This window comes from Rhinichthys klamathensis, unplaced genomic scaffold (assembly GCF_029890125.1).
Source record: "Rhinichthys klamathensis goyatoka isolate OS25496 unplaced genomic scaffold, OSU_Roscu_1.1 h1tg000277l_1, whole genome shotgun sequence".
Classification (NCBI taxonomy): domain Eukaryota; kingdom Metazoa; phylum Chordata; class Actinopteri; order Cypriniformes; family Leuciscidae; genus Rhinichthys; species Rhinichthys klamathensis.
This window is the reverse complement of record NW_026606796.1, coordinates 960,148-1,246,198: the sequence shown is the minus strand read 5'-3', so window position 1 is coordinate 1,246,198 and position 286,051 is coordinate 960,148. Positions and strand designations below refer to the sequence as shown.

At 38.3% G+C, this 286,051-nt stretch overlaps 11 protein-coding genes across 24 annotated transcripts; 2 read left to right on the top strand and 9 right to left on the bottom strand.

Moving 5' to 3' along the window:
* The first annotated feature begins 59,423 nt into the window (after window positions 1-59,423).
* nat9 (N-acetyltransferase 9 (GCN5-related, putative)) lies at window positions 59,424-61,577 on the top strand. The gene is made up of 7 exons (XM_056268849.1): window positions 59,424-59,473; window positions 59,706-59,792; window positions 59,880-59,989; window positions 60,113-60,253; window positions 60,327-60,386; window positions 60,493-60,587; window positions 60,805-61,577. Coding segments are annotated over exons 1-7 (654 nt in total). The 5' UTR covers window positions 59,424-59,471; the 3' UTR covers window positions 60,964-61,577.
* Window positions 61,578-61,724: 147 nt separating this feature from the next.
* On the bottom strand, window positions 61,725-65,580 carry lrrc59 (leucine rich repeat containing 59). The gene is made up of 8 exons (XM_056268848.1): window positions 65,439-65,580; window positions 65,136-65,253; window positions 64,919-64,978; window positions 64,654-64,812; window positions 64,432-64,536; window positions 64,190-64,262; window positions 63,308-63,499; window positions 61,725-62,317 (listed from the first exon to the last, which is right to left on the bottom strand). The coding sequence occupies exons 2-8, from the start codon at window positions 65,232-65,234 to the stop codon at window positions 62,061-62,063; spliced, it is 945 nt and encodes a 314-aa protein (XP_056124823.1). The 5' UTR covers window positions 65,235-65,253; window positions 65,439-65,580; the 3' UTR covers window positions 61,725-62,060.
* Window positions 65,581-84,596: 19,016 nt separating this feature from the next.
* On the bottom strand, window positions 84,597-112,544 carry LOC130102786 (N-lysine methyltransferase KMT5A-A-like). 2 transcript variants are annotated; one of them, XM_056268834.1, is made up of 5 exons: window positions 112,220-112,544; window positions 111,507-111,639; window positions 110,363-110,552; window positions 96,879-96,935; window positions 84,597-84,831 (listed from the first exon to the last, which is right to left on the bottom strand). In XM_056268834.1, exons 1-5 carry the CDS (start codon window positions 112,332-112,334, stop codon window positions 84,829-84,831), a joined length of 498 nt encoding a protein of 165 aa, XP_056124809.1. In that variant the 5' UTR covers window positions 112,335-112,544; the 3' UTR covers window positions 84,597-84,828. The 2 variants fall into 2 exon arrangements, with proteins under 2 accessions (XP_056124809.1, XP_056124808.1); XM_056268833.1 differs by lacking the exon at window positions 96,879-96,935 and adding an exon at window positions 109,637-109,693 and having other exon boundaries at window positions 112,220-112,540.
* Window positions 112,545-116,906: 4,362 nt separating this feature from the next.
* LOC130102784 (5-hydroxytryptamine receptor 3C-like) lies at window positions 116,907-121,513 on the bottom strand. 2 transcript variants are annotated; one of them, XM_056268831.1, is made up of 9 exons: window positions 121,171-121,513; window positions 120,865-121,025; window positions 120,731-120,775; window positions 120,465-120,574; window positions 120,059-120,228; window positions 117,977-118,137; window positions 117,670-117,877; window positions 117,414-117,551; window positions 116,907-117,336 (listed from the first exon to the last, which is right to left on the bottom strand). In XM_056268831.1, the coding sequence occupies exons 1-9, from the start codon at window positions 121,214-121,216 to the stop codon at window positions 117,032-117,034; spliced, it is 1,344 nt and encodes a 447-aa protein (XP_056124806.1). In that variant the 5' UTR covers window positions 121,217-121,513; the 3' UTR covers window positions 116,907-117,031. The 2 variants fall into 2 exon arrangements, with proteins under 2 accessions (XP_056124806.1, XP_056124807.1); XM_056268832.1 differs by lacking the exon at window positions 121,171-121,513 and having other exon boundaries at window positions 120,902-121,027.
* Window positions 121,514-124,420: 2,907 nt separating this feature from the next.
* On the bottom strand, window positions 124,421-139,274 carry rnf157 (ring finger protein 157). Of its 3 annotated transcripts, XM_056268829.1 has the most exons (20): window positions 138,705-139,273; window positions 137,185-137,303; window positions 135,997-136,085; window positions 135,486-135,632; window positions 135,206-135,323; window positions 134,952-135,018; window positions 134,819-134,862; window positions 133,810-133,857; window positions 133,621-133,692; window positions 133,353-133,512; window positions 132,611-132,723; window positions 130,107-130,342; window positions 129,797-129,905; window positions 129,256-129,364; window positions 128,978-129,159; window positions 128,133-128,198; window positions 127,998-128,046; window positions 127,133-127,252; window positions 125,663-125,697; window positions 125,085-125,172 (listed from the first exon to the last, which is right to left on the bottom strand). In XM_056268829.1, exons 1-19 carry the CDS (start codon window positions 138,790-138,792, stop codon window positions 125,663-125,665), a joined length of 1,971 nt encoding a protein of 656 aa, XP_056124804.1. In that variant the 5' UTR covers window positions 138,793-139,273; the 3' UTR covers window positions 125,085-125,172. The 3 variants fall into 3 exon arrangements, with proteins under 3 accessions (XP_056124803.1, XP_056124805.1, XP_056124804.1); XM_056268828.1 differs by lacking the exon at window positions 125,663-125,697 and having other exon boundaries at window positions 124,421-125,172; XM_056268830.1 differs by lacking the exons at window positions 125,663-125,697; window positions 127,133-127,252 and having other exon boundaries at window positions 124,421-125,172; window positions 138,705-139,274.
* Window positions 139,275-141,580: 2,306 nt separating this feature from the next.
* Window positions 141,581-145,293, top strand: srsf2a (serine and arginine rich splicing factor 2a). Of its 6 annotated transcripts, none has more exons than XR_008809288.1 (4): window positions 141,581-142,070; window positions 142,813-143,132; window positions 143,711-143,850; window positions 144,363-145,293. XR_008809288.1 is itself a non-coding variant. In XM_056268827.1 (3 exons), exons 1-2 carry the CDS (start codon window positions 141,715-141,717, stop codon window positions 143,123-143,125), a joined length of 669 nt encoding a protein of 222 aa, XP_056124802.1. In that variant the 5' UTR covers window positions 141,581-141,714; the 3' UTR covers window positions 143,126-143,128; window positions 144,363-145,293. The 6 variants fall into 6 exon arrangements, 4 of the variants coding, with proteins under 4 accessions (XP_056124802.1, XP_056124801.1, XP_056124800.1 ...); XR_008809289.1 differs by having other exon boundaries at window positions 143,711-144,450; window positions 144,884-145,293; XM_056268827.1 differs by lacking the exon at window positions 143,711-143,850 and having other exon boundaries at window positions 142,813-143,128.
* Window positions 145,294-146,087: 794 nt separating this feature from the next.
* Window positions 146,088-151,545, bottom strand: habp2 (hyaluronan binding protein 2). The gene is made up of 12 exons (XM_056268874.1): window positions 151,351-151,545; window positions 151,018-151,261; window positions 150,811-150,921; window positions 150,599-150,715; window positions 150,279-150,395; window positions 148,546-148,699; window positions 148,359-148,453; window positions 148,018-148,246; window positions 147,677-147,819; window positions 146,650-146,784; window positions 146,427-146,572; window positions 146,088-146,287 (listed from the first exon to the last, which is right to left on the bottom strand). The coding sequence occupies exons 1-12, from the start codon at window positions 151,543-151,545 to the stop codon at window positions 146,126-146,128; spliced, it is 1,848 nt and encodes a 615-aa protein (XP_056124849.1). The 3' UTR covers window positions 146,088-146,125.
* A 2,128-nt stretch (window positions 151,546-153,673) lies between these two features.
* Window positions 153,674-209,682, bottom strand: dnmbp (dynamin binding protein). Of its 4 annotated transcripts, XM_056268877.1 has the most exons (17): window positions 209,382-209,682; window positions 186,784-186,941; window positions 186,573-186,695; window positions 181,849-184,068; window positions 164,102-164,289; window positions 163,914-164,013; window positions 163,674-163,821; window positions 161,617-161,634; window positions 160,400-160,599; window positions 159,336-159,466; window positions 159,139-159,243; window positions 158,882-159,013; window positions 158,178-158,510; window positions 157,888-158,067; window positions 155,289-155,487; window positions 154,549-155,198; window positions 153,674-154,009 (listed from the first exon to the last, which is right to left on the bottom strand). In XM_056268877.1, exons 2-17 carry the CDS (start codon window positions 186,926-186,928, stop codon window positions 153,824-153,826), a joined length of 5,058 nt encoding a protein of 1,685 aa, XP_056124852.1. In that variant the 5' UTR covers window positions 186,929-186,941; window positions 209,382-209,682; the 3' UTR covers window positions 153,674-153,823. The 4 variants fall into 4 exon arrangements, with proteins under 4 accessions (XP_056124852.1, XP_056124853.1, XP_056124854.1 ...); XM_056268878.1 differs by lacking the exon at window positions 161,617-161,634; XM_056268879.1 differs by lacking the exons at window positions 186,573-186,695; window positions 186,784-186,941; window positions 209,382-209,682 and adding an exon at window positions 185,954-185,998.
* A 4,027-nt stretch (window positions 209,683-213,709) lies between these two features.
* On the bottom strand, window positions 213,710-224,146 carry cpn1 (carboxypeptidase N, polypeptide 1). Its single transcript, XM_056268858.1, has 9 exons — window positions 223,356-224,146; window positions 220,714-220,910; window positions 219,909-220,064; window positions 217,075-217,251; window positions 216,316-216,427; window positions 215,548-215,687; window positions 214,535-214,634; window positions 214,337-214,455; window positions 213,710-214,250 (listed from the first exon to the last, which is right to left on the bottom strand). The coding sequence occupies exons 1-9, from the start codon at window positions 223,588-223,590 to the stop codon at window positions 214,134-214,136; spliced, it is 1,353 nt and encodes a 450-aa protein (XP_056124833.1). The 5' UTR covers window positions 223,591-224,146; the 3' UTR covers window positions 213,710-214,133.
* Window positions 224,147-237,107: 12,961 nt separating this feature from the next.
* Window positions 237,108-253,741, bottom strand: LOC130102824 (FERM domain-containing protein 6). 2 transcript variants are annotated; one of them, XM_056268876.1, is made up of 12 exons: window positions 253,626-253,741; window positions 253,225-253,312; window positions 252,973-253,052; window positions 246,716-246,774; window positions 245,583-245,763; window positions 245,316-245,471; window positions 243,881-243,946; window positions 241,228-241,296; window positions 240,913-241,075; window positions 240,467-240,607; window positions 238,735-238,893; window positions 237,108-237,141 (listed from the first exon to the last, which is right to left on the bottom strand). In XM_056268876.1, exons 1-12 carry the CDS (start codon window positions 253,692-253,694, stop codon window positions 237,131-237,133), a joined length of 1,242 nt encoding a protein of 413 aa, XP_056124851.1. In that variant the 5' UTR covers window positions 253,695-253,741; the 3' UTR covers window positions 237,108-237,130. The 2 variants fall into 2 exon arrangements, 1 of the variants encoding a protein (XP_056124851.1); XR_008809293.1 differs by lacking the exon at window positions 237,108-237,141 and having other exon boundaries at window positions 238,821-238,893; window positions 240,467-240,603.
* A 4,174-nt stretch (window positions 253,742-257,915) lies between these two features.
* Window positions 257,916-280,135, bottom strand: gpam (glycerol-3-phosphate acyltransferase, mitochondrial). Its single transcript, XM_056268857.1, has 21 exons — window positions 279,989-280,135; window positions 274,902-275,033; window positions 273,929-274,048; window positions 273,772-273,845; window positions 272,150-272,263; window positions 271,893-272,039; window positions 271,435-271,534; window positions 271,025-271,161; window positions 270,822-270,921; window positions 269,461-269,673; window positions 267,897-268,010; window positions 267,714-267,799; window positions 267,481-267,596; window positions 266,135-266,205; window positions 265,763-266,027; window positions 265,353-265,501; window positions 262,856-262,933; window positions 262,426-262,557; window positions 260,459-260,648; window positions 259,715-259,773; window positions 257,916-258,468 (listed from the first exon to the last, which is right to left on the bottom strand). The coding sequence occupies exons 2-21, from the start codon at window positions 274,998-275,000 to the stop codon at window positions 258,352-258,354; spliced, it is 2,481 nt and encodes an 826-aa protein (XP_056124832.1). The 5' UTR covers window positions 275,001-275,033; window positions 279,989-280,135; the 3' UTR covers window positions 257,916-258,351.
* Window positions 280,136-286,051: the final 5,916 nt, after the last annotated feature.

The following is a 286,051-nucleotide window of genomic DNA, read 5'->3' as shown; positions in this document are numbered from 1 at the left end:
AAACAAAATGAACTTTTTTCTTTTCTTCATACCTTCCAAAGGATAGCTGATGCATGACTGCACGATCGCCCTAATCCAGCAATACATGAACATCCGGCAGTCTCTATCACCCCCGACTGCTGCAGCATAACCCAAGCAATAAGCTTAGGCTGATTAGCACTTTGACTTCTGTCTACCTCTGCTTTCAAAAATAAATAGTCTCCGTGCTTCAGTAAGGAAATGCGCCCGACTTTATTACTAAAGAAGTAATTGAAGGCCTCTGTGCTTTTGTAATTGCGCATCTCCTCATGATCTACACCCTCCGAAAAAAATAAATAATTAATAATGTCAATATGGCTAACTCCTGGCCAAAGCTTCATGTCATCCACCCAACCTGTCAATTTTGAGGGATGTAGCACTCTGATACGGTCGCCTTCACGATCTTTTGTGATTTCATCAGCGGTGTGTAGCCACCGACTACTTCCCATCTTGACAGAATAATTATCTTATACTTTAATAACTACAATCTATCACCGCAGCCTTTACGCGAGTGCTAGCATTCTATGTAAACAAACACTTCAACCGGAAGTAGAAAACCGTTTAGTCAGTTGAACCCGCTATGAATCATGGGAAATAGAACGGGCGAAGAATAAGGTGGATAAAAGGCTCCATTACCTTGTATCTTACGTTATGGCCCCAGAAGCAGTTTTTGTAAAAATAGGCTCACGATTGCGCCATAACACGCGAATCTCTGTCGCACAGTAGAGAAATTACCGTAAGTAGAAGCTTGCGCGCAATCGGGGTGACGTGGAGGCATAAAGTCAAGGGAGAAGCCCAGAGAGTTGTAAAGTTGCTCCTGCTGCGAGCTCATGAACAGCTAATACTCACGATCTCCGGCTCGGCAAGATTCGGAAGGGAATGATTCAGATTCCTCTTGGCACAGCTACTAGAAGACATACAACTGTGAGACAGGTTGCTCACGTCACATCTACGTCGTCAAACTCAGTTTGAGCCTGCGCAGTGCGCTTGGCAATCAGGAAGTGAGTGCTTCTAATTGACTTCACTTTTCTCCGTTGAAGTCTATGGGATCGCTGTGTCCATTTCTTTTAGAAGAATTGGGATGTCCTTCGTCGCGCCACTGTGACGCAATCGGCCTTCAAATACGGCCAACCGGCCTTCAAATACGGCCTTCGGAGGATGCAGCCTTCACATGGGACACAGCTATTGTTTACGCACATGTAAGCGAAATCTAGACTAGTCTTTGGCGAGGAAAAAACAATTGTCTCAGCTTTCTGTTTAAAATGTTGCTTTTGATTGAAACTTAGCTACAAACATTCAAGTGTTGATAAAAAAAAAGAATGCATGAAGCTAGAATGAATAAAATGTTTAAAAGCTGAGGCTCTGATTTTCCTTTTGATAACTTAAAAAAAACTTAAAAAAAAAAAAAAAAAAAAAACACTGATGGGGAAATAGTTATTATTAAATCCCAAGACTTCTGAAGACATACAATAATTTTGTATCATGAACAGACCTAAATTTAAATCATTATCCACTTATAATCTCCCCCCTCCATTCATTTACAATACAAAGGGTGATGTCAATTTGACATCAATATCCCTTTTAAAAAAAGAAACTAGACAGCCCTGTCTAATATGAGGATACATTTCTTACAGACTTAATTCAATCCTTGTGTCTGGAAGTAGGAATGAGTGACTGAAATACTAAATAATAATATGTGAGACACTAGGAGTTGAAACAAGAAACCCACAGTACATCTATTGAGAGGGTCTTAATTTCTAGAGTCACAGAGACGACTCGGCTGTCCTAAAGGAAATCAGTTTTGGGGGCTGGATCCATTATAGTGTCCAGCACCGCCTATTGTAGAAATTATCTATGAAATCAAGGCAGGTCATCCATGTCCTTGACAGAACAAAGGCAGTATAACCCTTGGTCCATTCAAATCCATCTCTCTGATAACAGAAGGCTATAATGGATTTTGCTGTGCTTTTTTAAATTAGGATCATATAATGTCCTGTTGTATGTGGCCTGAATGAGTCATATTAATATATAGGGTAATTTCCTCACCATAGCAAATGCATTCAATCTTGATACTCATATGTATTACACTCAGAACAAAAAATATAGCGCTATTACGAAGTCCAAGCAATAAGTCGTAGATTTTTTAACTAACATATACAGTATGTGAGTAGTAGCCTAACTGTTAGAGCTATTAAAGTTTTCTCACTGAAATTTGTTGCTGAATGCGAGATATTACAAAGGATTTGTTTATGTTTGTTTACATTTTCCTGCATAAAGCTCTACACCAAAATACAACATTCTAATGCTATAATTTGTCAAGAATTATCATTTTATAGTCTGATAAAAGAGTTAATCTACCACTAAGAAACACATGCAGTTCCTGTAAAATAAATTCAATTTATTATTCAAAGCATGGAAATGAGTTGCCGCTGTCCCATCTTATCAGCTGGTCAGGATGATGTTTCTAATGAACTAGGTCTTGAATGAGCACTTAATTGAATATATGGTGCATAAAATCGCCCAAAGATGTCCCGCTACAGTGATATTTCATTCAGCTTAATAAATTAGTAGACCATGGGGAATGGATCCATATGACACATGTTGGCCCCAGTATCTTATATTCATAAGCTGTTCTGTTGGATTTATGTTTGACATTGTGTTTAATCTGATCTTTTCTATTACTAGTAGAAGGAAGCTTGCTGGGTAAATAGAGTGGTGCAGGGATGACGTCAGAACCTGGAAGTCTAATTCACCACTGGTTCTTTTGAGATTTTCCCATATAGGGTTTTATAATGGGGTTTTTCAATTTATGAGTAAAATAAAGCCTATGGCAACATAACTTGACCATACTTTGACGTTTTGTTCTACAACACTGCACACATTCACACCCCAACTGTCTTACTTACTTAATTAAACATATGTTTACATATGTTTTTTGGTACAGGTGTGTGTAATTTACGCCATATAACAAAGCATAAAATATCTTCAAGTTATGTTTACCACAGGCTTTATTTTACTCATAAATTGAAAACCCTATTATAAAACCCCATAGGAAAATCTTGAGGGAACCAGCGGCGTATTAGTTTTCCGGGTTTTGATGCCATACCCTCACCACAGTGAGGGTCTTAAATTCTCAGACCACTAGGAAAATGCTTCTGTTGCATTTTTTTATTTGAATAAAAATGGTTTTCATTACAAATATACAAAAATAAATTAAATTGAATTAACGGTATCATTTTCAGAAACTTGACCGTTTTGAAAAGTTTGCTTTTTTAGGCCCCCAAAAGTGTAAATGAATGGTCAAAACGCATAAAAGGTTTTCCATTTTTAGTTGAAAACAGTCGTGTTAACGGCCCCTCAGGTACTGAGAAAGCCAATATCAACTCTGTCAACTTATTTTGGATGGTGCAAATCGTGTTTCATCTTCACGCTGTAGTACATCAGGGTTAATGTATTTCTGTAAGGTTAATGAAAAGATTTATCCCGTAGCACCGTCCCGTGTGTCTCAAGTTGTCTCGATCTGTTTCTGTTTTAGTTATTACCCATTCACTTGCTCTTTGTGTTGACGTGGACTACAGAGGCTTGCATTCATCTTGGCCGGCTATTGATAGACTTCCTTTGATTAGCGTTCAGCTGAGAGATGGAAAGGGGAGATGGAGACGAACAGAAAATACACACAGAGCAGCCGTTTTTCAGTCCATAACTCTCTTTCTCACTCACCCAATTTCATTCACTATTTCACTCTGTTTCTTTTTCATATCTGCTCAATTAATCATTCTCTCTCTCTCTCTTTTAATGTCCCATTTCTCTTCTTCAGTTTTGTAAAATCAGTCTGTGCAAACAGACAATTCAACTCTATTAATGTAGTTTAAGAACTGTTACATTACTCTCGCTATTGTGCCATTGTTTGTGTTTCTGTATGAGTCAGTGTGCTGCAGTCTAAGACTTCTTTTTACAATAGTTACATTAATTATGATGTTATCAATGACTTTGATTTATTTTGTGATTCCACAACTGCTTTTCTTCTCATTAAATTTTTAAGTAAGACTTTAAAAAGAGCAATTATAGAGATGAAATGAATGCTGTGTAATTCTCTGTAATTAAATCACTTTTTCCACTGCAACAGTGGAATTCTGTCTGAAATGAAAAAGGCCATTTCAGCATGATATTTTCTTGGCCAATAAAACATCCACATTTTCAAGTTACTAGCAAATGCACAGAAGTCTGTCCCTCTCAGTGCCTTAATGAAACATATGTACACTGTTTTCCTGAATGGACTGAATAATTACGTATATGGCCACTGCAGATTCAGAGACAGCCCAACCTGCACTGATTTCCTGCAACTTAGTCATGAATGATAATTTAGAGTCCAGGAACAATTTTGATCCAGTCATGCTCCACAAATCTGACCCATTTTCCGGCGCTGTGGAACTAAATGTAGATGAACAATCCCAGGTCGTGAGAGAAAAAAATTCCATCTGATCACTGACAGAAATGCATGCAGGGATAGGTCGATTAAAGTAGGCTAATACAATAGAAATATATGTCAGTGATAGTTTGGAGTTCGTAAAGCAAATTTGGGAACAGTTATTTAACAATTGCACAAGGATTATGATAGTGTAGATTTAGCTGAAATTATCTAAATTGTAACCATCAAAAAGTTACATCCTATTGTCCATTTGTGCATTTTATCTAAAGATAAAGAACTTTTATCAATGCATTCCCTGAAAATCAAATCCATGTGGCATCACTAGCATCATACTCTTGTTGAGCTATACATGAGCACATACCATATAGTATAAAGAGCATGAAATTGTAATATTCCCTTGCTCTGGATATTTTAAAGAATCGTTTCCGGGTGGTTTCATAAAATAACTTGTTTTATGTTTCATAATCATTAGAGAGCACTGCTTCCTACTGTATTGTTAATGCAAGAACAGCTTGACTCTGAAGCCCTGTCCTGAGTATAAGTTTGCACACTGGCAGCCTGAGGCAGGTCCATTTAATAGTGTTTAAATTCATTTCAGCGCTCTTAAAAGGCAAAAAGGGCTATTAACACTTGTCTCCCAAGTTTTTAAAGATATGTGCATTGATGGAATTTTTATTCTCCTTATGCAAATACTTGCAAGAATTTTGGAAGGAACATGAGCTGCAATATCTCAGCAAACTCAGCAAATCTTGGTTAATTGATGGAAATACCTTATCTCTGTTTTTGCAAAGAGAAATGGAGGCTTCAGTCGAGTCAACAAATGCAGTCCCCCAGTCAGTAATATCCCATAAAACTCATCTTTGATCACCAAAATGATATATTTAAACTTTTTTTCCTTGAAAAAAAAAATTCTTCATGCCTTAAAATAGCTTGAATGTAACTATTATTTCATTTAGTATACGTGGATCTATGAATATGCAAATTAGCCCCACCTCCACTCACTCACACCAGCTCAGAGATCCACTAGTTGTAAAACACCAGCATGAAAATAATCAAAGATTAATAAATACTGTAACTAATGTAGGCTATTGCTCATTTTGTTCATGTTAGTTAATGCATTAACAAACGTTACCTATACGACCTTATTGTAAAGTGTTACCCTTATTATTATTAGATTGGCCAGCAGCCATATCACCTTGTAGCCCAAGACTGGTTGCCCACTGAAGCTAAGCAGGGCTGAGCCTGGTTAGTACCTGGATGGGAGACCTTCTGAGAAAACCAGGTTGCTGCTGGAAGAGGTGTTAGTGAGGCCAGCAGGGGGTGCTATCCCTGTGGTCTGTGTGGGTCCTAAAGCCCCAGTATAGTGACGGGGACACTATACTGTCAAAATAGCACCGTCCTTCGGATGAGACGTTAAACCGAGGTCCTGACTCTCTGAGGTCATTAAAAATCCCAGGATGTCTTTCGAAAGAGTAGGGGTGTAACCCCGGCATCCTGGCCAAATCTGCCCATTGGCCTCTGTCCACCATGGCCTCCTAATCCTCCCCATATACTGATTGGCTTCTTCACTGTCTCCTCTCCACCAGTAAGCTAGTGTGTGGTGAGCGTTCTGGCGCAATATGGCTGCCGTCGCATCATCCAAGTGGATGCTGCACATTGGTGGTGGTTGAGGAGATCCCCCCCTCTATGTAAAGCGCTTTGAGTGCCTAGAAAAGCGCTATATAAATGTAATGAATTATTATTATTATTATTATCATCATCATCATCATTATTGTTATTTTTTATTTAAAAATAATAATAATAATTCGATGTTGTTGTTGTTAATATTAATAGAATAGACAAAAATAAAATTTAATTGATACAAAAACACCTGAAATGTGATTTCCAGGACATGCCGAATCAAGTTCAATGTCGTATTCCTATAGATTACTTTAAGATTGTTTTACTGCACACTCATGCACTGCTCTGCATCCTGAATGGACCATGTGCTATCCCATTCTGGGAAATTCAGGATATGTGCAAAAAGCAAGGTGCGGTCCAAAGCCTCTCAGCAGATTTTTCATTATCGTGATAAAGTGCACAAGGCTGTGATGGTCTGAGCTCTTGCCAGGCCTAATACACTATGTAATAGACTGTGCAGCTTAAGATCCATTCACTCCTGCCATACGGATATATATCCCAGGGAAAATTGCAGCACCCCCAACACAATATTAGATTGCATTTTGTGGCAAGGAGGCATTCCCAAAGAGGACCTGGGTAATGTATATCTGGGGGCCCAATCAGCAATACTGTCCCCCAATAGAGCAAGGTGGTCAGGTGAGACTGGACGAGATATACAAAGATACAAGGCAAAGGAATATAGTGTGTATGGTATAGTGAGAATGGTGGGGGAAATCATGCCCACTGCTACTGTTGTTTATTTGCACACGCTGTCTAAAGGAATTACACTCAATTCACTAAATGAATTATGCAAACAGTGCAGCCACGCCCACTTAGTGAAAATGTTTATGTTGTAACACAATTTGCACTGCATATACTGTGTATTTATAGGCCCTGTTTGTGTGCGAGCATAGGACAATTTCCGTTGTGTTGTGCCGATTTCATTCGGTTATGCCGAGGCGATTTCATTGTGTTGTGACTTGTTTCCGCTGTGTTGTTTAAAGCTGCAGTCCGTAGCTTTTTTTGGATTAAAAATGATCCAAAATACATATTTGAGAAAATACATAACCAGCCAGTGTTCAAAACTATCTGCTTGCCTTAGCTCGATTCAAAGCGGTAAGCTTGTAATAATGTTTTTAATTTTAGTGGTACTGGTGGATTTCCGTGGGAGATTCGAGCATGTCTTTGCGTCATTACGTCACATCTGTACACATAAAGAAGGAGTCTCGGCTAGTATAAGCTATATTGCGTGTGAGGATGCTGGAGGTGGAGATTTATAGTCTTTTCTCACAGCACTTGATATAATTAAACTTATCAATTTGATGGCGGATCCAGAAAGGTTCAAACGACAATCACCAGTGACAACTAGAGATTCACCCGGTGTAAAATGCAAAAGACTTCGTTCGGACTTCGGAGTGGCTACAGAAAAAAAGTGTTCATCCGCGCTGTGCTGTGTCGAAGTACAACTCACATAAAGTTAATAATTCCGCGAATAACTGCAATTGCAGATTTCGAAACAGAGATGGCGACAAAGAGGAGAAACTGCGGACTGCAGCTTTAAATTTTGTTTTGTGCACCTAATGGGCGACCTTACTTTAACATTGTTACACCAGGGCTGTGTCTGAAATTTCCCCCATACAGCCATTTGTAGTGGTGTCTGAAACCATGGTGGACGTTATCGAGTGCACTCATTCAATCCCACAATGCACCGCAATACCAATTGTACAACCGATGTACGCTCAACAGCTAGAGAATACCCATAATGCACTGTGAGAGTCGTGTATCGAATGAATTCCCGCATCTGACCAGAAGAAGGGTGACCGCAGCTGAATCCATCCATCCATTTTCCAAACCGCTGGTCCAATTTGGGTGCGATTTCGAACGTGCAGCTTTTAAATTACAAGTACATTTTTCTACCCGGGTTAAAAGCAGGGTTCAGAACAACGATAACCCTTCTGTGTCTTAATTGTCTAATTGGGAAAGATGACTTTAAATTGATGACAAATGCATGTAATCAGTTACAGAGGTGGACAAATTACACAACTTCCTTACTTGAGTGAAAGTACAGATACTACTGGTCAAATATTACTCCGTTACAAGTAAAAGTTGTAAAGACCGATTTGAAAAGTACTTAAGTATCAAAAGTAATGTCAATGCATTGTTTTATTATTGTTGCATTGTGATACTTACAGTACAATACCTCTGAATCTATGCCTGCCTACCTACCCTCATATCAATATCAAATTTATTTCTAGAACACAGTTCCAGTAGTGGGATTGAATGTGAGATTGAATAAGTGCACTCAATAACGTCCACAATGGTTTCGGACTCCCAAATGGCTGTTCCCTCAAATAGTGCCCTATAAAGTTTTTTTGGCTTTTACTATGAATATGTTAGCCTTACTGTTATCTATAAGCTATGTGCTCCAAAACAATGACAAAATGCATATTTAGAAGACCAAACCCAACGTTGAAAATGAAAATCAGGTTGATATCAGAATCCAACGCCAGATTGACATTAATCTCCAATGTTTGAGAGACGTATTGTAGTTGAAAATGAAAATCGAGTTGAAACCCGTCTGTCTGACGTTGGATGGTGACGTCAATCAGACATCGGGTTCTGATGTCAATCTGACGTCGGTTTCTGACGTCAACCCAACTTTATTTTCCAACCAAAATGCAACCCCTGCAACCAAAATCATCCTACAAGTTACTAGTTACTACTTTCTCCTCAAGGACCTTGACAGAATTGTAGTGGAGTAAAACGTACGATATTTGTCTTTCAAATGTAGTGAAGTTAAAGTAAAATAATACTCGAGTAAAGTAGATACTCAAAATGTGTACTTAAGTACAGTACTCAAGTAAATGTACTTTGTTACTGTCCACCTCTGAGTTATTTCTGACAGCTTTATGCACTTTGTAGTCTGGAATATTGAAGCATGACTGATATAAGCAGTTTAGTAAATAGCTACTACTAGGAATTAACTAAGGAGAAGTCAATCGTCCTCTTATAAATGGATAGGGTATTATTCCTAATTGTGCTGAAGGACCAAGAGCGTCTTGCTTGATATTCATTTATTCAGTTACTTGCAAAAATAATGAGCCATTACATTATGAACAGAATAGATTTATTTCTTAAACTTGTAGCTGCAGACCGGAGGATTAGTGTGGGCTTTCAATTAATGCAATGTAATGCAAAGTACCAGTTTTTGTTGATGTGAAAATCTTAAATGCTCTTACCCTGACAGACAAGACAAGATTAGACTGCGATAAATTAGTGTTTTACCCGAGCTATGGTGGGTGAAACGACATGTTCTAAGCCTTCGGCAAATAAAATAGTTTTTTTCTTTCTTTTTTTTTTGAGCTTGGAAGGCTGGATTCTGACTGAGCTCATTTAGCATTTTTGGCTTTGCCCTCTGCCATCTCTCTTTTCAAAAGGAGCTTGCTTTACTTAGAGTCTTTGAACATCAAGACAAATCATGCTGAGACTTTTCCCAGCCACCAAGGGAGATAGCCACATAGTGAGTGCTAATGGTGTAACAATAAATGTATTAGATCTGTACTGTCAAAAGGGCAGAAATGCTGAGATTGAAACCATGACCATTAAGAACAATAGCTGGGTGTTTATTCAAGCATGTGCACTTTTGGTCACTTAAACTCACTTAAAGGGATAGTTCATCCAAAAATGAAAATTATGTCATCATTTACTCACCCTCAAGTTCTTCCAAACCTTTATGAATATCTTTCTTCTGCAGTTCTGCTGAACACAAAAGAAGATATTTTGAAGAATGTCGGTAACTAAACAGTTGGTGGGCCCCATTGACTTCCATAGTATAATATTTGTAAATAATTAATATATTTAAATTGAAATATTTTAAGATTAAAAGTCAATAAAACAATAAAATGTATATATAAAAGACATTTGAAAGGTATCTAAAAAATAAAAAATGAAGGCATGAAATAGACGTAAAACACCTAGTTATTTTAATGAATCCAGCTCCACTGAGCCAAAAGGAACTACAAAAACAAAACAAAAATCGGGAGGGTAAGTTACACCACAAACATCGGCCGTTTCAGGATGAAAGACAAAATTTGTTTTAGCAGCTGAACACTCCTCTAACCCAGTTACTCAGAAGGTGGAAATGAACTGTGTTGTTTGTACTGGACCTCTGAACTGTGATGCCAGTCACACACACACACTGTCTAAATAGGCTGAAATTACTGTGTCACCTGACAGACAGACAGCAGACTGTAGATGCAGGGGACTATTATAATATTTATGAAGAATTTGAGGTGCCCGTCCTGCGGCAGCTCTGCGTCTCTCCTTTGCCATCGTTGCGCGGAGGGCAATGTGTGGTGGACATGGTTGTGTCACACAGGAACTAATTAAATGTGAAAACATCAGATGGCAATCAATTTTCGAATTTGACACGAGAGGACAGAGAACAAGACGGCGGAAGCACTGTGAATGACAGAGATGGACAAGAACTCAGAGTCCACTAGACTGCTAACCTCTAGCCTAACCTGAAGGAGACTGCCGTCAGTGAAAGAGATTAAAGTAAATGATGCCACATCAGTGTAGATGTAACTCTGTGAATGAATGCCCCTCTGAGGCGAATTGATCTTAAAGGAATGGTTCACTCACAAATGATCCACTCACTCGTGTCCTTCAAATCCCACATGACTTTCCGTCTTCCATGAACCACAAAAGGAGTTGTTTATATTTATTGTCAAAGCTTCTCTTTTCCAAATGAAAGTTTGCTCACACAAAGCTTTCATATCACTTCAAAGTGTGTACAGTGTCCAAGTCATGCACTGAAAAATATTTGGTGCAGGATTTACTTTGTAATTATTTGCTAAATTTACTAGCAATTTCTGAGTGAAAATTGTATCAAAGAAACGGCATGTTTAAAAAAACGAATTAAACATGACATTTTGAAGTATAAAAACTAAAAGAGTAAAATAGTATTTTCTTGCAAAACATACTTTATCTTTGTTTTATTCATAATATAATTTATTAAAGTATGGAAACACAGGCAGTAATCTGACAATTTACAACTTTGAAAAATCATTTCTGGGAAAAATATCTATTAAAATAACTGTGTTTTATGTCTCAGGATTCATTTATCTTTTTGTTATATGATTGCCACTTTAATTTTTTTTATTCTTTTATAAAAATTTAATCATTTATATAAAATTATTACATTTTTTAAAAACATTGTTTATTATTGCAAATATATATCTATAAATTACAGGAACATCTGTCTGTCTGTCTGTCTGTCTGTTAATCACATATCTCTCGAACCGTTAGTCCGATGGATTTCAAACTTGACAGGTGTCTTGCTACGGGCACGAGTAAGTGCAGTGCCGAGTTTGACGTTGTTTGGAATAGAAATGCAAAAGATATCGTTAAATATATCAGTAAAAGAAGAACACATTGAAGTTGTGGTTTAAAAATAAACATTCTGAGATTAGAGAGGGTTGTGGTTTAAAAATTCAGCTAAATATTAAGTCAGCTACACTGTTTACTTCTGAATATTGTAGTTATTCAGAAGTAGTTAGTTGTCATTTCCATATTTATTGTATGTCATTATGTCAGTATCACTATTTGCTTTCAACCATGCACAAATAAAAATAAATATAAACTTATTAAAAATAAACATTCTGACAGTAGAGGGTTATGGTTTAAAAATATCTGAATATTATATTTTATTCATGGCCATCATTTGTAGTAGCCTATTCACAAACTGTTTGCTCAAGCGTAGCATTTTCTAGAGTTTACAGTGTAGCTGCTCCCTGAATCGTCGCGCTTTTTTTAAAATTGTGGTTTAAAAATAAACATTCTGTCAGCTAAACATTAAGTCAGCTACACTGTTTACTTCTGAAGTAAAAAAGTAGCGATTCTTTTCGAGAAATGTAGCAATTCTTTTCAAGGTTGTTATTATACATTTATTACAATGTAATTATACGTTTATTACAATGTATTTATACATTTATTACAGTGTTATTATACATTTATTACAGTGTAATTATACGTTTATTACAATGTAATTATACATTACAGTGTTATTATATGTTTATTACAATGTAATTATACATTTATTACAGTGTTATTATACATTTGTTACATTATTATTATTATACATTAGTTACATTATTATTTTGTTACATTCTTTTTGAGAAAAGTAGCAATTCTTTTTGAAAACAGTAGCGATTCTTTTTGAAAAAAGTAGCAATTCTTTTTGAAAAAGTAACGATTCTTTTTGAAAAGTAGCGATTCTTTTGAAAAAGAAGCAATTCTTTTTGAAAAAGAACCGATTCTTTTTGGAAAAGTAGAGATTCTTTTTGAAAAGTAGCGATTCTTTTTTTAAAGTAGCGATTCTTTTTTTTAAAAAGTAGCGATTCTTTTTGAAAAAGTAGTGATTCTTTTTGAAAAAGTAGCGATTCTTTTTAAAAAAAATAGCGATTCTTTTTGAAAAGTAGCGATTCTATTTGAAAAAAGTAGCGATTCTTTATGAAAAAGTAGCGATTCTTTTTGAAAAAAGCAGTGTAAAAAAATGTAATACATATGTTAGTCTTATTATACATTTATTACAATGTAATTATACTTTTATTACAATGTAATTATACAGTACAGTGTTATTTTACGTTTATTACAATGTAATTATACATTTATTACAGTGTTATTATACATTTGTTACATTATTATTATTATACATTTGTTACATAATTAACCTGTTACATTATTCTTTTTGAAAAAAGTAGCGATTCTTTTTGAAAAAAGTAGCAATTCTTTTTGAAAAAGTAGCGATTCTTTTTTTAAAAAGTAGCGATTCTTTTGAAAAAAAGTAGCGATTCTTTTTGAAAAAAGTAGCGATTCTTTTTGGAAAAAGTAGTGATTCTTTTTGAAAAAGTAGAGATTCTTTTTGAAAAAAGTAGCGATTCTTTTTGAAAATAGCGATTCTTTTTGAAAAAATAGTGTAAAAAATGTAATACATTTGTTAGAGTCTTATGATACATTTATTACAATGTAATTATACGTTTGTTACAATGTAATTATACATTTATTACAATGTAATTGTACGTTTATTACAATGTAATTATACATTTATTACAGTGTTATTATACATTTGTTACATTATTATTATTATACATTTGTTACATTATTCTTTTATTACATTTTTTTTTTTTTTTAAAGTAGCGATTCTTGTGTAATAGTAGCCTAGGCTATTAAGCAACTCAAACATACCAATCCAACAATTACTAAAAACACACAAAAACTGATTTTGCACGGGCATTGCACTAGTATTTCAAATATGAATTGTAAAAAAAATTTAACTACAATTTGAGCAAAGAGTAAAATAAATATAAGCTATTTAAATATAGATTGAGTGACATTTTTCAAAGATTTCAAAGATTTTGACCTTCATTTTTTCCATCATTTGCACAACAACCAACAAACTTATGGGCTACTTTTATTAAGCTTTTATTGTGCTTTTTGAAGCTTGATAGCACTTGGCCCCCTTTTATTTTCATTGCATAGCTCAGACTAAACGTGAAAGACATTTGGAATGATATAAGGGTGAGTAAATGATACAATAAATTTATTTTCTTTCTTTCTTTTTTTTTTTTTGGTGAACTATCGATATAAAAGAGTCTATTGTGAGGGCAGATGCACAAGACTGCCCATCTCAGAAGGTTTTGTCCACTGAGCTGAGATCATCCAGGCGGTTTTGACATATGAAGTGCCAGCGTATGCAGACAGTATGAGTCCCTAAAGCACAGGCAAAAAATAGACCTGCTGTCTCTGTCAGTGCTGTGATTGAGACTGCACAGATCAATGAGTGTGACATCAGCCAAGTGCCCGGTGCACCAATTGGAGAAAAGAAGGCTTGTCATATGTGGGACATGAGAAATCAATGAATCTCTGAACAGCCTTGTCATACGGTGACAAGTTCAACTGCATCACAGTGGTTGATGTTCTGAGCAGCATATGCAACTGGAACATGATTTTTTGTGAAGCATACAAAAACATGGACATTAGAACAACATACCTAAGTAAGACATAAGTACAAGTAAATATAGGTTTAAACATAATAATAATACAGTACCATATAGGCTAAAAGTTTGGGGTCGGTAACATTTTTCAAAAGATTTGAAAGAAGTCTCGTATGATCAAAATACAGTACATTTTAAAAAATATTATTACAATTTAAAATAACTATTTTCATCGAATATAAATTTTAATGTTATTTATTCCTGTGATGGCAAAGCTGAATTTTCAGCATAATTTCTGCAGTCTTCAGTGTCAAATGATCCTTCAGAAATCATTATAATATCTGCTGCTCAAGACACATTTCTTATTATTAACAATGAAAATAGTTTTGCTCATTAATATTTTTGTGGAAACCAGGACACTTTTTTTCAGGAATCCTTAATGTTTTTTTAAGTTCCTTTTTCACTCTCATTGTAACAACATGAGGGAGAGTAAATAATGTTCACATTTTCATTTTTGAGTGAACTATCCCTTTATGTAATTGTCAACATAATGTGAAGCATATGAGCAGCACATATTATTTAAATGAGGAATTCAAATTCATCAACAACCCATAAAGCTTAATATTCCCCAAGAAACTCATTCATACCCACTCATTGTATCTGTCTCCATCACTCATATGCCATCCCTGTCATTTAATATCATCATCAAGTCAAGTGGCACTCTGTATTCAGAACACGAGTGGCAAAAGCTCCACAGTGCCATGAGCTGTCGGACCCCCCATGATTCCCCCGATCCATCTAAAGACTCTCAGTTAATTCTGCTCTACCACATCGAACAACTCACTCCGGAGCTTCGCCAGATGGGAGCCCAAGGGGGAGACAGTCCAAAAACACATCCCCTAATTCGCCCAACTTTGTTCCTTGGACATTTTATGATGTGTCATTAAAACAGATGAGCAGTCCACAGGGAACCTGATAGCAAACTGAATTAAAGAGCTTATGAAGAAGTGCGCTGGTAAGTAGATTACAGCATAACCCAAACTACATATCCTGTTTTTCATGTCCGAAGGGGCCACTTATAGAACAGCCGCAGGTGCAAAACTAGCCATGTTTACAGATATGCATAAGACATAGCTCTTCTTCCCCATTGCATAAATGCAGAATATACAAAAAACTACGAATGCAACACAGCTTCCAAGGTCATATGCAATATGATGAAGCTCACGTCTGTGATATCAGGGACATTACTATCAATTTGGACTGGTGAGAGGGGATGTTATACTGACTAAAATATTCCCTATATGTCTAATGTCTCTTTCATTTATTAGACAGGTTGATGTTTTGATTTAGTGGTCTTCACATGGTACCAGACATCCATATTTTATGAGTAGCTCAGGATTGTTTTGCCTATAGAGTCCCTTCGGATCAGATCAGTGAACAGAGAACAGACTGTAATGGATGGGCAGGTGCAAATCTTCACCAGGAAGAAGGTTATTATACCTCATTCAAATTGGTGCAAAGTGTCTCAGGATGCATTTTCTTTATGTTAACTTTAATGCACAAGAAAATGACAGTGTTAGGATTGTACCCTTTAAAGGATGAAGGGATGGATGGATGGATGGATAGTCTCTCAAATACACTGAATATTACCATATAGGTATCTGCTTTATTTGTGAGAACTAAGAAGCCTAGATGATAATGTATTACTGTGAAAGTGGTTCAGTGTACATCTGCCCTGATTGAGATTTTCAGATTCTTCCTGTAAAGGGGCGTAAAAAATGAGGGATATAGAAAGTATTTGATTATAAAAAGGAAGAAAAGGCCAAAAAGAATGTCCTCTTTAAAGAAAATGGAGATGGAGATGATGAGGAGATGGGAAGAGCAGAGCGACACTGAGGAGAGAGAGAGTGAAAGCCCTGGAAAGTGTAAATGGAAGATGTTAGGTAAAACTGCATTAAACAGAAGAGCTGCATGACTGGAAAAAACTGTTTAAAACTGGTAGAAATTTTTACAATTAAATAAGAGAAAATCAATTTCAGGGAGTAATTGTTATCTGCTCGAGTAGGAGGTCAGAAGCGGTACTGCAGGAGGTCCGCAAATTATTGTTATACATAGAAGTAATTCCTGAAGGGGGGAAATAAACTTATAAAAATGCAAAATTCATTATAAAAATTACAATAAAATAACATGTTTTTATAGAATAGGCGTAAAATGCAACACTTCATTTGATACAATATACTTCTTCTCTCTATCTAAGGGTCCTTGTGTAACGGAGCAGGCTCCCGTACTGCTCCCTCTCCGCCACCGGAGGGATCCGTCTCCGGAATATTAAACACCTTCATGAACTCAATATCCCATCATGCCTCTTACCTGGGACTGATTGCGCTACACACCTGCACTGCACTGATTGCACAAACACCTGCACCTCATTCACACACACACTCACACACACACATTAAAGCCACTTCCACACTCCACTTCTCTGCGAAGTATTGCATTGCCCCGGCTTTCAATTACAAGCGTTTATCTCTGTGTTTGCTGTTTTGATTACTGAACTAGGACTGTGTACCCCGACCTCTGATCGTTCTCTGCCTGCCTTGACCCGGATTGCTTATTGGACTTTGCCTTTTACTGCCTGCCCTGACTTCTGCCTGTGACCTCGGTCTGCTCTGTGTTCTCTCCGTTGATCTGTTTGCGGTTGATTTACCCTGCCCGTTGACCATTCTAATAAAAGCTGCAAATGGATCCCTCAGCGTCTGCGACATCATTACAGAATACTTCGCCACTCCCCGATCCAGCAGCGGTCATGCAGTTATCCACGGAACTTACGACTCAAGCCTCACGTCTTGATGTGCATCATCATCATCAACTGAGCCATCTGACTTCTCTCACTGAGAAACTTGTACAGGGTCTGCAAGAACGATTGGGAGCGCTTCCACAGCTCCCACCGCACCACTTTAAGCTGTTTCTCCATCAGCATCAAGCCCTTCAGTCAATCCTCGGCTTGCTTTCCCGGAGAAATTTGACGGTAACACAGCTCAATGCAAAGGCTTCCTGCTTCAATGCACCCTCTTCGTTGATCAGCAACCCTCACTCTATACCACTCACGCGAGCCGGACAGTGTTCGTCTGCTCGCTGCTCACGGGTCGAGCATTGGAATGGGCCACTGCGGTCTGGAGACCAGACGGGTCATCATTCTCCTCCTTCGGGGAATTCCTCCAGCAGTTTCGTCACGTTTTCGAACATCCCACTGAGGGAGGAAGTGCTGGAGAACAACTGTTAACTCTCTCTCAGGGAAGAAGAACGACGGCTGAATATGCACTCATCTTCCGTAAGTTGATAACCTCATCCGTTCCAGACGCTCAACTCGAGTCCCACTGCGCTATCATCAGGAATCGCCCACCGTGCACGAGCCCATGCAAATCGGATTCACACACCTCACACCCGAAGAACGAGAACGCAGGATGCAGAACCGTTTATGCCTGTATTGCGGTCAGTCCGGACACCTGAGGTTCGCCTGCCCAACTCGTCCCTCTTCTAACACTCCATCGGTGAGTATCTGCACTAAAGCCAACACAACTACATCCAGTTTCACTCTACCAGTTCATCTAGTTATTCGTAATGAAGTTATCAGTACCACCGCTCTGATAGACTCAGGAGCTGCTGGGAACTTAATTTCTCACAAGTTCGCTGTGCAGGGCAAACTCAAATTATATCCTTGTCATTCTTCTTTGGCAGTGGAGGCGCTAGATCAGGGATGGGCAACTTCGGTCCTGGAGGGCCACTGTCCTACAGAGTTTAGCTTCAACCCTAATCAAACACACCTGAACAAGCTAATCAAGGTCTTCAGGATTACTAGAAAGTTACAGGTAGGTGATTTTTTTCAGGGTTGGAGCTAAACTCTGTAGGACAGTGGCCCTCCAGGACCGAAGTTGCCCATCCCTGCGCTAGATGGTCGACCCCTCGGAGAGGGAAAAATTCACAGCATCACGAAGAAGTCAAATTGCACATCGGATCACTACACTCGGAAAATATCAGATTCTACATCATCCAATCCTCTCATCACTCCGTCATCCTAGGTCTTCCCTGGTTACGCAACCACAACCCGCACATCTCCTGGAGGGAGGTCAGATCATTCAATGGGACACCACCTGCCAAAACCGCTGTCTATCCAGAGTCACTCGTGTTTCCTCTCAAAGTCCGGACACACCCACGTCAGACCCAGAAAAGCTGAAAATACCACCCGATTATGCAGATCTCATCGAAGCCTTCAGTAAGAAGAAAGCCTCTCAACTTCCGGAACATTGCCCAAGTGACTGTGCCATAGACCTCCTTCCCGGCGCTTCTCCTCCTTGGGGAAGAATATTTCCTCTGTCCCGGCCTGAATCCGAAGCCATGAAACGCTACATTGACAAGGAGCTTGCCATGGGTTTCATCAGACCCTCAACCTCACCGGCAACCGCCGGATTCTTCTTTGTGAAAAAGAAGGACGGAGGGTTACGACCCTGTATCGACTACCAAGGGTTGAACGACAACACCCAAACCAAGTATTTCACCAAACTGGATCTGCGCAACGCTTACAATCTGATTCGCATCCGTGATGGGGACGAGTGGAAGACTGCCTTTTCTACCACTAGTGGGCACTACGAGTATTTGGTCATGCCGTTCGGGCTGTCAAACAGTCCTTCAGTGTTCCAGGCTTTCATGAACGACGTCTTTCGGGACATGCTGGATAAATGGGGGATTGTATACATTGATGACATCCTAATTTACTCAAGCTCCATGGAGGAGCACATCCAACAGGTCAGGTTGGTCTTGGATCGTCTGATTCAACACCAACTCTACGCCAAAGCCGAGAAATGCGAGTTTCACCAAACAAGCACATCATTCCTGGAATACATCATCAGCCAGGAGGGGGTAGCCATGGATGAGAGGAAGGTTAAGGGGGTTCTGGATTGGCCCTTACCCCAAACCGTCAAGGAACTTCAACGGTTCTTGGGCTTTGCCAACTTCTACAGGAGGTTTATAAGAAATTTCAGCATTATTGCCACTCCAATAACCGCTATGACTAAGCGTCACTCTGCTCGCCTGAACTGGTCCACTGAAGCTCATCAAGCATTCCAGGAACTGAAGACTCGTTTCATGTCCGCACCCATTTTCCGTCATCCAGATCCAGAACGCCCATTCATTGTGGAGGTAGATGCCTCCAACACAGGTGTAGGGGCAATATTATCTCAACGACAAGGCAATCCAGCCAAGATGTACCCTTGTGCTTACTTCTTCCGCAAACTCACCTCAGCCGAACGTAACTACGATGTGGGTATTTCCCAACAATTCCAAGTGTTTATCTCTGTGTTTGCTGTTTTGATTACTCAACTAGGACTGTGTACCCCGACCTCTGATCGTTCTCTGCCTGCCTTGACCCGGATTGCTTATTGGACTTTGCCTTTTACTGCCTGCCCTGACTTCTGCCTGTGACCTCGTTCTGCTCTGTGTTCTCTCCGTTGATCTGTTTGCGGTTGATTTACCCTGCCCGTTGACCATTCTAATAAAAGCTGCAAATGGATCCCTCAGCGTCTGCGACATCATTACACCTTGGCCTGAAGGCCACCTGTTTTAAAAACCAAGTATATGGTATGAATGTGCACTTTTTTCTTGTTCTTTCCATTTATAAATAATAATAAAGTGTTTAGCTTCCACAAGCGGTACATAGGAACTGCTGACATTAATAATGAAATTCACCATTTAAAGATGCAGCCGTGTAGGAATGAGTTTGACAAACTTTGTGTCATGTGTGAATATGTGTCACCACATATACCTAAAAACGCAAGCTACCCATAGAAAAATGCCTGTCTCTGCCTCATCACATCACATCACAAATGAGGTTGTTCAAAGGAAAGATGTGAAATGCAGCCTGAGGTGCAGACAGTTGAAAATAATCCTGCTCCAGGCAGAAAGGCCCACTGACTGTGGGTGAGTCAGGAAAGCTGTGGTTGGTAGGCAGGCCTCTCGCACCTCTAATAAGGACAGGTGACAACCTGATAATCACCCTCCAATTAGGACGTTTCCATCCACTAGCCTGCGGGGGGCCCAGGCATGGCTGTGTTTAGCGTTGTGACAGGCGAAAATGATAACTAATTCCCCTTCAGTCCTCCTGGTTAGATTAAACCTTGAAGTTTATTTTACAGAAGTCCTCTTGTCGCTTTGGGGTAATTTTGTGTTTGCTCTTTTCTTTTCTTCCCCAAATGAAAAGAAAAATCTGAATCACTGAACTATACCATTTAACACCACTCACACTGTTTAAAAAGAAAGAAGTGTCCTTCTCTGGAAAGAAAAGCAAACCCTGGGAGTTCAGCGGAGCTGAAAATAGATAAAACCCAGAGGTTCATTCAGCCATGCAACAAGCACATGACCTCATCTCTCCAAAGTCTCCCAAAAAAAGGAAAATATAATCATTCCTCAAAGGGGAAAGAAAGAGAATGGGAAGAGGGGAGGGGAGGGGTGGGGTGGGGTGGGGGGGTGTTGGGAACTGCGTCTCAGACAGGACTCTGCCAAATGCTGGTCCCAGCCTGGACGCCTGTCTGGCAGATGGGACACACTGTTTGGGTGTCATGTGAAAGATGGCTTGCCAAATGCCGCTCCTCTCTTTTGCGCTCTTGCCCTGCTGCTGACAGATTGAAAGCAAATAGGTGGGCGCAATAAACACTGCCACCTGAGAAACTGTGAGAGGGCTGCACTGCCCCAAGCCAGCCACGTCTGCTGGCTATGCCTCAGAACCAAATTAAAGACCAATTAAAGTAACATTACAGCGTAATGAGGCAACTTCCACAGGTTGGGGATGCACACTAGATTTATGGAGAAATGAGACAGCATAATAAAATTTGGTTAGAGCTTTTTTCAGTGATGCAACTTATACATTATTCTCATAATATTTGATCAGTAGCCTATTGGTAATTATTTTTAATATCTTAGAAGTATTGAAGTCATTTTTCCATCCTGACAGTACTCATGTGGTGGAGCGCTATCAAAGGGAAAGTCCATCCAAAAATGTCATTTCTGTCATCATTTACTCATGTTGGTAACCCAACAGTTTCGGTTCCCATTGTAATTTGTCCATACAATGGAGGTGAACGGGAACCAAAACCTTTTGGCTACCAACATTCTTCAAAATATCTTTTGAAGAAAGACATTCAGGTTTAGAACACTATATAAATATAATTTAAAAGTTTCCTGGCCATAAATTATTTGAAATAAATTATTAAGATCAGGCTGTAGAACAAGCATGATTTCATGGAAAATTAAATAGATTTTCATAAACTGTAAACATAAACTTTTTTTTTTATTAAAATGTAAATTTACTTTTGTATGACATACAAATGTGGTGTAGCATTGGGTTGCAAATTCATGTCCAATATAAAATCTGTGTCTTAAAGCAAAACCAGAATCACTACTGAAGACCGGAGTACATTTGAACTCAGTGTATCAGACGTGTCGATTTTGTCAGTTGGAGGGCAGTAGAACAATCATTAACTGGCCGGATTTGCCCCGTGGGCCACTAGATGACATGTCCTGCTAATACTATATGTATATTCACAGACAGGGTCACTTTCGGGGCAGAGGGACAACAAGAAATGTTATTCTGGGATCCATGGATTTTATCAGACCTCATTTTTTTGGACACCAAATGTCCAGGCCATTGCTCTCTTTCACCACAATGTTAAAAATGAAAAAGCTAGCTACAGAAAACTGATTGGGCAGAGGTCCAGACAGCCAAAACATATTGTATGTCTGGCATAAGAAACAGCCAGCCAGACTGAGTGTGCATGTCTAGAATGAGTTAGCCCAAAAGCCAGTTTTAACACCACAAAAGTGAAGTACTGCACTGAAGAACAGATACTCACTGATGAGAGAAGGATAAAGAGCAGACTACTCCTTCTCTGTGTCTTATCCTCTCCACTCACACATAGGTGTGATTGAGCCTTTAGCTCATACAAAAAAGCAGAGGAGATAAAAGTTTAAGCATCACACCAAAGTCACACTGTGCCGGTCGATATCACGCCTGCAGACCTAAGCCACTGGCTGACAATGGAGTGCATTTTATGCTGATAAACATAAGACTCTGGGATTTGAAATAAGCAGTCTGTCTTATTGCTCAAATTCTCTCTGTGGTCCCACATAGAGTTTCTAAGGTATGGCATTGCTATACTGTTCTGGCTAGAGAGAATATAGCAGCCACACTGTCAGAGAAGGACACATTGACCCATATACGGTACCCATACCCATCCTCTACGTTACAGTACATCCTGTGTATAGAACAGTGTTATTTTAGAATAAACTTTTATAGTATATTATTATTTTTAATTAGCTTTTTCAATTTTTTAAATGTTCACTTAATTTTAGTTTAAGGGGAGACACTACAGGCAAAAACAGTGTTTTTTCATGCATCTGTCAATTTTGAGATTTTGGCCTTTTTGGCTTTTCATAAAGTGTTTTTTTTTTTTAGACTAGTGGACATAAACATCAAAAATACACTTTTAACTGTATCTTTTAGAGCACTTTATCTATTTGCATCTGTAGATTTCAATTACAGTATATATCTTTAAAGGCCGTTTCTCAAAATGAGTTTTTCCTCCTTCATTGAGGCATAAATCTCCACTTCAGTAACACTTACATTCACCAAACTTTACAGTTTAATTCTTATCTATATTATGAAGGTTTTAACAAAGGGGTTTGTTCATATATCATTTTCCTGATTTTATACAACATTTTATTCCTAAAAAAAATGGCAAAAATGTAATTATTTTTGGCTGTTGACAGTATTTTCTGATTTGTGGAGTGATAAATAGAGATATCCAAAATCCCCTCAGTAAAAACCTTTGGCTCTAATATATCAAATAAATGAAACAATAATTTTTAATCTGACTTCATCCAATGTTCAGATTTTTGTTCTAGAAATGTATGCAAATTAGTGCATATTTAATTAGACAATGCCTCATTTGCAAATTTAAACAGAAACTTTCAGATAACTTGTAATACAAAAAATGTTTGCCTTATTAATGTAATCAATCAACTGGTGAAGTATTGTGATATTTATTAGTTTTTTTTACCCTATTCACATGGGGTGTCTCGCATTAAGTTTTAGTCACTTTGTTATTTAATTTTTATTATGTTTAAACATTTCTATTTAGCTTTAATTGATTTTCTTTCAGTTTTATTTTTAGCCATTTTAGTTCAACTACCTTATTTCAGTTAGTCGCCAAAGCAACATTTCGAATTTGCATTTAAGTTTTTCATGTAATACTTATTTATTGCACATCTGGCTGTCTTTATGTTGTTTTTAATGACGGATTGTAGAGGTGCGGGTAGCGACAGACTTCTTCACACAGCCTCTCTTCAAATTCGACGTCCATGTTGTTTAGCCAGCGTTGTGCAGTTGGTGCTTTTGTAGCCAAAAAAATCATGTCTGCAAAGAGCCTCCGTGTACACCCCCCGATGACGTTTTTTACGTCACGCGGACCCTTGTGCACTCGCGCACACGGAAAGTATAACACTAGCTTAAATAGTCATTTAACGCTCGTCTGGCACTTTGCAACAACACAGCATTGTTTCGGCAGTGACTTTCAGCATGTTTCCTATTACAACGTCTGACGTTTACATTTTACGTGGCGTGAAAAAAGTCACATAAACCACACTAAATGGATATTGGATATATGGATGTAGCTTGAAACAATTCATTTCATGTGATTTTTTGCTGTTCACAGTTCACACTAGCTAATTCTGATCGGATTTCAATCAGATATGCACAAAAATTGTATTTGGACTGACTGTCTGAACGTAGCCATAGTCAGTCCAAATCCGATTTTTGTGCATATCCGATTGGAATCCGATCATATTTAGCAAATACAGAACAGCAAAAAAATCACAAGAAATGCAATTTGTACAAATCCGTTTTGAGCAACATTCGTATATGGTTTGAAATCCTATTCAAATCATATTTCTGGAAATCCGTTTCAGTCTGATCGCTCTAACTGGATTTTGCGTGGTTTATGTCACTTTCTCACACCATGTAAAACGTAAACATCTCAGACCTTGTAATAGGAAACATTCTGAAAGTCGCTGCAGAAACAAGGTTGTTGTTGAGCCGGTTGAGCAGAAAATTACACTACAATGGAGACATGTTTTGAGACCTGCGGAGACGACAGCACGGAATAAAGATGTGCATACCAGCCTCCTACATTTCTGCTGCTACTTCAGAAGATGCAGTAGTCCAGCGCAACGGCTACACTGTCATGTTGTAAATAAGACAACATCTTTATTGCAAACCCCTCCATGTTGCTGTTGTTGTTTTTTGGCGTATGCCTACCAACGCAACCAACGTCATTGACATATAAACCAATGCAGATTTTCTGTAAAACAAAAGAGCGCCACAGGACACACAAATTTGATCTGCATGGACAATTGCGATACACAGTTTGGGCACTCAATAATTTAGATCAGATTCCAATCGGATACACAAATAATCGGATTTGGACTGACGGGGTGAATGTAGCCATAGTTGCACTAATTGATGACAAGTGAATAGCTTTATGACTGACCGTTCTGAACCCCTGATTCATTCAGGAATAAAACAAGTGACTCACTTATGAGTGAGTCATTGAATCATTTACTCAACCAATTCATTTAAAGATGCTGATTCATTCGGGAACATCACTGCTATGTGTTGCTTGGAGATGCAGTTGATTCTACTTTGAATTAGTTTGGAACCAGATTTGTTGGCAGACCAAAGATAACTTGCAATGTTATATATAATATGTAAGTTATTCAATAGTAACATCTTTCTTGAATCAAGAGTTAAAAATATGAGGGCTTGGTGACATCAGCCAAAATAAAAGTCATTTCAGAGGTAGGTTTTTTTTTTTTTGGAATAATGCTAATTGTTCGCAATAAGACCATGAACATGAAAATGGCTATTTTTGATTTTATGCTGTTTCTAATGTGGCGGCATTGATGTGTGATAATATGTTACATATGCTGCAGATGCTTTATATAGATTTAGCTGCAAAAAAGACAACAGCATTGTTTCGAAGTTATAAATCTTTAAAGTTTGCCACCAGACAAAAAAAAGCACATCACTAGGATTAGACAAGCTCAACCTTAAATCCAGGGAGAAAGTGAAGCATCCTCAGACATCAAGCTATTTGCTAAAAAAAAAGAGAACAACTACAAAGGGACACTTAACCGCTATCTTCCCATTTCAGAAAGAGAAGGAAAGACAAAACATCTCAGAATTCTGACCAAGTATCTCTATATTACAGAAGGACCCTTCTGTGCTTATATTATAACCCCTATGTGGGCTGATTGTCAAAACATAATTATCTATGCAGCTGTTTTGTCATTCCTCTGTTATTTTTTAAAGGATTCTGATGAGGATATCTGCTCCTCTGGTCTTGGTCATTGAGTTAATTAAAGAGAGACCTCACTGGATGGTCCTTCATAAGCCAGAGGCTGCTCATCAACCATGACGGACACACCAAGGACTTTAATCACAGAGCTGTTGGATCAACTCATCGTTGGGAGAAAAGACTTTAAAACAGCAGACTGGAACTTCTCTGTGGACATTCACTATTGCCCACCAAAGCCAGATTAAGGAACTTAAGGCTATAAACAATGAAACTTCTCCTGTTAATTTGCCTAAGAGATTTTGAGGCCATTTAGCAGCTGAATAACGGGCCTGTTTATTCCTCATTTCGGTCTTCAAAAATATCCTCAGTCACAGACTTTTGAAAACTAAGGCTAATTCCTTTAGAAAAGAAATCTGGCAGATATGTTTGCTTGCTATGTTCTCATTTGGTCAGCTCCTGACATGGATGAAGACAAATGTGACTGAAGCAAAGCATACCTCGGGAAACATGACTTTGGCTTTCCAGCTAAGAATCAATATGCCAAAAGATAAGTGTAATACATTGCCTCTCAAATATTGGACACCTTTACTTTGATCCCAAAGGCCGGCATGAAATGATTGATATTGTATCAGAGTGCTAAATTTCACTCACACTCCCCAGTGTTTTAATGTGATTCTCACACCCAAAGAAAACAGACAGCTTACGTTCTGACAGTCAGTTGTGAGTGAAAGCAATGGCTGCTTATTTTTTTACACTAAAGCATATACATGAGTTTATTTTCAAAAAGCTGAAAGTCTGTTTATCATATCACAATGTTGCATCAAACTATTTGACTTGATCTCACAATGCCCTTTTATTTCTTGCAATTGCAAATTTATGCTAATTGCTATAAACCATTAAAAAGATTGGGGTCAGTAAGATTTTTTGAAAATGAAATTAGTACTTTTATTCAGAAAGGATGCATTAAATTGTAAAATACTTTTACATTGTTTCAAAAGAAAAAAAACTATTTCAAATAAATGGTGTTTTTTTTTCCAACTTTATATTCATCAAAAAATCCTAAAAACTTTACAAAAATATTAAGTTAACTGTTTATTTCACAACATTACTGTTTTCGCTGTATTTTTGATCAAATAAATTAAGCATTGGTGAATCTTACTGAATCTTAAAGAATCTTACTAAAGAGTCCCAACCCCAATACAGTTAGTGATTAAAGTTATTTTTCACAGCCAGGCATGATTGGGGTTTTTTTATCCACCACAAGCAAAAGTATATAATAACAGGGCCCTACCAAGATAAAATGAGAAATATTTAGCAGGTTATGTGATCTCAAATGAGTGTACATGGCTCTAATCCTTTTCAAAAATACAATTTTAAAATGTTTGAGGGAAAAAATACTGAGTGCACCTTTAAAGTAATGTAAGTTTAACTTCTCACAACATGTTGCCCATGTTGTTTATGCAAAAACATACCTAACAATAACTTAAGAAATAAGTGAAAATATTAACTTAAAATAAAATTTAAAAGGTGATAAAACATACTATGCAAATGTAACAGAATTTGCCGGCAGAAATAATGTATTCCTTTCTACCCTCAGTAAAACTCCAGTGTGCCTTTACCTTTGTTTAAACCTTCATGCCATTTGTGATGTAAAACAGCATTTATAAGGCCTGTCACTAGTCATTCCACATGGTGACTCAAACTGCTCTGTCATGTAGCAGACATTTATATTACGATGTTGTGACAAGAGAAAGTTGACATCCTTGGCATGTCTCATGACTACAGGGTTCAAGTAAAGCATTAACTTCATTTTCCAGCTCTGCCACAGGATCTAATTATCATCAGCATTGCTTTAGGCCATCACTGCAGTTTCTGGGGGCTTTCATAAAACTCCATCTCATTTCAGTCGACCCTCAATAAGCCGGCACGGTGGGTAGATTGCTCCGAAGTAAGAGCTGTTGTCAATGAGTCTATAATTAACGTGGGCTGAGGCAATGCAGCTGAATTAGCGGAGCTTATGATAGCCCAGAGTGTGAAAGGAGCACAGCAGAGCACAAAAATCCATTTCACACATCGCTCATCCGCTCCTATAAGCAAAGGCAACACTTCTCCCCACCGCAGCCTCATGATTGCTCGTATGATGCTTTAGACCTCATGATATGAAGACAAATGTCACTGAATGTTCATGGATTCTTACACACATTTGTATTACAGGTTCATATGGAGGTTTCAATTGTTCAAAGATGGGTGATGATCTTGTTGAAAGTGCGTTTGGTTAACAAAGGTCATTACAACTGGCGCATGCGACACCCCCGCAGGCTCCGGCACTATGCAGGAGCCTCCTTACAGCATTATGAGCCATGCTATATTATATTATGATTAAATTTGCATGTCTAGAGCGATTTTATTCTGCACAAAAAGCGACATTCGAACGAAGTTTCATTCTGGAAGAGGCCAAGTATTATTTTTCTGTATTGATTTATCGTGATTTCAACAAAGTAAAAGTGTGTTTTCTCGTCATCTTGACTTTTCACACAAGTGGGTAGTTTGGACATTCGGAAGTGGTCTGTCACTGACAGACATGGAGTCATTTCAGCTTGAGTGAGTCCCTGATCAAAATAAAAACGAATTCGCTCATCCATGATGCAGCAGTACATGCATTGCTTTTAGAAATGCCTTTTGTTCCCTCCAGACAAAGACGACAGAGTCATGATCACTACACAAAGGATGCATTAAATTCATCAAACGTGACAGAAAAGGCTTTAACACTGTTACCAAAAAATCTATTTCAAATAAATGCTGTTCATTCTTTTCATCCAAAAATCCTGAAACTTTTTTCTCGATAATAATGTTTTTTTATTGCAAGTGTGTGTGTGTGTGTGTGTGTGTGACATTGGCAAGATTTGACTCTCTAAACATGTTTTTCCATTGAAGCAAAAATATGCTCTTTGGATCATTCTCAAATATAAAGTTAAAAGTATTCAAAAGAGGGCTAAATTGCAAATGCTCATGTATGACGTTATCATTCATGAGAGCCCTGAAGATTTGCCGAATGCCACTTGTCATTTTTTCTCAACTTGTCATTGCAAGGCATTTTATTTCACTGAAATCTTCCTACAGGCTTCCTTTTGGCATCTGTGAATTCACAGATTTCTAAATGAACCGTATTATCATTTTAAATGAATTCACTTTTAAATTAGTTCATGGACATAAATCAGAAAATAGCCCTAAAGCTTCGTAAATGAGGTACCTTGCAAGCATCACAAATATGCTTTTATCCAGAGGGCACTCCGCAGTATTACCAGCATCTACGTCAAGCTCTTGAATGGAAGCTGTACTTCTGTTAGGGGAAAAGATGTGACAGGGCATATTTGTCAAAAGGAGTTTCCTCTTGTCTCTGATGATTAAGAGACACTAAGGATATACTTTCGTTTGAATCACACACAGCTGAGGATGACAGGCCGACACTCAGGTACCCATCACCTTCAATCACAGCAACTCTCACTGTGTCACACATGGACAAAGTGAACTCACAAATATAACAGAGATACATAATGTAAATTCTGTGCTTTGACAAAACTGGCACATTATTTATTTCAGTTGAAACAGATGTTATGCATGTCTATGAATATGTTGAATGTTCAGAATATACTACTATATACACAGTTCTTAGCCTGTCAGTGCCCCGATTGCCTTTCCCCCCCATATTTTAGTAGGCCAAATCATCACAAATGAAACAAGCTGATTTTTTTTGTTGTTGTTTTTTTTGTTCCAAATTTAGAGTCCAAATGATTTAGTAAAATATGCTTTGTATAAAATAAAAATGTTTTGTTCTGTATATTGCTTTACAGTAAACTTAAACTTCTATAACTTTTTTACACTTCAATTTTTTAAAGGGCTTTCACTTCTGCAATATATGTGTGCGTGTGTGTGTGTGTGTGTGTGGGGCTGGTAAACCCTAAATTATGGGGACAATTTTTGGTCCCCATGAGGAAAACAGCTTATAAAACTGAATAAAGTGATTTTTTGAAAATGTAAAGATGCAGAAAGTTTTGTTTTCTGTGAAGTTTTCTGTGGACAAACCAAATACTAAGACGTTTTAAAATGCATTTTCATGTTTTCAATTCAACTTTTCACCCAAATTGTTAAGCTGAACATTTAATTTGTAATGAAATATGCTGTATTAAATTAGAAAAATGCCAAATAGACATATACTTTCACTTGTGGTCACTTGGACCCGACTGTGAGCTATAGCTGCAGCTTTTAATTGTGAGTAATGTCCTCAAACCTCTGTTCTGGAGGGAGCTGAAAGCAGTGAGGGCTTCAGGCAGAGTTGCTATGGAGAAATATCATCCCAGCCCATCCTAGAAATCCACTGACCTGGCAAGCGACAGGTATCAGCTGGACCTGATGATTTAATCAGGGATTAATCCAGAGATAATCTGTCTTCACATTTGTACCATGGTCTGTGATCCTCACACATCTGAGATTAAAGGTCACATCCTGCTTGTAAACTGTTTTCCCAGGAGACCCAAACCCAAACACACAGGCTGATACTCGATTGTCGCGCTTTAATGGACAACTTTTGCATACGCTATCAGTCATACATTGAGGTTTTTTTGTACAGGGACGATGTCATCTTCTATATAACTGATGCACAAGGTCATGAATGAACTACTGAACCTAAACACAGTTCACACTGAGCTTGTCATTAGTTCTACTGATATTCAGTCACTGTGCCACAGGTAACCCGTCGAGGTCCTTTAATCCCCCTAGTTGCTGTGTTTAATTAGACTTTCTCTCATCATCTATCTAGGGACACAGTAAATCTCTACACTTTTTATAGTCAACAGCAAAGCTCACAGTGGGATCATAATTACGGCTGTTGACTCACTACTGGGCCCCAGAAGATGTGCATCATTAACAATCTGTGTTATGACACTACACTGGACACGTTTCGGAAGATGATTTGATAATTGATTTGCCATCTCTTCTTGCTATCAATTTCATATCACTGGCTAAAATGGGCTCTTGTACATTAACATCATAAGAACAACAAATGATTACAAGCAAATGCAATTTAATTCCAATTTAAAATGGCACATGCATAGCAGATGCTAAAGTCTGAGAGACAGAAGTGATAGCAGCATATTCCAGTTCAAAGGTCTCTTTGTAACAATACAGATCATTTAACCTTCATCTGTTTTTTTACCTTCCGATTAAAGCAGCCAAAATCATTGTCACGCCATCAAACAAATACACAGAAAGAGTTTACTTTTCGTTGTGCTACTCTCTAGCTAACAGCAGAGGCAGCAAGGTGACATCTGGTATCTTTGCACGCAGCCATGTTGACCGCGCTGGACGCCGACCAGTTTGGGGGGCTTTTGGCCACAACACTGAACAATTTTCTATTTTCAGCCCAGAATCACATTCATCAAAATCCCAAAAGCAGAACATCTTTGAGTTTCCAAACTTTTGATATCCAGTATAGAAGGGTCTGCTTTCCAGATCGAGGAAATTTAATTTCCTGATTTTGTGGTGTTTATCATAATATTTGACATATACACAATTAGAATTTAAAATGTATTAATAAATGTATATATAAATTTCATTGTTTTATTTTATATTGTAGCCTTTTATATATATATATATATATATATATATATATATAGCCTATATATATAGCTTATCATGATAATTGACACTTTTAATGAAATATTATATACAAATAAATATTGAAATATAATAAATAGTAAAAGGAAATATGAATAAAAATATATACAATATAAACATTTTAATTCAAATTCTTTTTTTTGTTGATTCTTTATGAATAGAAAAGAAATTTACTTTTTAAAATCTTCAATTTTAAAAAGTTTCAGAGCCTCTGTGAGATAAATATGTTTCTTCTTGCATAACTATTATAAGAAGAGGATTGTTCTTGTGAAAATCCTGAATAAATCACCGCACATTTGAAGGTTTAAGTGCACATAGGACGGGGGAAGCAGTTGTGCAAGATATTAAATCTTTCGTTTGATGTTGCTTTGACTTTTTGTTGCGAATATGTGTCTCTCTGTCTGTCCAGCAGGTTTTGAAGGTGGAATGAGTGTCTTGATTTACAGAAAGTGTGTCTCAGCCCTAGAGAGGGTGATGGTCTCCATTCGTCTGTTTCCTTTTGAGTGTCAGCCCAATCAAGAATGGGATTGGCTGTCATGGCTGTCCGGCTGAAGGATGAGGGGAGATTGGGATAGGAGATCAAGTCAGACATGTGACTGATGTGACTGACTGACTAAATGAGTGAAAGCCAGGTTAGATATATGAAACATAAGCGTCTGTGTCTTGAGAGGTGCCTAACAACCTCCAATCTGCAAAAACGCTCCTCTCTGAAGCATTTGATACAGCATATGTCTATCGAAACACCCACGGCGACAAGATCTGTTTGTTTTATAGTGGAATTAAACCAGGTTCATTGTGCTTTCCAGAGGCATCTCATACATTCGGGTTTGAGCTTGACCTGAAGCAAATCCTCAGAAGAGAGCAGATGGCTCCTTTTCTGATGTGTATGAGACTGCCCAGGGACCGCAGTCTGAGGTATCAACAACAACACACACACACACACAGTACTCATCTCATCCATACCCACGCTCACAACACTCTGCTCGAGTGGCTGACTGATGGATGCAAGATTCAGAACGACAGAGAGTCTCCGTGGGTTTTTTTTTTTTTAAAGCAAAACCACAAGGACAAGGAGAAAGGAAAATACATGGGAAAGAGAGAGATAGAGACTGCCCTACCAGTGTAAGAAAAATTAGGTTTGGTCTCAATAGTTGACAGATCCTGGGAGAGAAGCTAATCTAAGAAAACTGAGATGGTGTGGAAGCCCTGGAGATAACATGTCAGGTTTACAGAGAAAAACTCCTACATCTCACCTAAGGGTCACCTTCAACATTCTGTGGCCCAGTCAGTCTAAGGTAAACAGCGCTTTAGAGCACTATAGAGATTGTTGGAATCACTAAAAGTAATCAAACACCCCTGTTTCCAGCACAAAGTCAACATTATTTTATGCTGTTAAATTTGAGACTCTGCTATGGATCACACAGCTACACGTAGTCTGTTCTTAAACAACTTTCAAATGCAATGTAGAACTTTTAGCACACATCTGAAAGGAATAATTCATCCAAAAAAATTATATTACTTACTCACCCTCATGTCACTCCAAACCCATATGCATTTTCTGTGGTTGAAGAATTTTTATGCAGTTCATTTGCATGCAATGACAGTTCATGTTGATCTGTCAAGCTCCTAAAAGGACAAAAACACCATAACACCATAAAAGTGGACCCTTGAGCTATATTTCAAGTCTTCTTTAGCCATATGATAGCTTTGTGTGAGGAACAGCATGACATGCAAGTTGTTATATTTACTGAAAAACACAACATTGGCTTATTGGAAAAATCTTCAAAAATTCTCCATACATTTTTTGTACAACTCTAAAAGCATCCCAATCAACACTAGTAGCAGTAAAACACTAACAACGTGTATTCCTTTTGACACAAATTATGATTACAGGGGTAGATTATTGATTAATAAAGATATTTTTGGGTATATTTCCTTGCACAACATGATTTTACCATATGGTGCACGATTAGTTAACTAATAGTTTTTGTTGTTTGCATTACATAATGTACATATGTACGTATATGTATGCTACAGTATTGCACTTGCAAATAAACAGCTCAAAGACTTGTAGAAGCAAGTTAAACTGGCATGGTTGCTATTGGTTAGGACGGCCCTGGCTTTAGTGAAGGGGGTATGTCATTATGAAATAGACCACACACATGAAATAGACCATTAACCATTTAGTGCCACTCACCAGACATTTAATTTCCAAACTGCCATAATAATTACAATGTACTTCTTGCCTGTTTGTACCCTTTTGCCATTTGATTTAAATTTGGTTACTGACTGTTTAAATATTGACCTTTACTCTTTTGGATTTTGAGCTACACCTTTGCCAATTTTAAATAAAATTCTGAAAATGTATTATTTGCCCCCAAGTCCAGCGTCCACCTTGCAAAAGTGCAAATACAAACTTTAGTTAGCATGAATAAATGAAGCTCCAAGCATCCAAATCATATCCAACACTCTGACGTTTGAGAATAATGGCCACCTCTCGTCCTTTCGGCCCATTTTCATAAATGCACACAGCTCCAAGCCTCCTTTCCCCCAACGGCATGGCCATCAATCTTCACTGACATCCTATTAACTCACAACAGACACCAATACCCACAGATAGGTTTCGTTGGCTATGTCTATCCCATTTATTTATTTATTTTCCCATCGATCTGTCACATTGTGTAGGATGAAACGTTTAAATGTGGCTTAAAAATAGCCCCAGTGGAGGAATTAATACATCTGCTAACATGTTATTTCTTTTTTTCTCCCTCCTTCTGAAACAGTCCATATTTTCACTTACGAATAGCATCTCTACATGCGTCTGACATATGCTGTTGTTCATGTCACTTACAATTTGAATCCAAACTATGGAGTTGATGTAAAAATATGGATTGAACAGTTATCATTGATCTCGGATATCCTGATCGGACTTCGCAGTTTCCTCCGAGGGAGTATTGACCCTGAGGAAATCTGCCAACATGTGTGAGAGGAACCTAGTAAACCACACATCAAAATGACAAATCATCTAAATAATAACACAGATCAAAGACCTGTTCCATTGACATCACAGCTCAGATGAAAGACTCCTGCAATCCCTCCAGGGGAGCTGTAAAGCTAAAAAAGCACTGGATGTCAGTGTGCCCTGATGTCTGGTCGATGGGGAGCCAGGATGGCAGGAACAGGTATCAGACATGGATGTGGCGTTATCAGTTAAGCAGGCGCTGCTTCCTCAGATTGATCCATCTTAATGAGCTCATCACGCCCCTGTGGAGAGACGCCCTGATTACATCTGCACGCCACATGGAAAGAGAGAGCCTGCAGAGTTATACACTGCCCATCATGCATATATGCACATGATTCACGTAACACAGTTTCTTAACCAGCTGTTGCAACACCGATATAATGTCATTTTTAGAAAAACAACAAGATGACATTGAAAACCCCCCAAAAATGTTCATTTTTTATTTACCCCCACGTCATTCCACACACACAAAAACTATTTTCACGTTGATTTTTTGGTTCATAAAACGACAGTTCATATAGTGACCACAAACTGTTATAAAGTAACATAAACATAGCCAATTTGACTTGTCCCCTATACTTATCCTCAATACTGATGTATGGGGTCTCACTTGGGAGCCCAATCATCTTTGGGTAGTAAGAAAACAGGCCAATGAAGATTGGCGAGTGAGATTTGCATGCCAAGCCACTCCCCCGGACATATGGGTATATAAGTTGGCCGACAACTCACTCATTCAACTTTTTGCTCTCACTTGGGAGCCCAATCACCTTCAGTGAGTGAGATTTGCATGCCAAGCCACTCCCTAGATATACGGGTATATAAGCTTACCAGCAACTCATTAATTCGGCTTTTTGCTTCGGAGCCGAACGGTTGTCTTTACTCGCTCTGCCATACACCTTCGCTAAAGAGGAGACGTTCTTCAGTTGGAGAAAAGGCGCATTCAGCGGTGTTTCACCCCATGAGTGCACAGATAAGTGCAGAGATTCCACCCCGGGGTGCTTCAACACAATAGAGCAGTTTCCCTAAAAGAGCAAAACACGGGTGACGTTGCATCTTTTTCAAGATGGCATTCCACCTGTGTGTTTCTGGATGAGGTTGCTTCCTGGCCCCATCTGACAGAGAGCCACACCGCGGAGAACCACTTTGTTTAATAAGCAGGGTGATCTGAGGATTGTAGTAGGAGTCACCACAGGTCTCTCACTCCTCAGGCCGTTGAGCTTCCCGATAAGTCTGTGGGTCCTTCTCTTGGGGGACCCAGCGTCTCATTTGGAGATCCAGCGGAGGATCAGATGTCAATCGCTGCATCGGAGGGTGCGCTTGAGTCCTCCAGGGATGAAGATTCAGCAGCGCTGCCCGCTTCTGGGAAAACGGTGCAGGTTGAGTCGAACCCAGAGTTGACGGCCATGATTTTTCGGCCCGCTGAGAGCGTCGGACTTGAGTGGAACCCTCCACCATGCCCTGAATGGCTGCTTTTGGATGATTGGTTTCTTGGTGTGGGCCATGCTTCACAGCATTGTCCAGCCCCGGTACCTTTCTTCCCGGAGGTGCATGAGGAGGTTACAAAGTAGTGGAAGGCACCTTTTGCTGCCCAATGCTGCTTTGCTGCTTCCTCTGCTCTCACCACCCTCGATGGTGGGGCAGACAAGGGGTATGATTCCTCAGGTGGAGCATACAATTGTTCTGCATTTATTCCCGCAAAGTGCCGCCACCTGGCGGAATTGCCCGCGTCTCCCATCCAAGGCCTGTAAGTTCTCGGCCATGCTTGCTCCCAAGACTTACAGTGCCACTGGATAGGCTGCCTCCACCCTGCATGCTATGGCACTACTGCAAGTCCATCAGGCCAAAGCACTAAAAGAGCTGCACATGGGTAGTTGTGAGCCGGGGTTGATGCAGGAACTGTGCACGCCGTCTGACCTCGCCCTCAGGGCAATGAGAGTCACGGAGCGGGCCCTCGGCCAGACGATGTCCACCTAGGTGGGCCCTTCACAAGCTCCCATTCAAGATGTTGACAAAGAAACGCATCCTCACGTGCGTTTGCAGTGATGGACCTGAAGGATGAGTACTTCCATTTTTTGATTTTGCCTCAACACAGACCATTTCTACAGTTTGCTTTTGAGGGTCGGGCAAAGCAGTACAAGGTCCTTCCCTTCAGCCTGTCCCTGTCTCCCTGCGTCTTTTCGAATGTTGCGGTGGGTGCCCTTGAACCGTTAAGGGTAGGGGGCATTCGTATTCTCAACTATCTTAACGACTGGCTAATTCTGGAAACTCCATTTCTTTTCTCGGAATGGAGTTGGATTTGGTCAACATGATGGCGCGTCTCACAAACGAGCGCACCCAGTTGGTGCTGAACTGCCTGAACTCCTTCAGGGGCAGAAGAGCACTGAAACAGTTTCAAATGCTCCTGGGGCATATGGAACCCGCAGCCGCGGTCATGCCTCTCAGATTGTACACTGGCTACACGGTCAAGTCCCGAGATGGGCATGGTGCTCCACCACATATGGGGGGATCGCCACACCGATCTGTCACTGCACTTTCAGCCCATGGTCGGACCTTGCATTTCTACTGTTCTCACAACAGATGCCTCCAGATTGGGCTGGGGCGCTGTATGCAACAGACATGCAGCTTCGGGCTCCTGGACAGGACCTCGACTGCATTGGCATATCAACTGCCTCAAGTTGCTAGCAGTACTGCTGGCCCTGCGCCGGTTTCGACCATTGCTGCAGGACAAGCACGTAGTGGTCCGGACAGACAACAGGGAGGTTTATGCTCACATCACAAGTCGCAACTACCATCTCCTACTATGGAGTCAGCAGTGGCTCAGGTCTCTCAAGCAATTTATGTTCCGGGTGAGCTCAATCGTGTAGCCATGGTGCTCTCATGACAGCTCACACTCCTGGAAGAACGGAGACTCCATCCAAAGGTGGTCCAGCTGAAATGGAGTTGATTCGGGAACGCACAGGTAGACCTGTTTGCCTCCCAGGAATCCTCCCACTGCCCTCTCTTTTACTCCCTGACTGAGGCACCCCTCGGCACGGACATGCTGGCACACAGCTGGCCCCGGGGCCAATGCAAATATGCATTTCCCCCAATGAGCCTGCTTGCACAGTGTAAGGACTGGGCGAGGGTAAATCTGAATAACTAAATACCTCCGTGCTAAAATCCCAAAGCCTTTAGCCCCAAAAGGCCTGGAACTTGAAAAAACACACACAAACACACACACACACACCTCCCCCACAGCTGACACCCACACTCAGGACAGAGCGTGGTGTCCGCTTACAAGACATTAAGACATTTTATGACATTTTTGGAATGTCCCAAAGGAAGTGAATCCTACAGCGAAAATAAACTTCTTTTCTTTAAAAGACATTCAACCAGATATATTTGATGTGTTTTTATGTGTGTCCATTTGCCCATGTCACATTGGAATAACTGTGACTTTATCATTATGCATTTTTACATTTAACTGTCTATTCCCAGTATTGTTATACATCGTTCTTGGTCTTGTTTTAATTCTCATGATCCAGCGGAATTAATCAGATACAAGAAATTACAGTAAAAGTTATGATTCTATGTGCACCAGCTTTTTGGGACAGTAAGAACCAAAACTTAACATACTGTCAGAGCCTGGGGTTCTTAGATAACAGCATTTACGACCTCACCAGGAATGTCAGAGAAATGTGTCTCTCTCTCTCTCTGAATTCTAACCAAGGAGGAGAAATGAATCCTGTATTCATATATATATGCTATTATATATCCACTTGAGAATTGTATGAACGATGTATCTAAGTTCCCTATTTCATGAGTTGCCTTTCTGTGGTTTGGTCTATGTTTCTCGACAACTCTAATTGGATAATGTTTCAAACTTTGCCAACTAATGTTTAACCAAATCCATTTGTGGCAAGTTTGGTCTCGATAAACTCCAATCTTCGTTCCCCATTTGTTAATTGACATTACATTTTGCTAAACTTTGTGACACATTAGTATTATAAGAATTGTGAAGATTCTTCTCTTAAACACCCAATGAAACTAGTGATTTAAATGCCTGGTTATAACACAAAGGGTCATAAAACCTCCCTCCAAAGGGACAGCTCCTGATTGGACCCTCTTCCAAAAGAAGGCGGAAACGTCAGGTCTTCAAAAGGACAAACCGCAGACTAAAGCCCTCTCTTCCTCCCGTGTCCTCGTGTCATGATGTAACGTCTCGCCTCCGGGCGAGTTCTTCACCTTTCTTTTATTTGTTTCTAGTTTAGTTTGTGTTTTTCAGTTGTAGATAAGTCTCTGTGTTTAATTCCAATCGACGATTGAAAAGAAAACCCCGTGACATATCTCTTCAGCAAATCCATCTACAAGGGACCTTTAAACGAGCGCGCGCTCGCTTTGAAGGAGAAACACGCGCACGTGACCGCGTGACGCGCCGGACCGAGCGAAGCACGCGTTTCTTCGCCAGCCATGCAAAGATGTAACGTTAACTCCGCGTGATTTCCCCGTAGAGATCTTTATTTCCCTTTGGAAATGTTACACTAAAGACTTTAAACCTCCGTTCAACACGCGCGCCAAGCAGCCCACGTGACGCTTCCTCACACACAAAGGACTCAGCTCACGCGGCCAGACAGGGCCGTACAGGAATGCCTCGACATACAGAGAGACCATAACATAACTTGTGCAAGTATAATCTCTTTATAGAGCTTCTAAGAAGTTTTAAGATGATGTTTCGTGTTGTAATCGGAGAGGTGAATGTCTTCCTGCCAATGAAATTCTCCCAATTTTCTCTGTTCTCTCTCTCCCCATCCCCTTTCCTCTCTCTCTTACTCGCTCACGCGTGTAAGTTATCCATTGTCCCAACTTTACGCATTTCTCGTTCATTGATGTCTTATTGTATTGTTCATTGATGTCTAGGTGTTTGTAAATACATATATCCCGTGTAACCGTAGTAAATACATAAGTAGTCATGCCTCTATTAAATTAATTATATATTCATTTGATTGATGTGCTGTCTCTTTGCTCAATTTCAAGTCCCTTAAGTGCCAAAGACCTAACTTATGCTACAAGCTTTACGAATTAAAGATACTTTAAAGAGTATGTGTTGATAGGGCGGGAAACCCAATTCTTCTGGCCAGAGAATTGCGTTTCCTGAAATCCTATAAAGTAAGATGATATTGTGGATCCCACAAATATTATCCTGACAATTGAGCTAATTCATTTTACCTGTTTGTGAAACATGGTCCGTGTAATTAACTGCAATCAACTTGTGGTTAATTTCAGGAATTCACATGCACGCATGCAGGTAGAATGACAGATCCTCCCTTATCGGGAGATTTATTAACATGTAAGACTGATCTAATCCAAACATGTATGAATAATTATTAATTACCAATTATTAATTATGATATGCAAATTCCCCACGGATTAGATCCGCCCTGAATCCTTACAACAGACACTGTGCAAGGTCAGGGAGGACGAGGGAGGAGTTGATGGTTGCGCCTTACTGGCCCACCCAGACCTGGTTCTCGTACCTGATTCTCCTCACGACAGTCCCTCCCTGGTGGATTGCCCTGAGGAAAGACCTTCTTGCTCAGGGACGGGGCACCATATGGCACCCACATCCAGATCTCTTGAACCTCCATGTGTGGCTTCTGGGCGGGATGTGGCAGACTTAAGTGGCGGCCTATCACTCAAGCCAAAACCCCTCTACTAGGCAACTTTATGCCTTGAAGTGGAGACTGTTCATTGATTGGTATTCTTCTCATCAGGAGGGCCCCTGTGTATGCCTGATCAGATCTGTGCTTTTCTTCCTGCATGAGAGTTTGGAGCTATTGCAGCACATCCCGATGCAGTGAACGGAAGGTCTTTTAGAAAAGCTCGATCTGGTCATCAGGTTCCTGAGAGGCACCAGGAGACTAAATCCTTCTCAGCCATGCCTCATCCCCTCTTGGGACCTTTCGGTAGTGCTTAAAGCTCTGTAGAGAGCGCCCTTTGAGCCGTTACAGCCAGTCGAGCTAAAGATCCTGTCCCTTAAGACAGCGCTCCTGACCACGATCACGTCCATCAAAAGGGTGGGGGACCTGCAGGCATTTTCGGTCAGCGAAATATGCCTGGAATTTGGGCCAGCTGACTCTCACCTAATCCTGAGACCCTGGCCTGGATATGTGCCCAAAGTTCCAACCACTCCTTTTCGGGACCAGGTGGTGAACTTGCAATCGCTGCCCCTGGAGGAGGCAGACCTAGCCCTCGCATTGCCGTGCCCTGTTCACCCCCTGCACATTTATGTTGACCTAGGAGCACAGAGCAGCTCTTTGTCTGCTTTGGAGGTCAGTGGGAGAAAAAGGCTGTCTCCAAAGGTTGGCCCACTGGATAGTGGATGCCATTGCTTTGGCATACCAAACTCAAAGCATGCAGTGCCCATTCGGAGTTAGAGCTCACTCTACAAGGATTGTAGCCTCCTCCTTGGTGTTTAGCAGACACCTGCCTCCTCTTTAGGGAGGACAAGGAGCAGGTCTTGATGGTTGCACCTTTGATTTTTATTTCTACCGGGTTTCAAACTGACCGTGAAAGCAAAATAAATGCTCAAGAGAGGATAACATTCACTGCAGGGGACTGAGCAGACCAAGTACATCATTATTGGTTAAACATATTTATAGTCTACATTTAATTAGGTTTCATTCATTCAATAAATACTTGGCTGAAAGAAAGTCAAGTTGTACCCCATCTCTATCTTCTGCAAAATAATAGATCATCATTAGTAAGTCCTAAAAATACTGTTTGTGCACCTGAGCCAAAACCATTAGGTGTCTTCCAAAAGCAATCTGACAGAAGAAGACTGTATAAGAGAGTTCAGTTTAGAGCTTGACAGGTGCACTGATAATTGCTCTCCAGATGAGAGTGAAACTTTCCTGTTGCATCATTAATCAACTGAATACATTACAATCAAACCAGCATAATTAAGAAGCTAAATTAATTAGGGCAGAAATTGATGCACAAGTGCAAAATATTGCTTTTCCGCTTCCAGGGCCCCCTGTTTTAAAATCATGCCATCATTAATGAAGGAATGAGAGTCGTTAAACTTCATGACTATATTTGCCTCTGACCTGGTTTTAATTAACCTGTTTATGAGGCCATCATGGTGCTTGAACACTTGGCAGATTGGCAGATATGGTTGGAACTATAATCTCATCAAGTCAAGTAAGGATATACAGAGCAGTATCTACTGAATTATTAAATCATGAAACAGGTAAACCTTTTTACACTCTGAATCCTGAGTCCTCTTTTAGAGCCGACACAAAAAACTATGTTCCAAAACCTAGTGAGCTGCTTAAATAGGCAGCTGCCTTCTAAGAAAGCATCCTATGGAACCGCATGAGTACCACGGGAGATTCGAGCATGTCTTTGCGTCATTACATCACATCTGTACACATAAAGAAGGAGTCTCGGCAAGTAGGCTATACTGCGTGTGAGGATGCTGGAGGTGGAGATTTACAGCCTTTTCTCACAGCACTTGATATAATTAAACTTGATTAAACTCAAATCAATTTGATGGCGGATCCAGAAAGGTTCAAACGACGATCACCAGTGACAGATTCACCCGTTGTAAAATGCAAAAGACTTCGTTCGGACTTCGGAGTGGCTAAGAAAAAAAGAGACTGCAACCGGACCCATGCGAAAACAAGGATACATATCGGAAGGACATTATGTAGTCACGCAATGCTGACGTTGTTAACATTAACAGTTGCACACTCTCCTCAATGTGTTCATCCGCGGTGTCGAACTACAACTCACGTAAAGTTGATAATTCCGCGAATGACTGCAATTGCAGATTTCGAACAGAGATGGCGACAAAGAGGAGAAAATGCGGACTGCAGCTTTAATAAAAAGAAAAAAAATTTATTTTATCAAGGGTTTACAGGACTTATACTAGGCCTATATAAAATACAAGTTTATTTATAATCAATATTTTTCTTGCTTTATTAGCCTTCTTAGGTTTATTAGCATATTTAAGTTTTCAACATAAGTTGCATCAGAAGCACAACAATGCCTTAAAGGGTTAGTTCACCCAAAAATAAAAATTCTGTCAGTAATTACTCACCCTCATGTTGTTCCAACCCCGTAAGACGTTCGTTCATCTTCGGAACACAAATTAAGATATTTTTGATTAAATCTGAGAGCTGGATCACTCCTCCATAGGCTTCTTAAGGGATCGAAACTGGCCGGCCCAAAAGTTATGAAAGACATCGTTAATATAGTCCGAGTGACTAGTGGCTCAACCTTAAGTTTATCAAGCGACGAGAATACTTTTTGTGCGCAAAAAAACAAACAAAAATAACGACTTTATTCAACTAATCATTTCCTTCTCTGTACGGCCGTGATATTTCACGTAGTGTAACTGCGCAAAGCTTCTAGGTTGTATGTCACGCATCACACACATGACCAGCGTCGGCCAATAGTGAGCCTGCGTGTGACGTACAACCTAGAAGCTTTGCGCAATATCACTACGTGAAATATCACGGCCCACAGAGAAGGAAATGATTAGTTGAATAAAGTCGTTATTTTTGTTTGTTTTTTTGCGCACAAAAAGTATTCTCGTCGCTTGATAAACTTAAGATTGAGCCACTGTAGTCACTCGGACTATTTTAACGATGTCTTTCATAACTTTTGGGCCGGCCAGTTTCGATCCCTTAAGAAGCCTATGGAGGAGTGATCCAGCTCTCAGATTTAATCAAAAATATCTTAATTTGTGTTCCGAAGATGAACGAACGTCTTACGGGGTTGGAACAACATGAGGGTGAGTAATTACTGACAGAATTTTTATTTTTGGGTGAACTAACCCTTTAATATGCCTCTTTGACAGGCAGCACACTGCACTCTTAAAAACAGTTCTTAAAAGACATAATTTTAGAAATCTAAAGAACATTTTTCCACTATAAAGAACCTTTTGTGGAATGGAAAGATTCCATGGATGTTAAAGGTTCTTCATGGAACCATCGATGCCAATACAGAAACTTTATTTTTAAGGGTGTAGCTTTAGGAACCGAGAAACACATTCACACTTATATATACTGCATAAATAAATTATTCAGTCAGTTCATCAAATAAGGGGACAAAAGGATTGGCATTGTCAAAGAGCATCAGCCTTACATCCTGTGACCGTAAATGGCCAGCATGCACTGTCCTCATCCGCCCCTTTGATGTCCATCAGATGGCACTCATCAGGAGAAAAGGTTGCACCTCATATTCAGAAGCTGGTCCTTGTCAGGTTGTAGGTAATTGTTGTTCAAGACATGTACTGTCAGTTCTGTCAGTACTGCTCAGGTTCCTGGCGGAAACAGGAAAAGAACTTACAGTTACTTTCTTTCATCTCACATAAAATTGGCTTGATTAAAGGGATAGTCACAAAATTTTTAATTCCATCATTACTATCTCACCCCAATGCAGTTTTTAGCATATATGATTTTCTCTCCATGGAACTAAAAAGGATATCTCAAGATATAAGGATAACTCAAGAACCGGATCTGTTTCACGAACGGATCATTTGACCAGTTTATATGAATTCCGAACAAGAAAAACTTGTTCACAGTCAGTTAATTACAATGAACTGATTGATCCATTTCATTAAAAAAAAAATAGCTTAATGATTCATTCAAAATCATGAAACTGATTCAGTTATCAAGTTCAATTTACTGGTTCTTAATCATAAATATATTTATTTAAAAGAACAATTCATTCACAAAATCTTTTTCAAAATATGTTTACATGCATCCATTTACATCTTTGCTGTGTTTCACTAGTTAATGGGGACTATATGTCTGGTGATTATATTCAGCTTTATGACATTATTCTTTGCTATTTTGAAGCCTTTAAAATGATATGCGTTGGCACCTGTCAGCCTGGCATCATAAATAATTATACTCTTTCCCCTGACAATAAACTTGATGTAACCAGTGTTTCCCTATGACCCACTAAGCATAATTGCTGTGCATAAATAATTCAACAGTATTAACTGAGACAAAAACTGAACTTTGGGGAGTTTAATCCATGAAAAATGCAGAGTCACTGTTCTGTAACCACCCATCTAATAAGCTTTTTTCTCATTGGTCTTTTGTTGTCTAGCCTCCGGGCTACAATGTCTCCTCCTGCAATTTTATCTTCAATTATGCAGAGAATTCTGCATCTCGGGGTCATAATCATAATTATCTTTTACATATCTCATTAAATGGACCTAATTTCCCCAGAACTAAGCCTCAGTCATAGATTAGTCCTCTATTGACAATCCCTTATGATGAACCATGTATGAATAATTCACAATTTTATTCAGTTCACAAAAAGTTTTTTCTTTAGTGTGTGAATATCGTATGCTTTTGGCTTTGTGTGTGAAATGGCATATCATAACAAGAAAGAAACCAAAAAATTATGTTTTCATCATTATCACATAAACACATGTTTCTATCCATTTAACTTGTCACAAACATTTCTGTCGTTCTGCTTGAGTTTTTGGAGTAGAACTTTCAGTTCAGTTTTCTCAGCCCGATCTCACGGCAATTCGTACGAATTTTACGGGGTGGCTAATTCGTACTAATTCATACGACCTCACTCGTACATATCCGTACGATTTTTGCTAATTCGTACATATTTTACGAGTTACCAAATTCGTATGAATTCGTACGAATGACCTACCCCTGAGCCCGCCCCTAAACCTACCCATCACGTGGGTTTAGACAAATCGTACAAATTCGTATGAGTGAGGTCGTATGAATTAGTACGAATTAGCCACCTTTTAATCACTCGTACGAATTCGTAAGAATTGGTCGTGAGATAGCGTTGGTTTTCTTCATCATTAATTAAACTGAAAGTGGTGCTACAAGTTTTTACTTTGATTTCACAAAATCAATCAGCTCTGACTCCAGTAAGAATTGTCATTTGGTGTCACTGCCAGTGAATATGGATCCCAAAGACAGAGCTGGGTTACGTTGAAGTTAAAAACAAATTATGAAGTATTTCCACTGCACAGGTATGATGTGCGATATTGCTTTTTTATGTGGCATTAAACTACAGCAAGAATATATGAATGAACAGTTGTGATCAGATTGTCCGCTCCACCTGCCCTTGTGTAACAGAGACAGCTTTTTCACATGCACTGCAATATTGTACACAGCGTGCATTTTCACAAGTGTGTTTTTCTCCATGATGTGTGAGTCTTTATTACCTCTAATTAGCAGTGTTTGTGGAGTGTGTCCTCCAAAAGACACGTCAGACAAACCAAAGACAAACTACCCTGCCATCATCCTGAAAGAGGCTGTGGCCCACCATTGATATGATGATCCTGGGTGAACAGTGTGATCACTAAGACCCCTCTCCCTCACCACCATCTGTCCTTTCTCTCAGAGGTCACCCAATCACAGTCACTGTAAGTGGTTGGCATTGGAGACCAGTGTATAGACCAGGTTATAGACTTAAAGCTGAAGTGTCTAATTTCTGTGCCAATAGTTCACTAAAGAAACTGCAAAAATAATAATTCAAACAGGTTTCCTTAACATTCCCCTCAATCTGCCATTGGTTGAACAATCAAATAGCCCAGCCACAAACTCACGCTACTGGTTAAGCCAATGTTCCAAACAAACCTACATATGGTTTACTTATGTTTACACTACAATGTCAAAGTTTTGGTCAATAGAAAAATATAATTTTATTAAGAAAAGACGCAATAAATTGATCTAAAGTGACATTAAAATTAAAATATTGTTTTATTGAAATAAATGCTGTTTTGCTGTTTTGAACATTCAAAAGCATCCTGAAAAAAATTTATCCTGATTTTCACACAAATATTAAGCGGTGCAACTGTTTGCAGCATTGATCATAAGAAATGTTTCTTGAGCAGCAAATCATATTAAAATGATTTCTGAAGGATCATGTGACTGAAGACTGAAGTAATGATGCAGAAAATTCAGCTTTACCGTCACAGAAATAAATGACATTTAAAAATTTATTAAATAGAAAATATATTGTAAATTGTAATAATATTTCACAATTTTACTGCTTTACTGTTTTTTGATCAAATAAATGCAGCCTTTTGAGCATAAGACTTCTTCAAAACATGAAAAAAAAAATCTTCCTGACCCCAAACTGTTGAATGCTAGTGAAACATAGTGAATATTTGGAGATGAGAGGAGTAAAAACTTTAACTTTGCCAAATATTCGGCTTTGCAAAAAAAAAAAAAAAAAGCTCAGAATTTTACATAACTTTTCGTGAATGGACAGTGGTTATCATGTTTGCGCATGATGAATATGTATCCAGCATATGTGGTCATTGAGATCACTGTGTGATCTGGAAACGCTCTATGGGATCAGTGAGTGGCCAAGTTGTGTCCACGACGTGTGTGTGCGTGTGTGTCTCGCAACAGGCTGTGAGAGTGTCACCGTCCCCTCAGTAATTCAGGCCTTCCAGCTGAGATCAGCTCTAATAAACCATCTGCCACGTCATCCTGCTGCATTCCCACTACGCCATCACAATGCCTCAATACCTCAAAAAAGTCTCCTAAATGCAGGAAACTCGGCCATGCTAAAACATGTATCTCATTAGAGATAACATAAATGACAATATAAAAAATATCAGAGCTTAAACTTGTGAAGGTGGATCAGCAGAGTTTAAAGAATGACAGATACCCCTCCTGAAAGTTGCAGTTGTAAAACTGGCACAGAGATTATTCAATTAAAGTGACTATGCAATCAAACGTCATGTTCAGTAATTAATATTTAAACAAGTTCCTTCATATCTCATGGACAAATGCAGAGCAAAAGTGAATGTCTGTTTGAACTGACAACCCAAGTCAAGCCCCATCTATTTTTAAAAACAGAAGCCAAGAGCGTGACATCATATCCTGCTGCTGATATTCGAGGTCATACGTATAGGTTCAAAGCCAAGTGACTGCATTCCATGGCTCAAAACTTTTTGTACTGTACTTCTTAAAGTTTATTAAATGAACTAAAATTCTTCTAAACCTGAACCACTCCCTGCCACCTGATGTTAGCTGTATAGCAGGTTCATGTGTAATATATTAAGATTGTTAATATATTGTAAAGTGTTCTTAATTTATCTCCAAATGTATTATCTATTCCCGATGAACATCCCTTCCCCCAGAAATGTAATTAAATTCATAATAGCTACTGCATATTAAGAGCTTAACATTGTTAATAACATCTGACCGAAGTTGAAGACTTAACGGCTTTGTTAATTACACACAAAAAAAACATAAAACTTTGATATTCTGAAATTATTGCACTTTTTGTTTGTTATTTTATTTGTGATGCCAAACAGTTGAATGTGGAACATTCAAAGGCTAGAAAACTTATAACACATATGACAAATACTCTAATGTGTTGAGCTTAATTTTATGTATAGGGAAAAAAAAAAAACTCATGCCATCGGAGTTATGGAAATTATTGCGACAAACATCAGATATGCAATAATAAAACACAAGTGTAATTATGCTCAGTTGTTCTCTGAGAAGGTTTGCAATAGTTTTAGGCTATTAAACTTTAATGGATTCATTTGCATTTGTATCAACAGTGCGGCAAAAAAAATAATTAAATATTTCACAAAGTTTCATTTGGCTTTTAAATGAATGTTGTGGTGTAACGTAAAATTTTCCAGCTTAAATTAAACATAATAAGGGAACATATCAGGAGAGAAATCAATATAGCATTATATTGCACTTGTAAATCATGCCTGATTTCTTGCTGTATATGAAGCTCCAGCACACAATTCTGGATTGTGACTGTCATACAGTATATTTCCCACATAGAAGTGGGTTGCTTTTGTATAAGTGATAGATGTCTCTGAACTGTTTCTAGTCCTTGCAATGGTTTTGCTTCCACCTTTGGACAGGATATACATTTCAAAGCAGCCAATGGAACAGTGGTGCACATCTGAAAATCAACCATGCTATAGCAGGATGTGTTTAACTATGCATCAGAATCGCAGAAAAAATCCAGAAATTACAACAGCAGCTTTTCATAAACATAATAACTTCCAAAACCACATTTCACACCAATTTACCTTACATTTATTCCTTTATATGGTTTCAGGGCAAAGAATGAGTAGTTTTTTTGGGGGGGGTTTGCATGATGCAAAATAGAAACAACAAGAAATGAGAAAATTACAATTCACATCAGAGTCTAAGTATGTTAACATTTGCATTCATCTCCTGATTGAATAAACTGAGGGGATATTTCAAGTCAAGATTTTGCATAGTGTCCCAGCAACTTATGAAGGATAGATGCGGCTTATCAAGGGCTTATGAAGGATGCGATAAAAAGTAATTGTCGTATTATTCAGTGTTCTAATTTTCTTATATATGTGTCTTGAAGTCTCAGGGTAGCTTTATTTCCGACACACATTCAAGTTTGTAACACTATGGAGCACAGTGTGGGGTAAGTTGTCACAACAGAAGGTGCCATTTAGACAACCTTTTGTAGGTTTGTCAGTTAAAATGAAATAGAAAACCAATTAAGAGAGAATGTAAAAAGCAATGTGTCACTTATGAAATTGTTTAAACAAAATGTTTTATTAAAAAAAATACCCTTGTTCTGCGAATATGGTTTTGGTTCAAATCTACAGTTTAAAATCATGCAATCAGTAACATTTTTTTTTTAAGGAAATTAATATTTTTATTGAGCAAAGATGTAATCAATTGATCAAGAATGACAGTAAACACATTCCCATTTCATTCCTAATGTTAAATTATGTCATTTATAATGTTTCTTGAGCGCCAAAATCAGAATATTAAAATGATTTCTGAAGGATCATGTGATACTGAAGACTGGATTAATGGCCTTTTCATTATAGGAGATTACATTTTAAAATATATAAAATTAGAAAGCAGTTATTTTATTTCACAATATTAATGTTTTTATTTGATCAAATAAATGCAGCAGTGGTAAGAATATAAGTCTTCTTTCAAAAACATTAAAACAAAAATTATTCCAAACTTTTAAACTCTTGCCGGAATGTATGCGATTGTGTTCCTTATAGCAGAAATATAATAGTGCAAATAGTCCCTAATTTAAGAGGGGGTTTAATGAGGTGTTTGAAACCAATATGCAATAACATTGCAAGAAAACAGACTTTTACTAAGATCTGGCCCTCTCATGTGTGACAACAAGCCCTGTGTACTACCTGTAGTAATACAATGAAATCTCCTCTATGCATGTTTCACCCAATTTAGTTGACATGACAAGCACTTAGCAGGTAATGATAGAGTCTGTGGGAAAACTGACATGTTTAATTTGAATAAAACCATCTTTTGCCTGCTGTTAGACACAAGATTGCCTATATCACAGATGCTCCATGCATTACTGCTTATAAAGCCGTCACAATAAATGACACACCGTCAGCAGATTTCTGAAATTACAAGAGAAGACATTCATCAATCATGACTCTCCATTCAAACAACTCTGTTGATTTCTCCTGTGTATTTCCTGCAGCGTAACAACAGGGCATATCGGGAAGGATCATTAAGTTGGGAAATATTAATTAGGCCTCCAAGAACAATCACCTCATGCTAGTTTTTTTGAGCAAAAAAGTGTCAATAAAATAAATCTTTCCCTTAGCTCCCCCTACTAAACCCGACTGTCTACCTGTCAACTTGCTCTGTGTTTATTTGTGTCTACAGGCACATCAACATGGAGAGCGACGAGAGGGAGACGGATCGGCTTGTCCTCTTGAGGGTCTATCTCACAGGCGGCTCCCGCAGGACCCCACATACTTATGGCCTCTTCACTGTCACTTAATTCATTACCGCAGAGGAAGGCAGACTGAGGGGACTCTATTAGACTAATTTAAGAGAAGAGGAAAGGTAGACGCTTTCCTAGGGTGAGCTGAATGAATCCCTTTCATTAGCACTGAGTGATGGCTCTTCACCGTCACGCCATGGATGACTGGCATGAGGGCGATGACAGAAACACAGTGGCGAATGAGCCATTTGTCCATAAAAAGTGTCACTTCAGACAGGGGTGAAGGGAAATACATATGATGAGCTGGTCACTTTAAGAATAGAGCTGCCCTGCTCACTCAGATACATGACAAACTGCCCTTTTCAAAATGAAGTTAGCCTCCAACACTGCTCGCCCTGTGCCTTATTTGAGTACCATAAAAAGATCCCAACGGAAATATGATATATAGGCCTAAGCAGAATAAATAATTTTGTGAATGAGGACGAGGGTAAATATGTCAAGTCTGATTACATGTAACCAGAACACCAGGAGAGTGTGACACCTACCACTAGTCCACTATACAGTGATCTTTTTTTGAGCTGCCATAAAAGTAGCCTACCACATACAATACGCTGATTTCACGGAGCCGTTATTTTGAAATCGAAAACGAGGCTCCGGTGGGAAGTAAACCGGAAGTGCCGCCTTTAATCACAGGAGAGTTGCGAATGCGTTGGCGTATTGTTGTGTTTAATGTAGAAATGAGTTATTCTAAAATGTACATACATTTCTTTCATACTTTAGACTATATACAGTGAAAATCGTTTATAAATTAATAAATAAAAAATATTCAGAAAGTAAAAAAGAAGCAGGAACAAACTATATAGCTATACATATAATGGATATTAACATCCAATAGTGTAAATCGCCGCAGCATGCTTGAGGTTGGTAGTCCAAGGCATTGTTGTTTATCTTTACTTCCGGAGTTCTTCCCACCGGAGCCTCACTTTCGATTTCAAAATGGCGACTGCCCGTCTAACGGAGAGCCTCGGCACTTCCTATTAGCCCCATTGTGTATCATATTGGTTGCAGTTCCATTAGAATTCCACTGGAGGTGATCGCGAGTGCAGAATGAATGAGAGTCTATGGAGCTAAACGGCTAAATGTATCTCTTTCTCCTGCTTGTCGTTGAATCAACATAGATTTTATTGTTGATTCCGCAAGTTCAATATAGATTATAGGCCAAAAGTCGAATGAACGAGTACTTATGTCCTTTCGATTTCTTACAGGTTAGGCCGTTGTTGGCCGGAACACGCTAGCATTCTGCTATTATGTGACGTCATCACATTTTTGAACAGATTTTTAGAACAGATAAGTGAACTTAAAAATGCAATTTTCAGCTGAGTGTATTATCTTAGCCCTCCCTTTTGAATGCAACTTTCAAATTACTTGACAAAAAATTACATCCTGAGAAAAGTGGATTTCTGGGGGTGAAACCACATAGACTCCCATTTATTCTGCACTCGCCTGCGAGCGCCCCTGCATGGACAGAGACGTGTTACTGCAGCCAGTTCAGAAACCGGAAGTAACCAGACAGTGCCAATTCTCTTTTTTTTTTTTCTTTTTTTTTTTATGGATTTTAAGAATTACAAATTCAGTCAGGGGTACAATGACTAAACTAAATAAACAAACATAAAAAGACAAACAAAGCAGTGACAAACTTAAAAGTTAAACAAAAATGTGAAAATGTTTACATAAAGATACACACTTAGCAGCTTTCTTATTTGTCAAACCAAGTATTGTTTTTAGGTATTGTTGAATTTCTGCTCTTAATATTAAAAACAAAGGCTTGTTTCCTCCAAATTTACACTTATGAATACTAAATTTAGCTAACAGAAGAAGCAGATTAATTAAGTAGTATTCCTTATGATAAGATTGGTCATATAGGAAAAAACCAAATAACACATTTTTAAAGCAGAGTTGAAAGCTGGGCATGATATGAGCCTTAATAAAGGAGCAGAAATCTGACCAAAAACAAACTGAATGAGGACAACTCCAAAATAAATGATAAGACGTTTCATCATGTAGATCACAAAATGTACAAACTGTATCAATATCACAATTAAATCTGTTCACAAGATAATGATTACATGGGTAATATTAAATTTCTTTGATTTTGTTTGTGACTAAATATTTATGAGGAAGTTTCCAGATTTTATTCCATATCAGATTATCAGCACAACCATTCCAAAATGATATAACAGCAGGTCTGGAGACAATATCCCTTTGGAACAAAGCCCGTACACAACGATTATTGTTTTTAATATAGGAAAGAGAAAAACAGATACGGCCAACTTCAGTATCAGCAGGATCCAATGAGCATGGAGATGGCAAAGGGCAGGTATTTTTAAGAAGCATTTTTAGACCAGAGGGAACTGCATCCATAACCACAGCAAAATCTTTAGGAGTAACTGGAATATTATATTTAGAAAGAAATTCAGAATAGGTCAACATAAGTCCCTCATGGTTATACAGTTGGCTAACAAAAATGATATCATTACAAAACCAGTTCATAAGAAATAAAGATTTAGATTTATACAAAATGTACTTATTATTCCAGATAAAACACCTGTTTGGGGAGAAATTGTGTTTATAGATTAAATTCCAGGAAAGAAGCATCTGTTTGTGAAAATTAGATAGTTTTAAAGGAAGTTTGGCAATTCTGTAGTCCCAAAGCAAAAGGAATGGAAGACCACCAACTTGTGAAAAGATTAAGTGAGGAATAATATTCCAGATAGATGTTGGTTTTTTAAGAAATTGCTTAATCCAGTTAACTTTGAAGGTGTGATTAAGGGTGGTAAAATCTAAGAAGTTCAGGCCTCCATTTTCAATTGAGTTCATAACCACAGATTTCTTTATATAATGGGTTTTATTTTTCCATAAGAAGTTAAACAGTATTTTATCAATCATTTTACAAGTATTATCATTAACTGCTAAGGAGAGCGCTGCATATGTAAGTCTTGAGATGCCCTCTGCCTTTGTGATCAGTACTCTCCCCCTCAAGGACAGGTCTCTCAGTAACCACTGATTTATTTTTTTCTTTGTTTTGTCAATGACTGGTGAAAAGTTAAGCTTACATCGTTCCTCTTCATTCTTTACAATCTTAATACCTAAATATGTGATTTCGTCTTTAATGGGAATATTACAAATTGACAGAAGATTGCTGTTTTTAAGAGACATTAATTCACACTTATTTATATTCAGATAAAGCCCTGAAGCTTTAGAGAATGTATGGACAATTTTAAGGGCTGAAGGTATTTCTCCTGCATCTTTTAAAAAAAAGAGTGGTATCCTCTGCCAATTGACTAATGATAATTTCACTGCCAGCAGCAGTGATACCTCTTAAAGGGCTCTGTTTAATATGATCTGCAAGAAGTTGTGTACAAAGTAAAAATAAGTATGGGGAAATAGGGCATCCCTGTCTGATACCACGACTGAGATTGAATCTGGGTGAGGTGCCATTACGCAGCTTGATTGAACAATTTGCATTAGAATATAAAGTTTTAATGGAATTAATAAAGAAATCACCAAAATCAAAATTTTTTAGGGCCGAATATAAGAAATGATGTTCAACAGTGTCGAAGGCCTTATGGAAGTCTAAGAAAAGAATGAAACTCTCATCTGGGTATAGATGTGGGTAATCAACCAGGTCTAATACCAAACGAATATTATTTGAAATATGTCTATTACGCATAAAACCCGACTGTGTCTCATCAATAATAGAGTCCAAAGTTATCTTAATTCTAGAAGCTAATATAGAGGCTAAAATTTTATAATCATTATTAAGTAGGGAAATTGGTCGCCAATTGTCTAAAATTAAAGTGTCTTTTTTTGGTTTTGGAATTAAGATAATTAGGCCTTGTGTCAGGGTAGGCGGGAGTTTTCCATAATCAATACATTGTAAGAAAAGATTTAAAAGAAAAGGAGCAAGTTCTTCTGAGAAGGTTTTATAGAATTCGGAGGTTAAACCATCTACACCAGGGGATTTATTAAGCTTGAGCTCTGTAATAGCTTGAAGGACTTCCTTTATACGTATAGAACTATCACAATGTTCTTTTTGATCTTCATTTATAGTTTTCGAATTAGTAAGACTATCTATAAAAACAGAGGAATCATTTTCATTAAACCTTGACTTGTAAAGAGTGCTAAAAAAGTTTGAACAGTAATCTGCAATGTCCTTTGAGTTATGTGTTATCATACCCTTAATATTCAAATGCAAAATTGTATTTGTTTTTGCATGGAATTTTTCTAATTGAAAGAAATATGCCGAATTCTGTTCACCCTTTTCCAACCATCTCTGTCTAGATCTAATGAAGGCCCCCTCTGCCCTCCTTTTATAAATATCATCTAATTGGCTTTGAAGTGTGAATAACTCAAGGTATTCATTATCCGACAAATTTGGAGGAGATTTATGAGTAAAAGTCGTAATTTTAGAAATGATTGTCTCCTCTTCAAGTTTTTTAGCTTTAGATAATAAACTGCCAAATTTTCTAAGAAATTTACAAGCTTCAAATTTAAATAACTCCCAATTAGTGCAATAGTTATTACTAATCTTAGCTATATTCCAATATTGTGCAATCAAACTGCGAATGGTCATCTTTACAAATTCATGTTCCAATAATGACTTATTGAGCTTCCAATAAGAGTTATGGTAGTTGTTGGAGGAAGGAGAGGAATGTAAAGAAATGTTGATAGACACTGCCTTATGATCTGTTAATGGCGTGGGAAGAATATTAACAGAGATATCTTCTTTATGTAAATTGCATGGAGTTAACCAGTAGTCTATACGAGACATAACGGTACAAGCCTTATTCTTCCACGTGAAAGAACTAATACCAGGGAATTTCTCTCTCCAAATGTCTATAACTCCAAATTTCTGCATAAAGGCCTTCAGTGTGGAGTTATGATAATTTACACTACGAGGTGGCCATCGGTCAAGGGAGTTGTCTAAAGTGATATTAAAATCTCCTCCTATTAAAATAAGTGAATTTGGGAATTTAGATAAACAGTGTGTAATTTGACTCTCTAATTTTTTGATTAAAGGGACACTATGCAGCTTTTTTAGCTTAACTGAACAGCTTCAGAGTTATTGAAATGGTTATATAACTTCTTTCGGGTTGAATGGTGGGCGTCTCGACCCCCCCTGGTGCCTGTGAGCGAAAAAATCTCACTTGCAACTTCGGTGCGGCGGGCCGCGTCAGGAAGTATCGCGTGATATCAGCTCTCGCGATGTAACATATTCCTTTACGGCAACTGCACACATACACACAGGAACAAGGTATAGATGGATGGAGTTTGTCACACTATCGTCATGGCTGAGCCGGCATATAAGATGCAGAAAGCTAGGAAAGCATTGTCGGAGGAACAGAGAAAGAGGAAACGGCAGACTGACCGAGCGAGGAGTCGGACACGAGCATAGGCATAATTTGCGGGTGTGCTATGTCCCCATTGAAACTTCTCGCGGCACGGATGTAACGTTACCATTTCAAACAAATAAAACATCTCCAGGTAACTCTAGTAGAGCATTCATTTCGTTCGTTTGTTAAATAAGAGGCGATCTGAAATGTGTTATTTTTGAAATCAAGTGACCAAAGTGCTCGTTGCCTCTGCGATCAGTGGTGCAGATAGGTGTTCTGTTGTGACGCACGCCTGAATCCGTTGCGGGGACTGAGAGACTCTCTATATTTTGTTATGGTGAAATCACAAAACCTAATGCACAAAAAACATGTCCCTGCTTGAAATACAACCACTAATAAACAATCGGTTTTGATGAGGAAAATAAACTATACTACTAGCTAGTACCGATTAGAACCCAGAACCTCTAACACACTTGGCAAAAGTTCTGCCTCTGGACCATTAAAATTGTCGGATCTATGTATTTAATCACTTGAAAATTCTCACCACTAACAACATATATTATATCTCATTAAATGACAAATTAAACACAATGTACTATTGTATACTATGTAACAGGCATGTCACGCTCTGAGTGAGTGGTATTTACGACAGTAACGTTAAATTCAAGTACTCCACAGTAACTCTAGGGGTCGCTGTTTGACAAAAACGGGATTTCTGCATAATGCCCCTTTAAAGCATCATTTTCAATTTTAGAATTGTACCCATAGAAATTTATAATAATTGTAGTCACCAGAGTTTAGTAACTAAAATAATGAAATGACCAAGGGGATCCCCTTCAGAAAATAAAATATCCCCAGAAAATTTGTTTTTTAAAATTGCAACACCAGCTGTACGCTCAGACCCATGAGCAAACCAAACATCATTACCCCATTGAGCTTTCCAGAAATTTATATCTTTGGGAGTTGAATGAACTTCTTTACGTTTAACATTAAACCTTAAACCCCTGACATTAAGTGTAACTAACGAAAATGACATGAATATATGATGAACAAAAGGAACAAGAACAATATTAGAAAAACTTCCATCCCCTTCGAACTGAAATAAAATAAGAATGAGCCCGGTTATTAAACTATAAATGTAACTGATAACATTAACCCACAATTAACTTGCATTAGGCAAGTAATAAACAATAGCATAAACTTACAAGTTGGCATAGAACAGGTCAGAAGAAAGTGTTCACATGACGCAAGATGAAAATCACTTGAATTCACGAGGGTGACTGCACTTCTTTCCCGTCAATGAAAACGCGCACACCGACAAAGAACGCTCGTTTCCCTTCCTTCCTAGCAGCTTCAATCAAAGGCCACCTCTCCATCCTCAATGACTTGTCTGCTTGAGACAAATCTTCGGTGAATCTCAGCTTGTGACTCCTCAAATATTCCGAATGCTTGGCCTGCCGCCAGATCAGGTCCCGCATAGATCTTCTCACGAAGCGAATGATCACTGGTCTTGGTCTATTGGCCTGCTCATTCAGCCTTCCCAGTCGATGTACAACATCTATGTCATCTTTGAAAGAGACGTTTGAGTCGGGAACAACTGAGACACAGACGCCGATGACTTTTGACATGATGTTTTCCTCAGAATGTTCCGGAATACCGTACAGACGGAGGTTCCATCTCCGCTGATAGCGTTCGGCATCATTCAGTCTTTGTTCAAGTTCGTGGATTTTGGTGCTGTTCAAATTGGCGGTAGTTTTGCAACTTTTCAAGTCTGTTTTTAAAACGTTTACTTCTTCAAACACAAAGTCAAGTGATTTCTTAAGGCCCTCAATGCTCACCGTATTGCTGGTAATCAACTTGCCGAGGTCGTTTGCACTTTCTTTGATCCTGGATGTCAATGCCGCAATGACATTATCTTGCAACTCCGTCAGAGAAATCTCACCTCGATATTTCTTTTGTTGGGGTTTCACAGGCGTATCTAGGTCGGAGTCTTGTACGATCTCGAGACTTGGACTTTCAGACCGAGTGACATCGGTACGTTTTTGGCCATATTGATGGTCTACCTCGATGTGTGCAGCAGACCCACCAGCAGCAGACCCACCAACAGCGACAGGAACATCTAACTCCATCTCTTCCGTAAGTGACTTGGAGGTAGAATTTTTGTTTTTTCCTTTGCGTTTCATCGTGCTATCCTTGGTTTCCATGTGCGTTAAGGAGTTCAGTTAACAAACGGCAACTTGAGGATATTAAACTAACTTAAGTAATATGTTACACCGCTAAAACAAATCAGAAAAAGGCCTAATGCATAATCGAACGATATGATGAGTTCGGGTTTAAATAAAGTTAAAATAAAGGGGATGGTAAGTAAAATTTAATCAGCTGCATGAAATTGCGACCGCACCGGCTGCCATCTTGGATCGCCCCCCCGCCAATTCTCTTCAATGGGATCTATGCACGGCGGTATTTCCGGTGAAGGTCTAAGGATGCTGGATTACTTCCGCCGATCGTAGAGTCCAATGCTATACCGAGAGTTTATATTGGTTTTTATACTCTATTGCTATACTAAAGAAACGTTAGTCACAAAAACAGACAAAACAGACACTCCTCATTTTGTTTATGCTTCTGTGTTTATTATATTAAATAAACATAACTATATATAAAATTACATCTAAACGTATTAAAGTTTCGTTTCAAAGACGAGAGGACAGTAAATTTTGAAGACTCTGCCTGAGTCTGCCATAATACCGTTTTCCTCGGTTTTCCTCCGCTTTAAATCTCCCCAACCGGAAACGCACGAGCATCCTTGCGTCAAACACGGAAGTTATGCGTGCATATAGCCCATTAGACATTCTCTGATAATTCTCATTTAAAGGCATACAATATACATTCAAATCTGCTGCATTTATAATGACGTCACGCAAGAACCAATGACGTCTATATGGCAAAAACTTCTTCAGGTTAATCAGAAATGCTGTTTGCACCACAATATAGAAAAATAAATTGTACACAAACATCTGTTACATCAACAGTGACTGAAAATGCGAGATCTAAAAACAGCCGTATAACTTAAAAATAGCACACTTTTTAAATATTTTTTTCCTCGTTTAGTTCTCTTTCCCTTATGGGAAAATGGCATCAAAATAATAACTCAATAAAAGCATGAGAGCAACATCAGGGAGAGAAAACTATGACAGAACTTTCCTTTTTGTGTAGAGCTACACAATTTGGTCCAAAAAAAGTTGCAACTTAACTCAAATATGATACGAATAATAGAATCCAGAGAGCATGATAAACTGGAATTACATCTGTCATTTGAACATCATGAATTAATATTGCACTAATCAAATTTGTTCACTGAATTTTCTGTATCAAAATAAAACATGTCTGTTGATTGGGACATATGTCTTCAACAATCTTTTGACATTCTGATATCACCCTATTTCTGTGATTTTCCCAAGATGAGATACTGTAAAGTAAGACAACCAACAAAAAGCACAAAAGAGCACAAAATACATTTCCAATAGTTTCTAGTGCTACTGTTTTCCCTCCAAAATTATGTCACTTCCTGGATAATGATGTCATTAAGAATTGCATTTACAAAGATGAAAACGTGATATTGAGAACACAGGGGGGGAAACCAGTTTAAAATCATTACCATTTCTAAGACAATTTTTTTTGTCCATTGAATTGTATTTATAGCATAGACTGTAAAAAAAGGTTTATAGCCTACTTTGTGGGGAACGTTATGTGATTAGCCTACATGGGGGGCAATTCATTCTCTTAATTTAAGACGATTTTTGTCTTTAATTTTTTAAGACAAAAAATGTATTATATGAAATATATTTAATTACACATTACAAAATCTGAATTAATGCTGCTTTCACGTACTATCAGAAATGTTCTACTTCCCACTTCTGAAGTCGTGATTACGAGCTTGTCGCATTCAAATTTTGATTTGAAAGGGCATTCGTGTGTAATTTTTTAACTAGGAAACTAGTATTTATGATAATTCCGATAGCACGTAAACTTAAGCGAAAAGCTGTAATCGTGCGCCCTCTCGTGTTTCAGAATAAAAACGTGGACTTTAAATAGATTTTTTTTTTTACAGTCTATGGTTTCATCTCATGCTGATGACGTAGTTCATATGCGCCGCTGTTTATGTGAGTTGAAATCATTGAAACTCGTAATGTTGTGATACCATCTTTTTAGTGTATTATGGCTCGTTGAATGTGTACGTAAATTAAACTGATGGACATTATTTGAGCGACCATACTGTATTCGAGTTTGAATCTGAGGTATTATCTTTTACTGTCTATGGTATGACGATAACAAAAATGCTAAACTGCTATATAGAATACTAAGTTATGTGCCTTAAAACACTTTATGTTACAGGCTGCTTATAATGAGGATAAATGAAGATACATTACTGGAGGGGGGAAATGTTGTATTGGTACCTTACAATACAGATCATGTTCCCAGGTATTTATTAGTGGATCCAGTATGTGATCTCGTGTCTGGTGGTTGTAGTGTCAGTTCATTCTAACCTAATCTTCCCCGTATTTTCAGGTATCATCAGTGGATGTGCTCTCCTGAACTGCAGAAGCTGACTGCATCTGAGCCTCTGACACTGGAGCAGGAGTATGACATGCAGAGAGACTGGAGAGAAGATGATGACAGTGAGCTTCCACCTTACACATGCACATTTTTCCTGTTAGTGTCCTGTTGACATTCAAGCAGTTTGTCAGTATTACCCCTTATATGTTTCTATTTTCATTCAAATGCATTTTTTTTTCTCACAGAGTGCACCTTCATCATTTTGGATAAGCAGAAATGGGCAGATCCGAGTATACCGGAGCAAGAGTGCATGGTGGGAGATGTCAACATTTTCCTCACTGACCCCAGCGATCCTTCCCTGGCTGAACTGGAGATTATGATTGCAGGTTATAAAGGTTGCAATGCTTTTAATACATTTAGATTGACTGTGATCTTTAAGTAACATTAAGTCATTTTTAGTGCCCTGCTACAGAGGAAAGGGACTTGGGAAAGAAGTAACACGTATGATGATGTGCTATGGTAGGATGAAGCTGATAAAAATCTATTGTTATTATTAGTAGTAGTAGTAGTAACTGCTCTATATATGTACAGTGGTTTTTTTTTTGTGTGTGATTTGCCTCAACAGGTATCCATAAACTTGGAATTCGAAAGTTTGAAGTCAAGATTGGTTTGGATAACAAAATAAGCATCGCCATGTTCAAGAAATTCCACTTCCGAGAGGTGAGAATGAATGGACTAAATTTAGGAATTATTCAACTCCCTATACATGTAGGATTATGACACCTGAAGACTGGAGTACAGCTAAAAATTAATCTTTGTCATCACAGGAATAAATTACATTTTGAATTATATATTTGAAACTATATATATACAGTATATAGTTAATTTGATACCTTAACTAATTCTCTAATATTGCATTTATTTTTGGTCTCTGCAGCTCTCCGTCAGTGAAGTCTTTCAGGAGGTCACTCTTGGGGTCACTGTGAACGAGGCTTTACAGAAGCATGTGTTTGGAAACATGGACTTCATGCTGCAGAGGGAGTATGGGAAGGCCCGCGACAGTAGACAGGCAACATTCACACCATTATCTCTGTGAATAATATACAGCCTTGAAATAGAAATATGGTTAAAGATTTGTAGAAGGCTCTATGTAAAGAAAAAAAGCCCTACGGTGCATCTCAATATGAAATATTAATCATTCATTGTGTCAAAGAAAGCTGAAGTACCTCTAGTAGGTGACATCTTTTAATGTTTATCGCATTCTTATACTGTGGCAAAATATTTCTGAATTTTTTTAAATTCAGAATTAAATGTGATGACTCAAGTCATTGATGACACATTCAATACTGTATCATTGTAATTGTTATTATTGTATTGTGATTTTAACCTCTTCAGGCATGGAAATCAAAAAAAGCATACTGTAAACTCAAATCTAAACCTTTTAATCTGCATATTATTTGCATACCGCATGTTGTTTTAAAAATAATTGATGTCGAAAAAAAAGATAACTTATATTTGTTATATTTTTGTTGCTTATAATATTATTGTAGTTCTTTGTGATTATATACTTATGAAACAGTTTGTATCTTACGTCAGTTATTTGTTTTGTAGTCAATTTATGACATTTATCATCCTTGCAACAAAAGTAGTCTTGAAAACAAGTTTGTGGTCCATTAATGCTTCTAATAAATAATGATACTGGTTGTATGACCTCAATGATATGTTTCTTTAAAAAGCTGATTCCAAAATGAGTCTAATGTCCTGATAAAACAAACACTTACCTAAATATAGAGAGCTGGGTTCGATTTTGCTTTTACTACCTGAAGCACAGGGACAGCAAACGTGTGAGCTAATCAAAATCGTTCAAATCTTTTATTATAAGATGTTGTGAAACAGTATTACATAAGACTCCAAAAGTTGCACACATTATTATTCATCAACTGTTTCTTGAAGTCCTTAACTTAATTTTCCTTTGCTGTTTTGGCAGTTAACGACATACAAGCAGGATTTCCATTCACAGACTGGTCCATAGTTATCACATGGATTATTACAGTTTTTAAAAAGATGCAGTGATGGGGAGAAAAAAACACACAATTCCATAGGAATTTCTGCAGACAGGTCTGTGACTTGGTCCCATTGTGTTGCCTGAAAGGCTCAGATCCGCAGCAAGATGGATCATTATCAGAGACAGTCTTATGTTCTGAAATCAGACATTTTCTGAATGACCTGCTGCACGACCTCCAGACCCTGTGCCCACCTCACAGTCTCCTCAAAGTGAATGTTGAGTGGAACACAGAACGCCTCCTTCCTCAGTTCAGTCAACTGACAAACGGCTAATACGCTTGATACTCCCACAATTAGCAGGAGGAGGAGTTTTATGAGCAGAGAGAAGAACAGGGAGCAGATGGAGCGCTTGGCTTTGGGCACAGACTCTGACGCTGTCTTTTTACCTGTAGTGAAGGTAGTGTAGAGTGTACAATCAAAGCATCAAACAAACATTATATTAACATTACTGTACAAACACTACGGTTCAAATGTTTGGGGTTAGTATGATATTTTTTAAAGAAATTAGTATTATTGTTCAAAAATGACAGTAAAGACATTTATTGTTACAAAAAATCTATTTAAAATCAAGATTTTAATGTTTGTATGTCAATGTGGCGCTTTTTAATATGCTTTAAGACAAACCATGTGCAAATTCATAAGTCAACACCATTGCTGAGTATTTTCTCATTAAAACTGCTGTGGAAAAAAAGACAGTCTCAAAAACAGTTTGAATTGAAATCATATATTAATTACAGCTACGTGTCCAATGTAGTAGAGAGCGATACATAAAACACACTACCACTCTGATAAATCGACTAAATGAGCCAGTATGAGTGAGTGGAGGCGGGGCTCATTTGTATATTCATGGCTCTGCATATACTAAACGATGCAAGGGTGTAGTTATATTGAAGCTATTTTAAGACATAAATATTATTTTTCACATGAATTTTTTTATTTTTATGTTTTGGTGATCAAAGTATTATTTTTTTAAAAATTTTACGGGATACAATTATTGTATCATGGTTGTATCATAAATGTATCATGGTTTCCATAAAAACTGTTTTAAACATTAATAATAATGAGCAATGTTTCTTGAGCACCAAATCATCATATTAAAATGGATATTGAAAGGATCATGTGACACTGAAGACTGAACTAATGATGCTGAAAATTCAGCTTTGCCATCACATGAATAAATTACATAATAATATTTCACAATATTACTGTATTTTTTGGCAGCCTTGGTGAGCATAAGAGAATTGTTTCAAAAATCTTACTGACCCCAAACTTTTGAACAGTAGAGTAGATTAAAATGCTTCAGCATTTATGAACATCAAGTAGTGAGTATATGGTGTAAAGTGATGGAGTTTCATGCTATGCAAGATAAATTGTACCTTGATTTTGAGCAGCTCTCTTTTTCTTCTCTTCCTTCTTCTTTTTCTGTTGTTCTTGTGCAGCAAGTGCAGCCATCTGAGCTTGATACTCCTTTCTCTTCCTCTCTTTCTCTTCTGCCTTTTTCTTTTTCTGTGCTTCTCTTTCCCTGGCCTCCTTTTCCCTCTGCTTGGCTTCTTTTTTCATTTCTTGTTCTGTAAGGGAATAAAACTAATTATAAACTTAATACATCATTTTCATCATTAATAAAAAAAAATGTATACAAATAAAATGTTTTAAAAACAAAGAGCAGTTATTATGTAAAATGTGGAATAAATATTTAGATAGATAGTAAATTATGTCTACGAAAGGCAAGTGGGGAAAGAAAATTCTAAACTAAATTCGCCATGAAATGGAAGTTGTGATAGTCTTTTCTTCCCTATTGTGATGTATATCCGAGTGAAACGGGTTCTCAAACATGAAAAAAAATGAGTGTGGGACTTGATTTTGTCCATTGGGAATTGATTGGATGGTTGTGGTTTGCTATTGCTGTGATCTCATGTGAGTGACAGGTTGTCCCGCCCTTGCACCAGTAAACACGTCATTAGAGAAGAGAAGAAAAGAGGTCGCTGCTTGCAAGAGGGAGGGGAAGTCATTTTGATTAAAGATTATGAGAGCACATGAATTTAAAAAAAAGATGGGCACAGATAAATAATTTATAATAAATGCTGTAATATTCCATTAAAAAAAGAACGGTAAATTTTGATTTCATGGTGACTTTAATGTTGTGCTCAAATTAGAATGCTTATAATATCATTTGTAATGAGGGAAATATTAAAATGAGAAAGAAAGAAAAAAAAGACTACAAAATACATTTAAAGCTGTAGATGTATTGGACTCCCTACCTCTCTCTTTTAACAATCGACGTTCTCGTTCCTTATCTGCTTCTTCCTGCAGTACCTTCATGTGCTGGAGAACCTGGACATAGACAAAACCAAATAATTTGTGAATATAGTAGTAATGCGTAATAATTTGTGAATTTGTTCATTTGGAATTGTTGCAAAACTTTGACTATGTGGTAAATAAGCTTGTTTTATACAGTAAAATACTGATCTCTAACATTTTTGCATCTGAGCACTTTACTCACCCTGGATGCACACTGTTTGCATTGCTTCTCATCCAAGCAATCGCCTGCAGCCTTGGCCAGTGTTGACTCCAATGGGTTATCCTTCAGATCCAGCCATTTCAGACTCTACAACAGACAAATTTCCTCCATTACCAAATGATACTGATAAGTACAACATAAGACAGTAAATGGCATGATCTAATATTACAATGGACGTTTGAGGCCATGGCATTCCGAATGCACCTTGAGTTGTGAGAAGCCGACGGGAAGCTGTTTCAGTTTATTGTTGTATAAATCCAGGTGCTGGAGATTAATGAGTTGTCCGATTTCTTCTGGTAAGCAGACGAGCTGGTTTTTGCTCAGGTCAATTTTGATAAGGTGAGTCAAGCTACAGAATTCAGGCTGGTGAGGTAACAAAAACAGCGCAATTCATTAAAGAAAGCGCAATTTACAGAAAATCCAGCGTTTTTTTTTTTTGTATTATTGTTTATTTACAGAAGTTACTTACAGTCAGGGTCGTTAGATTATTACAGGACAGATCCAAAAACGTTGCCTTCGGAAAGGCAGCCTGCACAGAAAACAATTATTTTAGTTTTCATTGTCACACACTTTGCCCGTACATGCTGAATGAATACAATTGAGATAAAGAGGAGGATTAAACCTTTAAAAAAAAAAAATCAAGGAGGTAGTTACACTCATGATTATTGGAAAGTTAAACTACTTACCAGCTCCTTGACTGGCACTTCTGTAAGGTTACTAAGACTCAAATCAAGCTCATTGCCATCAATTTTGTCTTTAATGTTTTCAACTTTGCCTTTAATCATGTTGATGTGCTGCTCCTCACTGTACAATGAATAAAAATATACGTATGGTCAGCAATCAATGCCACTAACGCATTCACGTGGAAGCAAGTTTTGACAGCTAAGTTAGATGGTAAGGGCAAAATAAGAGAGTTTTCATTGGTAAAGTTGACGTAAAACAGCAGCTTTATGATATTATGTCTATTTGTAATGAATGAAAGTTATTACCTTGTTACAGACGGTAAGAAACAGTCCAGACACACTGCAGTGGTGTAGTTGAATGCAGTGAGTTCACAAATATTTCGCACTTGCAATGGGTGAAAATCCACGTCATTGCTCGCGCGTGCCAGGAGGCGCAGCTGAGTGACTGCGTGTCTCGTCTCTGGATAAGCGCCCGCTGCGAGCGCCATCTGGCTTCTGGAGGTCATTGCCACTCGCACTTGTTTGTAGGCAGAGATCATATGGTTTGTAGGTTTGTAGGCCACTAGGCCTGCTTGGATTTTTGGAGAACGCTGAAAGGGGCAACACTAGCGATCAAAACTTCGGAAAACCGGTCATTAAAATGTTGTAATGTTTTTTTTAAATAAGTATCTTTTGCTCTCTCACTAGGGCTGCGCTCATTTGATCAAAAATACAGTAAAAACAGTAATATTTATTTGTGAAATATAATTACAATTTAAAAATATAGCTGCGAGCAGCGATTACGGGCCCAAGCCGGTGGCACCGCAACCCCGGTGCCTTTAGTTACCTAAAGGCACCGGGGTGGCGGTACCACCGGCTTTGGCCCTTCATCGCTGCTCGCAGCTATATTTATATATATATATATATATATATATATATATATATATATATAAAGCCGGTGGCACCGCCACCCTGGTGCCTTTAGGGTTATTGTGCACGACGTGCAAAAACGTAACCCTGCTTTGACTGTCGAAAAGAAGTGTGCTGTAGAGCTTGTATCAGTGTGGGCTCTGCAAAAGTGTGCATTGAGGGCACATATCAACCACAAAGTATGCGAGAGCAACCTTCTGAAAGGTCAGGTCTACATCCAGGTCTACATCTGCCGTGTGTTTACATCATAGTAGTGAAGTTTGAAGCAATCAGGTGATTTCAAAGCTTTTTGAAAGTGACAGACTTCCTGCTGCCAGTTGGTGGCGCTATAACCGGGGTGGCGGTGCCGCCGGCTTTGGCCCTTTCATCGCTGCTCGCAGCTATATTTATATATATACACACACAAACACACACACACACACACATATATATATATATATATATATACATAAATATATATATATTGTTTTTTTAAGAGACAAGACAGAATATTACTTGCCTGATCTGATTAGAAAAATAGTGTTTGTGTGTGTGTGTGTGTGTGTGTGTGTGTGTGTGTGTGTGTGTGTGTGTGTGTGTGTGTGTGTGTGTGTGTGTGTGTGTGTGTGTGTGTGTGTGTGTGTTTGTGTGTGTGTGTGTGTGTGTGGCGTAATTGAACAATGTAGACATAAAAACATACTCCGTCCTTTTGTTCATACAGGACATTATTCAAACTGCAAAGTGTTTACTTATATTTGTGTACACTTGCAATAAAACACAACATTGTGCTTTTGTCAAGCTATAAACTCTTGTCAAACTGTAAACTACAACTGTCACCCAACCAAAATCTCTTACACACACACACACACACACAGTTTAAAAGCAAAAAATATCAAACAATCCTATTTAAAAACAGTCTGTGGGAGCCATCTTTTGGACATTCATCATATCGCATTGGTTTTCATTTCTTGTCATCAAACAGAGCCCTAATCTGTTTATTTTTTCAGTTACACATTCTACATTGATTAAAAAAGAAAAATCAAATGTGTTTTTATTTTATACAGAAATAAATAATCTATCATTCAGATGAGAATAAAGTTAGTGTTAGTTCAAATTTTAAGGAAAACAAATATATGATCTGAAATATAGCACATTCATTTAAAATTCATTCAGGTTCAATTACCAAACATACAATCTTAATGTAATTTAAAGCAAACAATACATTTAAAATATATGGGTTGTATGACTATTTTTTAATATAAAAAGATATATATCCAAAAAGACAAGGCCTAAAGTTTAACAAGGGTTAAACTCTTATCACTGTAACAGACACAATCACACACACAATCACACACACACACACACAAGTCAAATCACTTACATTTTACATGCAATATTGACTTTTTTTCTGTTTCAGCAGCGAAAATAGTTAAACAAAGATCACAGCAGAACCATCGCGCATCTCACAGCAACGCGTTCTCATTACTGAATGATTCAGCATTTTGAACGAATCGGTTGACTCAAAGATTCAATGACCAATCAATCCATAAACATCTATCTCATTCATGAATGACTCAGTCGTTCAAACGAATGAATCAATGACTCGCTCATTAAGACGGTCGCCTGGCGACACCTAATGACGGTTTAGTGTTATGTTTAAAAGTATCATTCTTTCCAACGATTGTTAATTAACTCATATTTGAAACATAAGCTATATTTATATATATACATACATATACACACACATACACAAAAATAAAATAAAAACACATTTGAAACGTGTTTGCTTACTAAATTGTGAGCTGAACGAAAGTTGCAGCAAATATCAGAAACAGGAGTCAAATTTCATTAATCACGAGAGTGAAGATCTGACTGAAAAGACGATGATGGAATAGGCTATTTTATGTAAAAACGCCTATTTAAGCGAATCTGTCATTGTACTCTTTTATTGTTGTGTTTTCCGTGAAAAATAGACTATTGAACTCACAATTCAAGCAATCGGCCCCCGAAATTGCACTAATTTTAGTGACACTAAAAAGTATGCGGCTGCACTGGCATTCATAATGGTGCGCGTCCATGGCGACGAGCGAGCAGAACAGAGCGAACGTTTAGTTAATTTCTACTTCCATAGGAATTCATTCGAGCGCTCTGCGAGCGTCACCATTATCAATGTCCGTGCGGACGTCCATATTATACTTTCGCTTTCAAGTTAGTGTTTTTAAACCCCCTAGCGGGAGGTTTACACAATTGGTTTACACAATCACACGTTGATTAACCGGTGGGAAAATATTCCCATAGTAACATCCCTAATATATAAATATTTATAAATTCAATAGGCCTACCTGATTTTGAACACAAGAGGGCAGTATGCACTATATATGATTTGGATTATTATTATTTTTGACTAAACAACCATTCTGGCTGTTTTTAAACTTAAAAATAATTCTTAAATTGAAAAAAAGGAATAAAATGGGTTTAGTTCTAATATTTGTATAATTTTATATAAAAATAAATGGTGTATAATTACATTTTAGAAAGATATGAGACATGCCCTGATTCTTTTTTTGACATTACTTGAATCCCTCAACCATAGCAAAACCGTTTGAGATATTCAATATCTGTTCACAATTTAGCATCTTCAATGTATTTTCATCATGTTGAAAAAGTTTGGCATGAATAAAATAAACTACTTAGGAGGAGTAGCTAAAAACTCAGAATCTGAAATCCACATTCAAACCAAAATATCTGACTTCCTGTTGGTCGTAGCTAATTACGGTAAATTAGAAAGTTGTCCGGCTCGAAGAGTACAATATACATATCGAGTTTTGTTACTGTAGATAAAACTAACCCCCCCACTTTTGTCAAAAGCATTTAGAAAGTGACACACTTCCTGCTGCCAGTTGGTGGCGCTATAACTTTGACTCACAATAGTCACATCCATGTGATCGGCCTCTTACAGCGATCACACTGCTGAAGTTTCATCAAGATCAGTTAATGTATGCAGAAGTTATAACGCACTTCTTGTTTGTTGTTTCTCGCCATAAATTCGTTTCCTCGCCACGGCCAAACCGTTCGAGATATCAAAAATCCCCTCGCAAACTTTCATCCTCAATGTCTTGACTTCATGCTGACCGAGTTTCGTGCCGTTTGTTTGAATTCTCTAGGAGGAGTATTTCACATTCCATTGCGTGTGTTTTACCAACAACCCTAAATAGCCGACTTCCTGTTGGGCTGGGGTAAAAAGTAAGAGTGTGAAGTATATATGAAACGAGGAGATCTACATGTGTACCGAGTTTCATATTATTACATGCAAGCGTGTTTGATTTATGGACCATGTTTTCGGACCCCGTTCCAGGGTGCGCTGTCGAGCCCCCCTGCCACGCCCGGGTACCATCTTCAGCCCGGCCCTGATGGCCGCGGGTTCTGACATGTGTGCAAAGTTTCAGGAGTTTTTGAGCATGTTAAGGCCTCCAAAAGTGTCCAAAAGGTAGCAGAAAAATAATAATAATAATAATAATAATAAATATATATATATATATATAAATAAATATAGCTGCGAGCAGCGATTACGGGCCCAAGCCGGTGGCACCGCAACCCCGGTGCCTTTAGTTACCTAAAGGCACCGGGGTGGCGGTACCACCGGCTTTGGCCCTTCATCGCTGCTCGCAGCTATATTTATTTATATATATATATATATATATATATATATATATATAAAGCCGGTGGCACCGCCACCCTGGTGCCTTTAGGGTTATTGTGCACGACGTGCAAAAACGTAACCCTGCTTTGACTGTCGAAAAGAAGTGTGCTGTAGAGCTTGTATCAGTGTGGGCTCTGCAAAAGTGTGCATTGAGGGCACACCGGGGTGGCGGTACCACCGGCTTTGGCCCTTCATCGCTGCTCGCAGCTATATTTATTTATTTATTTATATATATATATATATATATATATATATAAAGCCGGTGGCACCGCCACCCTGGTGCCTTTAGGGTTATTGTGCACGACGTGCAAAAACGTAACCCTGCTTTGACTGTCGAAAAGAAGTGTGCTGTAGAGCTTGTATCAGTGTGGGCTCTGCAAAAGTGTGCATTGAGGGCACATGTCAACCACAAAGTATGCGAGAGCAACCTTCTGAAAGGTCAGGTCTACATCCAGGTCTACATCTGCCGTGTGTTTACATCATAGTAGTGAAGTTTGAAGCAATCAGGTGATTTCAAAGCTTTTTGAAAGTGACAGACTTCCTGCTGCCAGTTGGTGGCGCTATAACCGGGGTGGCGGTGCCGCCGGCTTTGGCCCTTTCATCGCTGCTCGCAGCTATATTTATATATATATATATACACACACACACACACACACATATATATATATATATATATATATATATATATATATATATATACATAAATATATATATATTGTTTTTTTAAGAGACAAGACAGAATATTACTTGCCTGATCTGATTAGAAAAATAGTGTTTGTGTGTGTGTGTGTGTGTGTGTGTGTGGCGTAATTGAACAATGTAGACATAAAGACATACTCCGTCCTTTTGTTCATACAGGACATTATTCAAACTGCAAAGTGTTTACTTATATTTGTGTACACTCGCAATAAAACACAACATTGTGCTTTTGTCAAGCTATAAACTCTTGTCAAACTGTAAACTACAACTGTCACCCAACCAAAATCTCTTACACACACACACACACAGTTTAAAAGCAAAAAATATCAAACAATCCTATTTAAAAACAGTCTGTGGGAGCCATCTTTTGGACATTCATCATATCGCATTGGTTTTCATTTCTTGTCATCAAACAGAGCCCTAATCTGTTTATTTTTTCAGTTACACATTCTACATTGATTAAAAAAGAAAAATCAAAGGTGTTTTTATTTTATACAGAAATAAATAATCTATCATTCAGATGAGAATAAAGTTAGTGTTAGTTCAAATTTTAAGGAAAACAAATATATGATCTGAAATATAGCACATTCATGTAAAATTCATTTAGGTTCGATTACCAAACATACAATCTTAATGTAATTTAAAGCAAACAATACATTTAAAATATATGGGTTGTATGACTATTTTTTAATATAAAAAGATATATATCCAAAAAGACAAGGCCTAAAGTTTAACAAGGGTTAAACTCTTATCACTGTAACAGACACAATCACACACACAATCACACACACACACACAAGTCAAATCACTTACATTTTAGATGCAATATTGACTTTTTTTCTGTTTCAGCAGCGAAAATAGTTAAACAAAGATCACAGCAGAACCATCGCGCATCTCACAGCAACGCGTTCTCATTACTGAATGATTCAGCATTTTGAACGAATCGGTTGACTCAAAGATTCAATGACCAATCAATCCATAAACATCTATCTCATTCATGAATGACTCAGTCGTTCAAACGAATGAATCAATGACTCGCTCATTAAGACGGTCGCCTGGCGACACCTAATGACGGTTTAGTGTTATGTTTAAAAGTATCATTCTTTCCAACGATTGTTAATTAACTCATATTTGAAACATAAGCTATATTTATATATATACATACATATACACACACATACACAAAAATAAAATAAAAACACATTTGAAACGTGTTTGCTTACTAAATTGTGAGCTGAACGAAAGTTGCAGCAAATATCAGCAACAGGAGTCAAATTTCATTAATCACGAGAGTGAAGAGCTGACTGAAAAGATGATGACGGAATAGGCTATTTTATGTAAAAACGCCTATTTAAGCGAATCTGTCATTGTACTCTTTTATTGTTGTGTTTTCCGTGAAAAATAATAGACTATTGAACTCACAATTCAAGCAATCGGCCCCCGAAATTGCACAAATTTTAGTGACACTAAAAAGTATGCGGCTGCACTGGCATTCATAACGGTGCGCGTCCATGGCGACGAGCGAGCAGAACAGAGCGAACGTTTAGTTAATTTCTACTTCCATAGGAATTCATTCGAGCGCCACCATTTCAATGTCCGTGCGGACGTCCATATTATACTTTCGCTTTCAAGTTAGTGTTTTTAAACCCCCCAGCGGGAGGTTTACACAATTGGTTTACACAATCACACGTTGATTAACCGGTGGGAAAATATTCCCATAGTAACATCCCTAATATATAAATATTTATAAATTCAATAGGCCTACCTGATTTTGAACACAAGAGGGCAGTATAGCACTATATATGATTTGGATTATTATTATTTTTGACTAAACAACCATTCTGGCTGTTTTTAAACTTAAAAATAATTCTTAAATTGAAAAAAAGGAATAAAATGGGTTTAGTTCTAATATTTGTATAATTTTATATAAAAATAAATGGTGTATAATTACATTTTAGAAAGATATGAGACATGCCCTGATTCTTTTTTTGACATTACTTGAATCCCTCAACCATAGCAAAACCGTTTGAGATATTCAATATCTGTTCACAATTTAGCATCTTCAATGTATTTTCATCATGTTGAAAAAGTTTGGCATGAATAAAATAAACTACTTAGGAGGAGTAGCTAAAAACTCAGAATCTGAAATCCACATTCAAACCAAAATATCTGACTTCCTCTTGGTCGTAGCTAATTACGGTAAATTAGAAAGTTGTCCGGCTCGAAGAGTACAATATACATATCGAGTTTTGTTACTGTAGATAAAACTAACCCCCCCACTTTTGTCAAAAGCATTTAGAAAGTGACACACTTCCTGCTGCCAGTTGGTGGCGCTATAACTTTGACTCACAATAGTCACATCCATGTGATCGGCCTCTTACAGCGAACACACTGCTGAAGTTTCATCAAGATCAGTTAATGTATGCAGAAGTTATAACACACTTCCTGTTTCCATTATTCGCCATAAATTCGTTTCCTCGTCACGGCCAAACCGTTCGAGATATCAGAAATCCCCTGGCAATTTTTCATCCTCAATGTCTTGACATCATGCGGACCGAGTTTCGTTGCGATTGGTTGAATTCTCTAGGAGGAGTATATCGAATTCCAGGGGCATACGCTTCCAAACAAACCATAATAGCCGACTTCCTGTTGGGCTGGGGTAAAAAGTAAAAGTACAAAGGATATATGAACCGATGAGATCTATATGTGTACCGAGTTTCATATTATTACATGGAAGCGTGTTTGATTTATGGACCAAGTTTTCGGACCCCGTTCCAGGGGGCGCTGTCGAGCCCCCCTGCCACGCCCGGGTACCAGCTTCAGCCCGGCCCTGATGGCCGCGGGTTCTGACCAGTGTGCAAAGTTTCAAGAGTTTTCGTGCACGTTAAGAGCCCCAAAAGTGCCCGAATAGTCGATAAAATAATAATAATAATAATAAATATAGCTGCGAGCAGCGATTACGGGCCCAAGCCGGTGGCACCGCAACCCCGGTGCCTTTAGTTACCTAAAGGCACCGGGGTGGCGGTACCACCGGCTTTGGCCCTTCATCGCTGCTCGCAGCTATATTTATATATATATATATATATATATATATATATATATATAAAGCCGGTGGCACCGCCACCCTGGTGCCTTTAGGGTTATTGTGCACGACGTGCAAAAACGTAACCCTGCTTTGACTGTCGAAAAGAAGTGTGCTGTAGAGCTTGTATCAGTGTGGGCTCTGCAAAAGTGTGCATTGAGGGCACATGTCAACCACAAAGTATGCGAGAGCAACCTTCTGAAAGGTCAGGTCTACATCCAGGTCTACATCTGCCGTGTGTTTACATCATAGTAGTGAAGTTTGAAGCAATCAGGTGATTTCAAAGCTTTTTGAAAGTGACAGACTTCCTGCTGCCAGTTGGTGGCGCTATAACCGGGGTGGCGGTGCCGCCGGCTTTGGCCCTTTCATCGCTGCTCGCAGCTATATTTATATATACACACACACACACACACATATATATATATATATATATATATATATACATATATATATATTGTTTTTTTAAGAGACAAGACAGAATATTACTTGCCTGATCTGATTAGAAAAATAGTGTTTGTGTGTGTGTGTGTGTGTGTGTGTGTGTGTGTGTGTGTGTGTGTGTGTGTGTGTGTGTGTGTGTGTGTGTGTGTGTGTGTGTGTGTGTGTGTGTGTGGCGTAATTGAACAATGTAGACATAAAGACATACTCCGTCCTTTTGTTCATACAGGACATTATTCAAACTGCAAAGTGTTTACTTATATTTGTGTACACTCGCAATAAAACACAACATTGTGCTTTTGTCAAACTATAAACTCTTGTCAAACTGTAAACTACAACTGTCACCCAACCAAAATCTCTTACACACACACACACACACAGTTTAAAAGCAAAAAATATCAAACAATCCTATTTAAAAACAGTCTGTGGGAGCCATCTTTTGGACATTCATCATATCGCATTGGTTTTCATTTCTTGTCATCAAAAAGAGCCCTAATCTGTTTATTTTTTCAGTTACACATTCTACATTGATTAAAAAAGAAAAATCAAATGTGTTTTTATTTTATACAGAAATAAATAATCTATCATCCAGATGAGAATAAAGTTAGTGTTAGTTCAAATTTTAAGGAAAACAAATATATGATCTGAAATATAGCACATTCATTTAAAATTCATTCAGGTTCAATTACCAAACATACAATCCTAATGTAATTTAAAGCAAACAATACGTTTAAAATATATGGGTTGTATGACTATTTTTTAATATAAAAAGATATATATCCAAAAAGACAAGGCCTAAAGTTTAACAAGGGTTAAACTCTTATCACTGTAACAGACACAATCACACACACACACACACACAAGTCAAATCACTTACATTTTACATGCAATATTGACTTTTTTTCTGTTTCAGCAGCGAAAATAGTTAAACAAAGATCACAGCAGAACCATCGCGCATCTCACAGCAACGCGTTCTCATTACTGAATGATTCAGCATTTTGAACGAATCGGTTGACTCAAAGATTCAATGACCAATCAATCCATAAACATCTATCTCATTCATGAATGACTCAGTCGTTCAAACGAATGAATCAATGACTCGCTCATTAAGACGGTCGCCTGGCGACACCTAATGACGGTTTAGTGTTATGTTTAAAAGTATCATTCTTTCCAACGATTGTTAATTAACTCATATTTGAAACATAAGCTATATTTATATATATACATACATATACACACACATACACAAAAATAAAATAAAAACACATTTGAAACGTGTTTTCTTACTAAATTGTGAGCTGAACGAAAGTTGCAGCAAATATCAGCAACAGGAGTCAAATTTCATTAATCACGAGAGTGAAGAGCTGACTGAAAAGATGATGACGGAATAGGCTATTTTATGTAAAAACGCCTATTTAAGCGAATCTGTCATTGTACTCTTTTATTGTTGTGTTTTCCGTGAAAAATAATAGACTATTGAACTCAGAATTCAAGCAATCGGCCCCCGAAATTGCACTAATTTTAGTGACACTAAAAAGTATGCGGCTGCACTGGCATTCATAATGGTGCGCGTCCATGGCGACGAGCGAGCAGAACAGAGCGAACGTTTAGTTAATTTCTACTTCCATAGGAATTCATTCGAGCGCCACCATTTCAATGTCCGTGCGGACGTCCATATTATACTTTCGCTTTCAAGTTAGTGTTTTTAAACCCCCCAGCGGGAGGTTTACACAATTTGTTTACACAATCACACGTTGATTAACCGGTGGGAAAATATTCCCATAGTAACATCCCTAATATATAAATATATATTAATTCAATAGGCCTACCTGATTTTGAACACAAGAGGGCAGTATAGCACTATATATGATTTGGATTATTATTATTTTTGACTAAACAACCATTCTGGCTGTTTTTAAACTTGAAAATAATTCTTAAATTGAAAAAAAGGAATAAAATGGGTTTAGTTCTAATATTTGTATAATTTTATATAAAAATAAATGGTGTATAATTACATTTTAGAAAGATATGAGACATGCCCTGATTCTTTTTTTGACATTATTGTCCTCGATCAGAGCCCTAATCTGTTTATTTTTTCAGTTACACATTCTACATTGATTAAAAAAGAAAAATCAAATGTGTTTTTATTTTATACAGAAATAAATAATCTATCATTCAGATGAGAATAAAGTTAGTGTTAGTTCAAATTTTAAGGAAAACAAATATATGATCTGAAATATAGCACATTCATTTATAATTCATTCAGGTTCAATTACCAAACATACAAATCTCAATGTAATTTAAAGCAAACAATACATTTAAAATACATGGGTTGTATGCTATTTTTTTTTATATAAAAAGATATATATCCATAAAGACAAGGCCTAAACTTTAACAAGGGTTAAACAATCACTGTAACAGACACAATCACACACACACACACACACACACACACACACGTCAAATCACTTACATTTTAGATGCAATATTGACTTTTTTTTCTGTTTCAGCAGCGAAAATAGTTAAACAAAGATCACAGCAGAACCATCGAGCATCTCACAGCAACGCGTTCTCATTACTGAATGATTCAGCATTTTGAACGAATCGGTTGACTCAAAGATTCAACGACCAATCCATAATCTGTCTCATTCATGAATGACTCAGCCGTTCGAACGAATCGTTTGAACGAATGAATCAATGACTCGCTCATTAAGACGGTCGCCTGGCGACACCTAATGACGGTTTAGTGATATTAAAAGTATCATTCTTTCCAACGATTGTTAATTAACTCATATTTGAAACATAAGCTATATATATATATATATATATATATATATATACACACATATATATACACACACATATATATACACAAAAATAAAATAAAAACACATTTGAAGCGTGTTTGCTTACTAAATTGTGAGCGGAACGAAAGTTGCAGCAAATATCAGCAACAGGAGTCAAATTTCATTAATCACGAGAGTGAAGAGCTGACTGAAAAGATGATGACGGAATAGGCTATTTTATGTAAAAGCCCCTATTTCAGCGAATCTATCCTTGTACTCTTTTGTTGTTGTGTTTTCCGTGAAAAATAATAGACTATTGAACTCACAATTCAAGCAATCGGCCCCGTTATTGCACTAATTTTAAAGTGACACTAAAAAGTATGCGGCTGCACTGGCATTCATAATGGTGCGCGTCCATGGCGACGAGCGAGCAGAACAGAGCGAACGTTTTTTAGTTCATTCCTACTTCCATAGGAATTCCCTCGAGCGCTCTGCACGTGGCCATTATCAATGTCCCGTATTTAAAAGCTCTCGGTCCTCAGTCACATACCAAATATATGTATAATGTATATATAAATATAATTTTGGACACAAGAGGGCAGTATGGCCCTATGTATAATTTTGTGTTTAAACTAAAAGAGCCCCTCCCCCCCTCCCCACACAGACACACACGAATGGCAGGGTGCATTCTCTCTGTCAGAGGGAGAGGGAGAGAAAATTCTCAGAAACATCCACATTCAAACCAAAATATCTGACTTCCTCTTGGTCTGAGCTAATGACAGTTAATTAGAAAGTTGTCCGGCTTGATCTGAACCATATGCATACCTGTGTCTGTCGAGTTTCATGCAATTTCAAGCATGCTAAGAGTCTCAAAAGCATCAAACAAGAATATTAAAGTTTGATGTGTTGCCACGGCAACAGTATCTAAGATATCAATAATCCTTTCACAGGTCTACATCTGGCGTGTGTTTACATTATACACATAAAGTTTGAAGCAAATCGGGTAAAAATAAGAGGGTGATTTCAAAGCATTTAGGAAGTGACACACTTCCTGCTGCCAGTTGGTGGCGCTATAATTTTGACTCACAATAGTCACATCCATGTGATCGGGCTCTTACAACGAACACACTGTTGAAGTTTCATCAAGATCAGTTAATGTATGCAGTAGTTATGACACACTTCCTGTTTCACGTTTCTCGCCATAATTTTGTTTCCTCGCCACGGCCAAACCGTTCGAGATATCAAAAATCCCCTCGCAAACTTTCATCCTCAATGTCTTGACTTCATGCTGACCGAGTTTCGTGCCGTTTGTTTGAATTCTCTAGGAGGAGTATTTCACATTCCATTGCGTGTGTTTTACCAACAACCCTAAATAGCCGACTTCCTGTTGGGCTGGGGTAAAAAGTAAGAGTGTGAAGTATATATGAAACGAGGAGATCTACATGTGTACCGAGTTTCATATTATTACATGCAAGCGTGTTTGATTTATGGACCATGTTTTCGGACCCCGTTCCAGGGGGCGCTGTCGAGCCCCCCTGCCACGCCCGGGTACCATCTTCAGCCCGGCCCTGATGGCCGCGGGTTCTGACATGTGTGCAAAGTTTCAGGAGTTTTTGAGCATGTTAAGGCCTCCAAAAGTGTCCAAAAGGTAGCAGAAAAATAATAAGAAGAATAATAAATAATCCTAAGGAAAACAATAGGGCCTTCGCCCTTTGGGCTTGGGCCCTAATAATAATCCTAAGGAAAACAATAGGGCCTTCGCCTTTTCAAGGCTTGGGCCCTAAATATAGCTGCGAGCAGCGATTACGGGCCCAAGCCGGTGGCACCGCAACCCCGGTGCCTTTAGTTACCTAAAGGCACCGGGGTGGCGGTACCACCGGCTTTGGCCCTTCATCGCTGCTCGCAGCTATATTTATATATATATATATATATATATATATATATATATATATATATATATATATATATAAAGCCGGTGGCACCGCCACCCTGGTGCCTTTAGGGTTATTGTGCACGACGTGCAAAAACGTAACCCTGCTTTGACTGTCGAAAAGAAGTGTGCTGTAGAGCTTGTATCAGTGTGGGCTCTGCAAAAGTGTGCATTGAGGGCACATGTCAACCACAAAGTATGCGAGAGCAACCTTCTGAAAGGTCAGGTCTACATCCAGGTCTACATCTGCCGTGTGTTTACATCATAGTAGTGAAGTTTGAAGCAATCAGCTGATTTCAAAGCTTTTTGAAAGTGACAGACTTCCTGCTGCCAGTTGGTGGCGCTATAACCGGGGTGGCGGTGCCGCCGGCTTTGGCCCTTTCATCGCTGCTCGCAGCTATATTTATATATATACACACACACACACACATATATATATATATATATATATATATACATATATATATATTGTTTTTTTAAGAGACAAGACAGAATATTACTTGCCTGATCTGATTAGAAAAATAGTGTTGTGTGTGTGTGTGTGTGTGTGTGTGTGTGTGTGTGTGTGTGTGTGTGTGTGTGTGTGTGTGTGTGTGTGTGGCGTAATTGAACAATGTAGACATAAAGACATACTCCGTCCTTTTGTTCATACAGGACATTATTCAAACTGCAAAGTGTTTACTTATATTTGTGTACACTCGCAATAAAACACAACATTGTGCTTTTGTCAAACTATAAACTCTTGTCAAACTGTAAACTACAACTGTCACCCAACCAAAATCTCTTACACACACACACACACACAGTTTAAAAGCAAAAAATATCAAACAATCCTATTTAAAAACAGTCTGTGGGAGCCATCTTTTGGACATTCATCATATCGCATTGGTTTTCATTTCTTGTCATCAAAAAGAGCCCTAATCTGTTTATTTTTTCAGTTACACATTCTACATTGATTAAAAAAGAAAAATCAAATGTGTTTTTATTTTATACAGAAATAAATAATCTATCATCCAGATGAGAATAAAGTTAGTGTTAGTTCAAATTTTAAGGAAAACAAATATATGATCTGAAATATAGCACATTCATTTAAAATTCATTCAGGTTCAATTACCAAACATACAATCTTAATGTAATTTAAAGCAAACAATACGTTTAAAATATATGGGTTGTATGACTATTTTTTAATATAAAAAGATATATATCCAAAAAGACAAGGCCTAAAGTTTAACAAGGGTTAAACTCTTATCACTGTAACAGACACAATCACACACACAATCACACACACACACACACACAAGTCAAATCACTTACATTTTACATGCAATATTGACTTTTTTTCTTTTTCAGCAGCGAAAATAGTTAAACAAAGATCACAGCAGAACCATCGCGCATCTCACAGCAACGCGTTCTCATTACTGAATGATTCAGCATTTTGAACGAATCGGTTGACTCAAAGATTCAATGACCAATCAATCCATAAACATCTATCTCATTCATGAATGACTCAGTCGTTCAAACGAATGAATCAATGACTCGCTCATTAAGACGGTCGCCTGGCGACACCTAATGACGGTTTAGTGTTATGTTTAAAAGTATCATTCTTTCCAACGATTGTTAATTAACTCATATTTGAAACATAGGCTATATTTATATATATACATACATATACACACACATACACAAAAATAAAATAAAAACACATTTGAAACGTGTTTTCTTACTAAATTGTGAGCTGAACGAAAGTTGCAGCAAATATCAGCAACAGGAGTCAAATTTCATTAATCACGAGAGTGAAGAGCTGACTGAAAAGATGATGACGGAATAGGCTATTTTATGTAAAAACGCCTATTTAAGCGAATCTGTCATTGTACTCTTTTATTGTTGTGTTTTCCGTGAAAAATAATAGACTATTGAACTCAGAATTCAAGCAATCGGCCCCCGAAATTGCACTAATTTTAGTGACACTAAAAAGTATGCGGCTGCACTGGCATTCATAATGGTGCGCGTCCATGGCGACGAGCGAGCAGAACAGAGCGAACGTTTATTTAATTTCTACTTCCATAGGAATTCATTCGAGCGCCACCATTTCAATGTCCGTGCGGACGTCCATATTATACTTTCGCTTTCAAGTTAGTGTTTTTAAACCCCCCAGCGGGAGGTTTACACAATTTGTTTACACAATCACACGTTGATTAACCGGTGGGAAAATATTCCCATAGTAACATCCCTAATATATAAATATATATAAATTCAATAGGCCTACCTGATTTTGAACACAAGAGGGCAGTATAGCACTATATATGATTTGGATTATTATTATTTTTGACTAAACAACCATTCTGGCTGTTTTTAAACTTAAAAATAATTCTTAAATTGAAAAAAAGGAATAAAATGGGTTTAGTTCTAATATTTGTATAATTTTATATAAAAATAAATGGTGTATAATTACATTTTAGAAAGATATGAGACATGCCCTGATTCTTTTTTTGACATTATTGTCCTCGATCAGAGCCCTAATCTGTTTATTTTTTCAGTTACACATTCTACATTGATTAAAAAAGAAAAATCAAATGTGTTTTTATTTTATACAGAAATAAATAATCTATCATTCAGATGAGAATAAAGTTAGTGTTAGTTCAAATTTTAAGGAAAACAAATATATGATCTGAAATATAGCACATTCATTTATAATTCATTCAGGTTCAATTACCAAACATACAAATCTCAATGTAATTTAAAGCAAACAATACATTTAAAATACATGGGTTGTATGCTATTTTTTTTTATATAAAAAGATATATATCCAAAAAGACAAGGCCTAAACTTTAACAAGGGTTAAACAATCACTGTAACAGACACAATCACACACACACACACACACACACACACACACACACACACACACACACACACACACACACACACATACAGGTTAGCATGACTTATAAGGACAGTTTCTTTGAACCAGAAAAAAAGGTGGTTTAGGGGGTCTATGACTTCCTTTTATGCTAGAGCTTTCAAATAAAAATGGAAATGCTTTTAAAAATCATGGCTTCTAAACTCAAACTCTATTATTAATTTACACCTTATAAAACAAGTTACATGACACCCTGATTTTTGGCTGACTTACAAGGACATGTGTCCTAGAGGACAAAAAACAGGATTATGAGGACAAATGGATTACAAGGACTATGTGATGTCACAATGACATCACAGTTCATTAACATACACAAAGAAACATGACTACACACTGCACTGCAAAGACAGATGGGTTTACTGGGACTATGACGTGTCTTTGACATGAAAGTTAACAATCACTACACAAACACAAAGCCAGAAAGGTTTGTTTGTAGCTTTAAGGTTATTTATATGATACATGTTAAAATTGTTTGGGTTTATATATATATATTCTGGGTTCAGTTGTTTTTGTTGGGTTGTTTTCACTATGCTGACTAGGTTTTGGGTCACGCACTGCCAGCTAGCAGCTGGGTTACTTTCACTGATAGTAGTAACAGAAGAAACACAAGTAAGATAATGCACCCATATCAATATCACCAAGTGTAGTGTCATAATGAATGCCTTTAATCAGCTGCCACTGCACTTGCTGTGTGGGAATCTTTGTTGATTACACTGGAATTGATGTAGTGATCATTCCATGTTTGACTGAAAGTGAAGCCATATAATGTCAGAATGAGGAGATGACCAGGTACAGCTTCTTTTTCTGACACTTTGCAAACACAAATATTATCACAGGCTTATTTTCTGTATTAGCAATTTACCTTTCGGCACATCCATTACTCATGACCTTCACCTTAATTTAAAGAGGTTCATTCCTGTGCATCAAGCAGGTACAGTTGAACTTTATTTATGTTCACTGATCAATGTTTGTACTCCATTCATATGGATTTGTTTTACCATTTCATAAATGTTTTGAAGCATCAAGAGTTTTGGTTGAACAGACTTTCATTGGAGGGACAGAAATCTCACAGATTTAAATAAAAATAGCTTCATTTGTGTTCTGAAGATGAATGAAAGTCTTACGGGTTTGGAATGACATAAGGGAGAGTAAATGACAATTTACATTTTTGAACTATTCCTTAACTATCCCTGTTGTAGTGCTACAGTATTAATTGGATTAGGGCTGGTGTCAGAAGCATGTGACTGCCTTCAGATCTTCTTTGCAGGTTTTCAATAACTTAGTACCGTAAGATTTCAATGAAACATCTTCGCTGGTAATAGAGAAACAATACCTGCCCTTCATTAAAGAGGCCTCTGAGGGGTGGCAACTAAGCAGTTGAGCAAGAAAAAAAAAAAAAAAAGTAACCATGTTAATATCTTGTATTTAATATTCTGAAGTGCATTAAAACAATGTGAACAGCAATACACTTATCTTGCCAACAATGCAGATACTACAATTGAAGGGATAGTTCACCCAAAAATGAAAATTCTGTCATAATTTACTCACTCTCAAGTTGTTCCAAACCTGTATGAGTTTCTTTCTTCTGCTGAACACAAAGGAAGATTGAAGAATGTTGGAAACTAGACAGTCGACGATAGCCATTAACTTCCATAGTAGGAAAACAAATATTAATCTGGAAGTTAATGGCTACCGTCGGCTGTTTGACTACCAACACTCTTCACTCTTCTTTTGTGTTCAGCAGAAGAAAGAAACTCATACAGGTTTGGAACACCTTGAGAGTGAGTAAATTATGACAGAATTTTCATTTTTGGGTGAACTATCCCTTTGAAACTAATAATAATAATAACAATTGATTGTCAACGAGATTACATCACAGCATCAATCGACAGTGCAAGAGATCAACAATACCATATTTTGTAAACAGGGCACAGCGATAAATAATAAACAAGAAAAAAAAAACCTATATGAGAGGAAAAGAATCATTAGTTACCAGGAAGAATTTGTATAAAGGTGTGTGCTGCAACGATGCAAAGTCCAGTTCACAGTTATTGCATTGGTGGAAAATGACAACAAACAACAAATTGGTGGTAAAAACAACAACAACAACAACAAATGAGAAATCAGCTACATTGATAACAGAAACTGGAACATCTCATTGGAAACCAGTCACATCAACAAAGAAGTTAAGGGTAAATAACCCAGAAGACAGCAAGGAGTTTCAAAGGGATAGTTCACCCAAAAATGAAAATTCTGTCATAATTTACTCACTCTCAAGTTGTTCCAAACCTGTATGAGTTTCTTTCTTCTGCTGAACACAAAGGAAGATTGAAGAATGTTGGAAACTAGACAGTCGACGATAGCCATTGACTTCCATAGTAGGAAAACAAATATTAATCTGGAAGTTAATGGCTACCGTCGACTGTTTGACTACCAACACTCTTCACTCTTCTTTTGTGTTCAGCAGAAGAAAGAAACTCATACAGGTTTGGAACACCTTGAGAGTGAGTAAATTATGACAGAATTTTCATTTTTGGGTGAACTATCCCTTTGAAACTAATAATAATAATAACAATTGATTGTCAACGAGATTACATCACAGCATCGATCGACAGTGCAAGAGATCAACAATACCATATTTTGTAAACGGCACAGCGATAAATAATAAACAAGAAAAAAAAATGTATATGAGAGGAAAAGAATCATTAGTTAGCAGGAACAATTTGTGTAATGGTGTGTGCTGCAACGATGCAAAGTCCAGTTCACAGTTATTGCATTGGTGGAAAATGACAAAAAAACAAAAACAAATTGGTGGTAAAACCAACAACAAATGAGAAATCAGCTACATTGATAACAGAAACTGGAACATCTCATTGGAAACCAGTCACATCAACAAAGAAGTGAAGGGTAAATAACCCAGAAGACAGCAAGGAGACAACATTTAAAAATAATAAAATAAGCTAAAACAGTGTTACAAAATGTAAAAGCTTATGGCTGCATTTCATGAACAGCACTCATGCACTTTCATACTGACTTCTCCTTTTGGCTGTTATACCTCTGTTTCTCACAAAATCCCTAATGTTTTGTACTGACCGGTTTTGTAGCACATGCTCTTCAGCAGATTTGCATTGAAGACACTCAGATTTTGTCGCCAAATGACCTTTGGCTATGTGGATTTTAAAATGCCGCATCACAGCAGCAACTTCTGCTTTTGACCATATTCTTTTCTTCCCCCGATGTTCAACACTTTCAGTCACTAAAAACAAGAAAGATAAAAACAAGAAAACATTGCAATGTGAAATGTTTAATTTTAAAAAATCAGTTACAAGCTACAAACATTTACAATTTAGTTCACAAAATATTACAAAATGCATGTAATTTTGATAATACATGCATTTCTATGACATTTTATGAACAAAAATAGACTAGAATCAACATGAATTGTTTTTGCCTCAACAGAGCCAAGTCTGAAAGTTTAAAGATTGTTAATTGACATGATGCCATAGACAGTAAAAGAAATGGACACAGTGGATTCAACAGAGAAAAGTGAAGCCCATTAGAAGTACTCCTTTCCTGATCGCTGAGTGTACTGCACAGACTCAAACTGAGCTTGACGATGTAGATGTGACGTGAGCAACTTTTCGGTCTTTTAGTAGCTGTGCCAAGAGAAATCTGAATCATTCCCCTCCGAAACTTGCAGAGATGCAGAGCGTTAGTAGGAGGTGTCCATGAGCTAGCAGCAACTTTCGTGATTCGAACCGAATCATGGGTTTGGCGTAACAGCCAAAATGCCTCCACGTTGTGCATTAAAATGGTTAAATCCACAGCTAGCCGTGGATTATCCCTTGCTTATTTTAATTTATTGAAATATGCTGTTGCTTGTGGTTTGATTATTTTTTCTTATTTTCTTTGTTTTTACTTGACAGTAGTCCTTTTTCCCCCTGAACATATCAAACCATGCCGAAACCATGCCCCTAAAACTGACAAAGCCAAACCGTGAGTAATTTTAACTGTTACACCCCAATTTTACGGTAGCCCAGTAAGAAATCATAAAAAAATGAAACAAGTCACAACACATGCAAGTTACTTTACTTCCTAAATGAATACGGACCCAAGTCAAAGTTGCTTTCACATTCTATAGTACTACACAACTATAGTGATCATACTGCCAGCTCCTACAGGCAGTCTTGGGTACAGTACCTTGGCATACACTCACCTAAAGGATTATTAGGAACACCATACTAATACTGTGTTTGACCCCCTTTCGCCTTAATTCTACGTGGCATTGATTCAACAAGGTGCTGAAAGCATTCTTTAGAAATGTTGGCCCATATTGATAGGATAGCATCTTGCAGTTGATGGAGATTTGTGGGATGCACATCCAGGGCACGAAGCTCCCGTTCCGCCACATCCCAAAGATGCTCTATTGGGTTGAGATCTGGTGACTGTGGGGGCCATTTTAGTAAAGTGAACTCATTGTCATGTTCAAGAAACCAATTTGAAATGATTCGAGCTTTGTGACATGGTGCATTATCCTGCTGGAAGTAGCCATCAGAGGATGGGTACATGGTGGCCATAAAGGGATGGACATGGTCAGAAACAATGCTCAGGTAGGCCGTGGCATTTAAACGATGCCCAATTGGCACTAAGGGGCCTAAAGTGTGCCAAGAAAACATTCCCCACACCATTACACCACCACCACCACCCTGCACAGTGGTAACAAGGCATGATGGATCCATGTTCTCATTCTGTTTACGCCAAATTCTGACACTACCATCTGAATGTCTCTACAGAAATCGAGACTCATCAGACCAGGCAACATTTTTCCAGTCTTCAACTGTCCAACTTTGGTGAGCTCTTGCTAATTGTAGCCACTTTTTCCTATTTGTAGTGGAGATGAGTGGTACCCGGTGGGGTCTTCTGCTGTTGTAGCCCATCCACCTCAAGGTTGTGTGTGTTGTGGCTTCACAAATGCTTTGCTGCATACCTCGGTTGTAACGAGTGGTTATTTCAGTCAAAGTTGCTCTTCTATCAGCTTGAATCAGTCGGCCCATTCTCCTCTGACCTCTAGCATCAACAAGGCATTTTCGCCCACAGGACTGCCGCATACTGGATGTTTTTCCCTTTTCATACCATTCTTTGTAAACCCTAGAAATGGTTGTGCGTGAAAATCCCAGTAACTGAGCAGATTGTGAAATACTCAGACCGGCCCGTCTGGCACCAACAACCATGCCACGCTCAAAATTGCTTAAATCACCTTTCTTTCCCATTCTGACATTCAGTTTGGAGTTCAGGAGATTGTCTTGACCAGGACCACACTCCTAAATGCATTGAAGCAACTGCCATGTGATTGGTTGATTAGATAATTGCATTGAGAAATTGAACAGGTGTTCCTAATAATCCTTTAGGTGAGTGTACTTCTCAGTCCAAACACCACTACCTTATAATGTATCATTTTTCTTTATACCATTAAAATAATTACCTCCATTCTGGCAGGCTTCTTGTATTGATGACATTTCATTTTGTCTGCCAAATGAACTGGTGCCATCAGGTTCATCATCTGCATCATCTTCAGTATCGGTCAACTGGATCTGATCTGAAATCATAACGTTAATTAAGTGTAATACTCTTGTATGGAAATGTTGAGATTGGTATTGGAATAACACCTATGCAATAGATATATAAAATACCTTCAATTTGAATCTCATCGAGTGACTTTCCCTGGATGTTTCCAAGACAACCTTTGTCCATTGCTAAAAGTAGCTTCGAGATTTTCGCAAGCTGAATTGTTGCCTCAGGCAGTCTGTAGTGATCACGGTGGACACGTATATCATGCCCGAGAAAGTCAGCCACCTGATCCAACTCGTTGTCTTTGAGGTTTAAAATTTGCGAAAGGGTTGCAACATGTTTCCTAAGCTGGGTTGAGCGTAGATATTCAGGTTTTTTGGCTCCACACTTTTCTGCATGAAGTCTCAAGCTGTCTTGACCTCTGTAATAACTTGAACATTTTGGTCTAGCAAAGAGAAAGATATTGGCATCCTGTACACCACATTCCATTCTTCTGCTGACTAATAGATTCAGCGATTTCACCATTTGTGGTGTAAGGAGGACAGCCACCTTTCGTCCACGTTTGCCCCGGATTTCTACCCGAGTGAAGTGCTCACAAAGTTTCTTTTCAAACTTAGTTAATCCCAAGGACACATCAACATGGAGTACGCTTTTGTCTCTAGCAATGAAGTTCTTCAAGTGCATTTTTGACACCTCCCCTGCACGCCTTCGATTAAAAACTATAGTCTGAACAAGAGTGGCTTTTGCAAGGTCAGCGTAACTTTGGGGAGATGCTTCTTTCTTCAGTTTGTCAAAGGCAGCATTTGCAGACTGTTCGAGGTGAGTATGAAGAAGTTGCACATCCTGGGTAAAAGGCAAGGTCGATGGTTTGTTGAATTTCTTCTCACTAAGTGTGTTCAGGGCAGAGTGTGATACAAGCTCACACCATTTTGTGGAGTACAGTGACTTGAAAGCTTCAGTTGATTTGATCAAGCCCTCATTTTCTGTCATCAAAGCCCTACAGTGAATTATGTCAGCTATTTTCTGTAGAGAATGCCCTATTTTTAGAGCAAGACTTGGTGCTGTGTAAGAGTTGTTTTCTTCATCAAAACCAGACACTTTTTTCACAGCTTTGACAACTTTGTGAAAATTTCCAGGCTTAACAGCATCTTCAATGGTGTATAACGAATCACCACGCAAAACCAACAACACACGTGCAAGTTCCCTTAACTTCTGACGAATATACTCATATTTTGTAGTATCAGATCCATGCTTGTTGTACAGAGATTGTGCCAGCTGCAAAATGCTGAAGTCATTACGAACAACTGTTGTTATATCATCCAGTCTCATTGGGTCAAGAAGCTTCCAAACCCCTTGAGAAATACTTTCAGAGAACACAGACTGAGCAGTTGAGGCCAAGCCCAAGACTTTGGGCTTTGCAAACCCACCGGAAGCCTGTTCTGGCATGAAGTGGCATCTGCGAGAGTGCCGCCACAATTCTTTGCGGGAAAACATTCCTTTACAATAGACACAGTGAATAAATTTAGACTGCTTAGAAGTTCTTTTTAATTTGATTTGCCCGGTTCCTGTTTTGAGAACAACTACATTGTGTTGAAAGTTACCACGATTACGTAATTTCTCCAGAAGTCGTCGTCTTTTTACTGAACGTTTTGGAAAACTGAGAGCCTCCATCACTTCTGCTTCTGTCTTGTGTGTCTCTAGATGTCTGGCAAGTTTAGACTGAGGCTTTTGACAAACGTAACAGTAGTTTATACCTTTAACACCTGCTTTGTCATCTGTTGTTTCATCTGGGTTTTTTTTTCTAGTATCAAATGTTTCAATATTCCCTGAGAGGGGACCCTGGGACAGAGTAGAGACCTCCAGAGACCTTGCATCCGAATCAGATTCGGAACTATCAGAGTTGCTGTCTGGTAAATAATCCTTATCTTCATGCATGTCCTCATCTGATTCACTATCATCCTCTGAGCTGAAATCATGTTTATCCTAAAAATAGAATACATGTTAAACTAACAGTATTTTTTTTTAAATAACAAATGTAATGGTACCTACAAAAGTAAATCTGACATACCTCAGGAAATGCTTGCTTGAGACAACCCTTGTGCCACACACCAGAACAAACTGAAAGACAACAGTCAGTTAATATAAATTAATATATCTACACTAAAACACATTTAGCTATTTTTCAGTATTAGAATCATAAAAATGCATTTTTAAAATAAATCATTATTCACTAAATAATCTTCATTAAACAATTTCATTCATTTTAAAAAGTGAGACAAAATTAATTTAAAGGGAATGCACGTAAAGTTCCTGATTAATATTGAGCATGATTGGTATTCAAAATTCTAAGCAAAAGCTCCAGTCTCCTAGCCTGACTACGTCAGACTTCGTACTTCCGCTCAATTTCAGTTCGCTTCTGTACTCAGTCTGAGATAGCGACCTATCTCTCAGTTTTCCTCCCGACTGAATACAGTCGGCCAATCAACGAACAGAGGGCGGGCTGAGAGCCGTGATGTAGACGCTAAGCGCCGAGTTTAAGATAGGTTAGTGAAATTGAAAACGACCGTGGATATGGAGACACGGGATGCAATTCGCTCTGTTGTGGAGAATATTCCTGGCAGGGGCGTAGGAATGAGTTTAACATTGGGGGGGGACACATAACGGAAACCTGACAGATCCGTTAATGTTTTGAACAGAAATGTGTCATAAATTTACTACACTGCAAAACATTCACCAACATACTTTATTCTACTAAAAAGATACATTTGTAAAGATAAAGGAAAACACATTTTGAATGGCAGTAATTAGGCTAACTGATAAATATCAAATCAATTCTTTAATTGCAGGCCTAATCAGGGGTTAAATTGGGATTTAAAAAAATAAATAAACCATTAAATGGCACTTTCTGGAGACTTTTGTGCAAAGAAATATATATATATAAAAAAGGTAGGTCTAGCAAGTCTTATATTTCTGTAACTCACACAGATCAAATACAAATATGCTGACTGAATAGATTGCTAGTTTATTTTGAGTAGCCAGCTAGCAGTTCTATTGGCAGTTTGCAGTTTGCTGATAATCCGGTGTCTGAAGTAAAATGCTCAAAACATCTCCTGAGAAAAATCACATGGTCAAACTAGTCTTGGTTATTTAATTTTGATTTAGTCTTATTTTCCTTACCTTGTCATTCAAGGCCAGGGCACTTTTTGTACATTTCTGGAACTTTTGCGCGCTTCCACATCCCGCGCAACTACGGATCTCCCAGATCTATGATCTATATTCATTATATATTGCTGTGTACATTTATCCGTGTCACCTAGATGCGCGTGCGCGAGGGAAGCGCGATCATGGTCGACTGACAACGAGATGAAGCAGCTGAACAAGAATACGGCTTTCTGAACAATATTCTGAACAAGAATATTGTTCTCATCTCAGCTCAGCCGAGACAAAATAGACACCATTTCAAATAGCTTTCATTTATTGTCAGAAATATGTTTTCAAAGCATCACTTTCATCAAATTTTATGTGACATAATTTCCAGTAGGCAACTGACTGCAAACAGGCACATGACAAGCATGCGAGTTAAAGATTTCAAATCAAATATTTTTCTCCGCGGTATAATTTTTGGGTGGGACAAATGCGACTGTCTCCAATTTTGGGGGGGGGACACGTCCCCCCCGGTTCCTATGCCCATGATTCCTGGCATTTGCAAACTGAAGCCCGAACAAGAAGAGTGTTTGTTAAACATTTTGAATGGAGGTGATGTTGTGGCCCTGTCGAGCTCGAACTGGCACCCTTTTGACAGTTCAGTGTCTCCTTTCTTTTCCAGTTCTTAAATATTTCCATGTCATGCTGTAATCTTGCAATTAAGTTGCAGCATTTCCGACAGACTCAAGATGAACAAAGAGCTGTGTTTAACAGAACTAATCCTAACTTTGACAGTTGGCTGCAAATATTTTCTTATTTCTCTCTACTGTTAAATATTAGAGGCACTAATTGTACCGTGGATGCATAGATTTACTTTACAAAGTCTGAAAAAGTCGTTCACAGCCATGTTCACTCCGGTGTTTCGCTCGGTGGTTTCGTTTTCGCATTATATATGTGTTTACAGCAGAGCATGTGAGCGGAGCGGTAATACTTCCTCCTGAGCGGAGAGCGCCTTTCTGAAGATTCTGCTCCGCTCGCTCCGTCCGCTCAGCGCCGCTCGCTCAACCCAGAATGCCCTATTGTGATTTGCTAGTTCGAGAATCGGTGAATTAGCTAAAGCAATAATGGGTTGGTTATGGAGTTCAAACATTGTTTTAAGGAAGTTGCGAGCCTTATGCATAAATGCCCAGTAAAAATCACAGTTAAGAACGAGCAGGGAGAAGAAATTGAAAGGGAGTGTGGAGAGACTGTGAGAGTTAGCAAAGATTCATATTGGAATCTAAAGCGTCACATTGCCAGAAAGCACGAGGATGTGCTACGCAAACATGGTAGTGCAGCAAAAGGTGAGCTATAGCCTATACCATTCGAAAATAAATTAATAGATAAATGGGTAAGGTAGGCTGTTGTACTGAGCCCCTCTCATGACATGAAGACAAAAATATATTGTAATATACAAATTACCCATGTCCCATGAATTAAGAATTCGTTCTTTCATTTAGGGTGGCCACGAATTAAATTCGTTTCCACAAATTCTTAAATCGTTCCCTGGTTTAGTAAATCGTGGCCATGTTGAACTAATTCGTAGGCTACTCTCGTTTTATTAAAACAAGGAAACAAATTATTACAACGTGGTCACGATTTACTAAACCATGGATCGAAATATTATATTGTTAATTTTGTATGATTTAAATAAAATGAGGAAATTAATTATTAAAACATGCTGACGTCAGGTTGGAACGAATTGTTAATTTGTTATGCAATCATCATATCAGTGCAACTAAAAATAACCTATAGCCAACACACAATATGAATTAGCCTACATAATTGTAGTTGATGTAGCCTATTTTTAAGTTGAAATTAGACAGCAGTTATTGAACCTAGGGCTGCACGATTAATCTAATTTTAATCACGATAACGATTTTGGCTTCCCACGATCAAATTCGCGTGATCGAGCGATATTTAAAATGCGTCAATCCGTTCTCAGAACGCTCCGTATCAAAGTTTTTTTTTTTTTTTTTTTGCAAAGCCAATCTAGCGCTCCCTAAACCACTGTCTGATCACGTGCCTCCATGAGCCACAGTGCACGAGAGAGACGTGTGTCTGCGCGCGAGTGACAGAGCACGAGAGACCGTTGCTGTGTCTGAAATCTCCCACTACTCACTATATAGTGGACTATATAGTGAGCTCACCATTTTGTAGTGCTGTCCGAATGTAAAGTGATGATTATTATACCCTATATAGTCCACTCAATGTATCCCAGAATGCATTTTGAAAAGTAGTGTACAACTGATGGTCACTAACCCAAGCCCTACATACCATCATGCATTGCACCAGCTGACAGATGATAGCACGTTTAAATAGTGCGACAGTAATGACGTAATAAACGGCGCCGAGAGACGATCGAGTAGTGTCCGAAAGTGGTGTTTCTACTATGCTTGGTGAGCTCACTATATAGTGCTCTACTCCCTACCCCCTACATAGGGGTTAGGGAGTAGTGGTTTGAGTGGAGATTTCGGACACAGCCCGTGTGTCCAAGAGCGCACTCGACAGTGTGCGAGCGTGCGACAGCGCGCGAGAGATACCGAGTGTGTCTGCGCGCGGGAGAGACCGAGTATCTGCGTGCGGGAGAGACCGAGTGTGAGCATTAGTAAATTGGTACTACATAGTAATATATAATTACTATATAAGAGGCATGGAAGTTCGATTAATGGACTCCAATAATCAGTACTACAAACGTCTTGTTTTGAACTATAGTTTAATACATAGAAATAATTCGAGCACATAAACTTTCATGTGGAAGATTAAATAAGATTCAATTCATGCAGTATGATTTCACAACCAATCACTGACACTGTACCACAACCAGGTTTTCAGATTCTTAAGCGTCAAACAACAATGACTCTGAATTTTATCCATTAATTGAACTTCCATAGTTCTGCCTTGAAATGTTCTCATTTGGTTACATTCTGTTATGGAATATTTGTTTTTTTATTGATTGTATATTTTGAGTTTTATTCACACCCATTATGCAGGTACAATGCAAGTTTATATTTTGCTTCCTAAAATATATTTACACAATGTAAAATAGTGCCTTGTTGAAGTTTTGCTACATTTTCTTTATTGTTTTATTTATTTTTATTTATTCTTTAAGGAGATGCACTGAATTTTGGTGAATAAGAGGACCTGTTTTATTTTGATGCACATACTTGTACATTAGCAGGAATGTAGCACAATATGGATGTGAAAGCAGTTATAATTAGCCTATGTGACAATAACATTTGTTTTGGTTAAAATCAACAAATAATCGTGATAATTAATCGTGATCTCAATATTGTTAAAAATAATCGTGATTATCATTTTGGCCATAATCGTGCAGCCCTAATTGAACCACTTGTTAAATTTAAATAAAACAAAAAAAACTGACCCGAATAATTAGGTAGGCCTATAATTTAGATGTAGGCAACAGAAAATGTACTGAATGCTATTATAATGTACACAAATTAGTTTTTACAGAAAAAACTGCTACCAATCAAAGGGAGATAAAGAATTTTTTTCCTCTCCTGCGTCCCCAGACTCCCCAGTTCTCTGTGTCTAATGCACGGAAGAAAGAATTAGATGACGCATTTTTTAAGATAGTTTACGTGGATTATGAACCTCTCACAAAAGGTGAACGTGAGGGTATGCGCCATTTTGTCAGCGTTGCCCAGCCCGGCTATACCACACCGTGCTACAGTACAGTACGTGACACTCTGATGCCAAATGCTCTTAGCGAGATGGAAGGCAGACTTAGAGAGCTGTTGCAGTTAGGAGATGGCTTTGTGCTTACTTTAGACATTTGGACAAACAGAAGAGGACACAGCTTTCTGGGTGTTGTGGCAAGTTTCATTGATGAAATGTTTAACAGTCACACTGTGCTGCTGTCCTGTGAACATCTTAAAGGACACCACACCGCTGAGAATATTTTTCATAAATATGAAAGTATTTTGCAACACTGGAATTTACAACGGCGAGTTGTCAGGGTGGTGACTGACAGCGCAAGTAACATGGTAAAGGCTTTCGACCTCCCAGGGTTTGATGAAAGCTCAACTGAAGAGGAGGGTGAGGAAGAGGTCCTTGAGGAAGATGGCAGTGGCACAGAGGAAGGTCCACTTTCACCATTCCAGACAGATTTTGCGCAGATCATAGAAAACATGAGCGCCACATACATCACTGAATCTAATCTGCATATGCGATGCCCCATCCATTTACTGCAACTCGCCATAAAGGATGCAATAAACGGTCATGCTGATGTAGACAAAATGATCACACGAACGGCAAAACTTGTAAAGAGTATTAGAAAAAGCACCTTAAACACTGAGGAGGCTGATAAACTTAAAATTCCCGAGCACAGTAAGCTGACCATGAATGACGTACTTCATCTCCAAGCCCTGACTGAGGTGCTATTGCCTCTGGCAGAGCTTACAACTGCTATGCAAAAAGAGCTCGGAAACCTTGGCATGATTCTTCCAGCTGTAATGGAAATCAAACAGCTTTTGTCCAGTGTCCCTGACAACCGCTCCGTCAACATTCGTGCATTTGTGGAGACACTGTCAGATAATGTCTCTACTCGTTTTAACAGATTTTACTCTGACAAGCACCTTGTGTTGGCGGCTGTATTGGATCCACGTTTTAAAACTGAATGGATCATTAGAGATGGTACAGTGAGCAATCAACTCGTAGAGATTCGTGAAATGTTGGTAAAAGAGGCAGAATGCAGTGGTGTGGAGACTGCGGTGGACAGTGACTGAGGCTAGAAGCGCTCCCAAGAAGGCCCTCATTTTCGGCTCATATGAGAGCAACTCGAGTGTAGCTGACAGTGCCAGAGGTGAGATGGAGGAGTACCTGGGCTCAATGAGAAAAGGTCCACATGAAGATGTCCTAGGATTTTGGAAAACCAATGCTGGATCAATCCAGTGGTTCTTCCAGTGCTGAGCGCGTGTTTTCCGCCGCTGGATTACTGTCCCGGGCACACCGCATGAGCCTGAAACCTAATACTTTGTCCAAGCTAATGTTTCTAAAAGTAAATTCTAAAGTGATGTAAAGATTGAGACGTTTTTAAATAGACCGCAATTACCCGCAGTTTTGGTCTATTTAAACTTTAGAACGCGCGTTTCTTTTACTAATGCCAGTAAATCATCCAGGTGTGCTTTGATAAGATGTTGTTAAGTGCATTTCACCTGTGTGTGCTTTTATGAGCATGATAGTCCAGATGTGTTTTGTGAAGTTCTACATGCATTTCATCTTGTTTGTGTGTGTGTGTGTGTGTGTGTGTGTGTGCGTGCGTGCGCGTTTTAATATGCCTGTTTTGCAACTGCAGTTATGTTCACGGAAATAAAATAACGAAAATCAAATATACCTTTTCAGTTATTGCATTTAATAGGCAAGTTTGCCAAAGGGCTAGACATGTTTTTTAATTAAGTTAATTTAATGCATTTAAATGAATAAAAAGAACAGACTTTTATTCAGAATCACCAGTAAATAACTTCTATTTACAATCCTAGCTACTGTAATTTATACATTTATTCCAGATATTCATTACAAAGTACAAACAGAAGGCAAGTAACCTACAGAAACATTTATGTCTGAGCGGGATTTGTTTTACCGGTGAGTGTGAGCGATTCATCAGTGGAGCGTTCGCTTGGGACGCGAGCGACTGAGTGGAGCATACGCGCATAGAGCGGAATATTGAGCTGAGCGTTACACCGCTCTGCTTCGCTCACATGCTCTGGTTTACAGAGGAAGTTAGATGCGGCTGAGCTGGCGCGTCATAACCAAACGATATGTGATTGGCTTATGGGTAACCAATGATTTTATACTTTTTATTCATTGCGTTATGGAGTCTGTGATGTCTTTATATCTCATCGTTTTTATAGGTTTTAGTTTATATATTTTATAATGTAATAATTACACAGCTAATCTCCGAATTAATGTAGAGACAAAGTTGTATAGTTTACTGTACATTTTTAAATACTTGGTTCATTGGCATCTTTTTATGAATAAAGGTCAGTTTCACTGATACTAATACAGCTATTGATGTCTGGATAAAAAATTATAGATGCAAAGGGTTAACTCCATATTAAACCCTACGGATCAGGAATGGGATGTAATTTAAGTTTATGTACATGTATAGGCAAACGTCCCAAAACGTTTGGCAATATAGTGTATGCAAGTATGCATGTATTTACTCACCTTTACATTTGAAACCAATCCACTTAAGAGCAGACATCCCAGATCCCAGGCATACTGTGCATTTGTCCAGGCATGACACAGTTGCATGGACCAAGTCATGTTTGTGACACTATTTAGTAGGAAGGAAGAGGAGTGGGATAGACCGTAATTTAGCTTCTACTTTTTTTTTAAACAAAAGTATATACAAATAATTTATATACTTATTTACTATTATTTATTTTCTATTTTGCAGATTTAAAATTAACACACTTGAATTTTCACAAACCAAAAGCATAGTGCTTGCCAAACTGTGGGGCACAGAGGTATTGACAGCAATTGTAGCTGCTCCTGTGTTGACAGTTCTCTTACAAAACTACACAATACCTGTTCTGCACTTGCTTCTGCCAAACAGGGAGTTTTGTCTGCAACATCTGTATTCATCTGTAAAGGAGAGAATGAAAATAAATACCGTTGTAGACATTTGCTGGAGATAAAGAAGCTGCTACTGTGTCGTCAGTTTAACAATCTCATGCCTATTGTTTCCTACATAACTAACACTACAGTGTCCTAGTAAACCGTTCTGTCCTCACAATGCAGTGTTTTCAGTTTAACACAATCTCATGCCTATTGTTTCCTACATAACTAACACTACAGTGTCCTAGTAAACCGTTCTGTCCTCACAATGCAGTGTTTTCAGTTTAACACAATCTCATGCCTATTGTTTCCTACATAACTAACACTACAGTGTCCTAGTAAACCGTTCCGTCCTCACAATGCAGTGTTTTCAGTTTAACACAATCTCATGCCTATTGTTTCCTACATAACTAACACTACAGTGTCCTAGTAAACCGTTCTGTCCTCACAATGCAGTGTTTTCAGTTTAACACAATCTCATGCCTATTGTTTCCTACATAACTAACACTACAGTGTCCTAGTAAACCGTTCTGTCCTCACAATGCAGTGTTTTCAGTTTAACACAATCTCATGCCTATTGTTTCCTACATAACTAACACTACAGTGTCCTAGTAAACCGTTCTGTCCTCACAATGCAGTGTTTTCAGTTTAACACAATCTCATGCCTATTGTTTCCTACATAACTAACACTACAGTGTCCTAGTAAACCGTTCTGTCCTCACAATGCAGTGTTTTCAGTTTAACACAATCTCATGCCTATTGTTTCCTACATAACTAACACTACAGTGTCCTAGTAAACCGTTCTGTCCTCACAATGCAGTGTTTTCAGTTTAACACAATCTCATGCCTATTGTTTCCTACATAACTAACACTACAGTGTCCTAGTAAACCGTTCCGTCCTCACAATGCAGTGTTTTCAGTTTAACACAATCTCATGCCTATTGTTTCCTACATAACTAACACTACAGTGTCCTAGTAAACCGTTCTGTCCTCACAATGCAGTGTTTTCAGTTTAACACAATCTCATGCCTATTGTTTCCTACATAACTAACACTACAGTGTCCTAGTAAACCGTTCCGTCCTCACAATGCAGTGTGTTTTCAGTTTAACACAATCTCATGCCTATTGTTTCCTACATAACTAACACTACAGTGTCCTAGTAAACCGTTCTGTCCTCACAATGCAGTGTTTTCAGTTTAACACAATCTCATGCCTATTGTTTCCTACATAACTAACACTACAGTGTCCTAGTAAACCGTTCCGTCCTCACAATGCAGTGTGTTTTCAGTTTAACACAATCTCATGCCTATTGTTTCCTACATAACTAACACTACAGTGTCCTAGTAAACCGTTCCGTCCTCACAATGCAGTGTGTTTTCAGTTTAACACAATCTCATGCCTATTGTTCCCTTTCAAGGGAACTTCGAGCTGCGTTTGAGACGCGGTGGGAACGCTCTGCGTGATTGCGTCATGAAGCACGTGTAAAATCAGTCCAATGGAAGCCCGATACGTCATGGGTGACGTCATAGACCAGGAAACTATAAATCACCCTTGAAAACAGACCGCGACAGCTTCTGTAGTCTTCAGCAAGCGCTCTCTGTGATTCTGTCCTTGTCTATTTATTGTTGTTTGTCAAGCCCAATATATATATCACTATCTATCATTATGGCGAGCAAAGCAATATTATAGACGTTGTGTTGTTCCCTGCCCTAGTTACATCACGGGTGGGGACACACATCAGCTTTTTGTTGCTGTTTGGGAGTGGAGCATGCAACAGTCATTTCTCGAGGGATCTGACTGTGCATTGCGAGAAGCTGTCCGTGAGGACGCTCCGCTCTCGCCGGGCGTTCTTCGAGGAGGACGGTTCGGTTCGCGTTCCCCGAGCGGTCTCTCTGTTGCCGAGGCTCGGAGACGGCTCGTATTTCGGGGTTCGAAAACGGATCTGACAGCGGGGGTTGGGACGGGCTCCGCCCTTTCTCAGCTTTCACATGCCAGATCTAGTGTGCTGCGATTTCCAGTTCCGAGGAATTGGTATCGTTAGTGTTTTGTTTAAAAAGAAAGAAAACAAATACAAATCTTTATAAAAAGGCAGATGTTTGAGTTTTCAATGAATACATTTTCCAGCTCATAACTCTGTTGAATAAAGAGGAGCTTTTTTAAAGAAAAAAAGGAGGGTTTATCTAGTGCTGTTGCCAGTTAAATATTTACTGGCCAGCTGAACATTATGAGATTGAAAATAAAGAAGAGTTTGTTAGATTAACTGTATCTTAAAACAGGAAAACTCTGTATCTCAGCCTCCTCGTCGGACTGTGGTTTTTCCCTATCTCCACACTGAGGTGTCGAGATCGTGGAATAAACCGGTTTGTATTTTATGTGTTTAATCCCCAGATGTCTGACTATAGTAATGTTTGGGTATTAAGTATCATAGTATGACATTGCCTCGGGTTAAAGAGACGCTTGCGAGCTTTCTCTCTCCCGAGTCGGCGTTATCGTTATTAACCCCGACGTTACCCACCAGCCATCTTAATAATGAATACATTTTTATTAGGCAGCGCTGGTGGGTAGAGTATATAAGGACATGGATGAATGTGAGGGGCGACTCTCTGAGGAGGGTCGCAGCGCTGCCAGTTCGGTTGTTTCCTGCTGGTGGCCGCAGAGTGATATATATGTATATATATATATAAGTTTTTCTGATATAAAGATAAAGGAAAATAAAGATATAATTATGTCTGTTCTTCTGGACGCTCCGCTTTCAAGAAAACTAAGAAATAAACCATTCAGCGGCGTTCCAGAGGTTTCTTCCTCACCAATCTAATGTTCCTGAGAACTATTATGCTCCTCTCAGCACAAAGTGCAAAACAGAGCGTCGCCATTCGGGCTCCTCCGCAATTGAGGGGTACCTGGGTGGCGGTCGCAGTCTAGCCAGTTAGAGACATGCAAGATCTGAGGACTGTTTTATCTCTAAAATAGCTTTGACAAAGGAGAAGCCCTGACGCCGAGGCGATCTGGCTTCTAAGGGTGGTCCCCTCTGGGGTAGGGACGGTTTTGAGAAATCGTTTCTCCTCAGCACCCTTTGGGGTGCGACTCTCTGAGGAGGGTCGCAGTACTGCCAGTTCGGTTTCCCTGCCGGTTCGCCGTTTCAGGGCACCAAGGTGTCAGTATCCCCAAACGAGCCTTCAAATAAGAAAAAAGAAGAGCAGTCAGTTCGGTTTCCCTGCCGGTTCGCCGTTTCAGGGCGCCGAAGTGCCTGCTTTTTTCAACGATCCTCCGAGGAGGGTCGTAGGAACTAAGCTAGTTAGAGGTAGGCAAGATCTGAGGACTGTCATCATCTCTAATAAAGCTTAGACAAGAAGTCCTGTCGCAAGAAAACGAGGCTATCAGGCTTCTGAGGGCTCCTCCGGGGCAGGGACGGTTTTGAGAAATCGTTTCTCCTCGGCGACCTCTGGGGTGCGACTCTCTGAGGAGGGTCGCAGCGCTGCCAGTTCGGTTGTTCCCTGCCGGTTCGCCGTTCAGGGCACCGAGGTGTCAGCGTCCCCATACGATCCTCCGAGGAGGATCGTAGAGCGGTCAGTTCGGTTGTTCCCTGCCGGTTCGCCGCTTCAGGGCACCGTAGTGACTGTTCAACCAAGGGATGGTTTTGAGAAATCGTTTTTCCTCTGGGGTGCAACTCTTTGAGGAGGGTTGCAGCGCTGCCAGTTCGGTTGTTCCCTGCCGGTTCGCCGTTCAGGGCACCGAGGTGTCAGCATCCCCATACGATCCTCTGAGGAGGGTCGTAGAATGGTCAGTTCGGTTGTTCCCTGCCGGTTTGCCGCTTCAGGGCGCCGTAGTGACTGTTCAAACAAATCCAGAGGCCAGTCTTGAGAGACTGGTTCCCCTAGTAAATTTCTGGCAGCGTGGAAACTACTGCCACATATTTCTCAGTGGGTCCTGCACACTATAGAAAAGGGTTTCAGAATTCAGTTCGGTTCTCGTTCGCCCAGATTTCTAGGGGTCCTCCTCTCATTGGTGGACCCCGAGCAGGCTTTGGTTATGGAGCAGGAAGTACTGTCACTTCTGCAAAAGGAGCTGTAGAAGGGGTTTTTCCTCCCAGCAGACAGCCATTACTTCATTGTTTCCGAAAGAGGATGAGGGAGGTTCCCGAGGTTTGCTTTCGGGGGCGAAGCATACCATTATCGGGTTCTTCCATTCGGCCTAGGTTTATTACCCCACACCTTTACAGTATGCGTGGATGCAGCTCTGGCTCTTCTGAGACTCCAGGGCATTCACGTATTATACTACATCAATGATTGGTTGTTCCTAGCTCAATCTGAGTTTATGGCAGTTCGGCATCGAGGTGTCGTTCTGTCTCATTAAGGATGTTGGAGTTGCCTCTCAACGCCAAGAAGAGTGTGCTCTGAGGACCACTTTTCTAGGTGTAGCAATTCTTACAGCCGTAATGGGGTATATCTAGGCCAGTCACTCACTGTGAAACAGTTTCAGACGGGTGGGTCTCATGGCAGTTGCGTCCAACGTATTACTTTTGGCCTTCTGTTCATGAGACCCCTGCAGTGGTGGCTCAGGACCAAGGGGTTTTCTCCGAGGGGAAATACGTTTTCGCATGATCAAGGTCACGCGGCTATGCCTTCGTGCTTCGGTCATGTGGAAGAACCTTGGTTCCTCGCCCAGGCCCAGTGTTGGGGGCTTCTTGTCGACGCATATTGCTATCGACGGATGCTTCCCTCACAAGTGGGGGCGATCATGAGTGGTTGCTCGGCGAATGGCGGACAACACACTGATGGTCTCGTATATCAGAGCAGATATCCTGTTGAGGCAGGGGCTGAGGCCCAGGGGATTGGAGACTTCACCCCGAGGTGGTGGAGCTTCTTAGGGAGAACTTTGGTCTAACTAAAGTCAAGTCGACCTTTCACATCGTTTGTACAACGCATTGCTCTATATGGTTCCCCCTCACGCAGCCAGCTCTTCTCGGACTGGATGCGATGGTGCAGGTGTGGCCGAGGCTGCACCTGTACGCATTTCCCCCGATATCTATGCTCCCGGAGGTTCTGGAGAGGGTTCGCCGGGAAGGGGCTCATCTGCTACTAGTAGCCCCATACTGGCCGACTCGAGTTTGGTTCTCGGACTTTGTCTCTTCTGGACGGCTCTCCCTTGGAGATTCCGTTCAGGAGGGACCTGCTGTCCCAGGCAGGGGGCACGATATTTCACCCTCGACCGGAGTTGTGGAAACTGTGGGCCTGGCCTCTGAGGGGGCCAGGCTCATAGAATCCAGTCTCTCGACTGAGGTCGTTGAGACATTCTCCATTCCAGAGCTCCTTCCACGAGAAGACTGTATGCACTGAAATGGAAATTATTCTCCACCTGGTGTGGTGAGCGTCAGTTAGATCCTGTTAACTGCCCTGTTGGTTCAGTTCTCGATTTTCTGCAAGACCGTTTCTCTGCTGGATTATCTCCTTCCACCTTAAAAGTTTATGTGGCGGCTATTTCGGCCTATCATACCCCTCTGGGGGGTACTTCTTTTGGGAGAGATCCTCTGATTACTCGTTTTCTCCGTGGTACATTGAGGTTGAGACCTGCACTGCACTCTAGAGCACCGGCTTGGGATTTAGCCATTGTACTTGAGGGTCTGGCTCTGGCTCCCTTCGAGCCTATTGAAGAGGTTTCAGAAAAATTCCTCACTTTGAAAGCTTTATTTCTCCTTGCTATTTCATCTATCAAGATAATTGGAGATTTGCATGCCCTGTCGGTTGCTCCGTCATGTCTGGAATTTGCACCTGGTATGGTGAAAGCATTTCTTACCCTAGACCGGGTTATATTCCTAAGGTCCCAGTTAATGTTAGGGGCCCAATAGTGTTGCAGGCCTTTTATCCTCCACCTTTTAATACCCCAGATCAGGAACAACTGAACCTGTTATGTCCAGTTTGGGCATTGGATGCCTACGTTCACAGAGCTGCCCTGTGGCGTAAGTCAGAGCAGTTATTTGTATGTTTTGGGTCACTCAGAAGAGGGTGCCCTGCATCTAAACAGGTTATGAGCAAATGGATAGTTGAGGCTATATCATTGGCTTATGAAGCGGCCGGTCAGCCTTCACCTATGGCTGTACGGGCCCATTCTACAAGGAGTATGGCGGCCTCTACGGCCTTAATTTCGGGTGTTTCCCTTCTTGACATTTGTAATGCGGCAGGTTGGTCCTCTCCACATACATTTGTCAGGTTTTATGACCTTGACCTCTCCACTCCTGGGGCGAGGTTGCTTGCTTCTTAGTGTGCGCAAGGACTTCACACAGAACGGGCATTTGTCACTATGGCGTAGTGGGTATGGGGTTCCCACCGCGTCTCAAACGCAGCTCGAAGTTCCCTTGAAAGGGAACGTCTCAGGTTACGTATGTAACCCTGGTTCCCTGAGAGGGAACGAGACGCTGCGTTTGCCTGCCATACTTCCTGCATGCCCTGATCGACTTGCTTCAGACTTTTTCAGAAGCTGTCGCGGTCTGTTTTCAAGGGTGATTTATAGTTTCCTGGTCTATGACGTCACCCATGACGTATCGGGCTTCCATTGGACTGATTTTACACGTGCTTCATGACGCAATCACGCAGAGCGTTCCCACCGCGTCTCAAACGCAGCGTCTCGTTCCCTCTCAGGGAACCAGGGTTACATACGTAACCTGAGACGTTTCCTACATAACTAACACTACAGTGTCCTAGTAAACCGTTCCGTCCTCACAATGCAGTGTGTTTTCAGTTTAACACAATCTCATGCCTATTGTTTCCTACATAACTAACACTACAGTGTCCTAGTAAACCGTTCTGTCCTCACAATGCAGTGTGTTTTCAGTTTAACACAATCTCATGCCTATTGTTTCCTACATAACTAACACTACAGTGTCCTAGTAAACCGTTCTGTCCTCACAATGCAGTGTGTTTTCAGTTTAACACAATCTCATGCCTATTGTTTCCTACATAACTAACACTACAGTGTCCTAGTAAACCGTACCGTCCTCACAATGCAGTGTGTTTTCAGTTTAACACAATCTCATGCCTATTGTTTCCTACATAACTAACACACTACAGTGTCCTAGTAAACCGTTCCGTCCTCACAATGCAGTGTGTTTTCAGGTTCACACAGTGCTTGGCTCTACATCAAGTCTCTATATCAACTTTCCACTTTGTAGATGTATAATAAGCACACTTGACTATAATGAACATACATTAATCAAAAAAATACACCTAGAATAAATGTTAATGTCTCTTACAAAACTACACAATACCTGTTCTGCACTTGCTTCTGCCAAACAGGGAGTTTTGTCTGCAACATCTGTATTCATCTGTAAAGGAGAGAATGAAAATAAATACCGTTGTAGACATTTGCTGGAGATAAAGAAGCTGCTACTGTGTCGTCAGTTTAACAATCTCATGCCTATTGTTTCCTACATAACTAACACTACAGTGTCCTAGTAAACCGTTCTGTCCTCACAATGCAATGTGTTTTCAGTTTAACACAATCTCATGCCTATTGTTTCCTACATAACTAACACTACAGTGTCCTAGTAAACCGTTCCGTCCTCACAATGCAGTGTGTTTTCAGTTTAACACAATCTCATGCCTATTGTTTCCTACATAACTAACACTACAGTGTCCTAGTAAACCGTTCTGTCCTCACAATGCAGTGTTTTCAGTTTAACACAATCTCATGCCTATTGTTTCCTACATAACTAACACTACAGTGTCCTAGTAAACCGTTCCGTCCTCACAATGCAGTGTGTTTTCAGTTTAACACAATCTCATGCCTATTGTTTCCTACATAACTAACACTACAGTGTCCTAGTAAACCGTTCTGTCCTCACAATGCAGTGTGTTTTCAGTTTAACACAATCTCATGCCTATTGTTTCCTACATAACTAACACTACAGTGTCCTAGTAAACCGTACCGTCCTCACAATGCAGTGTTTTCAGTTTAACACAATCTCATGCCTATTGTTTCCTACATAACTAACACACTACAGTGTCCTAGTAAACCGTTCCGTCCTCACAATGCAGTGTGTTTTCAGGTTCACACAGTGCTTGGCTCTACATCAAGTCTCTATATCAACTTTCCACTTTGTAGATGTATAATAAGCACACTTGACTATAATGAACATACATTAATCAAAAAAATACACCTAGAATAAATGTTAATGTCTCTTACAAAACTACACAATACCTGTTCTGCACTTGCTTCTGCCAAACAGGGAGTTTTGTCTGCAACATCTGTATTCATCTGTAAAGGAGAGAATGAAAATAAATACCGTTGTAGACATTTGCTGGAGATAAAGAAGCTGCTACTGTGTCGTCAGTTTAACAATCTCATGCCTATTGTTTCCTACATAACTAACACTACAGTGTCCTAGTAAACCGTTCTGTCCTCACAATGCAGTGTGTTTTCAGTTTAACACAATCTCATGCCTATTGTTTCCTACATAACTAACACTACAGTGTCCTAGTAAACCGTTCTGTCCTCACAATGCAGTGTTTTCAGTTTAACACAATCTCATGCCTATTGTTTCCTACATAACTAACACTACAGTGTCCTAGTAAACCGTTCCTTCCTCACAATGCAGTGTTTTCAGTTTAACACAATCTCATGCCTATTGTTTCCTACATAACTAACACTACAGTGTCCTAGTAAACCTTTCCTTCCTCACAATGCAGTGTTTTCAGTTTAACACAATCTCATGCCTATTGTTTCCTACATAACTAACACTACAGTGTCCTAGTAAACCGTTCTGTCCTCACAATGCAGTGTGTTTTCAGTTTAACACAATCTCATGCCTATTGTTTCCTACATAACTAACACTACAGTGTCCTAGTAAACCGTTCTGTCCTCACAATGCAGTGTTTTCAGTTTAACACAATCTCATGCCTATTGTTTCCTACATAACTAACACTACAGTGTCCTAGTAAACCGTTCTGTCCTCACAATGCAGTGTTTTCAGTTTAACACAATCTCATGCCTATTGTTTCCTACATAACTAACACTACAGTGTCCTAGTAAACCGTTCCTTCCTCACAATGCAGTGTGTTTTCAGTTTAACACAATCTCATGCCTATTGTTTCCTACATAACTAACACTACAGTGTCCTAGTAAACCGTTCTGTCCTCACAATGCAGTGTTTTCAGTTTAACACAATCTCATGCCTATTGTTTCCTACATAACTAACACTACAGTGTCCTAGTAAACCGTTCCGTCCTCACAATGTAGTGTGTTTTCAGTTTAACACAATCTCATGCCTATTGTTTCCTACATAACTAACACTACAGTGTCCTAGTAAACCGTTCTGTCCTCACAATGCAGTGTGTTTTCAGTTTAACACAATCTCATGCCTATTGTTTCCTACATAACTAACACTACAGTGTCCTAGTAAACCGTTCCGTCCTCACAATGCAGTGTGTTTTCAGGTTCACACAATCTCATGCCTATTGTTTCCTACATAACTAACACTACAGTGTCCTAGTAAACCGTTCTGTCCTCACAATGCAGTGTGTTTTCAGTTTAACACAATCTCATGCCTATTGTTTCCTACATAACTAACACTACAGTGTCCTAGTAAACCGTTCTGTCCTCACAATGCAGTGTGTTTTCAGTTTAACACAATCTCATGCCTATTGTTTCCTACATAACTAACACTACAGTGTCTTAGTAAACCGTTCCGTCCTCACAATGCAGTGTGTTTTCAGGTTCACACAATCTCATGCCTATTGTTTCCTACATAACTAACACTACAGTGTCCTAGTAAACCGTTCTGTCCTCACAATGCAGTGTTTTCAGTTTAACACAATCTCATGCCTATTGTTTCCTACATAACTAACACTACAGTGTCCTAGTAAACCGTTCTGTCCTCACAATGCAGTGTTTTCAGTTTAACACAATCTCATGCCTATTGTTTCCTACATAACTAACACACTACAGTGTCCTAGTAAACCGTTCTGTCCTCAAAATGCAGTGTTTTCAGTTTAACACAATCTCATGCCTATTGTTTCCTACATAACTAACACTACAGTGTCCTAGTAAACCGTTCTGTCCTCACAATGCAGTGTGTTTTCAGTTTAACACAATCTCATGCCTATTGTTTCCTACATAACTAACACTACAGTGTCCTAGTAAACCGTTCTGTCCTCAAAATGCAGTGTTTTCAGTTTAACACAATCTCATGCCTATTGTTTCCTACATAACTAACACTACAGTGTCCTAGTAAACCGTTCTGTCCTCACAATGCAGTGTGTTTTCAGTTTAACACAATCTCATGCCTATTGTTTCCTACATAACTAACACTACAGTGTCCTAGTAAACCGTTCTGTCCTCACAATGCAGTGTTTTCAGTTTAACACAATCTCATGCCTATTGTTTCCTACATAACTAACACTACAGTGTCCTAGTAAACCGTTCTGTCCTCACAATGCAGTGTTTTCAGTTTAACACAATCTCATGCCTATTGTTTCCTACATAACTAACACTACAGTGTCCTAGTAAACCGTTCTGTCCTCACAATGTAGTGTTTTCAGTTTAACACAATCTCATGCCTATTGTTTCCTACATAACTAACACTACAGTGTCCTAGTAAACCGTTCTGTCCTCACAATGCAGTGTTTTCAGTTTAACACAATCTCATGCCTATTGTTTCCTACATAACTAACACTACAGTGTCCTAGTAAACCGTTCTGTCCTCACAATGCAGTGTGTTTTCAGTTTAACACAATCTCATGCCTATTGTTTCCTACATAACTAACACACTACAGTGTCCTAGTAAACCGTACCGTCCTCACAATGTAGTGTTTTCAGTTTAACACAATATCATGCCTATTGTTTCCTACATAACTAACACACTACAGTGTCCTAGTAAACCGTTCCGTCCTCACAATGCAGTGTGTTTTCAGGTTCACACAGTGCTTGGCTCTACATCAAGTCTCTATATCAACTTTCCACTTTGTAGATGTATAATAAGCACACTTGACTATAATGAACATACATTAATCAAAAAAATACACCTAGAATAAATGTTAATGTCTCTTACAAAACTACACAATACCTGTTCTGCACTTGCTTCTGCCAAACAGGGAGTTTTGTCTGCAACATCTGTATTCATCTGTAAAGGAGAGAATGAAAATAAATACCGTTGTAGACATTTGCTGGAGATAAAGAAGCTGCTACTGTGTCGTCAGTTTAACAATCTCATGCCTATTGTTTCCTACATAACTAACACTACAGTGTCCTAGTAAACCGTTCTGTCCTCACAATGCAGTGTGTTTTCAGTTTAACACAATCTCATGCCTATTGTTTCCTACATAACTAACACTACAGTGTCCTAGTAAACCGTTCCTTCCTCACAATGCAGTGTGTTTTCAGTTTAACACAATCTCATGCCTATTGTTTCCTACATAACTAACACTACAGTGTCCTAGTAAACCGTTCTGTCCTCACAATGCAGTGTGTTTTCAGTTTAACACAATCTCATGCCTATTGTTTCCTACATAACTAACACTACAGTGTCCTAGTAAACCGGTCCGTCCTCACAATGCAGTGTTTTCAGTTTAACACAATCTCATGCCTATTGTTTCCTACATAACTAACACTACAGTGTCCTAGTAAACCGTTCTGTCCTCACAATGCAGTGTTTTCAGTTTAACACAATCTCATGCCTATTGTTTCCTACATAACTAACACACTACAGTGTCCTAGTAAACCGTTCTGTCCTCACAATGCAGTGTGTTTTCAGTTTAACACAATCTCATGCCTATTGTTTCCTACATAACTAACACTACAGTGTCCTAGTAAACCGTTCTGTCCTCACAATGCAGTGTGTTTTCAGTTTAACACAATCTCATGCCTATTGTTTCCTACATAACTAACACTACAGTGTCCTAGTAAACCGTTCCGTCCTCACAATGCAGTGTGTTTTCAGTTTAACACAATCTCATGCCTATTGTTTCCTACATAACTAACACTACAGTGTCCTAGTAAACCGTTCTGTCCTCACAATGTAGTGTTTTCAGTTTAACACAATCTCATGCCTATTGTTTCCTACATAACTAACACTACAGTGTCCTAGTAAACCGTTCTGTCCTCACAATGCAGTGTGTTTTCAGTTTAACACAATCTCATGCCTATTGTTTCCTACATAACTAACACTACAGTGTCCTAGTAAACCGTTCTGTCCTCACAATGCAGTGTTTTCAGTTTAACACAATCTCATGCCTATTGTTTCCTACATAACTAACACACTACAGTGTCCTAGTAAACCGTTCCGTCCTCACAATGCAGTGTTTTCAGTTTAACACAATCTCATGCCTATTGTTTCCTACATAACTAACACTACAGTGTCCTAGTAAACCGTTCCGTCCTCACAATGCAGTGTTTTCAGTTTAACACAATCTCATGCCTATTGTTTCCTACATAACTAACACTACAGTGTCCTAGTAAACCGTTCCTTCCTCACAATGCAGTGTGTTTTCAGTTTAACACAATCTCATGCCTATTGTTTCCTACATAACTAACACACTACAGTGTCCTAGTAAACCGTTCCGTCCTCACAATGCAGTGTGTTTTCAGGTTCACACAGTGCTTGGCTCTACATCAAGTCTCTATATCAACTTTCCACTTTGTAGATGTATAATAAGCACACTTGACTATAATGAACATACATTAATCAAAAAAATACACCTAGAATAAATGTTAATGTCTCTTACAAAACTACACAATACCTGTTCTGCACTTGCTTCTGCCAAACAGGGAGTTTTGTCTGCAACATCTGTATTCATCTGTAAAGGAGAGAATGAAAATAAATACCGTTGTAGACATTTGCTGGAGATAAAGAAGCTGCAGGATAAAAACAATAACAAATGTAGATGTTGTAAGTCTGATTGTGGCAAAAAACTGAAACTACGTCTTGAACATCTTTGCCTACAATACAAAACTTTACTGTTTCTATTCTATTTTTTATATGGTCATAATGTAAAATGAACACCTGCATATAAAAATACTCACATAAGCACAAACACTACAGTTGAATAGTTTTGTAACCTCAATTTTGTACTGTTTACATTTATTGTTGAAGTTATTCATTTAAAACATGAATTAAATAAACCTTATTTTTATTTAACTGGGTTGAAGCAACCTTATTTAAAAAAATATGAACAATTCTTGTTTTAGGGATATAGCAAATAAGGAAAACTGAACAAGAACACTACAAGGTCCGCTAAAAATCAATATCAACAAATTTTCAGACCACTGAAGCAAAGTTTGATGTAAAGGAAATCTTTCTTCATGTAAATGTTATTCAGACATCCAAGCTGTGACAGTAATGTTACTCTGTAAAATAATTAATATAAAGACAAATGTGTACACAACAACAATCCTACATTGTCTAGATTCTTTGAAAATACTTCTAGAAAATGCTCTATTGCATATTGGGGGAGAACATTCTTTACCTGGGATCTCCACGGCCATTCTGATGGTCCGTAGTTGTAGGTGACTTCTTCCCCAGGAAAAATATCCAAAATAGCAAAAAGGCACAAGTGTGGGCTGTTATTGAATGTTACAACCTTCATTTTGCAGTTAGGTTTGTTACTGTCATTTACAAGCCTTCCCAGACTGCCATCCTCCTCCGATGCATCCATGCTGCATAAAAAAGGTCCATATCATTATAAATAAAATGACAAATAGTAGAACATGACAATGGTGTTTGAAAATTAACATGTACGAACTTCATCTACTGGATAAAGAAACAAAAAAATTAGAGATGCACCAATTACAATTTTCTAGGCCGATTCCGATTTCTCATTGAGTTTGACCTGCCGATACCGATTTTAGCCGATTCCCTTTTTGTTTTGTTTTTATAAAACAATATACTTTACACAAACCGAATAATAAAAAAAGGTCAAACACACTAGACATACAAATTCTGTTCATGTTTGAGCACTTTTTGTGTGAAATCATATTTATTTTGTCCATCAAAAGTGTGCTTTCACTTTAACTGAGCGTGAGAAGCGCAACACAAATAGACTCGGCGCCGAAACCCCACTTCAATGCTGCTCATGCGACACTCCTGCTTGACACTCACGCGCTGCTCCTGCTCCCGGTGTGAACATACTCATTGATTAACATGCATGCCGAAAATGTCAGACTGATAACGTGAAAATCGGCCAAATCCGGTCACCAACCGATCAATCGGTGCATCTCTAAAAAAATTTACTCTAAACATGTTGAACATTGGCCCTGTCCCAAATGGCACCCTAAACCCTTGCGGTCATCCTCAGAGTCCACACTTTCATGATGTAATTCCGCTTTGACTGTGGGGTAGAATTCTGCAGTGGAGCTCACAGCTTCAACAGAAGTGCAAATCGAGGACGCATAGCAGCCGCAAAGAGGGCACTCGCGAGCAAATGAAGAATGGGACACCCTACGGTCTTGTGGACTTAACGGACACGCGGCAGCCATTGTAAGCCCTCAAGATACATGTGAGCATGAAGTGTGCCATTTGGGACAGGGCCTATATTGCAAGTTTTTGCCATTATGTTATGCATATATTACAATGCATTATCAAAGTATTACTCAAGGATAAAAATTAATTACCAACACATTTGTCCTTTCCATGGAAAGTCAAAAAGAAACACTCCAGAGGATTCTTGTTCCTGTGTGAATAGGCCTTTATACTCAACCACAAAATCCCCTTTTAAAATGAATTGCTTGGTGAACACTCCTCGTCCTGAAAGATGAAAAAACATATTTAATATAAGAGCCTCATTGTCTTACCATATTAACACTTGCACTGTAACATGTTCTACAACTACCAACAAAATGAACACATTGTATATAGTGTGTACCTGAGCTGTTATATGTATATATATGTATATATATATAAATAGATAGATAGGATGAACAACCCAGTGATCTAATATACTGACACGTAACTGTTTGCATTCAATTAAGATAAAAACTATGGTGTTTATGGAAACCCTGTGTATTTGACACTTTAAGCGCATGTTAGATCAGTGTGTGAATAAAGTGTTTAACTGGCAAGGCTTTAAAACACATGCAAACAATAAGCTGGAGAACTGAGATAATTTGCACTTTAGCATAATATTATGATCTCTCTACAAATGCAGAATATTATAATAGTTCACAATCTTAAAGCGTGATATCGCACAGCCCTCCTTTGGCAGTTGATCATGTGACGCACTGAATGCTCTCATCACTCCAGTGTGACTGTACATGTCTTCAAATGTACTGTTGTACTGTACTCTGACATTACAAAACAGGACAGATACTTAGAGTATTTGGTGTACCTTTAAATCTGTTGATGTATCGCTGCTCAAGATTTGGCTTGTCAATTCTTGACTTAATGTGGTCTTCTGCATCTTGCATAGGCTTTAGCCTTTGTCGCCTCGAGCCACTCTCCATTTCTTGTATCTGCAGAGTTGAAGGTATAGTATTTTAAAAACAGAATGAAAAAACACTACATAAAAATATTTAAAAATACATAAATCTAATAAGTTGCACATCCATACAGTCCCTATCCATCTTATTTTACAATACCAGTTCCTATTTTTTTTTTATAATTTGCAAGACTTCTGATTCACCAATACCATTACAAGTAAAACAATACTATTTTATGTATTGCTGTTTTTTATAGTAAGGCAGCCATATACAATTCAACTAATATATTTATTTTTATTAAACACGTTTAAATGTATACTTCCCAAAGATTTTTTTGGGTGAATATATGCATTACAATAATTATACTATGTCAATTTCATCAAAAGATGTCAAATTAACATTTTCAGAAACTTTGAATACTTTCCCTGCTGAGATATAACGTTATTCCTGTCGAAACTTCTCGAAACTACTTATTTTAAATGCATTTGAATCGTGAAAAGGGCCTGTAAATCTAGTAGCAGCTAACGTTAGTCACCACAAAGTCGTCGAATGTACCTCATCGGATTAACTATTGTATGTTTGTTATGCTTTTTTTTTACAAAAAGGTAATACATTTTATGATAAAATGTCGATCTTTGACTTTTTATTTGACGCCATAGATTTCATTCCACCCGTCAACGAACGAGTTCAGACAGACACTTTAATTTAATCCTGTCACAACGCACATTTAAGGCAAATTGAGGCATTATAAAAAGCAGATTTCCTCAATGATGTGAACATTCTTCTGAAACTCGTAGTTGTTCATAATTATTCTTAATTAACTTTTCATTAACAATAAATGCATTATTCAGTTTCCAGGGTGCCATGACGAGCCTCGTGCTCGACTGCGTGAATATTTTTAAAGACTGCCAACAGAACACTAAGATATGTTTAATTTAAATATAAACATAGATATGAGTAATTTATATTAATCAATATATAAAATGTAATAATATTTAATGTACTTACCAATTAGGCTGCTGTCACATAGCCGCAGTGAGCACGCTTCCACCTTCAGCCAGCATATAAATCTCTCTACTGCGCGTGCGCGTCATTAACCAATAAGAGAATCGCCCGCCGTTTCCACTCGGCCACGCCCATTAGTGTGTAAATGTGTGTAAAGCGGGAGCGTCTGATCCGGCCGATAGGCGGCAGTCACGAGATACACACCCACACACCAGAACACTGGTATACCCACTTAAAGGGACATCCAATAAAAAAGCAGGAGGTTGTTCTTCAGACTCAGACTGATGATTTGACGGTTTTGAATTACAAGGACATGTCCTTTGTCCTTATAATCCCAAATGTCCTTATAATGCTGGTATGTAAACTGGTGGAAAGACCTTGTAATCCACCAAAACCAACACACACACACACACACACACACACACACACACACACACACACACACACACACACACACACACACGTCAAATCACTTACATTTTAGATGCAATATTGACTTTTTTTTCTGTTTCAGCAGCGAAAATAGTTAAACAAAGATCACAGCAGAACCATCGAGCATCTCACAGCAACGCGTTCTCATTACTGAATGATTCAGCATTTTGAACGAATCGGTTGACTCAAAGATTCAACGACCAATCCATAATCTGTCTCATTCATGAATGACTCAGCCGTTCGAACGAATCGTTTGAACGAATGAATCAATGACTCGCTCATTAAGACGGTCGCCTGGCGACACCTAATGACGGTTTAGTGATATTAAAAGTATCATTCTTTCCAACGATTGTTAATTAACTCATATTTGAAACATAAGCTATATATATATGTATATATATATATATATATATATACACACATATATATACACACACATATATATACACAAAAATAAAATAAAAACACATTTGAAGCGTGTTTGCTTACTAAATTGTGAGCGGAACGAAAGTTGCAGCAAATATCAGCAACAGGAGTCAAATTTCATTAATCACGAGAGTGAAGAGCTGACTGAAAAGATGATGACGGAATAGGCTATTTTATGTAAAAGCCCCTATTTCAGCGAATCTATCCTTGTACTCTTTTGTTGTTGTGTTTTCCGTGAAAAATAATAGACTATTGAACTCACAATTCAAGCAATCGGCCCCGTTATTGCACTAATTTTAAAGTGACACTAAAAAGTATGCGGCTGCACTGGCATTCATAATGGTGCGCGTCCATGGCGACGAGCGAGCAGAACAGAGCGAACGTTTTTTAGTTCATTCCTACTTCCATAGGAATTCCCTCGAGCGCTCTGCACGTGGCCATTATCAATGTCCCGTATTTAAAAGCTCTCGGTCCTCAGTCACATACCAAATATATGTATAATGTATATATAAATATAATTTTGGACACAAGAGGGCAGTATGGCCCTATGTATAATTTTGTGTTTAAACTAAAAGAGCCCCTCCCCCCCTCCCCACACAGACACACACGAATGGCAGGGTGCATTCTCTCTGTCAGAGGGAGAGGGAGAGAAAATTCTCAGAAACATCCACATTCAAACCAAAATATCTGACTTCCTCTTGGTCTGAGCTAATGACAGTTAATTAGAAAGTTGTCCGGCTTGATCTGAACCATATGCATACCTGTGTCTGTCGAGTTTCATGCAATTTCAAGCATGCTAAGAGTCTCAAAAGCATCAAACAAGAATATTAAAGTTTGATGTGTTGCCACGGCAACAGTATCTAAGATATCAATAATCCTTTCACAGGTCTACATCTGGCGTGTGTTTACATTATACACATAAAGTTTGAAGCAAATCGGGTAAAAATAAGAGGGTGATTTCAAAGCATTTAGGAAGTGACACACTTCCTGCTGCCAGTTGGTGGCGCTATAATTTTGACTCACAATAGTCACATCCATGTGATCGGCCTCTTACAACGAACACACTGTTGAAGTTTCATCAAGATCAGTTAATGTATGCAGTAGTTATGACACACTTCCTGTTTCACGTTTCTCGCCATAATTTTGTTTCCTCGCCACGGCCAAACCGTTCGAGATATCAAAAATCCCCTCGCAAACTTTCATCCTCAATGTCTTGACTTCATGCTGACCGAGTTTCGTGCCGTTTGTTTGAATTCTCTAGGAGGAGTATTTCACATTCCATTGCGTGTGTTTTACCAACAACCCTAAATAGCCGACTTCCTGTTGGGCTGGGGTAAAAAGTAAGAGTGTGAAGTATATATGAAACGAGGAGATCTACATGTGTACCGAGTTTCATATTATTACATGCAAGCGTGTTTGATTTATGGACCATGTTTTCGGACCCCGTTCCAGGGGGCGCTGTCGAGCCCCCCTGCCACGCCCGGGTACCATCTTCAGCCCGGCCCTGATGGCCGCGGGTTCTGACATGTGTGCAAAGTTTCAGGAGTTTTTGAGCATGTTAAGGCCTCCAAAAGTGTCCAAAAGGTAGCAGAAAAATAATAAGAAGAATAATAAATAATCCTAAGGAAAACAATAGGGCCTTCGCCCTTTGGGCTTGGGCCCTAATAATAATAATAAATAATCCTAAGGAAAACAATAGGGCCTTCGCCCTTTGGGCTTGGGCCCTAATAAGTGTTTTTGCTGCTTAATATTTTTGTGGACACCGTGGTATGTATTTTATTCTATTTTATTGATAATAATTTGATTAATTACAAGTTCAAAAGAACAGCATTTATTAGAGTAAAAATATTTTGTAACATAATAAATGTCTTCGTTACTAATTATATAAGTGATTTTATAAAAAAAAAAACATTTACTTTTTTTTTTACTAATTTTGTTTTACCTCAAACTTTGGAGTGGTAGTATTTGACATTTTTTCACAGAAATATTAAGCAGCACATCTGCTTTCAACATTGACGATAATAAGAGTTGTTTCTTGAGCAGCAAATCAGCATATAAGAATGAAGACTGGAGTAATGATGCTGAACATTCAGCTTTGCCAAGTAGAGTATTTAACAGAAAAGTTTAGTATGTTCTCTTTCGTATAAGAGTCTTCTTTCAAAAACAAAAATCTGAATTATTCCAAACGTTTGTATTGAAATATATTGTATACGAGTCTCTACGTTAAATTATATTTTAACGTAGAGTTTATTTGCCACTCAGAAATGTGCTATTTATGAGAGTTTATTATGAATATTAAACACGACATGCTAGGATTGTTTGCGAAGCTTTCTTGAGGGTCTTGCCACGTAATTAATGTTCATTTGCCAAGAAGGAATTGTTTCGAATGTTCAAAAATGTCTTCTTCTTTTTTTGCGATGTTAAGCTCTGGAGAACTGCAAAGCAGTGTACGTTTTTCTCAAGTCAAAAAAAAAAAAAAAAAAAAGTCAATATTCAGAGGTCTTGGCATCAAGTGATATCTTTACATGAATGCTTTTTTCATTAATGCACTCCATTACAGACATTTACCATGTTAAACATAATTTTGGTTCCCTGTCAGAGAGAATGCATTCATTTTGTGTCAGGTTTTGTCACAATATTCTGGGGATCTCGTAAAGCATGCTTTATTTCACATAATAAACACAGTATAGTGTACACAAAGCCAAGCATATTGCGAGTTACCGGGGATAAAAAGTACCACACGATCATTTGAAGTGTATGCTGCAGCTCTTTCTAGAATAACAGTATGCAGGAAGACAAAATGTATGTAATATTATATGCACTAATCTGAGCATTCAGCTCAATTTTAGAGTGTGAAATTACTCAACTTTCCACTCTCGAAATATGAAACCAAGAAAGAGAGAAATTGAGATGAGATAAACCACAAAGAAAAGCCTGTTAATGCATATGACCATTCCTAACCAGTACTTCTGACCAGTTTGGGCTTTTAAAGTATGGGGAGGAAGAGTCTGTTTAATAGTCTGAAGCTCTTCCAGAATCATCTGCAATAAGTGCATGTCATTCATTTTGTCTTTGCTGTATATTTCCTTCAACATCAGAGTCTCTAGAGGAGCCTCCACTACAGAATAACAGATGTGATCACTGCTGTCTCCTTTGCGTTTATCTGAAAGAAAAACAGTCATATGAGAGTAAAGTCAGTTCAGTTTCCGTTTTGCTGAAAGATGTGCATTCATGCTGTACCTGTTTCACAGTTGAGATCTTCTTGTCTCTGAACCCACTTAGTGTCTTGTTCAGAGCTCATATTTATTAAGTATATCACCAAAATTGTCTCCAGAAGACTCAACAACATGAAGGAAAAGATGACAATGACATACGTAGCTGCGCAGAACAAAAGAGGGAGTTTATATGAAACTACAAAGACAATCTATGCACCTCTGATATATGAAAAGACTTCTCTGTTTTAAGGAACATTTCCTTGAACCGTGAATTCCCTTACCAATCAGAGGACATCTGTGAGATTTGGATGGCAGGATGTCATTTAGGATGAGCAAAAGTACAGAGATCCCCAGTAGTACCGTCACTTTGAAGCACAGTTTCTCCCCTCTATCTGGTATGAAAAAAGAAGCTAGGTCCAAAATGAGGAAAAACAATATCGGTAGCTGAAAATTGATGAAATGCATCAGGGGCATCCTTTTGACTGAAATCTAAAGAGGAAGGAGACAATAGCGAGGTCAAACATCTGAGGCTATAATCTCTGGAATTAAAGAAGAAATATGCTAAACGGTCGAAATGAGTATTAGTACCGTGTACTTTATCCTGTCAAATGTTTGGCCCTCATAATTATCTTTTTCCATTGAGACAGATATGTTCAAGAATACCCATTCTCCTTGGGTTAATATGCTTTCCCGAGCTACCTGTGTTGCTTTTGATGAATTGGAGGCAGGAACCAGCTTTATTTCTTTATCTGTTTCACATAAAGGAAAGCAGCTTGGTACAGAGTGACAATGAATAGCCTACTTATAGGGATTTTTATGATGATGGAAAGCAACAACATTTTGATACAATTAACATCTGTGATACATTATATGGCAAGCAAGTAAAGCTGCACGGTTAATCGTTAAAAGATCGCGATCTCGATTCAAACAACCACGCAATCTCATTCCTAAATGACAACGATTTGCCTGTGTCTATTAAACCTTTAACAAGTACGATCACAGTAAAAGTTTATAGTTCGGATATAAACACTGGTGTCTCTACGGTGGAAGTCAAAGTAGAGTAAACCACTTTTGGAAAGTAGCATCCGTGATCTCTTTTTGGAACAATACAACAACAACAAAATTGTGATTCTCGTTTTATTCAGAAGTCCGCAACTCTACAAGCAAGTAAACACAAGTTTGAATGCCCTAAAGTATGGAAGATTCATCAGCAAATGGCATTTGATTAGTCAGAGCAATTGCTTGAACAATAAGCAATTGTGTGAACAATATAGGCTACATTTGAGCCCGTTCTCATCCCAAGGCGTCATAAACTGACGCTTTTAACATTTCGTCTAAATCTTTTACAGTCTATGGTCTAAATCCAACGCACATGGCACCCTTTAGCGTCAATATGAGACGCAGATATGGGCCAGAAGGCGCCTCCTAGTGGTCTAACCCTAACCCTACCCCAGACCTAAACCTACCCATAACTATTGGCGCTTTTCCACTGCTGCTACGGCTCGGTTCGGCTCGGTAAGATTCGACTCGGCGCGGAACGGTTCGGCTCGCTTCGCTTTTCCACTGCGTGGTACGACTCGACTCGGTACGGCACGGTTCGGTTCGCTTTAGCTCGGTTGCTTTTCCACCGCAGTTAGTACCCCTTCATTTGGGTGGGACTGATCGTTATTTTGTCCCTACACTGTTTGTAGGTCCGGTGATAGCCGTGTGCGGCTAAGAGCTGAGCTACTTCTTGGAACACCTTTTCATTCCGTTTTGCCCAGGTTTTGCCCCATCCAGCTCTCGCTGGATCCGCTCCTCGGCAACCAACCAGAGGAACGTCTGCACCTCGTCCACTGACCACGATTCAGCCATTTCTTTTTAAAGTTTAAAAAACAGATGCTACCGTGTTGGCTGTTGTCTACTGGTTATTTAAATCTAGCGGGTTTAGTGTCCAATGACGCTGGTAGTGACGATTCTGTCTGACCAATCAGTGATCTGCAGTGTTTTTACGTCACATTTTAGTACCGGTACGGTACGCTTGGAACCTCAACAGACCAGGTACCATTTAAAGCGAGCCGAAGCGAGCCGTACCGTACCGGACCATGCAGTGGAAAAGCACCACAAGTGAGCCGAACGTACCGTACTATGCAGTGGAAAAGCGCCATATATTGACGCTTAAGGGTGCCATGTGCGTTGGATTTAGACGAAATGTCAAAAGCGTCAGTTTATGACGCCTTGGGATGAGAATGCGTTGTACATATTGGTACCAAAATTTTTTTAAATTTATCTGCATTGAGTCTCGACCAATAGCCTAATGAATATATATTGGTCGATGTTGTACATTTAATGGTGCATGCTTATTTCCCATTTTTTCCCCATTTAGATTTAGAAGTTAAAAACACTTAGGCTATAGTTGCAAACTGTTAAATGTAGCCTAATCTTCAGCAAATATCAAAATGAATATCACTTTTTCAAAATGTACTTTACAATGATGCCTAAATTAACTTGTAGCATTAAAAATGATTAATTTGATTTATTATTGTTTTGTTTTTATTTATTTAGACACAATTATTTAGACTTTAATAATACTCAATTATCGATTATCTGCCAACATGAAAGTATTTATCATCTTATAGGCCAGATTTTTCATATTTTTAATGAATATTTACTTTTTAAGTGTGCACTCACCTGAGTGATTAATTGAAGACACTGTTATATGGCAGGTTTGAGTATCAAAAGGAAATTTGTGCACATTCATTGTGCAGGTGCTGACAATTTTATGGTCGTCCTCCATTGTCACATTTCCATCATGAGTAATAAACAAAAATGGGTTCAGTGGTCCATCTTCCTTCTCTGCACTGAAACATTGCAGGTGAAATGATTTTGTGTCAAAGCAAATCTACATACATCATATTTTAGATTTTCCATGCAACATATACCGGTATGTACATAATTCCTCTCAATGTTATACGGTTAATAAACAATGTACTTTGTACGATGTACAATGTACAATGTACTCAATTAAGTATAATGTGTGTATTATATAAATTAAGAAAAATATATATATAGAGATATATCATTTGTATATACTCACGTCTCAAGAACATAGAGGTCTGGTTTCCAAAGCATCTCTTTTGGTAAAGTCACATTTTTAATCCCACAGAACTCCTTAGGATCCCAAGAGATTCGTTCGTTGTTCCAGCTCTAAGTGAGCAAGCAAGCATAAATAAATACATATCTAGAGCAAATGAATATCCTTTAAGCAGCTAAATTATTTTAACCAGTATTTATATTTTTTCTTTTTTCAATTATGCAATACAATCAGATTAGAAGATTTGCAGATTTCTGTTTAACACTTACCACAGACATCCATAAAAGAGGTACAAAGATTTGAGATTTTTCAATCTGCAAAAAGTAAATGAAATTTAAAAAAAAAAAAAACTTAAATCGTGGCAGTTTTACACAGAACATTTGTAGTCTGTTTGCAGTCATACCATAGAAAGGATGCCGTAGAGGTAAATATCAACATACACTACGGTGGGGTGTGTCCAGTCCAGTGCAGGACGGCAAGTTGTGAATTTCTCATTGCCTCTGGTGAGATTTAGATATTCCAGCACATCTTGCTTACTGCATACTTGTTTAAGGTACACTCCATCTGCAAGCCAGTAAATATATTTTAGATGTAAATAACCAACGTAGATGCCCCATATACAATTTAGCCATTGCAAACATGGTGCTTATATTTAGAATAACTGACCATTGTCTGTGCACTAAATGGTGGAAGTGGAAGCTTTACTCACCTATTAGAAAAAGTAGACAGGTAACACAGACAAGGAAAGAACTCATATCCAACTTTCAGTGAAGACCTCAGCAGATGACTGGCAACTGGTCCCAGTCACAGCCTGCGTTTATATAAAAGTGCAAGATGAAAATGGATGGGATATTATATATAATAATGGAGAGCACCATTCCCCTGAGCACCATATAACTTTTTGATGGGCTAATGAAGGCAATTTTTCCTCACAAATGCGACATTAATTCTGCTGTTATTTGGTTTATGTTGGTGGAGGCCATCTTTGATTGAATTTGTGCTGAGTGGATGATGGACATGCTAAGAGCCTGTAAGATGGGCTTTTATTTGACCATTTTTATCACAAAAAATAACAATAACTTGTTGAATGCATTGAATATTAGATACACCTAGCACTCCACTCCACATGTTTTTATTCCATTTCATACACATGCAGGGCTGGAAATGGCTGAGATTTACTGGGATGACTCTAGGTGGGAAGATTTTTTTATTATTATTTCAATGACTGTGATGATGAACCTGGTCAATGAGATCATCACTAGAGTGCCAGCCTAGTGCTATTTTGAATTTACTTGGTGTACTGATTGCATGAAAAGTTTATTATTTATTGTATGTGGACAATATACAGTATATGTGGATGGACAATACCAACATCAACTTGGTAATGTTTTGAAGGATAATCGAGAGCATTGTCTGTTTTAAAGTATTTCTTTATTGGGTAATTTTGCAAATTATAGCACTGTATGTTAGATCTTATCTGTCTGAGCCAGTGTTTTGGGGTGTCTGGTAGTGCGCATAGCCAGAACATACCATTTTTCAAAATGGAGAGAGACATGAGTGCTATGATGTGCTAAATGTTTGATTTTGTGGTTGTATGTTGTGCTTGTTTGCATTATGATGATTGCATGTCAGAAATGAGTTTTTGAACATGTACTTATATTATGTAGGTGACGATGTTCTGCTGTGGAATCTCGTGCTGAGTGGGGATTCTTGTGGATGTGCCACTAGGCATTGTTCAGTGCCAGGTTTGCTGCTCACAGCATATTTTTGTGTGTTTTTAACACCAGTATAAGTTGCATCAAGTTTGTATTTTGTTGTTGTTGTTGTTGTTGTTTTTTTTTGTGTTTTTTTTTTGTACTTTATGTAGTAAAGTTTCACTAGAAAATTTCACCTTGTGAAATGCAGCTTGTAAAATAAATCACAACTGGCATTGGGAAAACTACTCCATTGTACTGAGCCTTCCTATGTCTCCCAGGCCTCTCGACAACACAACACACTACATGACAATGTACATATTCAGATATTTAAATATAAAATCTTCTATAATCTATGATAACATTAAACATATTTCATGTTTCCTCCAAGGCACGTAAATGGTAAATGAACAACATTTATGCAAAAACACGTTCATTCAACAGAATCTCTGCTTGGAGATAATTACCTGTGTTCAGCTGTCGCAAATTTGTTGACTTTTGAAAATCAAGTTCATGTACCAGGAACAGTGGTTTTGCTGCACAAAGTCGATATATATATATATATATATATATTGTCCGTATGTCATGCTAGGTAATTTACTTTTACAATGATCCAAACAAATCTTGTTTTTAAGAAAAGGTTTATTGTGTTTTCGACATTTTGTAATCTTCATTCTACAAAAGTGAATTGATGCAACCCATTCCTCGTGTAGGTTTAGCTCACTCCTCCTGGTGCAGAAAGAGGACAGAACAGAATCACAAAAGCAATACAGATGGCAAAACTGGAGTAAACCCCTCGAATACGTCCATGCTCGGTGCATGTTACACGACAGTGGTTTCTCTCTGCAGGTAAATGTGACATTCTGCTGTAAAACATTCAATGCATGGCTACGTTTATCTGTATTGTCTCCAGCCAACGACGTGCTATTATGTGGCTGTATTGCTTGTCTTGTGACTCAGTACCTGTTGCTTACATTACATGTAAGCTCAGTGTGGAAGGGCTAGACATATAGTGCAAATGAAAAGGTGGAGGATTTCTATTTTCTGACTGCAACTACCATGCGCTTACCACATGCACCACATATCTGCTGCCAAGGGAATATCTAATAGTGCATTTGTAATGTATACAATCCCATTTGGAGAAATTTCACACCGTTCTATACTACAGTAAACAACATATTGAACAGACTTTTACAATGATAACAAGAACTAGGCTAACATTAAAAAAAAATAAAAAAAACATTTTCCACACAAAGGAAAAGCATTGTTGGTTCTCAAAGTACAGTGGACATTTTGAGAGAGATATAATCACTATTTGATTGTACTGTGAACCCTTTCAAATAGTCCAGACAAGTGCTAATGAATCAAGAAAACTAGATTAGATTAAGGAATTGTAGGAATGATGGTAAAGGGATAGTTCACCTAAAAATATCAAATTATTTTAATTTACTCACCCTCACGTCGTTCCAAATCTGTGCCTTTTTTTCTTCTGTGGAACATAAAAGATCACTTGAAAATGATTTTATTGTCCATAAAATGAAAGTCAATAGGGTCCTTTCAGAATTCTCATTTTTAGGTAAACTATCCCTTTCAGGATCTGAAAAGAGAGCCCAAAGATTTCCATTAAATTAAATAACCACTAACGTACCACTGGTGCAACAAAGAGCAAGTTTAAACACTGTGAATTAGGTTTGGCAGAACTGTCAAAAAAACTGAAAGTTGTTGATTGTTTTTCATGTTAGTGGCATGACTTTGACTTTTCAAAGTCTTTCCTTCATTCTCACTGTATAATGACTGCTAAGTAAACACTTTCAAGGATCTCTATAGGAAAGTGCAACACTTTTCAAAAGGAATACATAACAAAAATTGCTTTTAAAGGAACTTCTATACCAAAGTACCTGCGATAGTAATCCATATGAGTCCGACTGACTAACTTTAGCATATAGGCATGTATGCTAGATTGTACCTTAGACATGAAACAAACACATATTTTGTTAAACAACACACAAAAAGCTTGAAAGTAGCTTTGTGACATTTAACATACCATCAACATTAGCAATCTGAGGACATCACAGGCAAGTTTTCCCATGTGTAACGCAGGTTAGGCAGCTCAGTAGCTTTGGGTCTTTGTAACATGCAGGGCTGTACGTAGAGCTCAAAGTGAGCTGCAGCAAACTGACAAGGGCAGAAACGTGAGCAAATATGTGTTATTGCTCCAAGTAAATCTTGTGACGGATTGATTGAGTTTATAATTGAAACTAAAAATGAATCTCTCTGTTTTCCATCATTTTCTTTTGAAACATCTATCTTGGGTATTGTGGGCAGATCTCCAGGAGTACAAGTTGAAATATTCATACAAATGTTCTCTGACATTACTGAGGAAAATCCCAAGGGATGTTGATTCAGATCAGCAGGATTTGATTATGAATTCATGGGGGTTAAAAGTGCTTGCTGCAATTATAACGCGTCACAACACGTTTTAAAAAGTATAGTCGCACAGCCTTGACATGAAATTTGCCTGCTCTCTAAGAGAAAAACATTGCTTGGATCAGAGGTTGGAGTCTTTATCATGTCCTCATTTTCCAGTCTTTCATCGGGAGATTTGCTTCATCTCTACACATGAGGGGGTGGAGCGTTGGTGTAAATGTGGTGCTTTACACAAGTACCAACACCAAAAGAGTGCTAAAAACATAACATCTATCACAAATGAGAAGGGAAACCACACAGTCAATCCTCCCTGGTTTGCATTTAGGATTTGATCCATGAGTAATTGGTGTGGGCATGAGTTTAGGCAGGGGTGGGATGAAGAAAGAGGCAAATATCCCTCTCAGGATTGGAGTAGGTCTGCGCCTGGGTGGATTGAGGATTTCACACAGCCAGGGGTCCACGATGAGGTTTGTTCTTGGAGTTTGCTGCCTCATTAGTGACCCCTTGCTCGTCCAGGTTGATGTTGCTGGTGGACGCATGGTGAGTCAAAGGATCCCGCCCATGACGATAGACGTCAAGGTATAACAGACCTAACAGACAGGACAGAGCAAGTCCACGTGACAGAGCAAGTCCACGTGAGAAGATACAGATGATAGCAGGTTGAAAATATAGAAGAAAAATAAAGAGGGCATGAAGGTAGTTGTGAAGGGTAAAATAATAATGGGTTTGTGGAAAAGTGATTTAGAAAGAACTGATATATAGAAGAACTAAAAGAACTAGACCTTTTCCCCCAAATTGGAGCATCTCTTGGAGATCAATGTTAAAATAAGTCGGTTGGTCAAAATGTCCATCATGCAAATCAAGACACTTTTATCCATTGTTCTCCAAGATTTCTGTGAACTGAAATATCCTGTATTGAATATTCACCATGCATCCTGAGTAAATGATGAAAAGGCTCTTTTAACCCAAAGAGGTCAAAAGGCAAAGAATCTCACTGATGATAATAGTGAATGGCGGAAAGGCAGAAACTTCTTTGTGAATCCATGACCTCTGTGCATTGCCTTTTAACTTGCTCCATACCTATTCCTCAATGTGAACAGGACACGAGTCCTCATCTGTCCATTCCACAGACATCCAGGAAGATAGAGAAAGAGAGATGGGAGATGATGGAAGGAAAAACAGAGACAGAAAAGAGAGAGAACACAGCACATTTACAGCACATCAAGAGAATCAACCAGCCATCCACAGAAAATGAGAGTTGGATTGAGAGAGAGGAGAAGCTCGGTGCTTAGAGGTAATGAGAGAAGATGATGGTAGCCAGGGTCTTTTTGAGAAAAAAAAAAGCACTTTCACTGGAAACTTTTATCTTTCAAGAAGTGTCTATTCAAGTAAGTGATTTTCATTTTCTATAAATCCTATAATTAAGCAGGACTTGATAATGACCACAAACAGTATATGGACACTTAATTAGCACTTGAAAGTGTATCAATTTCATTGAATTACATAAAATATCAAACCACATGACATACTTTTCAATCAAAACATTTCACAAAAAATTCAATTGGTTTCCAAACTGGCTTGCGGGAACCCCTAGAGGCCACACAAGTTCAGTAAAAATTAGTAAATACATGTAAAAAGATAAATAAATAAATGTATATATTATATTATATTACAAATAGATAATTTATAAATAAAAGTTTCAATTTACTGAATTTGACCTTTACATTCATTTTTTCACAATTATTTTATTCCATTGAAAAAATTGTCAACTTGATACTTACTTTAAAAAAATGTTCCAGATAACATTTACACATATTGATAAAATGATGTACTTGTACAACATAAATGCCTCTTTTTACACAAAAATACACAGCTACCTATATGTTTTGTAAAGGGAGTCCTTTGCAGGGGATCATCATCATAATGCAATCAAATTCAGACACTTAAGTGTGGCTTACGTGTCCTAGTACTTTTCGGCCAATTTTATATTTTCAACTGTGTAGTAGTCACGATGACTAAAAACATAATGATGATGATGATGCTGATGCTGATGATTAATAGTGTGTAAGAATCACATTTTACTATCACAAATCTCATGTGAAAAGCTTCATTAATGTCCTTCCAGAGAGAATGCTTTCTCTGGATGACAGTAACCAAGAGTTGGGGATTAATAGTATTTGCTGGCAAAAGAGGGAGGATGAGCAGAAAAATGAAGTGATGAACATAGAAATGAAGGGAGACGCAAAGCTACTTTGAGCTGGCAGACACTGAACATGAACTTAGCTATTATTAGTATGACCCAGAGAGATAGAAACAAGTCATACATGATATAAACTCACACATACACATAAACACAAACAAAAGAGGGGGCATGGCCACTGTACCAATTAATGCTACACAAAATTACAGCAGGGTCAAAGAAAGGGCGTGCATGAGCAGAAAAAGCCAATAGTGTTTTAGAAACAGCTGCTTTTTTAAAGGGACATCTTGAAACCGCCTCACCCAATCCCTTCCAATCAGAAAGTCCATGTTCGAGAGGTTGCCACTCACCAGCGAATCGGCCGTCAGGAGGCTGCTCATTGTCCAGGCCTGTCATACAGTGGGTGTCAGACTGCCCCTGATTGTTATTGTCAAACTCTGGACAAGGCACCTCGCTCCTCCTGCGCCCACCTGCAAGCGAGGTCAGAGGTCAAACAAGAGCAGCCGAGGCAGGGCAGAGCAGCCGAGTGGAGAACAGCAGTGAAGGGTCAGAGCAATAGGGTGCAGGATGCTACTCGGCAGCCATTTATTGATGGCTGTGGTTGATGGATGCACACATACTCATGTGAAAGCAGAGCGGATGCAATCGGCACATGCACGAGAACACAACTGGCGAACGCTTTGACACTCATTTAGTAAGCATTCACCACATTAAATAAGAAACAGATGAAAAATGTATATGCAAAAAGGGAATTAGTTACAATAGAAAGAAAACTCTAAAAGCAAAACCTCAATCCCTTATATCAAACTTTTTTTTAAATCAACAATTAGTTGTTTGAAAGAATTTATAGTATTAGTACAGATGCACACTCATTATAAAAAATTAAATACATACAATAATAGGTAGAAAGCTAGATACTGGATGTGTCTGTAAAATTCAAATGCCAAGTGTACTTGTATGTGGGCTGATTAAACAAAACATAAAACAATGAACTACATTCGCCTTAAATGAGTCATGTGATATTTATATTTGTAGTGAATGACCCTTGGCCCACCTGCAAACACAAGTTATTCATCAAGCAGGTGTGTGGGCAGATTTAGAAGCTCTTGTCTTGTGGATGAAGTGCCACCTACATTGCAGTGTTTTTTCTCCTTAATCTAGTGTACAGTGTCGTGAATCGTGATAATTACAGCCAATAGCTGAGGTTACAATTACCATGTTCTTTGGTGGGAGATGCACAATCTTCCTCAGTCACATCATTTCCCTGAAGACGAAAATACACAGTTGAATAAATAATAAATAGAAAACAAATAGCTGGGTTTAAGATGTTTGGCTGTTTGAATGTTTCACCTCTGAATCCTGTTCTTCAAGAATGGCAGCCACAAAGTTATGCCCTTTTGCCTCGTTGGGGATTTCCTGCGGACATATGTAAATATGGTCTCTGTAAGACACACAAAATGATTTGCACAAACATCTCTTGGCATACATTTCTACATTTTTGTGCAATGGGGATTGAAGTTTTGGGATTGAAGTTACAGTGTTCTGATAACTTTTGACCTATGAATTTCCATGACTTCCCAATGACTTTTTCATTTGTTTGTAATTTTTCACAAAGAATAATTTCACAAAGAATAATTTCTAGCCAATGAAATAGGCAAGGAAAGCTTATTTATATAGCACATTTCATCCAAAATAGTGTTTTACATTAAATTAAATAATAAATAGAATTTTGAATGCCTTTATATTTTTAATTTTAAACCAAAATTGAAATGCAGAAACAAAGTATAGAGGTAAAAAAAATCCAAATCGAGTGCAAAACTCACTCTACAAACATAAATGTAACTTTATTTCTTTAAAAACAATGATGTTTCGAACGTCATTAATTTGATTTTAAAAAAATAGTTACATTTATGTTTGTAGAGTGAGTGTTGCACTCTTTTCTAGAGTTGTCTTTTTTTATTTAATTAATTTCCATGATTTTTCCAGGCCTGGAAATCCCAATCTTAAAATTATCAGATATATTTAGATTATTCATTAGCCTGGAAACCTAGATTATAACCACTAGGCTACATGACTACAAATACTGTTTGATGCTCAGGTGATAAAAACTATAAAATCAGCATCAACTAAAGCATCTAAAGATAACAAACAAAAGTGATGAATTGTCCTGCATCCATGCCTTCTAACTGACTTACCTCACCCTCATGTTGGGAAGGGGCTCGGCTCCCTGCTGGGGTCTCTGCGGCCTCCTCTCCCTCTGCCCCAGCCATGTAGGATCCGGACATTGAAGAGAGTGTGTCGGTGCTAATCTGAGAGTGCTGGCTATGAGAGGACGCCATTGACATCACAGACTGGGCCAGGCTGCTGCTTACTGGGTCTGAAGAGGGCAGGAAGAGAAAGACAAACAAATGAAAAAGAGTGAGCTCTGATGTGTGTTTCAGTGAGTTAGATTTAGTTCACTGAAAAGCTGTACCCTCTGGGGAGGTGATCGTAGAGGAGAGAGGGGTGCCGTTGCAGGAGGACTGATCTATGGCCCCCGAGGATGACAGAGTGAGGTTGTCACTTTCAGGAGTCACTCCAGACTGCAGGAAAATACAAACATAATGATAATCAGATGGACGTGATGACACTGTATTATAAATATGGGGGTAAATTCTATAATACTGCAAGTATTATATAATCTTCCATAAAATGTGAATTTGGCTCATACATACATTATATATATATATATATATATATACAGTATAAATATATACATTGATAATAATAAGAAATATTTCTTGAGCACAAAATCAGCATATTAGAATGATTTCTGAAGGAGCATGTGACACTGAAGCCCTGAGTAAAGATGCTGAAAATTAAGCTTTGCCATCACAGGAAAAAATAATAATTTTAAAATATATTAAAATGGTTAAAAGTTATTTGAAATCGTGATAATATTTAAAAATATTGTTTTTTACATGCATACAATAATATGTATAAAATACATTTATAAATGTTTGAGATGCTTGTACCTCTTGCTGTTCTACATGCAATTTTCTCCTGCACGTTTGCACTTCAGACTCACTGCATGACTTCTCATCCTCCTCCTCAGGCAGCACTGAAGAATTCTGGGAGAGGGATCTAGAGAGTTCCCAGAATACATGATTAGCAAGGACTCACTTCTCTGCCTTGTTCTTCAGGCCATAATTTAACCTTTAGGAAAAGCTGTAAATTGACTGTTTTAATAACACCCAGGAAATGTTTTGCAGACAATAATTAAAAGGTTATACCAGTAATACCAAAATACTACACTATTAAATCTTTCAGTTAGGGCTCACTCACTTAGAGCCACTCTTCTTGTGTTTCCCATTCTGGCTAGAGTTGACAGAGTGTTCTAGTGGTGAGAGGGAGCGCACGGGTGTGTGGTGGCTATCGCTGCCATATGTGGGCGTAGATCCAGAAACATGGCCCCTGGTGAGGCCCTGAAGTGGAGGAGCAGATGGCGACGGGTTCAGGGGCCCATTCAAGGCCTCCAACAGGGACACAGCCTCAAAGCCAGGTGGGATGTGCTCTGATGCCTGTAGTAAATATACATGTGGCCATGAACAGCAGTACAGTTTGTAAGCATAACAACATTTTCACCTTTAGTATGAATAGATGGTGCATACAGTATGTTTTTGCATTAAAGTGCCCCTATTATGCTTTTTTGAATATTCCCTTTTATGCATTGTGTAATATAGCTGTTTGTGAATGTAAAATGTCTGCAAAGGTTTAAAGATCACAGTGCACAACAAATAAAGTTATTGTCTCCTAATAGAAAGAATCGACAAATTTGCATATTGCCAGCCTATGGTCTTCTTTGGTTCCCCGCAAATGACATCTACTTTGACCAGCCCTCAACATGTCAAGAAGACGCTGTTTTCAGTGCTGCAAACCCACTTTGCGTGCACTTCAAATAGATGAGGACTCGTGCTGGAATTGATTCAGAAAAACCGACACCATCGTTCACATTACTGTGTATCAAGCACTGAGGAAGCCTCCGGAGCTGAAATTCAGATATGGTAATAGGAGTTTCGTTTCTGACACGCGCTGTAAGACCAATCACAACCGACTGGGCCGTCTGACCAATCAGAGCAAAGTAGACTTGCTGCAAGGAGGGGTTTAGAGCGACTGAATCTTCAAACTCTTTGAGAAATTAGGTGAAGTGCAATGTATATTATGATAAATTTTTAGTTTTTTTGACCTTGGATGCATATAAACCTATTGTAGGAGACCTCCAAAACAAAATTACGAACCTTTAATATAGCATAATAGCGCCATTTTAAAATGTGCTCCTTACTTACATCAGAGAGAGTCTGACTACTTAAACCACTGACGTTAGTACTCCTAACAAAGTTTTATGTACTCGCCACAGCCATCTGTACTCGTGTTTAGCTCCAGGAATATATTAATTTTGGACCCTTGATCAGCTATTTTCAGTTTTTGACAATCGATGAGGCTCAATAAAGCAGATTCAAATGCCTGGCTGCATTTATTTCGCTATAAATATATTTGAATATATACACTCACCTAAATGATTATTAGGAACACCATACTAATACTGTGTTTGACCCCCTTTCGCCTTCAGAACTGCCTTAATTCTACGTGGCATTGATTCAACAAGGTGCTGAAAGCATTCTTTAGAAGTGTTGGCCCATATTGATAGGATAGTATCTTGCAGTTGATGAAGATTTGTGGGATGCACATCCAGGGCACGAGGCTCCCGTTCCACCACATCCCAAAGATGCTCTATTGGGTTGAGATCTGGTGACTGTGGGGGCCATTTTAGTACAGTGAACTCATTGTCATGTTCAAGAAACCAATTTGAAATTATTCGAGCTTTGTGACATGGTGCATTATCCTGCTGGAAGTAGCCATCAGCATCAGAGGATGGGTACATGGTGGCCATAAAGGGATGGACATGGTCAGAAACAATGCTCAGGTAGGCCGTGGCATTTAAACGATGCCCAATTGGCACTAAGGGGCCTAAAGTGTGCCAAGAAAACATCCCCCACACCATTACACCACCACCACCAGCCTGCACAGTGGTAACAAGGCATGATGGATCCATGTTCTCATTCTGTTTACGCCAAATTCTGACTCTACCATCTGAATGTCTCAACAGAAATCGAGACTCATCAGACCAGGCAACATTTTACAGTCTTCAACTGTCCAATTTTGGTGAGCTCTTGCAAATTGTAGCCTCTTTTTCCTATTTGTAGTGAAGATGAGTGGTACCCGGTGGGGTCTTCTGCTGTTGTAGCCCATCCGCCTCAAGGTTGTGCGTGTTGTGGCTTCACAAATGCTTTGCTGCATACCTCGGTTGTAACGAGTGGTTATTTCAGTCAAAGTTGCTCTTCTATCAGCTTGAATCAGTCGGCCCATTCTCCTCTGACCTCTAGCATCAACAAGGCATTTTCGCCCACAGGACTGCCGCATTCTGGATGTTTTTCCCTTTTCACACCATTCTTTGTAAACCCTAGAAATGGTTGTGCGTGAAAATCCCAGTAACTGAGCAGATTGTGAAATACTCAGACCGGCCCGTCTGGCACCAACAATCATGCCGCGCTCAAAATTGCTTAAATCACCTTTCTTTCCCATTCTGACATTCAGTTTGGAGTTCATGAGATTGTCTTGACCAGGACCACACCCCTAAATGCATTGAAGCAACTGCCATGTGATTGGTTGATTAGATAATTGCATTAATGAGAAATTGAACAGGTGTTCCTAATAATCATTTAGGTGAGTGTATATACAGTATATGAATAAAGCTATGTATGAACACTGTGAACCAAATGTAGTGTTACCGAGTGCTCCTCTGAATCTGACGTCTGCGAGGTGATGACAGGGTTAAATCCAGTAGGTGTGAGCGGGCTCAGTTTTTTCCTCATCGCTCGTATTTGAAGGAGGGCACGAAACGCTAAAATTTAAATGAGTCAAATATTTTATCAGAGACAATACAAACATAGATAAACAACTTGAATAAATGTCTTTTGTTAAAAAATAGCATCAACTAGCATGAATACAGGCCCGTTTACTTCAAGGATGATAACTATAACGTTAACAATTCAGATATAAATAAAAATCATTTTAAATTTAAAAGAATAGCAGAGTCCACACCACAACTATAACAATTAACAGCAGAGGAATAATCCCTTTCAAAAAAAATTTTTTTTCCAGCTGATAAAAACATTGACAGCCTATCAGAATCCATACTGCTTCAAAGAGCTTGAGCATTTAAAGTGGCAGAAGACATAACTGCTGTGCATGTTTATAATAAACAGAATGTTATCGTGCATGGGTGGGTGTGGTTATTATCGCTATAGTTATAAAAATATAGTTATTATCGCTATAGTTATCTTTATAGCTATCGTTCTTAGTGTGAACGGAGTCCAGTATTTTATTCATTGAAATATACACCAAAACATTAATGTATGAGACACTACTATAAATGCAAATATTATCTAAGCAATATTATATTTTCATAAATATAATAATCTTAATCAGAGAGTCGTGTTGAATGAGTCTGGTACAGGGGTTGGTGCTTACGTAGTCGACAGATGGGGCAACAGTTGGCCTGGTAACGCAGTGTGTCTGCACAGGCATTGCACAGGCACAGGTGTCTGCAGGGCAGGATAAGTGTGTCCCGCACGTCTGACAAACACACCACACATTCAGCGCTGTTGTCGCTAATCTCATCTTCAGCCACCTGTAAATTTGAGCGTGTCATTTTCTACATTTTTATACCAAGTAATGAATGAAAGCTTAAAAGTGACAGATGTTGTCTGTTCTTTTTGTGAAGTGGATGATGATGTACCTTTGATTCTTGACTATTGTATTTGTTCTCTATGCCGTAGATCTCCTGCAGCAGGTAACTGACACCATCCACCTAAGATAAAATGATGATAGGCTTAAGAGGTTTATTGAAAATTTGATAATTAGCAATGCCAAAGAAAATTTGTATATTTCAAAAGCCATTTTACATAAATAGTAAGAGGGCCCTTACCACTTGTTTCTGTTTCAGAGGCTTGACACAGAAACTTCCATCCATATGCTGGACAGCAAGAAAAAGACAGCAATATTATATAATCACTAGTCGTCACAGTAAATCTATTTTTGTCAGATAAACTAAACTGGTTTTAATTACACTAAAAAGTTATTTAAAACACTCCGATTACCTGAATGATCATTTTAAGGGTTAGATCAGGTAGAAATAGTACAACTGCACACTTTTACTGTTTAATCCAGTCCTTATTTGCATTTCAGAACACAGTATGAGCATTTCTTTTTTTCATTTTTAACGAGTTTGTTTGCCCATAAAATCTTTAAGATATTAGGTTAAACTTATTTGGCTTGCTGTCCGCTGGAGAGGGGCTCGATGAAGCAGCTTCAACTCGAGCTCTGATATACCCCCCAGTGGCTAAATGTAGGACCTGTTAATTAAAGGGCAAGGTACCTAAGATGAAGGTGGAGTTTGGGGAGGTGGAGGGATACTGGAACAGCTGATACTCGGGAGAGGTAAGCGGCTGCTTATATACTCTGTTTGTTGATTGAAAGATTGGATGGGCTCGCTCCTCCCTAACTTACGTTTAGGAACTTCATTTAATTCTTTTATTCAAACAATTCAATATAAATGCTGTTCTTTTTAACTTTATTCATCAAAAAATGCTAGAAAATGTATAATGGTTTCTACAAAAATATTAAGCAGTTCAACTGAGAACGCACCAAATCAGCATATTAAAATAATTTCTGAAGAATCATGTGGCACTGAACACTGGAATAATGGCTGTTAGAAATTCACAGGAATAAATTACAGTTTACAAATATACAAATATAAAGCAGTTATTTTTGATTGAAATAATATTTCACAATATAGCTGGTTTTACTGTCTTTTTAATCAAATAAAAACAGCCTTAGTGATCTTCTTTCAAAAACATTAAAAATCTTAACGACCCCAAACTTTTGAACAGTGGTGTATAAAAATATAAAAAATATTTTTTACACAAAAAACATACCTTCTCAAAGGATGCAAGAAGAACATGGGAGTGTCCCAAGTGTTCTGCACAACAACAAAAACATGGTCCAAGATATTTATATATATTTCCAAAATATGTTTCTACATATTATATCCAATTACATCCAACTCACCGTCTCCCTCATCCACAACTGCTTGTACAACCATGGGGTAGATGTCTCTATCCATGTCAAACAAAAGCTGTGTAACAATAAACCACAAAACCAGGTTTAACCAAAGTGCACCAACGACATGCATCATGAACTGCTCAATGATTTTATTAATGAGTCAGATTAGGACTAATTAAATTTCAATCTGACCTATTTTAAACCCCAAAATGCAAAAACACATAGACACAAAACAAGGACACAGCTAGCAGATGTGTTACCTCCTCATCTGCCCATTCTGATAAGTTGACGTAATGAGAGGGCAGACAGAACTGTTGGCAGACGCCGCGTTTGAAATGCACCGTCTCTGACTGCAGAGAGCTGTCCTGCGGCAAGTATCTGTCAACAACACACAATGAACAGAGCGATAAAACCCAAGCTTTGATGTCATTTCCCAACTTGCTGCTCTTCGATCAACTGGTAAAGGCTCAGCTTGATGTGTTTTATTAATAAATAATCAAAAAAAAGGAATATTCAATGTGTGTCTAATGCTTAACTTACATTGGCACACCATTGTGAAACTCTTCAATGGCTTGGTAGTATATAGTGATGGCAACTTGTGTGTCGGCATCAAAGGTAAACTCAATATTGTAGCAGCTGTGGCTTTTCCCAACTTCCTGTCCAGGAAGCTTCATGTCTTCACTACACCTGAAGTCAAAATTTCAAATTTTACTAGATGTCCAGTTAAGATTTTAGCAAAAATGTTTCACAACAGTAATATGCAGAAAGATACATAATATATTTAATAAATGTAACATCAGGGTTTTATCTAATCAGATGCTCTATAGAATATGATATAAAATACAAATACAAGTATCAACCAAAAAAGTAGGTTTTGAATCAAGGTTCATGGCTGTAATCATAACTAAAGACTTTTAAAAAGGGACAATCCCTTCAACATGTCCCATCCAAATGTCCTGTTTTAACAAATACGTCAATACAGGAAAGAAAACTACACACATCACATGATTTGAATATAGTGTAGTAAAGGTATTTGTGAGGACAATCTCACCGGACAAGCCGCAGAGTGTCTTTTCGGATGTTGATGAGACTGCGGAGGGTCTTGACCGGCTCAGGAGGAGGGGGAGCATTGTACGGGAACTACAATCACAATCACAGCACAATAAACACTTTGGAGTCAGGGTGAAGTTATTGTTTATTACAATCAATGTTGGAGAAACATTTTGCCCTGTTTTATCAGCTGACATATCTGATACACAAATATAATCTTTTACCAAATTGGAAAACAATCTGGCAACAAATCCACATTACAATAAAGGTGACATCCACTGATCTCCAAACAAGCTGTTTTGTCGATGCATGCGTGTGTGCGTTTCCTCTGGAAAAACGCAATGCACAGGCATGCCCACGTGCCAGAGAGGCACCACGCATGTGTACGTGTGTGGGTCAACACTGGGTGAGCCTGTTGCCTCCCCTTTTCCCCTCCCGGGAGTTCAGACTGAATGTGGCTCTCTGTACTACTTGCGGTAAGCCGTTGCTTAAATCCACAGCATCACTAGCCTGTCTGCTTAGAGACGGGCCCCGCAGCTAATGCACATAGTGTAAATAAAAGACCCACCGCATACAGAAATACATGTATGCATTCATAAAGCACACATGCAGTACATATCAGGATAAAGCTCTGGATGAAGTAAAGCAATAAACAATTATGAGACATTGAGCCAGAATTACACATATAATCCTGTGAATTATAGAAGCTTCCACCAACATATAGTAATTTACATGAAACTAGCGTGAATATCCAGTTAAAGTAACAGTCCTAAGCAGACCTCATAACAGCTCAAATATGAGTCAGAATTATGAGGAAAATACATATTTATGTAAATGTATGAATATGCATTATATTAATTCATATTATATTCATATTATTGAACATAAAAATATATTTAAAAATAATTATTTTTTAAATGTTTTAAAATATGTTAATAATATAAAATATTATATAAAAGTTATATGTAATTTTAAATAATTATACCATTTGTAAAATATCTGTAATTTATATGTAATGTAATAAAATGAGTCATGAGGCATTATGTTTTTGATCAATTTTGAAAATGAGATCACATGATAAGATCAATGAATGGAACAGAATCATTGGTTTCATGACCTCCTATAATAATCAGTCAAAAATGGCTGCATCTAAACTATATTTTTACCAGGAATTGAAATGTAATCTTACCACAACTGGTCTGTTGCCTAGGAAGTTGAGGTCAGTGTTTTCACCAAAGAGGTAGCCTTCAGGATGTGTTGAATCAAACTTCTCTCCTCCCATAATAAAATGGCTAGCAAAATAATTCCCTGCATGACAACGAACAGATCAAATGTTACAGATAATTGAATACATTTATATGTACATTTGTCACACAAAAATGTAGAGTGTTCCAAAGAGTTCATCATTTCTTTTCAACTTAATGTGCATCACCAACCCACTGTCTCTCAGCACTGTCAAAATGTTTTATTCAAAACATAAAAAAGTTACTAATTTACGGTAACATTTGTGTGGTAACAAATGAACTGGTTTTATTTAAGTCAAAAATACAATTTCGACTGATTTAACCTGACTGCATTGTATTACACTAACACCAAGTCATTTTAGCTTTCAGATGAGGTAGAAGCAGCTCTTCAAGGTAACAGATGCACATTTTAATTCTTTAGCAACATGTAGACTACTAAATGGAGCATAAAATGATAAGTAGATGCAAAAACCTCCAATCCTCCAGAGTGAAGTCTGGACACAAGACAACTGAAAGGTTTATAAATTAAGACAGATATAGTAGACTGGGGAACCAATAGATTAAAGAAAGACAAGCTCAAGGGCAGACAGAGGATATAGGCAACCGCCATGGGAAGATACAAGGGTAGATAGATGAACAAGCTTGAAACTGGAGCAGAAGGAAGCCAGAATCAGGCACAAGTCCCAGGCTGCACGTATAGCGTATCTGGTTACTAGTGGTTAACACACCGACATTCATCTTTTCATCTGCCTGTCTCCTCAACAATCTAAAGATTTGTAAAACAGTCATTATAAAACTAGCTTGATGAGTGCTGCGTTTTCTAAACATACAGGAAGGTTATCTTATCTGAAAATTAACATAGTAAGTTAATGTATTGGGTTAGCAGAAGCTATGTAAACCACATATAGCTCACAATAAATTCCTTTTACCTACAGTGCTGTGGACACTTATTTCAGATTCAGGTTTAATGCTGAGTTCGAAATAATTGATACATTAGCTCTAATTGTGGTGCATTTCAGTAGACACAGCACCACTGGGAATGATGGGCCCCATCTCAATATAAAGGCAAGCATCTATGGGCCTACTGTGCTACTCAGATACAGACTTGCTGACCAAGAAACAGTGGGTGGTGGCCCTGGCCCCTTGGAGTTAAAATGAACTCTCGCATTTCTATTGCAAGAAAATAATTTAACTAAATTCTACAAGCCAAGTTTATCTTAACTGCCTTATTTTATATATAATATTTCCCAATAACTAGCCTATGAATCTGTAGGCCTATAAAATCAGAACAAGCTTGGGGTTCTCTATTGGGCTTAACCGTTCATTTATTTAGATATATAGCCTAATATAGTATACAGTAAGAGTAATAAGAACAGTATTCCATTGTAATAATACGATATATGAATATAATACAATATAGCCTAATATAATATTTGTTTAATATATAAATGTATTATTTTCTCACCGGATTTGGGTGGGTATCTGTAAACAGAACTGGATGGTATATCGATCTCCTCCACTCCTGCATTCTGACGGCTTGTCAAAGCTCCCATTTCAAAAAGCCAAAAATTAAAATAACACTGAATGATTGCAATCCTATTGCTGCTTCGTCTTCTGTAGTCCGAACATTTCCTTCTTCGCGCAAAAGCCCGTAATTTTGCTCTTCGCTTTTATATTTTTGGCCACGGACAGGATTAGTTGGTGCTCTTAATGCCCTGTAAGCTCCGTACAGAGTCCCTCGTTGTGTTGTCTGCAGACACAAGCTGCTTTTTGCGTCCGGCAGACTGAAGCCCTGTTATAAGGCTGTCTCTGTCTCCGTGGTCGGCATCCTTGGCCAAGATGCAAAGCGGAGTGAGATGCTCTCTATATGACACAGTTTCTCGGTGTGTTTAACATCATCATCATCATCATCCCTGTATCCCCTGTTCTCCGAGAGCTTGAGCGATGGGATGCAGATGCGTATCAGTGATGTAGAAACAAAATAAGAGGGTAGAGCGGCAGTGGGCATGAATCAAAGTGTCTAAATGGGCGGGGATTAGAGGACCGGATGTTAATTATGCATAATATTAACAAATAAAAACATAATATCAAGATAAATGTTATTTCACAGTATATTCTATAATGAACAACATTGTATTAAGCATAGCTGGCATAACGTAAGTTGAAACAGCCTACCCACACAGCAACATAGTATCGGCCCAGATCCGGCCCACATCTGGTAGACCTGGAATCCTCACAGCCCAGATGTGGGCCGGATCTGGGCCGACACTATGTTTCTGTCTGGGTACATATTAATATTAATAATTTAACATTATATAACTTCCACCCAATTTTCTGTCAATGCAAAAAATATGGTACAGACTGCTAAAGCAGCGCAAGGCGTTGTAATGTGTTCTCTGTTACTTTTATTTGCGCTAATGGAATAACTAGGCCCTACATTGGAATGGAATAACACACAGTCGTTTGCAGGATAGTAGCATACATAAGGATTTAACATTGTTTTATAAAGATTGCTTTGACCGAATTGTATTTATATATCATGTACAAATCCTTAAAATTACATTTAAACGAATGTTTAAGTATAGGCCTACAAACGTCTCAAGTAAAACAAAAAACCTCCTGAGATATGAATGGAACTGAATGGAGCCGACATGCGCCCCCTGCTGGAAGCACTCGTTTTGTCACAACAGAAAACCGTATATCGGCTAGTATTTGCTGCTCAATGATCAGTGCTGTATTACTGTCCCCCGAAGCGCTATTGGCCTCCCCTGACGTCAGGCTTAAATCCAGACTTGAGGTTTTGCGCAGTACAAACACATCCTGCCTCGCCAAACGTGACCTTCCCCGAATTTTGGAAGTGATTCACTGCAGTGCAGTAAAGGCACTATAAGGTAAAAGGTGTTCAATTAGTAGACCTTGTGTCACCGAGCCCTATATTAAATGTATTGTTTTTATATTATTAGTATTTGTCACTGTGTAGGCTATAGCCTACATTTCACAGACAAGTTGCGGAAAGGAAGATATTAGTCGCCAAGGGATTAAATATAACAAATATAGCAGATTATAAGAGAGTGCCAAAAGGAAAAAAGTATATAGCCTAATATTTATAACAATATAATTGTTATTGTTATATTAGATTGCTTTGTGATCACATTAGACTACTGTAGCCTACACATACACATTACACAAGTCAGTATAATCACATTTGTGACCAGAGCACAAAACCCCATTTTGAATAAGTAGCCTATACTGGTTATTTCAAACCATTGAATAAAGCAAAGTAAAAAGGAAAGAAGAAGAAGAAGAAGAAGGGTTCAACCATCATTTCATTTTCCCACAATTAGGCCCAGCTCATAATTTTTTTTTAATTATTTGACATTGTTGTTTTTTATACGGCTATTTTATTCATCATTTAATCATTTTAAACCAGTTGTTATTTAATCATTTAAACCATATACTATAATAGGCTACTTTTATATTTTGCATTAGGCCTACTTATTATTGTCCTTGCCTTAGCAATGCTTTTGTTGTTTAATCATGATTATTGGGGTATATTTGCATTCACAAATAAGATATAAAAGGGAAAAGGTGTTGTTGTGAAGCAGTTTGATATAACAACACTTCTTGTATCTGTGCTTAAAAATACACAATTATTATTCAATAAACAATTTTTATCATCATCATCATCTTTCAATCTTTTAGATGTAAAGGACGCCCACATATGATTATCCTCGTGATAGGGACTGCCATCCTAAAATTTAAAAGGCATCTATATAAATACCCCGATTACTGTGAATAATTAATATTATAAATAGCCTATGTCTAATGATTTAGACCATGTTTAGTTTCCTTTACATTACTGTATTGTTATATTTAGTATTTATTTATCCGTTCATTCATTTGTTTGTTTGTTTATTTATTTATTTTTAAAAATATAATTTTTTTATTATTGATTAAAATTTTTACACTGCTTTTCTACAGACCTCCAGCTAAGCAATTTTCACAGGTTACAATTGTGACCAGAAAGAAAAAAGAAAAGAAAAAAAGGCCTACTCTCACTACTTTTTAATGTGGGTTTTATTTTTTATTTTTAAACAAGCAGTTTGTTTCATTGGGCTTGAATGTGGTAAATGCACTGTGACGATGTCGATGTCACATCAATGGTCTTGTTAGTTACGTTTTCCCACTCGTGCTGAAATTGCTCTATTTCTAGACAAGAGGCTCTCCCGAACATGTAACGTGTAGTGTCACACATATGCCAGAGGTGGCAGTATTTCTCACCTTGCAAATGAAATAAAAGCCAAACTCGAAACACCACCAACCACGGAAATCCGGTTACCGCCATTTTAGAGTGATATTATCAGCTCGGCGTGTTTCTTTCGACTCTCCCGAATGGTTCGTTATTTTCTCTCTGAATCTCGCTAAAAAACGACTGTTTTGCGCATAACCTACTGCAGTAGAGTTAGTGATTCAAGATGAGCTACGGCAGACCTCCGCCCGACGTCGAGGGCATGACATCTTTAAAAGTCGACAATCTGACTTACCGCACGTCCCCTGAAACGCTGCGGCGGGTTTTCGAGAAGTACGGCCGGGTTGGGGACGTCTACATCCCGAGGGACCGGTACACGAAAGAAAGCCGTGGGTTCGCCTTTGTTCGTTTCCATGATAAGCGGGACGCTGAGGACGCAATGGACGCCATGGACGGCGCGCTTCTGGACGGACGCGAGCTGCGCGTGCAAATGGCGCGATACGGGCGCCCGCCAGATTCGCACTACAGCCGCCGTGGAGCCGCGCCGAGGAGGTACGGTGGACATGGACGGAGAAGCCGCAGGTATGTTCTTAATAATCTATCTCCTTTTTTAATACCCCCATTTTAATTTTCTGTAAATAAATCATATGTTCGAAGTTCAAATTTAGCTAGGCCTTAGGCCTCAAGGTACTGAAAACAACACGTGTTATAGTCTTTGTAATGCTTCTAGATACTAACGTTAGTTTTATAAATTAATTTTTTTTACATGTTGGTTATGTTTGATTTAGTTCATTTATTAACTGTTGGTATCGTTGCGTCGTAACTATGGCGTAGTAGCTAATAATTGCTCAAGTCATTTGTGAGCGATTCAAGAAAGATTGGTTCTTTTGAGCCGAATCTTTTCAGTGATTCGATTGTAGCCATTATTATAAGGCATTTCTAGGGGTTTTATTACAAGAACAAACTCGTCTTTTAGTAGTACTCGACAAAAAGTTGCCTGAGACCACGCGATAATACAAAATTTAAACAACATTTTAAAGTTCTTTTTAACAAACTAACGTTATTTGAAAACCGATTCATGGAAATGAATCGAGCCCGTATTAATATTTCACGAGTGTTTTTGTATGGTAATTATACTCCAATGACTGGTTTTGGCCAAGACCTAAACCTTAATATTTGTTTACATACTAGTTTGTAATCCAATTTAAATGTTTGTGGCCTACTGATCTGTTACTAGGGGAGGTTTTTTAATGGTCTCTTGCAGTGATTAAACTGTGTAAATAATACATCTTTATTAACTTGTACATTTGGTGTTTGTTTTTAGCCGTAGTCCTCGGCGCAGGAGGCACAGCAAGTCCAGGAGCAGGAGCCGTTCCCGTTCCCGTAGCAGATCTCGCTACAGCCGATCCAGGTCAAGGTCCTACTCCCGTTCCCGGTCTCGGTCCCGTTCCCGCTCCAAAACCCGCACACCACGCAGAAGCAAGTCCAAATCTGCTTCCAGGTCCCGCTCAAGGTCTAAATCCAAGTCTCGCTCCAGGAGTCCAACTCCGAGATCAAACAAAGGATCCAAATCAAGATCCCGATCAAGAAGCAGACCCAAGTCTCCAGAGGATGCTGGAGCCCCCGCTGAATCGTGAAATGTAGGTGAGTCTAATGCTTTGTATAAAAGTAATTACTTATTTTATTGCAACTAGGGGAATTTTTACTGTCATCCAATATTTCTAATTACAAGTGCATCTTTTAGTTCTTACTTTTTTGTAAATAATCCTTAATAGTCCTAAACTTGATTGATTTGAGCAGACCCCCATATAACTCATGCCTGAAGTGGGGAAAGTAAAGGCATGCATGCTTTTTAATAACTTAAAATAGCTGCTTTAAAATATGAGAAAGAGACTGTTTCTCGCCCCTCTCTACTTTCCTCTTTCATCGAGTCCTTCAATACATCTGCCAATGCAGTAGAACGGTAAAGGCATTATCTTAATGGAGGTGTCCGGTTTTACCCAAGTTTAGTCTGATTAGATGCTGTTATTCACAGCATCTGTCTGGTATCTCTGAATCTGCATGACTTTTAAAGGTTTATTTTTAATACGCACCCTTAACCTCACATGGATATTTGATTTGGAGCTGTCGTGGGTACAAAACCGTAAGTATGTGTTTGTTTTGAAACGTGTACCAGCCAAATTCCATTGATTTCATCTAAATGTGGAATTCTTTCCTCCAAGCTGCTGATTCCAGTTTGCAAAAGAGGAGTTTGGGGCAGTTTGAGAGCAGTTAGTGTGTGATCCGACCATTGGCTGCCTGCTGCTGATTGGCGGTTGCTATGGAGCAGGTCGGTCTCATTGAGTGTTGAGGTGGTGTTGAGGTACGTCTGCAGGACAATGGACAGACCTTTCCATCATCCTTGTCACAAACTCATGTCTATCGTGGCATAGGCAAAAGTGGGATGGATACGGGTGTGTTCTCAAAGCCAGTTCATGCTGTCAGGCTGCTGGGTGTCTGATAGAGGCCTAATTAACTTATTTGGCCATTTAATACTATTCTAACTGGCAGTAAATGGGATGTACTTCAGCTTGCCAACACTTAAAATGGCTTTGAGAAGTTCATATTTCACCCTCAGGTTTGTTGGATCTTTTCCCTTCAGGTTTCTTGCAGAACAAATATCAGGTACACAAGGTTTCTTGCAGAACAAAAAACAGGTCTATAGATTCATGTAATTATGGCTAGTTATTTGTGTGGAAAGTGCCTGTTTGTTCTGTGTAACTGACCAAAGTCGAGCATTGCCTAATATGCAATGCTTCGTTTTATGGCGACTATTGTAGAACCTCCTCTGCTTTAATGCTCTTTGAAACTAACTTTATTATTCTTTTCTTCTAGATGATGTCAACTGGTTGACTCTTCGAGGATCGCATCGAACAGATGTCCGTCTGAGGATACCCAAATTATCCATATATCAGACCGAAAGGTTATTGTAATTTGGTCTAAATCTTTTAAATGACTTGTTTCTGTTGCCCACAATTGTTTTGTATCATACATTTGAATTCCATGTGATATTAAATGGTCTTTATGCCTAAATGGGGCTACTAGTTGAAATCATTTCTCTTCAGTTTTGGTAGTTTTCTTTTTCTTTTTTACTTCGTTATTGAAACTCCCAGACTATAAAGTAAGTTCATTTTAATCAGGTTTTTGTTCTTAATAAACATCAATGGACAATTTTGGATGTTGTGCATATTTCTTTTTGACTCTAAAGGACTGTGTACAGACTGTAATTTGGCCACTTAAGAAATCGTACTATGTAAAACCATGACATATTGCAAACCAAGCATATGTTATGGTTTAAATGGGAAATTTCACAACATGATTCTAATATTCTCTCTTGTGTATTTTCTATGCACTAGGCGCAGTTGCGTAGCAGTTGAGTTTTGCTGGTTAGCTGTTAAGGTGGCGTGTTGCGGTGCAGAGTGCTTGGCTGTTTCCAGTATTCTCCTGATTGCTCCTGTATAACACCTTGATTTGACTGATTTTGTTTAAATTTGGCTGCAGCGTTTTTCTTTTTGCAGAAAGATCCTGTGCAAGTCCTTTTGTGAAAACCCAGTAAGGCAGATACCTAAGCTTATTTTACATCTCCGGAAGAGTTCTATAATTTGTGACATGCTCAATTGGTCATATGTGAATGGTAATAAAGGTTTTCTTTCTCTGAGCATGACTGCATTTTTGTGCATAGCTTATTCTTTACTTGTCTGTTTGGTGTAAATGAGCAAATGAAACCCTCCATAACTAAAAATAAATTGTGCTGATACAAAAAGTATTGGTAAACTCCTGTAATCTCATTATTCATGGATTCAGACTAAATGGCTTTTGGCAATATCTCTAAATGTTTACTTGGATGTGTGCATAATATTATAAACATCAGTTTATTGTCTTTGAAAAGGTTTGATAAAGTTAACCAGTCAAATGAAACTAGTAGTATGCTAATAAAGTGTCTTAAAGTCCACATAGAATGAAAATACACACTATTTTATTAGATTATATAAAATAATAGATTTTATTCCAAACAATTCATCTGTATACTATCTTTCATCATTAAATGGTTTGACCACTCAATGTTTTAATGCCTACAGTCTTGTGGACACGTGCATGCAGCAGACATAAGACTGCAAGTGTACATGAAGTGTGCCATTTGGGGACAAGGCCTTAGTCTGCTTAAACCCCACCCCTGGCCTGCATTACGCTCATCTTCCTCTAATTTTGGGTGCAACGCCCACATTTTAAAATCCAATCAACAAGTCCCAGCCTACATTTTTCTTTTTCAAAAATCTGTTACACTCAAATGCAGGAGAGATCGTCAGTTTCATCGCAACTTTATCTCATTATGTACATAAAAGTGGCTTTATTGCATGGATAATCACCCAAAAAAATATTTTTATTTGGATCACTTGTGACCAGACCTGTTCTAAAACACTTACATTAAACCTATGCTGTTGTTATGCCTTTGGTTACTATTAATTAACTAATTGCATATTGCACATTACACAACTGTGGACTGTTTATATATATATATATATTTTTTGATGAATTGAAAAATAGTTTTCTCCAGTAAAACCTCTTTCAGCTGAACCACTATCTCCTGAGTATCCATTCTAAGCTGCACGCATCTTTTCATTGATCCAGTCAGTGAATTTGGTGACACGGGCATAGACACCTGGCCTGTTCTTCTTGCCACAGCTGTCACCCCAGCTCACCACACCATAGATGTAATGAATCTCATCCTTCTGACAAACAAGGGGTCCACCAGAATCACCCTATAAAAAGTAACAGAAAAAGAAAAAGTTACTACATACTGTGCCATGAGTTTGCTCATTCATTTTAAATGATCAGACTTTGTGTTTAATGTGTAAATTTCATTAAAAGACTAGAAGCAAATTTGGGACTGGGACACACCTGACAAGAGTCAATCTTTCCTTGCATATATCCAGCACACATCATGGAATCATCCATTCTGTTCCCATAGACATTACGAGACATACAGCGTTTCTGAGAGATCAGGAGAACTTTGGCATCCAGCAGCTGAGGAGAGCCAGCATCCTCTGGAAAAAATGGTAATAGACGAGTCAGTAGTCTTGGTATTGTGAATGTCTAGAGTGAAAATTTAATCCAGACAGACCTTTCTCAGTGGCTCCATAGCCTGATATGGTGCACTGTGTTTCATCAGGGAATGAATCAGTGGGGAGACATGCTGCCTTAACAGAACTGGTCTCATTGGCGCACCGTCCATTTATTGCCTTTAGTTTCAGCAGGGCTGGTATAGATGAGAAACAAAAACACCGTAAAGTGGACATAATTGGTTAAAAAAAAAAGAAAGTCAATACTACTATTATATAGAAGTGTTCTCAACTCTGGCCCTCAAGGTCCACTTTCCTGCAGATTTTTGCTCCAACCCTAATCAAACACATGAATTTTCTTATCAAAGTCTTCAGGGTTAACCTGTCTCGCAAAACTTCGGAAGCTGACTTGTTGCCTTGCTGGCCTATCAGGCAATGAGATTGCAGGCAGCGTTTGCGCATGAAAGTACCTCACGTAATTGAAGGTACCTCACGAAACCGAGTCTTCTGGGGCAGAGTAACGGTTGAATGATCGACTACAGCAAAATAGCTCGTGCTTTCGTGATAAAAAAAAAAGTGAATATTTAATTAGTACATTGGTAATTTCTCGCTCGAAATTACATTAAAGGTGGAAACCGTTGGTCAAAAACGTACATTTACACACAAACCGCATCATTCAGACTCAATTAAAAAAAATTAGCTGATCTGTCACAGAATGGAAAGCACAGGATTGTGGGATATCAAAGTCTACATCAATGGATGTAGGATACATCAATGCTGCGGTGCCATCAAATATCGATCAGATGAAGATATCTCACGAGACAGGAATTTAAGCTAACATTGAATTATTGAATTTGGATGTGCCTTGATGCCTTCCGACCTAAGACCATAAGGTACAGATGGTACAGATAGAACGATAGAACGAGATAGATAGGCTAGATAGATAGATAGAAAGATAGATAGATAGACAGACAGACAGACAGACAGACAGACAGACAGACAGACAGACAGACAGACAGACAGACAGACTGACTGACTGATTGATTGATTGATTGATTGATTGATTGATTGATTGATTGAAACACTGACCTATATCATTATAAAGGGCTTCAGGAGTCTCTGTATAGTTCTCATGAACAATGATTTTGTCCACCTCCAGAAACTGTTTTGCAGGGTCATTTTTCTTCAGGTTCACACCACCCATCTCCAACCTTGCCTCCTCGTTCTGATCACTGCCACAATCATGCAAACATAGTTTATCAAAGTGATATTTGTTGCATATGACCCATATGAAGCTACACTAAAGTGAAAAGTGAACCAGCAATCACTATCAATAATATTCTACCATATCTATAGTAACTTAACAACACCATGAAATCAAAATGAGGGCATAGACCTAATGCAACAACAACCCCAGATGCCCAACTTACATACAGTGAGCAGCAGTTAGGACCCAGCAGGAGTCGATAAGGGTTCCTCCACAATTGTGGCTGAAGGTTACATTAGAGCCCTTGGGCCGGACCTGAAATGAGACCTGCCAGGGATGCGCTTCAGGCAGGGACTTCCTCCCACCAAATATCCTTGGGGATATCCTAGTCTGAATCTTTCCACAGTCAGAAAATTCCAGTTTTGCAGGGGTTGTAGAGGGTTTTACTGGTTCTGTGAGAGTTTGATAAATAAGTATTGTGGTACAGTTAACAGACTGCTTGAGCAGGTAGAAGAATGTTTCTGTGTTTGCATTTATATGAGAACGTAGAAAGAAAATCTGTGCCTGGTTCAGAACAAGGCTTGACATTACAGTAATCCCACTGGAGTTTGCCCTTCTCTTTCACAAAGCACCATGGTTCCCGGTCTCCATCCGGGTTTCTTAAGTGACAAAGATAATGCTTAAGACGACATATGTGACAGATGTGATATCAAAGTTCAATGGGAGATTTAGGAATTCCCTGAATTCTTACCGGCAGTAAGTGTGGGCTCCAATGCTATCATTGCTTTCAAAATCCTTGTAGGGAATAAGATAGTAGTTCCAGGGTAAACATTCCAATCCTTCCACTGTCTCACTGACAAAACCTCTGTATGATTCCCCATTCCCTTTATAGCAATCATTTGTACCTGAATACAAAATGACATATAACAACTGCATTACTACACCTAGTTGACAGGGTTATGTAACGTAACAAATAGATTTGGTATAAAATATCCATCTTATTTTTCAACGCAGGAGTAACCCATTTTCTGTCAATTTGCGAGACTTCCGATTCATTTTTGTTGCTATATAGGTAATTAAGAACCACAAAGTGCAATAAACGGAAAACTGTGTTTGTGATTGTGATAATAGATTAAAGGGGTGGTATAATGCCCCTTTTTACAATATGTAAAATAAGTCTCTGTTGTCCCCAGAGTGTGTATGTGAAGTTTTAGCTCAAAATACCCCAAAGATAATTTTTTTACAGCATGTTAAAATTGTCCCTTTTTGAGGGTCAGTAAAAACGCGTTGTTTCATGTCCCTTTAAATGCAAATGAGCTGATGCTCCCGGCACAGAGGGCGGAGCTTGAACAGCTCCTGTGTGTTAGCAGCTCCGATTACCTCACGCAAACACACACTAAAATGTCAAAACCTGTTCTGCCTTTTATGTTTAAACTGGAGTCGGACAATGATGGAGAGACTCAAGAAGAAGTGACAACATGTAGAATGCAACAGGACGTTTCTGAATAGTTGATGAATTTATGTTGCTGATGTGGAATTAGTGCTCTACTACAACTACAACAACTCTTCCTCTTCTCAACATGGACTGCGTGTTCCCGGGGGCAGGGTTTATGTAAATTTTAGGGTTAGTGATGTCACTAACCCGGGAGGAATGTCTCTGTTATGACACTCAAGGTTTAATATGACACAAAACAGAAAACAAAACCCACGAGGGGGCAAAACAGGACTGGAGAAGAGTACACCTTGACTAAGACAAGATGACAAATTAAGACTCTGACTTGACAGGAAACAAACAGCAAAACAAACTCACAATTCTGATTAAACTGGATTCAGACGAAACACTCACAGAGATTAACATGCAATGTTTGACAATGTACCGACACAGGACAGAAGACATGAGGGGATTAAATAGGGAATACTAATGACAAGAACAGGTGAAACTGACTAGACAATAATGACAAGACGAGGGTAACAAGGGGGCGGAGTTACATAACGAGACAACACAAGCACATGGCACAAACAACAGACCATGCGCTTGTACACAAAACATGGGTCTGTCATGATCCTGCCACAAGACTAGGAAAAATCAAGGACATGATGGCAGAATCATGACAGTCGCGTAGTCCCTATCAGTCGTTTATTGTAGTCCTTAAAAAAAGATTTCTTTAAAAGCAAATATCTTCCTTTGCTTTGAACTTTGAGGGTTGTAACTTTGTTTATGCTCAAACCGCAACATTACACACTAACTAAAGTTAGAAAAGTGAAATCATAATCAACCACCCCTTTAAAATAATATGATAACAAGTACCAGTTTGCAATTTAAAGCAGTTAACAGTTTTTGTACATGTAAAATTACTGGAAGCGAATGACAGTGAAATCCAGACACATTCAGGTTACAATGGCCATGCCTGCTATTGCTTTCAAAATAAGGTGGATAAAAAAAAAAAAAAAAAAAAATACAATAATTTAGCAACAGTCTATTACCAACTTGGCAGAACCTCCCACTGTAATCCTCAGGACACTTGCATGTAAAACTGGCTCTCGTACGGCCTTTAACACACCTTCCACCATTCAGGCATGGACTCGGGTCACACGCAGAGGCTAATATTGCAAACACAATAAGCATAAATGCAATTAATAAGACAAACTGGATTACAATTTCAGGTGGACAGAAAATAAGTAGCAATTCACTACAATCCGACTTCATAAAAACCATGTGAATTCATTCAGAAAAATAGCTAAACTCAGATTTTTACTGCTGAAAGAATCACTTTGAAAGTAATTTATTTTACAGAGACGCTCACCTTTCTTGCAATTAGAGCCCAGATAGGGGTGCCAGCACTTGCATTCATAAAACGGGGATTCCTGAGTTCTGACACAATCACCATGACCACACTTCACTTTCTTACACACATTCCTCTCTGAAAGATCCCAACATACAGTTTCAAAAATGATACACACTCTTACTGTTTATTATTATTATTATATTTCTGGGTGTAGTATATGAAGAGCTCACCACTCTGACAATTTTTGCCAATGTAAGGCTCTGGACAGATACATTTATATCTGTCATTCTCTAGGATCTCACATACTCCGTTGTTCTGGCAAGGATTTGGATCACACACTTCTACAGAACATGAACATGATCAGCATTCATATGTTTGTGAGGACCAAACTGAACACCTTTAATACATTTGCATTGTCTACTCATGTGTATTCTTGCCTGGTTCATCAAAGAAGGAAAAAATCCAATCAATGGTGTCATTAATTTCAGCTGAAGATAGTGATATTTCCTCTGTGTCACTAGCAGAGTAATCATATATTTCTGTCAAGGGGACGAGAGAGAAATAACAATGACGTGAGTATGCTAATAACCTTGGGATATACAGAAATGGAGACCAGACAATACAATATTTCTCACCATCAAAGAGTTCGAAAGCTATCGTGAAAAAGTCATCCAATAGAGCCTGAAACATTTGGCATAAATTCAGTCAGATAGCAGTGTAATTACACTTACAAGTTGGAATATTTCAAGTATTTTCATATGGTTACATACCGGCGCTGCTTGAACTGGTAAAGTGAGGCCAGACATGCCTATCAGAAGCAGAATCACTGGAAACATGATTCCAGGAGTAATAGATGCACAATCCACTAACGCAAAGTCACTGATCTTATTTACGTGGAGTACATTTGTTGACCTGAATGTGGATGATCCCTGAACCCTTTTCTCTGCCCACTGGCTAGCAATCATTACTTAACAGCATTGATTTCCTGTGTTATGGTCAGTGAACCACAGATATGCAAACACTTTGGTTTAACTTAATGTCTAATTTGAACTGATGCCAAAGCTATATATGACAGGACATATAAGTCTACAGGACAAGTGACAAGTGTACAGGAATTAAACTAAAAGGAAATTCACTCAAATCACAATGTATTGTTCAGTCAATGAATTCCTGTCAGTGAAGCAATTCAATAGTACCAATATCAAAGATTACTTGACATTTTATTGATGTCTTTATGAATTCTCCAACCTTTGCCTCAAAAAAAAAAAAAAAAAAAACATCTTGAAAAGATATTGTGTGTTGTACATTGATTAAGTTTATTAATGAATTCCCCATCTTTCTACTATGCCAAGCAAAATGTCTATACTAAGCTTTAAATACCATGTGAATTAAAGATTGATTGATCAATCCATCAGGTCAGTTACCCGGCAGAGTTTACTCTTGATAAGACTGACGTGAAATGTCTTTGCTGCAGTTTTAGACAACAACGGACTGCAGTAAAAGAAGAATTAAAATGTATTGTGTTTTCGAAATATAGTGTCTATAATTACCTTTTGATAATCTAAATCAATGAATATACAAACCCAAATGAATGAAATCTGGAAAATGCAAAGCATGTTGGATACTTCTTGTACAGCTATATTAGATGACTTTTATATTTATTCACACACATGTGGGGCTTTCATGTTTTATAGGAAATTTTACATAGACATAATGATTTTGATACTGTACAAATATTCCATCCCTTAACCCAAATCATTACAGAAAACTTTTTGACTGCTTTTTTACATTTTCAAAAAACATCACTTAAATTTATAAGCCGTTTTCCTACACGCACAACGCACTCAGTACTACTATTAGTTTTTGCTAATTGTTTAAATTAGCTTGTATTTTTAAATGTTACATTTTCTTAATTTAAGTTTTAGTAATTGTTTTTTTTTTGTCTATTATTCTATCTATTACTATTTTATTATATACTGTAGTTTTTATTTCAGTATTAATTTGAGTGATTTTAGTACAAGTTAAACTAAATAACAACCAGAAAGTTTTTATAAGGTTTTATAATATTAACACTTTTGTAAGGGTTGCAACTGAATGTGATCATTTAAAACCATTTTCACCGACATTGTGCTAAAATAGTTTTCATTTTCCAAGCATTCCAAACACATCAGTGCATTTGTACTCTATATAACTAAGACGTAACACTCAAAGCATTGTTTTTCAACTGATTTTTATTTAAAAGAGGAGAAACTGATCAGTTGACACTGGAGTGCAGAAGTTCATTCTCAGTATATACAGTATGAGAGATAAATATTCAGAGATCATCTGTTGGTGCATCACATCAAATGAGCTCACTGGTGCCTTGAACTCACCCACCACAACTGCTCAAAACATTTCAGTATTAACTTGTAAATGCATTCAAGTGCAAGTGGCAAAGTTAAAAAATGCTATCAAAAAGTAAAAAGGTAAATAATAATAAAAAAACACTGTACCATACAAAAAAAAGTGTCTCTTGCATTTCATTCATATTTTCAGTAATATGATATGGTCACCAGTGGTAATATTGTTCTCATCTGGGAGCCACAACAAGGAGTAAATTAAAACACTTCACATAAATTTTGTTCGCATTCATTAATACCCAACAGAATCGTTTTTTTCTCTCTTCTAGGTGCACTGTGATTGTCAGATGATGGGAGGCAACTTCTCAAAACACAACACACACTCAAACAAATGCATTTTTACTGGCAAACAAACACACACACACTCAGTCAGTCAGTCAGTCACTATCATGCCAGTCCTGAAATATAAATCCCATCAATCTACTTCTAGTGTGAATCACACATGCCCAATACAAATCCTCCACTCCACTCCTACACATCAAATGAGATCTATGCTCTCAACGGAGCACTTAAGCGCTAACACTATAAATGGAATATCTGAGAACAGCAGGAAATGTCAGACCATTGAATTCGACATCAAACTGTTTCTCAGAATTCCACATGCACCATGCTCTAAGAGCGCTAGAAGGCGCTCAGGAGTTACATTCATTTGTGGACTACATTGACTGAAATCAATAGGGAGGGTATTTCCCCCCCATAAGTAGCAATGACCAGTTCACCACGTCAGTGCATCTCCTCTATAATTAAGGCACAATAATGTCCTTTTGTAGTGTTTTCCCCTGTAATGAGTTGGCCTTTAGTGGCCTGGGGTCGTTGGGAGATTTCCCTTGTACAAATGTGCAGCTCATGTGTACTCAGATTTGCGAATGTAGTTGGATGGGACGTAACCCCTCCGTCCTCCTGCCTCCCCCAGCCACCACTCCGGGTTGCCATTCATGTCCTGGAACTCAAGGATTCGGACCCGCTGATTGGCTGAAATGCTGAGCTCATTTGCACACCGTGCACCGAAGGAGTAAAGAGCGTAATATATCTGGGGGGGGGGGGGGGGGGGGGGGGGGGGGGTAGAAAAATAAATATGAAGAAACAAATACATATAAAATCTGTTGTTTAATAATTTGATTGTACATTCAATGGTTTTTAATTTTTGTATTTTAAAAAATAATTTTATGATTTATTTGTATTATTTTATAATGTATATACAAAACTGTTGATGAACATCAAATGTATTTAAGGAGCTATCTTTAGATCCTTAAAATACATTTGGGTTACAAAATAGGTTTTAAAATCAACATGAAATCAAAATTTAACCTATTAATATGAGGAACCACAGATGTCAAGTAAAATCAAAATCCTATTCAATATCCTAGTAATAAGGATGCTAATAAACAACTAGTTAATAGTGACAATTGGACCCTAAACTAAAGTGTTACCATCATTTAATTAATTCAACTTGTATATTGTCGTTCAACAAGTTATATTATGGGTTGTTGTAAATGTCATTTTATGTTTACTTGAAACTAAGCAATCACTGAATTCTGGAGTGATTAATTTGTTTATGATATGACATACCTGGTGTCCATCAATCTCAGGTTCAGGCTCTGGATCTACATTCTCCTCAGGAGGGAACTGTGGCCTTCTCTGCTGTACCAAAGAGTCTCCATTTTGTCTTTGCAGTGAGCCACGTAAGTCGTGATAACTCGGAGATGATTCATACCTAGAGTTCTTAATGGAGGAACAAGAATCTGTCTCTGGGAAATCTGGGGGGTCACTGTGATTGGTTGGAGTGCTTTGATCAGAGTCTAAAGAGTCTCTGTGATTGGTGGGATTTCGGTATGAAGGCTCTGAGGGGTCCCCGTTATTTCGACAGGCTGTCTCTGACGGTTCTTTGTGATTGGGCGAGTTTCTGAAGGTGGGGTCAAGGGAATCCCTCTGGTTGGCAGAGGAGTAGTTGGCTGAAGAAGCCTCTCTGTTTTTCTTTGGGGTGGTCTCCTGATTAGGGCGAGTGTTTGATTGGTGTGGAGGCATCGCTGTTGAGAAGCTGACAGTCGAAGTCTCCTGGTTGAAAGTCAGAGTGCTGTTACTATTCTGCCGTGAGAACATGGGAGAAGAGCCACCGTAGCCCGACTCGTTTGATGATTGGCTCTCAATGGAAACATCCGACTGACTCCTGCGTGGATTGTAGTGCTTTAAGAATGAGCTATATACAAAGCCCTTCGTAACTAAAGAAAATCAGAAAAAGGGGTGTTCAAGCCAAATGCATTTTAGGAAATGCAGACACGTGAATCATACACAGATCTTTTGATACAAACCTCCATTGTCTATAAGCCAGCGGTTCTGGCTGCCCATAGGGTCTTGCTGTTTGATGACACCCACTATGTCTCCCTCCAGTACGGACACATCCAGGTCCTGTGCTGCGTTAAAATTTCTTTCAGCCTGGTAGAGTTGCTCTGGTCCGTATCTTGCCAGAAGCGCCGCTCGGTGCTCATCCGTCTGTAGCACATAGTTTGGCTGCAATGTCAGACAGAAAAAGAGGAAAAGAAAGAGAAGGGAATGAATAATAGATAGAATACTGCCTGATTAATGTCTTTCTTCATGGTGGTTGGCTGTGCTGCTGAAAAACATAAGTTTAAACCAGCCTAAGCTGGTTTGTTGGTCTGGTCTACTAGACTGACAAGCTGCAAAGCGTCGAAATCACTTCAAAAACGGGCAAACCAGTCAAGTCTAATCAGCTAATCACCTTGGTTAAAGCTGTTATTAATCTTGAACATTTAAGATTAACTCTTTCCCCTGGGGGGGGGGTCATGAAAACTATGTGTAAATTACAAAAAATGCTTGGAGTGGCTGGCAACTTTATATATATATATATATATATATATATATATATATATATATATATATATATATATATTTTAGGGCTGGGTATTGACACAAATTTCACAATTCGATTCGATTTCGATTCACAAACTTGCAATTCGATTCGATTCAATATTGATTATTTTAGATATCAATATATGGCAAATTTTCTCAAGGAAAACAAATCTAATGCTGTAAACTATGGGAGTCAGTTGTAGCCTACTAGGCTTCATTAGCCTACTATAGTATTGAAGGTAAAAATTCACTGATTTGTAGCTATACAAACACTTAAATTACACTTTTATTTATTTTTATAATAATAAAGTTATATGAAATATAAACATTTAAATGGTGGCTGTCATAAAAACTTGCCAGATTTATTCAAACATGCATTAAATATCGAAGAACATTAAAAATGATAATGAATATGTAATATGGTGGATATATTTAGCAAAATGCTCCTCTGTAGAGTTAATTTTTCTAGCTGACTAACGAGTTTATGGTCACATGGTTTTTCTGAGGTAAATGTGACGTTACATGACATTGTTTACAAGTTGTTTTACTGATGTCTTTCCACGGTTGAAACACTGATTGAGCGATTCCATGTGACCTGATACGGATTTCGATAAGTTGTACTCTATCTTTTAACACACTTTCAGATGTTCATTCATGTTTATTTTGCGCTGTAACTGGTATTATTAAAGCAGCACTAAGTAGGAATACCGTTTTTGTCAAACAGCGACCCCTAGAGTCGCTGTGGAGTACTTGTACTGTCGTGAATAGCACTCACGCAGAGATGGCGCGCACTCACGGCCGGATCCCCTCCCCCTGTACACCGGTACCTGTTCAGTAGGATGGACGCTGTAACGAGTGGAAATAAGGTATGGCCCCTTTAAGAGCTGCGCGCGCCCTGTTTAACTGTCGGCAGTCTGTATTGTATGTGCGCCTCGAACACCACATGTATACGGCGCCGGGTTATTTCTGTTTGATGCTCATTTTATCAGAATTTTATCAGATCTGTTTTTTGCCGTAAAGCAATTCGTTACCTCGCGAGACCTGATATCACAAGATACTTCCTAACACTGGGCCGGCGGCTCGGTTGCAAGGGTGGTTTTGCGGCTCACAGGCACCAGGGGGGTGCGAGACGAGCACCATTCAACACGAAATCTGTAATATAAACATTACAATGACTCCAAAACTGTTCGGTTAAGGTAAAAAAGTTACTTAGTTCACCTTTAAGGTAGAAGAGGAGATCATGTGCGCTCCGCGCTGCTGCTTCTCTTGAGCTGAGCTGAGCCAGAGCCATCTCACGCCACAGCGCCAAAACGGAACTTATGTTTTTGAATTTCGTAAGAAAATGGACGTAATTTGAAATTTGAGACTTTATTTAGTATCAATAGTTACAAAGCACAAAGATTATTGCGATTTACTGGATGGGATGCGCGCTACAATGTTCCATTCATTCATCAAATGAAAACAGGACTAATCGATTCTTGAGATTTAACAATCGATATCGGTTTGTAAAAATGAGAATCGATTAATATTGAGAAATCGATATTTTTTACCCAGCCCTAATATATATATATATATATATATATATATATATAAAACACTGGCAGGGAAAGATTTAAATGAAGACATTTAAAACTAATTAACTTTGTTGCTAAGAAACATTTTAGAATGATTTATATTATAGTGTTTAATATTTTGAATTATTTTGTACAACAACTTTCAAGCTGTGGTAATTGTTTGCTTTAGTGCTTTGGTAATTTTTATTAGTTTTTAAAATAATTTTTATTTAGCTTTAAATTATTTTGATCTTAGTTTAGTAAATTTAGTACTTCAACTATTTCAGTTAGTTGCCAAGGCAACATTTCAAGTTTAAATTACATTTAAGTTTTGTTAAGTTTAAGTATATTAAGTCTACTTTAGCTTTATTTAAATTACCGAAAAGGATTTTTAATAGTTAGTTAATTTTTCATTTAACTTTAGATAACAACAACATTGCTTAGAAGCCGTGTCTGTTTTGGATCAGGCTGCATTAGGGAAACTCACAGGGCCTTGTTGCTTCTTGGAGCTCTGCTTCTCCAGAGTCTTCTTCTCAAAAGGCTTGCGTAGAGTAGTGGGAAGATTATCGGGAAAGAAACTGAAGCTCTGAAGTAAATCCAAAACTCGTGTGTGCTCTTCTTGGAACAAGGACACTAGATTTCCTTCTGTTCCACCCAAGCCAGATAGCTATAGGGATGCAAACCATAACAAGAAGTTTAAAAGAATTAAGAAGGCTGAAAACATCCCAGGATCATCAATTATGAATGATGTAGATTATGATGAAACAATGTCCTCACCTGCAGCAGTGGTGTGAGTTCTCCCAGTGTGAGTGAAACGAAATCTCTCTGGGCTTGGGCGAAGCCCCTCACACAGCTGGTGAACAGATCTTCGGCTGCGTGGTGAAACTTGGGCAGCTCATCCAGCAGCTGGGCGTTCAAGGCTTCGTAGTTATTCCTCGCTGCCTGTAGCTCCTCCTGCACACGCTTGTCCTTCAGCCTCTCTGCACGCTCCTTACAGTTGTCGTAGTCCAGCAGCTTGTCTCTACGTTTCTGGATCAGTTTGTGGGGACCGGCGAACATATTGAGCAGCTGGGTAAGGGGAGTGATGACTAGGTCTTCTGTCCTCTCCTTCTGCTCAAACAAAGACAAACATGCAGACTCAAATAGAAATAGTCAAGATATAGTTCATCGTGATATCATGACATTAGGTGTGCTTCATTTAAATCAATGTCTAATAGGGGAAACACATATTTGAACTAACTAAAAGAAAACTAGATCACAAAAAAAAAATCTGAGTAGTGTTTCTCCATGGGGAGTTTTATGCTAGTTTCGTTATCCGTGAAGCGTAAATCTTGTGTCTAGAAGCTTAGAAATGTGTTTGAAAAACACTAACATTAAGTAACATTAGTTAAAAGTAAGTATTAATGACCATTACAAATGAATGACAGCTGCTTTATCAGTTTTTACTACTAAATGTAATGTGAAGTCATTTTGGTACTCACAAACTCTGTGAACTGTTTGTCGCTGATGCATCGATGTGCTCTTTGGAAACGTTCAGGATCCATTTGCGGTTGCCGCTCTGTGTAGATGTCACAGAAACTGATGGCTGCCAGCACCTTTACTGAGGCTGACTCCTATTGGATTTGAAAAAGTCAGGCAAAATTACTTCATATACTGAATTGTGAAGTGATTTTGATTACAACGCAAAACAAAAACTGACTAAATGAATGGAAACATATGAGATGCTTTAAGTTTATACCCTTATATGCTGCAGATAGAGGGAGATGTTCCTGATGAAGGATTTGATGAGTCTCTCCTGAAGTCTAAATCTTTTCTCTGCGTCATCAAAAGCTTCATCTTTGATCTAAGAAGGAATGAAATGCAGTTCGGTTAACACCAATTGTCAACCGATTCTCTCAGTCAGGTAATAGATTCGTAATAACAGAGCCAATGTACCTGAGGTGAGATCCCAGTCAGGTGCTTTAAATGGCTGCTCACTCTGTTTGACTTCTTGATGATGGAGTGCATACTCAGCTTTGAGATCTTGTCAATGAGCCTGTCTTCATCGACTTTGCGGTACTTTACCACTATAGACAACAGATGGTGCTGTTGAGTTATTCCAGATAACAGACATCATATCCCATAGACGGAATGATAGAGCAATAAACAAATAGAACAGGTAGAAATATGACAGACAGACAGTTAGTCAGAATAAATGATAGAATGACAGACCGAGCGACAGATAGACAGATAGACCGATAGACAGACCGATAGACAGATAGACAGACCGATAGACAGACCGATAGACAGACAGACCGATAGACAGATAGACCGATCGATAGACAGATAGACCGATAGATAGATAGATAGATAGATAGATAGATAGATAGATAGATAGACAGATAGACAGATAGACCGATCGATAGACAGATAGACAGATAGACCGATAGATAGATAGATAGATAGATAGATAGATAGATAGATAGATAGATAGATAGATAGATAGACCGATAGACAGATAGACCGATAGACCGATAGACCGATAGACAGATAGACCGATAGACAGACCGATAGATAGACCGATAGACAGACCGATAGACAGACCGATAGATAGACCGATAGACCGATAGACAGACCGATAGACAGATAGACCGATAGACAGACAGATAGATAGACAGAATAAATGATAGAATGACAGACAGAACGATAGATAGAAAAATAGAGATAGATAAATGATAGAATGACAGACCGATAGACAGACTGATAGACAGACCGATAGACAGATAGACCGATAGATGAAAGAAAGATAGATAGAATGACAGAATGATAGATAGAATGACAGACAGACAGATGAAATGAATGAAAGATAGATAGATGAATAGATAGATAGATAGATAGATAGATAGAACAGAGACAGACTGAGACAGATAGATTGATAAAACAACAGAGACAGAATAAATGATAGAATGACACACAGACAGACAGAACATAGATAGATAGAAAGATAAAGAAAAAAATACCAAGATCCTTTCTCCTTTTGTATTCATTGATATTGACGTTGATCTCTTTAATTGACATCACTGCCTCTGTGAGCTGCTTCCTGTCGTTGTGTGACTCAGGAGTGGCGTTGAGCAGTTCCATCAGGAGCAGGGGGTAACGCATCACTCTCTGCACCGGCTTTATCAAGAAGGAACCTAGATTAATGTAGTTTGTCTTTCCCCTGTGACAGAACGAAAGGGTGAGAGAGGGAGATAAAGTGAAAAAGAGATTTATATGCTCATCTACATAACATTCTTCATCCACCTCTGACAAAGACTGGGGTCACTGAACACACACATTGTTTTCATCCATCAATTATCCACTGGCTCACTGTCAACCACTTTAAAAAGGGTTACAGGAGACACAGTAGGCTACTAAGACATTCTAACAAAGAGAGCACGCTTTCTGACTGATGGGATGAAAACAGAGGAGATCCAAATCCACAGATGAAGCATGATTTGGATGTTACGGAAAAATTGTACATCATGAAGCAATAACAGTATCTTTAAACAGTACAGTATTGTTTTCCCTCTTTGACAAATTTGTGTTAATAACTGTTTCACATGCCACCAAAAAGCATTTAATCAATTGCAAGAAAAAAAGACCAAAGCAGTCTAAAATATGAACCAATTTTCCCACTGGGGTCATATTCTGACTCAAAAAGTCACTGTATTGCACAGTTTGCGTCTTCAGTTTAATCACGACCTTCTTTTGGACGATTTTTAAAATGTAGTGTAGTCCGATTTACAAATACTCAAATGAAAGAACCAGTTCTTTTAAGTGAATCAAAAACATACCATGTGATCAGTGTAGTCTGATTCACAAACAAATGACTCTAAAGAACTGGTTCTTTTAATAAAGTTTTAATAAAAACGATCAGTCTGAAACACTTCCCTGCTAAATTTACAGCATTAACAGAGGCAGATTTTCTTTCTATATGTAAAAATATGTGAGCACAATGGGTATTATAACTTGAATACACTTAAATGAATCACAATCTTTTTCATTACCTAGCCCTACTCATTTGTGCACATTTAAGTCAGAATATGACTCAGAATTGACAAGGAAATGACCACAAAGCACACAGAGCATACAAGTCACCCTGGTCACACAAGAGCACAAGGAGAAAAGGGTTAGGCAGGTTAATAAATGTTCAGCATGCAGTCAGGCGCTTCACATGCAGTTGCGTTAAACTTACCACTCACGGTATATCCCTCTGTCAGGGGAGAGGAAGAAGGAGAGAGGAGAGAAAGGGAACAAAACACAGTGTTGTTTTAAACCACCTCTATCTCTTGTTCGAAAAAGAAGCTAATGAGCTTATCACATTTAATGTTCTTGTTTCACAGCTTATTTCTAAAATAAAAGTCAGGGTTTGCCATTATGCTGCGATGAACATGAATGCAGCGGGCAAAAGGGCAAGACAAACAAGAAAATGAAAAACTATTTGTGTGCTCGATTAATAAGCTGCTTGTTGCCATGGCAACTCATGCCATGGGTGACCCTCTTCAGGAGCGCAGTAACCCTCTGTGGGGCCTCAACTGGCCCCTTTCTGATCTCCCACTGAGAGCCAAAATCAAATGTCAGTCAGAGTCTAGTGCACGCAAGTGTGGAAGATAAAAGTTATAAAAGACTCCAGACATTTTTCTTTGGGACCTTTTTAGAGGATTTATTTCACTTTTTTATGGCTAGATTCATTACAGTAACATATTGCCAGAGAATCAAAATGCTAGCCAGTGGATTTAGAGTAATTTGGAATAAAGCTAAGCAGTAGTCTTGGCAAAGTGCACACGCATTTCGCAAATGCCTCAATACTTGGGACAAACAACTCCATGTTGCCACTCCCTACTACAACATTTCTGGGACTTTTGATAGAATCTAGTGAATATTTCCTTGTATTCTCTGTTTGATCTGGTAAAACACACAGCAAATAGCAAAGAATAAACTTAACTCTGTACTAACAGGAAGTGGCCTAGCTTAAAAGACGTAGGAAAGTTTACAAAAAGAAACAAGTCAAGAAATGCAGTTGCCACAGGCAAATTGTTTAAGTTCAAATAAAGCTTTTTAAATATATAAAGCTAAAGGAACAGGCTGGTAGCGATTGATGAAACGCAGTGAAACCAACAAAGCGGTGAAACTAGGTGAGGCGCATTCCTCTCCCGCCATGCATTACTAATCCACAATAACAAAGATCTGAAAACTGAGAGACATAAAGCTTCTGTGTAATGCAAATAGACTATCGTGTGGGGTCAGTAAGGTTTTTCAATGTTTTCAAAAGAAGTCTCTTATGCTCACCAAGCCTGCATTAAAAATACTATAAAAACAGTAACATTATTAAGAAAATATATATTTGAATATATTAAATTGTAATTTATTTCTGCGCTGGCAAAGCTGAATTTTCAGCATCATTACTCCAGTCTTCAGAGTCACATGACCCTTCAGAAATCAATCTAATATGCTGATCTGCTGCTCAAGAAACATTTCTTCTTATTATCAATGTTGAAAACAGTTGTGCTGCTCAATATTTTTGCTTAAACTGTCATGCATGATTTTATTCCAGATTCTTTGCTGCAAAGAAAACTCAGAAATATTTTGTAGTAATGTAAAAGTCTTTACTGACACTTTTGGTCAATTTAATACATCCTTGCTGAATAAGAGTTTTAAATTCTAAAAAAAAAAAAAAAAAAAGTCCTACAGAGCCTAACTTTTAACCGATAGTGTACTTGCATATAAAATAAGGAACTTCCCATTTCTCTTACACGAATACAAAATGCGGCATCTGACATCACAAAACCAGACAATGAGAAGGGCAATGACGTTTCCTGTTTTGGAATTCCACAGATGCCTTTAGTCATCCTATGTCTAATCAAATGAGTCCATTCAATGTAAAAGTGAATGAAAATGGACTGGTTCCTCAAGATCCTAAGACACTGAGACATATCTCAATGATGACACGAGTAAGCCAGCACACCTTGTGTGGCATTTTCGTGATGCTGTATTACTATACAATTCTGTCAACACCACATGACAGACAATTCCAGATACCATTAAAACTGACAGATCACGTGTAACGTTAAACACACAATTAGTGTCCTACACAACTATTTCTCACAAAGTTACACACTGTTAAAAAATCTTGACTAGCATTAACATGCTCAACCGGATCTGGACATGCGTTGGTAGTGGTAACCACAACATGCAATGAGCTGAAGGTATCGGATTCATGAAGAACAATGACAGTCCTTCGGTGAAAATTACCTGAGCTTCTCTAGACACTCCAACACGTGCTTCTGGATGTTCTCATCCTTTTCATAGGTCTCCAGTAAAGAGATGGCGTCGTCATGATTTTGGCAATAGATCTTGTAAACCTCCTCCAACTCACCTTTGTAGTCCAGGAACACTTGACCTGGATCAACAAAAAATGTACATGGTAAAATAGCAATATTAAAAAAACTGATCTGAATCTATAATGTGAGTTCAGGGATTTTTTGCTTTAACCTGTTGAGTCAGTGTCCTGGAGGCTCTTGTAGAGTCGACGGGAAAGGTCAATAACAGAGTTGATGTTTCCAAAGAGACCATCAAAATCAATACTCTGGACCTACAAGATATGTGGATATTTAAGATTGAATGGTTCTCATTACATAAAATACACCATTCATGCTTTCGAGTGCTTGATCTTTACGGACCTGTTTCTTCTGCAAAGGCTGAATGATCTCCTTCACACACATCTGAAGATCCTTGATGTAGTCACGTTCTGTCTGCAGAAGCTCGTCTATGACCTTTAATCTTTTCTCCAGCATCCTTTGTTCGGGGTCTTCAGCGATGGCCGCTGATGATTCCAGAGACTTTGGCTGGGAGGCAAGCAGAGTCATCTCTGATATGAGAGAGAGAGAGAGAGAGAGAGAGAGAGAGACAGAGAGAGACAGAGAGAGAGAGAGAGAGAGAGAGAGAGAGAGAGAGAGAGAGAGAGACAGAGAGAGAGAGAGAGAGAGAGAGAGAGAGAGAGAGAGAGAGAGAGAGAGAGAGAGAGAGAGAGAGAGAGAGAGAAAGAGAAAGAGAAAGAGAGAGAGAGAGAGAGAGAGAGAGAAAACAGCATGAAAACAATTGTACCAGAATGTATAAAACAACTTTATGGCTGCTGAAATCAAAATTCATCATATCAGCTACGCCTACTAGGCGAAAATTATGTAAAATAATTATCATTCATGAGCCATTCAGTTTTAAAATGTGTCCACTAGACTTTACAGATGATTCTAAACCATAGATAGAATGACAGAACGATAGATAGAACAACAGAACGAGAACAATAGATAGATAGACAGACAGATATTTTGTCCAATATAAGAGGAAAAAACAAATTGACTTTGGTTTTGCCAGTACAGACATTATAAAAGATTTCACACCAGTCTGAATGGATTACTCATTTATAAAACATGAGGAAAGAACACGGGACACATTAATTAAGCTGCCAGTAAGAATAGGAAAGGAAAGGCAGTTTGCCCTGCGTGTTGCCATTGGCCGTCCAGAGCATGACATGGCTTGGAGTTTGGTTTGACTGCTCTTTGATCTTTTCGGTCAGAACTGGCACTCAAATGGGTCTGGGGCATGAGAGTGTGGGAGGGAGATCTGCTCTCACGCATCGGTGCCTCCCCACAATGCTGCCTGAGATGGTGCTTTATGGAGGTACAATGGACTGTCAAAGCACGTAGTGACACATGGACCCTCTCAGGAGGTGGCATCTGAGGTGGGGCATGGGACTATGCATAAGACTGTGACAGCTACGATGACTTAAAAAAAAAAAAAGAAAAGGAAGGAAGGATGCATAAAAATATGGGTGCGTATGATCGTGTATATACTCGTGATACACGCGCGTGTGTGAGAGTTTCTGTCAAACGAGGAATAGAGAGATTAATTTAGTTTGTCTCTGGATTAACACTTCTTAGCCATCTGATGTGGTGACTCACTCTGACATCACGCTACAATAAATCTTTAATGTTGCTGATTCGGGAAAGACTAATAAGAGATTTGAGCGCAACAGAAATGGCCTTGTAATTCCACTACACATTTGACCTCTGAAATGTCACATCATAATAACTGTCCATAAATGAAATCTTCAGAGCCTCTATTCTGAGAAAAAGGGCAGTGATGACCATAGACATCGAAGGGAACATGCCACCCCAATATTCAGATTAGTAGTTGGCAATGATTGATTCTTACATTTGGTCCCTGCAAAACAGAATTTACTTTAGTTAGCAAGCATCCTTGGATGTGACCTGTTGTTTTTGCTAAGCCACAAAACTATGATGACACTTTCAACAAAATTTGACTGGACAAGTCAAAGTAAAAAATAAAATAAAATAAAATCTTTTAAAATGTATTAATATATTATATTATTATTTAATATTACCATAATATTATATTATATTATAAGCATAAAATGGATCATGCACAATACAAGCAGGGGCGTTAAACTGTTACTTTTATGAAATAAAAAATGATTAATAACAACTACTAATAATGTTATCTCTCTATAGAACGGGGCCTCTGTATGGCCAAACTTGTTGACAACAAGCATGCACTATTCTATCCCTCTACAACACTGTACAACTAAATGAACAATAAATTAGGTCATTTACAGTTATTTTCCAAGTCTTTGTACAAAGCCCATTAACATGATGCACAGTGTGCGGCCTATACTAACCAAAGATGAAAAACAAAATGTTTTTGGTCTGTACAGCATCATTCATCCATGTACTAATTGTTCTACTTTACATACATGCACACATATTACTGCTACAATGCAACCTGTTGTGACCCACATCTAGTTAATAGGCTTATTCATTGTTCTGAACAAAATAATCTTCAAAGAGCAAATTCTCTCACAATATGTTCATTCAGATGGACAGAGTTTCAGCTCATACATGGAGCTTAACTATGTGAGCTCAGACAGTCTGAAACGAGAACATTTGGATCTTATTTTTCAAATTCAAACCTGAATGTAAGAACCAGTCATTGAAAAACACGTTGATAGACAACTATTATGAATATTGTCGATTTATAGCATGGTTATTGGTTATATGGTTACAAGAGTAGGCAAGAACATTTAGTAGGTTTTAGGCTTTTAAAGGAAATGGGAGATAAGACTCTGATTGGTTTATAGCACGTTATGCCCAAAACACACCCATTACTCATTAAGAGAATGGAGACAATCCTAGCCATTGTTAAACTAGCAAAAGTGGATTTGGACAAGCCCTAAGTGCACTTGCGCTGTGCGCTTTAGTTTAGACCATGCGCTTAGATCGTTAAAAAAGGGCCCTTATTATTTTACTTTCTCTTTGTCATTCTGAAACAAAAATATTCATCACTGTTCTGAAACTAAAACCTCAGAAACCACTATATGAATGTTAACTAGTTATATTGACACCTACATTTATACAGAAATCTTTTGGTGTTCGTTGTTCATGGTTTCCTATAAATTTAACCAAAACTCAAAATGAATCAGGTCTGTGGGAGTAAGGTGATTTGTTGAGAGTGCAAAGGTGAAAACGGCTGTAAATGTGTGAAACACAGAAAGCAGGAGAGAAAACAAAACAGAGAGCGGGAAAACACTTCAGTAAGTTGATGAGGTGTGGTAGAACTAAGGTTTAATTTCAAGACTGTGTGTACCAGAGCTCATAGACTTCTGTATGTGTGCCATGGTCTGGTGAATGGCAGAGGGTAATCTCGACCCAGCACACACATACACAATGGCTTCTCTTTCTGTTTCTGTGAACATAATTGATTGTGACATTATGTTTGGTCTGCATCCAGGGTCGTGCACCAGCCAGTGCACTCCATGTGTTGCTCACATAGTTCCCACAAATGCAGACCCAAGGATGGCAAAAAAGGGGAGGCTTGTTTAAAACTCTGAACCAACATAAATTGTAAAGGAAATTTACAAAATTACTGACATTTGGGATTTCAAAATCTAATTTAAAACTGTAATCTAAGTATATATGTATACACACACACGCGCGCACACACACACACGCACACAAGTTTGGGGCCAAATTTTTCTTTTTAATTATATTCAGCACTGAATTAAACTGATCAAAAGTGACAGTAAAAACTTTTACATTGATACGAAAAATTCTACTTCATTTATGTTCATATTTTCTTTTGAACTTCCTATTCATAAAATAATGACAGTTTGTTTTCAGCACTTAGAATAAAAAGAAATTGAGAAAATCTAAATATTTGAAGAATTCCTGAAGGATCAGGAATAATCCTTCACCATCACAGGAATAAATTACATTTTAAAATGTATTAAAATAAAACAGTTACTTTAAATTCTAATACTATTTCACAACATTACTGTATTTTTAATCAAATGTGCAACTTTGGTGAGCATAAGAGACATTTAAAAAAAAACAATCTTACTGATCCCAAACTTTTTTTAATGAAAAGAAATCTTTACTAGTGGTCTCAGACTTTTAGCCCTTACTGTATAAGCTTCAATAAGTTATTTAATGGTTAAAATAAGGCACAGGAACACACTATGTTATTGTAAATCTATCAATGTTCGTGCTCCATAAACCACTAGTGTTGAATCTGAAAAGGCCTTAGTACAACCATGGACAATCAAACAATGCAATCAAGAGGCATAAACTAGTGTACACAGCCACACAACACTTCCATCCTCACACAAACACCTTTATCCCATGAACCAAACACTGATTTGCCAATCATACAGAACATTTAAATTCATCTATGGAGCAAAGACTTTCTATCTTCAGGCTTTTCGGTGTCTCGGCAGCACTCAGAGAAAAGACGGGGCCTCTAAGACATCACCCACCTGTTACCCCCCAAACTCCTCGTCTTCACTGACACACACAAACACACACCAGAGGTCACAGGCGGTGCATTCCTCTAAAGCGGAGTGGAATCGCTCTGTCCCACTGTATCAACAGGGAAGACTCTCTCTGGAAGACACAAACTCCATTCTGTCCCCGTATTACCATCTGAATGCATGGGAACCTGCACCATTACACACAACTGAGCGAGCACAGAGACAGTTACTCGCGCACTAAAGCCTGGAGCTGGATTTTGATGCTATTAAAAAAACTACACTGAAACTCTTTATTTAGGGAGGTCTACTCCACATTTTTGGAGTGACCGGCTACTTGGGCCATGGCCCTAACTCATTGAGCCTGAATTCCATCAAGATCTTGAGGATCTCTCAAAGCCAAGGCCTCTCAGCTCTCTTAATCTTTTTGTTTAAAGTAGGAGTCTTTGTTCAGGTGTAGCAGGGAAGCAGGTGGGCCATTTTATTTGATGTGTATCGAGCTGAATTTCAAAAATGATCAGTTGATGTTTATTTACTTATTTATATACTTATTCGTTTATAATTAATTATACACACACACACATATATATATATATATATTTTTTTTTTTTGTATGTACCATATACATATTATATTCATAATATTTGTTGGTACAGATTTCCAAATGGGAGAGCAAATTTATTGGATGATATTGAAAAAGTCAAAATAAGCAAACAAATGCATATAAAGTGGCCTGTCTTATATATTATTCTACAAGGTCAAACAATTAGGTAATTTTGCAAGAACAAATGTGGTACAAAGAAGGAAAACTATTTTATGACTCTGAAAATGAATTGATAACATTGTTATTCTTGTGAAACTGAAGGGTATTTTTTATGGTCTGACTATGCAGAGCTGCTTTCGTCCCTTTATAGTTTAAGGTCACATGAATTATCAGGACTGTGTGTTCAACACAAAGTTCACATAAGACCGCCCAGTTACCATGGACACCTTTCACAACTGTCATGAGAGTAAGTGTGGGAACGAAACGCATAGTTTGTGAGTGAAAGCTGGATGTTGTTGCAAGCCACAAATGTCCAATCCATTTGACAGATTTTCAGCACTAGTCAAAATTAAGAACGGAGTAAACACGGCTTGAAAAATTAAAGTAGGTCTTCCTCAAATCTTACAAGGCTTACAAGTACTGTTCAAATTCTCCATATGTGAAATTGAAGATTGTTTTTTAATATATTGCATAAGAACAGAAACACGGCTTAAAACATTCTTTATCAATTATTTGAGTTGCACCACAGAAATCTGTCACTGAAACTGTATTTTGTTTTGTTGTTCACTAGGCTGCAGGTTTACATTCCAGTTCTCTGCGCCGTAGTCAGATGTCTGATTTGTGTGGGATGTGACACACCCGTAATAAAAAACGTGAGCAAGAATTCCATTAACCACTCCATATCCTCTCAGACTCAAGCTTGTTTCAAAACATCCTAACCTTACTTGGAAAAGTAAATAAAGACGGGCATTGTTTGCTAATAAGAGCTTGAACAAATAAAATGTTGTGGCCTTGCAAGTCTACATCATATCTAATGTATCTAGAAAGTAATGAACAGGAATAAGTGGGACTCTTTTGAAGAGATTTAGACTCTTTTTGAGGCAATTCATTATTGCAGTGAAATCGAAGTTCAATAAAACCATGTTTTGCACTTAATTTAAAAGCAGCTACATATTCTGACACTGACATTTTAGCAAAATAAAAAAAAATTAAGTGATGTACCAAAATATTTGTCTAAAAATTCATTTTAGGATTTGCCGAAACAGTTTTGGAGGACCTAAATCATTGATCGAAACATTGATTGATTAACGCTTCGTGACAGACTAGTTTGAGCGGCAGCGCACACATGAATGGATCATGTCATCCTCTTTACTACTAGTTACAGCACAAAATAAACATGAATGAACATCAGAAGGTATGTTGAAAGAAACAGTAAAACTTACTGAAATGTATGATGTTAATGTAATTGATTAATCAGTGTTTCAACTGTTGAAAGGTGTCAATAAAACAGCTTGTAAACAATATCACACAATGTTACATTTACCTCAGGTAAGCCATTCACGGTCCATATTTATTCATGCCTTAAAATATCTTGGATGTAACTACACCCTTGCTTCATTTAATGCTAAATGTACCCGATTTTTCATATCAGTAGAAAAATATACGGGGATAACCTGTCTTCTCTTGAGACTCCCCTGCTTCACAACATAGTTAATGATATGCTAAAGCCCGCCCCCTTCGTGACGTGATTGGTTTCAAGGTAGTTTGTGACGTTAGAAACACCAGGAATTTCAAACCGCGTTTTAGAGATTGTCTTTGGTCCACTGCAATTTTAAGGATAAAATACTCAGGAATGGTGTTGACTTGTGAATTTGCACATGGTTTGTTTTAAAGTATATTAAAACACCACATAGACATACAAACAACATTAAAAACCTGATTTTTACCACAGGGGGTCTTTAAAAAGTTCTATACGTTTTTATAAATATAATATGATATTATATTTATAAAAACTTATAGAACTTTATAAAGACCCCCTGTGGTAAAAATCAAGTTTTTAATATTATCAGGCAGTTTTTATAGATATCTATAAAAACTGCCTCATGCACAATATCAATGCTTGTATAGTATACAACTCATTTTTTATTAGAGTGTTGATTATTAAATACTGTACATTGGCTAAAATGAATTATTATATAAACTTTATTTTCGGTTTTGTTTTGTTTTTGGCTATAAACTTTTGGTGCATCACTAATAGAAAAAAAATATTATAGTGGAAATTTACGGCTTAGGTGACAAGCCCAAAAACTGAGAACTGAGCACCCATGAGCAAAGATGGTAGAGTTGAAATCACAGTTCCGGGGGGTTCTTGTGCTAGCCGAACAACTGCCATTGAGATGAACTGGAGTGTTAATGAATATAACTCCCTGAGTTAGCCTAAAAGCTAAAACTGGGCATATTTTCACCTTGTGAAACCATTTGGTCACCCTGTTTATCAGAGTTAGTTAGGCTACTGTGACTGTGTCTTCTCTTTCACATCACCTATAGCATTATAAAAATCTCACCATTAAGCTGGTTAATCTAGATGTTATGCTTGAATGTTAGGTTCACAATACCACCTCTTTTCCATAGAACTCCTGATTCACAGAATGTGATAAGATCATGCTCATGACTCAATGTGCATATTGGTGTAGTCCAAGTCATTTAGTCGTATTTAATCCCCTTACCAGGCTGAGTTTAGCATTACAGAGATATTACGTAATTGCATGCATCCTAACACTCAGGGTCGATTTTCAGGAGGCCCGCTGAGACAAAGCACAATGTTTATGCACAAAACAAAGACGTGATATCTGGCTCCACCAAGAATCTTCCCTCTTTAGTTACACAAAAAAGAGCTTTACTATTATCATAGATCCTCCCGGCTCATGTCCACTGTCATAGACACTTCATATCTGGAACAACACAGATGTGTCAGTGTCTGAGTGCTGATAAACTAAGGGAATAGCACTTTCTTGGAGGAAAAACTCTAAATACATATGTAAATCAATTCAGTCTCGATTTAAAATTGCAGTAAGTCAAGGGCAAAGGCAACCGTATGTGGCAATGAGCAGAAATTTAACATTTGTTTTTCAGGCAATGTGTGAGAGCTCCTGACCTATATTAACTAGCTAATTCCCTCCTCAGCCTGTGACTTGAGGCTTTTGTCTGCCAAGCTGGCCCTTGACTTACTGTTGTACAAACGTTGTGTGAGGGTTGGTTGAAGGTTTCCTCTTAATCCCTTTCCAGCCCACTGGCATGGGCAGCTGCACTGGGATTACAAAGACCAGCAACAGGCGACTCAATAAATAAAGGCACACTAACATACACTTCTGATAATATACAAATAATGTGTGTGTGTGTGTGTGTGTGTGTGTGTGTATGTGTGTGTGTGTGTGTGTGTGTGTGTGTAAAATCATTATGCTGGCAAAACGTTAATAACAAAGGATCTCAAATTTTAAGTAAATTTGATTGTTTAAAGCTAGGCATTGATAGACTTTTTTCTATAACAGTGATGATATATATTATTATTAATAATAATAATAATAAACTGTTTTAAGAGAATGAATTAGTAAGTGTAGTGTTGTACATTTTTAGTAACTTCCAAAAACTCTGCTAATAAGAATGCAGCTCTCTAGGAATTACTATTGGACAGAAAAGTGAATTTAAGCCAAAACAGACTAGGAGTACAGTTCTGTCAAGCTTGAAAAAGATAACCTCAGACTATGAGTCAGGCTGGGTCGACCTGGGCCTCCTCTTCACAGTGCCCCAAACTCAATAGTAAGAGGTCTTTGAAGGCTATATGGATTGGGGGAGGGATCTGGTACCAAGCACATCCTAGTCCCAGAGATTTCCCCTAGAGTATTTTTTCCTTCCTCCTCCCCACTGAGGTGCTGACTGGAGAACTAGGTTATAGAGGATTACCCTGGGCTGAACTGACCACCTGCTTTGTGTCAGACATGACACAAGCCAGACGAAACTCCCATTGAGACACCCACTGCAAGCACCCATAACCAACCAGTGACAACAATAACAAACAATGACACCTCAAGCTAAAAATCGAATTATACTGATCAGGCTGCTATAACTGAGGAACATCCATTCTTGACTGTCAGTGAAACCTGAAGGAGTAGACAATTTAAACTGTAGATATACAGTGCCCCCTCCCCCCCCCAAAACAAATCGAAAGCAGTCACACTGAAGATGTATGAATCTCATTGCATTAATTCCATGAATAGTTATTCTGTCTTGGTACCTGTCTCTAATGTAATACACTAATACTACTACTAATAAATAAATGTCTCAGAAAAGTTAAGTTAGTTAGTTAAGAAAAAGTCAGTACTAGTAGTCAAGGAAATGTTTAGCATCATGTGTTTGTGGATGCCACTTGGTTTGTGATTTTTTTCAAACTATGGACATGCAAAACTAAATATGACTAGCAAAAACGCTGATTACTAAAAAAATATTTTTTGCAAGTATTATGCTTGAAAAGTTAGATATGAAAAATATATATATATAAATATAAAAATTACAGATAAACGCAGCTTAAACATCCAAAAACATTTTGGGGCCCAAGTAAAGCTTGTGGCAAAGGGAATGTAAAATCTGATGCTTAACAGTACTTTTTGGCTTTGAATAATGTGGTGCTCTTTTTTTTTCTCTCTATCTAAAGTCATTAACACTAGAGGTTGTCAAACAAAGGAAAAGAAGTCTAGGGAGGGGAGGGAGGGAGAGCTAGAGAGATGCAGAGAACGAGGGGGTGAAGAGACTGACAACAAAAACTTTGAAAAGTAATCAAACCCGTTGGACAAGTTCCCCCCTCCCTGCAAGTTTCCAAGTTCACCTCTGAGTGAAAAAAAATCCCATGAAACTCTGCTCCACACTGACAGCTTCAATAGACAGTCTCATAGACTTGCATACCCATGCATTAAGATGGTGACAACACAATCAGCACTTTTGGCATTTCCTGAATTGATTTAGAGAACTCTAGGACAAGGTCAAAAGCTAGCTATAAACATGGGCTATATCCAAGTGGACATTTCTAAAATTGTTAGTGGACTCATTTTGTTACATAAAGAACACCCACAGCCACCATCAAGGTGTGTTTTGCCCCTTCTCTGACCTCGCAGATTTATTGTCATGGTACTGAATGTGCTGCTGGTACTGATGTATTTTACCTTGTTTCTTTTTCCTGTTGGTGGCAAACTCTGACTTCCTGAGAGAGCTGGGTGCTGTCTTCCTATAAAAGCTGTTCCTGTCCAGTGAACCCACGTAAACGGGCTTCCGTGTGCGGCCATGACCTTCCACATCCAGTTTTTCTGAACCCCGGCGATCGCTGTATTGGTCCTTTTGGTCATAAGTGAGTTTAACAGGATCCTCATACGACCTTCTCTCCTTCAGTGTCTGCTTGTGATAAACATCATTTTCCCATTCCTTGCATTGTCTTCCACTACTGTGGTCAAAACTGTAATCGTCTTGTTTCTGTTCAACTGAATTTGACCTTAGATCTCTGTAACGCTCCCTGCTTTTCTGGTCATACTGATCACTCTCACAACCCTTGTCTTCATAGCAGTCTTTAACACCACTATCATAACGTTCATCTTTCCAGTAGTTTCTAACTTCTTTTTCTCTGCAATCATACTGATCTCCCTCTCTGTATTTATAGGAGTCCCTTTCCTTAAGTTCATAGCGATCCCTCGGTTCAGACTGGCTATTTTCTCTGTAATCATACCGGTCTCTTGGTTTGGGGTCATAGAGGTTATCTTTTTTACGTTCGTACAATTCCTTGTCATCTAGTTTAGAGAGTCCTCTTTCGACTGTCCTTTCTCTACTGTCACAGTAGTCATCTTTTCTAAAGTCACTGCAGATCTTCACCTTTTCTTTGTAGTCACAGTAATCTCCTTTTCTTTGTACATTCCGTTCATAGTCTCTTCGATCAAGTGAGTCCCTTTCTCTATGCTGGTAGCTCTCGCCTCTCCTACGGCCTTCCTCACAGTGACTACGTTCATAGCGGTCCCCTTTTCTGTCATCACTCTGCTCTTTCTCTCTACGATCATAGCGCTCATACTGGTAATTGTCTCTGGCATCATACTGGTCTGCTTCTCTATATTTGTACCGGTCATTTTTCCTTTTGTTGTAGTGTTCTTGATGTTTACTGTCATAGTGTTTGTCTCTGCGGTTATAACGGTCATACTTATCCAGCTCTTTATGGTCATAGTAATCCTGGCCCCTGCGGTCTGCATCTCTGTATTTATCTAGCTCCTTATCATAGTTGTCCCGGTTTTCATGGTCAAATCTGTACTCATACCGATCTCTGCGACTATAAGGTTCTTGACCCTCAAAGTACTCGTCTGATTCCCAAGAGTGGTACCGGGTCACATAATCAGGACGTTCCTTACTCCTTGGGCTCTGTGCAAAGTCTCTGTCTTCAGAGTAGTCCAGTTCTTCTCTTTGTTGATAGAAACAGTGATTGCTGGTACATTCCTGTGGCATCCTTGGCTCCTGATACACTGCTTCTGGTGACTGATAGAAGAATTGTTGCGGAGGGACTTCTTGGTAAGGAATCTTGTCCCAGTCCTCGTATTCCCAGCATTGTTGACGGTACCCATTGGCTTGTCCGAGGTAGGCTTGGTGCTCCCAGTGTCCCGGTACAGGTCTGAAGTCCTGTGGGCACATGATTGGCTGCTGCTGAAGTTGTTGCTGCTGTTGAAAATGCAGCATTTGCATGCATCTCTCCTTCTCCCAGCCCTCACTCACCAACTCTTCCACGCTCTTACCTCTCTTGGGAGGAGGCCTCTTGAAGTCCCAGGGCACTGGGGCAAATGACATAGGGTGTCCTAGGGCCACCTGTCCCTTCATGGCTGTGAGAGTCCGCAAACAGGGTAAGCTCTATTAGCTTCCCCAGATTTCACATTCCAGGTCCAAATGTAGAGGACTCCACCTGTCATGCATGCTCAAAACTCTTGTTCTCGTTCTAACTCTCTTTCTCTGACGGCTGACTGAACAGGACTGTCTGGTTCAGACCTGAGAAACTCAATCTCTCTCTCTCTCTGATTCTCTCTCCGCCTACCCAGCCAATAGGAGAAAGAGAGGGAAGGAGGTGGGGGAGGGAAGAGGCAACAACAGAGACTTGGCAAAGGGGAGGCATTTAGGGTTAATCATTGAACGTAGTCACATGAATGGATTACAGGGAGGCTGTGATTGGCTGGAGTCTCTGTTTGCACGAAAACACAGGCTGGACTTCCCAAAAGAGGAGGGAGCATTATCCTCTTTCATTCCACAAACTTCTTTGAGATGTTTTTAAACTTGGCATTACTCAAGCAAAGCTGAATCTGCCTCTTAAGGACTCTTTTAAGCTGTTGTGGAACTAACACAGGTATATTGAAGCTGTACTATTTTTCAGTTTTTGCTTGTGTTTTTAAGTCTAGCAGGTGTATGCTTACAAAAACAACCTGACACACTGAATATTCTGTCAAAAGCAGGGTCAAAGCTTTATCTGTTCTAACTTGCTCATCATACGTGTTTTAGAGGAACAAGGTTCCCATGAATTTCATAATCTTCTACTTACTTTCATGTTTCAACAAGTATAAAGTTGGACACAGGCCGATTATTTCAGAGAGCACTGTGCACTGCAGTGCCTGCATACTTCACAATGAGCCATTGTTAAAGGCCGCCCCTGGTTTCACAGGCTAAGGCATCTTTTCATGCGAAGAAAAAAATGCTATTCATTCACATCAGTATAGTATATCACTCCCCTCTACAAAAAAAGACAAAACAGTGCACAGTACTCTGATTTCAGCACACAGAACTGAGAATCAGCCACTGAACACAAACCCTAGTAATGTGAAAACATGGTAAATAGAGAACAAGAAAGTGACTTAAGGTATTTTGCTAGGATTTATTGGATTAAAATGCACAATATCGCGCGAACAAGCTAAAACTGAAAAGACAGTGAGAATAAGAGATTTTGCAGGCCTGCTTGCTTGCCTTGTCTTCTTTATTAACTCTGGTATTTTGATAATCGGTGGTTAAGATCTCACATTTCTTTACATGGGGCAGACCGAAACTGTGTGCATGTTTTTTTTTTCACTTCAGGGACATCAGGAGCGACATTCCTCTTGTGTAATGGAGTTGTTTTACTTTGTTTACACAAGTACAACCCTTTGAAACAGCACTGAACTTACTTTCAAACATGGTGCACCTGGTGCCTTATATCAAAAAACACATTCAAATGATTTATATCTAAAATCTGCCAAACAAACTCTGTTAAATATTGTAGGTTAATAGCTAAAAGAAGAAAGTCAATCAGAAGACACAAAGTGTTACTGAAAAAATGATGTCCTTAGGGAGTTTGAAACATCACTCTGTAGTTAGTGGCTCTTAATGTCCTGGGATACAGGGGGGAAAAATGTATGAAAGACAAGCTTGTGGATCAAAAGCATTCGAAACAGGCACTGTCCCTCAATGACTGCTTGTTTCATACATTTTGATTAGTTCAAAACTATCAGAGAACACAACAAGACCCAAAAGGTAATTACGGATGCTCGTGACGGAGATGAGGACACAGGTCTCGCATGCCACTCCTTTCATCTCTGTTATTATAATAGCCCTCCATCCAATCTCTCAGCCTTTCTGGCAGGCGATGGGATCGTGCAGCTCCTTGAAGAGCATTCTGTAAACCTGAATAGGCTTTCATGCATGAGACGGGGACAGAAAAGCTGGGAGCTGGAGATTAGATCCAGTACACAAATGAGTTCTTGATGCTTTTTATGAGCACCCAAACAGATCCCAATTAGAACAAGGGCTGTGGACGGAGAAAAAGAGCTAGAACACTCACTCACAGATACACATATAAATGGGCCTGTCACCAAAATCACAACTCTGTCTCCCATTTAACAATGTGATTATGGAAAGAACTGTTCCCAGAAAGAGAATAGCACATGATAATTATGAGAATCTGTGGGTCTGATAAGACAAGGTTTTTAAAACAGCTCCAAAACTGCCTTCATCTCTTTCTTTCTTTCTTTCTTTCTCTTTCTTTCTTTCTTTCTCTTTCTTTCTTTCTTTCTTTCTTTCTTTCTTTCTTTCTTTCTTTCTTTCTTTCTTTCTTTCTTTCTTTCTTTCTTTCTTTCTTTCTTTCTTTCTTTCTTTCTTTCTTTCTTTCTTTCTTTCTTTCTTTCTTTCTTTCTTTCTTAATATAGTCTTAAATAACTTCTAATCATATCTTACTCCAAATTTTTAGTCTTGTGTTTTGTTCCATTCCAGAAGAGATGACTAAATAAAAAAATAAGTATCCTCCCTCCTGTACAAAACTGCTGTTCACAAGCACGGCTCCATGGCCGATAGGCTCTTGAGTGACTCCTTGCACTTTAACAATAAATAACCATTGTTTCTACCCTCCCTGCTGAGAAACACACCCTGTTATGATAAATGTGGACACAACACACACACACACACACACACACACACACACACACACACACACACACACACACACACACACACACACATACACATACACATACACATACACATACACATACACATACACATACACATACACACACACACACCTACTTAAAGGGAGAAAGAGAAACTCATGAAGAAATGAGGCGACTTACACCATTATGACACACTATGACTCAATGCTATACTTGTAAGCATTATACACCAAAATAATTGGGAATTGTGATAAACTAATTATCTGTGTACAGCATACTGTAAATAAACACACGCACTATAAAAATACACAAACAATTATTTTGATTAGTTAGGACAAAAATAGTAAATTTGGTTTAAAAAAAAACTAAAAGAGGCAAGAAGAATAGTTAAAGGGATACTCCACCGTTTTTTCATATTAAACTATGTTATTCTCTTATCTAAGACAAGTTGATACATACCTCTCTCGTCTCAGTGCGTGCACTGAATCGCTCTGTCGGGCGGAAAACTTTGAGAGCAGTTAGCTTAGCCCCATGCTTAGCCCCATTCATTGTATATGGGCCAAACAGAGATGAAGTTAGAAGCGACCAAACACATCCACATTTTCTCTATTTAAATATAGTTACACGAGTAGTTACACGACCAAGTATGGTGACACTAAATAAAATGTGGCGCTTTTTATAAGCGGGTAAAATGGATAACTGTAATGTATGGCGGAATAGCACTTATTGGGAGCACTTCGACTCGGCGCTGTAATATCTTCACTCGTGAAAAGTCCTCTCCCCCTCTCCCTCTCCCTCCGTCAACTCTGCACAAAAAACTACTAGGCTACTGCAGGCGTGCAGGTCACGTTGGTTCTATTGACGGAAATGACAGGGAGAGGGAGAGGGGGAGAGGACTTTTCACGAGTGAAGATATTACAGCGCCGAGTAGAAGTGCTCCCAATAAGTGCTATTCCGCCATACATTATAGTTATCCATTTTACCCGCTTATAAAAAGTGCCACATTTTATTTAGTGTCACCATACTTGGTCGTGTAACTATATTTAAATAGAGAAAACGTGGATGTGTTTGGTCGCTTCTAACTTCATCTCTGTTTGGCCCATATACAATGAATGGGGCTAAGCTAACTGCTCTCAAAGTTCTCCGCCGGACAGAGCGATTAAGTGCACGCACTGAGACGAGAGAGGTATGTATCAACTCGTCTTAGATAAGAGAATAACATAGTTTAATATGAAAAATCGGTGGAGTATCCCTTTAAGAGAAAAAAAGAATTTTAAATTTAAGTTGATTCAACATCACACACAAACATTGATGCTCAGATCCACTGCAGTTTTTCCAAGACATACAGGCGTTATAGAAAACAAGTGGTATTCACCAAGACTTTGGCAGCGCTCCAAACCAAAGGCATGCATCACTGTGCCTGATAATCACTTCTGGAGAGCCACTGATAAAGCTCCATTGCTTTAAAATGTACCTATCATCAAATCCATAACCCGATCAAAGTTTTAAACGGAATTCCTTGTCCCTTACACTTGAAAATAAATGGCTGTGCCTAGCAAGCAGGTTACACTTATCAAGCAAGATGTGTACACAGCTGTGTGCAAACAGAGTATGCGACACACATAATGGTGTCACATGCTGTGAACACAAAAACACATAAAGCAAGAAAATACAATGCTTTGGCTATGAAATAGTGACTAATTAACTAAAGCATTCTCCATATGAAAAGGAAACATAAATTCCTTTTAGAACTCTGTAACACCAAATGCTAAGAGATATACACCCTCCTCCCCTCCCTCCCTCTCAGCTAAAGTCTTACCTGGTGCATGTGTGGTTCTGGTTCTAAGAACATGGCCAAAAATGGCTGTGAGACGCACCACAGGCTGCAACAGAGAGCTCCAAAGTCTGGCTCTGAAACTACTACTGCCCATTATCTCCACAGAGGCCCAACTACTATATGTCGTCCACTACTTCACCAAAAAACAGGAGCAGAACCGAGATATGGATTGAGAGGGTAAATGGACATGCAGACAGAAATGTAGAGATAGACAGCAAGAGAAAGAGAGAGAAACAGTGGTGCAAAGAGGCCACTCTTTCTATAGGTTCAGAATGCATTTCATATGTATGTGGGGAAAAATGTAGCCAACAGAACCAGCATTCCACACATAGATAATATACCGATGTTAATGAAATTATAACCTTTTATATTCATTTATAATGAATTTATAACCTATACCTTTTAAATTATAACTATACACACAAGATCTGGCTCAAAGAGCTCACAAAATGTTATACTGTACAGTGAATCGTGTGCACAATGCCTCACATCAGACTTTAGCAACTGTTGTGCAAAGACATGTTATTCCCAGTGCCAGTGTCTATTGATTTTATCCACTCTGAGAAACAACAAGGTGGTTACTTTCTATCTTATATTTTAGGTCCGCTTATCATTGGTTCAGCCCTATGCACGTGTGTGTTGTACTCCTTGGTTATGTGTAAAGGTCAAGCAGAGACCTTCTGTGAAAAACTGCTGAATATAACACAACAGCGTTGAGAGAGGGTTAGAAGAACGGAGGCTTATAAATTCCTCTTTCAGATCGTAATATAGTTGACAACAACTTTGAGAAGATGTTGGCAAACCAGCCAATGTATATTGATATTATATAGATGACTTCATAGGAAACAAGTTGAGTTGACACACACAGTGTGGGGAATTTTAACATAAATTAACATAAGTTCTGTGTATCGACACACCCAGTACGGTGAACTTTGTCTTGCATGACGGTTTCAAAGGCATATCGAAATCATTAATCGGGAACACCTATAACATACAAGATGTAATTTGACCTCAAAAGAAGATAGTGGATGAATATTGTGAGGAAATCTACGTATTCAAATCAAACTAATGCATGGCTGAACACACTGGCCAGCTGACAGGTTGTTTTCTAGAACTGTTATGAGCTGCTGTTCTCTTTTGTCAGAGAGTGTGCCAGCATAAAACAAATAAGAGTGGCTTATGTGGAAACACTAAGTCTCAGGGAAGTAAGTCGTAGAACTCATTGATACGGTCTTACTTCATGCTACTACATATATTTCAGTTTTTTACAGAAATAGCCAATAAAACAAATAATTGTTTTTTTCTAGTAATAAATGCAACTGCTAGGTGTCATCGTGCCATTGTGCATTCAACAGGAAACAATAATTTACACAGGTACAATGTACATGACAGCCATTCATTAAGTGAGAAACATATAGCATTTTAATAAATAAATAAAAAATAATTACGATTAAGTGCTATTATTATTATACTGTATGTTTGTCGTGTTTGTCACTAACTAATAATTGTTTTAGTTCCAATTATTATTATGGTCAAATAATAAAACAATTATTAGTTAGTGAGAAACATGCAGCACTATAATAATAACTTCAACAACAATAATTAAATGCTGCATGTTTCCTACTTTATTTAATAAATGAATGAATGAATAATACTAAATAAATGAATAAATATCAGATAAAATAATATCAGTATCAGTTGTAAAAACACAATCTACTGATGTGAGAATAAAGAGAGGAATTAAAGACTACCTTGCAGCTGCTGCTGCTCCAGGGTTAGTGTCTCCATGGTGTAGGTGCAGAATTCCAGATTCTCCAGAGCCTGTTGTCTCGAAGTCTCATCCTGCTCCTCTTCCAGCATGGCCTGCAGCTCCTGGGCTGTGTGAGAATACATATCAATGTCTCTTTCCACCTCCTCCAACCTCAGGAGTAGCCTGTATTGCTCCTGCTCCCTCTCTCCTTCTCTCTCCCTCTCTTTCTCTGTCTCCAGAGCATCCTCTGCCTCTTCCACCTCTTCAACAGTCTCTTCCTCTTCTGGCGAGTTATAAAATGGATTGGAAGTGGATGGAGGGGGGTGGGACGTCACAGCATTGGTGTGTGGACATGGAGGAGGTGGACGTGGTGCCGAACGTGCGGGTCTGTAAGGCTGAGGAGCAATACGACCATTGGTCTGAGGACAATGCAAGTTTGTAGGTGCTGGTGGCCTAAGGACCCGAGGTCGAGGAGGAGGTGGGCGTAGCGTTCTCCGTCTCTCCAGAGAGGAGGATGCCGAGACAGATGGAGAGGAAGTGGCGGGCAACAGATGTTCCATCGAAGAGTGGGAGGAGCCACGGATTATGTCATTCTCATTGCTGTAGTCCATAATGGAGAAGTGACGGGAAATTTTGTTGCCCCATCCACCACTAACCTCCTCCCATCGGCTCTGTTCCGTTGCTCCGTTGCCATGACCCGGCAAGCTCCTTTCGAACTCTATCAGTTGCTGAGAAAGCTTGGCTTCAAGTTCCCCAGATGACAGATCCAAAATCCCCATCGTCTGAGATGTCGGTAACCCATTTGAACCCTGTCCTTGAGACCATGCCCAGTGGTCGCTGCGGCCACCGGATATTAGATCCGCATCATTGACACTTGCGTGTCGAGTTAGCTTTTTCTGCCTGTTCTTCTCACCAGAGGTTTTACTGCTGAAGGGATTTCTGCTGTCATGAGAGGCATAGCTACCATTGTTTCTTGTCAAAGTGAAACTAGGTGAGGATCTGGAGGGAGGATTAAGACTCTGGTTCCTCGTGATGGGTGCTGGGGGAGGTTCTCGTAAACTGGTGTGAGAACCGTTGGTGTATTGCCGGTTGCTGAGAGCATGAAGACTTGGCCTGGGTGGCAGCTGGGGTCTACCCAGATTGGGGCTCCCCATTCTGGTCCTTCGGACTCCTCTGTGGGCTGAGCTACTCGCTCTGCGGGGTTGAGCTTTAGGGGGTGGGGGTCTTTCTCGACTTCTTTCTTGTGACTGAACCTGTGATTGACTTGGAGTCGTTCCTTTCTCTTGAGAACTTTGATCGGAGTGCATGTAGCGCACATGGTCATCCTTTCTTTCCTCCTCCCTGCGCTCAAAGTAATCCAGGTCCCACACCGTGTTGTCTTCCTGGGTAGTCCACTCTTGCCTATATTCTGCAACCGAGCGATCATGCTGATCTGAGGTATAATCGGGAGTGTAACATTCTTCTTCTCTCTCGGGTACATTAATTTCACTAATTAAAGTCTCAGTTTGTGGGACGATTTGCAGCTGTCCTTCCATCTTGACAAATCGATGGGGAAAAACTCCTCTTCTGCCATGTATTTGCCCCTCCAACCACCCATCCTCCAGCGTAGCGAGGATACGAATCCTATTACCGACATCAAAGTCTAGCTCGCCTGGCTCAAGGGCCCGGAATTCATAAAGCGCGATACCGTATACAGCTCCCTCTTCTTCCTCCTCTTCTTCTTCTTCTTCCTCTTGCTGTTGTTGAGTCTCCATTTCTGGATTTTCCTCATCCCGCTCTTCCTCCTCTCTCTTCTCTTCTTCTTCCATGCTGTAAGCCGGATACTGTTCCAGGGTCTGAAGTTCAGGCTCCTCCAGAGGTGAGCGCAGGTGTCCGAGCAGCTCCACAAATCCCTCAGGGAAAACTCCTGTCCTGCCAGCCAGCTCTCCCTGGAACCAGCCGGGTTCTGGCAGGCCTATGATGGTGATGACATCACCCTCGCGAAAGTCTAGCTCCTCGTCCAGCTGGGCGTGAAGGCTCATGAGGGCCCGGGCCTGGCCCAGTGCGTGTGGGGGGAGCTCAGAGGCCTGGGCGGCTGCACTGCGCTCTGACAGCTGCTTGGAACGACCAGAAAGCTCCAGCTCTTTAACACAAGACACAGGGAATAGCCCACGTGAGCCCCACGCATTATGCCCTCTTATCCACACAGCATCTACACTGCATTCAGCAGCAACTACATCACCTACAGCAGGAGAGAGAGAGAACAAGATATAAGCATCCGAATACAAAAGGATTGAGATATCACAAAGTGATAACCAGAACAAGAATAATGGCAATAAATAAAATTCCAGTTGCATTTAATGAAACCTCTACATCTTGTTCAGAATGCAGCCTTCTTGCATGACTTCTTAATGAGTGTTTCATTTATTTTATTAGTTTTAGTAGAAATATCAAAAAATTTAGAAAAAGAGACAAATTTACTTGACGAGATTGTCTATATAGACTGTATCTTGAGTATATTTATTAAGATTTTATTTATCACTTTTTTATTACATATTTATTTGTTTGTTTTATATCAGCATCTAAAGTTTTCATAGCAAGAACAGTGTAAAATCATTTTAAAATAAATAAGTAATTAAATGAATAAAACATCTAAGGATAGACAAACAGGATAAATAATTTAGTAATTAATTAATGGAATATAAGTGATTTTTTTCTTATTGAACTGGAAGGCTTTTTCAACATAAAAGTACTGCCAGTACATTAAGACAGCATAAACTTTTATTAAAGACACATTCTCTGAATACTAGTCTTAATATGTAATGCAGTGGTAATCTTTTCCTTTTTTTAATTAAACTTTGATTTGACACAGTGTCTTAAATTCAATGTGAATGGCACAAGATTATAAAGATTTAAAAAAAAAAATAGCAAGATGCGAAAGATGTCCATCTGCATGTGCAACAGAACAACAATCGGACCTTCTGTCAAGCTTAAAATAATCATATAACATCAGGGTCTGAGATGGATTATGTTTTGTACAATGTGCATTAGTTTTATTTGTATTAGCTAATACTTATGTACATAACAAACATCTTTCTTCTTAATTGTATCATGCTAAACCATGTTTTTTTTTTTTAAAGTCATTCTGTTAATGTGACCGTTCATAGGTTTGAAATGACATGAAGGTGAATAAATTATGGCAGGATTTTCATTTTTTGGCGAACTATCCCTTCTAAGTATCTTAATAGTAAATGGAAATGTAACTTTTAGCTGTCTAATTGCGTTTACACTCATATTCGCAGTAAGGGCAAAATACTTGATTCCCTTATGCTGTCCTTGTAAATAGCATTAGAGCTGAATGAAGCTCACCTCTGACCTCAAGTCAGTTTGCATGGCAGTAAAGTCATTGGTGTGGTCAGTTTTAGTAAGCACACACACACACACACACACACACACACACACAGGAGCCAGAATGTCCATTAGAGTCACAGGGGTCACATTCCACACAGACACTCTCTGCCTCCCATTGTGTTTAACTCAAACTAGAACAGCGTATATGATCCCCACTGACATGATAGTGGAAACTAAATTCATCCAGTTGTGTTTTTCACATCAAAATAAAGGAAGTGTGCACTGGACGAATCACAGTTTCCACATTAGATCAGTACTACTGACTACTACAAACATTAACAGTGCATTATGCAAAACACCACAACAAATTGTCCAAGGCAAGCAATGAAAAGAAGAAAAAACATTACAGAACTAATTGAAATAACAGATAAGTAATACATAAATATGATTTTTTTTTGTATTACCTGTTGGGATTATGAGTATTTTTTACACAATATAAAAACACAACTAGTGACATCTAGTGGTGAACTGGGATAGTGCTTTAAATCTGGAAACTCTGATGATATAAGCTTAAAAATAGACCATAAAAATGGATATATCAGGAATGAACCAGATCTTTGAATCAGAGCCTCCATTTTTAATTCAATATAGCTAAAACAGCAAACAGAGGAATTAAACCTCTAAATCCCCTCATAACAGTTAGGGTGTTCAGTGGCTACAGTAGAGGTGATGTACAATCTAGGGCTCTACTGTCTACAATAAAAAATAAAATGTACCTCTGATATATGACATTATGCCACTCTGAGTAAGCAGGACTTATGCTGAAGGAAAGAGAAAATAGAAGTACAAAGGGATTTAATGGTCAGCTACCTAACGGTATTTCAACGGTAATTACACTTCTTTGTTAAAGCAATAACTGGTTCAAAGATGAAAATTCTGTAATCATTAAGAAAAAACCTGTTCCAAACGTGTATGTTTATCTTTCTTCTGTGAAAAACAAGTCTTCTGATAGCTTTTTGTGAGGGAATGATTTTTAAGATATTATTGCTTTAGTTTTTTTCTTTTTGAACAAAAACAAAATTGCAGAATGTCCAAAGATTCATGATTGGGACTCCATAATGTCTTTGAATTTTTTGGTGAATAAAGAAAGTCATAAGGGGTTTGGAATGACATGAGGGTGAGTAAATGATGCCCTTAATGTGCGGTGCGGTGAGTAAATGTGCAGTAAACATCAACATAATTTTTTACATTTTCCCTTTTGTAGTGATATAGTATACACATTCCGTGTATTCAGAACGGCATCAAAATAAATGTATTTGAATAATACCCTTTAAACTTAAAAAACTTGGACAAAAACTCAAACATGTTTAATAACTAAGAGTAAAATGTATGTACCTCTCTTTAGTGGCAAGTTTACAGCTTCCACAGAGTTAAAGTCATTGATGCACACATACAGATTCTCGCCTGTCTTGGTGCTTGGGATTACAACAGGTTCCACAAAAGTGCTGGGAAACTGGCCTGAGGGCAGAAATAATGAAAAGATATCAACACCGGTGTGAAAGGCAGAAGACTACATGCATTGTGGATTCCTTTATTGGGACTTTACCTGTGACTCCATCTTTGATTCCGAGCAGCCAAAATTCATCAACAACACTGAGCACTTCAATGATCTCTCCAGTAAACAGAGGGAGTTCCTCAGAGACGCTGGGGAGGAACTCAAACACAGCACGCACCACCGATCCAGCCTCCATATTCACTCATCACCTGAGCATCACAAACAAAAGAGAGAAGAATCAAACATGACACCTATACAACAATACTAAAACATTGTTGGTTTCCCAATGTATTTGTCAGTTGGATGCCTTTTCCTTTTTAAGAGGAAAAAGCACTCATTCTGAAGTGATGAGCTCAAAACATGATGATGTCAGACCAGCTGTTTGGAAACCAAGAATCCTCAATTATGAGCATCTAGGGAATACCAAACAATCTATTTGCTTTTGTTGTATTAGCTTCCTAAATGAGCAAGGCTTAGCAATAAGGATTTTTTTCTGTTGGTCCAGTCAGGCCAATTATTAAACATTAAGGTTTGTTTTATAAATAAATAGTTACATACACTCTTTAATTTCTTATTAAATATCTTGTTTAACTCTAATAAAGTAAAAAGTGTTGTGAATGCCATTTCTCTGTGTTCTCAGCTCCACTGCTCATGAATCATCAGAAATCACATCTAAACTGAGTAGTAAATGTGAGTTTAAAGTTTGAATTGAATGAGATAGACAGATACTGTATACTAAAAGCAGTAATACAGCGTAAGGAGTGTATTCTGATTCATGAACAAATGATGCTTAAGAGACGATTCCTTTAATGAATCATTCAAAAAGATTTACAAACCTAAGATTACCAGTTTGAATCAATCTGATGAATCCTACCCTGAATCAACTAACTGAATCATTCAGAGTGGTTACTGTATCAACATCTGACTCACTGAACTGCAAGTTATGACAAGTGACTTAGTTTTTCTGTAATGTAAAAAAACAAAAAACAAAAAAACATACTGTTCAAAAGATTTTTTTTTAAGAAATTTAAACTTTTAATCAGCATGGATGGATGTATTAAAATGATCACAAGTGTTAGTAAAGACATTTATAATGTTACAAAATATATACATTTCAAATAAATGCTGTTCTTTTATAATCCTGGAAAAATCATCATGCTTTGTATCAAAAATATTCAGCAGCACAACTGTTTTCAACTGATAATAAAATGTTTCCTGAGTACCAAATCAGCAGAATAGAATTTTTTTTAAGGATCATGTGACACCTAAGACTTGAGTAATGGCTGCTGAAAATTCAGAAGGAATAAATTACACTTTAAAATATATTAATATAAAAAACTGATATTTTAAATTGTATTTTTAATTGTATAGTCACTTTTAATACTGTTTTTCCAGTATTTTTGATCAAATAAATGCAGCCTTAAAAAGAGAAAGAGAAGACTTCTTTCAAAAACATTAAAAAAAGAACATCCGTAAGTGTAGTGAATAATGTGCCCTGTGTGTACATCCCCTAACTCTTTTGCACATTTGCTCGTTTAATAGCATCTCCATGCACAAACAGAACTGATGGCAACAATCTAGCACAAGTAATAGTTCTGATAAATGGCTCAAACCTCTCTCACATTGTCATCGAGCGATTCTCATTGTTAAGCCCAGATAAGATTGACTAAATAAATGTATATTTGGCCGCTGAAGAAACAGGGAGACTGATTTCACCTCTCTCTTGGACAACAACAAGTTAAAATCTGTTTATACGCCCTCTAAATTAGACCAATAATGGGGTGGAGGCCTTGTGTAGTACAAAGTTTTAGACAATGATGAGTCATGAAGTTCTGTGTGCATGAAGTATACAAGTAGTATACAATATAAATTTGCCTGAGCATTTGAACATATTTATAGGGGAGCATGTTTCTGCCAGAATGGGAAACTAGGTAGTGACAGTCCTCCTCCATGACTAACAAACAGAGATTGATCTAGCCCACTAATGAAGCCAATCCCAACTGAATGGAGAATTAAGTACCACTGTGAGAGTGTGAATACGAGAGAGACAGAGAATGATAAAGAGAGGAAATGAGAGCTGAAACGCACATGTTTAAGAAGCTCAAAGAGCTCTCTGTCTGCTGTGTGTCAGAGAGAGAGTGTCTCTCTCTCTCGGGACCTCTCAAATGTCGGGATCAGGGGTAACAGGTGACCCGACTGGGAGGTGACAAGGGTCACAGCAAGAGTCATGTAGTTGCCAGGTGAAAGAGCGTCTGAAAGTGACATTTTGTCCTTGTGTTTATCATAGATGATTGTGTTCGAGTTAGGCTGGTGTAACAAAAAAAAGAAGTGCTTCTCTTGACAAAATACTACAGCCTTAAAGTCCCCATGTAGTCAATAATTTTACCCCTAATTTTAAACCCTTAAAACTCATCTTTGATCACCAAAATTACATACAGTGCTTAGCATAACTGAATACACCCATGCTAAAGTTGACTAAATGGTTGACTTTTGGAAATTGATCTTAATGCTTAATTAAAGAAATAAGGGAAAATCCAACCTTTAAGGACACCAATTTTCTTTGTGAATGAATAATGTATCGTAAATAAATAAATGTTCTTCCTTAAAATACAGGGGGCATAAGTCAGGACACCCCTATGTTAAATTCCCATAGAGGAAGGCAGATTTTTATTTTTAAAGGCCAGTTATTTCATGGATCCAGGATACTATGGATCCTGATAAAGTTCCCTTGGCCTTTGGAATTAAAATAGCCCCACATCATCACACACCCTTCACCATACCTAGAGACTGGCATGGTTTTATTTCAGTTATCAGCCTAATAGCTGGTTTGATTTGAGAGATGATCTTATGGAAAGTACCCACACCCTTGCCTCATTTAGTATACGCGGTTCTATGAATATGCTAATTAGCCCAGCTTCCACACTTGCACCAGCTCAGAGATCCACGTGATTGGTTAGTGGTTACAAGGCAGTTTGTGACATCAGAAACACCAGCGATTGTTGGTTTTGAGACCGTCTTTGGTTGAATGCAGTTTTAACCCTCTGGGGACCAAGAACGCACCCGTGCGTTTTGCTCGTTTTTTTCACATAGCAGAAAAATAGACTTAAAGTACTACCATCATTTCTGGTCATATAGAGTTAAGAAATATGAGAAAATAAACTGTTAAATGTCTTCTTTATTATGTGCCCACATACAATCGAAATAAAATATTGTGCTTTTGTAAAATAAAGAAAATAAACAGGGTGTGCGTTCTGCCTCCTCTTCTCCGTGAACTTTTTTTCTGGAGCACGTCTCTTAAACTTAAACAAACTCAGCTAATACTATTCACCCAGGCCTGAAATGTATATCTTTATAATCATTTAAGTTTGTACTTTTAAATGATCTGATTCAAAGCGAAAACAAATTTTCTCTGTTTAAGTAATTTGTATAAAACTAACAAGATTTCCAGTTTCTCAAACGCTTGCTCATTATTTTTAATTTGCCCACGCCCGCAAAAGAGACTGATATGCAAACGCGCTCATTACCTCAAAAACAAAGCACCAAACTTCATCAGTCCTCTGCTTTCGTTGAGTTTGGAAGACACGCAGAGCTTACATTGGATTTAGTTACATCAGAAGAAGAATGCGATTTGAAGACAAGAAAGATGTAAGGTAAGAAATGTATTATGAATTACACTCACCGGCCACTTTATTAGGTACCCCATGCTAGTAACGGGTTGGACCCCCTTTTGCCTTCAGAACTGCCTCAATTCTTCGTGGCATAGATTCAACAAGGTGCTGGAAGCATTCCTCAGGGAGTTTGGTCCATATTTACATGATGGCATCACACAGTTGCCGCAGATTTGTCGGCTGCACATCCATGATGCGAATCTCCCGTTCCACCACATCCCAAAGATGCTCTATTGGGTTGAGATCTGGTGACTGTGGAGGCCATTTTAGTACAGTGAACTCATTGTCATGTTCAAGAAACCAATTTGAAATGATTAGAGCTTTGTGACATGGTGGAAGTAGCCATCAGAGGATGGGTACATGGTGGCCATAAAGGGATGGACATGGTCAGAAACAATGCTCAGGTAGGCCGTGGCATTTAAACGATGCCCAATTGGCACTAAGGGGCCTAAAGTGTGCCAGGAAAACATCCCCCACACCATTACACCACCACCACCAGCCTGCACAGTGGTAACAAGGCATGATGGTTCCATGTTCTCATTCTGTTTACGCCAAATTCTGACTCTAACATCTGAATGTCTCAACAGAAATCGAGACTCATCAGACCAGGCAACATTTTTCCAGTCTTCAACTGTTCAATTTTGGTGAGCTCTTGCAAATTGTAGCCTCTTTTTCCTATTTGTAGTGGAGATGAGTGGTACCCGGTGGAGTCTTCTGCTGTTGTAGCCCATCCGCCTCAAGGTTGTGCGTGTTGTGGCTTCACAAATGCTTTGCTGCATACCTCGGTTGTAACGAGTGGTTATTTCAGTCACTGTTGCCCTTCTATCAGCTCGAACCAGTCTGGCCATTCTCCTCTGACCTCTGGCATCAACAAGGCATTTCCGCCCACAGAACTGCCGCTCACTGGATGTTTTTTCTTTTTCGGACCATTCTCTGTAAACCCTAGAGATGGTTGTGCGTGAAAATCCCAGTAGATTAGCATTTTCTGAAATACTCAGACCAGCCCTTCTGGCACCAACAATCATGCCACGTTCAAAGTCACTCAAATCACCTTTCTTCCCCATACTGATGCTCGGTTTGAACTGCAGGAGATTGTCTTGACCATGTCTACATGCCTAAATGCACTGAGTTGCCACCATGTGATTGGCTGCTTAGAAATTAAGTGTTAACGAGCAGTTGGACAGGTGTACCTAATAAAGTGGCCGGTGAGTGTATATTAGATAGTGTTATTGTTGCATACACTTGACATTCCAGTTGAACTGTTGCTAGACTAAAATTTATGAAATCGACAGAAACATGTTGAAATATGAACTATAGCCTAGACAGGCAGGAAATGTATTTGTCATGTACGACACAAGGATGTTTTTATGTTTAATAAAACACAGCTTTATGTTAGGCTAGTATCAGTGTTTACTCTAATGTGGTGAATATTATAATGTTTAGAAACATGTTTACTGTTAAATACTGTCTTTGTAACGAATGGAAACATTTGAAGTAAACGTATCCATATATTTTTTTTCTAGTGTACTGAAGTTTTCCTTTTTAACGATTTATAGGCCGCATGCTAGGCTATTGTTATTATTATTAACTAACTGAAATAAAACCATGTCTATATGGTGAAGGGTGTGTGATAGAAGTGTCCAGACGTATGCACCCAGTATTTTAAAGAAGAACATTTAATTATTTGCGATACATTATTCATTCACAAAGAATTCAGGGACATTATTCATGTCCCTAAAGGTTGGAGTTTTCCTCATTTTTTTAATTAAGGCATTCAGATTTTTTATTACTCTTTTTAGTCAACTTTAGCATGGGTGTGTTCACTTATTCTAAGCAGTGTGTGTGTGTGTGTGTGTGTGTGTGTGTGTGTGTGTGTGTGTGTGTGTGTGTGTGTATTTAATTAAAAAGCCATTTTAACCAGAAAAATCTACAATGCATGCCCAAAGTCGTGCAGCCATATAGTTTCTCTTGATATCAGCATGTTCACAGGTGTTTATTTTATTTTTTACAGGGATGAGAATGAGATGCCACTGATGAGTCCTGCTGACTTCAACATTCACAGGAGACTGTACATGAACATGGTAAAATGAAAAATCAAACACCTTGGAAATGACTGATTGTGACTGAAATGATTTTTTTTACAAACAAAATTATTACATTTATCTTGCCTAAATGTTTGCGCTCATTGCATTTTTACAATGGGGTTGTAAATTTACACAAACAATTTAAATCAAGCTTCCTTGTGTTAATTAAATTGAAAAAAGTAGCACAATTAAATACAATAGAATAAAGATACAAATAAAGGCAAATAAAGAGAAGTTTTTGAATAGGTCTAACACTAGTATTCATATACAGAAACTGAATAAAGTAATCAAATGGAAAATAACACTGGGTAGTATTTTAGTCCTGAATAAATTAAATACATAGGCTTTTAATCCTGATTCCTTTAACTTAAAGCTATCTTTTGTTGTTTTGACAACAAAATTAATGACACACACAAATGGCTGCCGTCACTTTAAGAGCTAGTGCACGGATCCTGTGTTCATTATACTGGCATGCGTTTTATGCTTATTAAAGACAAAAGCGACTATGTTTAGAGTATACTCACGAAGACCGCAATATAATCCGCGAAAAATAACTTTTGTTACTGGCCAGCAGTTTTTGAGGCGGATTTTCTATGAATGTGCGCTTAGAAAATAATCTCTCAGAGAGCGCGCGAGCACTAATTATTTTAAAATCGCTTGAATGTTTAAACTGGTAAGACTTAAAAAGATGTGCAAATGGTTAACTTCAGTCACGATGCACTGCTGGCCTGATTGTGCAAGTGAATATTCCGTCATGTCCCGACTCCTAAACGCGAGTGTGTATTATCGCCGCAGCGCTTGATGCTTGCCTTGCACAACACATTTTGAGAGAAGAGATGCGGCACCGCTGAACACTCACGCTGTTTGTGAAATTGCGTCTGGCAGAGAGTTGTTAAAAGAATGATTTGATTTTATGATCTGTGTGGATTACGATTGCGGGAATTTCCCGCATTATAAATGGGAGACCTGCGGGAATGATTAGAATTATGCGCAATACCCGCAATCCCGCGCCGAAGTTCCGGCCCTGGGTGTGTACTATGTTTCAGGAATGGGACAATGCTGTGTGACTGTGCAAGCCTCTGTCTTTAGATCAGTGTGTTTACTAATGTGCTTTTTTGTCCTTTGTTGTGTATCTTTGGATTATGTTGTGTTGTTAATAAATCCAAACAATCTAAAAGCCATTCTTTTTTAAATCTCCTCATTCTTTGTGCAAGGCTCCTCGTAATGATATGGCCTGATAGCACACCTAATAGGGCCATTATGGGAGGGTCTTTGTCTTTCTCAGGTGTGAAATGCCATACATATTAATGAGAGATCACGCCTCCTGCATAAAGCTTTCTCACACTAAACATGTCATACACATTCTAAAAGACTTTATTGACTTATCTGAATGAGTAGTCAGGATGATTCTCACATAGTTTTGGAGCAAATATTCTAGACTATGTGATACAATTTTCAAAAGTCTCGTGAAGAAATAATCAATATGTGTTTTGTGGCCTTATTTCAGAAACTTTTAGTTTTATATTTTTCAATAACCATGCATAAATAATATTCTCTCAAAAATACAAACATGTACATACATGTTGCTCACACATTATGGTAGCCCCGTTTGTGCTATATAGAGTGAATTTACACCTTTGCCATTAACATGTTTATAAATAACTGAAAAAAGCACAAATGTCAGTGCATGTCAAAACATCCCAAGGGCCCCAAAAACCCCTTGGTCCCCAGAGGGTTAAGGAGAAAATACTCAGCAAAGGTGTTGACTTACGAATTTGCATATATTTGCCTTAAGCATATTAAAAACAGCACATAGACATACAAACAACATTAAAAGCTTGATTTTCACCACAAGGGGACTTTAAAGAAACTCAAAATCTAAAATTAAAAGTCTAGTGGTTAACCCACAGGACTCCTCTTCCCCTGTGGCAGAAAACAGTATTCATGATGTTTTGAGTCATAGAAGTGGAAGGAAGAAGTGATGCATAGTATATGAGTATCATATCACTTATCAGCAGATATTACAGAATTACACATTTTTTAAATAATTGTTTTGATTGATATTGGAGATAAATCATCCAATATTGGCTATTTAATTGTGCATGCTCAGTTCCTCTATGAGGCTAAAGTTATTTTGAAAACATTTTAAAGTAGTGTGATACTAATAAAATCCTACACCATTTTTTATTAAATTCTTCAATCATTGTAAATGTACGATATACGGTTCAAAATTTTGGGGTCAGTTTTTGGAAGTCTATTCCTCACAGCCTCACTTTCATACCGGTCATGGTGCTGTTCTGAATAAGGTGTGTACATTAAATATAAAAAATCCCCCATCTGACCATGATATATCGGTACCATTAAGGTTATCAGATGATATTAGGGATATTTATTTCATCTTCCCTAGAAAAAAGTGGTAAATTATTAAACAAATTCTTGGTTCTCTAAAGCTCATTGAAAGTGATCGTTGTTATAGTGCTTTGAAAGACAGTCTGAAACCTTAAAATGTGCCTTCACTATAATACTGCCTGTTAAGTCACAGATGGAATGGGAAGAGGGCGGCAGCTGCTTTTGATTTTAGACACAGCCAATGTGTGTCAGTTACAGAAAGAATGCGCTGATGTAACTTATGCATTTGAGGGAGTATCAAAACTTTAGGCTTCACGAGAGAAAGAGAAAAAAACATAAAATACCCTTAACATCACTGAGGGTGTTCAAATACCCATTATAAAACACCTAGGAACTGTTGGATTACACATACATGCATTGTTCCTCTAGACTAGAAGATTCAAAGTGCTTGTTGCTTTCACAAGGGAAAATAAGTGAAACCAGAACACTAATAGGGTAAAATGATTTCAGGACTTTTGAATTTTACCCTCAAAGTGCTGCTCTGTAGTTCTGATCAACACATGGAAAACCCTCTGAAACAATGGAAAATCAGAGGCTTGTTGACTAAGAAATGGATTCCAGTCATCGTTCGTCACATTCTCTGTGCACTACTTTAATAAGCGGACTGAATAAGTTGCTGTCAATGAAGGAAGAACAAACATGAACATGTTCAGACACGAGGCCTAAGCCACAGAAACTGGTTGTGTGCATGCTTGTGTGTGAGTAACAGCAATTCTCTTTGCATTGAGATCTTTTGGTGAGGAAAAAAACTGGGAGATCCCAGTGCAAGATTCCAATGAGTGCTGATATTTCCAGCTGATGAGTCAGTTCAAGCGAGTCATTTTGTCTGAACATCAGGCATAGAACTGGCAGGCCCTTACAGTCTACCTGCACTCCTGCAGCTATTATAAACTATTTTTACTGTATTTTTACTTTTTTAATATTACATATATACAGTATCTCACCAAAGTGAGTACACCCCTCACGTCAGCAAACATTTTAGTATATCTTCTCAAGGGACAATACTATATGAAACTTGGATATATTTTTAGAGTAGTCAATGTGCTGCTGCTTGTATATATATTTTAATACTGTCCTCTGAAAATAACTCAACATACAGCCATTATTGTCAAAATAGCTGGCAACAAAAGTGAGTACACCCTAAGTGATAATAGCTGTACGTCGTTTAACCATGCAAAGCAACATGTCTTATTCATCATTTTCATGTTTTTGTCTGCTTGACAGGACCATACAAATTTGTGTATCTTGTATTAGAGCAGTTACAATTTGTGCTTTGAGTACAATTCTCTCATACTGACCACTGGATGTTCAACAAGGCACCTCATGGCAAAGAACTCTCTAAGGATTTGAGAATTAGAATGGTTGCTCTCCACAAAATTGACCTAGGCTATAAGAAGATTGGTAACACCCTGAAACTGAGTTACAGTACTGGCCAGGGTCATACAGAGGTTTTGTGCGTCAGAAGCTGGCTTTAAAAAACAGACGCATGAGTGCTGCCAGCATTGCTTAAGAGGTTGCAGAAGCGGAAGGTCAGCTTGTCAGTGCTCAGACTATACGCCGCACACTGAAACAAGTCGGTTTGCATGGTCGTTGTCCCAGAAGGAAGCCTCTTCTGAAGCTGGCTTACAAGAAAGCCCGCAAACAGTTTGCTGAAAACAACCTGTCCAAGAGCATGGATTACTGGAACCATGTCCTGTGGTCTGATGAGACTAAGATAAACTTGTTTGGCTCAGATGGTGTCCAGCATGTGTGGTGACGCCCTGGTCAGGAGTACCAAGAAAATTGTCTCTTGCCAACAGTCAAGCATGGTGGTGGTATCATCATGGTCTGGGGCTGCATGAGTACTGCTGGTACTGGGGAGCTGAGCTTCATTGAGGGAAACATGGCTTCCAACATGTACTGTGACATTCTGAAGCAGAACATGATGCCCTCCCTTCAGAAACTGGGCCGAACGGCATGATAACGACCCCAAAAACACTGCCAAGATGACAACTGCCTTGCTGAGGAAGCTGAGGAAACATATTTATGTTTCTGCCAGAATGGGAACCTAGGTAGTGACAGTCCTCCTCCATGACAAACAAACAGAGATTGATCTAGCCCACTTAAGAAGCCAATCCCAATTAAATGGAGAATTAAGTACAACTGTGAGAGTGTGAAAATATATAAATATATTCCCAAATATCCAAAGAAAAGAGACAGTAATGAGGGAGATTGCCTGTTTTGTTTTTTTAACATCCTATGTGGCGATAACTAGTGATAACCCAGGCAGGTTGAAGCAGAACTTACGACACCCCACCCATCTTTAGGAATTAGTGTAGAAACAGGGCCCACAAATATTACCAAAAGTATCTGTAGCTCAACTGGCAAATAATGCATACAAAGACATTACCATTATGCTTCCAGAGCATTTAATGAAGAGAACATCTGTAACTTGCATTTAACATTTATAATTTTAATAACTTAAATTTGGTTAATTATGAAATATTTTAACTTACAGTTCCTTGTGCTCAGGACAAAAAACTTTTATGTTTACAGATGTATCTGTAGTGATTTAATCAGAAGCCAAGATTGAAGGACACTCTCCCACACAAAGCATACAGCAGAAACAAGCAGACATATGGTCCTTCTGGGAGGTGAGCAGGTGACTAAGCCAGATTAGTACTCTCACCTCAAAATCAGGTGCAAAACATAGGCTTACACCGGAAACAACAAGTCGGTTCATCAAACTTTTAATGTACCCTAAAGTTTCAAATCTGAGTTTTTTTAGTTTTTTGTCCAATTTTAATTCCTTTGTTGTTTCTAACATCCAACATAAAACAGCTGAATCCAATAATGCTTACTCAATGATTGCATGTTTATCTTGGCTACAGGCGGAACACGAAATGCATCTTTTTCTAAAACATTAAACTAATGAGCAGTCAGTCAGAAAAACAATTCTCTTATGAAGTTCATGCTTTCTCTACCGTGCCCAGATTAGATTTTTCATGCCTGATTTATTAAAAATCTATACTATTTTGTCTTATAAAATAAAACATTAAAAATGTAAATACATGGTTTTAAATGCTACAAGTGAATCACAACATTATAATGTACATTTATATTCATTTATGCACATCTTGCTGTTTCCATACAGTGTTTTTTTATATGACATCCCAAAATGTGCATAAAAATAGGTGGATGGAAACATAGTGCTAGAGAAAGTTCACTTGAATTTTAAGGTCATTGAGAACATGAAAAAAAAAGATGATGATGAGCAAATCTCAAGCTAATAAATAAGGATGAATGAACAAAGCAAACTAGTGAAAGAGAGAGAGGGTCTCTCTCTTTGTCTGTATTTGTGTGTGAATAAGACTTGGCACTGGAGTGATAGTGGTGGTAAATCGACAGACAGCTTTGTAAACACTCACTCTACAGTCTTTCAAAGGGGTCACACACACACACACACACACACAAACAGCTGGCATTTAGACAAAGAAGCAACTGTGCATCAGATGAAAGATTTAGCATTGAGGACGAATGTGACGTAATATCACTAGCTGCATTTATGGATCGTTATAACCGGATTGTAATCAGACTATTAGCGGAGTAAAAAAAATTGATAAGTCCATTAGGAAATATTAAGTCTGCTCTTTAAAAACAACAAAAAAAGCACTAAGCAGCAATATATGAAAATGGTTAGTATGCGCGAACAGCAGGAAACTATATTCGTGCAGTGAGTGCATGTCAAAAAAATCAATTCCAATTTGAAGCTTGTGACATAAAAGCGGCAAGCGCACATCAACCAGATCACATTATATAGTGTTCATGTAAACACTATGTTCGGATTCATCAATCGGAATGAATTAATTCCAATTCAACAAAAGTAAAACGTAGCTACTGTTGCATATCTGACTGTGTTTGTGCAAGTCACATGTATTTATTATTTGAAAGGCTGCCTTCACAATAGATCACACCTACAACAATAAAATGCATTTATCATTGCTGCTCATCTCTGAATAAACTGACTTCAGTATGTCCATGGCAAAATTTCATTTTGACTTTAAACATTAAAGGGATAGTTCACTTTGAAATTAATTTTTGATATGTTTTAGCTTACCTCAAGGGCATCCAAGATGTAGGTGTCTTTGTTTCCGCAGTAGTTTCAATCTTGATATTTTTAGGTCAAACCGTTCTTGTCTGTCAGTCATATAATGCAGGTCTATGGGTCACCACCTCAAAGAGCATGCACAGAGAAGTCCAAATTAAACATGATTTAATGACTCGTAAATGTAAGTACACATTGATGGCCTAAGACACGAAACGAGCGGTTTGTGTGAGAAAACGAACAGTATTTATATCGTTTTTACCTCTTGTAACGCACAGACCGAAGCGCCCGCGCCCTCAGATCACTTGGACGTGGCTGTGGTTACAAGAGGTAAAAACGATATAAATACTGTTCGTTTTCTCACACAAACCGCTCGTTTCGTGTCTTAGGCCATCAATGTGTACTTACATTTACGAGTCATTAAATCATGTTTAATTTGGACTTCTCTGTGCATGCTCTTTGAGGTGGTGATCATAGACCTGCATTATATGACTGACAGACAAGAACGGTTTGACCTAAAAATATCAAAATTGAAACTACTGCGGAAACAAAGACACCTACATCTTGGATGCCCTTGAGGTAAGCTAAAACATATCAAAAATTTATTTCAAAGTGAACTATCCCTTTAAATATATTCTGATTGGCTGTGATTTAGTTGTGTCCAGGGCTTGATATTAACACCCGCCAAATGTGGGTGGATTTCAGCAGGGACATGCAATGCAGTCACTCCTACTAGCCACTTAGGCGGGTTGAATTTATATATAATACATATGTACAATAAAATGTTTTGAAAATATCAATTTTCCATTAGACTCTCTTATCTCTCCGACAGCGAGTTGAGATACAAACCCGCCTCACCTCAATCACTCGTTTCATTTGCTCCGGATGCATATTGTTGGGGTAACAGGGCTTGAATTTCTTCATGGGATCATTTTACTCATTCCCACAGATTTTGTGCTCACATCCAAAGTGCATGCACATAAAGCCGTCTCTTACTAAATTGAGTTCTATTTCACTGCTTATTGCCCTTAAACAGTCAAATACACACAAAATAACATCACAATGCCGATCTTGGCTGATGTTGGGCGGTATACCAGTACTGGGATCTCAAATACAATATCATGATTTTGCTATTTTCGGTACTCATGCTGCTTTCCGAAGTTCACCGCTAGGTAGCAGTGTGCCACCCAAACTGACGTGAAACCGGCAAATGTGACAACATAGAGGAACAAAATGGATAAAACAGTTCAATCTCACTCAAAATGCCCAAAACCAATTAATAAAGAGGTCAGTAGAAGTGAAATTTGAAATTACAGACGGCTTGTGTGTGCGTTGTTGGTGTGAGCGCAAAGAACCATCTCTCAAACAAAGAGATCACAACTACGCAACTGAATTATATAAAATCGCTTGGATGTTCAAATTGGCAAGGTGTAAAAAGATGTGGGCAAGTGATTTCTGTCAGCTGTCTGGAAAAATAAGCAAAAGTGTTGTAGCTAGAGTTGTCAAAAATACCGACTTCGGTACCGAAATTAAAAAATGTGACGATACCAGCATTTCTCTCTAGCATTTTGAGCGCTGTTGAACCGTTTTTTTAAACACATCTGATTGGCCACTGTGTTGACGCTCTCAACATACATGTCTCTGATTGGCTACAAATGATCAACGCTTCAAAAACATGTTGCCTTTGACACTCTTCATCGAGTGGTTACACAGATACACACAAGCGTTTAAAAGCGGCGTCTATCAGCGGATCCATCTATCAGCGGATATATTAGGGATCCGCTGATAGATGCCTGCTTTTAAACGCTCCTGTGTGTATCTGTGTAAGCACTCAGAAAGATGACAAAGATATCATTGTTGATCATTGTAGCCAATCACAGACATAGCCTATATATTGAGCGCGTGGCCAATCAGAGGCGTTTAAGAATCTGTTCATTAGCGCAGAGGGAAATGCTGGTATCATCACTTTTTTTTTTTTTTTCAGTACCGACTTGGTACCGAATTCGTTACTTTTTTAATTTTGAACACTCTAGTTGCTAATAAAATAATATGCTAAACATTTGCAGTAATTTCCCTCTTTATAAATATGAAACCTGCAAGAATGAGTAAAATGATGCACAATACCTGTGCCAGAAATCAGACCCTATATGGTATAGATTTAATATCGATACTACAGTATTAGATTGTGGTACCTTATCAAAGCCAAAATTGTGGTATAGAGCCATCCCTAGTCTTGCAGAGTATTCATGTAAACACAGTCAGTTATGTTTTAAGTGACCGCAAACAGTTGAGAAAGAAAATCCATGTGTAACAGTAATGGATCCGTGTTTCAGGTCTTAAAGTGACAGCAGATCATTAAAAAAATATCTGGGCCTATATAGCAGTTTTTCCCCATGGAATTCATGTCAAAATGCTGAGTGGCTAGTAAATTTGGAAAGCCACAAGTCAAAATGGCTGATGAGCAAAAAAGTTAATGTCAAGCCCTGGTTGTCACACAGAATTTCCACTTTCCAAATTACGTGGTGGAAACGCAGGAGTTGTGACGCAAAGTCAGGGTACAGTTTTAAAACTCCAGCTAAAAGTCCAGCTAAAACATCTGGCACATCTTTGCCCTGCCGTACAGGAATACATATTTTAAGTGTGCATATCCATCGCCCCTTTCCAAACTAATGATGAAGCACATAGATAGCCTCTCTGTTCTTTCTCTTTCTGTATCATTTGCTGTCATAAGTAGCTGTGATCCAGCCCTGGATGGAGTCTAAGTGTAAACATCCTTCCCCTGGCTACACGTCAACAGTCTTCCTCATCCCTTTTCAGATCCAAGACACTCCCCTCAAAACTTTAACCATCCCTTTCCTCTTTTTCGATTCTCCTGCAGTGTTCCCTCTCTGGAACCCGATCTGCTGACCGTCTGCTTTTATTTATTGAACAGGTCCGATTTCAGGCCAACAATGGAGGGGGAGGGGGGTATGCGGGAGGTGGGTCGCTCCCTGCCCCTCTCTGCTATTGCAAAACACATACAGGCCTGGAAGCTTCTATATTGTGCCACTCTTCTGCTGCTTTTTATGTAACTGTTGGGTGTTTACAGCACTGACATTGTGTGTGGCCGACCGTGAGATGCACGCGCCTCCATTTAAATGCATTCATTTTAAAACAGCCCTTGCATGAGGATCATTCTAGATGAGCTCAAATTGATGTGGCTCACTCTTGTCTCAGGATGGGAGAAAATTCAGTAGATTTGGAACAGATCATGGTTCTGGGTAGTAATAATCTCGCTCAATATCAACAAGAAGCAATAAGGTTAATTCAACTCCAATAAAAGAGAATATCAATTACAGGGTGTGGGCTGTGGCCGAAACTGCCAGTCAGTCAATTACTTAGAATTTTAAATAAGTGGTTTGCAAGGCTTTCAAGACAACATAACATCATATGATCAAGAACAAATTCAAGTGAGCCTTCAAGAGAGATAACCATGCAAATATTTTATTGAATCTAACCGAGCTTTCTCATTAGAATTGGAATCGTTAGTTGATAAAAATGAAACAAAAGGTAACCTTGATGCCTTTCTACTCCTATCCTTTCCTAACTAAGAAGGCAACTTTTTTCATGGTACAGAGAACAATGATCTGATCAAAAAAAAAATATGCGGTAAACAATGTGATGGTGAAATCAGACGGTGCCCACCTACAGTATATTAAATATTGGCAGGATTACCCTTTATTCTGCAAACTACACAAAATTCATCAATTTGTTCAGCTTGACATACTTTAAACAGGTATTAATTATTAGACACAAACACACAATACAATTTTTTTTTTCAACTTCTCAGTTCTCAGCTTTAAATTAATAGTTCATCAAAAATGACATAATTTAGGAGAGATTATGAAGACCACTTTCTATGTTCTTTTCCATCCAATTACAATGAACAGGACCTGAAGCTTTCAAGCATCAAAAAGGACACAAAAGCACCATGAATGTATTCCTACAATAGCTTTGTGTGAGAAACAGAATGAAATTCATTACTCATTGAACATCTTCTTGACATGGAAGTAGTAGAAAATGTCCAATTAATGAACAAATCATTTTTTGAGTCAGAACTTTTCAATCCCTTAGGTGAAAGTATTCACAAAACTGGTCTGAATGATTTGTTCTTGAGTTCACTGACTCAATAGCCACTTTTCCATCCTCGGGCCAAACGGTTCCAGTTATATTTCCATTTCCATAGGCTAGCCTAGTCCTTTTTTGAAGCTTGAAATCTTACGTTTCCATTAAACGTAACTGCATAGAAAGAGCAACTGTCAGACTTAATTTTTACTTTTATTTTCTATAAAGGAAAGTCATACAGGCTTGAAATGACATGAGTGTGAACAAATAATAACAGAAGCTTAATTTTTGGGAGAACTTTTCAATATATCTCCTGTATACTTTTTCTTTTTCTACCAATTTCTTTGTTTCTCTCAATACTTCTGCTTGGCTTCTCAATAAATAAAGACAGCAGAGCTAAAGCTCTCTCTTTCTCTAAACATTCTTATATGGCTTTTATATTTTAATTTTGAGAGCACCCTAACTTCCTCATTCCTTTGCTTTCTCTCGGTGCCATGTTTCTAGGCTGACCTCACAAAAATACAAGGGTGGGAGCTGGGAGGTGTGTCTGGCAGGTCCAAGTGGAGTTTTATGGGGAAATCCAGGGTTCACAAGAGACCATGCATGGGGAACTTTCCCTGCACAAACATTGAGTCTTGAGGAGCACAACCCAGATGGATGGTTGCTATGGAGATCAAGAGGTTTGCAGGCCTGTGTGAGAGAGCACTTTCTAAAAATTTCACATTCTCCCAGACACACCTCCCCCTACAAACACAACCTTGAGAGGCTGTTCTTTGTTTACAGGCTATGGAGAAAACAATTTCCAACAGAGCATCTAATGAGGCTACTGGACTACGGCCCACCACTGAGACTTAAAGTAGCTCCAATGATTTGCAAAGAGGATTTTTTTTTCTCCACAGAACATTCAAGAAAACCAAGACAAAACCATCAAACAATTATCATGCCTAAAAATACCACCAGAAACATGTTTTGACAGCAATGGTTCCTGTTAACGTTTTAAAATTCAGAGCAACATGTCTGCATTAGTGAAATAAGGATCTGAAACAAGTTATTATTACTTGATGACTAGGGTCAGTGTTTAACGGGAATAAATCATGAGTAAAAAATACATTAAGTGAGCCCTAGGAGTGTGAATCTTTGAGTAAACAGCGAATTGATTTGATTCACCCATACATAGGTTTTTATTTTATTAGATTCAAGAATAGTGCTCGACCGATATATTGCCAAGACTGATGTTTTTCTGATTGGCCGATGTGTTGAAGCGGGACTTTTATTTTGACGGGCGGCGCTGAGAACATAGTGCTCACTCACATTCTCCGTCTTCATTAGTTTACGATCTCTGTCAGTCATATCTAATACTTTGTAAGACAGAACTGGTAAACAAAGAAAGTAAATGGTATGCAAAAAAGTAAAGCGTTTGCTTTACATCATTTAAAAAAATCTCTGAATATCTAATAAACCTTTAATTTCACAAAGTAACCTTGCAGATTTATATCTTGATCTTGTGAAGCGTGCATTTGTAGCCAGCATAAACGTGTTACTGCGAGCGACGGTCCGTCCGTGCGAAGTGAGTGAATGCGAACAGAAGATCAGCTTCACAGGAGACGCAATCGAAAAACTTTAAATCCTTCATTTTAAAATATGCTGTGGTATATCCAGTTGCCCACTGTCATATATTCATATCGTTTTCACAGTGTGCTGTATGTAAAATTAGCGTTACCTTGTCTTTATTTGAAAAAATATGATTATTACCAGTGCGCACGAAATTACCAGATTACTGAGTGCCCTGTTACAGTGTTTACTTCCTTTTTATTCACATATTCATATATATTTACAGTAACAAATAGGCTACTTTATTTGTGAAAAATACTGTAATAGGATTGCAGATTCAAGAAGTTGTCATCTAAAGTATAAGCATGTTTATTTTAAAGATTTGTTTTCTAATTGATTAAATATTGATTAAAATAAATACAAAGTATATATATATATATATATAAAAATATCGGCTTTATAACGGCCATCGGCCACCCTGCTCTCTAATGGCGCTTTTCCACTACACAGTACCAGCTCGCCTCGGCTCGGCTCGGCTCGACTCGACTCGCCTTTGTTTGGTTTTCCACTGTGTAAAAGTTGTACCTGTACCTGCTTTCGGGTACTTTTTTTCGTACCACCTCCGGCGAGGTTCTAAGCGAGCTGAGGCGAGCTAAGCCGATACTAAAATGTGACGTGAAAACAATGCCGACTGCTGATTGGTCACAGAGAATCTGCGTCATCATTGCACGCGCCAGATGGAGTATCCAGAATAACCCCGCCATTTTTAAATAGTTTGGCCAGAGATAGTTACTAAACTTACTACTATTATTATGGCAACTCGGAAGAATACGCCGTGGTCAAACGAGGAGGTGCAGACATTCCTTTGTTTGGTTGCCGAAGAGAGGATCCAGCGAGAGCTTGATGGGGCAACGAGGAACGAAATGCGTCGCTATGACGACCGGGTACTATTTGTGGCGGTACTTTCTGCAATGGAAAACGGAGCGAAAAGCGAGCCGAGTCGAGGCGAGCCAAGGCGAGTCGAGTCGAGCTGGTACTGGTAATGGAAAAGCGCCATAAGATATCGGCATCGGCCATAAAAAAAAACAATATCGGTTGACCACTATTCAAGAATGACTCAAATTTGTGCATATTACTAATTTATTGTTCATATATTTATTTTTAAATATTAAATTCTACTAGAATTGTGATTAATTTGATTTCTTGAGTCTAAAACCTAATTCGGCCCCCCTTGTCACAGTGCCAGGACAACGTTCTTGGTATTCACAGCCTGGCTGACAGTCTTCTACAGTCCAATGCTAGCCTTAATTTGATTTAGGAAACTGAAACTACTCCATATAGACAAAAATACAGTGGTTTACTGTACCACACATAATATTGCTTTGACTTACTTTGCCAATTTTGACAACACAAAGTCATATGTTAGCACTGACTCATTGAGAGAGTTGTCATAGATTCATGTGAGGCTGGCTATGAATAGAAGAGCGATACACTGGCTATTTCAAATACAAAAGATCATCTGCAGGCACTGCAGGCCACAACAACTCATTGTCTTTTTGAAAACCAAAAAGAAAAGGACTGAAAGACTTTCCAATGGACAGTCCAATGTTGCATCCATGATCCATCTCAGATTCATTTCAATTCTGCTTGGCTTGTATCACCTCTGTTGTGGTGTTGCAAGTAGCACGTATGTAGCAGAGTCACATGACTTGGCTCCAACATGACCTCCTTTCTGTAACCTATTCTGACAAGTTCAATCCTTCTTTGAGTCAAAGAGAGGAGGCCATGTGCAATATGAGCAACACAATGTCCCAAGAACACAGCTGGTGTTCTAAACAAATGGCAGCCAGCCATCAGTTGTTGTGTGATTGGTATCCACTAAATCTTATTGGTGTACATGACATTTAACAAACTGATATTATCAATGAAAGTACATGGGCTGAGAGATGCATTGTAAGCTTACTGTTGAGTCAGAGAGTCTCAGGAGACCACAATGCTCTCACATAGACAATGCAAAATCACTATTCCCAGATGATTTAAGATGTAATTTTTCCAAAGCTGTGTGAACTACAGCTGTGGCTGGAAAAGAATTCCAGGAATGTTCCCAACTTTCTTTTCACTGGGCTACAGTGGTGTGGAGTTAAGTTTCTACACGTTATGAACATAACCTGGACTCTACAACAAATCTAATCAAAATGACATCTGGTGATGGAGGCAGGTCAATAGCAGCCTGTTTAAAATCACAAATATAATGTTGAGAAGCAGGTGGCATTTTGCAGGACAGCTGTAGTAGATACAAGCATTGCTATCATGCATGCCGCCACCTCGTATAATATCAACATAACAAGGCTCAAATGACAAGTATGGACAGGGAATACATCAATAATTCAAAACCCTCCTGTAAAGTGTAGCAAGGAACGTAGTTTCATGTTGGCTTTGTACAACCAGACCTACACGCTGATGCAGCAATCCAAAAATATATTCAAATTAGCACTATAACTATGAGAACAGAACACTGTATAATTGCTATAAGAACAGCTTCACAATTAACTGGGATTTAGCCTAACTGATTTATTCATACACTGATTCTTGAAATATGGGAGCAAACACGACCAGCATCTTTATCGGTCATTTAAAATATTTAACATTTCCACTTATATCTTATTCTTAGTTTACATAAAAAATTCTAAAATATATTTTATTTTTTTGCATTTTAAGTCATTTTAATAGCTTGTAATAATTGAAAAATGGCTACTGTATCAATGCTAGGTTGTGCAATATATAAAAAATATGGTTATGCTGTCAACCTTATTAGAGTTTGTCTTACTGTGATAATGATTCAATACTTGATTTGTCACCACTTATGTCAATACAATAATAAATAATTGACACTATTTCTGTATGATGGGGTGCTGAGGACCCACATTAAAAATAAATTGAGAAAAGGAGGAAGCAGAATACCTAAATTAATTCAAATAATTTACTTTTATAAACTTTTTTATCAGTTTTGTTGTCTTTTTTTGTCTCAGTACTCAAAACCAGTGCATATTTTTATTACGTCTGAGTCTAATACTGAGAGCTGCACAGAAAGGAAGGCCTAAACTGGTTTCACAGGAAATGTATCTGTGAGGTATGAATGACAAACAATACAACAATGTTTGATTATATATATGATTACAAAACAGACAAGAGAGTACCATTAATAGTCTTCGGGTAAATACAGTACCGTTATACGAGCTAACACCTACAAGTTTATTCTGCACTAATGAATAGCACACAGTTTGTTTTAGGTGAATGAATAGTGTCCCAAAGCCTGACATGCTGTTGCTCCCTCAGCAAGAGAGACAACTGACAACAGTTGCCATTTGACAGGTGACCAGAATCAAACCCACATGCAATAGACTTATAACAATAGACTGTACAGCCTGATTGATATATAATGGATATTTATGGTTTACCATAGTTACCTGCCACTGAGTCACCGCATTTGATGAATGATTCATGTTCTCCCACAACTGTAAGCACGCTTAACGCTGCATAAAAACCCATTCTTGCCTAAGCAGGTTTGCTGGTCTCCCAGTCTGATCAGATTTGTGTTCACTGATTTTAGCAATTTTAAGATGGTCAGGAAACTTGGGTTTTCCACAATAGAAACCAGTTTACTTCCCGCCTGGTTAGGCTGTGAGACCATCTTACACCAGGCAGCAAAACAGCTTAAAGGTAGGGTAGGCAATTTTCAGAGGCTAGCAATAGCGAGCTAGCCTTGAAAACATAAGATCCCACCCTTGCTTCAGAGTGTCTCCAAAGCCACACCTATGAAAGCATCATGAGAGATGAAACTACCTCATTTCTCAAAGCACATATCATTTCAATAATAATGAACATTTATAACTTGAAGAGCACTGACCTGTATCCCCTGACTGCTGCAGATCATTTCAGCGATGTTAGTGTTGCCATTGAAACGCATAAATTCGAGTCCTGACTCCTGAACCACTCCAACTATAACGACAACGGGTATCCATCTCTTCTAAATTAAAGGTAGTTATCAACGCAGCATAAGCTATTTGTTTTGGTTCAGGAATCAGGAGCAACCGTAAAAGGTGGCTGCTGTTTCGGTTGCGGTGCCCAGTGACTGACGTCTGCATACTGACCCACCATGAAGGTATGAAAATATACCTTGACAGGCAGGTAAGACATTGTGTCATTCGGACCTACGCCTTCCACAGATGATACATTTAGACCACTTAACTTAGTGATTGCTATCAGGATGTTAAGAGACTTTCAACCACCATAACAAAAAATGTTTCTGGAACAAATCACTCAGACTTGTTTTGTTCATGAACGACTCTTAACGAAACAGTTGAGTGAAGATTCAATCAGTGAATCGCTCATAAGGACACAAAGAGTCTCATTGACACCTACCGTACAGGCATTAAGAGTAACCTGACGAAAGAGCCAAAGAACGAATCGTTTCAAAAGATTCAAATCACTAAAAATAGCCCAAATCCCAACCACTAGCGGCTAATCGTGTTTTCTAACACACAAACAAAAGTAAAATATACAAATATATGTCACCAAATTCCCTAAATACTATGCAAATATATGCATAAAATACCAGTGTAACGGATTCAAACAGAAGACTCACTGTTATAACTGAAATACTCGTCAGTTCTAGGGATCTAGATGTAACCGACGCTAGCATTAAAATACTACAAACTTACGGAGGACTTAATTCAAGATTTCACTCACCTGTGTGATATCAAGTGCCCTCTGTGCGGTTAGACAGCTTTCGCGAAAAGACTCAACCAGTGGGTGCTCGTGTCCGTTTCCCTTCTGCCGTTAAAGTTGTATCATTAAACATTGCTTATAAAACAATCATCGGATGAGGCCAACAGGCGTTTCTGCCGCCTGTCATTACTCGGCTCCACACGCTGCAGTTGATCCGATCCCAATGGTCATCTACGCCACGGCGGGATCAGCTGTCATCCCAGTAGAAGACCCAGCAGGCTGATCCTCAACTCCCTCCATGCTGACATCAACATCAACACACCACCCTCTGCTGCTGACACAACGAGCGCAGGGCTGCCTTCAACATGCCTGAAGAAAATTCCTACTAAATCTGTGGCACAAGGTATTTTTACGTGTCGATTGCTTTTTTAATATAAGAAAAATAATTTAGACAATTAGATTAGTATCTCTAAACTGAAACGTTGGTAGCGTTATATTTTATTTCACTAGTTTGCGTGACGCTAACGTCATACAATATTTAATATTTATTTACTAATCTTTTTAATGATAGTTCATGGGTGTTTCTTCAGCTATGGACAGTTTTGGCCCTGTAGGCTTTATGTAATAAACTTTTTAAAACATATTATTTTTCATTGTCACTGGATTAGCTATTTTAACCTAAAGTTGACACACGCGAATCATAGGAGAATTCCGCCATTTTTGTCACTTTTCTGGAAGCCATGAATATTGGCTTGTAACAAGGGGTGTACATCGTGTGTCACAATATATCGCAATACAAAAATGCAACAATATTTGGTATCATGGATAGTGACAATATGTATTGTGCATAATTCACCCAAAATAAAAAATTACTGTGAGGAAAAAATTCACGTTTACAGAGTTTTAGTGTCAGTACTACATTAAACTACAATATATAATGTTGAATATAATGTAATAATGCAATGGGGGAATATTTTGGGGTCCTGATAATGCCAAATGTCTTATGTTACCAGTAAAAAGTGGCCTACATTATTTTAAATATATCTAGAGTGAAAGTATATTCGTCTAAAATAATTCTTTATTTTCAGCTTCAGAATTCTGAATATTTTATTCTGGTGTCACCATTGTCCTGTGCATTAGGTTATCAGTACCAAGCCCAAGCCTATTCATTTACACCCACAATGTAATACCAAATTTAAATTTTTACCATATGTCTTGGAGTATCGCAATAATATCGTATCGTGAGTTCAGTTTCGTGGTATCGAATCGAGACATGAGGGTATTGTTACACTCCCAGTTTGTCAAACATTTAAAATAATAATTATTAATTAGGCCTATATTAAATAAACAAAATTAAATTGTCTTGCGAAGTTTAATTTAATTACTAGTTATTTATGTCCTAAATACGGACACTTTTTGCATAATTTACAGCTGACACACTTTAAAAATTAAAGTAGGCCTATATTAACTTTAATTTTTTTTTTTTTAATACTCGTCGTGTTGGAATTTTTTTATAGAAAAGATAGGCTATGTATACAATAAAAAAATGTAAATGCATATATGGTTTATGCATATTTAATTCTTTGTTTAGGCTATCTCAATTTTAAACACATAATAATTCATATTTTCATGACTGATTTTAATATCGTATATCTGTATGGGTACAACAATACAATTCTAAATAAAAGCAATTTAAAAAGAAGCAAAAAAATGTTTTTAAAATGACCTGTTGTAACAAAAGGAAAAATGTTTTATGAAAATAAAATCAACCCTTGCATGGGACATAAACGTAAACAAAGTTTAAGAATCACTCTAATATTGTATAATGTTCAGACATGGAGGGTTACAACAGTCTGATTTTGGTTTTCATGACTCAGAATTTGTGATATTAGTGGAAAGGACAGAGCTATATTGCTTTATGTAGACTCGTCTGTGTCAATATTATTGCCACAAAGGGAACATAATGTTTTAAGACACGCAGTTTCAAACGTAAGATTATTTTTGCTGTGTCTGCATTAACCACGACTTCCTTATTTTCAGAAACAATGAAAGGAAGCTGCCTGTGAGGCCCTTGTTTGTAAGGTAGTGCAGAATTGTTACGTCAAATCTTGACCTCTACACACGCATCATTCTGTAGGCTACATGTTCCTGTCATCCCCAATACCTGGACTCTGATCACTTGACTCGGGTTCCCTTTTAATTCAGTTAGAAAGCTGAAGCCATGTGGGCATCCACTAGAGCGCGTGTATAGATAACAGTTGCTGAGTGGGTTTCATTGTCGCATTCAGCTCTGTGTTGTAAGCTGCTCTGACACAACATGCCCACGGCATCTATGAGAAAATGCCAGATCTGTCATATCCTGGAAGCATGAAAAGCTTCTGTTGTCCTATTCACAGTGACATTTTCATTGAGAATGACCATGTGAGCTTGATGCTCTTTGTTGCTATTCATTCTTGTAGATCTATTCATGATCTTTGTCATTGAAGCATTCTCATACAATGAAATCCTGTCATTTCATTTTGCTACTGTTCGGACAGTTTATTCATGGATTGTAAATGCAAGATTGTTGATCTTCTTATTGGAAGCAGACCCCTAATAGTGGGTATGAATCATCATTTTTCATGGCACATGTTTTACACAAAATTTCCTTCAATTCCAGTCTCATTGACGGCGCAGCTCTCCAAACATTATTATTCTTGGTTATGAGAAATTAAGTATTGCTCATATTTTCCAGCTGCAGAGCCTCCTAATCTTTTCCTGGACAACTCAACATTCCTGGAGTACATTTTCCACTTTCCTGTTATTCAGAGGGCATTGTTATACTATTTGTGTGCGATAACCAGGAAGAACACAGGAATACATACAAATCTTTAAATGTTTACAGTATTGTTGATGGATCATTTTATTGGAACATTCACTCTGGAATTAAAAACATGGAATGATCAGTTATAATACATATTCAGTCTGTCTGTCTTTTAATGTTTTTGTACTATTCAAGATTAAGAATACCATCCTGAAATAGTTAATACATTTTCTGGAATTAAAATACTAAATTATAGTTTATGTACTTTTTTAAGCTACAGGTTTTAAAGAGCCTAAGAAAAAGTTTGACAAGCACAGTTTCCTTGTTTTTTTATGTATTTCCTATTGAAGGTAGTTGTAGTTGGACATATCGAAGTCTCACTTAATGTATGTAATGTTATTGTGTTTTCTGATGTTTTTAGAATTGCGCTCTACTATATTCAACACTTTTCAGTAGAGAAATAGCAGTGGTCTGACCATATCGCTATAGCACTGACACCAAGTGTTCCTTTAGGTTCGATAAACATGAGTGTGCTTCCAAGTTATACCAAAGTTAAACATTTCACTTATACTTGAGTGGAGAATTTAATAAGTATAAGATCCTTTCTTAAATATGCACTGGATATATTAATTATAAACACAAATGATTGCTGATTTGAAAATGCTGTATGCAAGCTTCTCAACAAAAGCTTGCATAATCGAGAGGAGTGTAGACTTGCAGCTTGTAGTTTTTTAAATAGACACAAATAATCAGATGTCAAGATTCCAGTGCATTGAGAAGATGATTTCCAGATAGCAAAAGGTTTGAGCAATGCAGACAGGATTGCTTCAGGGAAAAAAATAAGGAATTCTTATTTGGGCAACTAGAACATTCACTTTCTTAAGGGGTCTTTAAATTGTGGTGTATATAATAAAGTAATTCTCACATATCCTATCTATCTATCTATCTATGATAAAAAAAAAATGCAGTATGTACTTGTATGCATTACTCATAAGATCATTTCTCAGCCTATGAAGCGATTTACATAGTTGTAGGAAAAGCTCTCAAGTCTTTTATGTATTTATGGCCAAATATACAACCTTACGCACAGCTGTTCTAATTTAAGCAAAGAACTTCACCTGAACCAAAACAAACTCTGTTACTTTAATTTCCTATTATCACTAAAAAAGCTGCTTTGAAACAGTCCATATTGTTAAAAGCACTATATAAATGAGGGTGACTTGACTTGAACCGCTGTATATGATATTCACTTTAAATTAGAGTTTATGTCCACATATCCTTTCAGGAAATCTTTGCATTTGTAGTTTGCATCCAAATTTTAAACTAAAATATGCTTGGTTTAATCAAACATCACATAGTTACATGTAAGGATCATTAGAAGAAAAGGTATACCCATGTGATAAAATAGTTGAAAAATGTATACAGTACCTTTATGAAAATTTCAATACGTTTTTACAAATATTCACACATGCACCAAGATGGTATTTTAAACATGTTATTCTTAAAAACAACAATAACTGCCCAAAGAATAGATAAACAACCTTGGTTTATTTTAAATGATAAAATGTTTATTTTATTATTTTTATCCACATAGGAGATAATTAATCTTAAACTGATTTCTGATCATATTCAGACACAATTTCCAGTAACAGTCCATCTAAATGTCTTCATTAATCTATGACTAATTTCTCATAAAAAGAGAAATATATTTTGTTTACATTACCTACTTCTTCCTGTTCTTTAAATCAAAGCCATTATATAATATACATACCTGTATATATTTAAGCTCCACAAGAACATGAGAGCAAAATATGGATTTCTCACACTTTTATGCATCTATACAAACAACAAAGAACCTGACATAGGAAGGTGAGATTTGTCACAGTGAGAGTCCATGTTTCCCTTTATTGTTCTTCAGTTTATAAAGTAAAGACATGTTTTGTCTTTGTTGAGAGAAGAGACCTTGCTCTTTATCTTGGGCCAAGGTTGGTGGGAGGAATCTTAGCCGTCGATGGGCCCTTCTTGTTGGCATAAGCTTTCACGTTCAAGTTTGTCCCTTTTGGTTGAACTTTCAAATAGAAATGCAACTGGGAAGAAGAACAAATAAAATTTGTTTGTTATTGTAAAAAAAAAAAATCAGTAAAGAATAGTGTATCTGTGTATTGTTTATCACCTGTACAGCTTCAGCCGGTCCCACTGTCACCGTGCTGGTAAAGGGTTGGTAACCTAATGCAGAAGCCGTCACTGTGTAGGTGCCCGGCAAGAGCAGACGGAAGTAGTCTCCATCAGTCCCTGAGACAGCATCAGACACATGAAGTATTCAAGCTTGTACATACTACAAAATCAGCTTTTAATGTAGAACGACACTCACCGCAGGTGATATCGTGGTTTACGCCTGCCACCGAGATCACTGCATTGCTAATTTGGTTGTTGTTCTCATCATAAACCATGCCTTTTATCCCATGGTGCACCTGGAGGACAGGAGAGAGTCACAATGTCAACCCACCCTTATGTTGTATTGTTTGTACAACATGTTGGTAATTTTTTCCCGAAAGTGCTAGTAAACATTATCGCATTGGACTAAAACTTGTTGACTTTGCTTACACAGGCTATAACAACTTTAAATTTTCCCAAAATTTGCTAATTTTTGAACTTAAAAAAAAAAAGGTTTTCTTTCAGTTAGCACATGTTTTGTATTTCTTTTTGAATCTGATTGATCGTAGGATTCATTGATCTGAGCTTTTTTTTAGGTGAATAAGCTTGCGTGAACTTTTTTCATGCATATGTACATATGCTCAGATCAATGAAGCCTACGATTAATCAGTTCCAAAAAAGAAATTCAAAACCTGTGCTTATTGAAAGAAAACGAGATGATAAAAAGATTGAATCCAATATTTGGTGGAAAAAATAGCATAATGAGAGAATAACAAGCAATTTAAAAGGCTGGTCATTTTTGACTGGGAACACCAAATTAGGTAAAGGATTTCCAGCACAGCACAAGGGTTAAGCTTTCGTTACGGTCAGGCACTGCACTCAAAGTGGTAAACCGATTCCACCCATTACTTTAAATGTGCTAGCAAGCAGTGTAATGTTACCTGAACTCACAACGTGACCCTTGAAGGTTCATATCAATTTCACATTATAAGTATCTGGGGACAGGTTCATTACCTGCTGGTGTCATTGTGAACCAATTAGTCTTTCTTACCTGTGTCTGCTAGAATACTGGCCCCCTTTTTACTCGTTTGATTTTGAATACAATGCTCTCCGATTCCAGTTCTACATGTTCTGACTGCAGAGTTTGAACTTCTACTTGTTTCATTACAGGCATACAGAGCTGAAACTAAAGCAGTAAAACAGTCAAATGTGAGCAGGGAAAATCCTTACCTGCTCCATGTAGGACACCAGAGCCTCTCTGTTGGCTAGCCACTCGCTGGCGAGAGCCGTCGCTGGGGGAAACTTATCACAGCTGAGCTCCAGAGTGATCTCAAAGCAGTTTGTGTGGAGGTAGTTGAAGTCCTGCATCCCTTCAGAAATATTGAGGAATAATTATTCTTAATCGCACATTAACATGTAGTATGTAAAGCACAAAAAAACCCACCAAAAGTGGAAAAGATGCCCCACATATTCACTTTTTTTTAATCAACCATTTTTTATAAATTTTTTTAGTATTTTTATTTATTTTTATAGAGCTTCTAAAGTTATATTTGCAAGAAAAGATGCACATATACTGTATAAGAAACACTTCCATGTGTGCACAAAAAAAAAAAAAGGAGGAAGAAGAATTTTTGTATTGTGTGTATGGGAAACTATTCACATCCATTTAACATGACCATTTTCTGCTTGTGTATTATTATTATTTTTTGCAAAAGTAATTTTAGGGAAATATATGACCAACAACAAAGACAATCTAAAGATTTATTTGAAAATCAATTAGAATATTGACCCTTAAAGAAGTTAATTTCACTGGTGGAATTACACAGGTGCTGGCACTAGTGAAAAGCTCTAAACTAGAACACAATTACATGTCCTTAAAGATAAAAGTGCTTGTAATTTCCAAATTTCAGCTAAATTACAAGGAATTTAGATGAGACAAAACCACAAGCCTAGTTGAAGTAATTGAATGAGAACCGTGGTATGTAAAATATAACCCACCCTTAGATAGAGAGTACCAGCTGGCTCCATTTGTGATTCCTTCATCAAAGTAATCGCCACAGTTCCAGCCCTTATGCATCCAGCTGTGGGCATAGGAGTACGTCTTTGCCAACTACACATACACAATACAAAAACACACAAATCTGTAAATATTCACCAGGGAATTGGGAAAAACAACGGCCAGATCTTCATTAGGTGAAGTGTGTGATTTCTGTGCAACTACTCTGCCTTGAGAAAAAAACAACAACAAGACTTAAACCAGCTTAAGCTGGTTTGCTGGTCTAAATTTAACTTCCAGCCTGATCAGGCTGGTCTTTTGTCTTGTTTTAGTAGCGTTTTGTGCTCTTGGCCAGGCTGGAAGACTCTGTATTAAGATCTAATCTCACCAATAGCAGTTAGTGAAGGCAAATCTACTTTTTAATGCAACTAAGTTATGACCAGTCTTAAAGAAAAAAATTAGATGACTAGTCTAGGCAGATTATACAACTGCAGATAAGACCATCTTAAACCTGCTTAGACTAGCAAGTCAGCTTAGGTTGGTTTAAGTGTTGTTGTTTTTTTCCGCAGAGAAGTGACACCATATGGAATTGCAAAAAAAAAAAATCTGCCATTTGTAAAATGATTTGATAGTGCCACAGAAACAGTGTTTACACTTTTTTAAAGAGATATAAGCTTACAAATGGCTTACAATTGCTTGTGGACATTAAACTCTTTCAAAAGTAGAAAAATCACACAAATAACTAAAAAAACACAACACACCTTTCGAAATATTTTATCATCAGAGGTGGCCGAGTATGTTGTTTTGCCTCTTATCCGTGGCTCGCGAGACTTATCGAAGGGGTAATTGGCAACTACAGCTCCACCGTGGAGGTTAGCAGACAGAACGAAGTTATAATTCTGCATCCATTTTATCACTGCTAAAGTCTCCGGCTCAACCTGCAAGAACCAAAAATACAGGGAAAAACATTCAGATTTCAGCCTTTGTTTTAGGTTTTTGTGCCATGACACTCCAGCAACGTTCTTGCAGCCTTTTTGGAATATTCCTTCAACTCTGCTATCTGAGAGATCTGACATGTGGTACTAGAGGTGAAGGGGTAATAAACCTCCACCTGACCCTGTTGCATTAAGTAAAATTAGTCCAGTTGGCTCCTTAGAGATGGCTGCTGGGTTATTGATCCCGTCCGTGCTCTGTTTTGAAGAGACTGTGTATTTATTATGCATGGATCTGTATATATAAACAACCAAGCGTCCCTTTGGCCCCAGCTGTCATTGAAGAGTCAGGTTTCATGCTGTGAACTCACACAGATGTTTTTCACCCTTCTTAGGTCTGTGTAGTGCAAAACCCACACTAGGGTCAGAAGGTCACGAGCGGGGTTTGATGTGAGAGTGACAGCTCTTGACTCACAGAGAAATGATTGGAACTTGTCATACTCCTCCGACTGCACTTCTTCTGTTGTTATCCTGAGGGACGTCTGGCTGCCAGTGAACATACTTCTCCAAAGCTGGAGTTCTCATTTTGAAGTAAGGAAAATACATAGTTGTTCCTGGAAAGAGCTGTTTAAATGGATTGTATTATTCTAGTGAGGTCTTCCAAAAAATCTGGGAATTCTTTCATTTTATTACATAAAATCAAGAAGAAATGTGTAATATTCTATTTCTAGTAAGTAAACTACTTTGTACTAAAGGTCAGATGTTCCTGCTTCCATCTAGCACAATATGTTCTTTGTAACATTCTCAAATCATGATGGATAGCATGGATACACACAGATGAGATTGAATTTATATTACTCAGCAGGTTGTGAAAGGCTAACCAAAATATCCAGAGCTCATGATGAAGACTAACAGCAGTACAAGCTAAAAAAGTCCATTTACACAAGCCAAGGCTCTCTATTTTGTGAAAGGTGGGCCTGTTGGCGAGGCGATTGATAGAGAGCAGACCGGCAGAACGAGAGCTGGGTGGGTTACTAACAGACTAATGGAGAGCTTAAGTCTGCTGTCCAACTGTAAAAACAAAAACGTTTTTCTTTGCAATGCAGGAAACTGGCACTATCCTGTATTTTACTTAAGATTGGAACAGGGATTTATCTATGTGATGTCTATGTATACAAGATTGTTTGTACATTAAAAAGGTCACCCCATAAAAACATATACACAACATATACAAAATCGGTCCAATCATAGGTCTGATTCCCAGGGAACACATATAATGATGGTAATTTAACAACACCAGTGCCGGTTCCTCTTAACGATGCAATTTCATTGACAAATGATGAGATGATTTCAATAATAAATAAATTCAAAACAATTCATAAAAAGCTCAGGCTCATAAGAGTCATGAGATTTTGAACTGGTTGCACTCTACGTTTTTGACTTTTGTTTTGACTGAAAAGTATAATCTCTAAAATTCATTCAGTTCTTGTATTTTATTAAAATGGAACGGGTTCTGACCATGAACCCTGAGTCGCTTTAGGTAAATAAATCTCAAAATATACACACTACTGTTCAAAAGTTTGGATATATTTTTTTTATATTTTTAATGCTTACCGAGGCTGCATTTATTTGATCAGAAATACAGTAAAAACAGTAATATTGTGAAATATTATTGCAATTTAAAATAACTTTTTTCTATTTTAATATATTTTAAAATGCAATTTATTCCTGTGATGTCAAAGCTGAATTTTCAGCATCATTACTTCAGTCTTCAGTCTCACATGATCCTTTAGAAATCATTCTAATGCTAATTTGGTGCTGAAAACAGTTATGTTTTTGGTGTTGAAAACAGTTATGATGCTCAATATTTTTGTGGAAAGTGTGATGCATTTTTGCTCAGGATTCTTTGATAAATAGAAGGTTAAAAAGAACAGCATATGTGAAATAATAATCTTTTGTAACATTACAAATGTCTTTACAGTCACTTTTCATCAATTTAACACATCCTTGCTGAATAAAATTATTACTTACTGACCCCAAACTTTTTAACAGTAGAGCGCATAAATGGTTAGCATATATACAAATATTTTGTGTTATCGTTACCCTATAAAAGAGGATCTTATATTGTCTATCTCAACATCTTTCAGCACTTCCAAACCAAGCTTAAAAAAATACACATCAAAATAATCATGTGAGTTTGCACGATGGGACGGCATAACTGGACAAATCAGCGGAAAAATCTTGTTGCAAAGCATCTGAAAAGCTGTTTTGGTCATTCAGAAGTCTGTCGTCAAAGTGGTTCAGTATAATTCCCTTCCAGAACTGTCTTACACGACTGCGTTCCAAAACAGCAGCATCTGCCTCCGAAAGCAAGATAACGCGTTTATTGCATTTCGTCTGCGCTCTGAGATGCAAATAACTTATTATAATACATAAAATATTATATACAGTGGCTTTTCCAACTTTTCTTAGTGATATTTTAGCAGCAGTTTATCAGGAAATGACGAATTTGTCCTCTTCGGCTCACTGGATAGAAACAGCGCTTTATTCGCAAACGTTTAATGTGATATTCGAATTTTGCGCAGAAGTTAAATTCGCAACTTTGGATGGAAGCTATTGTCTCCTCTCCTATAGAGGTGTATGTGACACTGATTGATGATCACCTGTAATTCCCAGTTGTCTGGCAGTGGCAGGTGGTGGTTTTGGCCGTTGTTCTTCTCGTAGTAGTACATAAGAGCATTCAGGTCTGGGAAGTTGCGGTTCAGGTCTACCTCCTTTGCGTTTCCACGTCCCACCAAGTAGCCATTGAATTCTGGACCCTGTAAATCGGATAAAGAGCACCTAATTTCTTATTCTTTAAGTACCGTTTAGGGAAGGATATCACCTTTTAACATTCTCAGTATGTCAGGTGTGAAATGTATACCTCAAGTAGTTTATTGTGCTTGTGTGTGTTGTGTAAGCGAGTTAGAGCATGTTAAATAGATCCTGTCTGATGCTGAGGTATAGTTTCCTTTGCTAGTTCTTGTCTGGTCCATTGAGACGCTTGATAACTAGGTGTGTGTGGCCACATTCAGCCACCATTTACTGCTGGACATATAATTAGTCTCAAAGACCAAGAAAGAGTCTGTATTACTATAATTTTGCACTCTAGATGTGTGAACGTTGTAGGTGTATGGATGCTCTGTTCCAGAAAAAAAATACTGTATGTATTTTTTTTTTTTTTTTTTTTGAGTGTAATTAGTCTCAAAAGAAAGCCAGCAATGCACTCTGGGATATGACTGATTCCTTCATAACAAACTAGAGGCCACCAGAGACTTACAACACTCCCACACTACAGCTGCCACACTGAAGAAATAAGTGTATATGCATGCTCACATTCACACCACGCGCTGTTGGTCACAGATTTTGAGCTGTGGTGTTTTAGTATACTTGTTTTACAATGTAGATTAGCTACTAAGGGCTGTATACCTGCCTGGCAGCCACCTCATATCCATCCGGGTTCATGGAAGGAAGGATGTGGATCCGTGTGTCGTGGATGAGGTGCGTGATTCGCTCGTTTCCTGCCCGGTATTCCTCGCACAGGAACTGGGCTAAGTAGATGAGCAGCTCCCTGCCAAGCACTTCGTTCCCGTGCATGTTCCCAACGTACTTGAACTCTGGCTCCACTGAAAAACACAGGTCAGGTGACCGCCAGTCAGGAAGTCATGAGGTCATAGGGTCACATCCATGAATAGCATGCAAGCAACAAGCTCTATGCATGCACATGTAATTCAGAAGCGGCAACTGTATGAATTAAGACCCAATATGCAATATGAAGCTCTAAAGGTACTGCAAGGATTGCCTACTAAATATTTTAAGAGATTTTGCGATCATTTACTCACCCTCATGTTGATCCATGACTTTCTTTTGTGGAACACAACAGGAGAAATGTACATTTTTTAATACAATGAAAGGGAATGGCTCCAAAAAGCACCATATAAAAGAAGGTCATACAACTTATACATTACATTCCAAGTCTTCTGAAGCCATTTCATATATTTGTATGAAGAACACACCATATTTAGTCACAGAAAATTATTGAGCGACATGAGGGTGAGTAAATGATGACCGAAGTTGAATTTCTATAGGTTAACTATCCCTTTAAAACAAATTCACTTTTCCATCAGTGCATGTGGCATGCGGTTGAGTAAGCTGACACTTTAAATGCTCGTATCAAATATGAATGAATTAAAATTCATCATTTTCCTCCTACAAAAGCTTTTTGAGGGTTTAACAGCACAGCAGGCCACTCATCGAAATTCCTGTCTCACAGCCAGTTGTCAGCTCATTATTCACAATTATCTCCTCTAACAAGTACCAGCAGATTTCCGTTTGTTCTTTTTTGATGCGGAAGTGAGTGACGGCGAGATCGCAAATCTAATTAGCCACTGTGTGCAGGCAGACTCATCAGGCACAGTCTTCCTATTAATCACCAAATAATTAAATTAACTCTGCTGTGCCACTGCTCAAAGAGTCACAAAATGGCTGGCCTTGACATTAATGCATGAACATTGTTTGAAATCTAAAGGGTCAGGTGGTCACAAGGACTTTGCCCACTCTGCTGTATCGGTTCCTGTTTTTGTACTCTGTGTGGAACATGTATACATCCTGCAATTCTCTCAGAGGTTTTACCTTTGTATGCATATTGCCAAGAGAAGCAGATTTTTACACTGCAAAAAAAAAAAAAAGGATTTTCTTACTCAGTATTTCTGTCTTGTTTTCCAGTAGCCTACAAATATCTAAATATTCTTAAATCAAGATAGGCTACATTTACTTTGAAAAATTGCTTAATAGTGACTTTATGCTTAAAATGAGAAGAAAAATCTGCCAGTGGGGTCAGAAAATTATTTTGTTTTCGTTTTGAATCAAGTTTATTTTTCTGACCTCATTGGCAGATTATTTTTTCTTGTTTTAAGCATGATAATTATAATTACTAATAAACAGCCTATATCCTAGCAATATACATGATAATAAGCGACTAGTTAATAGTAAGAATTGGACCCTGAACTAAAGTGTTACTGAAAACTTAATCTCTTAAGTAACTTCGCTTCTCAAGAAAATACATCTTGATTTAAGAATGTTTAGATATTTGTGCTGGAAAACAAGGAAAAAATACATATTAAGAGAGAACATCTGATGGCAAAAAATTAATTTGCTTTCGAAAGCTGATTTATTAACTTCTTTTGTTGATGGATCTTAACAACTTCTAGTAGCAGAGCTGAAAGTGTTTTGAATTTGAGTGAACAAAGGAACAAGGTCTACAGAGTGAAACAAAGAGGGAAATGTTACTGCTCAGCAGCTGTTCTTTCATATTTCATAAGATACATAGGAGTTCTGTGTCCTCTTTTTTTGAAGTATCAGATGTTTCTCCTGAAATTCCAAATAGAGACAATTGTTGGCTTACGAAGCATAGCCTAGATCATTTGTTTTCATCTTTGATACGTAATGGTGGGATTTCTGACTTTTGATTCTTAAACTTTGGGATCTTGGCCAATCTAAGCTAAGTTTAAGATATTGTTCTCTTCTGGAACTCTAGAGGAGACACATGCAAGATTAATGAGCTCTTGTTCCCAATAGAATCATCTGAGAAGCATAAGTGTCCATTTGCTCTTTGTTTTTAGGGAAAACAATTGAGCTATTAAACATTCCGATTTTTCATTCCAGTGGGAATGTTCTTGTTTTGGATTAATAACAAGACCTGTGTTTGCTCCTGTCTGCAACGGCTACATATAACACACCACATCTCCAGGCACATACTCCCCCTTAAACCCATTACTGTCCATTCTTAAATGCAATTTATTGTATCTGAGTGTTTGAGGAGCAACAAGATAAATCAAGTTGACGGTCAACATGGCTGGCCAGACAAACTCATGAATGACCAGCCAAAGCTTGATTTCGACTTAAGTGCTTATCTCAGAAAACAGCCCAAATTATGCAATCAAACCCAAATTATTGCTTCACCAATCAGCTCTGGCAGCCCTACAGCCTTGGTAGGAACAACGTGCAAGAGTTTGCTTGAGCTATATGTGAGGAATTTAATGCCTTGGTACAAGAGTAAAGAAAAGACTCACATGTTTCATGGATGCCAGGATTATCGGTGAACTCCAGGACATATAGGTGCCGTCCCTCCACGCTGCGACCGATGCTGTAGATGCGAGTGATGTAGGGGCATTCGCTTTGGACAGCAAAAAGAGCTCTCACCATCTCCTCATATCCATGGTGCTGGAAGTCAGACGCCCCGGTCAACGAAGCCTCGAGCCCCAGAAGCAGCGCCCCAATCCAGATCAGAGAGCTGCCTGACAGCATGGTCCCAGACTGCTCCGCAAACAGAGCGCCACTTCTTTTCCTCACTCTCTTTCTCAATCCTGCTCTCCCCGTTTGCCTCCTCCCTCTGGACCTCCTCTCACTCCCGCTTAGAAGAGCAAGTAAGGACGGCCCCTCCTTTCTCTCTTTTCCTCTCTCTCTCTTCTGATTCCCTCACCCATACCATTTGTGTGTGTTTACTCAATTGGCATTGTTGGAGAAGTGAGAGTTGACATCACATATGACACCTCAACTTTGGTTTTACGCTCCTCACACACCAAACCTCCCCCTCTTGTGTTTTTCTGGCATTGCTATGACCTGCGGTTAGTCTCTGACTAGCTTTTAAAAGCATGATTACTGATGATTTAACTAAACAGGAATAAAAGCAAACAGGAAAGGGGTGAAATAGAGGCTTTATTTTGGGGGAAAGGGATGTGATTAGCATTTACTCTCCCACTTTCACTCCAACACTAGCTCATTCATTAACTCAGAGTAAACATACTCGGAGCCCGAGAGGTTAGTGCTTCTACAGGGCATTCTGGGAAAACAGACCATGGGGGACCAAAGGTTTCAAATGAGCGCTGTGGAACTGGCCCCCTGAGGCCCTCCTCCCATCACCTCTACTATAAACCCCAGGAGCTGCTGTCCGTCACACTCACTATAACCTGAATGTTAGTACGGCAGTTGTTGCTTTGTTACTGAATTTATATTCATTCTCAATAACACCAGGGATGGAAATGTAACACATTTTGCGTTGACCGAACAAGCAGGCTGTTTACTCAATTGCACATGTGTTTGTGTCATTACCAACTACCCTTGCTGTTGCCAGACTAGCCATTTGGCTTAAAGTCTGCATGAAACGGAAGTTGTGATAGGCTTTTCTTCCCTATTGTAATGTATATCCAAGTGAAACTGCTTCTCGAACAAGAAAAAATGTAGGGCGAGACTTGATTTTGTCCATCGGGAATTATTTGGATTGTTGTGGTTTGCTATTGCTGTAATCTCATGTGAGGGACAGGTTGTCCCACCCTCACGCTGAAAAATGTGTCACCAGAGAAGAGATTTCGCTGCAAGAGGAAGGGAAAGTTAAAAGTCACCATGAAATCAAAACTGAAGATTCTTATTTTTTATGGAACAGTGCATTAGAAATTATTTATCTGTGTACATCATTATTATTTTTTTTAAATTCATTATCTTAATATTCCCGCAACATAGGCTCATTGGAAAAACGTACCTGTTGCAACATTTTTGAAGACCACTAAATACGTACCAATACATACATATCACTGCAGTTTCCAACAGAAATAAACACTAGAGGCAATAAAACAGCAAGCACTTTTAATCGTTTTCACACACAATTATGATTACAGGGGCAGATTATGGATTAATAAAGACTTGTTTTCACGCTGCTCCTTGCACAATTATTTTATGACCTCAAAACACTTTTTACTATAGTGCATGATTTGTAAACGATGCTACGATGAACTTATACTATACACTCACCTAAAGGATTATTAGGAACACCATACTAATACTGTGTTTGACCCCCTTTCGCCTTCAGAACTGCCTTAATTCTACGTGGCATTGATTCAACAAGGTGCTGAAAGCATTCTTTAGAAATGTTGGCCCATATTGATAGGATAGCATCTTGCAGTTGATGGAGATTTGTGGGATGCACATCCAGGGCACGAAGCTCCCGTTCCACCACATCCCAAAGATGCTCTATTGGGTTGAGATCTGGTGACTGTGGGGGCCATTTTAGTACAGTGAACTCATTGTCATGTTCAAGAGACCAATTTGAAATGATTCGAGCTTTGTGACATGGTGCATTATCCTGCTGGAAGTAGCCATCAGAGGATGGGTACATGGTGGCCATAAAGGAATGGACATGGTCAGAAACAATGCTCAGGTAGGCCGTGGCATTTAAACGATGCCCAATTGGCACTAAGGGGCCTAAAGTGTGCCAAGAAAACATCCCCCACACCATTACACCACCACCACCAGCCTGCACAGTGGTAACAAGGCATGATGGATCCATGTTCTCATTCTGTTTACGCCAAATTCTGACTCTACCATCTGAATGTCTCAACAGAAATCGAGACTCATCAGACCAGGCAACATTTTTCCAGTCTTCAACTGTCCAATTTTGGTGAGCTCTTGCAAATTGTAGCCTCTTTTTCCCATTTGTAGTAGAGATAAGTGGTACCCGGTGGGGTCTTATGCTGTTGTAGCCCATCCGCCTCAAGGTTGTGCGTGTTGTGGCTTCACAAATGCTTTGCTGCATACCTCGGTTGTAACGAGTGGTTATTTCAGTCAAAGTTGCTCTTCTATCAGCTTGAATCAGTCGGCCCATTCTCCTCTGACCTCTAGCATCAACAAGGCATTTTCGCCCACAGGACTGCCGCATACTGGATGTTTTTCCCTTTTCACACCATTCTTTGTAAACCCTAGAAATGGTTGTGCGTGAAAACCCCAGTAACTGAGCAGATTGTGAAATACTCAGACCGGCCCATCTGGCACCAACAACCATGCCACGCTCAAAATTGCTTAAATCACCTTTTTTTCCCATTCTGACATTCAGTTTGGAGTTCATGAGATTGTCTTGACCAGGACCACACCCCTAAATGCATTGAAGCAACTGCCATGTGATTGGTTGATTAGATAATTGCATTAATGAGAAATTGAACGGGTGTTCCTAATAATCCTTTAGGTGAGTGTATATATATATATATATATATATATATATATATATATATATATATATATATATATATATATATATATATATATATATATATATATATATAGGAGGAGACCGGGGATGGTTGTAACATTTTTTACCTTTCTGTCTATATCTTGGAGTACTTTTAAGCCAGTGTGTTCAAAATGAGATTCAACTAGTTACAAGTATCTGCTATCAAGACAACTATTATCTTTGCAACACAAACAGAAAATGCATGGTTTAGTTTCAAACAGGAGGAGTGAAATGTTACAATTCACCCCATAGTCTGGGTTAGTTGTAACATACCCCTGGGGTGAGATGTAACATTATGAGATCCACCGGGGTGATATGTAACATAATGAAATAAGGATTTTGAAAACTTTTTATTCAACACTGACTTTTCAATATAACTGATGTGTGTGTCTGTGTGTGTGTCACTCTCATTCATAGTAATTGACCATTATAAATTTAACTTGAACACAAAACATTGTTTGTGTGTAAGCATGTTTGTTACTGTCAGTCATAGTATTGGCCATAATAAAATTGAAATTGAACATTGTGTGTGTGTGTTACTTTTAAGTTTGTTACTCTGTCATAGTAATTGACCATAATAAATTGAAATTGAACACTTGAACATTGTGTTGGTGTAAGCACGTTTGTTACTGTCAGTTATAGTATTGGCCATAATAAAATTTAAATGGAATGTGTGTGTGTGACGTAGGGCTGGGTATCGTAACAAAATGTTCGGTACCGATACCGATACCTTGATTTCGATACCGGTTCCTGAACGATACTTTTTTCGATACCAATTTTATGTAACCAGGTTTAACAATATAACATGACCTAATTTTTTTTTCAGTTTGTTGACTTTTTTACACTCATATTTTGAGTATGTAAAAAAGCACCAATGCTAAAGTTTTCTATGTTTCCTAATCATTTAACAACATGTATTCTTTACTTCAATGAGCTCATTGTTTCTGCTTTAACTTAATGCATTAATTAACGATGAAACTGAATGAAAATTAATTGAAATGCATTACACTGTCACCTCTGATAACAGATCACTCTAAATTGTAATTTAGACATGCATTTTCTGTAAAGCTGTTTTGAAACGATATGTATTGTGAAAAATGCTATACAAATAAATGTGAATTAAATTAAATATAGGCTACTGGGGGGCGGGATATATACCTGCACGTGAAGCTTGCAGCAAAGCACTGGCAAAAGTAGCCTAATGATTATGGATGTGGAAACAATAGCAAGGAGATATTTTAATTGTTTATTAATGAACAAGTGTTTACTAATGGTGTGTTCACACCGAACGCGAATTTAATTATTTGTGCGAGTAGATTACATACATAGTCAATGCAAAGACGCGAATAGACGCATCATTCGCGCCGGGCGTCGCGAATGACGTGAATTGGGCGACGCGTTTGCCGCGAACGTCTTCCGCGCAAGTTGAAAAATTTGAACTCGAGCTAAAGATTCAAGCGTCGAACTAGACGCGATAGACGCGTATTTGACGCTCTATTCGCGTTCGATGTGAACACCATTACTCTCAAGTGTATTTTGTGCGCTTTAGTGCCTAGATTTACCGTGTTGCCGGTCGATCTTGGCAGCAATGATCTTGTCGAAAATATTGCATCGCGTGCATCTGGCATCGAGTCTGGCACATGACATAGGTACACTTTGGATCATTTCCACATATTTTCTATCTATCTGGGTTGGGACGCACGCTTACACACACACACACACACTGCAGCCTCACGTGCGACGAGCCGCGTCTCTGGGCAGCCGCGTAAACCAGTGTTTTTCCGCCACAGCCAATCATGCTGCATGCTCATTGTTTCACTGACGTTGACGAGATTAACCACTTAGGTACCGAAATGTGGTACCGAAAAACAAGACATGTTTCGATACTCGGTAGTATCGAGGCAATTCGGTCGTTACCTGAAAAGTACCGAACTCGGTACCCAGCCCTAGTGTGACGTGTGTAAGGTGTTAGGGTTAGGTTGTAACGTTTCATTGTTGTTACAACTAACCCAGAGTCATGTAGCCATGAACTAGCTCACCTTACAGCTAGGCAAAACATTAGCACTTACAACTTGCATGAAAAATATCTACACATACACACAATAAACAATTGAAATTTGATGAGTTTAACTATAAAGCAGAAATTCCCCATAACAAAAATAAACAAAGTAAAAAAAGTTACTTTCATACCTCAAAATAGGTTTTTCCACTCTAACATCTGCTGTGTTTGCCGCAGCTAGGGCTCTACTTTATTACATGTGGAATAAGGACTAAACTGAGCATGTGCGAAGTGGATCAGGGGATTTGTAACTAGTTCCTGATTGGATAGATTGGAATTGTTACAACTGACCCATGTTACACAACCATCCCCGGTCTCCCACTATATATATGTATATACTGTATATAGGCCTGTATATATATATATATTATTAAAGCAGTCAGAACATAGAACAAAACACAGTTAGACAATACCATCAATACAAAATACATAAAACAGAAAGAAGGATGTATGTGTAATTATGTGAAGTGTAAAATTGTGTTTGAGTATGTATGTGTATATCTCTATTATAAGTTTCCTAATAAATATGGAGAGGGGGTTCAGCGAAAAATCGGCAGCTGGCAGCAGGAAGTAGCTGCCACTGGCAGCCGACAGTACCTGCCAATAAAACCGGACGTCAGCTGTCGCTAATAACTGGAAGTCAGAGGTGGATGCCGCATTTAGCCCATAGACAGTAAAAGAGATTTAGCCAGGCAAATAAGTTATTATATACAAGTTAGTAAATCATTTTTTTTTTAGTTATTTATTCTATTACTAATTATTTTATATTATTTTATTAAAAAAGGTTTATCAAATATAAATCAGGTAACGAAGATCATAGACATAATACAATAAGCTACACTTGAAATTATGAATTTGTACGTGTATAAATATAATTTATGAATGAGTGCAGGCTACATGTTTGTTAAATAATGACATATAGCTACACATACAGAAAGAAATGCATTTGTAATCATATTGTATATTTATTAAATATAGTCTACATAAACATTCATTAAACTTAAATAATGAGAACAGTCAAAGGCAAAATTCCTTTCAGGATAAATCTCTCAATGTGTCCAAATAGGCCCTATCTTAATTAAATTATAAATATTGTAGCTAATGCTTTTAAAGGGTTTTCTTAAAAAAATCAATTGAAGTGTTCAATCCAGTTATTTCAACTGGTTTTGTAGAGTTTTAGAATCTTTGAGCAGTGTGTATAATTGTCAACAATCTGGCCTTATCTAAACATAAACTGTTGACGAAACGCGAAATTCGCGATCAACGTCGTTTTATTGGAGTCCAAAGGTGAATTCAAAAGGGGTTGTTTTTTACAGTTGTTTTTTTGTAATTGGTGCAGATGACACGCAGCGCAATATAATATATATTATAAATATAATATATAAATTATGAATTTTCTATGTGTATAAATATAATTTATGAATGAGTGTAGGCCTATATGTTTGTTAAATAATTAAATATATACATACAGAAAGAAATGCCTATGTAATCATATTGTATATTTATTAAATATACATAAACATTATTTAAACTTAAATAATGAAAGTCCTGACTAAAAGAAAAAAGAACATTGTCTCATCAATGACCTTTATTTAAAATCATATTTTGCTATCATTTAAGGTCACTTTTACATTTGTAGTACTACTTTAATACATTCTTGGCTTTGTTTAATAAAGCAGCTGTAACTTTTGAAACAGCTTGGTATTTGTTGTTCTGAAATCAGAATGCTCGATAACAATCCTGAACTAGATGGTAATGTTCGTAGACAAACTTTAAGTTGGCTTGAAAAAGCCTAGCCAGAAAGTTTGAAAAAGTTTGAAAATGTTCTAGAATGGTTTAACATGATTTACCATGTTTCTAGTATGGTTTACTTTCGCCGGCGCCACCATTGACTATTGGCTGCTGTTGCTTGACTTCCAGTTACATGTGATTGGTTGCTGCTACGTTGGACGATACTGATCGCTCGAAGTACTCAAGGGGGTAATCCATCGACCGGAAGTTGAAGCCGGCCGAGTGCCGCCATGTTGTAGCAGAACTTCACTTGCGTTAACATTTCCATTGACTCCCATTCATTTTGGCGTCACTTTGACAGCGAATAACTTTACATCTGAGGCGTTTAAAGACTCCATTTGTCCATTATTTATTTCTAAAGAAACACGACAATGTATAAAGGGCTCCATTACCTTCTGTTACATTATGGCCCCGTAGAAACAGATTTTGTAAAAATAGGCTAACGATTGCGTCATAACCACTCGACTCTCTGTCGCGCTGTACAGAAATTACCGTACAGACAGGAGGAGAAGTGCGCAGGCGATCGGGGGGACGTCCCGTCAAGGGAGAAGCCCATAGATAATGAGTCCATAAAAGCAACGGAATACTTACTCCTGCTCACTCACGCCAAAGAACTCTTTGCTCAAGTTCCCCGTCTCTGCAAGATTAACGTTGGCAATTTTCACGCACAGCTACTAGAAGAGTAACGTCTGTCAGACAGGTTGCTCACGTCATCAAGCTTAGTTTGAGTCGGTTTGAGTCTGCGCGTCAGGAACGGAAGTGCTCAAAAATCGCTAAAAATGGGCTTCAACTGTCTCAACTGAGTTCCAATGAGATGGCTCTGTCCACTTCTTTTACTGTCTATGGAAGTACTGCCACGAAGTGACAGGTCCCTCCTAATTTGGTAGGGCTGTCGGCTGCCAGTGGCAGCTACTTCCTGCTGCCGATTTTTTCGCTGGACCCCTACTGTAAATATTATGTAGAACAATGCTGGACATTTCACTTTGAAACTGTCGAGCAACGTGCCTGACACAACGTATTTTTCATTTTGCAAAAATGTTGCCACAGGTAGGCTACGTTTTTCTAATGAGCCTGGGCTGTAGGCCTATTCCCGCCGTCTCTTCTCTGATGACGTGTGCACCGCTGCGAGGGCGGGACAATAATCCTGCCCTTCTAGCAACCTGTCACTCACATGAGATCACTCACTGTCTATGCAATTAAAGGTGAACTAAGTAACTTTTTTACCTTAACCGAACAGCTTTGGCAAAACCACCCTTGCAACTTTGGCCTGAGTTGCCCGCCGGCCTGAGTGTTAGGAAGTATCGTGTGATATCAGGTCTCGCGAGGTAACGAATTGCTTTACGGCAAAAAAAACAGATCTGATAAAATTCTGATAAAATGAGCATCAAACAGAAATAACCCAGCGCCGTATACATGTGGTGTTGGGCGCGCGCAGCTCTTAAAGGGGCCATACCTTATTTCCACTTGTTACAGCGTCCATCCTACTGAACAGGTACCGGTGTACAGGGGGAGGGGATCCGGCCGTGATACGTTATAATAGCGAAGAAAGGGTGCTCTCAACTTTCGTTTCATGCCGACTTGTGTTTACTATTGCTAGATCCAAAATGCATACCCTTCTATATAATAGGTGAAAAAAAATGATAGAGTAGTAAATCCAAATTCACAGTATTCATAAAACAAAAAAATCTCTATAGCCTATTTATTGTTGAAACATGTTTTTCAATATAGCATTTCATTTGGTCATAACAGCTCGTGTATGTAAGTATGAGGAATGTGTCAATCTTTAGAAAAACGGATTTAGTGACATCCAGTGGATAAAGGTCAGAACAACACATGCTGTTGTTAATAAAGGTTTGCCTGCAAATAAACAAAAGGAGCAACAATTTAGGTACATGGATGTGTGGAATTATTTTATGATGAATGCAATCAAGTAGTAATTGTTCAGTCTTGCACACTTACTCATAGACAGGGTTGACACTTTATTTCCTGGTTCAAAAAGAAAAACCAACAATCATTTAATTTTAGCATACAGACATGAAATTGTTTTCCTATAAAAAAAATAAAATAAAAAAAACATGAGCTTAGAAAAGGTAGAAAAATAACATGCGCTTAGAAAACTTTTACCAGATTGGTACTCTCCTCTGCAACTGATAGCTAAAAACAAAACAAAATAGTTCAATTAAATAATCCATCTCAAAAAATACCTGCTTCACAATAAAGTATACCATAACTAAATTAAGAATGACTGCTTTTTGACTCACATTCCTGGTTGCGGGCACACTTGTTTTCTTCTGTGTAAGAGAAACAGATATTCAGATATGAAAATCAAGAAATTACATTTATATTTTACAATTCTGAAAAGGTTTGTGACACTTATTACCATGAAGTGTCTTGTGAGAATCGCTCACACAGGTCAGTTCAATATCTGCCGGCCATTTTAAGCACATGGACCCTTGACTGTAGTCAATCTGACATGAAGATGTCGATTGATCAGACGTACAAATTGGGGCACGTCCCTCCATCTTCCTGAAGCAAGTGAACTTTTCTGCAGTCTGCTTCATTACAACAGAGAAGTTGCATTTTTCTACAAAACAAAACAGATTTTGAGAGTAAGTAAGGTTTTAAAATCAAATAAAAAAAGTGCAATTTAAAAGCAACAAGTTATTTCAAAAAAGTTGTAGGACAGTCACACTATTTTAAGTGTTGGCCATTTCATAATTCTTAATTCACTGCATTGCTTACTCTTTATTACCCACAATGCACTCTGTCTCTTTACATTATGGTAATGTATCTGTCTCTAATACATTATTTACCATAATGTAATGCAGAGATGTCTTTTTAAGTGGAAAACAATCAGCTACTTGTTAAACTGGCTTATGTCAGAGTCAGAAAATTGGGTCCCATCAAGTGTCTTTGAGTACCATGTAATAACATTGAAATTAATCACTTGATAGAGTGCACTTAATGTGTAGGCCTACATACATGTTTTTACATTGTACATGTATTTAAAAAAAAATGTGATTACAGATGTAATTATTTTTTGTAATTACATGTAACACAATATTTAATTACACTGTTGACCATTCCCTTACACAACCTTAAACACAACACCAAATCTGTACCTACCTTTACCCATATCCCACCTCAATAGCAGCAAAAGTGTTTTGCAATACAGCATGAACACAATAACAACTTTTTTAATCCAAGTACATAGTAGTTAAATACACCTGATACTGTATATAAAGTACATAATTAAAGGCACATAATATAAAGTGTGACTGAAAATTGTGAGCTGGCGGTGGAAAACTCCCTACTATGAGTACAGTGGGAGTGGAAGAACGCTCAGGGTAGTTTGAGTGGGTTTTTTAACACATTGCTTTGAGGTTTTAGCACCGATGCACCGATGGTGTGAGGACCCTCTTGGAATTGCTCTGTTTATTATTATTAGATTCTTGATTTCTTTGTAAAAAGTGACACCTTTACACTACAAGCAAACAAAACACATATAGACCAATAGAAATAAAAATGTAGGAGAATGAAAAATGAATTTACTGTTTTGAAGTCCATTACAGCAAAGGCAAAAAAACAGCATCTGGAAACATATAAAACACACATTAAAATACTGTATATATACCACTCGAATCATTGTGACATTACTTAATATAATCAGTCTATGCTTGCTTAACATCCTTAGAGAATTGTCATGTTGACAGATGACATTAACAACAGATAGTGGTAATGTATTATTTCTGCAAGTTGGGACCACCACATTTGGCCACTGACCACATTGAATTTGGTTTCATGTTCCAACTCCACTTGTATTTAGAACCTTGTATTCTGTATCTGTGAAATTAATTAATGAGGCTTTTGGATAGAAATACTTTTTTTGCTGAATTAAAATAAATGGTTACACTTTATTTTAAGATGTCTGTGTTACAGTGTAATTATACATTTAAGTACTGAGTAATACTCATTAACAACTACATGTATCTACTATAGGGTGAGGTTTAGAAATAGTGTTTGGTTTAGGGTCAGTTGCATGTAATTATGTACAATTTATAGTTATTACAGTAACTACATGTAACGTGGAAGAAGGACACTATCAAATCAAATGTTACCAAATGAACTTTTATTCAGAAAAATTGCATTCAATTGATCAAAAGTGACAGTTAAGACTTTTTTTTAGTTAAGTTAATAGACTTAGTCAGTTAAGAGACTTATTTCAAAAACATAAAAAAAAATAAAAACTTACACACTCCAAAGTTTTGAAAGTTATATAGGGAAAATTAGTTGGTGGGAATGAAGCTTCTTATAATTTGTTCAAAAATAAATACAAACATTTTTCACACCTTATATATTTAAAATGGTACATGATTATTTTACTTGCATGGATTAATTATTATATTTTATATTTGAATTTGAATAATTATACATTTGAACATCTTTGTCTGGGACACGGGTAAAACAATAAAAAAATATACATACAAAATAAATAATGAAGGCATGATAAAAAAAAAAGCTTCCAAAGAATTGTATTTGTTATCTTCATATAAAAAAAGTGAAATATTTTAAAGTTAAAGAAGATAAGAAACACTGGCTACCTTCAGGGTTTTCCCTTGGCAAGGTTTATCATCTATCAGCCCTTACAATCACAAACCACCCACCTACAGAAAAGCAAGTACTTTCTGTTCTCCTACCTACCCATTATAGCTCCGTACCAAACTGAAGTACAGCAGAATCACGGTGGGCACTGAAAACTGTACAGCATCACCATCAATGAAAGTCATTAGTCACCTCTTCCCCAGTATCATCTGGATGAAGTCTCAGTCACATCTGAAGAAGAGCAACTAGTTTTTTTGCCACAGTATTTTCTTTTCTTTAAATGCCTATTCCCTCAACAAGTTCACAAAAAGAAAGATCTAACACAACGCCATTCCAAATAAGATCAAGGCCACAAACCACAAAAATGAGGCTGTACATCAAGATGGAGGTTTAATCAGAATTACCGAAAGCATCCGGGAAATTTGCTCATTGTGTGCAGTTATTCAACAGGACTGCTTTGGCTTAAAGTCCACTGACATTACCGAATTACTCAGTATACCACGAAGACAACATTTTAAGCAATGGAATGTTTAACATCATTCAGCAGTGAAAGGAACATTCTGTACATTTTCTTGGTAACCATATTGTGCAACATATGACACAAATGTGAATGGAGAAAGATATGAAGCATACCAAGTTTGCCTATTTCCTATACTCATCTTTTATTTATACTTTTTACTTGTCTAATGACGATTCATTCCTACAAATCTATGCTGTATAGATAAATATGCTATCAAAACAACACCCAATCAGACTCAAATTCTTTCCGCTAGACTGGTAACACGCTGTAACCACAGTCCATCTAGATTTAAAATCAGCTCGAATTCTGAATATCAAATGGACTGTGTATTGGGTAACACCCAAATCACTTCTACAGCAGTGGAATGGGTCAAGAAAGAATCTTCACATTTACCGGGTCCAGTGCTCATTGTTTTCTAGAAATTATTTAACAGTAAATGAAAGAGGAAATAGTGATTTTTCAATGAGCTTATCGGCTATCTTTCAGTGAAAGAGGATTTAGCTATGATGATTTTTCTCATTGCGGTCTAAATCTGTATGACTTTTTCTTTTGTTGTACAAAACAAAATATATTTTGAAGAATATTTCAGTATTTTTTTGTCGAGAAAAATTCAATGGGGTCCCAGTGTGGTTAACAACCCAAAGTTCTTAAAAATAGGTCCCCGTTTCCCGTAAGAGGTGAAACTTTTAAACTTAAGGGACTTCTATAATTGTTTGGACGTAAGGACATTCATGTCCTTGGCTAAGACCCAGATTCTTTTTAGGAAGAAAAACGAATAATTTAAGTGTCTGAATGCATTCAACACAGTTTATGTTGCAAGATGTTTTATCTTATCCAAACCACAGCTACTTATTCTTAACTGACTTTATGGCCAAAACATGAAACACTATTTAATTGTCTAACTAAAAGATAATAGCCAGATACAAAGCATAACTATACCACATTTATTCAAACATAAACCACAGCATTTGGATTAATCAATCGTTTACACCATCTCTGACTCAACACCAGTCAATGCTTAGATTTTGGGTAAGAGAATAGACTGTAAAAATGCATATGCACATAATTTCCATACATCGTGTCAAGATGTAATCAAAGCTTTCATCGCAACATGAAACTACCATATTATGATTCAAACTAAGATTAAGCCTACAAGATGACAACTCAACCCCTTTGGGAGTTAATAAATAAGTGATAATTAACAGAGCAGGCAAAGAAAGACAAGATAAGCACAATCACTCACCACTACAAAGGTGCAAGGAGCCATCGTGAAAATGAGTTTGCAAACCCGACTTGGAAAGCATGTGAAAACCTGCCTTACTTCCTTAAATGATACAATGCTTTGACGTGTACACGTTGATGGTGGTAACTACATTAAAAATCTACTTTTGCACAGTACAAACCACTGATGACTCACAGGATATAAACCAAGTACAACAGCACAATCAACAAGTAAATGTTTTCTTTTCTTTTTTTTACTTTTCTTCTCACTCAACTATGTCCTTATGGTCTATGCATGTTCTTATTTGGAATTCTTGGGAAATTCCCAACAAAAGGTCACTCTTTAAAATATATTTAAGGTGTAACTTCCTCCAAATGTATTGCAATACTTATGTGCACGGTTAGTTTTATTAGTAAAGCTCAAAGTTATACAATATGTGCTAGGGTACCCAATGTATAAGTTGAGCCTGTATTTAAAATTATATAATCATTTTAAATCATAGCATGTACAAAGAGAATCTCCAAAGCTGTGTGCCTTTTCGTTGCTCTTGAGGCCACTTCCTGGATAGCGATAGCACTGATCATAAGCAAATGCCTAAATGTGACCTGCAGATAAAGACAGGAAATACATTTTACTCAGCGTCCTTCATTCCCTAAGCTGTGAAACATATTAACAAGTGCATCTGTTAAAGGGGCATTATGCAGAAATCCCGTTTTTGTCAAACAGCGACCCCTAGAGTTACTGTGGAGTACTTGAATTTAACGTTACTGTCGTAAATACCACTCACAGTATACAATAGTAGGCTACATTGTGTTTAATTTGTCGTTTAATGAGATATAATATATGTTGTTAGTGGTGAGAATTTTCACGTGATTAAATACATAGATCCGACAATTTTAATGGTCCAGAGGCAGAACTTTTGCCAAGTGTGTCAGAGGTTCTGGGTTCTAATCGGTAGGCTACTAGTAGTATAGTTTATTTTCCTCATCAAAACCGATTGTTTATTAGTGGTTGTATTTCAAGCAGGGATATGTTTTTTGTGCATTAGATTTTGTGATTTCACCATCACAAAATATAGAGAGTCTCTCAGTCCCCGCAACGGATTCAGGCGCGCGTCACAACAGAGCACTGTAACTTATCTGCACCACTGATCGCAGAGGCAACGAGCACTTTGGTCACTTGATTTAAAAAATAACACATTTCAGATCGCCTCTTATTTAACAAACGAACGAAATGAGTGCTCTACTAGAGTTACCTGGAGATGTTTTATTTGTTTGTAATGGTACATCCGTGCCGCGAGAAGTTTCAATGGGGACATAACACACCTGCAAATTATGCCTATGCTCGTGTCCGACTCCTCGCTCGGTCAGTCTGCCGTTTCCTCTTTCTCTGTTCCTCCGACAATGCTTTCCTAGCTTTCTGCATCTTATATGCCGGCTCAGCCATGACGATAGTGTGACAAACTCCATCCATCTATACCTTGTTCCTGTGTGTATGTGTGAGTTGCCGTAAAGGAATATGTTACATCGCGAGAGCTGATATCACGCGATACTTCCTGACGCGGCCCGCCGCACCGAAGTTGCAAGTGAGATTTTTGCGCTCACAGGCACCAGGGGGGGTCGAGACGCCCACCATTCAACCCGAAAGAAGTTATATAACCATTTCAATAACTCTGAAGCTGTTCAGTTAAGCTAAAAAAGCTGCATAGTGTCCCTTTAACTGAAGTTAACTGATTGATTCATTTCACCATGTTACAGGATGGAAATAATTAATGTATACTTCCACTCAAAGGTTTGTTTTAAAATGCATTTTATTCCTGTGATGGCAAAGCTAAAGTTTCAACAGTCTTCAGTTTCACATGATCCTTTAGAAATCATTCTAATATGCTGATTTTGCGCTCAGGTAACATTTCTTATTGTTATCAATCTTAAAAACGGTTGTCCGGCTTAATATTTTTGTGGAAAACCGTGATAAATAAAAATTGTAGTATTTTTAATGAATAGAAAATTGAAAAGAGCAGCATGTATTTGAAAAAAATATATAACATTATAAATGGATGTACTATCATTTTGATGCATCCTTGCTGAATAAAAGTAATATATATATATTTTGTTAAATGTTACTGACCCTATTGAAACCGTGTATGTGACATTTAAGAAGCTACATTTACGTGTCATAATACCACATCCTGGTCTCACCTTTCCAGTAAGAAATTGGCAGAAGTAAAGGACCATCCACAGATACACCCTCCACCAGCTCTACTAAACGCAGGATGTCTTCAGGGTCATCTACAAACATTTCTTCTGGCTCATCAACACTCATCTCTAAGCCACAAGGGCCCATTGAAACATCCCTATCTGCACATATAACACAAATAAGGACATTAATAAATGGTTCTTAGACATTCATCTTGAAGTCACAAACAGTAGTGACCGTTATTCAAAGGTCAAGTGGTCCTTATTAGTATATATTTTTGTGTCGTATTTTCCATTACATTTTTAAACATCCTTATATCAAGATCAATTATTTGAGAAGCAAAAATCCATCAGAAACTAGAGGAACTTTAATTGTATTGCTCCATTACTTTAAGATTTAAATCTCGTTTGGGATAAAGAGGAGGATAAAAAAAACCTGCAAAAAAAAAAAACCCTGTGGCTGACTGAATAAAGAGGTCACTGTGGTGACCTGACCTGACATTGTGATATAAGGTCTGAAAATGGTGGGAAGAGGGTGTGTTTATGAGTCCAGGACAAGGGGGATTTCAAGCTGACTAAGTAAAAAGGGAAGTAAAATAATGCCAAATGTTTTTGAAACAAAAAAGCTTGTTGAATTGCACTAATCGAAAAAAATAAATAATGCATTGGATTAACCATGCTTGCATTTTAATGGGCTGAAATTCAACATGGTTGAAGCCTATATTTAAACTAAATATTTCAATTCAAAACATTTCACACACATTTTCCTTGTTAAAAATTAAACAATCCATATTTACCTTTCAGATTTCACTTTCAAAATATTCATTCTCATTAAAAATTCAACCTATAGGCTATAATATTCGACAGGCAATTTTCGGTCCATTTTATTTCGCTTTATTTGGTCTTTGTCAACACGTGCTTGCACCACCTGCTGGTGAGCACACTAACAGCAGATGGAGATTATGAATCAGTACTCAACTGCTATTCCTGCAGTTCCCAGATGTGAAATGTTGAATTTGAACCACTGAATTTGTGGAAGCGATATTTTAAAGCGAAATGAAATGGGCCGTAATTTGACTGTCGGATATTATAAGTTGTATTTTTAAACAGAATTAATATTTTGGAAGTGAAATCTGAAATGTGAATATGGATTGTTGAATTTTTAAAAAATGAAAATGTGTGTAAAATGTATTGAATTTAAATATTCACAGCTTAAATATACGACCATGTTGAATTTCAGCCAAATGCAGGCCCTAAAAATACAAAGCATTAAAATGCAAGCACGGTTAATGCAATGGATATTTTTTCAAGTAGTGCAATTCAAGAAGCTTTTTTGTTTGAAAAAACATTTGGCATTATTTTCCATAGTTTCACGTCTGTTTTTTTGCAAGAGGCATACGGCAGTGGTTACTGTGGTAGACCGTTACTGTGCTCCTGTTGAGGTAAGGTGACATCTAGATTCTTATTATATTTTATGCTCCTGTGTAAATAACTAATTTTCATGGTTTGTGAAATATCAAGTTAATATTGATACATGCAACATGTATTGTACAAAAGAAGCATATTTAGGACATATTTTATGGTTTCACAATTTGGCTTCTCACATCAGACATACAAAAATGGCTCCGCAGTCAAACCACTCCCAAATTGTTTTGTCCAGCCTCTAAAACAAACTAACTCTAAGTCCATGTGATTCTGCTATCAATGGGGAAATTACATCATTCTCATTCTTTACCTTTGACATTTGTACATTCAGTGGTGCCAGTGGTTCGCTTCTGGTCTAAGAGGAATTTCATTGGTGGAAGCTCATCTTCGCTGTCCTCCATGTCCAGATCAGCTCCATCTGTGATGTACATCTCTCTGTGTGTCCCTCTATCTAAACACAGGCAGGACTCACATTCAAAACCAGAGTGTGTGTAAAACATATGTCTAGTTATGTAAAATATTCAAATAAACAAAGGAATAATAATAAAGTTAACAATTTACAGTATAGTTGTGTACATTATCACTATTTACATGCACAAACAATCATCATTACTTTTACAGCAGTTATTATTATTGTTTTTTTAAATGTGTAGGTAAGAAAACAGGAAGCTTAGTAGACAGTCGACCACAACAGATGCTGAATCTTTTTGCTCTGCACCATCCTCTTCCACAGCTTTGTTGTTCTTTTGGACTGACCGTTTTTTTCCTTGAGCCGCATGACCAAGGGCTTTGTGTTCAGATGCAGCCGGTGACTGTTGCTTATGTGCTTGAGCAGGTTTATGGCATGAAGGACAGAAAAACTATAGAACACCATCTTTTGATCACGTAAGCCATCAGCTCGAATGTCAAACTTCCTGCCCTGTAGTGCAACCAAGAAGACAACTCATTCTTAAACTGCAAAACAGACGTACTGTAGAACATTGTGAATAAAATGTGGTTCCTCGGAAGGATGTTCTTATGTCACTCACAAGTGATTGTTGAATTTGTAAACCGTACCAATGCAATGATCACCTGAAACGTAATGGAATGAATGTCTGACCATGGCATATCATATAGAAACTGTTGTTTTCCATTCAGCATCTGGAGAGTAAAAACAAGACACACATCTGTAAAGGGGGACGTATATGTATGCTTTGAGGAATCCTTAATCAACCCTACAGAAAAGACTGGATTAGACTCACATGAATTTCTATTCTGTTCTAGGTCATTTTATACTGGTTGGTGCTGGTTTTATAGAAAACGTAACATTTATGGATAGAATATGATTAGTCTGTCCAGTTCCATACGGGTGGCATGAATGATGTATCCAGTGTTGGGGAAAGTTAAATTAAAGCGTCAGTCAATCAAAGCTGCTGTAGGTAACTTTTGAAAAAATGTATTTGCTAAAACTGTCGAATATGAGACAGAATATGAGACAGATAATCTGTGTAAAAATCAAGCTCCTCTGGCACCTCCCAGTGGTCCTATTGCCATTTGCAAGAAATACACGCTCCCGGTCAGAAACAACCAATCAGAGCCGAGAGGAGTGTCTTAGCAGTGTCAATCACGCTCGTGTACGCGCTGATCACACCCCTCTCTTGCACAGCGCGAGCCGTCGTTCAAACTCAAGATTGCCGGCGTGCTGCAGCTGTGCTTATGACGGAGAAACAACCTAAACTGCCAATTCTCGAGTGACACCTGCTCATAAAACAAAGAGGTAAAAGGAAAAAGACTGATGACGATAAACAAGCGAAAAAGAAAGAATTACACAGAGCCCATTGATTCGGTGTCAAAACTCTAGCCGCATAACATGTAGATAAAATGTCACGCACTCTGCTAAGCAACAATTGAAACCTGCTAATTCACTGGCTTGTCATGTTGCTGAAATAATGTACTAGCACACTTTATCTAGCATTATATATCGCTAGAATAATTACTTACATACTGTAACGTTAGTTACCGTTATATTAACGTTATCTTACTAGCTATTTATAACTTATACACTCACCGGCCACTTTATTAGGTACCCCATGCTAGTAACGGGTTGGACCCCCTTTTGCCTTCAGAACTGCCTCAATTCTTCGTGGCATAGATTCAACAAGGTGCTGGAAGCATTCCTCAGGGAGTTTGGTCCATATTGACATGATGGCATCACACAGTTGCCGCAGATTTGTCGGCTGCACATCCATGATGCGAATCTCCCGTTCCACCACATCCCAAAGATGCTCTATTGGGTTGAGATCTGGTGACTGTGGAGGCCATTTTAGTACAGTGAACTCATTGTCATGTTCAAGAAACCAATTTGAAATGATTAGAGCTTTGTGACATGGTGGAAGTAGCCATCAGAGGATGGGTACATGGTGGCCATAAAGGGATGGACATGGTCAGAAACAATGCTCAGGTAGGCCGTGGCATTTAAACGATGCCCAATTGGCACTAAGGGGCCTAAAGTGTGCCAGGAAAACATCCCCCACACCATTACACCACCACCACCAGCCTGCACAGTGGTAACAAGGCATGATGGTTCCATGTTCTCATTCTGTTTACGCCAAATTCTGACTGTAACATCTGAATGTCTCAACAGAAATCGAGACTCATCAGACCAGGCAACATTTTTCCAGTCTTCAACTGTTCAATTTTGGTGAGCTCTTGCAAATTGTAGCCTCTTTTTCCTATTTGTAGTGGAGATGAGTGGTACCCGGTGGAGTCTTCTGCTGTTGTAGCCCATCCGCCTCAAGGTTGTGCGTGTTGTGGCTTCACAAATGCTTTGCTGCATACCTCGGTTGTAACGAGTGGTTATTTCAGTCACTGTTGCCCTTCTATCAGCTCGAACCAGTCTGGCCATTCTCCTCTGACCTCTGGCATCAACAAGGCATTTCCGCTCACAGAACTGCCGCTCACTGGATGTTTTTTCTTTTTCGGACCATTCTCTGTAAACCCTAGAGATGGTTGTGCGTGAAAATCCCAGTAGATTAGCAGTTTCTGAAATACTCAGACCAGCCCTTCTGACACCAACAATCATGCCACGTTCAAAGTCACTCAAATCAACTTTCTTCCCCATACTGATGCTCGGTTTGAACTGCAGGAGATTGTCTTGACCATGTCTACATGCCTAAATGCACTGAGTTGCCGCCATGTGATTGGCTGCTTAGAAATTAAGTGTTAACGAGCAGTTGGACAGGTGTACCTAATAAAGTGGCCGGTGAGTGTAGAAAGAGTGCAACGTTATAAAGTTACATTAGGCTATTGCAAAATACATAATGATTTGAGGACCAAGTTTGTAGTCAAAGTATGGGCAGGCCATAGTCAATGTCAAGCATATTATTGACGTTTAGTCCCTATTAGTGAATGTGCCATATAACTTTTTATCCGCTGTTATCGGTGGCCCTGTTTACTAGCCTGCGCGTTCACGACAGGCTCCGCTGTGGAGGACGAGCTGTGGAGGGAGGGCTGTAGCGCAGCAGAGAGCAAGGGGGTGGGACCTGTAAGTTGTGCTTGTTCAAATTTTCAGGCTAAGTCAACGTTTTCTCAAAACTCCCTACTGCAGCTTTATTGGGAAAACAAAGTTTCTTACGTTAATTTAATTTAAAATAATGCATTCATTTACAGTTACTTGAAAAAAGTAATCGATTATGTAACTCGCGTTACTTGTAATGCAATACCTTCAACACTGAATGTGACTTACCTCAGAGATCTGCAGTCCTCCAGAAGCCAAGCCTATGAGGATACAACCTTGTGCTTTATTCTTTTCCTGAGACAGCAGGGACAGAGATGAGGGGCAGAAATGGAAAGAAAGAGAGAGTGTGTCTGAAACTGACAGAAACAGAGAATCTTATCAGTGAAACATGATAAACATTGGTAAGACGGATGTTTGAATCAGGGTTGGGCAAAAGCTTTGCTTATCAAGATAATCTTCACAATTGAACCTCAATTGACCTCAACGTCACCACCATTTAGCTTCCAACGACTATTTGACTTTTTTTAGTTTGAGTTAAAATAGTTTGCAAGAACGCGATTATAAACACAGTGAGGTTGTAAAAGGAGACTTAATTGCGGTCCTGAGACAGCAGGGACAGAGATGAGGGGCAGAAATGGAAAGAAAGAGAGAGTGTGTCTGAAACTGACAGAAACAGAGAATCTTATCAGTGAAACATGATAAACATTGGTAAGACGGATGTTTGAATCAGGGTTGGGCAAAAGCTTTGCTTATCAAGATAATCTTCACAATTGAACCTCAATTGACCTCAACGTCACCACCATTTAGCTTCCAACGACTATTTGACTTTTTTTAGTTTGAGTTAAAATAGTTTGCAAGAACGCGATTATAAACACAGTGAGGTTGTAAAAGGAGACTTGTGAGTACAGTAGTTTATCTGTGTGATGTGATGACGTTTAAGCACCCACAAAATGTCTGTAGTGACATTTAGTGTAATAATTTTTAGAGTAGTGACATTTAGAGTATTGACAAAAGCATCCAATCCTTCAGTTCTGAATTTTGTTAATTAGTACTTATAAAGCACATATTAATTCCTTATTCTGCATGATCATATTCTACATCCCTTAATCCTACCCAATACTTAAATTTAACAACCACCTTACTAACTATTAATAAGCAGTAATTAGGAGTTTGTTGAGGCTAAAGTTGTAGTTAATAGTTATAGTGATAATTGGACCCTAATCTTTGTGACTAAACTAAGTTTTCTTCCACTTTGGTCAGTAAAAGTCTATTTATTAAATATTATGAAATTATTAAATATATTTAGAATATAATATAAAATATATTTTGTCAAACCAAAGATAAACTTTGCTTTTCTGTTTAAATGTATATGAATTCCTTCATATCTTTGAATTCAGATGAAATCGGTTTAATACTATTTCCTTAATTTCAATTCTGTTTTCTGTTTGCATACCTCAATTCAAGTTCAGGAATTACATTTGACTGAATACCAGAGTTGTAGTATCAAGTTTGAGTCCAAGACCATGTTTTCTATGACTAATCAAGTCCGAGTGCACTTGAAAATGTGGTCTTGGACTCATGACTCCAGTCTAGTCTAGTCTGGCCTGGCCTTGATTATTACAACACTTCTGAACAGTGGACTTGTGCTAAAAAAGTCACTAACTTTGAACATTCTATAGATGGTGATGGGCACATCACTCAAGGTCAATGCTTCTTGCATGAAATGTAAGGAAGCCTTGCTGGATGACATTCCCTTAAGCTCCATATGCAGGGTTGGGATGTGCTTCAGGATATAATCATTCCCACGCTTCTGTATGATCTGTCAGTGTCACAATAAAAACAGCATTAGATTTAACAACAGTTTGTGCAGAATAAGAACAAGTTTTTTTCAGCCCCCAAAATTTAAACCAGCAAATTGAAAAACCCTCACCCAAAAAGGGAAAAAGCCCAGTGGGCTGAAGTATGCAAAGTTTGGTTCTTCGTAGTCTCCCAGGTCAGCTTGCAGGGCGTATGCAGCCAGCTGAAAGTATAATCCTTCTTGCTCAAAGCACTCAGATCTCAAAACTCTCTCTTTAAGTTCAGCATAATACAGCTGACGGGCTTCATTGTTTCTTTGAGAATGAAACAAGCAGTTTAAAACAGACACTTAAAACAGTTTTACACAGTTAAACAGTGGTTAATGCATAGGTATCATAGAGATAGAGATAGTATTGTTCATTGTTTATTCATCTTTGCTCATAATACATTAACTGATGTTAATTGTAGAATAGAAATTAACATTAACCAAGATAAAAAAATGTATTGTAAAGTGAAACCAGTACTTCATGTACATGTATTTATGTATGCATGCATGTATTTATTATTCATTTATTTGGCGAGTGGCTGCTTAATTAGTGGGATATTAACCCTATAAAGCCTACTGCATGATATTTAATACGCAAATGTCTAAGGCTTCAAATTATCAACAGGATCAAAACTGAAAAACCTGTTAAACACAATCTACTACATACTTTCTGTCATCTAATTGATAGTTTGTACTTTTTTTAGCAAGTAAAGGACCTTTTAGTATAATTCCAAAAAAAAAAACTTCAGGTCATGGAATGTGCTTTTTTGCTGTAAAATCGATACTGATTTTTATAAGGTAAATGTGAGAATAACTTTTACGCAATATTTCAGGATGAACACTTACTGGCCAGTTTTTTAAATGCTTTAAAAACTTTTTTGTTCTTGGTTATGCAAACATTAAGGTTAAATGAAATTGAAGAAATTAAAGTTAATTCCATTTTATCATTCTGCAAACATATGGGAAAGTTACTTTTGAACATTCCTTGAACATTCTGAAACAATCTGTACAGTTTAAAACATCCAACTAAAACATTTCAGAAAAAAAAAACGTTCCATAACCGATGCATAAATACAATTTTTGTGCTAATGTTTTGAAAAATGTATTAACACAAAGTGACACAAAGAAAGGTGACATATCATTGGAAACAATATCCTAGAAGTAGAAGGGCAAAATGATGGATAAGGAAATCACATCAAGGCGGGAAAAAAAGTACTTACACAATTAGTTGAGCATTTTCTACAAAGTACTGCACTTTCAGAGAGAGAACAACTTCCTCCTTTGAAAGTAAATACATGAATGAATAAAAATCTTCATAAGGATGCATTTTACATCTCTAGTGTACGGTGGCCAAGTAGTGCACAACACTAAATTTAAAAAGTAAACATAAGTTCACAACAGCGAAATCAAGCCACAACACAACGGAAACAAGCCACAACACAACAAAATAAACCCACAACACAACGGGAATGCTCCCGACCACTAGAGGGCCCTCGGAGCATGGTAAAGTTAGTTCCCTTTCGAGAACGGTCACTTCGCATTGCGTAGCTAATACGCAGTGGGGAACTCTTTTCTTCGAGAAATATTGAGGCTTATAATTTAAAACGCAGTGCAGCTGCACAGCGAACAAAGCAGAGTGTCAAGCTCATTGGCTGTGCTGCGGCAACTGCACATCCTATGGCCAAGCGCCTCTGATGCGTGACCCAATCTAGTGACTTGGTGCTTAACATGTCAGAGCGCGCCTAAATGGGCGTGGCTTAAGCCTATAAAGAGTGCCCATTTTGGCGATCTACCAGATTTTCTCTCCTTAAGCGACACTTCACGTCTCTGACTCCTCTGAAGCCTTCGCCGTGGAAACAAGCTAGACAGCTAGAGCGAGCCCTTGCAAAGAGCAGACAGCGCCTTCAACTCACATCGAAGCCGTTCTCTTTTGTCCCTGCTCTCCTGTGGCCATCCGGCGAAAAACGCTATAATATCCTTTTTACTGCTACTGTTGTGTTCGACGCTGCGACACTCAGTTCTAAAAGAGAAATTTCAACGAGCGTTGTTACAAATCCCTCGCTCTTCATGCACCTCATGCAGATCACTTCTACACGAAGATGACGGGCACGGGATTGGTTTCTTAACGGTGGATCTGAAAGATGCTTACTTTCACATTCAAATAACGCCCAATCACAGGCCATTCTTGAGATTCGCCTTTGAGGGGCAGGTTTATCAATACACGGTCCTACCGTTCGATCGGTCCCTAGCACCTCGTACTTTCACGAAGTGCATGGACACAGCACTTTCTCCCCTGAGACAACAGGGAGTGCACGTGCTGATTTATCTTGACGATTGGCTCATTATGTCTCAGTCAAAGACCGAATTATTGACACACAGATCCATGCTACTCAGCCACTTGGAATGCCTGGGGCTCAGGATAAATTTTTCCAAAAGCAAACTGTTACCCAGCCAGAACGTAATCTTTCTGGGCACAGTTATCGACTCTACAATGATGAGAGTGCGGCTAACACCAGAGCGCACTCTCTCTATCCAACAGCTGATAACCTCCTTCAGGGTAGGTGCACGCACACCCCTCAGGAAGTTTTAGAGGCTTCTCGGTCTCATGGCCACTGCATCGTCAGTACTCCAGCTAGAATTACTGCATGTGCGCCCCCATCAGCACTGGCTAAAGCGCCGGATGCAAGCCCATGCGTGGCGGTCAAGACGCCTACACATTATGGTGAACCAGCGCTGCATCAGAGCTCTGGTTCCCTGGAAAGCCCAGAACTGGTACCTGGTACTGCGCTCTCTGAGAGCTGCTCATGTCCCGGGAATCGAATTTGGGTGCAGACTAGGGGTGTAAATCGGAGCCTACATGACGATTCGATACGATACCGATTTCTTAAGCCAACGATTCGATTATTTTCGATACTTCAGAATTCCCCGCGATACGATTCGATTCGATTCGATACGATTCAATAATCGATAATTTTACATGATATCTATTAAGTTTCAAATAAATCAACGAAAATGTTTATAATTGGCCTTTTATTGAGAATAGAGGAACAGTATTCTATTCACATAATGTGTATGTTGTGCTCAATGCCCTGCAAATAGAACAGCAAATATAACAGTTACTGCATACAGTTCTAAACTTGATACTATCGAATCCTGGTGCGTTTCCGTGCATCTTACGTCATCGCAAACGTGCACGACGCATGATAGAAAACAGAACGCGGGTCAATATATTGGGTTTTTAATTTTTTTATTTGGTGCTATTATGCACAGCTGAGTGAACAACACCTGTTTACTGTGTGTCGCATTTGGCTTTTTGCTGATTGCAAACGCAGGAGACAGTGGATTTCCATTAATTTGTTGCCCTGAGTCCACGTGCTATGTGTGTGCGAATACAGACTCACTCTCGCTCTTATCCAAGGTAAATTATCAACACTATCATACCTTACATGCGTTTTATTTAACTAAATACATCATGATCAGCTAAAAAGCATGCGCAGGTCACTTACTTCCTTAACAAGTGCGCACCCGAGTCCGTGATGCTTTCACATTCACGCGAGCCGCGGCACGGTTCGAGTGCAACCGAACTCAGCGCACCTCCTCCAGGCAGTCTCGGGTTTGGTACCCCAGTGCGCACCCGGGTCCGCATGACAGACAGCGTTTACATAATTAGCGATTTTTCATGCGAACCGTGCCCGTTCCGTTCCGAGTTGGTGTGAAAGCACCCTAGACTTTTCAAGTAAGCTGTTGAAGTAGCCTTTTGTACACGTTAGCGCCTGTTTGTTTACATTAGTAACTGCTAGCTTGGAATTCGCCAACTAAGTGACTGAGGGTGCATTCACACTGGCAGTTTAGTTCGGTGACTAACTAACGTTAGCCCAGCACATAACAACAATTGTTTGTACGCATATGAGCGGATGCTGAAAATAGACAGCCGGCAAAACAAACACATAATCGATACTCTTGCGGACGCATCGATGCATCAAATCGTCGGCTGTATAATCGATGCATCGATACGAATCGATTAATATTTACACTCCTAGTGCAGACATGCTATCTTGAGACAACAATCCCCCAGGCGAGTGGTCTCTCAACCCACAGACGGTTCGTCTGATATGGAGTGTATTCGGCAAGGCGGAGGTCGACCTCTTCGCTTGGAAAAACAACACTCATTGCGCAGCATTCTTTTCGAAGAACAGGGACGCGCTGCCCCAGACGCCCTCTATATGCGTTCCCGTCGGTCTCTATGATCCCTCAGGTCATCAGACGGATCAAGGAGAGCGGATGCTTAGTCCTCCTAGTAGCCCCCCTCTGGAAAACCCAGGCGTGGTTTCCAGAATTGGCGCAGATGATGGACATTGTTCCCTGGCCAGTGCCAATGAGAAAGGTTCTCCTCACACAGGAGAACGGGACGATTTGGCACCCTCGCCCCCAACGTATGGGCCCTCCATGTGTGGCCCCTAAACGCATATTCTGGGACCTCCCAGAAAAGGTCTTGAATAACATCACTGAGGCTAGAGCACCATCTACTAGGCGCCTCTATGCTCTGAAATGGTCAGTATTCACTGGCTGCTGCTCAGCCAGAAACCTCGAGCCGCAGTCATGCGAAGTGTCAGTGGTACTCTCCTTCTTGCTGCTATGGCTGCCACATACACTTTGAGCGTGGATGGGGAGCTCTAGGCAATCCCCATCCCCATGGATGCGGGTCGCTCCCCATCCACGCTCAAAGTGTATGTGGCAGCCATAGCAGCTTACCATGCTCCTGTGGCTGGCCAATCACTAGGGAGAAACTACCTCATCGTTTGTTTCCTCAAATGAGCCAGGAGGTTTGTCCCATCAGCACTAGAGCCCACTCTACGAGAGGTATGGCCTCTTCGTGGGCTTGGTACAGTGGTGTGCCAATTCATGGCATTTGTGCGGCGGCCGGTTGGTCCTCGCCGTCTACATTTGTTAGATTCTATAACCTGGAGAGACCTTGCCTGCAGGCCCGGGTCCTCTCAGTATGATAATTAGACCCGACGGTGTCCGGTCTTGTTATCAGTATAACATGTTATCAGTATAACATGTTACTGTCCATAAGCACAAGTTGTCCTAGGACTATTACTATAAGTGAGCCCCAGCCCCTTATTCATGAAACCCGACTCAGGGCCGGTTACTGTCACTTATATTGTTTTGTTTTTTTATGACTTGTTCTGTGAGCCTCGGGGTGCTTCCCTAGGCTCCAGTTGGATGCAGCCAGTTGCTAATGGTGCGGCGTTTTACATTGCGTCCCCACTGCGTATTAACTACGCAATACGAAGTGACCGTTCTCGAAAGGGAACGTACTCGGTTACTAACATAACCTCGGTTTCCTAAGAGTAAGGGAACGAGTATTAAGTAGCCTGCCTCACTATTGCAATCTGTCAGGATTTGTCGCTTCAGTCGATTTAAACCTGATAGATGGCCAAAATGGGCACTCTTTATAGGCTTAAGCCACGCCCATTTAGGCCACTTGATTGGGTCGCACATCAGAGGCGCTTGGCCATAGGATATGCAGTTGCCGCAGCACCGCCAATGGGCGAGCTAGACGCTCTACTGTGTTCACTTTGCAGCTGCACTGCGTTTTAAATTATTAGCTTCAATATTTCTCGAGGAAAAGAGTTCGCCACTGCGTATTAGCTACGCAATACTAGTTCCCTTACTCTCAGGGAATCGAGGTTACGTTAGTAACCGAGTACGTTTTCCTTGCCACTGTTCTATACACTCACCTAAAGGATTATTAGGAACACCATACTAATACCGTGTTTGACCCCCTTTCGCCTTCAGAACTGCCTCAATTCTACGTGGAATTGATTCAACAAGGTGCTGAAAGCATTCTTTAGAAATGTTGGCCCATATTGATAGGATAGCATCTTGCAGTTGATGGAGATTTGTGGAATGCACATCCAGGGAACGAAGCTCCCGTTCCACCACATCCCAAAGATGCTCTATTGGGTTGAGATCTGCTGACTGTGGGGGCCATTTTAGTACAGTGAACTCATTGTCATGTTCAAGAAACCAATCTGAAATGATTCGAGCTTTGTGACATGGTGCATTATCCTGCTGGAAGTAGCCATCAGAGGATGGGTACATGGTGGCCATAAAGGGATGGGCATGGTCAGAAACAATGCTCAGGTAGGCCGAGGCATTTAAACGATGCCCAATTGGCACTAAGGGGCCTAAAGTGTGCCAAGAAAACATCCCCCACACCATTACACCACCACCAGCAGCCTGCACAGTGGTAACAAGGCATGATGGATCCATGTTCTCATTCTGTTTACGCCAAATTCTGACTCTACCATCTGAATGTCTCAACAGAAATCGAGACTCATCAGACCAGGCATAATTTTTCCAGTCTTCAACTGTCCAATTTTGGTAAGCTCTTGCAAATTGTAGCCTCTTTTTCCTATTTGTAGTGCAGATGAGTGGTACCCGGTGGGGTCTTCTGCTGTTGTAGCCCATCCGCCTCAAGGTTGTGCGTGTTGTGGCTTCACAAATGCTTTGCTGCATACCTCGGTTGTAACGAGTGGTTATTTCAGTCAAAGTTGCTCTTCTATCAGCTTGAATCAGTCGGCCCATTCTCCTCTGACCTCTAGCATCAACAAGGCATTTTCGCCCACAGGACTGCCGCATGCTGGATGTTTTTCCCTTTTCACACCATTCTTTGTAAACCCTAGAAATGGTTGTGCGTGAAAATCCCAGTAACTGAGCAGATTGTGAAATACTCAGAACGGCCCGTCTGACAACCATGCCACGCTCAAAATTGCTTAAATCACCTTTCTTCTTGATTAGATAATTGCATTAATGAGAAATTTAACAGGTGTTCCTAATAATCCTTTAGGTGAGTGTAGAATCGCCAGTTTTACAAATATATCAATACCACGATTAGTTTTAACAATATGTAACCATTGTATATTGACATGAAATATTACTACAAAATCATCTACATGCATCATACCGAGAACAGATATGGTCTTTAGATAATAACTCCCTAATTTACCAGAATATTAACTCTAAAACAGTCATTATTACTCATCAATAGTGATGTCACCCAAACCAGAAAATTCCCAGCCACTCAAGAGCTGAATATTCTCTCCTTGGGTTTGTAATTATAGACCTAGTCATTTCAGTGTTTACTTAAACACTCAGTGGTGAATTTCAAAGAAATACAGCACTTTTAAAGAAATAGGTTAATTGGATGAATTAATTAATTTAATTTAACAAGGATGCATTAAATTGATCAAAAGTTACAGTAGAAGACTTTTACATTGTTACACAAGATTTCCATTTCAAATATATGATGTTGTTTTGAACTTCCTCTTCATCAAAGAATCCTAAAAAGAAATGTATGGCAGCTTCCACAAAAATAAAAATGTAACACCAAAACAGCTTATTAGACTAATTTCTGAAGGATCATATGACAATGAAGAATGCATTAAAGTATTTATTTGTGCTTGATTACCTTTGATGTATTCTTTCTCCAGGACTTTGGGAGGTACAAGGACAATTTTTGCTCCAGATCTAGGAAAAGCGGTTGATTGTCTGGTAAAACGGAAAGAAAATGATGAACCAATATGGTTTAGACAAACAGAACTGTCACTCCCTTCATCCTTGATTTTTGTCTAGCTCAGCATTTAGTCAAATCGTTCAAACAAACAAAAAAGGCTCAGTTAGCAGTTTCACATACACAAACAAACAGAAGGAAACCACATACCCTTTACAACACTCAGACCAAAGAGATGAAGATCTGAGACGAGTAGCTCAGACACCTGGTTGAACACATCTTGAACTCTGTCCTTAAGCTGTAATACAGACATGCTAAAAAATAAGACATACTACATATAGGCTAGCATAAATAAACCAGAAAGACAGCTTAGGCTGTTTTTTAAGCAGGCCTGTAACTTGAATAACTGAAATCTGAATTAATGTTCATTACAAAGACAACATGTGCAGTTTTATGGAAAAAGCTAAACAAGATCCAACATCAATGACACATGCAAAAAATGTAACTCTAACAAACACAAAAGAGGCTGCAACTCTTAAATCGGCACTCCATGTCAGATATTCATCTCAATATCTCTGTGATAAAGTATAAAAACATTTTCACACACTCACCCCAACAGTCATGTTTAGTTTCGTGTTATTTGGCAGAATAACACTCAGACCTCTGCTTTGGTTCTTCATTGTGGATGTGCTCCCTACGAGGTCCTTTAGTGGTCTCTAAATTATTGTTGTCGTGGGCAGGTCTCGTCTATCTCTCCTTAATGCCCTCCCTTTTATATAAAGAAGTCTAATGTTACATGTTTATTCATTGCTGGAAAAAAATAAGCTTAAACTAGCTTGCAAGTCTTAGCTGGTCTCCTAGCCTGGCTGGTTTTAGAGGGTTTTTATGAGTTTCCGTCAGTCTGGGAGACTAGCCAACGAGACCACTAAATCCAGCATATCAGTTCATGCTGGTTTACACCTTTTTTACGCAGCTTGAGAAAGGAGCGAGACTATGGGGATAATAATGATAATAATTGAAGTATGAGAATATGAGGACTATAGATGGTATTCTTGTATGGATCTTGGGGTTTTGGACTAAGAATAGGACAATAAATCCCAAAGTATATTTTGGCCATCCGCGTTCAACGTTGGTCGATCCGCATGATGTAATTTTCGTTATCAGGAGGGTCCGCGTGCAGGCCATTTTTTTGTGTACGCGAGGACGATGTGCTACTCAGAACAGCGCATGTGACTTCAAACTATCTGACAGACGTTACATTGGGCGCTTGAAAACAAAGTCCACTACAGCCCACACGCGCCGAACGCGTCTTTCTGCACTCGCGGACAAAAGAGTATACTTTGACTCAACTGTGCGCGAGACGGAGTGGAACGCGGGAAATGAAGAATACCCGGGCCTTTAGATGTGAAATTTCTGTCAGATGTTAAGAAAACAATGGCATCTACACCGCACAGTATTGTGTGATCACAACATTTAGTTATGGTGAAGTCTGTGCATTAAATCATCAAACGTAACTTTGCTCAGACATAGAAAACTAAGTTCACTATTTGTTAACATTCATTTATTTCATAGTGCATAACAGTGCATGAAAATGCGTCACAGAAAAATGAGAATGACCTCAATGTTATTGTTCCCCTCCAACATTATGCACTAAAACGGATTCCCAAACATTTTCTTTTTTTCTTTTAAATTCTATTCTAATTTTTTTAATGATTTCTTTTATTATTTTTTTACATTTATATGATTTCATTAGCTTTTTGACAACTCATAAACCCCAGTTTGGGAAACCTTGCACTAAATGACACATCACTCAGAAAACATGCCAAATTACAAAACGGTTGTACAGCATAAAGGCATTCATAAACAGCATTCTGTCTGCAGATTTACAGCGTTTTGTTAAGAATCACCAGAGGTTAACCAAAAGACAACCAAACAGAGTTTGATTTAGTAAACTCACCCATCTCACAAGACAACTGTGGGATAGAAACTAAATTATATACAAAGCTGATTTAAAAATGTTGAGGAAAACAAACACATTATTTGATATCAGAACATTAAATGTGACTGGGACTGGTTTAAAATAACACCTCAAATCTATATTGTTCACAGCACAAATGGGATCTCTTAATAAATTGTTGAGCAATTACCAACAATCCAGTTGGGTTGAGACTGAGAGTAATATGACAACAGCGTTAATGGACAGTGGTGGGGAGGACATATGATAAATGTCTTATTGCTGTCTGGGAGAGATTAATGCATGTGGCTGTTTATAGTCAAAAATACAATCTTCAGTGCATATTGAACACATTCACACACTGTAGAGAAGAGTTAGGAATCACATACTTGATCTATTCTGCCTCCCTTGACTCAAAAACATTGGCTATATTCAGAATAGCACTGTTAGTCCTACTACTACTGTTAGGCCTACTATTGCAGCACTATAGTATGCAGAGGATAGCCAGATGACCTATTGAGCATCATATAGAAGAGCTTATGGCGTGGAGCACTGCATCTCACAATGCAATGCATTTACAATGCCTTTCAAATGAATGGTAAATAATATCAGCTGTGATTTTTAACATTTCTGGATTTATTGGATTAGACTGCCTTTACAAGGATTAAAAATTGAAAATATCTTTTTAATTTATTATGCAATCTGATGGTCAGTTTTAAAATGTGGAATAAATCCAAATGATTAATAGGTAGTATCCAGTATATACTGCACAATATTTAATAAGTAAGCTATTATTCTATTCAGAAGAGCCGTTGTATTGCCATTTTAACCTTAATGTTTGAGGCCATAACGACAGACAGCAACTATTTTGACCAAAAATGCCTTGTGTATAATAAACAATTTGCGTTTTCATTTTAAAATGTAACTAACCTTCACAGCTTTTATTCAGTTATCTCAAAAACATTTTCAATATCGCTTCAAACCCATTATATATTCAGCAGTTTGAGCAGTTCTCACGTGACACATTTTGCTTCTATATTCTATTATTTAGGATTAGGATTTTTACATGTTCCAAACTGAGCATTTAGATTTAATTTAATTAATTTATATGCACTGATGTAAAATTCCACGACTTTTCTAGCCCAGGAACTCACAGCCTTGAAATACCTTGATACTTCCAGATTTTTCCATGACCATGGGAACCCCGGATCTTATTTCAAAGTCTCCCAGTAGCCTACGTAATGCGTGTATGTCTGCCAACTACATTCTTTCACAGTAAAAACAGGTCCATCGCGTAGCAACATCTACAGGCTGACGCACAAAGGAGTTCTTTTCAACGTCTTGTCAAAACAAGCATGCGATCATATTCGGGATAATGCAAAACACATGACAAACGAAGTTGGAAATGATAAATCAGCAGAAAAGGTTTTCGAAACAGCAGCTAATAAACACTGTATTACAATTGTAGTATTGGGACCGTACAGGGTATCCTCAACATTTACCTTTCGATTCATACTACAGCCAACAAAATATTGCACTTTTTGAGTAAGTGGTTATTAAGGCAACATGCCTTTATCTGAATTCTGGTTATTTTGTGCTTTGAGACAGATTTGTGGCATAAATACAGTTTAATTCACATACTACAGACATATTGCACACATGCACACACGCTACAGTAGACTTGCTGCCGAGGATCTGAACTCAAAAATAAAATATACCAGTAACTGAGGGGGGAATAAAAATTCTTGGCAGCAATAGAACCTCCTCCAAATATTACAAATTAGATCTTGTGAAGGTCAGCCAAGCAGAAGCATTCAAGCTCTGTTTCCAGTAACGTTCCCCGCCTAGTTGATGGCCTCAAGATCCTCCAGGCCTGCTAAAACCATTACATGGTTCTATTGTTTGTTGTATTACACAATATTATAGCTGTAACTAACTATCCTTCATTGACATCCAATCGCGAGTAAACATGAACTAACCGACACGATTTCATGGCTCACATTTCTCAACTATTTAGAAGTTTGCTGCACGATTTGCAGAACGAGTCACTATTTCCTTTTCACGTGGCTGCTATAAACAGATAATATACATAGACCTTCTGTTCTCTGCCACAAGATAATGTACAGAGAATGTCAATTTCTTTACATGCTCTGACAGAACAAGTAGTTAAAAAGAAAAATTAAATGCCCTTTTTTTTTAAAGATTTCCATACACTAGCCGTCATCCCGATGATGAAAGTTTGCTAAAACTAAAGGTGACATTCATGTACTTATCTAAGTTAAAAACTAAAGCCAAACTGTCTGAGTCCATATTAAAGGGTTAGTTCACCCAAAAATGCAAATTCTGTCAGTAATTACTCACCCTCATGTTGTCCCAACCCTGTAAGACTTTCGTTCATCTTCGGAACACAAATTAAGATATTTTTGATGAAATCTGAGAGCTGGCTCACTCCTCCATAGGCTTCTATTGTAATTGAAATTTGCCGGCCCAAGAGTTAGTAAAGACATCGTTAACAGTGTCCAAGTGACTACAGTGGCTCAACCTTAAGTTTATCAAGCGACGAGAATACTTTGTGCGCAAAAAAATAAAAATAACGACTTTTTTTAACTAATAATTTTCTTCTGTTTGGGCCTCTGAGTGAGTTCACCTCGTGTAACAGCGCAGCCCAGACGTACAACCCAGAAGTGCTGCGCTGTTACACGAGGTGAACTCACTCAGAGGCCCACACAGAAGAAAATTATTAGTTAAAAAAAGTTGTTATTTTTATTTTTTTTGCGCACAAAGTATTCTCGTCGCTTGATAAACTTAAGGTTGAGCCACTGTAGTCACTTGGACACTGTTAACGATGTCTTTACTAACTCTTGGGCCGGCAAGTTTCAATTACAATAGAAGCCTATGGAGGAGTGAGCCAGCTCTCAGATTTCATCAAAAATATCTTAATTTGTGTTCCGAAGATGAACGAAAGTCTTACAGGGTTGGGACAACATGAGGGTGAGTAAATACTGACAGAATTTACATTTTTGGGTGAACTAACCCTCTAACATTCAGAGCTATAAAGACCCCTGATTTAGCTCTAAAACAAGGGCTTTCACTGGCAGAACTGGTACAGTATTGTGTGTGTGTGTGTGTGTGTGTGTGTGTGTGTGTGTGTGTGTGTGTGTGTGGAAGCTTCTAGTAAACGAGAGGGCTGACAGAACTACTAGTGTATTGAAGACTGCATAAGTGGTTTATAGTGAAGGGAAGACTAACTTATAAGTCTAGTATGAGGCGTTTGGTGAAGGCACTTCCAGGTAAAGCTTTCCTTAGAGTAGCACCTTTGACAGTCATGATTAGCCAGTAAAAAGCCCTTGAGTGGGGTGGAGAGCAGCACAGCTGCGTTGATGTCACAGCAGACTGAAACCCAGAATGTACTGCAGGAGTTTGTTCCTGTTGGCCTGAGGTAAGAAAGAACTGCTCAGCTGCAGACTGCACACACCACCTTCTCGTCTTTCTTTAAGCACCTGTGAATCACAAATAGCATGATTATTTCACTACTTCACTACTTGCACAGGAAGTACTTCAGACGGGGGTTTGTGGGGTATAGGACAGGAAAAGAATAGCAAGTGCACATTCAATTTATTTTCTTGTTTTAAATCATTTAGACCATTGGTTCTCTTTCATTCTCTTTCTTTGTCTTTTTCTTTCTGTCTTTCATTCTCGCATTTCTGTCTTTTAGAGATACACCAATGTTATTTTTATGTTGATAACTGATAAATGGCTTATCTTAAAATTGTACTGTTTTAAAATTCAACTTGAAATCAGAAATTGTGTTAAATGTTTATAAAAAGAAGTAAATCAGCAAAAAACAGTCAATCATAATAAAGTCAATCATTTTAAATGCTGTGAGTGTTATTTTAGCATTCCTTATAAACTGTTGTAGTATTTGTTAATATTCTGAATTAGCTTACTTTTTATATTTTCAGTTTTAACTAAAGCTTTAGTAATTGAATGTGCTTGGCATTTTTATATTTCTATTTAGCTTGATTTATTTAAAAAAAAATGTTAAGTCATTTAAATTTTACATCAAAATTAATTGTAAAATTATTATAATTTTAATTTCTAATTTTCATTGAATATTATTTTATTTCAGCTTTATTTCAATTAACAAAAAAAAATTTTTAATAACTATATATTAAACATTGAAAACAAATCTTTTAATTTTGTTTGTTTTAATTGTCACTTTTGTTAAACATTGCTTTGTTAATTAAAGTAAAGAAAAACTGAGGAAAAATTTAAGAATATTGAAGGTCTACATTGTTTTGCAAAACAGGCCTACATTCACAACATTTTAAATACAGAAAATGGCTTTTAAAATATTTAAAGATAAATTAATACATTTAAATGCAGTATTGCTTTGCAAGAGCAACATTAAAGGGTTATTAGTTCAAAATCATTTACTGACCCTCACTTTTTTCCTTTTCATCCATGGAACACAAAAGATCTATAAGGTATCATGTTACTCTTCAAAAAGCAAAAAGTGTGATAAAAAGTAGTTCATACTACTTTTGCATTTTTTGAAGTCATACGATAGCTTTGTGTGAGGAACAGACTGAGAGTTTAAGGAGTTATTCACTGATAATCTCGCATTCAAATGCATTAATGAGGCATGCAATAAGAGCGTCAACATGGCACATTGAGTCCAATTCTAATATTTTGCATGTCAGTGGTTTAGATCTGTGAGTAAATGCTAGAGGACGGCTCTCTCACCCCCAGCTCTTTAAATGTTCTCACTGTGTTCTTTACGAGGCAGTGTGTGGCACTCTCTCCTAAAAACATACAAAAACAAACAAATAAATACATACATTCCCATCAATGTCATCAATATTAATATATTCATTTTATAGAACTATGATGCAAGAAAATAGAATGACAAGAAAATGTTTTAAAGGAGCTGTATGTAAGAAATTTATTTCAATTAATCATAAAATGGCCCTGAAATGTCACTAGACATTAAGAAATCATGTACATTTCAAATACTTATATCACTGACAACAGTAGTCTGGCCAGGATATTGTCATTTAAAAAGTGCAGTTGCAGCCCTCAACTGATGTTGATGTTGTCATGTTGTGTTTTGGTCTGATGCTCCACCCTCCACCTATCTACCAATCACAAAGTCAGTAGTGTTGCGGCATCCGGGTTGCCAGCTCTGCTCTAGTTACCACAGCTGCAGCTCGTCACGTTCCTGCTGGATCCTGCAGCCGATCTGGCAACCTCGAGTCAGGGAGGAGGGGGAGGGGATACACCACTCTACAGTAATTTGACAGTGATTGCAGTACTAGTTTTGGCCACAATCTTACATACAGCTCCTTTAAAAATAGCATTTGTAAAAATGATTGACGCCACGGCAGGGAAAGATTTAAGGGGGGGGGGGGGAAATGTCTTGAATTTCCTCTACGGTGGTAGTGGAGAAACAAACTTAAGTAGAGCACATTCAAACTGAAAGTGGCTTACCATATGCAGCCACTCCTCTCTCTGTGCGCGTTAGTAGATACTTGAAAAGCTGATATGTGTACTCTCTCTCTGACATGGGCGAACTCAGATTGTGTACAAAGATAGCGGCACAACTGTAGGCCTCCAGCACTGGAGTGAGAATCCTCTGCAGAAAAGTATAAAATTCCTGGTGCTCAGCTGATGGGCTCACCTAAAATAAAATAAAAAAACAGGACACTGGGGTTTAATAATATGTAATGGCATATATTTCTTCTAAAATGTTTAATGAGGGGATTTTAAAAGAGTTATGAAACCATGCATCAACCTTTTTTTTTATAGCGGTGCATTGTTCTACAGGGGAAATTTTTAAATACCTGAAATATAGACCACTTTCATAATGAAGATCTATGAAAGTGGTCTTTATTTCAGGTATTTTTTAAAAAAAAAGCTTACTTTAGTATCTTCAATGTAAAGAATGATCTCATTCTTTGCTGCAATAGGCTAAATAAATAGGTCAAAAAGCTTTTGTTCTATTTGTCTTAAAGGCACAATATGCAAGATTATTGGATTAAAATATCTAAAGAAAAACACAAGAACAGTGTTATTTTGTTGACTTGAGCTCTGATATTAATCACAAATGTTTACTATGGTTAAAACAACTTATATCTCTGGATTTAAACAGTGTAACGACCCGTGTCAGTGTCGCATGTCAATGATGTCATTTCCGCCTAGTTACTCTGATTTCTGGTTTAACTTCCGTAGAAACCACAGAAACACCAAAGACGCTTTAATATATTATGCGTTTTATTAGACAGGTGAGCAACTGTTAGGATACCTTTATCGACAGAAAACTAATCATCCTTATAGCCCAACACGTTTAGTCTTATTGTTTGAATCTCATTTACTGCGAGTAACATGCTTGTACCATGCCTCAGAGAAAATTCTATTTTGTCAATTGGCTAACGAAGCATAATCAAAAAGAGTTTTATTTGTAGCAATGGTAATACAGCATTTTCTCCACCATACAATACATTTTAAAATGAACTACATGCCATTTAGCAACACAAGTCATCCAGCTTTTATTAAGATAATATTCTAATTTCGATCTAGATTGCAATAAATGTATAATACCAGCCACCGAGCGAAAGCACAGAGTAACGTTATAACATAACTTTCAACACACTCAAATGTATTTTTACTATGATTGTTTGGCCAAGTAAAACAGCGCTGCATTACCCCACAATTTTAATTCGTCATAGAAAGCGACCTGTAGAAGTAGTAATTCAGCACTTGTGGCTGTTTCATTCCAATGAAATAAAATAATGTGAATGTAAGTGATCAAACGTAACTGTAACAAAGTTCAAGTTCAGGGAAGGAGGAGGCGGACATTTAACGTAACTTTAATCGTAAAATATGCATAAACAACAAAACGAAAGGAACGGCAGCGGCCGACTGCTGCATATACGCATAGTAAAAACAGCAAAGTAAAATGCCCTCGGCTCTCGGACCCGCTTCATACCACAGTAACGGTAATAAAACTTTAATACATTAGCTCACCCGTGAATATGATTTCTGCCTGAGTCCCGTCGGATTGCTTGCCATCGGCCGTGGAGGTGAAGACAACACTTCCCATGATTCCACACATTCACGGCGTCATCAAGCTACACCTTCGTTATTGTTTTGAATAAGTGACCTCTAGCAGCGAAACTTACACAATGTGCCTTTAAGCAACTCTTCCAGGTAAAAACTATTCCCCTTAAACTACTAATCTCTTGATTTGTGTGAGATTTTTATTATTTATTTATTTAAAAGGAATTAAGGAGTTGCTCTTTTTTTATAGCAAACTTAAGAACATGGTTTTCATGGTTTTGTTTTCTATGACTGATGTTACTCTAGCTAAACAATTAACTTTCATTTCACTCTTCTTATTCTGGGTGTTACGCATGTTATTTCTAACAATGTTAAGGCCCCTGCAGTGTTATATGGACCTTTAGGTAACGGTCTCTCTGTTCATCTCCAAAGTCACTGTCTTCATCTTCTTCATCACTTCGCCAAGAAAGAGTCTCTGGAAACTTCTTGGGCCAAGGCTCCTCAGACGGGCTCAACTCCTCCTGGTCCTCCTGAACACAAAGATGAATTTCAGTCAATTATTGAATTATTAATTTTTATTGTTAATTAATGATTGACTCCCCCCCCCCCCAAAAAAAACCTAGCTGGTACATGTTCTTTCACTGATAAAGTCAATAATGAATTGGTAATTAGAATAAGCCAATAGCAAAATTTTACAGAAATCTCACAGCATCATTTAAACATTATATGGCCTGTGATGGCATTTTTCCATTAAGTACTGTAGCTTTAAATAAAAAAATAAAATAAAAGATAAATAAGCAACAAGACATAAGAGTTGACAAAGCTCACCTCAGCTACAGTAAGCACACCATACTGAATTAACCTGGTGATAGCATCATGGAAGACCTGGTACAAAGTCTGACAAGGCTATAGAAAGTAAAGACAACATAAATATACTTCAATAAATAACATTTGTATTTCTTTATCAAATTGAAACATGAATCAGTAATCTTGCTTGTGTGTATATAAACTAAGCACATTTTACCACACAATTTTCATTACTGGAACGTGAATAAAAAGTATATATACATTTGTATACAAGTAAAAAAATTTAATACAGCACAAATCCATGAATATAATAAGAATTGGTGGATAAAATGTATATATTTAAGCAATAAGGTACGAGAGGCTGTGCTGTATGTATCGTGAATAAGTCACGGCTGAAGGGCGTTGTTAGACACGACGCGAAGCGGGAGTCTTTATGAGTGAGTCAGTCAGTTGTGAACACTTTTACATTGAAGGGAAAACCCCTTAACTGTTAAAAGGACAAGATATCGCAGCGGACATTCAAACGGATTTTTATTATGAATATAGGACTGACCTGAAGGAAAATATATCTACTCTAAATGCAGGTGAACTCGCTTACTCGATCTCTCACAATACTCTACTCTATAAGCTTCAATGAACAATATATTATTTTTCATTCAGCTCTATGCAACAGAATCAGATATAAAGATTTATTTTTTGGCCAATTATCAAAATAATGTTTAGTCCTACAAAGCTATTATTATCAGAGCAGATAGCAAGGAGTGGATCAGTGAACAAGAGGGTAGCATCATTATTCCAGTGTTGCACGGCTATAAAACACCTATTGCAAACAGAAACAAGTCCAAAGAACTTTCACAGCGCACACGATCGGAACATTTTGAGCAGAGCGCACAGCGCATACATACGGAGCGGAACATTTTAAAGCTGCAGTCCGTAGCTTTTCCTCTTTGTCGCCATCTCTCTGTTCGAAATCTGTAACTGCAGTGATTCGCGGAATTATCATCTTTACGTGGGTTGTAAATCGGCATGAAACAGCGCGGATGAACACAGTGTTTTGAGGTTTTGAGTGCTGCTGTCAGTCACCGCGCTGTGTGGATACTGTCATACAGAATCACAGATTCACTTTTTGAAAGTTTGACCAACATAAGAATTTTCATAAGAAAATGTCTTCTGAACAAGTAAGTAACATCCATTTTTGTTCTGACCAACTAGGGGAAAAAGCATTCGACATGATAAGCTTCGTTAGATTTAATCAACGAGATTTACAGCAACCGTGCAAATTATAGCCTACTTTGTTCTCAAATTGTTCAACATCACATCAGCATTGCGTGACTAATGTTAAATTTAATGTGTTTTATGGTTACCTGTGTAGTTCAGAATTCATATTCTCCATAATAGCAAAACGAGAAAGGCACAACAAAGGAAACTCCATAACTGTGTGAATTAAGAAAACGTACTGTTACACGATTGAACTATTGAAATATCTTAACTTACTTGTTCAGCAGAAAAAAAACGTCTCTTCTTCCGTTTTGAACCCCTTCAAAACACGGAGTTCACGCACTTTTCAAAAGCCCCGCCGATGTTTAAATCCTTGTGTTCGCATGAGACGGTTTCTTTCTCTTTCTCTAGCCACCTTAAATCCGAAGTACGAAGTCTTTTGGGTTTTATAACTGCTGAATCTCCAGTTGACACTGATGATTGTTGTTTGGATCTTTCTGGATGCCATAAGTTTAATTATGTAAAGTGCTGCGAGAAAAGCCTATACATCTAAACATCTCGTCACGCGCAGTATAGCCGGCTAGCCGAAACTCCTCCTTTATGTGTACGGGTGTGACGTAATGACGCAAAGACATGCTCGAATTTCCCGTGGAAACCCACCAGTACCACTGGAATTAAAATCATTATTACAAGCTAACCGTTTTGAATCTAGCTATGGCAAGCAGATAGTTTTGACCACTGGCAGAATAAGTTTTTTTTTAATATAATTATTTTGGATTATTTTTAACTTAAAAAAGTTACGGACTGGAGCTTTAAGCAGAGCTTGCAGCGCACACACGTAGCGAAACACTGAGCAGTCGCTACGAAGTTGTGCATAAAACCTGATGGCTGAACACGGTTATTTGCGTAGCTGTCTAGGGAGGGACAGAAAGCTCTCAGATTTCATCAAAAAGATCTTCATTTGTGTTCCGAATATGAACAAAGGCAATTATGAACAACGCAATTAAGAACATCCCAGTAACAGCACAGATCAAGAATTTATTCACCAAAAATTTAACTCAATCAAATCCCTTGTTAAAGTGTGGTTATACACTAGCCTATACAGTAGAATAAGCTATTTTAGTCTATAGTGAAAAAGCTCCTTTTTTTTGGTACTGAATTTCACTTAAATTGTAAATTTTTAATGTTGATTTATGTAGTCAAAGGTTTCAAGTCAGCCTTTAAAAAATTCTTGATACTATATCAATATTCTACCACTAGATGGTGGTGCTACTTATGTAACAGTGATGCGAGTGCATACCAGCGCTACTGCCACCTCATTGGACAGAAAGTGGGAGAGGCCTGCAGCTCTGCGGATCAGTCCCTCCTGACTGAGCAGCGTGGATGAAGAATTCTGCTCATTCAGTGAAGTTGCAGATTGCTCTCTCAGCAGGGCCAGCGCGCTGCAAGCTAGCACACATACAAACAGTTTCGATCATTTTAAACTATGTGCTACATACTTAGCCAAGGATGTAGCACATCAGTATGTAGCAAAATTCAGTATGCATCCAAAGTGTGTGTGCACAATATTTGTATTAGGTTCGTCATAATACCAAAACCTAAGTAGCTGATACAAATACCAGTAAAACTTCACAATATTTGCAGACAGAATCAAAAATAGACCCTAGAGTGGCAAATTAATTATGACATGTGCCGTCTCAGATCTTTTACCTATAATGGCATCTGCAATGAAGACATGGAAAAGGCCGTTGCTGTAGAAATTGAGCTCAAAAAGTGCGGCCACAGTGTAGTTAGGGGCGATGATGAACTCCGTGTTTCTGTTGGTGCTGGTGACGTTCACACAGTTTCCCAGAAGGCTGAGCGCGTGCATGACCACGTCCTCCGAGTTCCCAGAAAAACCCAGGTCGAAGTCCCGTGACAAGATCTCTTCCTTCATATTGAAGAAATCCTCCACCAGTTTGGACAGCAGTACACCCTGCCCAATACAACCGTTTGTTACAATGGTTATGAACCAATAAAACTGGCCAAAGAAGGAAGGGTTGCCATTGTGCGTGCTGCATAGGATGCGAGGACGGTACTAACCTGTCTGTGCCGATACAGGAGGAGACAGGCCACGATGTGAGTGGACATGATTGCTGATGACTTGCAGGCGGCTATAGGAAACATAGAAGGCAGCGATCAAAATGATTGACAGTGAAAGTGCTTTAACTGAAACAAACTGGAGGAGATGCCGATCAATCAGAGACTGACCCTTAAGGGTGAAGTGTCATTTTTGTTCAATGTCAAAATCCAGGCTTAATATGTAGAGATATAACTATATCTATTCATAGGTTACCGGTAACTTTCCAGAAATGTGTACCTTAACAGTCCACATGTACTTAATTTCCACAAAAATTGCACTTGACTTCACCTTTAAATGCTCTGATGAAGGGACATGAAAGGACACTATTTAAATTCATAACTGCATGATCTACAAACTCCATGACATTGTCTATGTGCTGAAAAACATTTGAAAGTCTCTGAAAAATGCTGTACGAGGGAAAAACAGTGTGACTTTAGAGCAGAAAACTGGGTTCATGACAGTCTATATTAAACATTCAAAAGCAAGCTGCAATTCCACCTCAGAGTGCCGATACTCTGGTGTCCTGTCCTCAAAAAAAAAAGAGGAAAAAAAAGGGCACCAACAGGGGGCGTTCAAACACAGAGGAATGTGATTGGCCAAGAACAACATGCCACCATGGGGAGGAATGACCAGCAGTAACCTACAAAAACTGTCAGGTGTCCGGGCCATATTTCACCCAAAAATCAAAATAATAAATCAAAATAAATATAATTGTGTATGTATATGTATATATATATATATATATATATATATATATATATAATAAATATAATTTTATTTATATTTATATATATATATATATAAAATAAATATAATTTTATTTATATATATATATATATATATATATACATATATATATATATATATATATATATATATATATATATACAGCTCTGAAAAAAATTAAGAGACCACTGCAAAATTAGCAGTTTCTAAGTTTTAATTAGTATTTGAAATTTGGAAGAAATGTTGTCAGTAGTATATATATATAAGGTTCACTCACTAGCTGTTTGCTGAGATGTGTTAGTATTCTTTGCCAGTTATATTAGAAAGAGATTTTTGTAGCTTTTTGTTCTGAACGATGAGCCCATGTTTTCAGATTTTGAATGTCAGTGATTCTGTAGGCCATGATATAGAAGCAGGTTTTGCAGGCAGTTTATAGATGAGCAGTACTGCTATTTTTCATTATAAATCTGCTGATCCCATATAAACATCAATTTTGCCCAATCCGCCACCCTCGATGCTTGAGAAATCCCCCACTGCCCAAGAAACTGTTTATGCATCATGGTCTTTAGATTGCCCTTACTGAAGAGAACGTGCTTGGCCAGGTTATTGATGACCTGCCTCCTCCAGGGTTCATCTGACAAGTCTCTAGAATTCAGATGATCCTCATCTTCTCCATTAAAAACAGCCTGATCAGGTCTGCACAGAACAACATAATTGAACACAATCCCATTAGCCACACACATCTTTCTACATACCAATAATAAACAGCAGTCCACATGATTATATTGGTGGCTAGCAGCCTAAAGGCCATACTGTGCAGCTATGATGGTGGGGAGAAGGATCTGCTCCAGCGTGAGAGAGGCCTGGAGATGCCGACTGCGCTGCGTGTCCAGGTACTCCTAAAGCGGCAGAGAAGCGAGATCCAGACATTAAGCGGAGAGATCTGCCATGTATTCGGCCAAACAGAGAAATAAGGAGCAGAAGAGCTGCTCTAACCTTCAGGGAGAAGGGCTGAGTGAAATCCACACGCACACAGCCGTAGTTCTTCCGGAGCATCCTGAACACGCCGCAGGCCACACCCCACAGACTCTCATTCTTCTTAGGTTTGCCCTGAAGTGAGGGGAACAGCAGGAACATTAAGAAAAAACTGAAAATACATCCACAACAATAACAACACATTTGGCAGTGAGCACAAAATAGAAAAAAACAAAACATTAAAAGATTTCAGCTAAAATGCGCTTTTCATGAAAACAGGATTTTCCTTGTTTATCTGAAAAAATAGTAAAGTAATAAAAAAAAGCAATAAAATTAGTAAAAGTACTAAAAAATGTTGTGTAGTATTATGTAGACTAGGTTTGCACACTATATTGAGATTATAACAGTTATATTTGGAATATTTAAAGCTGCAGTCTGTAGTTTTTCCTCTTTGTCGCCACCTCAGCACGGCGCGGCGCGGATGAATCCAATGTTTTGAGGAGAACGTGCAGCTGTCAGTCACTGCGCCGGTGTGGATACTGGCATTTAGAATCACAGATTCTACTTTTTGGAAGTATGACCAACATAAGAATTTTAACCGGAAAATGTCCTCTGAACAAGTAACATCCACTTTTGTTCTGACCAACTAAGGGAAAAAAAGCATTGCAGTAAATCGCGCTGATTAAATCTAACGATCGCTTACCATATCACGTCAAACCGTGCTATATACTTTATACCGAACAAAATATACTTTGTTCTCAAATTGTTAATGTTAACAACGTCAGCATTGCGTGACTACATTTAAAGCCCTTCCGATATTTATCCTTGTTTTCGCATGGGCCGGTTGCAGTCTCTTTTTTTCTGTAGCCACTCCGAAGTCCGAAGTCTTTTGCATTTTACAACGGGTGAATCTGTTGTCACTGGTGATTGTCGTTTGAACCTTTCTGGATCCGCCATCAAATTGATAAGTTTAATTATATCAAGTGCTGTGAGAAAAGGCTGTAAATCTCCACCTCCAACATCCTCACACGCAATATAGCTTATACTAGCCGAGACTCCTTCATGTGTACAGATGTGACGTAATGACGCAAAGACATGCTCGAATCTCCCACGGAAATCCACCAGTACCACTGGAATTAAAAACATTATTACAAACTTACCGCTTTGAATCGAGCTACGGCAAGCAGAGAGTTTTGAACACTGGCTGGTTATGTACTTGCTCAAATTTATTTTGGATAATTTAAATTTGTTACTGACTGCAGCTTTAACTTTGAACACTAAATTAAAATTAATCCTAAAAATTATGTTTTTTTAAATCTCTCCCTCCCTCCCTTGTATTTTACAAATTTTAATAACAACAACAATTTGTTAGATGGATAGACAACAGATTTTTTTAAATAAAGACAACATTCACGGAACATCTTGGCCTCTGCCATAGCTCTAAATTCAAAACTACTTTCTAAATTACATTTACATATAGTCTTAAATGTACAGTAGTTGGAAGGTGTTTATAGTAACAAAACAAAAAGTAACTAACTAATATTTGTTCACTTAAAAAGGTGAATTTCACCACAGTGATTCCTACCAGCTGCTCGCTGTTGTAGTTTCCCTCAATAATGCGGTCATATGAGATACCAACAGGCACAATCAGAACATCAGGGATGCTGCTAACACAGAGTGTGTCAACCACGATGGAGAGCATGCCGGCACGTGCTGGAGACGGCTTCCCACTGCGAGAGCGCGTGCCCTCTAAAAACACCTCCAGAAACTGCTGCTGCCGCAACAATTCTTCTGTGTACTGAAAATGAGTGGGAAACAGAAGAATGATCCACACAACAATAAATGCTGATCCATAATATCTCCAAAGACTATTACAATCTCTAAGATCCATGACCCTTTCTTTCCAAATTCCCTGTAATTAAAGCAGTCCATTGTGGTAATGTGGTGCACAACAGGAGACAGCATGAATAATGCATAAGTAATCCATCAGCATCCTGTGACAGTCACCTCGAAATCACAAGCCTCTCCACAGTCCCTGCAATGACAATCCCTGTGTCATTTTAACTTAAGCAATAGAGCAGACCATTTTACAGCTGCTCCGGTTTCCCATCGCTCACAAGATAATATCCTACAGCTTTTTACAAATAAGAACCACACGCAGACAACTGCTTTTTTTTTTAAAAGACAAACTGAGAAACTAAGGAATTTTCTCTTAGCAAGTACCGGAGATTTATATACAGTAAATAAGTGCTGGGTTATATATGATATATAAAGTATATTATAGTAGTATAGCCTTTTTCCCCATCAAAATTTACCATTCAAACATTTAGGGTCAGTAACATTTTTAATGTTTTTGAAAGAAGTATCTTATGCGAACCATGGCTTCATTAATTTGATTTTTTTTTAAAATACAAAAACAGTACTATTGTAAAATATTATTCAATTTAAAATAACCATTTGCTTATTTTAATATATTTGAAATTTTGATGTATTCATGTAATGGCAAAGCTGATTTTTCAGCATCATTACTTCCGTCTTCAGTGTCACATGATGCTTCAGAAATCATTCTAATATGATGATTTGGTGCTCAAGAAACATTTCTTAATATTATCAATGTCATGTTTTTGTGGAAACCGTGATACATTAAATTTTTTCAGGATTCTTTGATGAATAGAAAAGTTAAACCGAGTTTATTTAAAATAATAAATTCTAAAAAATATCTTACTGACTCTAAACATACTGTATGTGCATATAGTTATGACAATCTCTCAAGGTTTTTTCCCCTTCACTACCTAAAATCTTCGGTGGTTTCCTTGCCACAGCCACCTTTGGTTTTTCCCTGGGGGCGTTAAGACATTTAGGAACAATTTTCTATAAATTTGCTTTGAAACAACCGTCTTAACACCAACACACAAATAAGATAATTTGACGTTTCTGAGAACTTACAGCATGTAACAGTGATCTGTATAACACATCCTTCTTTCCGTCTAAAGTTTCATCCAGTTTGCGACGAATAAAGAATCCTCCAAGTTTGCGTATTAGTGTGCTGAGGGAGTACAATCCATACACACGTGTCATTCACATTTCAGTTTAACTGTCTATTGTTGAAAAACTTTTATGAAAAAAAAAAGATCATTATGACTTTGTACCTTAAAATGGGGATGCTGAGGTTGTTGCCAGCAGCGATGTGAGGGGCTTTGATGTTGTGACAGAACAGAATGAAGGTGATGAGCAGGTAGTCGATGTGGGACTTGTGAACAGGAAGGAAGACCAGGGGAGCGTTGTACTAGAAGACAGAGTAAAATGTTGATTATACTTCAAGATAACTATTATAAATCTCCATTGGTAATTGTCCACCCATTATAATATTAAATATACATAAAAAGGAGGTGGATAGAGTTGCTGTTTGCTACTGAACTGTATAGCTTGATGTAATATGCAAATTTGTCAACTGATGGTTTTATCTGTGGCTGTTTTGGGAATTCCTACTGTATGTGTGGCAATGCGGTTAAGCAGAAATGCCTATGCTGAGCGGGAAAAGTTTGTGCTGATGTCTGACCTCAGATGATGCTTTCTTCACCATCTCCAGCTGACCTTTATGAATCTGAATGCTCCAGAAGAATCCATTAAACAGTTTCAACAACACCCACCCTGTTAATCTAAAAGAGACAGAGGAAAGAGAGAAGATCTAGATGATTTCTGAATGATACAGGAGTAATGACTGCCATCACAGGAATAAATTATATTTTAAAATATATTAAAACAGAAAACAGTTATAGTAATAATATTTCACAATATGACTGTTTTCCTACATTTTTGATCAAATAAAGTGTAGCCTTGGAAAGAGACTTCTTTCTAGAACATTAGAAAAAAAAACCTTACCTCCCTGAAAATTTTGAACGGTATTTGATTACATTATATTAAATTTCATTATAACATTAATAAAATTGTTTTTAAAAAAAACAGTACATTTGCATTTAGCATCATCACTCATTAAACATTATGTGAAAGCTGCACCTGATGAAGGCAGGTGAGATGTTGGCAACCATTTGCTGCAGGAATCCTCTGGCCTTCCGTTTAACTTTACTGACAGCTTTGGGATCCACTTCAGACTCTGGATCAACATCACCCTCGGACGCTACCTCCACGATAGCACACTCCAGCCTATAGCAATTACACTTACAGTGAATCTGGATGATAAGATGCATTTCGGCTGCTTAGAAACAGCCATTTTCATTGCATTTGCTCCTCGCTTTTTAATAAACACTTGGTACCTGCTGTTGTTAAGCACGTTCTCCACCACATTGCGGGCAAACATGTCCTTCCGGACGTCTCTCTCCAAGACAAACAGCACATAACTCAGCCTCCGTGCAAGCCAACCTCTGTGCCTGCATTATAGAAATACAAAACAGTAGTCTATGGATGAGAGTATTAAGGCCTTGAAGAATCTAATAGACTTCATCATTGACATGGTCAATAAAAGAATAGTTCACACAAAAATTGTCGTTCCTTCTGTAGTAGAACATGAAAATAGATCCTTTAAAGAATCATACAGTCCATGAGTTGAACTCAAGAACTGGATCAGTATTATTTGTGAATGAATCATTCTTTGCAGCAGATTCTTTTCACTGAACCAGCTGATCTGTTACAGAAATCGGTCTGAATGTTTTGGTTGACTCGGTGATTCTGTTTTAGCAGTTCTTTTTGAATTTTTTTTGTGTAATATTTGAGCTGTTTGGGAGAACCATTCATTTAATTTTAATAACTGCTGATAGACAATATTCAATTATTCCTGCAGTATTACGGACTGTCCATTTCCTCCCCTGATTGGCAGTACCAGCTCAGACCACATTTGGTCCTTGTCATGTGATCTAAGTACATAATATCCCCTGACAAACAGTGTTAATAATTTATTTCCTGACTTTCCACTCCTCACAGAGGCCTACAACCTTCAATTTGACGCTTGAATGTAAACACAGGGCGGGTCGTTTGCTGGAAAACTACATCTGACCAACTATGGTATTAATGACGCATCATAAACTAAACTATGTTAATGAATTATACTAAACAGTAAGGTGTATAAAAAGCAATGTGCAGTGCCAGTGTGTATTCCAATGATCAAGGAGGGAAGTGGTCAATGTATTCAGTAGAGATGCACCGATCGACCGGCCAGGGACCGGAATTGGTCCGCCTGATCGACCAGTGACCAGCCGGTCAGTTTTGTAATAAAAATATTTGCAATACAGGCAATAAGTCAGCTGTGCGTTCTCGCTCTCTTCTCTCAGACGCACAACCGTCTTCTTTCATTCACTTGTCTCATTCACTCTGGTTTTACTAATTCCTGCTGGTTTCACAGAGTCAGTTTTGCAACCTAATTAGTTGAGAAAGATAACACAAGTTGTGTAACAGTATATTGGATCCGTGCATAAATTCTTAAAGTGACAGCAGCCTAATATTCCTGCTTCTCTCTGTCATGTTAATAAAAGAGCAAAAGACAAAATCACTCTCTGCTCTTGACTGAATAACTTTTATAACTAATTGTAAGCGTTAATCTGTATTTAATTTGTACAATGAAGACTATCCAGTGTTATTTTACATTTGATTAATTTCTGTAGTATTTCTTACCTGAATATACTATAACCACCTGAAAAACTTAAAGCCGTGTTTATTTAATATCTCTCTTTATTCTATTGCATTTATTTGTGCTGTTGTTTGAAATGTATTTGTTCTTATTTTACTACTGTCTTTTTACTTGTTATCAATGAAAATTAAATTTAGCATTGAAGAAAAGTAGTTTTTTTGTTTGTATATGCTGTCAATTATAGTTATTTGAAAGAAAATCAGAATCGGCAGGTCAAAATCGTACATTGGAATCCGCCAAGTGGTTGATGTTTACCTTGTGTGTGTTTCATTAATGTAAATCACATTACGGAGCCCTAGAGAAGGAATGCTGGGATTGAACAGCCTCTCCTGCAACACATAAATGTAGTAAGTCAACATGCAAAACATAAATGTGCATTCAGTCAATATGCCAAAACCGTCAACAAGCTAACCTGACTCTGGGGTGTGCACGAGTGACAGCATCTCCCAACAAATGGTCTCTTTCGGTTCAGCAGACCCTCCTTCCACGTGGTGGACACAGAATGAAGGACAGACGGGCTGGAGCTTCTGTCCTACATGAGAAATACGGTGTTAATGTCACATAAGGTCAGTGGTACAACTAGAAGTTATTCTTAGTAAATGGTAATGCTTTACAATAAGGTTTAATTAGTTTACATTAGTCAATGCATTAGGTGCATTAGCATTATGAACTAACAAGGATTATTTTACAGCATTTATTCTCTCTAGAATAGATTAATGTTAATTTATAAATATACCATTGTTCGTTGTTGATTCATGTTAGTTCATAATACATTAACTATTGCTAATTTATACAACATAAAACCAGATATAAACAAAGCTAGATTAATGAATGCTGCAAGACGTATATATACATAAAATAAATATAGCTTGAGTGATCGAATGGAATTCAAGCGTAGTTCAGGCAGACCACTGATCGCTAAACAATATCAGCTGACGCTCAGCTGATTTGTTACTCCACCTACTCTAATGCTCCGCAGTCTGTCGCACAGACATTTACACCCACCTCCACCTCCACCTCCTAACATCTTCATAATAGAGCAGTGGATTCTGTATAGAAACTCTATGTACGTAATCATTGTAATCATTATATCTCCTTCCGTAAACATATGCCAAGAAACATTTGGTTATTAAAAGGCTTGGGGGATTTGTGTCTCAAGGATGCATCTCAAGCTGTCTAGTATGGCAGCTCGAGCACCTTAGAGCCTAAGCCTCTCGCCAAATCCAAAGATTGTCAATAAATTTAATTCTCAAAGTGGTCCTGACTGAAATAACGCTACAGTAGCTTCCACCTTTTTCTATTTGGATTTCGCAACCCTTAAACTATGGATGGAAACATGTCTAGTAATTCTTGCCTTAGTATGCACTAGTTTTCTCCATGCTTACCTGGTCCTCACAGGGATGCTTCAGATAGCCACTTCCTGCGTCTGGATTATTGGCCAGTAGAATGTTATCTGGACCCCCCAGAACCATGCGGACATCCATCCCGTCTCTTCAAGCCAAACATCAACAACAAAACTATAGGAGGGAAAGAAAAACAGAGAATGAGAGGCAGTCCATTGCCACCCTCTGTGCTGTAGGTCAAAGCACAGACGAGCTCTGATTACAGCTTTTCACAATAGATTCCTGCAGCCGGCAAAATATTCCACAGAAAGCCAGAATGCGAGACCATTGTGCCATCTATTCTGCACGGAAAACTCCAGCTCGGCTGCAGCTGAATAACAGGAATGTCGAATGATGCTTTCCATCCAATCACAGCGAACAAATAAGGCTCACCAAACCTGCTGAGGTGGTTTCAGGTGAGCTGATTATTTTGACAAAGATTTAAGGAAGAACAGCAAGAGACAAATTCATCATGGCTCAGCCTTCATGCTTCACCGCCCAGGGGTAAAGAAAACCGACAGTGTTGACAACAGCTCAAAGCACATGAGACACCTCAGCTGAAATAACCTCATGGTTGCCAAACAGAGCACACGTGCGGTGGGGACACAACCACTCTTATTACCTCTGCATCTCTAACATAACGTCCTGGGTGACCCGCTGCTAAATACATCTGTTCTTATCTGTTGATTTGTTAACCAGTGGATAAGAGAGTCCACTTTCCAGTGTCATGTTAAAGGGCTGTGGAAAAACAGGTATAAAAAGTTGGGCTGTTGAAGCATACAATATAGCAGCTGTCCAGGTCAGAGGTAAACTGGAAGGGTGATAGTCACAAAACCGAACGATGCTTATTTATGGAAGACGAGCTGTGGAAAAAAAAAGCTTGTGCCAACTTACGGGAGCAGAATGTACCCTTTAAAAACCACATGAGATATCTGCACATGATCAGTGCATCAAGAAACATCTCACTCCTAACAAATGGACTAAAACCCATTTGAACCTTACATATGGTAACCTTTGTAATCCACATTTGGTTGTAGCATGAGGATGTGCATCAATTGTAAAAAAAAAAAAAAATGGCATGATCTTCAAAGGTGCAAATGTTTCACTTCCTCCACACAGTTTACAGTTGTCTCTATTATTATGGGTTCTTCTTATTTCCCCTGTGACTGCACTTCTTCAAAAACACCCCATCAGCAGCTCACAAGGGCATTACAGAAGCCACAGCGGGACCGTTTAGTCCATTGGTCAAATACACCGAGGCGCTGGCATGTTTTTCTTGATTCTCTTGTGCGTCATGCGTAAAGAATGGGATTAAGGATTTGTCTTGTTTTTGATTATTGTTGTAATGCAATGGGTCAAAATAGCAATGGCTAAATAGAAATGCTATGCATGCTCATGATGAATATATGCAATCTCAATAAGGTATCGGATAAAATATACAACTAAATTTTCATATAACTTGCCGTTGCAATGCATAGGTGTTGAACGTGTTTGCTAGATGTTTTTAGCTTGTTGCTTTTGTTTTTAGCTGCATGGCTGCTTACTGGCCCAAATCAAAAGAGCCCATCCCAATAGCAAAGATTCTGACCGATATCAGTAAGTCAATTATTTTAATGTTATTGCTGATAATCGATAAATGGTTAATATTAAATTAAAAATAAAACACTACAAATTTAAATAAATTGTTGTAAGTGCTACAAGGGAATTTAGGCATCACAGCATTGTAATGTACTAGATGAAAAATTTTCATTTTGAGATTTGCTAAAGGTAACGTTTAACAGCTTTAGTAAATTATTAGTGTTTTAAAGATTAATTTTAAGTGAGAATTAGATGACGGCAAAGTAATCTGAATGTAAAAATGGTGCAAATTGACATGCCATGCACAATTAAATATCCAATATAGACTGTTACCAATAAACTTAATATCAATCAATAACCAATATGAAATGTATATATTGTGCATCTCATCTCATAACTGTACCTTAAAGATATCCCCCTCTAAAACATGTGAATGAACCACAAAATTGGTTCCGAACTGCTTGAAAACTAAGTAAGTGTTAAAAAGGCAAATCATAGTAGGCTATACATTAATCATCACATTTGCCCACAGTTCTTCACTGACTGTAATGTAATTAAGATCACTCAATCACATGGTCTCATTAGGGTGGAAGTGGGTCAGCAGATGAGTGGGTCTTTGAATGAATGACTGGAGCAAACCAAGCTGGCAAGAGGAAAGGGGGGAAAAGATGGGATAATCTCTATTCCACAATGAATAACAACCCCAAGCAAGACGCAGAGCACATGCTGAACGGGGCCTGGGGAGAAAAGAGAGAGAGAGGTGCACAGCGAGCCACACCGGAGCTGCTAAACGAGAGTTCATTGAACCCTGGAAGCCCCGCCTGCATTGTCTGATGTGAACCACACCAATAGGCGACCAGAACACTGATGAGAAAGGAGAAGAGAAGACCGTGTTTTCTGAGAGAGTCTGGCTAGATGTCAAAGCTTGCAGAAAGGAGACCTGTTCAGAGACACAAAGTGAAAAATAGCCCTCGATTGGCTGCAAAACTTAAAGTTGCTGAATGGGCTCTGTCTGGAAAAACCCTGTATGATCTACTAAATTTTTAAAGCAGTCCTTACTGGCTTCACAACATCTAAGGTCGTCTACTGTGTGGCAAATTTGAGCAATGCCGCTTGTTTTCCATATGGATTAGAGCATTTTCTTATACAGTTTGGTGACAGAGTAAAAAATGGGCACCTAACTGTCAACAAACACACACACTCCATGTCAATGGTGCTGTAAGCCAGAGTAGCTGCCACTAGCTTTCAAACATAATCGAATCTGTTGAGTAAATCCACCAGCAATGCGGGCCAGTGGGTTAATCTGTCTCGCAATCTGTTCGTCTGAACTGTAAAACAAGGCAATGATAATCAAACATTGTATTGAAATCATTTGAATCATAACAACATACTCCATGAAAACCTATATAATTCAGAAGCTTACCAAGTATTAATTTGTCAATCTGTAGTCAAAAAGACTTGAATTTAATAACAAGCAGGAAGAATCAGTTATTATAGAATAATGAATACCTTCTGTATTGTTAGGTACATCTGACTGTAACGAATTAACGAAAAAGAAAAGATGTAAGCCAGTGACTTGGTTGTATGCATTGGTTGTTAATTGGATTTCGAGATGTGGGCGTTGCATTTAAAAATGGAGGCAGATGAAGCATGAAGGGGTGGAGTTTAAGCAGACTAAATGGAGAAGTCCTGTATAAGTCAACAGAGAGAAGTCTGGTGGTTTTACCAGAGGATTATGACTTTTAAACAGTCATGACTGATTAAACATTATGAGGTAATTTTTTTTGAAAAATGTAACATTTGCATGGATTGTTTACAATAAGACCTATATCATGCATTTAGAAAACAAATTTATTTCATGCCGACTTGAAGTTAAACAAAATAATATATCAGTTTAAAGGATTAGTAACACAAAAGAAGATATTTTGAAGAATGTTGGTAACCAGACAGTGGATGGACCCCATTGACTTCCATAGTATTATTTTTTTTCCTACTATAGAAGTCAATGGGGTCCATCAACTGTCTGGTTACCGACATTCTTCAAAATATCTTCCTTTGTGTTCACCAGAAGAAAGAAATTCATACAGGTTTGAAACAACTTGAGGGCGAGTAAATGATGACAGAATTTTCGTTTTGAAGTGAACTATTCCTTTAAGGAAGAAAATGTCTCCAATAGTTTAACCCTCAAGTCAAAATAAATAAAATATAACATATTTAAAAATAGGCTAAGCTTCATAATAATACAACGTAAATAAATGTAATTTATTTAAACTAGTAAACAATAACCATACTTGCATAATATGGCACTAAATGTTATTTAGCTTTTTTACTTATATTATACGTGTCCTGAATTCTTTCATGAGAGGGACTTTACACAGCACATTTCAAATGAATCCCCCATGGAGGAAATAAACTATATTTATAGTCTTTTACCAGCTCATAAAAAAATAATCAAATATAAAGACTGGGAAGACCAAATGTCAATATAACGGTCCAGTGTCAATATGCAAGACCTTGGAGTCTGGTGACATTAGAGGGACAATGTCATGATGTTTGACAATGTCACCAGACTCCAAGGTCTTGCACATTGACACTTTATATTACAGATAAGTTTAATAAACTATTCGAAATCTAAATTGTGATTTTGACCTGACCCACTAACTACAAACCATTTTGTTCAGGTTTCATTAGTATAAGCACTTTAATTTAAGCTTTGTTATCATTTTGGTTTTATTTATTTTTTCATAATTTTTTCATTTGTACGCATTTTATCGATTTAATCTTGAAAACAATTCACATAATTCAATCTTAAACTGTTAACGATAAACATAAAATGGCAAACCCTATTCAAAATAAATAGGTAAAACATGTCAATAAAATATTTAGTTTGACCTCCTGAGGTTGACCATTAACAACTTCTGAAGGTTAAGCGCCTTTCAATGATCATGTTTGAAAAAAATAATTAATTTGTAAGAGTTTCAGCCAGGGCCTGTTTTGAACCCTTTTCGCACCTTTGAAAGTAATGCGCGCGCGTCCGATACTGCAGTCAAGACTCGTGCTACTGTAGCTCCATGCTAGCCTGACCATCTTTGACTGAGTCTTTGTCAACTCAACCACATTGAGCTCGAGCAAACTGCCAAGAAATGATCTGGTCGCTCGAGCGCATGCTGCACCGTCAGGGCGTTTCGTCCTGGAAGCAGTGCACCGCATATCCAACCACTGCAACGGTAAACAGTGTGCTTTAATTAAAGCAGTTGTTGGTGCTTTTTATGTGACATTTATTTAAGATACACAATGCTAAGTTTCCGTTACGTATGCGATCAACACCAAATCATCATATATTTTCATCTGGATTTAAAGTCATGTGGTTTTGCCGGTGTTCGCTGCATCGGTTTACTCAGTGAGCAACCCCTTTCCCTTATGCTAGCTTGCTAACTACCCCTGCGTCCACCCTCATTGTGCATTAAACTGAGCGAAAGACAAAGCGTGGTATGTAAAGAGGAAAGTTTTACCTCAAGAATATGCCTTTGATGCGCCATCATTGTTGAAATTGCCCTCTTTAGCGTACTGTGAACCTGCTGTCGTCCTTGAATCTGCCCACTACCAACCGGCAGGCAGCACTAACGTTACACTTGCCAGACACTGAGCAGAGGGGGAGATGCATGACAGCTAAGTTAGTTTATTCCGCCTGCCCTACGCTGTCATGGCAGTGGTGGAGTTCTTCATAGAGCCGCTAAGGGTCGCAGTTAGATAGAATGTGTGAAAAGTTGAGACACACAGCTAACAAGGTTTTCGATGCTATTTTTTAAAATCACCATGAAATCAAAATGGACAATTCTTGTTTTTTTTTTATGGAATATTGCAGTATTTATTATAAATTGGGCTATTTATCTGTGCACATCATTATTTTTTTTAAAGGGGACCTATTATGCAAAATTCACTTTTACATGGTGTTTGAACGAATGTGTGTCAGCAGTGTGTGTACAAAACCACTCTATAATGGTAAAAATCCACCCACTCTCATTTTTAATCCCCATAAATCATAAGCAAGCAGTGTCTCAGAACTAGCCTGACTTCGTCATACTCATATTCTAGTCAGAATGTGAGTCTGATACTGCTCCATTGGGCTTTGATTATGAGGCGTGTCTTAAGTCTTAACCGAACCAGGAAAAAAAAAACTCTGCACTCAATTGGATAGACCTACAACCAATCAGAGCAACGCAGTAAGTCAGCTACATAGTTGCATAGTTTCAACAGAACTCAACTGCACGCACGCTGGAAGAAGTAGTAAAATAATGAGTGTTGCTTCTTTTACTTGGTCCTCCATGAGTGCGACCAAAGGAGAAACCACAACGACCGCAGGGTTTTCATTGCGTCCCATCTTCTTAGCGACCATCGGAGCCAGCTGATAAAATAAACTTTTGTGTTGCGAAAGACACGCAAGCTCTTTCGCTCGCTTACCTCTCTGCCGTCGTGCGCGTGCGCGGTTAGGACAGCGCCGTTAGGGGCTCAATACATCTGTCTCGCATGCACGCTCGCTCTAGATTACAGGATATTTTAACTAGTTTGTGGTAAAACTAGTCGATCACGAATGGCTCAACTGGTAGATCTAGATAAACTTATCTTTCAGGCATTTGACCGACCGGGTTGACACTTCAGCGTGAGAAATCGGGGGTGTGGCGTGAGAGCGTGAGAATTGGCTCAATTGCGTGAGTCTCACGCTGAATGCGTGAGAGTTGGCAGCCCTGGATGTGGGCGGGGTTCGGGCTGGCATCCAGGCTATCTCAGAACAAGCCATTTGCAGATTCTACCATATGTGACGTCACAAATGATTAGGCCCCGCCCACGACTGCTGACGGACTCTGCCCTATTAGCATAGACTCCGCCCTGAGTGAGCTGTACTACACAGTCAGCCACTTTTATCTCTTCGCCAGAGCATTTAACACCAGCAGTAAGAAATGTATTCTTATTAAAGCTACAAAAGTTAAGCTATTCAATCAAGAGCAGTAAGCTTTTTCTGTTTTTCTTTTGTTGTTTGATTCATATTAACAGCACATATAGCAGAAGGTACTGTATACACTGATTTCACTTTAATACACACAGAGCTAATAATACACATGTGATTTCTTTCCCTATTGTTTTCGTTGACAGACATAACGTGTGTTTTTTAAAATAATCTTGTGTGTTTGACAGTTTAAGCGCAATAAGATCTTAGTTTAATAAGCATTTAATACGCCGTCTGACATCCAGCTCTCTGTGCGCTTGATTCGGATGTGTGCGCTAAGAAAACCATCAGAAGTTTAGACTGATATGGCTTTAAAATGCATGCAGATAATAAACTTTCATGATGACGAAGAACTGGAATGTCACATGAGCGTGATGACCACAATAGAGATGATAGTCAAAACCAAACATCTAGCTAAAACTTCAAAGACACATTTTGGGGATGCCTGAGACTTATATTACATCTTGTAAAAAGGGAGATAATAGGTCCCCTTTAAAAATAATGCTTTAGTGTGGATTATTACATCTAGGAGATGATCGCTGCACATTACATGAAACATTGTATGCGCTTAATCTTTAGATAAAGATTAAGCTCCATGGTAGAACTTCTAAAGAAAACTATTTGCATGGAATTTACCTTACTCACTGATTGCAGTGTTGATGTCTCCAAGCAGTCTTTTTAAGTCTTGTCCAGACATCCTGCTGGGTCTTAATTGTGTATTCACAAAGGAACAAGAACATTTGGATATTTATTCTGGACACGTTCCTCTTTAATTATGCTAGTGTGTATACTAACATTTATTCTTTGGAAAAGAGTTTGGGTTTCAAGGACATAACCTTCTTGTCACTGGAAAAGTAGCCTAATAAATATCCCATGTGGAAGTCTCTCTTACAAATACCGACTTTCATCAAATTAAAATCCCATAGAGGGGTCCAAGTCATATCTAGCAACCAGAATATAGATATTTATCTAGCCTCTTTTGACTTTTGACTGTGAAGAATCCTAGGACAGGAGTTTTGCAGTCAAGCAATTCTCATATATATATAAAGCTACAATCTAGTTCTTTAAACACATTAATTTTTGTTGTTAATAGGCATACATTTTTGTTACTGTACTGTCAACAGGAAATATGACTCTATGACTCTGCCCTTTCTCATCATTTCTTCTCTGCTTTTGCGAGCTATGGCCAAGGATCCTAAATTTCAAGATTAAATAAGAGTGAATAAATGTATTGATGTTGTAAATAATGTTAACCACATGTTAACCAAACCAAATGTTTTTTTGCACATAATGCATTGTTTAAATATTTATAGTCCCTCTTTCAATAAAAAAAGTATAACTAAAATATATTTCCATGCCAAATTAAATAAATGCATTTACTACCTTACATTTATTTATAGCTGTAAATGAAATATTATTATGTATAGCTTTTGTACCTCTGTAGCCTGTGGTTGCTAAGGTGTTCCGAATTTTCATTCCACTGTTGTGCAGGATGTTGTCTACAACAATATTTGGAGTCCGCCACGATCCTTTTCAGTTGTTTATGGTTTACAGGATTAAGGGTAAGGATTTTTACAAATATTTTTTACTCACAATTCCTACCCAATAAAATATTTGTATTAAATAAATGCCCATGCATGGAGTTATATAGTATTTATTAATTTATGTGACTTTTCCAGGTCTAGAAATCACACTTTAAAAATTAGGCTTCCTTACAGTTTTTTTTTCCTTTCAAAAATTAATTAATTAAATTAAGAAATATCTTGATTTTTTGTTGTTTTGTCTTATTTTAATGCTTGTTTCATTTTAAAGGGATAGTTCACCCAAAAATAAACATTCTGTCATCATTTACTCACCCTCAAGTATGAGTTTCTTTGTTCTGTTGAACACAAAGGATATTTTGAAGAATGTTGGTAACCGTTTCCGGTCCCTATTAACTTCAATAGAATTTTTTTTAATGAAAGTCAATGGGGACCAGCAACTGAACTGTTTGGTTACCCACACTCTTCAAAATATCTTCTTTTGTGTTCAACAGAACAAAGGACTCATACAGGTTTAGAACAATTTGAAGGTGAGTAAATTATGAAAGAATTTTCATGTTTGGGTGTACTGTCTGTTTAAAGTCATCTTGAAGCCTTCGTGGTAGTTTACTGATTCCACTATAGTGGGCCTCCTGGTTGAGAACCTGTTCAAGGTGGTTACCTATTTGCCCAAATTTGGAGCCCATATATTCTGATCCCTATGATTTGGGTAACTCATTCAATGTAAATAATTAAGCACCAAAGTTTAATAGTTTATTCAAATTCCTAACCCTATGACCGATAGCAAACACTACTTTTCTGGTTACAATTTTTTAAAAATTTTGTGTAGTAGTTCTTGGGACAGCGAGTAGAAAGTGCCTCTGCAAATGGGGCTAAAGTAATTTGCATGGCTCTAAAGGCCATGATAAAAGGCCATCAAGAATGAGTGCTTTGCAGGTTATTCGTCTCTTGAGGCCACACAATGAATGAAAGATACAGCAAAAATATTTAACATTGCTTCACCCGATATTACGTAACACAATGAAGTTTCGGGACACTTGAACAGCTTGAACACCTGGAAGGCTCTTCAATAGGCAGCTGTAACGCTAGCTGTCCCTGGGCTCTGGGCCTCAGAGTTGATTTGCATCTGCCATAGTTTCCTCTCAGGCATTGCACTCTAATGTATCCCAGTGGTCGCTTTCATTCTCATGGTAATGACCACAAGTGAAAGTCGCCTTTGCTGTTCTTTAATTTTATCACGTGGGATATCTGTTCCTTTGCTATCTGCACCTGATCATTTTACATTAGCAGTTGTAATTAGCTAATTTTGGCTCTGCATGTTTTGATCTTATAAATTACACATTGTTATTGATAATACACATCAAATACACACTCCTTGTATCTCTCTGTAACATCACCTGACTTTTTTTCTAAAATAAAAAATAGTTGTTTATGATCAGGGCCTAATATACTCTTTTTACAATGCTGCAAACAATAAGGAGTATATTTGTCTCGTTTTCCATTAAAACAAAATCCTTAGAACAAGATAAATGAAATTAATAACCTTACAAGATAAGTAAAAATAAAGAAATAGAGAAATAAATTGGCAAGACAAAATATAAGATATATTCACTATTATATAGTTCTTATTATTTTACATACGGTTTAAGAATGTTTAGATTGTTGTTTAAAACAAGTTTAAAAATGTGGTAAAACAAAAATATTCTAGATTCTCTAAAAGCAATTCTTAATATTTTTCACTGCTTTGCTTAACAGATACATATAAATTGTTGTATGAATTATATTTTTAGTTCAAAACAAGACTAGATTAGATTATGACAAATTTTGTTGATTTTTTTTTTTTTTTTTTTGGTCATTGTATGAAATTATACAAGTTCTTTTAATATTACAATATTACTTAATTTACTTCAACTACATCAGAGCACAATGAGCCATAATTTTGTTAATAATTTAACACAGTGCCTCATGGGAGTTGAAACACATCTGTCTGCCACACAGAGATTAGGTTTTAATTGTGTTAAACCTATTGACATCACTGCAACCAAACTAAACTGGCTGACCCTGTATTCGTGAGAATCGTGATTCATACACATGAAGAAAGGCTAAACGGGGATACTCTCCTGTCCTAAAATTGAAGGAGACACACTGTCTGTGGATAAATGCTGCTTCTCTAAGTGCCCTGCTTTCCTTAGAGGCTGAAACACAATCTCTGTGAATGGCACATCCTTTGACTATCAGATTTTGTGTGCTTGTCTTCAGGCTTCTTGCCTTATCTGGAGGCCATCTTGATCTATATGGGCCCCATCCATACATTCTTCATCGTATGTTTGATCACGGAAATCTTAAAGGCCCTTTGTGTGCTTGTTCCCCAGTGTGATGTTTTCGTGGAGTGTGACAGTTCCAGTTCATATAGGTGACAACTTGGGTGGTATATCGCGAATCTAAGTGCTCTTGCCGCCATCTGACTCATGTGGTTCCAGAAAACGCTTTTTTCCTGACCTACACTGCATTGTAACTTCCTGAAAGGGGTTGAGGGCTGTCTACCACAAAGTTTTGTTGTTTTGCTTCTATTTTGCACTCTACAAAAGTGGAAATGTTCCGTTCTTAACATTTGGAGCTTTCTTGGAATCTTAACCCAAAAATGCATACCTCAGGTCTTTAGTGACCCGGGACGTCATTCACCACCCCTCCTCGTTCATTTTTTAAAGTTAGACATCAACCTTCTTAGTATTCCTCAATCAATTCATTACAATATAACAAGAATTTCTTTCTTTTTTTATATATAAAATAATTCCTGTTTTCCCATTCATTTTTTTGCAGAAATTGTATAGGATCGCCAAGTTGACGACCCGAGGTGTGTAACAGTGTAAGTATATTTTTTCTGCACAACAATAATTGAATCTTTGATTACTGAATAAGTGCAATTCACCTTTATTCCACAAGATGACAATGTCTGATACACAATGATGAAGTGACGTTTCCCTCATTGTCACCGCAGGCAGAAAACAAAAGAATAGAAAGTATCATCA

Coding starts and splice junctions, on each gene's coding strand:
- cpn1 (XM_056268858.1), bottom strand. CDS start 223,590: ATGCTGTCAGGCAGCTCTCTGATCTGGATTGGGGCGCTGCTTCTGGGG. Junction 220,911..223,355: donor TCCTGGCATCCATGAAACAT/GTGAGTCTTTTC, acceptor TGTGTTTTTCAG/TGGAGCCAGAGTTCAAGTAC. Junction 220,065..220,713: donor ATGAGGTGGCTGCCAGGCAG/GTATACAGCCCT, acceptor TCCGATTTACAG/GGTCCAGAATTCAATGGCTA.
- gpam (XM_056268857.1), bottom strand. CDS start 275,000: ATGGATGTCCGCATGGTTCTGGGGGGTCCAGATAACATTCTACTGGCC. Junction 271,535..271,892: donor ATCTCACCTGCCTTCATCAG/GTGCAGCTTTCA, acceptor TGTCTCTTTTAG/ATTAACAGGGTGGGTGTTGT. Junction 267,597..267,713: donor CCCACCATCATAGCTGCACA/GTATGGCCTTTA, acceptor TGTTCTGTGCAG/ACCTGATCAGGCTGTTTTTA.
- rnf157 (XM_056268828.1), bottom strand. CDS start 138,792: ATGGGAGCTTTGACAAGCCGTCAGAATGCAGGAGTGGAGGAGATCGAT. Junction 134,863..134,951: donor AGTTGTGGATGAGGGAGACG/GTGAGTTGGATG, acceptor GTTGTTGTGCAG/AACACTTGGGACACTCCCAT. Junction 133,858..134,818: donor TTCTTGCATCCTTTGAGAAG/GTATGTTTTTTG, acceptor CTTGCTGTCCAG/CATATGGATGGAAGTTTCTG.
- habp2 (XM_056268874.1), bottom strand. CDS start 151,545: ATGATTGCTAGCCAGTGGGCAGAGAAAAGGGTTCAGGGATCATCCACA. Junction 148,247..148,358: donor CAAGCCTTGTTCTGAACCAG/GCACAGATTTTC, acceptor AAACTCTCACAG/AACCAGTAAAACCCTCTACA. Junction 146,288..146,426: donor GAAAGATTGACTCTTGTCAG/GTGTGTCCCAGT, acceptor TACTTTTTATAG/GGTGATTCTGGTGGACCCCT.
- lrrc59 (XM_056268848.1), bottom strand. CDS start 65,234: ATGATTAAAGGCAAAGTTGAAAACATTAAAGACAAAATTGATGGCAAT. Junction 64,813..64,918: donor ATAATCTAACGACCCTGACT/GTAAGTAACTTC, acceptor TTACCTCACCAG/CCTGAATTCTGTAGCTTGAC. Junction 64,263..64,431: donor GCAAACAGTGTGCATCCAGG/GTGAGTAAAGTG, acceptor GTCTATGTCCAG/GTTCTCCAGCACATGAAGGT.
- nat9 (XM_056268849.1), top strand. Junction 60,387..60,492: donor ACGTATGATGATGTGCTATG/GTAGGATGAAGC, acceptor TTGCCTCAACAG/GTATCCATAAACTTGGAATT. Junction 60,588..60,804: donor AGAAATTCCACTTCCGAGAG/GTGAGAATGAAT, acceptor TGGTCTCTGCAG/CTCTCCGTCAGTGAAGTCTT.
- srsf2a (XM_056268827.1), top strand. CDS start 141,715: ATGAGCTACGGCAGACCTCCGCCCGACGTCGAGGGCATGACATCTTTA. Junction 142,071..142,812: donor CATGGACGGAGAAGCCGCAG/GTATGTTCTTAA, acceptor GTTTGTTTTTAG/CCGTAGTCCTCGGCGCAGGA.
- LOC130102784 (XM_056268831.1), bottom strand. CDS start 121,216: ATGAGTTCTTTCCTTGTCTGTGTTACCTGTCTACTTTTTCTAATAG. Junction 121,026..121,170: donor CTGTCTACTTTTTCTAATAG/GTGAGTAAAGCT, acceptor ACTGGCTTGCAG/ATGGAGTGTACCTTAAACAA. Junction 120,776..120,864: donor TCTACGGCATCCTTTCTATG/GTATGACTGCAA, acceptor TACTTTTTGCAG/ATTGAAAAATCTCAAATCTT.
- dnmbp (XM_056268877.1), bottom strand. CDS start 186,928: ATGGAGGCTGGATCGGTGGTGCGTGCTGTGTTTGAGTTCCTCCCCAGC. Junction 158,511..158,881: donor ACAAACAGTTCACAGAGTTT/GTGAGTACCAAA, acceptor TTGTTTGAGCAG/AAGGAGAGGACAGAAGACCT. Junction 155,199..155,288: donor CTGGCTTATAGACAATGGAG/GTTTGTATCAAA, acceptor GATTTTCTTTAG/TTACGAAGGGCTTTGTATAT.
- LOC130102824 (XM_056268876.1), bottom strand. CDS start 253,694: ATGAAGAACCAAAGCAGAGGTCTGAGTGTTATTCTGCCAAATAACACG. Junction 246,775..252,972: donor GGAGAAAGAATACATCAAAG/GTAATCAAGCAC, acceptor TTACTTTCAAAG/GAGGAAGTTGTTCTCTCTCT. Junction 241,297..243,880: donor GAGGACTGCAGATCTCTGAG/GTAAGTCACATT, acceptor TTTACTCTCCAG/ATGCTGAATGGAAAACAACA.
- LOC130102786 (XM_056268834.1), bottom strand. CDS start 112,334: ATGGAGAGTGGCTCGAGGCGACAAAGGCTAAAGCCTATGCAAGATGCA. Junction 111,640..112,219: donor ATACATCAACAGATTTAAAG/GTACACCAAATA, acceptor TTCATCTTTCAG/GACGAGGAGTGTTCACCAAG. Junction 96,936..110,362: donor AATGGCCGTGGAGATCCCAG/GTAAAGAATGTT, acceptor TCTCCTTTACAG/ATGAATACAGATGTTGCAGA.